Here is a 250,100-nt window from a genome sequence, read left to right as displayed (position 1 = left end):
CTTACAGCTGTTTCAAAAGGATAAATTCTGGATTAACTAAATGTATAGATACTATAAGCAAATTACTAAAGATATGTTTATTTCACAGTCATTTTTTTTCAAATTTGTTCTTTCGTGTGCTCAGGGAGAGCAGGGTCTGACAGTGAGAAGGGGCTGCAGGGAGAAAAAGTTTGGAGGGGGACAGAAGGTAAAGGGACTACATGACCCCCCCCCAGATTTATTTTCCCTACTATAGCAATGGGAGGGAGACAGAGTCAAAGCAAACCTCCAATAATTAGATTCTATACCTGAAAAATTATATCAAATTTTTAAAAATTTCCATATATAGAATCTAATTATTGGGGGATTGTCTTATAATTGGGGTCATCTTCTATTCAGGTAAATATAGTAGTTTATACCTGTGAGCTGGAGTCTGTCTCAGCTTGCTCTCAAGCACAGCCCACACACTGTGTAGAGTCCAAACTCACCCCTCCTTGCTTTGGGGCCTTTGGTTTTATCTACTGTATTTACTTGAATATAAGTATTTACTAGGTAGAGGAAGAAATTACTCTTGACCTCATTTTACAGCTAATGAATTGAGGCCCAGTGAAACTTGCCCAGTGTAATCCAGGAAGTCTATAGCAGACAAAGTTGGTGGTAAGAAATTTTAGAATACTGGGCCAAACTCAGCCCAATGCCAAGGGAACCATCCCCAGGCCACTTTGCACAGGAGCACCAAATAGTAACTTGGTCTAAGAAAGAGTAAACATGGCTGTCTAATCTAATCTGAAGGCAGGGCAGTATGACACCCATCTTCCCACTGATTCTCAAGTAGTGATTCTTCTCAACCTGAGTGTTGTGACACCTTGGGGTGCCCAACCTTTGATGGGTGCCACCAGGAGCAGTGGCAATGTGTAGGGGTGCACAGGGGTGCACATGCACCCCTGAGAGTGTCGGTGCGCCCCCTGACCAACCATGCTCACCACTTAAGTGATGGGCAGGCGGGAGCACTGGTGCACCCCCTGCAAGTGCCAGCCAGGGAGTGAAGCACCACAGCCGCAGTCATTTCCAGAACCAGCCACAGTGATCAGCTGCCTTGTGATCAGACCCCCCTCGTCAGCAAGATCAGCTGCGGGGGGACCCCCCCCCCCCAGTCTCTGAGGGGGCATGTGCCCCCCTGACTAAGGCGGCACTAGTCACCCATGACCAGGAGAGAAGAGATAAGGGCAGTGAGGAGAAAACCACAGGCTGTTCCCTGCCAGCTGCTCCTCTTCCTTCCCAGCCCCTCTTCAGGCAGGTAAGCCCTATTGTAAATGAATTTGGTTTCAAAGTGGGGTGTGGCTCAGTTCACAGAAGTTATGGACCAGTCTAAAGAAGCTGAGAACCACTGTTATTGACTAACCCATTCAGAGCATGAGCTTTTATAGCTACAGCCTACTTCATCAGATGCTCATGGACTGCGTTAAGTGTGTATGGTCCTCAATAGAGACCTTGAATTCTTATCCCATTATTTGGACTAGCGTTTATAACCCCATGTCCCTAATAAGTTAACTGCTTTGTTTATTCTCTTTGATCTCTTCAACCCACCTTTGCCACTCTCAGCAGTGCCCCCTCCTTCCATCCTCTTTTCCCTGCCTTTTGTTATTCCTTTCTGTTTAATACCCCCTTTCCCTGCAAGTCCATAAATAGCATCTAACAAAGTAGGACGTAACCTACAAAAGCTCATGTTTCTCTGGACAAGTTAGTCTAGAAGGTGCCACATTGCCCAGCCTTCTGCCTAGCTTCAGACTAACATGGCATACTACCTCTGTCTAAACTAGTGGTTAGGGTGTTCACCTAGGAGGAGGGAAACCTGAATTCTAGTTGGTCTTCAGTGAATACTTCATAAGAGGTGCATCTACACATGACGTAGCAGCCATGGGCACCTACACGTGACTGGAAGCTATATTGCTGTAGTGACACACTTCCCATATATATTGCGCTGCTACAGCAACATAGTTGCTAAAAACAGCTATGCGCTGTGCATATGGCATAGTGCAACATCGCCATAGCGACACGTGTAGACATGCCCATGAAATACTTAAGCATTCAGAGCAGGGACTGAAACCCAGGGTTTCCCCTCCCACATCAAGTCCGTGCCTTGACTACTGGGCTACAGTCATTCTCACTGTCTCTGGCCCTGTAAATACTGAATTGTTCTGTGCAAAATGGAATAAATTCTGCAGGAGGAATTGAGAGCATGCTATTGCCCCCAGAATATGCTCTAACCTATTGATTAAAGCATTTACCTTGGAGGTGTAAAATGTGGGTTCAAATCCCCTTAGGCAGAGGAGAAAATTAAACCCAGGTCTCTATACCCTGGGTAAGTGTCCTAGACACTAAGTTATTGGATTAAAAAAGGATTGGAATCATAACCCTACCACCATATTTTGTGCAAATGAAGTTGACACGGTGACTTCCTCTGGGAGAGAGCTCAGACTTGGGAATTCCAGCTGGAGATAAATGCCTCCCTGAAGCGCAAAGCAAGCTTCCGAAGGTGCAGAGAATAGTGGGGCTTGAGGCATACCCCTATCCTTCGCATGTCCTATTTAGTTAAGGATCTTCCCAACCCTCAACATCCTAGATTTTTAAAGTCTGAGGTGCCAAAGGTTCTCCATGCACTGGCTGGAGACCTTTGGTATCTAATTCAGGGCTGTGGATTCCTGAAGGCAGTCAGGTCCCTAAGACATGATACGCTGAAACAATTAATGTTGTAGTGCCTATATCCTTTTGGGGCTGTATGAGTTCAAATTCTGATAGTCCAGGGAAATGGTTTCAAACATAGTTACAAGGCCTTGTGTGGGGAGGGCCTACTTTCTGAGCAATTCTGGCAGCCGTAAGTATGTTTTTTCTGTTTGAGAAGTGATTCATAAACAATCAGATTGGTTCTGGCCCTGTGTGGCAGACTGCAGTGGAACATGTGGCAGCTTCTAGCTGACAGCAGGACTAACTTGTCCTCCAAAAGCACAGGCATTTCTTAACATTTAAACACTCAACGTCACCACGGCTTCAGCTCCAGTTTTTCCCTCTTTCCCATTCTTCCAAGACCCAGGGATCCTTCATTCCCTTCTGAATTTCAGGCTCATCCATCTTGCTTGAAGATGTTTTACTTTTCCTGAGCTGTAAACACGGCATTGCAGACATCGGATTAATTTTCCAGGTCTCTTTCACATATAGCCATGACTTCGCTTTAAATCTGAGCATTTTTGTGTGGATTTTAGTAGATGCAAAGGTGCTGGGCTGGCAGAACGAGAAACTGAAGTGTTCTATTGAACACAACCAGTGTAAGGCATTATCATTATGTAACATTAAGCCCTGCCACTAATGGTGTTGCCTCACGATTCAAGATCACAGTGTGATATTGTCATAACGCTAGCTGGAATAGGAGGCCCCTTAGCAATTGTCCCTTCACAGCCCCTGATGAAGTAAGCCCTCTGCTTACAAAATCTCATGCTATACATCTATGATTGAGTTAGTCTATAAGGTGCAAATCTACCCTGCTGATTTGCTGTGAAGTCAGCCAAGTGCCAGGCGAATTCGCTCCAAATGAGGGTCGTGTAAGGTTTGATTCAGGCCAGAATCACAGGATCATGATTAAATAGTGAAATGGAACTGTGGAAAGCCTTACAGCTCCCTAGCTACAGACTGTAATGGCTGATTTACACATTATAAGAAACCATGCTTCTTGCAAGCAAAAGTGGAATAAGGCCCTGTTTAGTTTAAAAGCAACCTTGCTTGTAAATTTACTTGAGGGAAAATTAAAAATAAAATCTCTTCCTTTTTGTGCATCTTGGCTTCTGTTACTTTTACCCTCTGGGTAGCTGATTTCGGTGACCTTTCTCTCAGACAGATATTCATTCATCTGACCTTGATGTGTGTGTAAACCCTTCTATCCTTCCTGGATCTGATTCTATCTTCTAGGTACTGTCCCATGGTGCTGGTAGTGTGTGCTGCAGTACCACAAGGACAAGTAGTCAGAGACATTACGCTTCTGTGGCCCATGGATGAGGGGAAAGCTCACCATCCTCCCAGCTTTCCTTTGCATAAGCATGCAGGAGCCGGCTGAAATGTGAGCCAAATAAATTATACCTTGGATTCCCCATTCATTAAAGACTTTGTGGTTGATCCTTCCCTTGCCTCCTGTAAACCAGCACACCACTGAAACTGATAACACTATGCCAGTTTATATCAGCTGGGGATCCAGTCCTTTGTTTCCTCAAAACTCGTCTTCCATTTGTTGAGCTTGGCTGCCTCCATTATGTGAAGCCAGTCTGACTACTATCTTTAATAAAATCTTCCCTGCCCCATGTGTTCCCTTAGCCTGTCCTTGATTAGCAGTCCTAAAGTCTTCCTCACCGCTGACGTCAGCTGCACAGCTCTGTAATTTCCCAGCAGCCCTGCACAAATACTGGCTTTTAATTAGCTTTTCCCCCTGTTTTACTGGCACTCCTTCTGTTCTCAGAGACCCTTTGAAGTGATTTGGCTCTTGATGCTGATGTTTCTTCCTTACTGTCCCTTTTTGCTGTTTCCTTACAAAATTCTAGGAAAGAATGTCTTAGCTTTTCAGATGGTCTAATTTCTTGCTCTGTCATGATCCTAATTTCCTTCAGGATTTCTTCTTCCTCTCCTGGGAAATTTGTCTCCATTTCTGGCATTTGTGCCTCCTAACCTCCCCCCACCACCCTTCACACCCTTTTTTCCCAAAGACCAAGGAAAGGGATCTGTTTAATATTTTTCTGTACCAATGTCTATCTCATCTGTCAATAAATTACCCTTTACCATCTCTGGGAGACCCTTTTGTCTCCTTTCACTGACCTTATTCTGTACCTTATGTGATTTTTTTTTTAGGAAGGATGCAATATCCCTGGGCTGTCATTCCATGAAGAACAGCTGTCATTCGTCCCACAGTGTGTATGCGCATGCGTGTGTGTGTATATCTCTGTGGTTGAGGAGTGGGAGATGGGAAATAGGGGAAGACAGGGAATTGACATGGGGGAAGAGGATCCTACTCTTAAATGTGAATTTGTGTTTTCACTTATTATTTTAGCTTGCTATTCCATATCTTTCTTTCATTAATTTCAGCCTGGCATCTTCTGATTAAAAGGAATCTAAAATAATTTGTTGAAATATCATAGATAGTTATTTAAGCACTGATATGTGTATTTCTAAAAATTCTTTCCCTCCTCACCCTGGGCTCCTGTCATTTCCTCACTGTCTCTCACTGTTAGAGTTCTGTGCTACATAGTATCAGACAGGGAAACATCTAAGTGGCTTGCAAAGCAGATGACTTCCAAAGTCTTTTTATTGTTTAGGTACTTTACATGATTACTGAAAGGGTTAAGGAGCATGGCATTCTCTTTTGTACAGCCAGCTAGTTCTCTTGGCCAGCATGGAAAGGAGACAGAGCCATGATTCTGGCTAATTCAACCCTTTTCTGCCTCTGTTTGAGGCACTGTATGGTCATTAGGGAGCATTCTGTGTGTCTCTCTTAATGCAGGGGCTGCGTTTCTGTCTGACCCTTATACTAGCCACATGAGTATAGGAACAATCTCCTTATTCCTTTCCCTCCTGTTCCACTGCACACCCATTAAAGGGCTAAGCACAATTTAGTTCACATTAAGAACAATAAAACAATACCATTCTGTAAAGTGAATTCTACGTTGTGTTTAAACTACTGGTCTTTTGAGGTGGATTTTACTATCTACTACATTTTACAAGTGAGACATCTGAAGCATAGGAAGATGGAGAGACATGGCTAAGATAGCACAGCAAGCAGATAGCAGAGCCAGAACTCCAATCAAGAGTGCCTGTTTCCTGCTGCTGTAGTACTTCCTCTCATTATCTTATATGCAGGGAAAGAATAAGATCCTGGAAACTATCATACTTTCAGGGTGTGATCAGTCATTGAGGGTATGTCTGCATTGTCTCTGTGCCATGTCCACTCGTTTCTACCTAGCATGTGCCAAATTCCAGAACTAAGGTAACTTAGCTGTCTTACCACAGGCTTATGTATGTGTTGAGAACTGCTCTCAGACCCTGTTTCAGGCATGCCACTTGGTATGTGCTCGCTGCTCAGGGCTACTCTAAGGTGTGAGCAATGCCTCTTTTGTAGAATTTGGCTGTGCTGCAGCAAGTGGATGGAGTGTCCTTCTCAGTGGAAATCCCAGGCATAGCATGGAGGTGGTATAAACAAGCCCCAAGCTTTGTGCATTCTAGGAAAGTTTTCTCAACCTCTTCTACCCATGCTAATAATGTTGGAAACCTTGATAAAGATGGGTCGTTGGCTCCTGCCATCCTTAAGACCACACTGTCAACCTTTAAGGTCTAATTAATATAATGTAAAAATACTTGTGACAGCTGGCAAAGCATCCACACTAGGGTCCCCAACACTGCTGGAGCTAAGCTAGCAATAGCCATGGAAGGAATTTTTTAAGAGTGTAGACAAAGACCTTGTCTTAACAATGCAGTGTTTGTAACTTCATACCCTGCTGGAAAGCGATCGTGTGGGCGAAATCTTGATAGGTTCAGAAGGAAGTAGGATTGTCTTCCATGCTTGTAGTTGAATCCTCCTCTCTTAAATAAAACACAAACAAAAATCCATCAGCTGTTGTTCTTCTAATTCACTTTTTGATTCCTAATTAGTTGTATCTTAGACACATTGGGTTAGCAATGAAAATGGGATCAACACATTCCTAATGCATTCTGGTGGAATCTGTACTCTTCACTCATAACTCCACGATATGAAACTGTCAAGCTGGCAGTCTTCTGATTGACTGCTAATTATGTATTCTTTTAAAATCATATTTAGGACACCCCTTTTCTAAGTGCTTTACTGTTTGTGATCAGAATGTTTTATATTACCTTGAATAAATACATTTCTAAATCCTCATAATTTGGACCCATGTCCAATGCCTGCCTGAAGAGGGAGTCTTATAGCAAAAGCTGATTCACTTGGGCAGCTTTTCCTTCTATATTTTTCAGCACGTTTTCCCTGATGAGGCCCCAGGATTATTGCAAACCAGTCCCAGGAAGAACTGCTGCTCAATTAGGCGAGAAGAAACTCGAAGGAAAAAAGGAGTAGAGCCAGCAAATTGCTTGAGATAACAATCTCCCCCCACCCGTGTGTCTCTGTAACTAAGAGGATTAGCTGAACTTTCTGTGTCACACCAAAACTGACAATAAGCAACAGTGACTTCCCCCCGCTGGCGCTTGTACCTTCACACGTTTCATTTTCTTGCCGATACTAGTGCCTCGCCCCTTGCTGATTGTATGACAAACTTGAAGATGAACATGATGGCTCCTTTCCTCTCCTTTCCTTTAAAGATTTATGACTAAAAAACAAGCCAAACCCTACAATAGTCCTGCCACTATTTGCTGCCTGCTCTGTTCAAGAACATGCCACATTTCAGATGGTATAAGCTGACAAGGGGAGGGGTGAAGCTGCTATATTCTGTTTGATTTCAACTAAAATCAGGGCTTCATGCCAGACAGTGGCCCTAGTTCTGCTCCCAAGGAAGTCCTCAGGACAGGACAGGAGAACAGAATCAAACCTGCAGAGAGAGAGGTAAGGATTTGTAAAGGTCAACACTGGACTCAAAACAAATTAAAACTGAATTTAAACAAGGCTCTATACAAAATAATTTACCCATAATTTGGTCCCATCATTTTAGCTGAAACTATGTTGAAACAGAATTTTAAACCAGGTGAGCAAACTCTCTTTGAAGCCTACTGTGGAGCTTGCCAGGGAAAGAAAGGTTGGTCTAACAGAAGGAAATGGAAGGAGGGAGCATTCTCTCTCTTCCCCTGCAGTCATAGATACTCCTCCTATCAAACCAGGTTAAAGCTAAGCATCTTACAGGGTCCACAGGAAAGGTAGCATAAATGTGAAAGCAAAATATTGTCAGTACCTGCAGGGCAGCATACATGTGCATAAAAGAAGTAAGCAGCTGTGCCCTACCAAGGAAGTGGCTGACAAGAAAGTGAATAGCATACAAGAAGGGATAGGAGAAGGAGGATGAGCTGGCTAGTTTCAGTGGCAGCATATTTTTTTGTATGAATGTAAAACAAATAACAAGAATTTTTCTTTTTGCTCTTTAAAAAATCATCACGGTCTGAGAGAATTGGGACCCATGTGATTTGCAATGGGCAGGTCCTGATGGGAAATGCCATAGGGATATAAAATTTGCAAAAAAAATATTGTTAATTTTATAAAAGTCAGGGAGTTTTCTTATTTTTGGTAGTAGTTTTATTGAAACCAGGTTTCTTGTGCTGGCCAGACTCATGTTGCTGCAAGCTTCTGGAACCTAAATCAAATCACTGCAGCGTTACTGCCACTTTAAAATGATATAAGCAGGTACACTCAGGCAACATAAATTCAGCAAAGCAGTAGCTGGGGGTTTCCTGCATCGCTTTGTCAGAGAGGAAAGTGTGTGGTGCTGAGTGGTAAAAAGGCTTGGAACCAGATTTGGGCTTTTACTCCAAAAATCTGTATAGGCTGGGGCATTGTAAAAATGTCTGTTGTGAGACTGAGGGGTAACATGGCCTTGTTACTCTACAGCTACCTCTGTCTAGTACATGTGGAGCAGCAGTTTTTTGTTTAAAGGAGCCGTATGCCCATTCTCAGAGATATGAAATGAGGCTGGAATAGAGCGTGGCAGCCTTTGAACTGCAGCCCACAGCACGGCAAGGGTTCAGAGTGAAGGATACCATATCTAATTGAAATTACAGAGGAATTTGAGGTAGGCAGAATGTAATTACCCAATTGGAATTTAAACTGTGAAATTAAAAGGAAATATTCAAGGATGAAGGGGCAAAGAGAATCCCTAATCTCTACCCAGGCTAGGCTGTGTGCCAGAAAAGTCCCTCTCTGAAGAGGGAATACGCAAAGAGCTTGTCCTGGAATAAAGGAGAGGGAGAGAATAAAGACAATGTTTTCAAAAGCGTCCAAACTCCAGCTGCGTGTTTGTTTCATAGGCTCTGCCTGTGCTAAGAAAATGACTTGTGGTTGATAAAAAGTGCCAAATATATGTCTTTCCTGCCCCCCCCACCTTTACTAAGGTCAAAAACAATTTAGTTACTAAGGTAGAAAAGACCAAAGCCTTTCTAGGGTCTTTAACAAAACACATGCCAGACCAATGAGGGATTCGGTGCTCTTTTTGTGATGGGTGTAAAACACAGTTTGGCCCTTTCCGCAGTACCTATCTGTCTGTGTCACTGATCAGCTCACAAGCAGTGAGTTCACCTTCTCGGCAGTCTTTTGGATGGTGGTCTCTTTGCCAGGAGGAGGGGAGAAAGCTGGAAGCAGAAGGCTCCGTGGCAGTTGGAAATGACAGTTGTGGGTGGCATTTTGAATCAGGCAACTGAAGAGAAAACTGACTAAAATGTAGTGACAGCTCTCAGGTCCCTCCCCTGACCAGAGAGACTAGAAAATGCTGAACAGGGAGTGTGGACTTTGGTAATGAGCTGAAATAATCGATAGGAGGAAAGATGGTCTTGTGGTTCAAGCAGAGAAGAGGGAAGTCAGGCGTTCCCGTCCCCTCTGTGCCACATGCCAATAGTATGAATGTGGGCAAATCATTTCATCTTTGTTTGCCTCAGTTTCCCCAGCTATAAGACTAGGAAGATATTTTCCTTTCCCATGGGTGGGGGTGGCTCAAAAGGCTTACTTGATAATAAGCACTGAAGTGCTTGAAAAGAAATAGAGATCAGGATAGAGCGAGTGAGGAGAAAGCAATGGAGGATGAAAAATAGATGGTAAAGCCCACCTGAAAAGGGTCAGCGGGCTTCTGGCCATTGTTTCTCTGAGTTAAGGTCCTGAATTACTAACTTAATTAAATATAAAAATAAACCCCAGGTTATTTTCCTCCATGTTCCATCTCTTATCTCCATTATAACAGGGAGGGGTAACATGTTTGAGGGAAATACTACTAGGCTACCTTTTTTTCATTAGTTTGGAACCATTGGAATAAAGGATTCTGTTTTTTTCTTCCTCAAATACAGAGACAATGAGATAGGGGTGGAGGCAGAGAACCAGAAAGCAAACTAGTTGCAAGAAGCCCAAACAATATATTGTGAGAAAGCCAGAGAGGTGTAAAGGGGAATATAATGGAGTACATATGAAATGGATATTGTTTCCTCTCTACTGCTCTGCACACAGAATAATTCAGATGTTTCAAATGATGACCAGCAGCAGAGGGAGTGTCAATGACCATAGACAAATGACATGTGAGTTTAATTTGGATTACATGTTACACCTCTGTTCTCACTTCCTCTCTTAGCCTGTCTTCCTTTTTAATTGCAAATTTTTTGGAGCAGGCACTATCTTTTGCTACACACACTTACAGAATCTAGCACAACAGGGCCAATGAGTTCTCCATTAGGATCTCTATGACAACAGTGTATCGTGTATGAGGTTGGAAGCCAAAGAGAGACATGTTCAAACTGAGCCTGAGGGGTGAAAAATTCAAAAAGGTGAATGAATGGTCTAGAGCAGAGAGGTATTCGAAGTCACATACTCCTTTCCTCTCTGTCACTGTGCCAGTGCCCCGTGAAGAGTGGAAAGGGCAGAAGGCTGGAACGTGAGATTCTGCGACTGTCTGAGTCAAGCAGTGAAGAAGGCTGAGGAAAGCAGAGACTTGAGCTAGACCTCCTTGAGGAGGCCAGAAACAGGCTGTGAAGAAGAGTTAATAGGGAGGAAAGAAAGTGTGGGAAAAGAATAGCATCAGAGGTGTGAACATGAGCAGCAGCAAGGATAAAGCAGGGCCAACACAGAACATAGAAGCTGCCAGAGACATTAACGTAGACTAAGAAAACCTTCTACAAAGATAAGTACGTTCTCAATTTCTCGCAGCATTAGAAGGGTGGGCCCAATCCCCTTCCTGATCAGCCTTTTACTGCGTTACAGAGATCTGTATTTTATTTGCTTCCCATTAATAGTCAGTTATATCAGGTGAGAGGTAAAGTGTTCTCGGTATCCTATACCTAGTGCTGAGGATCTGGGATCATAGACTTAATTAGCAGGACAAGTGATTGTGGGGCATTTGGAGGCCAACCAAAGGGTTATGTGAGAATGGGGGAAAGAGACGTGTGCAGGCACTGAGACTTAGAGATGGAAACAGGAACCTTGTTTCTCCATGCTGAAAGATGCTCATCATTCGGAGAATTAAGCACATTTTTGGATGTTACACATCAACTTTAATGGGACGACTCATGCACTTGCAAGGTATACCCTTGCTTCAAGAGTGCACAGATTAAGGATTACCTGACAAACAATTTCAAATAAGAATTAAACTAAAAATCTGTGATCTGCTTGCAGACAATTCACAACAGAAATAGAGGTAAAATTTGTCCAGTAAATTATTCATGACAAATGATTTGCCAAGCTTTGCCACATATATAGCCTCAGGGACTTGCATGACACCTTAACAGAGAGAGCAAGAAAGAATGTATTCAAAATAAACTAGAGGGGAGAATGCAGATCCTGATTCGTAGAAAAGTCTTCAGAAAGGGAGCCACAGAGGTTATGTAGCCAGATATAATGGAGTATAAATGGAGTGCAATCCTATTCCTGTGTATAGACAATATATTTTGGGTGAGAATCCTTTAACAGAAAATATAGTGGTATTTTAAGGTTGTGGATGGTACTGTGGCAGTTTGGAATCACAGATGTGGTTGGTAACTTGCATCAGGCAAATGCTGAGCAAGAATGATGATTAAATTGAGTGTGATAAGAGCTGTAGGTTCTCTTAGTGAAGACAGATGAGATTAACGGCAGGCAAGATTAGAGTGGAGTGGTCCAAAGGTGCTGAGGAAGCCAGGATCTCTAGTACAATGCATGTAGCTGCTTTGAGGTCCCATTATGCTGAGTTAATGGGCCAACAGAAGACCCTTTAGAGAGGCATCACTACAGAGTAGTATTGTAGTAAACTCTTGTTTGCATTTTTATTCTATGTCCTCATCCAATCTTCGTCTTCTGAATGGCAGTGTCTGATAAATAATGCAAAATATTACCACAACCACGTACATATCGGGAACCAATTCAATTAGGGGGCGGTTCTCAACCTTTCTGTAATACAGCTTGATAAGAGCAGTAGTTTTAGACTTTTTTAATTTGTGGACCCCTAAAAAATTTTGAATAGAGGTGCAGCCTTCTTTGGAAAATTCGAATGGAGGTGTGAACCCCCTTAAATTTTAAGTGCGGGTATTCACATACTTTTGATTGATTATAGTAATCCCTTCCACGGACCCCTTAGACCCTAGAGGTCCATGCACCACAGGTTGAAAACCACTGATTTGGAGCGTAAGCTGAAAGAACAAGAGACTTTTCTTATAGGTCTGGATAACAGTTTTCAATATTCCAGGACCACTTCTAAACATTTTTCCCCCACAGTGCTGTGTGAAAAAACATCTTTCTGCTGCCTGAAGGAACTTTTTGCCTCCTCTTCTTCCCTCAGCCTTTCCATTCTGGATCCTCCCTACCAGGGAATAAATCCAGGGACAAGCTACTCTAACTTTCTTCAGCAGCGGTATGCAAGATAGTATTGCAAGATACGATCATAGCAGCGTCGCTGTTCTTCTGGATTGGCTGAAAAACTGAGCAGTGTTTTACATCGCGCCTTGGGGGTACAATGCAAAGTCCATTGAAGACGATGGGAAGGTGCATGCTGGTCTTCCAAAATTGCATTGGATTCTCTGGATGATTTTTTTTCTTTTCCATGAAGTTATTATATTATTATTAGAAAGTGTTGTAAGAAGTAATAAGGTCAATTAATCATTTTAACTCAACTCTACTGAGTTGCCAAACAAGATCCATGTCTACACAAGATGCTGACTGCCAAGTCATTTAGTATGTGTACGAACAGGTAGTGTCACCGAATGGCTTTTTGTGATGCTGCCTGTACACTAGCCTGTGACTACTGCACAGTAGCATCATGTCATGCTTCCTGCCATGCAACCCTACTGCACAGTAGTCATGAGCTACTGTGCAGTTAGCATCTTGTGTAAATGTGGCCAAGGTGTATGTCTTATCAGTTCAGTGTCTTATCACCTGCTTCTTTGTTTTTTGGCTCTTCTTGCAAGCCTAGGAAAATTTTTAATGTAAAGTGAATATTAGTAGTGGACCCCAGCTGACTTCCTCTACTCCCTTTTGAGGAGTAAAGCAGGAAGGGTTGAAGCTCGGTCCAAGCTGATGCGAAGCATGGGAGAGACTGAAGTAGTTGAGCATGCCATCTCTGGTGCTGGGCACTATCCGGAATGGAGGCTGCTTGAGGAGGGGTCTTGAGCAGCATTACTTATGACTTCTGGGGAGAGGCCAGGGGAACTGGGCTTATTTAGACTACAGAAATGAAGACTCGAGAGGGGATTTAATAGCAGCCTTTAACTACCTGAAGGGGAACTACCTGCAAGGAGGAAGGAGCTACACCGTTCTCAGTGGTAGCAGAACAAGGAGCAATAGTCTCAAGTTGCAGCAAGTGAGATTTAGGTTGGATATGAGGAAAACCCCTCAGGAGGAGGGTAGTGAAGCACTGGAACAGGTTACCCAGAGAGGGGGTTGGCAGGCAAGGCTCTTTGGGTGGATGTGGTATCTTTTATTAGACCAGCTAGTTGGTCTAAGAAATTTAACTGACTTAGTAAAAGATATCACATCTACCCAAAGAGCCTCTGATCCCTAGACCAACAGCCCCAGAGGAGTTGTGGAAGCCCCCTCCTTGGAGGCTTTTAAGCTTTGCCTGGGATGAGATCTTTGGCGCTGGCCCTGCTCCGAGCAGGGACAAGGACTAGCTGGCCCAAGCCCCTGCCAGCTCGCCCGTGCCACAGTGCCTCGCTTGTCACGGAGGCTCTGGGGCCGCCAGCTTCCCCCACCCTCGCGGTACCAGGGACTCCTCCAAGGCCCCGTGTCCACGCCGGCGCCTCTCTCCCAGACAGCGACCCGCTGGCCACGGGGGCAGGGTAGGCTTTAACAGCGCCAGGACTGCAGCGCTCCCAGCTGCCATAAACCCCCCACCGCATACATTGACACGCGCAGAGACAGCACACCGCAGTCTCGCCCCCCTCACTGCGCATGCGCGCCAAACAAGAGCGGCAGCGAGGCCTGCTATATGGGAAAGAAAAAGGAGGGGGCGCATGCGCGGAGCTGTGCAAGGGCGCGGGGAGGGTAACGGCAGGAGCGCGCAGGCGCAGATGCGGCGAGGGAGGGGGGGCTTGGCGCGGCTGCGCAGAGCGCGCGGGGGCGGGGGAGGCGGGGGGGGCGGGGCCGGGGGGGTTTATCGGGCGGCCGATTTTGGTTAAAATATTCAAAATGGCGGACGGAGGAGCAGCGAGTCAAGATGAGAGTTCGGCGGCGGCGGCGGCGGCAGCGGCAGGTAATCATTACGGCGTTTTACATATTCATATTCATACTCGCGCGCGCGGCCCCCCCGCCGCCCGCCCGCCCCGCTTAGCATAATTTATTAGTACTCCGGATTATTATAATTAACGGCGCAGGAGGGAGCGGCGGGGGGAGCCGTCACCCGCTCCCTGCCCGCCGCCTGCCCGCGCCCAGCCCCCGCCCGGCCGGCTGGCTCGGGGGACATCGGGGGGCGCCGCCCGGGCCCCGCCGCGCCCCCGCCGTGTCCCCCGGCTCCGCACCCCCGTGAGGGGCTGCCCCGGGGGGGGCGGAAGCACGGGGGGCCCCTGCGGGCTGGGGGGCGCGGCCGGGGTGCCCCTGCCCCCGGGGGGGGTCGTGAGGTGCCCCCGGGGGGCCCGGCCCCGCCGGCCCGGCCCCGCCGCTCCCGCTCCCGCTCCGTCTCATTTGAATAATGTCTAATTCGGGGAGGTTTATATTATTGAAATGGCCGCCCGGCTTTCCCCGCCTCTCATGTTTAGTAATTCAGACCTTTAATAACAGCCACTCAGAGCCCAACGCCGTGTTTATATTTTACATTCGCCCCATGTGCTTTTGTGGTTCAATATGATTCTTCTTTCTGGCTGCCCCGGCTTTTCTTTTCCCTGGGTTTTTTTCCCTTTTCTTTTTTTAACATTTTTTTCTTGGCAGCCCACAGGGCTCTCCAGCCCAGGCCGGGTGGGGAGAGGAGAGGAAGGGGGGGGGGAGAGCTAGGCCTTGGCTGCTCTGGCAGGCGCCTAGGCCTCACTCTCTGCTGCTTGATTTATTTACTAATAATCAAAATGACGCCCCCCCCCCCCCACCCTACCCCCGCCAGCAAAAAACAAAACTCTCTTGGGGCCTGAGCAGCCCCAGAGCTGTGCTCAGCTCCTAGCATGCTCACGTCTTTTAAATAAGGGGCTTATTTTTAATTTATAGCAACATGAGGCAGTAAAGCTGCCCCTTTCATATCTGCTTTTTCAGAGATGTTGGGCCTTTTTGGTCCCTTTGTCCCTGACTTGAAGCTAGGCTTTTTTTTTCCTCCTCCTTCTCCTCCTCCCCCCCCTTTTCTTTTTTTTTTTTTTTTTGAAGGAGAGCTGCTGCTAATGTCACTTTGCTGGACTGCGCAACACTATAAAAATCTAAGCTGTCTCCCTTTGCATCCCCACATACAGATCGTTTCCTATAGCAAAGCTGATCTCGACCAGCCAAATAAATCCCTCTTTGCTTAATGTTTAAAAGGTAGATGATCTATAGCAGCCCTGGGTGTGTGAGGCTTTTGCGGCTGTTTGCGTCACTGGTCCTAACCCTATTTCTAATTAAAATTTGGCTTCCAAGGCTGCAGATGCTGCTTATAAAGCAGTGTAGTAAAAGGTGTAGAAAGCCAAAACAAGATCAGTGTGTCTATGCTTCAGAGCTGACTGAAAATTTATTTTTCCTCTTAAATTGTCACGACTAGTTATGTTTTAGCTAGGCACCCGGCTACTTAGCAACAAGCCAAATGGACTGCTTTTTCTAAAAGGAGGTAATGGGGTCATTTTTTTTTTTTTTAAATGTAGGAGTAGCATTGTGGTAAAACCATGTGGCTTCTCATTAGTGACTGTTGTTTTCACCCTGTGGAGAAAAAGGACCTGACAGCGGGATATCTTACAGTGGCCATGTCAGATTAGCATGTAAACATCTTTGAAGCATGGCTAAGAGGAGAGTTCATGTATGAGTGCAGTCAGCAGATTTTGTAGAGTTAGCTTTTAAGTTTAATTTGCCACAAAATACTAGACTTCTCTTAAAGAAAAGCTTTTTAATTTTAAAATAACTGGTCTCACTCTTTATCCTTTTTTCATCACCCTTGGTAAAAACAGGCCTGGAATACTGCAAGAAAAGATCGGTAGAAGCTGTAATGAGACTGTTCAGGTGACTGACTGCTTCACAGACCAGCAGCATGAGGTTGGCTGGACAAAAAGCAGTAATATGATTTCATGCCTTAAATAGCATATGTTTTTGCACCCGCTTCGCAAGATGTGGTCAAGCTGATGATGTCATTGGCCAGAGGACAAGGTGCAGTTAATTTGATTTATTGACCTGGGGTGAGGTGTAGCAGTGAAACCTTCTCATAGGGAAACCATTTATCTGAGGACAATTTCCTTTATAGCAGCAATTTAACCACTGCTGAGACTATAGATATTTTATCTGGGATGATAAAAATGTACATCGCATCTTGCAAGCAAAATTTCATTCTAACTGACAGTTTAGTAATTTTTTAAAGGATGCGTTTCTGGACTGCAGTCTTGTGTTATCAAATGGCTGAACTGGGGTTATGAACCCCACATGCTGACATTTACATGCTAAACCAAAACTGTATCCCGTCAATTTAAGGTATTGTATACCTATGTCATGGGTTAACATTTGACTGGACCCATCCCACTTGATACAGATTGAAGCCTAGGGGGCAACACATGTGAGGAGTCCATTTTCCCTCTGTCTTTATCATCTGGGAAGGTGCTGGGATTTCTATCAGGGTAGTTTTGCTGAATCCTTAGTAAGACTCCATTTTTCATACCAGTCTGTGGCTAGTAGATATATGATACATTTGAAGCTCTGCGCTGCTCTTTCCATCTGATGGTGGAAGAGAAAAGGATTTTTTTTCTCTTCCTCCAGAGCTTTCTGGTTGCTGCTAGATGAGGGAGGTCTGTACAGTTCTGTCCCTCTTCCCAAGGATTCTTTGCAATTTCAAAGACAATATTTTGCTCCTTGCCTTTTTTTTCTGGGAAGGGTTATGGAAACTGGGGGTGTCACCCTTCCCATGAAATAACTGTATTGCCTGATGCTGCTTCTGCTTAGTTTTACTGCTGCTGACACCCTGCGAGTCATTCATTTAATTCATTATTTCATAAAGCAGTGAAACTGATTAAAGACTGTTAATTTTACGTTGGTGATTGGAAAAGCTGTTTAAGTGTACTAGTATCTCTTATGGCTATGTGCTGATTCAAGAAGATAACGCAATATTGCTTCATATTTGGAAGGTTACCTTTGGAACAACACCTGCTGGAAGCTTGTTTAATTTTTAAATGAAAAGGAGGAAAATCTGAGTCCCTCTCTCCCCTCCCCTCCCCTCCCCTCCACTATCATTTCTAGAGAAGACTTTGCCATAAGTGGCAGGATGTCCTTAAACCCTGCCTGTAGTCATTGTTCAAGTAGATCTTAAAATCATATGGCATTTTATATGAGAGTGGTTAAATACTAGACACTTTCCTTTTTAAATAGTGGTGTTGATGTCTAGTACTCCTTAACTTGGGAGAGCATACAGGACAATTGATGAAACTTTCAAATCTGATCTCTGTCTAAAGCCTGGTATAATGCACATATTCTGTGCTAGCTGTGTGTAAATCTAAGAATATTACATAAAAAGAGTAGTGTACTTCCTGCTTATAATAGAGATCTTAATGATTCTGAGCTATTTTGTTTAGAAAATCATGTTTTGAAGCATTAAAGCTCCATAGTCCATCAAAATTGCTGCTGTTGCTTTTAGAGTAAATGGGGTTACAGGGATTTTTTTGCAGGGAGGGTTTTATCTAGACTTAAATGTGCAAAACAGACCCCTGGAATAGGATATCTGAATTTTAATTTTTCTTTTGGCTCTCTGTCCTTGTATCATTTTTCTGTTAAAGAAGTAGAATGCTCTTATTCTCTATGGAGGTGTCCTCATCTTTTTGATTTTTCTCTCACTTGTTCTAAGAGGATTTTGTGGTAGTTATTTGCCCTGTTCTGAGGGCTGATCCTTGACAGATGTAGCTGTTACAAAATTTGGCATGCCCAGTGAAATATGTGGGGTGAATTGACATTTGTGGGAAGCAGTAATTTTCACTTCCTGTCACTAAGTTCCTATTCTTCTGAACTTATTTACAGAATTTAACACCAACAAAAAAGTCACGTTCTGGGGTAGCGTTCTGCTCTCCAAAAGTGATATTGTTGTACCAGGACTTTTTGAAATTTTTGGACAGCCAGCTACTAAGCAAGCACAGTTTCATAAAAATAAACTTTACAGTGTGTCTTGAGAGAAGCAGTCATAGTGGTCCTAGGAGATAACATAGGCTTGTATGAGATGCATATTTCTAATCAGTATAATAGAAATGAGCCCTAATAGAGGGAAAGGTTGAGCAAAATTAAGTATAAATTGACTGACCCAGAATAGATCTGCTTAATTTATATACCTGTAAATGAGGGGCTCCGTCACTGAAAACTGCAGAGTGTCTTCTGCACTGACTGTTTTTCTCCCTCTTTTTCTATTGTGATGCATTGCAATTCAGGGCAGGTGAAGCACAGGCTCTCCTTGTGTTCAGCACAGCACTGGTTATAGTGATGGAATGCTGTAAATATTAAGGCAGAACCTTGCTATGTGTTCAGTTTATGTGCAAGTGAAGTAAAACAAACCAAGATTTCACAGCTGCTAAATGAAGGAAATCCTGTAAATTTGATTTTTTTAGGTTTTTGCAGTTGCCTTCATTAAGTTTTTTGAGCTCTGAAGCAGTCTCAGATTTGATGTCATCCACACTTCATAATAGTGATAATAAAAATTATTTACAATCTAAATATTAATTCCCGTCCTCTCTATTGATTCTGCTGACTTTATAATTGGAATCGGCCAGTGTCCAAATTTGCCAGTTAATTTTTTTTTTTTATTTGTAGAACTAAGGTAGCAAGCACGTTTTTATATTCTGTGTGGAAAGACAGGTGAACAAATTTCTGATGGCTGTTCATATTAGCAACTAGGTAACAATTCTTGAGGTCTTGCTGTGTGTGACCTTGAGCTACATCTATGAAATGGGGATAATAAATATCAGCCTGAAAGTGGTGTTTTGGGGAGGAGGGGGATAATTAGCTAATGTTTGTACAGTGTTTTGAAGATTACAACACTACATTAAGTGCCAAGCTTTATTACTAGATCCTTGTAGCAGAGTTTCTGCCTGAAAGGACACTAGCAACTTAAACATTGCATTTTTGACCTTTTAATGTAAGTCGCCAACTGAGATCGTAAGAAGAATCTTATGCATCTTCAGTCATTTGTTGCACATCTGACTAAATTACATCATTTTCTGTGTAATCTGTTTTACCTTTCCCCCCGCTGAATATGGTTTGGGTTTTTTTAAAAGCTGTGCCTTCACTAGACTTTTCTAAAAATGTCTTGCTAGTGACACTAACTGTTCACTTTCCCCAGTGATGGCAATAGTGAGAGGCTACTGTCGTTGACGGCTACTAGCATCATAATGTTTTAACTACAGTATGCTATAGACCTGTTTTGTACAGTGTCAAACAAGACAAGGGGAGAGAGTGAATGTATGCAGTGTTTTCTGAAATGGTGATTATACCAGTGCTACTGTAGGTACAACTGCACCAATGTTAGCATGGGCAGGAATTTTTATGAAGAAAGTCTTGATGTAGATAGCCTTAACTGGCTTCCCTTTTGGCGTACATTAGTAGTTCTCAACCTTTTTGGATTTGAGGCATTCCTGCATAACTGGTGAATTGAGTGGCACTTTCAAAATCTAATTTTATAGTGCTTACCTCCTTGCAGGGGTGGCAGATTAGCCAGGCAGGGACAAGGTTGAACCTGGCTTTATCTGCTTATCTTCTCACACCTCCCTTATTTCACACCTCAAGACACCCCTCAAAAGCTCTAAGGCCTGTGGCACCCTGATTGAGAATCACTGGTATAGATTTTCCACATTTAAAAAAAAAAAATGGAAGGAGGTGGGGGGAACATCGATGAGCAGGGAGATTCAGGTGGTGGTAAGTAGCTGTTCCTTTCAAATTGACAGTATCCCTTCAAGGAAGGCTGTTTTAATGGTTATGATGAACAGAGCTGCCAACTAACTTGCTAAATTTAACCTGTTTCACAGTGTCCATGTTAATCTGGTGTATAGATCATTTATAACCCTTAAAGCTTTCATACATCACATGCATTTTTTAAATTTTTTTTTTTTGGCTAGGATCTGAATTTACCTAGTAATCCTGTTCCTAAGGTAGCTGGAAGATATGATATATATTTGTAATTGCTCATTTACAGCACAGGCCTTGGTTTCATGCTTTGGAAAAGAAGAGTATGAACAGCTAAGATATTAAAATGGCAAGCGCTGTAATGTTTAGAGTTTTAAAAAATGTATGAAATCCTGTGCATGGAGGTTGGAGACATAACCTGATTTTGCTTGTCTTTCTCGGGCTGAAAGGCTGTTAAGAGGCACTGTCCTTTTTGCAGCAAACTGCCTCACCATTTGTTCTCATTGTTCCGCTGATGATTCAGTTTTATTTGAAAGTACCATGTGACTTACTAATTTGTGCCTGACCATACTAGTGTGAAGTAGCAGGTTTTATATTACTTGGATTTAGTCAAAAGGAAGATCATATAATACATAAATATAGAAATGGCTCAGACATTTAATAAATTAGTCACTTCTGTATTATTAGTTAATGGTCTGTTGAATGGCTTAAGCTTCTTCCAGGAATCCTATTGCAAAGATGCCTTGCTGAGTGTATTTTTGTCACAAGTCTGTTTCTTAACCTGCTGATCTTTAGCATCACTTGGAGTATCATTTTCATTTTAATGAATCTATTTTTATGAAGATTGAAACTATAGAAGACAAGTATTTGAACTTGATTTTTTTTAAAGGCTGTATAGGTTTTTTTGAGCTGCAGCACACAGCATTGTGGTACTAGCTAACAGGTCAACTGCAAGTACTGCTCTACTCCCACCCCCAGCTGCCACATTCCTAAAGGAGCTTTTTTTCCCCCAGTCTGAAAATTTGTTTTGTTGTCTCAATTACTGAGTAGACTGTGGTGCATTTTATTTTGGTTCTACTTTAATGGATTTTGTACATGCCTTGACATGTGTGACTTAATATTTTCACTCTTTGAATATATTAGGGGAATCAATGGAGTTTACTAATAATTTTAGTTGTTATTATAACCATCAGCCCTAGTGATCATTTCACTTATTTTCCTACTTAAGTCAGAGGGTGCGTCTATACTTGTTATTAATGCAAAACAGTAAACTCCAGAGTTTATTGTTCCTGGGTGCGCCATTTGAACGTACACCTAGGAGCAATAAACTCTGGAGCAAAGAACTCCAGAGTTTATTGCCATTTGCATGTGCACCTGGGATAGGAGTACATTGAATTGGTTTGGAGCAGCCCTGGCTGGCAAGCCATCCCGGGAGTCAGCCTGCTAGCTTGGGCTGCTTTCCCCCAAGCTCAGTCTGCTGTGGAGGGGCTGGCTGGGGTGTGAGTGTGCTTCAGTGCAGGGCTAGCTGGCAGGCAGCACCTGCACTAAAGCATCCTTGTTCCCCAGCAAGCCAGAGTAATGTCTGCATGGGCACTGCTACAGAATAAATTAGTTTACTCTGGGCAAATAGTGGTATATGTGTAGATGCCAAGATGTTTACTGAGCAGCTAATTAGTCTACTGCATGGTAAACGTCTCATGTAGATACCCCCAGAATTAAGTTACTTTAGACAGCCTATGATGAGCAGCCTAGCAATTCTGGGGAGCTCTGCATACTTGGGACAGGGTTGGTAGGTGCCAGAAGCTTGTGTTTTCTAAGCACAGTTCCTAGCATGGTGTCTCTCTGGCCTTGTCAAATCGGTTGAGTCTGTCCTGGCCTTGTTTGGAAAAGTTCTAACACAACTGCTGGTGCTGCAGAGTGAGAGGTCTTGTCAGAGACAGATTTGGAGGAGTGGGGAGGCATACCTAGGGCACCTGTATTTTGACAGGTTTGTAAATATTTTATAGTTCTTTTTTAAGTGGGATACCTTAGATGAATTGCTTCAGGGTAATTAAGTTTGTATGTTGGTAAGGATTGATGATTTGTATTTTTTTTTAGATGGTTCAATTTAAAGTTTTTACAAACTTTAAACTCATCAGGTCACTCGCGACAGTGCTAGTCTCTCACACTACCACAACCTTGATTACTACTGTGATGCAAATAATGAATAGCAAAAGATTTTAGTCAGCCTCTGAAAACTATCATGTACAATGTCAGCTTGAAATCTTTGTCTCAATGGTAGTATGTATGTGAAATTAGTTAGCTTCTGTAACATATGCAGCATGGAAGATTTCATGTTTATCATTTGGGACTCATGAGATGCTCCCAGAAGTAAAGAAGGGATAAGTTATGGTAGGAAAATGGATAAAGTTAAGATTAGTAGTAGCAATATAATAAATTTGAAGAATTTTCCACCTACAAAAGTTTTCTGAATTGTGTAATGCAAATCCTTATCTTTCAGGTATTTTAACTGAAACGTTTAAACTATTTTTAGGTTGTTTAGACCCTTAACTCTACTTTTTTGTAAGGAGGGAATTGAACTAGGTAGGGACAAGCACAAGAAAAAGTAGTACAAAAATGGAAGATATGAGACTCTTTTAGGGAGTGATGGATAGGGATACACAGAGATTGCTAAAATTCATGATGGATTTGCTGAATTTGCCAAAACTCATGGCAGATATTTGTAGTTGTTGCTAGTAGAATCTATTTTCCCACCTTGACCTTTGAAAGGAGTTTGTTTGCCCCTTTTTTAGGCTGTAGGTTTGAAAATAAAATTATCCAAAATCCTGCTGAAAAGCTTTTGATCCAACAACTCTGTTAACAATTCTTTTACAGAAGACTGTTTCAAAGTCTTGGGGTAAGGGAGGTGACTTCTGTTTCCTTATACACTGACCTTTTTGGGGGGGGTGGGGAGGGAGGGGTTGGTTGGTGGTTTTTTGGTCAGTTATGGACTCCTTTGCCTGTCTAACTCTAGTGAGAAAATGAAGTTAGACTGGGCCTGGACATCTTTTCACTATTGATTCAGATGTTGGTTATTAGATTGTTTGGCTCTTGGGTAAAGAAATGGTATATTTATCAATGACAAGCATGTATATGTTTTTAGTACTTGTATCTGCTAATTGCAGGCTACAAATACTTTTATTTTTGGGGCTCTCCAGTAATTTTCTGCATACAAAATGCAAAGAAAAAGTTGGAAACAACTCTGTGTTCACAAACTACATGTCTGAGTAATCCATAAGCTTACTTGTCATTCTTGTGGCTTTATGGGGTGTTTTATAACACTGAAACCAGGCTTTATTAACTTCCTTCTGTTACCTGTTTTGGATTATGGCAGCTGTATTATCTGCCGCTTTGGTATGTACAAAAATACTTCTAAATAAAAGTTCTTGTCACCAAAGAGGTCTTCCAGAGGCAATTGCTATAGAACACTTCTTATAAGATAGGTGTTGTTTTGTTTTGTTTTTTAAACCATGAAGATTGCAGTGATTTATATTGCTCGGTTACAAGAAATGGTAGCAGAAGTGTGTTTGAAGACTAGAATTGAAAGCAAGTTTTTAGCCACCAGGCTACCATCTCCATTCCTGCTGCACTGCATTTTCCACTTCTGCTTGTAACTTCTCCTGCATGCAGTATTTCATATTTGTAGAGACAAAGGGGCCTGCAGGTCAATGCCACCTTGAAATTTGGTTCTGCTCTCCAGTTTTGGTGCACTCGGTAAACATGATCACAGTTGAGGGAGTGGCTGATAGAGACACACAGTAGTTTAGTTAAATGGTTTCTGGAAAGCTAGGTTTAGTCTGTTACAAAGCTTTGTTGGTTTATGTGTGTGGCTAGAGGCATGTCAACAGATCATGCCCCTACCTAACATAGCTATTCCAGAAAAACTCCACATGTGAATACAGCTGTGCCAATAAGAATGCTTTTGTTAGTTTTGTTTGTCATTTGAGGAAGTGGTGTAATTATCCTGTCAGAAAAATGAGAGCATGTAGGGTGCAGACATGCTTATTCCAGAGTTGCTTATCTTACATTTTACTCTGCAGTGAATTTTCCCTGTAGAAAGGAGCAGGCACAACATAATCGGTTTTTCCAAGCTGACTGCCTTGAAGGTAGTTACTGCTATGGTACCTGGCCACTAGTTTAAGGGAGCCAGCTTGCATTGAGCAAAAGTAGCAGACACCAAAGACATCCAATAGAAAGTACCATATTTACTCAAATACACTTAAGTTTTTTTTGTGGGGGTTTTTTTTTTTTTCATTTAAACTGTTGCCAAGAGCATGTTCTCAGTAATGGCGCTAACACTGAGCCTGACTCTAAAACACATGGCCTGTGTTGGGCGAACACTGACGGGAATTGTGTGTGTGTGTCCCCCTTAAACAAACAAACATGGGCTGTTGCTTCCTGAGCAAACACTGGGCCTGGAAGTACCATAATACCGGGCTGGCACTCAGATGTCAGAGCAAGCACCGGCACCCTTCTCTGGTGCCAAAAATGCTGGTGGGAACCCTGTGTGTGTCTGTGCATGTGTTACCCTTAAAAAAACTGGCAGGCATTCTCTTTCCGGGGAACTGGCACCAGGCCTGGAGCCAGCTCTGACACCCTCCCCTGCAAGCCAAAAGTGTCCCATTTCTTGTCCCCTACAGCTGTCATCTTGCACTGGCAGTCCTCTCCCTCCTGCCTCCCCAGCAGGCTGCATGGCTAGGCTGCAGTGTCTGTGGGGACTGCTGGCTCCCTCTGGGGAGCCAGCATTTTATTTTTGGTACTTTTTGTTGTTGTTGTTGATTTCATGTACATGTATCACGAATTGAGTTAGGTCCCTAGATATAAACCCAGCCTGGATTATTTTTACCTGCATGCTAAAGCACATTACAAAACTAAAAAATAGGTGAACTCAGTTGCCCCTCATCTCTAAACAATCCCCTCTAAATTGGGGAAGAGGAGGAGTTTTACCCTGTGCTTTGAAAGTTAGCAGAGGTGGGCTCTTTCAGCTCAAAGCAGTGGTTACAATTAGAGCTAAGGGAGCAAAGGCATGGAGTGTAAGCCTCTTCCTTCATAACTTGGGTAGAAATGACATAGCCTGTGTATTTTGAAACTTCAGAGGAGTGCAGGATGCACATCTGTTATCTTGTCCCTCTTAAAAGAGGCTGTTCTATTCTGTGTGAACACCTAATATTATTACTTTCTAGCTCTACTGCAGGGACTTGTGCCTAGTACTTCAGAGTATTGCTGGGTTGTACAGGCAGCAGAGCCAATTATGTATAATTTGTCCTTTTTCTTGTGCCCTGTTTCCTGTGCTCTGCTGTTCAAGGTTTAATCATTGGAGAAGCTGGATAGTTGCTGTTGCATCTGTCGCAATTTGTTTTCTTTAAGTGCCACACCTTCCACCTGTAGATTAAAGCTTAACTACATTTGTTTAATAAAAGATCTAGTTTAACTATTTGCATATGCTCATTCTGGTTTTTAGCTTGGCTAGTGCAGTTAGTGTGTAGACAAACTGCAAGATTAACCATCACAGCCCAGTTGAAAACTGCACCACGAATAGTGAGAAAATCTGGGATATTCTAATTTCCCCCCCCAACCTACCCACAGTTAAACAGTGCAGTGTGTTTACATGAACTGCATCAAGCAAATGCATCTTTTTGAGAATTAGAGTTTAATGATAGGCTGCTTCACATCTGATTGGAACAGGAGAGAATATGACTTCCAAAAGAAACAGCTACAAATTGGAGAATTCCATGGATAGTTCATGAATGGAATGAGATGAAGGAAAAACTTCAATTTAGAAAGTGTTGCCATTGTCTTCAGGGAAATGGAGCAGAAATGAGGACAGTTTCTAAAACCTTTGTTCATGTTTTAGTTTTGCAGTCTGTCAGATAAGATGAATATCTCTGAGAGTCAAATTGTGGTATGTTGAAACTAGAATTAAAACATTCTTGGTTGAGGGTATCTGTCTGGAATGAGGCATTTATTGATATGCAACAGGCTGTAAAGCTCATATATATCTACAAATGTTTTCCCTCTCATTACCAAAGGGCAGGTTAATGCTAAATGTTTAGCCAACATAGCTAACCCATTTAAAAAATAAAACCAGGAACATGCACTCAAGTGCAGTCTCTACTATATCAATATAGGACTACTACCAATTACCCATCAAGAATGGTGGGGTGGGGAGGGCTGGTAGGGAGTGCCGCCACCTAACACCCCATGCTGCCACTGTTCTGTCTCTAGCAGGGAGTGGGGTTGGGGAGCTGAGGCCAGCAGGGCTGGCCTGATCTTCTCCACCCCCTGTCTGGTCGTCTGTGCGGCTTGCAGGGAGCAAGTCCCAAGCCTAGCGCTGGCCTGGGCTCCTCCACCCCCTACCTGGTCCTTGGCACGGCTAGCAGGGGTGGAGGAGCTAAGGTCAGGAGCTCCCCTGCCCTCTGTCTGGTCCTCGGTGTAGTTTCAGAATTATGGCAGCACTCCCCCATGCTGGAGCACTCTGATTGACTGATGGAAACAGCCAATCGGAATGCAAATAAAGTATTATGGAAGATGGATAGACTTTTATAATATTAGAATTTTGCTGGCATGGCTTGTGCTGGTTTGACAATGGGCATGAGCCATATTGCTACACATTGTAGTTTCACTGCTGTATAATCACCTTGGCACTTGAAAGGCTTTGCTGGTTAAACTCTACCAGTAATTTGTTAAAAACTTTCTAGCATAGACTACAATTTATAAAATAGTTACAAATAGAGCTTCCAGGAGATTAAAAAGCATGAAGAACCTAATTCTCTCTGCAGTTCATGATCAACTGCCTTCAGATACAGTTTACCTGTTTTATACATATGAACATTGGAGGAAAAGACTAAGATGTTCATTCTTTCAAACATTTTTATTACATACTTACAAGAGTGAATAAATTAATTTACCAATGAAATTCTCAGCTGCTTTAATGATTCATAACTAAGCTCACTGTGGAGCTTTCCTTCATTCTCCTGCTGCAGAGTATGACCCTCTTCAATACCTGCTCTAGGCTGAAGAACTCTCTATCTCCCAGTAGAGGTGCACCAATATATTAGTCGCATATTGGATCGGCACTGATAAAAGGTAAATGGACATTATCAGCTATCAGTTATTTTTGGCCAGTGTGGCTGATAATGTCACTGATAAATGCCTCGTGCATGTGTGTGGCTGTGTTCATGCACATGGCCAGGAATGCAGCCAGACAGTTTGGAGACCAGTGTCCTGCCGGTAAGTCTGTGGGAAGGGTGGGGAGAGGTGTGGTGGGGGAGCAGATTGAGGCCCTCACGGTGAGGGAGGGAATGAGCCTGGGACTGGGATGAGAGTAGGCGCTACTCAGCCAGGGCGGTGAATGGGACCTCAGGGCCAGGAGGATGGAGGAGTGGATAGCTCGATTTGGGGGTAGCTCCCCCTGCTGCGTGCACCAGCATGGAGGGCATGTGCCACCCCCAACCCCCCAAATTTGTGCACAGGGCAAGGGCAGGCTGCCCACTGGGGGCTTGGGCCTGGGGTGCTAGGCTTGGGGTGGGTAGCAGCTCTGGGAGGGGTGACTACAGGAGAGCTACGGGGAATTTTACGGTGGCTATAGCCTCCCAAGTATGCCCCCCCCCCCCCCCCCCCGGTGATGCTTCTGCTCGGGGCACTCCGCTCTGCTGCCTGTTCCTTGGGAGTTCTGTGCTGCCCCATGCAGGGCTCCCAAGGGAAAGGCTGCAGAGCAGAGTGCCCTGTGCAGGGGTGGCACTAGGGGTAGCTTGGGAGGCTGTAGCCACCCCAAAATTCCCTGTAGTCATCCCTCTGATTGCTACCACCTACCCCAAGCCCAGCCCTGACCCAGTCCCCTCACAGGAAAGAGGCCGGCACTGCAGCCCCTGTTCTCAAGCTTGCCCCATGCGCACAAATCTGCACATACTTCCCCCAGGGACTACATGGGGAACCACCCCCTCTTCCTCCCTGGACGAACTGCCCATAGCTCCATGTCACTGGTGGCCCCAGGGTCCCATTCACCACCCTGGCTGGGCAGCCCCAGTCCCTGCCTCTGCCCCACTCCTGCCTTCTCTATGGGGACCTTGATCCATTTTCCCCCCACACACCCTCCCCCTTACCATCAGAATGCTTCTCTCCAAGGTGCTGGGCTGCATTCCTGTAAATTGGCTATTGGATCGGTATCAACCAACATGGATAGCTAATAATTTGGTATCGGTATCAGCCAAGAAATCTTTATTGGTGCATCCCTATCTCCCAATAGTGTGTTGGAGGGAAGTGGTGCTCTTAGGTTCCCAACAATTACTCTTTTCAGAGCAATTAGATGCAGCTACCTCTAGATCATCCCTAACCAATACTTCTCCCACCTCTTCCTGAACACCTCCAGTGATGCAAAGTCCACATCTTCCCTAGGCAGTCTGGTCCACTGCCTCACTATTCTAACAGTGAAGAAGTCTTTTCCTGATATCCAGTCTAAGTCTGTTTTGCTGCAATTTCAAGCCATTGCTTGGTGTCTTAACTCTTGTCAGCAAGAGAGAAAAGGTGTTTTATCTCCCTCTGTTTTGTTATGGCAGCCCTTCAGATGTTTGACTGTTGTTATCATGTCCTCTCTCAAGCACCTTTTCTGCAAGCTGAGCATGCCTAGCTCCTTCAACCTCTCCTTGTGTGACTTGCCTTCCAAGCCATGTATCTTTTTCTTGTTGCCTGCCTCTAGACCATGCCTAACTTCTCCAAGTCTTTTTTTTTTTTTTTAAATGTGGAGCTCCAAACTTCATGCAATACTCCTAGATGATGAGTACTTACGATGCAACCCAAAACCGTATTTGCCTTTTGTGCAGCTACATTACATTGGAGGTTCATGGAATCTAACTTACCAAGACTCCTAGATCCTTCTCCATTATGCTGTCATCCAGCCAGTTTTCACGTATTTTGTATTTATATTTTTGATTATTGTTCCGAAGGTGCAGCATAGTGCATTTGTCAGCATTGAAGTTTGTTCTGTTACCTCTAGCCCAGCTTTCCAGTCTGTTCAGATCCTTCTAAATTGTGCTCACATCCTCCCGTGTGGTCGCAGTCCTTGCCAGTTTCATGTCATCTTCAAATTTGCTCTTTTCCAAATCATTACTATACACATTGAACAGGCCTGGGCCCAGGACAGACCCCTGTAGGGCTCTACCCAAAGCCTTTTGCCACTCTGACATGGATCCATTTGTAATTACCCTTTGCTTGTGGCTGTTGAGCCAGTTGACTGTCCACCATGTGATAGTTTTGTCCTGGCCATATTTCTCCAATTTTTTTATGAAAAGGTTGTGTACGACTTTATTTGAAACCTTGCTGAAGTCCAGATACCCTATATCCACAGCATTCCCGTCATCCACTTTGAAGAAGACTGTGAAATCTTTCATAATTTGTTCTTGGTAAATGCATACTGGCTGCTTGTGATGATTCTGTCCTCCTCCAGATACTTGCAAATGAAATTCTCCAGTATCAAGGGGAAGCTAGCCCGGCTATAATTCCCCAGGTCCTCCTTTTTGCCCCTCCTCCCCTTTTTTGGTAACAGCTGCAAAGCTCACCTGGCTGCGCTTGAGAACCTTGCAAAATTTTGCCACCTTTTTTTGCAGAAGATGCATAAGCTTTACCAGACAGGAGGGTATGCAGTGCACAGTGCCTGCTTCTTATTAGAGCATTTAAATTGTGACCGGAGCCCACATTGCAAACTGGGGGCTCTGATTGTCTGCTACTGGGCCATAAAAGCTGAGGGAAGGAAAAGGGGGAGAGAAAAAAGTGGGGGAGAAGAAGAGAAGCTGAGAGGAGCAGACTTCTGCCCTGGAGAGGGTGGGGGGCGTAGACTCAGCCCAAGCCAGGAGAGGCTGAGTCAAAACTTGCCCATGACGCAGGCATCAGGACGGGGGATAGCTTCTCATGGGATAAGGCAAGCTGATTCCCAGCTGGGTTCAGAGATGGGCAGCCAGGGACACAGGTGCCAGGGAAGAAGAGGGGAGGGGCTGATAAGCAGGGCTGGTAGGCTTGCTGGGGCTGGGAGAAGCAGTTGAGACCTTAAAGGGTTAATGACTGGGCTATGAGTGGTCTGACTGAGACACTGGGGTGAAATCCGAGCTGGGAAGGCTCAAGTCACAGAATCAGAGACCTGCAGAGGGAAACCCCTGTCTGCAGGTTGTTGTGCTAGGAGAGGCAGTGGGCTGAGAGAAAAACCAGGATGAGTGTGTGTGGGGACACCTAATCACGAAAATACACTTACTGTAAACACTAGTAAGGAAATTGCTTAAGAGAACAATCTGTTAAATAAGGAAACAATAGGGAGCTTATTACCTGCATCAGCTGCTCAGAATCTGTTTTGCTGTGTTACCAGGAATGGTTAAAGGAGACCATCTCTCTTCTCCCCAACCCCACAACAGAAGCCTCACCTCTGCCATCTAGTGGTGGATCATAGTTATAGTTGGTTGGTTGGTTGTTTTTAATATTTATTTATCAATCAATCAATCAATTAATTAATCGATCGATCAATCAATTAATTAATTAATTATTATTCTCTATTTATTGTTATGGGAAGGGATTGTGACTAGAAGGAAATCAATTGGGTTAAGTTTGGGGGATGGGGACTATGTTTTAAAGGGTTATAATGAGGTGAATTTAGTTATTTAAGTTGTTTTAACGCAAGTAGGAACATCCAGTGTGCTGGAATTATCCACCTAATGTTGTAGTTCAAAATTTATTCTAAATTGTTAGTTTTGTTATTGACTATTGTTATATTTTTTTTGTTTATTTTTTCTGTATATAAATTGGTATATTATAAAGAATAACATGTTCATTGGGCTCAGAGCTAATTCCTGGATGGTGAGGGGCATACTTTACAGGACAGCTCAGTCAGTAGTCTGCCTGAGGGGCTTCCAGGGCTACTGGCACCCTGAGGACCCCAAATCTGGCACATAACCTGGCTTTGGTGTGCTGGCATGGGTTACATTAGAAAAAAGGGGAGGGGGGGCACTACACTGGCCTTTTCACTGTCCTCTGGTATCTCATCCATCTCCCACAACTTTATAAATACATTTAGCCAGATCCAGGATGATTTCAAATTTAAGACTACCACCGCAATAATTGTGTTTTATACAAGGAAAATCCATAAATTTGTTATAATTCTCCATGTATAGAATCTGATTACTGCAGTGTCATCTTAAATTTTGATTCCCCCCCTATTGCTACTGTTGGGGGGGGGGAGGGGAGTCAAGCAGCCTGACTCCGATCCTTTACCTCCTCACCACCCTTTGCCTCCTGTTATCTGTTTTCTTCCTCCCCTCTCACCCCTAGTACTTCTAGCACTCCAGGCCATCTTTATCTTTCAGTCTTCTTTGCATGGCATCACGTCCATTATCTCCTTGAGTTGGTTGAAATCCACCTGTCTGAAACCTAGCTTCTTAGTTTTCCTGACATCATGCTTTTCCCATCTTTTGAGTTGTATCACATCATTCTCACTTCCCCCTCTCTGCTCCCCCACATTGTTTTGGACAAAATGATGATCCCCTTCCCCTAGTTGTATGCTCAACTTGCACAACATTTTGTTTAGTTATGTTGTTCTTTCAGCAGATATCTGGAAAACTGATTTCTCCCATCAATACAATCTCATAGCTTTTGAATAGTTTGGTCATCAGCATGAAAAGTGCCTCATCTCTTCTTCCTAACTTGGTGACTTGTAATAAATCCTTACCTTTATATTGGTGCTGTATCTTCCACCTTCTATCTTTACCCAAACACTTTCTGATCTGCTGTTGTCTTCCACCTGAACCAGGGAATGAGTATATATATTTTGGGTGTACAAAGTGACACCACCACTCTTCTTGAAACTGTTCTTCTGAAATTAATATCAACACTGAGGGCTATGCTTCCAGTCATAAGAGTTACCATAGAAGGTCTCAGAGATACCAGTCAGATCATAGTTCTTGTCACATAGTTTCGTAGTTCTTTCTGTTTACTTTACATTCAAATAATTATTTTCATAATGCATTAATGGTTAGAAACTGAATATTTAAAAAAATAAAGCTTAAATTCTATAGAAATCAATACTTTGTTTCTGCAGTCTTCAAGGCAACCTTCCTGTAATAAAATGTTAGCCATAGATAAGGCTTCCCTCTCTCGTGCAGTAGTTGATTAAATTGGTAGCTGAAGAAATGGGGCATTTCATACACAATTGTTAGCAATGCAGTGAAAATAAAGAATTACTCTTTTTTCCTGGTGTGGCAAACAATGTAATTGACACTTACTTGTTTTACAATGTCTTGCTGCCAGAACACTCTTTTGACACGCTTTGAATTTAGCTGTCTATGCAGTACAACATATTACTTTTAATCTTTTATTGTTCCCTGTCAGTGTCCTCATCACATGAGAATACTTCATAGAGACTTTCCCTACTGACACTGCTTGCAATCTTGCTATTGCATGAATCGATAATAGATGATCACACATGTTTCAGCAATAACCATTAGACTAAAATTGCTACACTCTCCTTGACTTTTCTATAAATTGATGCATCTATTTTAACAATAAAACAACATTGTTGCATTTCCAGATTTCCATGGGATGGAAGAGTGAATTTTGTGAGAGAAATCCGTAATATCTTTTCCTTAACTCATTGGTGGATAGAGCTGGCCTTTCTTCAATTGGTATGAAATGGTCCAAAGTGAAACACTGGTTTATCATCAGTTCCAATTGGAATTTAGGATAGAAAGTTTTCTGATTTGTAGGGCATATTATTCTGCTTCACTGCACAATAGGAGAAAAGTAAGTTCCCCTGATATAATATTAAAGAGAAAATAGAGACCCATGTTTGAAGACCCCATATATTCGAGTAGAAAGGGCAGAGGGTAGGGATGTACCAGTAAAGATTTTTCTTGGCTAATACCGATAGCCAATGATTAGCCAAATGTATGCTCAGTGCAAAGAAATATGATGTCATTGGGATAACGGAGACCTGGTGGGACTCCACCTATGACTGGACCACGGGTATAGAGAGCTATACCCTATACAGGAGGGATCGTGTTGACAAAAGGGGCGGGGGTGTAGCTCTCTATGTGAAGGAAAGCTACATGTCCCTGCAAGCTGATGTTGGCGACCGGCATGGACAGCTAGAGACCCTCTGGGTAAAAATTCGTGGGGAATTCAGCACAGGGGACACAACGGTGGGAGTCTACTACAGACCTCCCACTCAAAGTCCCGAGCTTGACCAGGAGTTCGCCCGGGAACTGACTGAGGCCGCTTGCTCCAGGACCTTGGTTGTCATGGGTGACTTCAATTACCCGGACATCTCGTGGGAAGATCACTCAGCTAAATCTGAGCGGGCGCAAAGCTTTCTCTCGTGCGTGGATGACCTCTACCTGACTCAAGAAGTCTATGGGCCAACGAGAGGCAAAGCGCTGCTTGACCTGGTACTGGCTATGGGGGATGACCTAATCGGCGACCTAGTGATCGATGGGAAGCTGGGTGACAGCGACCACGAGCTGATCACCTTCACCATCTGCTGTAAAGCTGGCAAGTCAGTCAGCAACACAGAAGTCCTTGACTTCAGAAAAGCTGACTTTGACAAGCTCAAGAGGCTAGTCGGTCAGGCCCTCAGGGACCATGACCCCAGGGAGATGGGAGTTCAAGAAGAGTGGTTGCTTCTCAAGGAAGCGATCCTCAGTGCACAAGCTAAATCTATTCCAACACGGAGGAAAGGCAGCAAGAAGGCACAGCAGCCCCCCTGGCTCTCCAGAGACCTAGCGGACCTACTGTGGCTAAAAAGGAAAGCCTACAAAGGATGGAGGACAGGATTCACCTCCAAGGAGGATTATTCTGCGCTGGTCCGGTCCTGCAGGGAGCAAACCAGGAAAGCCAAGGCTGCAACTGAACTCCAACTAGCTTCAGGCATCAAGGACAACAAAAAGTCCTTTTTCAGCTATGTGGGGAGCCGTAGGAAAAGCAAGGGCAATGTTGGACCCCTGCTAAACCAGATGGGGCAACTGACAACTGACGCCCAGGAAAAAGCCAACCTATTAAATAGGTACTTTGCGTCAGTCTTTCATCAGTCACACGGGATGCCCATGCCTGCTATGGGACAGGGAAATCTGGGTGAGGGGAATCCCCTACCCTCCATAAATGCTGACCTCGTGAAGGAACACCTTGAGAAGCTGGATACCTTCAAGTCAGCTGGCCCTGACAACCTGCAGCCCAGGGTACTCAAGGAGCTGGCGAGCGTCATAGCCCAGCCCCTGGCACGGATCTTTGAAAACTCCTGGCGCTCTGGTGTAGTGCCCGAAGACTGGAAGAAGGCCAATGTGGTGCTGATCTTCAAGAAAGGGAGGAGAGTGGATCCGGCTAATTACAGGCCCGTTAGCCTGACTTCTATCCTGGGGAAGATCTTAGAAAAGTTTATTAAGGAGGCCATCCTTGAGGGACTGGCCCAGGCTAACATTCTAAGGGACAGCCAGCACGGGTTTGTTGCGGGTAGGTCTTGTTTGACCAATCTCATTTCCTTCTATGACCAGGTGACCTATCACCTGGACAAGGGAGAAGAGATTGTTGTCATATATCTTGACTTCAAAAAAGCTTTTGATCTGGTATCCCATGATCACCTCTTGGCCAAACTGGCCGCTTGTGGCCTTGGCTCCACCACTATCCGCTGGCTGGGAAATTGGCTTCGTGGTCGGACCCAGAGGGTTGTGATTGATGGCAGTCACTCATCATGGTGCCCAGTAACCAGTGGGGTCCCTCAAGGCTCTGTCCTGGGACCCATACTGTTCAACATCTTCATTAACGATGTGGACATTGGAGTTAAGAGTGGACTGGCCAAGTTCGCCAATGACACCAAACTTTGGGGCAAAGTATCCATGCCAGAAGATAGGCAGATGATCCAGGCTGACCCGGACAAGCTCAGCAAATGGGCAGACGAGAACCTGATGGTGTTTAACACCGAAAAATGCAAGGTTCTCCACCTTGGGAGGAAAAACCTGCAGCACCCTTATAGGCTCAGCAGTGCTACGTTGGTTAGCACTACAGAAGAAAAAGACTTGGGGGTCATCATTGACCACAAGATGAACATGAGCCTCCAATGTGATGCTGCGGCTAGTAAAGCGACCAAAATGCTGGCGTGCATCCATAGATGCTTCTCGAGCAAATCCCGGGACGTCATTCTCCCCTTGTACTCGGCCTTGGTGAGGCCGCAGCTGGAGTACTGCGTCCAGTTTTGGGCTCCACAATTCAAAAAGGATGTGGAGAAGCTTGAGAGAGTCCAGAGGAGAGCCACGCGCATGATCAGAGGTCAGGAAAACAGATCTTATGATGACAGGCTGAGAGCCATGGGACTCTTTAGCCTGGAAAAGCGCAGGCTCAGGGGTGATCTGATGGCCACCTATAAGTTTATCAGGGGTGACCACCAGGATCTGGGGGAACGTCTGTTCACCAGAGCGCCCCAAGGGATGATGAGGTTGAACGGTCACAAACTCCTGCAAGACCGTTTCAGGCTGGACATGAGGAAGAATTTCTTTACTGTCCGAGCCCCCAAGGTCTGGAACAGTCTGCCAGCGGAGGTAGTTCAAGCACCTACATTGAACACCTTCAAGAGTAAATTGGATGCTTATCTTGCTGGGATCCTATGGTCCCAGCTGACTTCCTGCCCTTTGGGCAGGGCGCTGGACTCGATGATCTCCCGAGGTCCCTTCCAGCCCTAATGTCTATGAAATCTATGAAATCAACTGACACCAATCCCATAACTGATCTTTAGTAATAGTGTGCAAGGCATTTTAAACTACCAACATAAACTGTTTTGCATTTATTGCACACACGTGTGTGCACACATCAATCACCATCACCACCACCTTAATCCCACATATGTTGCCCGCTATGCTCCACAGCTTCTGCTTGCTCCGCTCACAGCCTGTGCTGCCATCCCAGGCAGGCAGGGCAGCCCCTCGTCAGCACTGGGCTTGTTTGGCACCCCAGAGCATGTTGCTTCCTCAGTGCCGGTGGGCCCCATGCAGCTGACCTCCAATGGCTGCTGGAGATGCACTGCTTTTGCAAAGGTGCCTAGTAGAATGGAATATCCTTTGCAATAATGTCTTATCCCACCAGTGCACAGCCTAACTTCTCTGTGGCAGCCTGGGCACTTGTGTCTCGGCTGTGCATGGCATTGCCATGACAGCAACAGCAGGAGTTGGTAACAGTCCCTGTGTTCCCTGGTACCTTCTACCTCTCTCATTGCATGCCAGACCTGTGATCTGCTGTGATCGTGGGCTGGTGGCAGGGTGTGGAAACCAAACTACGGTCGCTACGGTGCTCTGACCCTCAGGCTCTAATCGTTAGCTACAACAACCAAAAAAAGCGGATAGCCAGTAACATCACTTATCCTTTTATTGGTGCTGATTCAATAGCTAACCAATATATCAGTGCACCCTAGAGAGAGCATGTTATTTCTTTTGAATATAAATCATGGGAGGTTGGCATGCACCCTGTTTGCGTGAGGAAGGTTACTGTGTAAGTGGGTTTTGGATAATTAGGGCTCTCCTAAGACCAGAAGTATTTAAAAGAATAAATGTAAGCCACAGGTAAAGATTGTGGGAAGTGTTTTTCCACACAAATGTTCCCAAGGTTTTTTTCTCTTTTAAAAAGTAAAATAATTCTGTAAAAGTTTAAAAAAAAAAAAAAAATTGGTCAAGCCACTACCATATTTGAACAGTGGGCATAAATTCTAGCTTCTGTACTGCATTAGAAGAAATAAAGAATCAGCTAGAAAGGAACTGAAAGAGACTATACCTAATGTATCATTCTGTGAATAGTGCAGTTTCATATCCAAATTGATTAAAGCTTAGACACTCAAGGGGAAAGGCTTCTCTGGTTGTGGTTCCTCAGCATTGATGATTGGGATATATATTTCTTTAAAGAAGATGTCTAGGGATGAAATTTTACAAAGGAAGAGGTATGGGGACATTCTGTTGTAGTTCTAAGAATAAGGGAAAATGGGAAAAATAACTTTAAATGAGACTAGCTAAAAGGTTTTGTTAGAGATTGGAGAGTCCCACTTAGCTTTGTGGCTGCTGTAGTGGTTTTTGTCTTTCTAAGACAGTATGACGCATACATTGGCAAGATGAAGACAGAAAAAATAGGATTAGTTAATAAATGGCATCGCTGTATTTGTAATGGCTGCCAATAAGACTAGCTGGTACACAGCCATTATGTTGTTCAGCCCTTCCAAAAATCGCAATTTCTAGTTTAGGTATGAGGTGAGGGTGAGAATAATTTACAGTCAAATTTAGGAGGATGCTGTGGAAACCATGTTCTCTTTAAAAGAAAATGACCTACAACTTAAGAGTTGTGGATTTCTAAAGATCTACAGATCATTGTCAGAGGTGGGCTTTGCATGCTGTATAGTCTCACACCAGCGTGACTTACTTGATTCTGGTGTAGTTATCTTGTGTAGCTGTCATGTTTGCCTCTTCTGACAGTCCTTTACTCATTGGAAGCAAACTGTTACTAGCTATCCTAAAATAGCTGGTTGTGCTTTCTTTGGATACTAGTGTACTTGACATGTTAACATTCATGTGTACTGTCTAGGCCTTGTAGGTTTTTTTTCTAGGAAAATTAACAGCTGTGGATGTTTGTAGGCTAGTCTATTGTGCCATGGATGTAATTACAAATATATTTTCTTTTCATAACTTTCACTCAATTGGATGTGTGGACGCAACTTTTTCCCTTGCTCCCCTTTTCAGTGTAAGAGTTAATGAATTCTCCTCCTCCTCCAGCATTGGCAAACAGTTAATCCAGGTGTCAGTGATTTCTGTTGCTGTATTCACTTGTATGATTGGAATTTTCTCATGATCAGGAAACTTTCAAATTGGTTTGAAAACATTCTGTAGACATTTCACACAAAAATGACTGAATTTCAAGATTCTTGTGCCTTTTGATCATACTGAGTATTTTATAATTTTAAAGGTGATCAGCTAAGGAAAAGGAGGGAGGTTGTGACCTTCTTTGGGGTTTTTTGCCTGTGCAAAGGAGGCTAACACTTCTTTGTTTTCCTTCTCACCCTTAATTTTTTTTCCTGTATCACAGGAATTCTTAGTTTTAACTTTTTAAGGACTGCTCCTGACTTGCTGTGTGCACCTCAATCCACTGTAGTTGTGACATTGTTTCTATGATTCACTTTAATATTGTTTCAAAGTCTGACCTTCATTTTACGTTATTGGGCCTTAGCGAAAGTTGGTGTTAATGTTTGAAAAGATAAATTTAAAAAGCCTAAGTGAAATTAAATTCTACAAGTAAAACCATACAATGAGCACAAGATGCTCAAGACAAGTTAGATCCTATCATAGACCCATAATATTTTTTCTTCATATTGCTTAACTAGCCAAGGAATTATTTGAAATAAATGTTAATTTGAATGAAATGTGAATGTACACAATATTTTCCTTTTACTACTTTTCCCCCTATTGCTTCTCATGCTGAGTCTTTCACAACATGTGAAAAAGCAACTGTTTCTACACATGGAATGAGGGAAAACTAAAGCACGAAAACATGAGGTTAATTAAACCTTCTTGCTTTAAGTAAAAAATTAAACCAGAAATTCTTGCTTTATTCATCCGCCAAGAAATATTACTCCTTTAAAAGAGCAGAGAATATTTGGGGACAGGGAGCAGTGAGACAGGAGGCAAAATCCTGTTGCCAGTACTGAGTTCATAAAGGAAAAATGAATAATGTTTAAAAACTTGTGGCTTGGTGAAAGGTAAACTGCTTTCCTCCCCTTAAACTTAAGAAATAACAGCTGCTTTCTCATCACCTAGTAATTTAGATACTGTGGTTGGGTAAGACTGATCCAGTTCACAGCAATGGAAGCAGCTTAGACTTCATTTCCATGTCAAATTTAACTCTTGTTGCTTGGCTGCTTCAGCATTGGACTCAACTCCTAGTTTAAAGCTATATCACAATATAGATTCAGGCTCTCTGCTCTTTACATGAAGACCTTGGAAGATGGGAACTTTATTTGGCATTCCCACAACTGCTAGGAATTCCAGATTTTTTACCATCCCATTAGGGTAGCCTGAGGATCCTATCTGCTGAATGTACCTTGCCTCTGGCTCATTTGGCATGTGAATGCTAGAGTTGACTGGCCAGCCTGTTTTTCTTCCTTCGCTTCTCTTTTTTTACAAAGCTGTCTTTCCTATCTCACTGCTCTGTCTGTCACCAGGTAGTCTGTATTTCTAGTACTGATTTCCACAAAGTGTCACAGCATCCTAACTCAGTTGTATCACTGCAGTATTCATGTGGTTTTACTCAGACATTAGACCTTTTTTCTCTCTGGGAGAAAATTGTCCCAAATTCATCCTCACTCTAATACTATCAAAACAGGACCAACCTGTATCCAGTACATTTTAGAGCAGTGAAATTATCCCTGAAATATATCACTAAAATATAATACAAAATTATTCTTTTCTACCACTTTTCAACTTCAACTTCAATGCCGTGGTTGGAGGAGGTGATGTTCCTCTTACTGATTGAAGGTTGAGATCAAAAGCTAATAATTTCAGAGGTCAAGTGAGTTTTGCCCACTTCTCCAAGGCACTCTGACACTGGATGCAGTGCTTGTGTAGTCTGGTGGTGTTAAACAGAAGTCTGGAAGATGATCAATTTTACTTGTTCTCCTGTCCATTTTCTGGGCAGAAGTAGTAAAGGTTTCTTTTTTTCCTTTTTTAAATGTCTGTCTTGGCAGACCCAGGAATCTTCTCTTCAAAAAGTATCAAGGTGTGGAGTTTTGTATCCTAGCTTGTTCTCCAAAAACGATGCTTTAAGTGGAAGATACTTTTTAAGCAAAAGGAAAGGAATTGCCTGTTTTTTTTTATTTTTCAAAAGACCAGACATTATCTCCCATAGTTCTTCATTCTACCACATTCCCCCAGTAATAAGATTCTATATTAGCTAATTAAAATTCAAGATTAAAAAATATTACTTGGCGCTTGGTTAATTCCTCTTCTTCCGACAGAGCCATCAATATTTTTGACATTTGAGACAAACTGTTCTAAAATCTTTAAAAAATTAATATATTACATTGCTACTGATCCCCTTTAACAACAGAGCCAATTTGACATGGGTCACAGTGTTCTACATAATCTCTTTAAGTTGCTGCATTTTAGTTTAAATTAGTTACTCATTGTAGAAGGAGAAATACTTTTAAAAATATACAAACAAAAGAAAGTAAAAAAAACCTAAGGAACTAGAGGTGACTTAATTCCCACCCTGGTCATTGGGATCTGTTTAGTGACTTACAGATCTATCCAAACTTTAACAGCCGCATCCTTACTCCAGTTTCTGATTCATAAATGGGAAAAACCCATGCTTAAGAACTACAGATGAATTCTCAGAATTTTGAAAATCTAAATATAAAAGGGAGTTGTTCTAGATGGCTTTGTTTGTGAGAAGCAAGGTAATTTTTTTTTTTTCTGGAACAAAATAAGAAAAATCCTCCAAACCTTGTACTGTAAATGAATCCTCCAACAAAAATCTTCCAAGCCAGGCAATAGTTAATTGCTATTTTTAAGACTCTTTAAACCTGTTTTTCCTTCATTTTATGTCACATAGGGCTCCAAAAAAATGCATTCTAAATGCTGTTTTAAAAACAAAAGCTACCTCAGAATTTTGGGAGACTTTCATGCATTCTTCCTTCTGTTGGTGAATTCATGTTAAAAAGAAAATGGAAAAGCTCTTAAGTGTTATATCAGAGCATCCTCCTAATGTGTATTTTTTAACTATCTCCATATAAGAACTGGTGAAAAAGATATTTGGAACTAATAATTCCGTGATTTAATGAAATGACGCTCTAATTTGGTGGTGTTCAGAGGCTATGCAAGATTTGGAAGGGAAGTGTCTCGGTTCCCTCAGCCTCTCCTCATAAGTTATGCACCCCAGCCTCCAAACCATTTTCATTGCCCTCTACTGGACTTTCTTCAACACGTCCACAACTTTTCTATAGTGGGGGGCCCAAAACTGGACACAGTACTTCAGATGTGGCCTCAGCAGTACAGAACAGAGTAGAATAATCTGTTCAATCTGCTGGCAATGCTTCTACTAATGCAGCCCAGTATGCTGTTGACCTTCTTGGGAACAAAGACACACTGCTGACTCTTATCCATCCTATTGTCCACTATAACATCCAAGTCCTTTTCTGCAGAGCTGCTGCCCAGCCAGCCTGTCCCCAACCTATACCAGTGCATAGGGTTGCTCCGTTCTACGTCCAAGGCTTTGCATTAGTCCGTGTTGAACTTCATGAGATTTCTTTTGGCCCAACCCTCCAATTTGTCTAGGTTGGTCTGAACCCTAGTCCTACTCTCCAACATATCTACTACACCTTCCAGCTTGGTCTGCAAACTTGCTGAGGGTGCACTCTATCCTATCTTCCAGATGATTAATAAAACTATTGAACAAAACTGGCCACACGACTGACCCCTGGGGCACTCCACTTGATAACGGCTGCCAGCTAGACATTAAGCCATTGATTACTACAGATTAAGCCAGACTGTCCAGCCAGCTTTCTGTCCACCTTGCAGTCCATTCATCCAACCCATACTTCCTCAGTTTACTTGCAAGAATGCTGTGGGAGAGCGTATCAAAAGCCTTGCTAAAGTCAAGGTATACTACGTTCACTGCTTTCCCCATGTCCACAGAGCCGGTTATTAGGGCTGTGCAAAACGGCAGCATTTCATTTCGACAGAACAGTGTTTCATTTTGACTTTTGTTTCGAGTCAAAATGTCTGTTCCGTTTCATTCTATCAGCGTTTTGCTCTTTCGACATTTCGCCCATAGGATATAACAGGGAAGGTTGAAACATATAACTTTGTCATTTTTGTCCAGATTTGGATTAAACTTGCAGAAATGGTAACCCCTTCTGAGGGCATGATTCAAGCCAAGTTTCAAGAAGATAGGTGCAGGGGAGTTCGGAGAAACTGCACCCTGAAATCCTGAGAGCAAAACTCATGTCACATGTATATGTTAAGCCACAGCGGGGTCAAAACTGCAGGGATGCTAGCCCCTTCTGAGGCCACAAAGCCTGCCATGTTTCAAGGAGATAGGTGCAAGGTGCTTGGGGGCAACTGCACCTCAAGCTGCTGACAGGTAAAACTTGTGACACAGATGATCCTGTGTGTGTTAAGACACAACAGGGTTAAAACTGCAGGGATAGTAGCTCCTGCTGGGGCCACAAAGCCTGCCAAGTTTCAAGGAGATAAGTGCAGGGGTTTTGGGAACTGCACCTCAAGCTGCGGACAAGCAAAACTCATGACATGGGTGCTTGTGCAACTGTGTCTGTCTTGGGGGAAGTGGGAGGTGGGTGGGAACAACAACAACTGCTGCAGGCCTGGCTGCTATACTATTGTGTTACCAGTTACCAATTAAACATGAGTCACACTGGGACCAGCTCAATGCACAGGACCTAGCTACTACATAATGACTTAACGAGCATGAAGTAACACCTACAAAACCATGACTAAGGAGAGGAAATACTCAATACAGGCAGTCAACTGCCCCAAGGCAGACAGTCAGTTGCACAAGCACCCATGTCATGAGTTTTGTCTGTCAGCAGCTAGGGGTGCAAGGCCCCAGAACCCCCCTGCACTGATCTCTTCAACAGCTGGCAGGCTTTTTGGCTGCAGCAGGGGCTACCATCCCTGCAGCTTTCACCCTGTTACGCCTTAACACACAGTGTCACCCATGTCACGAGGTTTGCTTGTCTGCATCTTGAGGTGCAGTTTCCCCAAACCCCTGTACTTATCTCCTTGAAACTTGGCAGGCTTCGTGGCCTCAGCAGGGGATAGCATGCTGCAGTTTTGACCCCACTGTGGCTTAACATATACATGTGGTTGCCTGTCAAAGATGACAAGAGCCAGTGGCAATAGGATCCAGGAGGAGCTGGCAGCAGGACCCAGCAGCCACAGCAGCAAAGCTCGCCCACCCCACCCCACCTCCAGCCAGAAGCCTTGGCTGCCTCTATGGAGCCGGACTGGCTTCCTCCTCTCCCTGCTGACGCAGCTCAGCCCGGCTCTAGAGTCCCTGTCGGCCTGAACCCCGTGCTCCTGCTGCCCCACTGTGGGCCGCCACAGGTGCTGGCCCTGAGGCACTAGCACAGACTTTGTGCTCCTGCCCACCTGTTGCTGTGCTCCTGCCTGCCCACTCACTGCCATCCTGCCCCACCTGCTATATCCATTTCTCTGCTTTCCTGCCTGAGGCTCCTCTCTGCCCCCCTGCCCACCACTCCAGCACCACTTGGTTCCCGGCTGCAGCGCTGGGACCACAGGGTGCAGCAGGAGCTGGCCCGGTCCCCTCAATACTTGACTGGCTTTGTGCAGTGCCGGCTGGTGCAGGCCAGCTCCTGCCGTGTCCTGCAGGCTCAGCCATGCAGTTGGGATGTGGTGCCAGAGTGGTGAGTGGGAGGGGGTTGGGAAGTGGCAGGAGAAGGGCAGCGATGGCAGATGGGGAAGTGGTGGCAGGTGTGAGCGTATGGCCTGCACTGATGACCCAGGGCCAGGAGCAGCAGGAGCCCGGGCTAGGAGCAGGGGCTCTGCCTGCTGTGGGGGAATGTGGGCAAACCCTTCCCCTCCCCATCCTGCCCCCACCAGCACCATACCTCACATATCCATACACATACCCACGTGCTCCCTCACGCCACCCAAACACCCCCACAATATACAAAAGCAAGGCTTCATTTTAAGCTATTATACAATCACCTCTGTTTATGCTACACTAACACATTTAATCGAGGCAAAAATATTTTTTGAAATCAAATTAATGAAAGTTGTAGTAGATGTATGATTTCTAGAATATAATTCGGTATTTTTCTAGTTCCGAGATGGCAAATCCCTTTGCTGAAAGGAGTACTTCTTGGGGGCAAGGGAAGGAACTTCTGATGGCAGAGGTTAGGGGGCAGGACTTCAGGTCCCAAGATGGCAACCAGGGGGTAGGGCACCTGTCAAGGGGTGGGACTGCCCTTGTGGTCCTCGACACCTTGCCGAAACTTGGTAATTGGTCCTCCGCCTGAAAATAATTGCCCACTCTTATTATAGTTCTGTGACTGTGCAAGGACTTTCAGTTCTTCCTGCTTGTTTCCCAGTCTCTGTGCATTTGTGTACAGACACTTGAGGTAACTAGCCAATTGCCCTACTTTCTCAGGAAGAATAAGAATGCCTCCCCGTTCCCCACTTTGTGCTTGCACTTCCAGTTTAGCTGGGGAAGGGGGGTGTGTGTGTGTGTGTGTGTGTGTGTGTGTGAATGTAAAAATAATAACAAATTCCCTACATTACAGGGCTGTTGATGCATTTGTAATTCCCTTAAAATCATTATGTGAAAGGTGCTGTAGACAAGGTGTGTGGTAATGGTACAAGGATTGTTTTCATATTTTTGAGTAATTAATGTAGGCAAACTTGACTACATCTATCCCTGGTGTAACTCTATGAAGTCACTGATTTTTTTCTTAGCTGATATATGTCTACTCAGTAGCATAACTGATGGGGGAGACCAGGACAGCAACTCTGGGTACCACTTTTTGTTCAGAGGAGAGGTGCAAAAATAGCTGTGACCACAGTGCTGCATGGACATCACGGCTGCCCCAGGTGTGGAGCTGCCCACCTAGGTCTTTGGAGCCACTTGATACCATCTCTTTACTTGCCCTGTTGAAAAAAATAGAAAATTCAACCTAGTAAACACCATCTTTAAAAAGGTGTAGAATCACAAAAATCTCCTGTCCATGTTGCATAATATAGTATTCAGTTTATGGTTTTTCACAGAACATTGTTCAGGCAGCAGGAACCTTTTTAGCAGCATATTTAGTCTTTCATTGTACCAGCTCTTCAGGTTCAGTGGTTTGACTGCCATTGTAATATTTGGTTAGTACTAAAAGGAGAGAGGGAAGGAGAGAGGGTGGGAGAGTGAGAGAGAGATAGACAGGGAGGAAGAGAGAGAGAGAGATTGTTTGAGTATCTCAGATATTGAAATCCAGCACTGATCGAAAAAATTCTCAGCAGGGGTAGGAACTAACAGGGGTAGGAACTAACAAAGAAATCTTATTTAGGATTTTCAGCTGCTGTCTTCTCTGATTCATTTCTGGGTCAGAATAAGGCAGTGCACAAATGCTGCTGCTGCTACTTGATCTAAAAGATAGATATTGTTAAAGGAAAGTCACACTGCAATATAAACCAATCAGGGTTGCCTCCTGATGTATAGGGTTGGTTGAATGAGAAGTCACTATAGTGTACTGCCAAAAGTAATCAGATCCCAGGAGGGATTATGGAAAACTCTTACAAGGTTGGCCTGCTACTTTCTGAGGTCTGAGGATTCACAGCTGTTGCTTTCATGAAGCTATAATCATGTATTTGTGACATCACAGTCCATTGCTATAAGTAAATGTGATGTCAGAAAATAAATTCAGCACTGTAGTTTCAGTACAGTGTAAAATGAAGCAGGACAATCCAGAAAGGTATGAGTAAAGCCTTTGCTGAAACAAATGTTAGCAAGTGGTGCAGGAGGCCTTGTTGTAGGAATTGCAGTAGTGAACAGAAGAGGTATTTCCTCTGCTGTAGTATTCATCATGCTTCTTTTTCCTTTACATCTGTTGGAAAAACAGAAGTTGTTTTCCCTCTGTCCCCCAATTATTCCTTCAGAAACTGTATAATGTAATTTGTCAAGACAACCAACAACTAGTCTGTGCATATATCTATTGTTTGTACATATAATTGTATGTAGTATTCTGCGTACCATTTCACTAGGTTTTGTTTTCGATATACTAATTCCTTTAAACTGTTGTTAGAAAGGCTTTGCAGAATATAACATGCTCGTTCATAGGCTTCAGGGCTGCTGTTCTGCCAAAGCTTGTGTTGATGTGGTTTGTAACTAGGATGGCTTTGTCAAAAGATGCAATAGTCCCCCTCCCTTTTTTGTCTTTGTGATTTCCTCTCCAACAATTTTAAAGCTTTTTGACTTGGTTTCCGTCTTGGCAAATATCACTGGCAGAAGTAAGTGAAGTATAGTATTAACTGATAGTCTTCAGTTGATCAAGGAAATGAATCCAAAAAAGTCAAACCTTTTAAGCACCGTTTGATGCGAGTTGAGTTAAAATGGTTAAACTCCATAGTCCTTATAGGTGAGGTAATCGGAAAAGCATTTAAACATACTTCATTTTGTTGTGTTGTAAGATATAGCATTGCTGCTTCTCCAGAATCTTCTGTTTCCACAGGCTCTGTTCCACAGATAGATAAAACAGTAGCAGGGGTGCAGAGAGAGAGGAAGGGGAAACAGTCAGAAAGAATAAACTTATGATTTGGTTCTCCACCAGAATCTGAGAGAGGGGCAGGATCCAAGCTGGTATCATAAATTCTAAATCACTTTTTGCTGATTTACAGCTATTGGCCTCATCCAGACATGCAGGAGTGTGCGCTTGCAGCAGCACAGATTCCTGCAGCATACACCCCTGCATGTGTCCTTCATTGTGAGACAAATTGTCCTGTAATGGGCAGTGTCCTTGCCCACCTCCTCCTGGCTCTTCAGCCAGGGAGAGCTGAAGGATGGGGCCAGCACTGGTGGTGGCCCTAGCAGTCTTACCTAGTGGCCTGGAGCAGCAAGGCCAGCAGCATGGTTTGGGTATCAGTGCAGGTTGGAAATCAGGTGGTCAGGGCATGTGGCAATATGAAACTGGGGTTCAGGTTGAGGGGCAGGTGGTAGGGGGCACAAGTGGTAATGTGGGGGGATTGGCAACAAGGGTGTAGGCTCTAAGGGGGGCAAAAGGGTGGGGCTAGGGGCAGGGGTTAGCCCTTTCTCCTGCGTTCCCCCCCCCCGCTGCCTCTGCAGCAAGAGGGGTGGGGAGAGGAATGAATTTAAGACAACCCTCTAATAACTAGACATTGTTATAACACTTTTAATTTTCCATGTATAGAATCTAATTATTGGGGTCTTGTCTTAAAATTAAAGTCATCCTGTAGGGGTGGTAACTGATAAATAGGGTATCCATTCAAAGTGGAAGCTGTTATTATGGGTCCCACCCACTGTTCCTCCCTTTTTTTTATTTAGTTGGTTTTATTCTCCATTCTGACTTATTTTCTTCCATTTCATCCTGCATGTCCAGTATGAAGCTCTGGCCCTGAGGTAGCCATCATTTCCCCCACATGTTTAAATTTTGTGTATCATGGCAACACTTAAACAGAGACCCCTCCTAGAGATTGCACACCAGTACATCTTTAAGCATAAAAAATAGTTTCACATAGTGTGTAGGCTAAGCAGTGACTGTCAGCATAGAAAGTTTTGAAGTGGAGAGGTGAGGGGTGGCAGAAAGCAGAGAGTGAGGAACACTGGGTATAAAACTTATCCATGCAATTTACATGCTTCCTTTTTGAATTAAAGCTAGGTGCTTGGTCAATAAATTCTACTTATCAAATAAATGGGTAAAAAAAATTTGTTTTTAATCTCAAGAATATTGTACCTGTTCCTACTTGACCAGGGTCTTGCACCAGTGAACTTGCCCTTTCTGTGGTCTGATGACTGAATTAGTCCAGTACACTTTTTCTGGGCCGCCCTTTTGAACCATTCATGGATGACAGTGCCAGATATAGTGTATGACTTCATAAAGATCCTTTCGCCCAGCATCCAGTGATGCTTATTGTCTGAATAGTTCTTGTTCAACAAATGTACTTGTGTACACACATGTTGAAACAGTTTGGGACATATTTACCAAAATAATCTTTTTTTCTTTTTCTTTTTTTTTGACCATGTCAAAGCACTTCATATCATCAGGGTTGGAAGCTGGTTATCTAGTATACAGTGGGTGTATCTACACATTTATTAATGCACTTTAGTTAATGTACATTACATTTAGTATCTTCTGGCATTTTTACATGTGTCCCGACACAGCGCTGGGCACTTTTAATTAGCAAGCCACACTAATAAAAAGCACCTGGCACCGTGTTGGGAACACATGCATCAGTGCAGTGGCACAGTACAAATCTGCGCTGAGAGAATGGCGGTGGTGCGCTTTGAACTAACACATTGAATGTGTTTTAGTTAAGAGCACACCACTGCCATTTTCTCAGCACAGAGGCATGCTGCACCACTGCACATGACGCGTGAGGCTGCCAGAGCACATCAAGTTACATGTTCTAGTAGATTCGATTAATTGAGTCTGCTCCAATATGCTGGAGTTCCAGTGCGTTGAAGCAGGCTCCGTGCGCGTGTGTGTGTGTGTGTGTGTGTGTGTATGTGTGTGAGTGACCTCCATTGTGAGGTACTAGAAAAGTGTACATTAGCCTATATTAATGTGCATTTGCTAAAGAGCATGTTTTTTGTGGCACGTTAATGCGCATTAAAATAGGCTTATGTGTATTAAAGCCCATCTGTAGTTGCACACACTGCTCTATCTCGTGTCAAAGTACCTAAGATGCATTCTTTTGGATAAAGCTAAGCTGTCTTGATTTTATTTTTAGCATGTGGTTGTGCACCGTATACTGTTTAGAATGATTGGCCTTTGGGGTAGGACGACTGTACTTTCTAACAACATGAATTTGCATGTCATAACTTTCATTTTTATTTTTGGATGTTTTAGATATGTCTTTATAAACACTAAAAAGATTTCAGTATGCCCTATTAAAAAATAGGGTATTTGATTACAGTTGTTAGAAACAGCTAAGTAGTATTACAGTTGTAAGCATATTTGTTCCTTAGGTATTTACTCTATTTCGTTTTTTAATCCAGGATGAAGTTGGTTATATCTGTTCATAAGGAAATAATCTCTGCTTTTAATGACAGTAGTTTTTCTTACGTTGCATGTGCATGGGGAAGGTAGCATACAAAAAGGATGTTTGACTTAACTGTTCCATACAAAGCTGAGAGTGATAAAGGGTGCAACAGTGTTGCTTTTAACTAGCTCCTCAGATCCTCTTTCTGATGTCTAAATAAAAAATGTAGAAAAAATACTTATTTTTCAGGGTAGATTAGTTTTTGCCAAAGTTAAATAAAGGTAATGGAACATGCATTTACATTTTCAAGTATCGCAGAATTTGGGTGGAATAATACATTATTGGTAATTAGTACCTTCCAAAATACTTAAGAATATCTACCTAATAGTAGCATTTTTATATAGCAGTTTCAATCATCAAAGAGCTTTACAAACACTAATTAATCCTTAAGTACTCCTAATATTTAAAATATAGATTGAAAGCTACTTTATTTACAACCACTTCTGGAAACTACTCTCTAGGTTTGTTTGTTTGTTTTAATGTAATCTCAATGAACACACCTGCTGAATTTAGCCTATCAGTGTGTTTGTTTGTAGTAGAGATATCCATGAAGAACTTTTACACAAGTCATATGACTTAAAAGTAATATGGGTTTCCTCTGACTGGGCCTGCCTGTTTGTACGATTAATGCACCTGAATTTTCTGCTTAGAAAATTCAAGCTCATTAAAGCATTCCTTGGCCCATATCTACACATGCAACTCTGTCGAGAGCAAATATTTTCCCCAACAGGAGCAGCCCAATTCAGGGTTGCTCCTGCCCTGTTCTGCCCCCCTGCAGCAGCCAGGGAGAGCTCCAGGGTCCCCTGGGTCCCAGTCCTGGGCTGTTAAGAGAGATGGGGCTTAGCCCAGAGCTCCCAACCACATGGATATCAGGACCCCAACCTGCACATGGCTGGGAGACAGTGTCCTCTTGAGCTGGAACAGCTTTCCTAGCCCCCTGTGGCCCCCTATTGCCTAGGCTGACCAGGAGCAACTTGGTCCTGGTCACTGTCTACAGGTGCATTTTCGTGCATTAGTTAATGCACCCCTTTTTCTAGAAAACAGCACATTAGACGAATATATTGTGCAGTAATTGCTGCACACATGTAGACACTGATGCTTTACTTCACATTAGATTAGTTTCTTGTGTAGATGCACCCACTTTGGACCAAGTTTATGCTGAAGAAAATAATCTCCGTTTTATTCCCTGCTGGTTTCCTGTTTCATAGTTGGTAGGGTCGGAAGGGACCCCAGCAGATCATCAAGTCCGACCCCCTGCCATGGCAGGAAAGAGTACTGGGGTCAAACGACCCCAGCAAGGTGTTCATCTAGCCTCCTCTTAAAGACCCCCCTTCCATTGGGTGTACGCCTCCTTTTTAGCTAGGAGATGTTCCTGTATGCTTTTGGTGAGCCATGGGGGCTTTTGCGCTCTCTTGCCCCCTTTGATCTGTGTTGGGATTACCTCTTTTTGGGCTTGGAGGACCGTCTCCTTAAGGAACGACCACTCTTATTGGACACCTGATTCCTCTCCCCTCCGGGACCTCAGTACCTCCCCAACTATTCTCCTTACCTTGTTGAAGTCTGCCCTCCTGAAGTCCAGGGCTGCTGTCTTTGCCACCTTGCGCTGGATGGTGAATTTCAGCACGCAGTGATTGCTGTCACCTACGTGGTCAAGCACCCACAGATCCCTCACCAGGTCGTCGCCCGTGGCCAGGACCAGATCCAACAAGGTGTCTCCCCTGGTGGGGCTGTGCATCTCCTGGGTTAGATGGAGGTCCTGTATCTCAGCTAGGAACCTATGTGAGCAGTCAGACTTGGCTGACTGCTCTTCCCAGCAGATGTCTGGAAAGTTCTTTGACCTAACTACCTCCGTGAGCTGACTTAAGAATTCCCTGTCTAGCTGTTCCCCTTGGTTGGGAGGTCTGTAGTAGAATCCCACTGTTAAGTCCCTTTACCCTCGAGTGCCTTGTATTCTAACCCAGAGCACTTCAATGTGCCCCTTCTCTGACCTTGTGCTGCTTGTTGAGGATATGTATTTCTCCTTGACATAGTGCCACACCCTCACCTTTCCTCCCTGTCCTATCCCTCCTGTACAGCCTATAGCCTTTGATATTCACCGCCCAGTCATGCATTGGGTCCCACCGTGTTTCTGTGAGCCCCACTATATTTGGGTTGGTGTTGGCTAGCAGGAGGATAAGTTCTTCCTGCTTGTTCCCCGTACTACGGGCATTTGAGGCCTCCTTAAGATGCGTGCCCTGGCCCCCTAATCACAGTACTGCCTGAGCCCCTGGTGCTTACCTGGGTATTTGTTCTGCTCGTGTTGGTCTAGGCTGGGCTGTTCTTGTGGGTGACGCTTGGTTTAGTGGTCCAAGGCTTCCTCCGCCCTCGTCCTCCGATGAGCCTAGTTTAAAGCCCGCCGGAGGAGATCCACCAACCTAGAAGAGAACACTAGCTTGACTTTGGGGGAAAGGGTAAAGCTCACCCCACCCGAGCATGTCTCTCGTCCGGATGTGCGGGTCGTTGTCTAGGAAGCCGAAGCCTGCCTCAAGACACCATTCCCGAAGCCACCGGTTGATTTCTCTATTGCAGGTCTTGTGTCGTCTTTCACATCCACTCACTGGTAGGACAGAAGAGAACACCAGCTGTGCCCCTATCTCCCTCAGCACGCCCCCCAGAGCATGTTGATGTGACAGCATAATAGGTTGTAATGTATTTCAGGAGATGGGGCCTGATTTCTGCAAAGTAATTGAGTATATTTTAAATGCATGCTTTAAAGTCCAAAAGTAAATGGAAGTGCTTCGTTGAAGGGAAGTCATGTCTTGGGGTTAGAAAATATTTTGCATTCGATCTACAAGTCAAATAAAACATTTTTTTTTCCTGCTGTGCAGAGGCAACCTGAACAGGGTGTGGGGCCCTGGGCAAATCAGTTTGTGTGGGGCCCTGCCCCCTGCTGTGAGGAATTTGGTGGTGGATTCAGTGGGGGTGGAGAGGAGGGTGATGCAGGGTGGCTGGAGGCGACGGTTTTGGGGGAGTAGGGTGCCAAGTGGTGGGACATGAAGCCGGTGGCAGCACAGAATCGCCGTAGACACTCTGCCTGGCTTCATGGGGGCCCCCCCAAAGCAGGGGGCCTGGGGCGGTCTCTCCAGTTTCACCCCCAGAGATGGCCCTGCTGTTGCTGTGTAAAGAAATGCTATCAGAATTCCTAGTTTCAGAAGTTACTAAGAATTTTTTTTTAAGAATCCAGGGTGAAAGCATGGATATCTAGTTTTCTGGGTTCCAAAGTAGATGTGGTGGCTGTGGGGCAGGCTAATCTTTCTCCCCATAGAGCAGGAACATTCAAACTCTGACATCAAGGGCTATACTGGCAACTTGCCAGAATCTGAGTGTTTTTCAAATTAGCATCTAAATTTGCATATATATTTACATAATTTGCATAGCCTAATTGTGCCTTTGGGTTTTAATAAAATTAACTTCTTTCAGTGGTAGGTTCATCAAACTACATATTTTTAAAAAGAGGTAAATATCATAGTGTATATTTAAAAAATGAGCTTGCCCAAAATACAGGATGATAAATGTGAAAAGTATTAAAGTTTTAGTGCCCTATTTTTGAAAGAGCTTTGTTAAAATAAAGAAATCACTTATGTTAAGTAAAAAAGTAATGCAGTGTTAAAAGCATCGTAACAAAATAGTTGCTCTGTATCAAGTACAGAAATTTGGTTTTGAATTCACTCTCCCATCTGTATTTTACCTATGTTCTGGAAATAACATGAAGTTTTACAGTTGAACATTTTATTATTCTAACTTAGTTTATATCTGTCAAATAGCAGACAGGATAATTAACAGGACAAATGATAATAAAAATGATTTATGGACATTACAGTCATGGAAATGATTAAGTTAATTTATCTGAAATATTCCACTATCTGTACAACTTGAACATGTGGCTAATGACAATATGGATACAAAAAACACAGCTTAAACATTTCATAAGCAACCTCTGACCAACAAGATATACTGATGAGCATTTTCAGTATGTAAGTAAAAGTACTTAGTGTTAATAGAACTCGGATTAGGCAATTATTGATGTTTTAAAATTGAGACTGCTTGGGACGTATACGGTGAGCGTGAAACTTAGAGTAGGGCTGGAAGGGATTTTGGGAGATCTAGTCCAGGGGTTCTTAACCCCTAGCCTGCAGGCCAAATCCAACCCCTGGCATTGGCAGTCATCCAGTCTGTGGGGCTCCTTAGATCTTTGGGAAGCCCTGTGTGCTAGGCTGGGTGCACAGGATTATACAGGGCCTGATCCTGGCACGTGGGTTTGGGTGGGGGCAGTGCAGGGCCCTGAAACCTATTCCGGGGGGAATGGGGCGGAGCCCAGTCCAGCTTGGAAAACAGCCCTTAGCCATTCATCTGGCCCAGGGGGCCAAAAACTTAAACATATTCCTCTGTCCAATCACCTGCTCAAAGCGGGATCTAAGCCATTCTACACAAATGTTTATCCAGCGTAGTCTTAAAAATTTGGGGAACAACACTCATGCACAACTACCAAGCATAATGCCTCAAATCTCCATAACATCCTTTAACTTGCCACGAGTAAAACGGATACACAGGCACTGTCAGTGTCCTGCCACTGGAAAGGATGCAAATTAATTTTAAACTCGTATGTTAAATTTTCATTTACTCATGTTGTTATTAATAAAGGCTTTCCAATTGTAAGGATAATGGAAAATGTAAGAAGAGAGGGCCTATGTGTTCTGAGTGGTGTTAAATTGTGTTTTACTTTTGTTTGGGAGTGTGCAGAATTGTACTACATTTTCCAGTTTTTATCAATTTGTGGAAGTGAGAGGACCCAGTGTGGGCCTGTATTTCAGAGTCTTTAATATCATTAAAACTGCACTTGAATATTCTTAGCAGCCACAGATTTTAAAAAGAAATTATTATGACGACTGGTGCTGCCACCATCACCCATGTGCTTTCAGCCCAGAGTTTTCTAAACTACAGAACTCTAGAAGTTGTGTTGACAGTTTCTCAGTTGCTTGCTATATTATAGGTTTAATTCTCAGTGTCAGCAATGACCAGCATCTCTTAGATTTCTCTAATTCATTTTAAACTTAGGCCATGTGAAAAATTAAACTGGTCAGTACCTTTAACATTCAGTGTTTGAAATGCATGCAATATTCATCCCTGAATTCATCCTCCAGATGGCGCTCTTTATGCTGATGATCTGGTGATTAAGTGAGAATTTTCTGTGCTGGGAAATCATTTGATTGATTGGACCATGTAGAAATTGCATGGCTTCCAGGTCACCTCTGAAAACCTGATGTTTTTGGGGTAGCATTTTAATAAATAAATATTTTGATCTACAGAGAATAATAGTAAAGATGAAATAAATGAAAAACACACCAAGGGGAATAATTCTGTTTCCCAGCTTATGCTTTATTTCCTTATTTTTATTCCTGCCAATTAGTATTTTCTTTTCATTCCTGCCTTAATCGGAACTGGGATAATTCCTATAATTTCATGCCGGGGATAAGATGTTTTCTGCCCCTTTTTTGAGTCTGGAACCTTCAGCAGCACATGCAGCACTACTGAATTTTCAAAGGAAAACTCTTTGAAGTCCTTTCTTTTTCCTTTCTTTGTGCTTCTGTCTCCCCCTCTCTCTGTCCTCCCCCTTCTCTGTCTGTCAAGTTCAAGAGCAGCTCAGATGCCATGTATTAAGTGAAGCACAAAAGGGGAAAAAGGAGACCCTTTTGAAGAACAAAGGCCTCCCATTAGGCAGCCGTGTTCTTTCTCTGACCAAAATTGCTCCCTACATGGTTTCTATTGCTGTCCACATGCTCTGCACATAAGATAAATACAGTCGGACCCTCGTTACCTCACACTCTCTTCCTTTTCCCCCTTCAGTAAATGTTTTGTGTCTTTGATGTCTATAGTAATTCTCATACCGATTGTTCACACCCGCATAAAAGCACCCGGGTAGTCATGGTGGTGGATAGCATTAGACACTGTGTAAATGCCTCCAGAAAAGAGACAGCTGTGAGAGAAACCGCAGCCAAAGAGTCTACTCCAGGTGGAAAAGACTAGGAGGGCAGGGCAGTTACTTTCTGTTTTCTTGCACATTGTGCCTCTTAAGTCCTGTCTCCATCTGTATTCACTGAAGAAGAGTTAGTTTCCTTCCTGTTTGTTCCAACAAAAGGCCAAGGAAGCAGGAATAAACTTGAACTGTGCAATGTATTTTATCTACTACAAGATGTTAAATCCATGAGTCTGCCCTTTCTCCTTCCTGAATGGTTTTTGCCTGCAATTTGTGTAGTTAGTTACTTTAATGTGGTACCACGGCTCATAAAACTCTTGTCTGGTATCTTTTTCTTCTTTTTCTTTCTTCCTTTCTTCCCTTTTTTTAATCTCATGATTTTTCTGCTGTATTGCTTATCAGTTGTCTGTTTTTGGATTTACTGTGGAAAAATAGCTTAAAAATACAAAACTGATGTATAACACGAGAATTTTAAGTCCATAATATGAACCTGAGTAAAAATGGTCTGGGTTTCCAGAAAAGTGAGGACCTAGAAAACCCACTGAAGTTTATGCACTCATCTGTGAAATTCTAGGCCAGTGCAGAATTAAAACAAATTTTACAATTGCAAATTATCGTTTAAGAAGCTAGTTTATGAACATGGGTATTTTGGTTTGAAACCAAAATACCCATCTAATATCCAAAAAAAAGTTTCTTTGGAGATTAATTATTTATAAATTGACTTTATTAAATGTTGAGAGACAAGGATTTTTTTTTTTTTAAACAAAAATAATTTACATGAAAAGAAATATAAACTAGTGCCCAGAATTGCATTCAGCATTGCAAAATTCAAAATGCCATTTCTTTTTTGCCTCTTTAATTTTATCCTAAATGATGTTACTGTCTATAATGGAGTTAAATAAAATGATCGGGTTTCTTAACACAGCCAGCAGTCTGTCTCATGGAAGGTGTATTTCAGTGAGCTGTGCATCCCTCCAGTCAGAGAACATTGCTCAGTCAGTCTGCTCAGGATATTAAGCAATGTTGCAGCAGCCTATCACTTCATAGCTTACCAGGTAGGGAAAACCCACTTTCAAGTTTTTATGCCTTGTCTGTGGTCCTTATTGACTTTTTGTTGGTTTTTTTTGCCTACTAACCACATAAATAATAAGGAATGTTTCACTGATCACAGTCAGTACTACTTCTGATGCTTTTTATTTTAATTTTGCTTTTATGAAAGTACCTATGTTTTTACAGTGCGAAAGGGTGAATCAGAGAGAGATTCAGACTTTTTGGAGCCCTGGGCAATTCTTCTACCTGCACAAGAGCTAAACTCTAGCAGGAAACACCCTTTCTCTTTTTCTTCTGCTGGTGTTGCTGCTGCAGAGGTGTATGACCCAGTTCTCAGGCACTCACTGACGATTACAGTGAGCAGTATAAAGTAAATAAGAAGAGGGCTTATTTGCATACTTTCTGGTGTATGATATGCAAATAAACATGCAAATAAGTCGTCTTATTTGCTTTATATTGCTCACTGTCCAGTGACTGAATGAGAAATGGGTCAAAATTGAAGAATAATTATCATGTACCTAGTAGCACTCAACCAGGCATCTGGCAGGAGGGGGTGCCTGGGTGGGTGGCGGGGATGCCTCTTGCCTTGAAGGCTAAGATTACGTGTAGTCCCTGTTCTTGCCCTCTTGTCAGCTCAGATCAAGCATTGTGCCTGTTCTTAACCTGGCAGGGGAAACACCATGTGTCTGTGACAAGATAGAACCAAGGGAGAACTGTTCCTCTGGCATGCTTCAGTACCCACCAAGGTGCAGTGGCTTTAAGCCCAATTTATGGAAATGGGAGTCTTTTCCCTAGCTTGCTCCAAAAGACTTATGGTTGAGGGGAAACAAAACTCGGGGGCATCCAAACCCCAAGCCTCTGTGCTTGGGCCTGCAAGCCAAATGCCTGCCAAAGGTTTTGGAAACATCTGATGTCCCAGGTGTGGGTGGAAGATGTTTGCTGGTAGTAGGACCACTTATGGTTTTGGACTGCTGGATTTGGAATTAGTTTTGGCTAATTTGGCCTGGATACGTAAAATTAAAAAAATAATAAAAATCTGTGGGCTCCTGATTTGCACGGATTCTAGGCCCGTGCCCTGCTGGCCTGTGCATAAATCTGTCTATGGAGCAAACCCCCTTCCTCCTTTGGAACTCCTAATTCACTTTTTTCTTGCACTGTGGTTTTTATGCTGGTGTTCATGCACCATTTTAACTGGTTTGGGTTTGGTCAGTAATTACTCAGGAACTGATAGCTTAAAGAACTACAAGCTTGGATTTTATTATCTGATGTTATGTAGCCCCTACAGTGTTTATTGAGCACTTCTTTTTCTGTTAAAGATGAGCATATTTGTCTTTCAGAGTACTGTGCATCACAGCCTTCTCCACTGATCAACCTTTACCTCAAGAGTTTTTTCATACTCCGGCCAATATAAGGCTTTCTCTGGAGGAAGCTGTTATTTTGTAGACCTTAACACTTTAAGTTGTGAAGGGACTGTTTATGATGTAGTATGATGTCTACAAAATGTAAGCTGTTGAATTTCACATAATAATTCCTAGATCATACCTGGTAACTACATCTATCCTTGACTTTAATTACTTAAAATAATGAAGGATCTCTCAGTTGTCACTTTAATTGTTGTCGTAATTATTTCTGCTTAAAAATGTGTACCTTTTTCAGTTCATACTGCTCTGGCTTCATCTTCCACTCACTGAGCCCGCTAATAGAGACTTCTATTTAAAATGGACTGAAATTCTTAAGTAGTATTTTTCAGTGGTCTTGAGTTTCTGTCTTGGCACCTGCTGCTTTTTTAGTATATTTTAAACAGTCAGGGAAACAACCAAGACTAGGATCCAAGTCATAAAATGACAGGGTTATTTATGAGGATCGTCTCTCCACAAGGTAAAGCAGCACCCTGTCTTCAACTGTTCTTTGAAACAAGGACGTTCAGTAGTTACAGAACTGATGAGGCTTCAGGACTAGGGGAGCAATGGGTGCTGATAGAAAATCAGTATAGGAGGTGTAGTGTGACCAAGTAACTGATTCCAGCCCCCTCTTTCTGCACTCTCTCTCTGCAGTAGCTGTGCCAATGCTTTCAGGGTGCTTGTCAATCCTAACTCATGATGGTTCCTCAGGAAGAGTGTTATTCAGAATGCTTTCTGAACTTATTAGTATGGCATTATTGGCAATAAATATGCTTACTTTGCAGGTTTCAGGTTCTTGATGTGCTTTGCTACCAGCCCATCTGCCATGTGATGGTGCTTGAGACCTGCTTTAGGAATTTTAAGTTCCAAAGCCTTTCCCCCACTGGTGTCTCCCCACAAAAATCACTTTTGAGTCATCAATATCTAGATTTTAGAAGAAGGCAAACCATCAGATGGTTAAGATTCCCTAAGACTAAGAGTCCAGGTAGGCCAAGGAGCACAGGATCTAATTTTCTGAGTTAGTTCTTCAGAACTTACCCTCATATTCTCTAGGCAGTGTTGCAACAGTAATTTGTTGCCTCATTGAGGGCTTCTCCACTTTCATTCCTGATGATTTTCTAGCCTGTGCTGAAAGGTGAGGATGGCTGACTAGAGGAGGAATATAACCATACAAAATCTTGCCTACCATTCCTCCTCTTCCTCAATGCTAAAATTGGACTTATTTCTCAAAAGGACGATTTCAGCAGTTTCTATCTTAATGATGGAAACCCTTCATCATTTTTTTTTGGGAGGTGGGGGATGCACTTACTAAAGCTCTGAAATGTGAAAAACTGAAGGGCATTCTGGTGATTCCAGTAATTGAGGTTCTCTGGGGCATGGCTCAGGATACATGTCCTGTTCTATCACCTGGTATTTCTAAATTGTTGATACTTTTTATCAGGGCCCCATTGTGGCTTTGAAGGTGTATAAGTGGCTATCATGCAGAGCACTAAAATGGGTAAATTCCATTGAACTGAAGTGAATATAGATTTCTAGCTGTGTGCGCTCTCATCTGCAGCTTATAATAAGCAAGATCTCATGCATTTTTAGTAAACTGAACATAAATTCTGTGGCAAGATTCCTGGATTCTTTTGCACTCTGTATTGGCAGACTCTGTTCTGCAGCAGCTTCATTTAAATTACAATACAGAGATTTTAAAATTATTCCATATGAAAAGGAACAATGCAATAAGTATAGCAGCCTCTCTATTTTATGCAAATCCCACATTTAGCAACTTTTTTTTTTTCTTCAAGCATCAGCATGAATCTGGCATGAATTTTGGAAGTTTTTCAGGTGCTCACAGAATTAAGAACAGTAGGGGTGAAATTTATCAAGTTGTCTCACTTAATTTTTACCTGCTGCTTTGTGGCAAAGCTATGTTAGTAATGGATCCAGTAGATCAGACTCTTATCATTCAGGAAGATGATGCTATATGTACTCACAATTAGGAGGCTTTCTTTTCCACTGGCTGGCGCAGGGATAATGTCCTTATTGTCCTTACATTGAAAAATTCAGAAAGTTTAAGCATCTGTATAGTTTCCAAGAATGTTTGCTAAAAAATAACTATCAGTCAAGACTAACCAGTGCTTTGGTATAAGCAATATATTGCACACTTATTAAAAAAACCAAAACAATTCCACACCTTTGGAAGCTAGAGTTCTGGACTTAACCTGGGATTCATCTAGTTTTCAAATAGAAAATACCATAGAGTAGAGCATAATTATTGAATGCTTGACATGCGTCACTACTGTCATGGATTGTCAGTCACTGGGTGCATCTACACAAGATGTTTACTGCAGAGCTAACTAATTAGTTTCTCAGTAAATGTCTTGGTGTCTACACTTGCACCCCTGTTAGGGCACACAGAACTAATCAATTCCACAGCAGGGTAGTACTTGCAAATACACAACAGCACATATGTAAATGCTGCCCCAGCTGGCTGGGACACGAGAGTGCTTCAGTCCAGGGGCTGTCTGCAGGATAGCCCCACAGTGAAGTACCCTTGTGCCCTACCCAGCCCTTCTGCATCATGTTGAGTCTGGTCAGAACAGTCCTGGGCTGGCAGAGTGACCCCTCCTCCCCAGCATGCCCTGCCAGCCCGGGGCTGCTCTCACCTGACTCAGCGTGCTGCAGGTCAGGTGTACATGGGGGCTTTCTGGAAGCAATAAACCCTGGAGTTTATAATATATAGATACTCCCATTGAAGATGCTTGCTTTTGACTCCCATATAAGAAGGCTAGTGCAAGTAGTGTTTCTGCATCATACTCCATGTTCATGCAATGTCAACCAAGACCAGCATTTTAGCCAATTACTCAACACAGCTAAAATGACAAGTGATGTCTCAAGGACTCAGTAATAACTTGTAAAAGAGTGGTGGAAGAGTCACTAATTTAGGATATTTTTGCAGCAAAGGAGGACAGCATCCTTCCCCAAATCTAAGCTGATGCTGTCAATTCAACCTTCTTAGGTATGCCATCCCCCTCAACTGGAGCAAAGGATTTCTTACGTCTTGTATCTGTGTTGGGTGCCAAGAGTCCTCAGGAATATTAAATAAATAACCTTAGCACTAGATTTGAATACTGGAGATGTGAATTTTGCTAACAGCTGTGCCATTGACTTTTTGTGACCTTGAATAAAACTCTTCAACTTTGTTTCCCTCTGTTTCCCCTTCTGCCTTGTGCTTGACAGATAAAATTAGGTTCTTTGGGGCAGGAAGTGCCTCTTCCTGCAGTACAGTGCCTAGGACAGTAGCCCCCAACTTTGAAGCCTTTAGCCACTACTAAAAGTTGCATAATAATAGCAGCTCCAATTTAGCCTTGTCAGCTCTGGTTCTTAGGCCTCTGACTCCTCACTTGACTTTCAGATGTCAGTGGGATGGACTGAGTCGCATTCTTTATGCAGATATGAAGTTCCCCAAGTCTTTCATTGTGGCTGACAGTATGTTGCTGTACCCTAATTCAGTTTGTGTATCTAAAGTCCATTGAATCTGGCTGGAGAATCATATATTTGCTATCAGAGAAACTTGTGCTTTTAAGGAAGAGGAATGTTGGGTTTTTTCACTATGCATTTCTCTCAGAGAAACTGTATCCTTTGTTGTCCATGGTTGGTCTTGCTTTCAAGTCATATTTTTAAAGTAGTCTTGAATTGTCTTTTAAATTATTTGGCAACTCTATCAGCTTTCTCAGCTTCAGATTTTATTGTTTCTCTTTAAAATGTAAAGAATGTTTTAAAGGCCTGCTCTACATCCATAGCTGCTTCTTAGTGGTAGAGGTACTACAGGGCAATCCCATGCCCTAGGTAGCAACTGGTTGCCATGCTGCTGGCAATAGTGGCACAGCCAGTTGTCAGCTATAGCAGCGGCTATTTTTTTGTGCATCTCCTTCCCTCTATCTCCTAGGGATGGTACCACAGGCTGCTGCTGCCCCACTCACCCTTCCTTGGTTATGCTACTGGTCAGTGGCCTCCTCGTTTCTGGGCTTTGAACCAGACAAAATGTGGTCCACCTGCTGTAATCCCCTATCAATGCATTTATCTTATCTATTGAAAAGAATGTGAGGTTATGCTTGCAACACTCTGTGAAATAAAACAGGGGTTATTATATCTCCATAACAGAGAAGTGAGGCACAAAAAGCCAGATCTGCAAAAGGATGTAGGCATTCATTAAGTGTTTTCTTTTCCCACAAGTTGTACAGTTGCTTTTTCAAAATTATTATAGGTCTTTGCTAAATCAGCCCAGAGTGATCAGGTCAGGTCCTGCTTAAAGACCAACACTTCTTTCTGCCACCATACCTTATTCTGTAAAGATAATGTGGGAACTCTTACTACTGTATGCAAGTATATTATGACTTCACAGGTGTCTGTCAAAGGGTTTTTGAATGTGCTCCACCAGATCCATGGCATTGCCTGACATTATATGCCTCAACATAGCAAACATTCTCGAGGTCAGTATGTGCACTGGTGCAGCTACACTCTCCTGATGTAGTTTTTGGGCCTAGTGCCCAGTTTGAGGAAAACAGGCCTACAGTCCTTTTTTCTTAGGTCCACTTCTTTCAGGGATAGCTTATGCTAGTTAATATTCTGAGAACAGGGGAGGAGGGGGAGATCTGTGGTGTTATCTTGGAGAAGTATTTAATAATTGGTTATTTGATTTAAGTACACCCACATGCCCCCATCTTAAGGATTAATATGTATCCTAAATCAGTAGAAAGAAACTGAAATTGGGTCATGTCTGTCTGTTGCAGCTGCCTAGGTGTTGGGGGCTAAATGTGGAGCTTCTGAGGTGGATCATCATGAACATGGCCCGATTGGGTATTGTTCTGCAGAGGCTTCCATTCTTTGTGCTGATGGGACATGATTCCCAAAATTGGGAGTATGTGGTGAAAATCCTCTTGAATTATAGTTACTAGGTAGTAACCCTAGTAAGTTTTGGTTTATTGCTGTTGGGCAGATGGGTGTATTGGCTTTATAATCTTGCATGCATCTAAAGGCTGTTAAATAGTAGTGCTCAAATCTGCCTTTGCTTTCAGGGTATAGGTTTGCTTTTCTTGTACAACACTGATGGAGCACTATAGTTATACGGCTAGCAAAAAAATGATCAGGGTGCTGCTTCCTTTGTGTTTTGAAAATTGCTGTTTCTGTTGTCTGTGCAGGTCTGTTCTCAGGATGCAGGCTTCAAATCTCAAAGGGGGAGAGAGCTTGCAGTTCTAATCTTTTCGTGCATTGCCTCTGGTCAGGCACCGGATTGTTTTGCTGGTTTTGTTCCTCCGGGTGGCATCTGTCTTCAGGAAAAATCTCCTTACAGCAAAGCACGGACTGCTGAACTGTGGCTGTTTCACTATTGCTGTTTCTGGCTGCTAGGCAGAATTAATTATGTGAGCAGTTACATTATAGGTGCTTGAAAGGGTTGTGACTGTTCAGGAATGAAGGGCTGGTTGTTAAATGAATTTCTTTCGTTGTTTTCAGCTCTGCTTTTTCACTGATTCCTGAATATTTTGGCTAATAAGATTCCACAGTTCACATATGTAGGACAGTTTTTATTGAAGCAAAGCAAAACACTCGGTTACTTCATAAAAACTATCCTACATATGTGAACTGTGGAATCTTATTAGCCAAAATATTCAGGAATCAGTGAAAAAGCAGTATCCTCTATAGTCTTGTCTTCATTAATGTAATACTTCAGGTCTCTCAAGTTCTCAGTGTCCGAGCTAAGTTCTCTTCCTGATTGGTCAATATTAGCCAGATGTATACAAATATACTGTTTTTCTTAAAATACGTAACTGGGAAAAGATTATTTAATTTGACCCAGTCAAAAAAATTGACCCAAATCTCAATTTTAATATCCTCAATAATGTAAACACGATAAGGTTGAAAGATCAGGATAAAAAAAAAAAGTCTGTTAAAAAAGCGTGAACAGGTTTTAAAAATTAATGTAGCCAGAGTAATGTGTTTTAAGTGTGATCTCTGTTGGACTTAAAACATATCCAATCTCTCTCCAGGCAAAAAACTTAAACAAATAGATGGGCCTTGAAGCATTACCTGAAGGTCAAGAGAAATCAAGTCTCTCAAAACCACGGAGAGAGTGATTTCTGTGGTAGACATCCTTCACTGAGAACTTGATGCCAGCAGCCTCTGACATTTAAACCACAAAGCACTTATAGGTCAGAGCCAAAACCTCAAATTGTACTTGGAAGCAAATCATGACTCAGTGGAAGAGCACAGGTGCCTGGTTTGCTGAGGGGTTGCACCATGAAATGTGTGTCACTAGCTTAACTTTTTCTTCCTTGTTGTTTGTTTGGTTTTTTAGTGAAATAATTCAATGTGGAGACGTTCAGTAGGGTGAAGGCTTTAAACACTCTTGCTTTTGGTGAATGGGATGCCCCTGCCATATATTTCTCCAGAATTTGAGTTTTTTGTTTTGTTTTTTTTTTAATCTACTGTGTAATAGCAGAAGATGAAACCCAAGTAGATTGGTGCATCATTTTTCTTCCTGCCTATACAGATACACTGCTCTAGGGCCTCTGCCATTGCTCCCGGCTTTGCTGGGCAGCAGAGACGTGCGTTTAATTCAGAACTTTGTGGGCAGCAGGAATGCAGTAGAGAATAATGTCATTTTTAAGCCCTGTAGACATAGCATATAGGCAAATCATAATGTGTATTTAGCTCTGCTGAGAGCATAAGAAAAGGCTGGTTATGTACAGGTGTGCCAAATACTTCTAGATCTTTGAAAAAAATACCTTGCTGTTTTTCCTAAGCACTGTAGAATAAAATATATATCTTTACTTAATAATGAACAGAGGAGTATTCCTTAGGATGGGGCAAAATGACTTTGGAATTTGTTCCACAGCATCTATATATCTGAACCTTTTCGAAATATCAGCAGTGGAGCTGCTTTACTCATACTGGAGAAGAGAACCAGTTTTTAGTATACGCAATCTCTATGCTAGACTCCATGGAAATGTATGTGCTGAAGTTTAATACATTGCTTGTAATAGACTTTAAGCTAGTTTGATGGAGGGTGCTTTAAAAGTGCCAAATACAGCTTTTTAAGGTGGAAAGATAAATATCTGGATTTCAGTCCAGGCCACTTAAAAAAACTACGATGCTCCGGTCATAAAATAGGGAAGCAAGTTCTTCTGAAGAAGAGGGAGGTTTGTCCAAGGCAGAACTTTTAAACTAGAGTTCAGCTGAGTGGGGAAACAACCTCCCACATGAAAAATACTTTCCCATGGAAATTTTGAAAAGCCCAATTTCAGACTCTGCCCATCAAGTAATAGAAGTACTCTCCAGGTCACCAAGGCTATAGAGTCTGCCTTGGTGTCCAACAGACTGATTAAAATTTACCCTAGTTTTTTCTTTTCTTCCATATATGAAAGTGGTTCTTTGAAATATTGTCTCCTAGTGCATACTGTTTTAGCCCTTGTATCATGTATTTCCATTCTGAATACTTCCTTTGAGCCCTAGATTTTTTTTTTTTTCTTGTGAATTGACCTTGGTTGACTGTGCATTTGTGGAAGCTAACAAGCTAGATTTCAGAGACACTGGCCTGTCCTTCAAGTTGAGGGTGAGATGCTGTGAAATAAGTGCCCAGCATATTATGGGATGGGAGAGAAAAGGAAAAGCGATTTCAGAGGAGGGTAATTATCTGTCTGTCCACATATTCCTAACCAGCAAATCAAAAGCATTTGGAAAAGATGGTAAGTTTGCTATTTTTGGCAGTACATTTTACCTGTTATTTCTAAATGTGTTTGAAGACATTAATTTATATTGCATAGCGCCACAGTAACACTGGCTATATTAAATACCATTACAAATTATCTAAATACATAGTAGCAGGTCTTGTATATTTATTCCTCTTGTACAAGACAAAGTATTGTTTTCAGCTTAAGTAAGTGGAGAAATGGGTGCCCTGAAAAAATCCCAAGCCAAAGGGGGCAACAAGGGAGGGTTTCTCATTCTTCCTGAGAAAGTAGGGCAATCACCAGTTACTAAAGATGTCTGTACACAAATGCACAGATCCTGTGGAGACAGGCAGGAGGAACTGGAAGTCCTTGCGCAGTCACAGAACTATGACACCTTGGAATAACATAGATTGGTAGGATGACTCGCATGACTGGAGCACTGTCATGGATGGGTATAAACTTGAGGAAGGATAGGCAGGGGAGCAAAGGAGGAAGAGGAGGAGTTGTGCTTTACGTAAAGGAGCTCTGATTGCTCAGAGCCCCAGTATGAATCTGAAGATGGGCCCATTGAAAGTCTCTGGGTTAGGATCAGAGGGGAGAGCAACAAGGGTGATGTCATGGTGAGTGTCTACTTTAGACCACCAGACCAGGAGGATGGGGTGGATGAGGCTTCCTTCAAACAGCTGGTGGCTTTTCTGATCACAGGCCCTGGTTCTTATGAGGGACTTCAGTCAACCTGATGTCTGCTCAGAGGGCAATACAGCAGTGCACAGGCAACCCAGGAAGTATTTGGAGAGTGTTGGGGGCAACTTCCTGGAGCAAGTGTTGGAGAGGCCAACCAGGGGCCATTTGTTCTTGACCTGCTACTCACAAACAGGAAAGAATTAGTGGGGAATGTAGTTAGTGGATGGCAACTTGGGCAGCAGTAACCACGAAGATAATTGTGCTCAGGATCCTGAGGAAAGAAGGAAGAAGAGCTGCAGAATAAAGACCCTGGAGTTCAGAAAAGCAGACTTCAACTCACTTGACTGATGGGCAGGATCCCCTGGGAGGTCATTGTGAGGGGGAGAGGAGTCCAGGGAAGCTGGTTGTACTTCAAAGAAACCTTATTGATGGAGCAATGACAATCTATCCTGATGTGCAGGAAGACTAGCGAGTATGGCAGAAGAGCAGCTTGGCTTAGCAGGACACTCTTCAATGAGCTAAAACACGAAAAGGAAGCTTACAAGAAGTGGAAACGTGGAGAAACACCTAGGCAGAAGTATAAGAGTATTGTTTGGGCACCAGGGTTGAAATCAGGAAGGCCAAAGCACAACTGGAGTTGCAGCTAGCAAGGGACATGAAGGGTAACAAGAAGGGTCTCTACAAGCATGTCAGCAAAAAAAGGATGAGGGAAAGTGTGGATCCCTTACTGAATGGGGGAGGCAACCTAGTGACAGAAGATGTGAGACAGACTGCAGTACTTAATGTCTTTTTCACCTTGGTCCTCACAGGGAAGGTCAGCTCCCAGACAATTGCACCTGGCAGCAGTTTGGAGAAGGTGAGGAGCCAACAGTGGTGAAAGAATGGGTTAGGTACTGGTTAGAAAAGCTCAACATGTACAAGTCCATGGGGCTGGACATGACTCGCCGAGGGTGCTGGGGGAGTTGGCCACTGACTGCAGAGCTGCTAGCCATTATCTTTGAAAACTTGTGGTAATTGGGAGAGGTCCTGAACTATTGGAAAAGGGCTACTATCGTAAAGGGCCTGTCTTTAAGAAAAATGAGAAGGAGGATCTGGGGAACTACAGACTGTCAGTCTCACTTCAGTCTCTGGAAAAATCTTGGAGCAGGTCCTCAAGGAACCCATTTCTAAGCACTTGGAGGAGGAGGAGATGATTAGGGACAGTTAACAAGTATTGATGAAGGGCAAGTCATGCCTGACCAATCTGGTTGCCTCTGACAAGATGATTGGTTCTTTGGATGTAGGGAGAATGCTGGATGCAATATACCTTGATTTTTAGCAAGGTTTTTGATGTGGTCTCCCATTCTCAAACTAAGGAAGTATGTGTTGGATGAATGGACTTTAAGTTGAATAGAAAACTGAGTGTCTGGTTGGCAGCTGGTATCAAGTAGAGTACCCCCAGGGGTTGGTCCTGAGGCCAGTTTTTTGTTCAATATTTTCATCTACAGTTTGGAAGGTGGGATGGATTGTACTGTCAGCAAGCTTGCAGATAACACCAAGCTGGGGGTGGGGAGGAGTGGGGTAGAGTAGATACACTGGAGGGTAGGTGTAGGATTCAGAGAGACCTTAACAAATTGGAGGACTGGACCAAAAGAAATCTCATGAGGTTCAACAAGAACAAGTGCAAAGCCCTGGACTTAGAACTGAGCAATTCCATGCACTGCCACAGTCTGGGGGCTGACTGGCTGGGCAGCAGCTCTGCAAAAAAGGACCTGGGTGTTGCAGTGGACAATAAGCTGAGTATGAGCCAACAATGTGACCTTGTTGTGAAGAAGGCTTACTGCAAAGTGATCTGCATTTACAGGAGTGTTGCCAGCAGATTGAGGGAAGTGATTATTTCCCTCTATTTGGCACTGCCAAGGCCCCATCTGGAGTACTGTGTCCAGTTTTCAGCCCCCTGCTACAAACAGGATACAGACAAATTGGAGATAGTTCAAGGCAGCAAAAGTGGTTAGGAGGCTGGGGAAGGTGACTTAGGAGAAGAGTTTGGGGGAACTGGGCTTATTTAGTTTGGAGAAGAGAAGACTGAAGGGATTGAATAAACAGGCTTTAACTACCTGAAGCGGGGTTGCAAAAAGGATGGAGCTCAACTGTTATCAGTAGTGGCAGATGACAGAGCAAGGACCAATGGTCTCAAGTTGCAGCAAGTGAAGTTTGAGATTAGGAAAAGCTTTCTCATTAGGAGGCTAGTAAAGCACTGGAACAGGTACTCACGGTTGTGGAATCTCCATTTTAGGAGGTTTTTAAGACCAGAGTAGACAGAGCTTTGACTGGATGATCTAGTTTGGACTAGTCTTGCTTTGAGCATGGGGTTGGACTAGATGACCTCCTGAGGTCCCTTCCAACCCTAATTTTCTGTGATTCTATGAAGTTAAAAAAATAGTCCAGGAATAACAGATACTTTGCCTAATTTTGTCTGGGAACCTGTCTTGGGTAGAGCTTTGTTACATAATATACTTTTGAGTATTCAGAATAGACACCTTCTACTATGTCTGTGGGGGCTTGTGTAACACGGGGCTGTAGAGGCCTGTGGTTGCCAATGGAAATTTCTCTGAGATGAGGGAAAACTTATGAGTATAAAAAGGGTATTTCCATCTGTTCTAGGATTGTTGTTGGAACTCTTCTGACTCATCACTAGTATATCAACTAAATTACATTCTTATAGTGTAGAGGGCACGTTTACATGAGACGTTTACTGGAGACCTTACTAATTAGCATTGTGCCTCTACACATGCAAGGCTATTAGGTTGTAGCAGACTAATACACTTCATAGCAGGTTAGTACTTGTAAATACAGGTACTATGCTTGTGAGGAGTCTTGTACTCCATAGCACTGCAAGTGTAGATGATGAAGTAACTACAGATTGCTCCCAGCCAGTTCAGGCAGCAGGGGGCCACACTCCTGCTGCTGGGCGACTGGTGCCACCTTACTCAGGTGCGGCAAGGGCACTGCATCCATGTCGACGAGTCAGCGACTGGAGGGGAGAGTGGGCTGATCTCACTTGCTGGCTTCCGGAAGTGGCTGTGGCGCTCCCACTCCCCGGCTGGCACTCTCAAGGGGGAGTACCAGTGCTCCTACCAGCCCCACCTACCTGTCACCTAAGCAGGGAGCGCAGCCTGTCAGGGAGTGCACCAGCGCTCTCAGGGAGGGTGCATGTGCACTCCCTACATGTTGCCACTGCTCCTGCTTGCTGCCAAGCTGCATGCATGGCTGAGCATCTGCAGTAGCCTTGTGGAGTGGACAGCTCCCTGGCCCCCTGATAGAGCCACCCAGAGCTCAGGGTTCCTCCTCCCTCCCCCTTCCCCCCACAATTGTAAATAGACACTGCCCATAGTTTCATGGGGGTGAGGGTGCTTTATTGGTGGTATGTGTTGGGGTTGAGTGGGGAGTCTGTTAGGAGGGAGAGAAGGAGGGGCTCTGTTGTGTTGTGGAGGGAAATAAAGTTTGGGGTTTGTTGCAAACTGTCCTCAGTTGTTGGGGGTTGCACTGTGGGCCTGGGGTTTGTGGGCAGCCACCCAGGCATCCTACTGCAGGGGGAGGAGGAAAAGGTGGTTAGTGACCGCCTCATGGATGCCCTTGTTGCTGCTGCAAGGAGTGTCCATGGTGCACCTGGCACAGACTCCTGGGACACTATCTTGGAGGCCTTTATCAGCAGGCTGCAAACTGCTCAGCTGCAGAAGCATGTAGCCAGGGACTAAAATGAGGGTCAGCCTTTGACAGAGTGGGGCTGGCACCTGGACATCATCAGCTGGAGCCTGGAGCTCCCCCTGGCCGCTCCAGGGGGAAGAGCAGGGCAGGAGCAGCCCTGACTTTAAACTGCTCTGCCCCAGCTCAATTTGCTGCTGTCCCAGATGCACATGTTGATGAGCAAATAACTCCACAGTTTGTTCAGCCACATTAATTACTTGTGTAGACATGCCTAGTCTGTGGGATGTCGCTGTAATATCTCAGGTATTTGCATAAGCTAACAGAGCAGCTTTCAGTGGTTCTTACTTTAGTAAGAAGAAACTGTAACTGGGCGTTCTAGCTTGTGAAAGCTTGCAAGGTATCTTCTGATCCAGCAATATCCTTTGCCAGAAGTTACTTTTCTAAAGCATATTCCTATGGCCCAGATGATGAACTTACTAAGAGGTTAGGGAAAAGCCCAGACTGCAGACTTTGCTTTGCTTTTAGTCTGAATCCAAAGTTCTTGTATGTTCTCAATCAGGGTGAAAGACCAGGTTGAATTAGGTAGTTTGTCTCTGTTCTTTATAAAATACATTGTAGTTGGGTTGGTGATAAATGTTGTTCCTTGATATTCAAGTTGTAGTTTTGGATTGTGGAAAAGCCAGATTTGTATATATGTATTTTTTTTTTCTTCCAGAGGCATAAGCATAGGAAAAATGCAGTTGGGTTGCAGGACTACTAGATTTCACCACTTTGATATTTCTAGGATTCAGGAGTTCAGCACTGCAGTGATTTAAAAGGGAAGTAAATTAGCCCATTGCTGCTACCTTAGTAGTAGAGCACTGGCAGAGAGAAAACTATTAACTGGCATCCATTACCAGTGGCAGCTGCTGTGGCCAGCATATGAAATGGTGACTCAAGCTGTTTTCTTAGCTATGTATCATTTCTGATTTACATCACTCTTAGAGGACTGTCAGCATAATTTCAATTACTCTGTAGTACCTCTTTTTGAAACGCTTGAATACATTTCAACTGTGGTGCAGTTTCCTTTTTAGATCAGAAAAATTGACACATTTTCTAATGAATACACTTAATGAGATCACAAAGGAAATATCATCTAGGTGAGTACAGTACAGTGAGCATAGGTGAGTACAGTAGAATTTGACAGTGTCTGAGTAACTTGAGGAAGATGGTAGTTTATCTGGGCGTTAGAAAAGTAGTATTAAGATTTGCTAGAAGGATGAAGATTGTTGTGCGTTAATAAAGGATATGAGGCAGTAAAGTACATAAAAGAAGTGATGATGAGTGAAGGGTACTCGCTGAATGCTGGTGAAAGTCTGAGATGCTGTGCTTGGCTATGTCCCTAGTGATCATGTTCCCATGGTAATATGAAAGTACTCAATCATCTGCCTGTTGAGCTGGACCTGTCTTTTAATCTCCATCTGTCAAATTTTACACTCTGAGCAGAATTAACCTATGGAGCCCATTGCCCTAAGAAGGCACTGAAGCCAGGTTCTTAATAGGATTCAGAAACAATTATCCATTTACAAAGTACAATATATTAAAAGATTTTATTTTACATAGTAAGGATTTTATAACCCTTGTATTGCTGGGAGTAAATAAAGTGCTAACTAATAAAGATTATAAAATTCCTGTACAGGTTTGTTATTTTGAGTGCCTGTTGTGGAGTTTCTTTTGCTTTACTCTGAAACACCTAGTACTGGCTACTGTTGGGCAGGATTCTGAATAAAACTTTGTTGCCATGGCAGTTCTTATGTGTAAACTGGTGATTTTCATTGTCAATGCATGGAGATGAGAGAAATATACAGAAGGGAGAAGTTTACATTTGTTAATTGTTAAGGAAATCTTTGAAGGAGGAAGGTACCCATGCTCTCCCATCTCTGCCCAGTAGTAAGCTGGCTACTTGGCCTAATAATTACAGCTGCTCAACGTGCCCCTGAGCTGCCAGCACCTATGGTCTTTCTTTTCATCCTTCATATGCACACACTGCCCCCCACTCTGCAGAAGGTGTCCCTGCTGCTGTGGGTCTCTAGAGTGGGAAAGTAGCAGCTGGCTGCAGGTTCCAGTGGGCAGAGCTGGCCCTGATTTGCTCACATAGTCTGAACTAAGCCAAAAACCAAGGCAAATTTATCGGGCACAGAACCATGAAAATATATTGTGGTGGGTGGTACTGTAACTATGTGGTTTTACCTCTACAAGGAGCACTTGGGACAAAATGCCTGCTAGTGATGTCAGTAATGCAACGTAAACTCTTTATCTGCTATTGGAGAGAATACAGATATCATAGTTGAACTGAGGGAAGGGACAATTTAGAGGACAGATTCTGTTTTAGGTAAAGACCTCCTGGGTCACGGAGTCCAGTTGTCTCCTGTCACAGGCAACTATTTCGTATAATCCTTGCATAGCTACAAATCTCAGTGAGTATATAAATATACACATGACCTCATGATCATGAAAATTATTTTGAAGTCACAACATCAAGTGGGGGAGATGAAAACAGTGATGATGACTGACTGCCCACACTCTGCTAATCTAAAAAAAAATTTTATTTACTAGACCAAAGTATATAGATGTTTCATCTGCACCCCCTGAGTTAAAGGCATGTTGAGATAAAAAGTACTGTTGATGCATGTAATTGTATTGATATGGTGTTTTGATTTGTGTAAGGCATTTGCCTTAGTACTGCATGGCTTTTTTATTAAAAATATTAAGGGGAAACAAAATCGGTATAACCCATGCTAAAAGGATTAAAAGCTTTAAAAAATGTTTAGTTGTTGATGAGGAATGGTCACTGAACATGAATGTATTTTTGATGGACTCCTTAGGAATCTTCTTGGCCCAGTGCAGTTAAATGTCTGTATCAGAGATCTGGAAGAAATGTATCGTGTATGGTAAAGTTTCAGACGATAAAAAATGGTTGAGTAGTAAGTGACAACAAGTCACTAAGAGTGCTCCAAATTGCCGAGAAAACTTGGTACAATCAAATACGTATCTTAATTCAGCCAAACCGTAAGGTGATTCATTCATCTATAATAGTTGTTTTTAACCTGTGGTTTGCAGACCTTTGGGAGCCTGCAGACTGTGTCTAAGCCTAAGGGGTCTGTGAAAGATGATCGTGATCAATCAAAAATGTGTGAATACACGCACTTAAAATTCAAAGGGGTCTGCACCTCCAATTGAAGTGTTTTAGGAGTCCAAAAATGAAAAAAATGTTGAAAATCACTGACATAGAAATGGCATGTAAAATTCTAGTAGCAGATATGGGGAATATATCCTGGAAAAAAATCACTCTAAAAAGGGCTGTCCAGGAGTACAGAGAGAGAGTTAGTTGTCTGAGCGTGAAGTCAAGCAGGAGAGGCAGAGTGGCACATTAGAAACTAATTCCGAGAGGCACGAGCATACAGAAGCTTATCTTCCTACAAAAGACAAATACAGTCTGGAAAAGCATGTATTTTAAACAGGGAAGAATTTAACCACTAGAATTAAGGGAAGCAAGTAGTTTATTCATTGTCTCTGGAAGTGTTTTCATTCAGATTTCTAAGATATACAATACCTAAGTCTTCCCAGAAGATTTAACCAGGAGTTAAGGCCTGACTTATGCAAGTCATGATATTCCCCTCTGCTTTACAAAGATGATAATAGTGGCTTCTCCGCATGTCAGTGTTTTACACTTAAACTTTTGTCCATGTTTTTATGTAGTCTAGTCCTTGTACTGTCCCTGTTGCTTGTAGCAGACTGATTGGTGTAATGGCAACGTCTGCTAAATTAGGTACCGGATGAAACTAGGCCTGGTACTAGCCGTAAAGCTGTCAAGAACAGCCGAGTCTGTACTTGAGCTGGCTTTCTTAAAGCAGCATTAGCAACACCTTTATCCATGAGATCTGTGGGAATGGCAAATTGCTAATATAATTTGCCCAATATTAATGACTGCCATAATTAATTGTTCATGTTTTTCAAATGTCAGAATCATTTATGCTTATATTGCTCTTCTCCCCATGTGCTAAAACCTCCCTCTTTCTACCTAAAATGTCTTTTAAGTTGTTGGGTTTTTAAGTTAATATAAATAGACTTGGTGCTGGTGAAAGGGGCCAAATTAGCATTCTTGCCAAACAAAATCCTACATGATGTATAGACAGCTTCATTGTAATCTTCCCCTTACTTGCCTATTAACAAGCCTTGGATATGACTCAGAAATCATCACTAGCGTTGGATAGGCATACCCTTCAAATTCTTGGTGGCTTTGAGACTGCCAGCCAGGAAACTACTGTATTTTTTGTTTGTGGCAGTTGTAATAGATATTCCTTGTACATGTGTGTTGTTGTGTGTCTTTTTTGAGAGGGAACTCATGTTTTACATTGGCCTAATCAGAGTTTCTCCTTTTATAACAACCCCTTCCTTGCCGCTCTTCCCTCCCACCCCCCCAAAAAATATGTAGCTTACAGGCAGTCATCAACTTACAATATTTTGAGTTACAGTGTTTCCCACTTAGAACGTTTATAAATTGACACCCCTGTTTCAACTTTCTGATGTCAGCTTCGACTTTTACAACGCTTGATCTGACGCCATGTCAGCGAACAAGTTCGCTGCGCTGCTCATCTCCCTAGAGAACATCTGTCCAAACTTCCTTGCACACCTTTCTTTAAAACAGATGAGACTTCAGAAGAACCTGCAGCCAAGATTCCTGAGAAGACTCCAGCCAAGAACCCTTCAAAAAGTCCAGCAAAGTCACCTCAAAGAAGTCATTCCAAATCAATATGATTGCTATTTACAATATAAATACATCAGTGTAGCTATATTACTCATCTATAATGGATTAAGTACAAAATTCTGGGTTATTTTTGGTGAAAGTAAGTTATCGGGCCTTGGTTTAGGAACCAATTCCCGCTTCATAACATTGTTTTCTATGGGAAAATCTGTTCCGAGTTACAATATTTGGACTCAACATCTTCATTAACGACCTGTACGAAGGTGTGGAGAGCACCCTGTTTAAGTTTGCTGATGACATGAAGCTGTGGGATAAAGTGAATACACCAGCAGGCAGGGACCGCATCCAGGCAGACCTGGATAGGTTAGAGAAGTGCATGGATCTGAACAGGATGCGGTTCAACAAGGACAAGTGCAGGGTGCTGCACCTGGGGAGAGGGAACCAGCATTATGGTTACAGGTTAGGGGCTGACCCTCTCAGCAGCACAGAAGCAGAGAGGGATCTTGGAGTCAGGATTGACTCCAGGATGAATATGAGTTGCCAATGCGATGAAGCAATAGGCAGAGCCAACCACACCCTGTCATGCATCAACAGGGGCATCGCTAACAGGCCCAGAGAGGTCTTGCTCCCCCTCTATGCAGTGCTGGTCAGGCCGCAGCTGGAGTACTGTGTCCAGTTCTGGGCGCCGCACTTCAAGAAGGACGTGGAGAACCTGGAGAGGGTCCAGAGGACGGCCACTCGTATGGTCGGGGGCCTCCGTGGCCAGCCCTATGAGGAGAGGCTGAGGGACCTGAATCTCTTCAGTCTCCACAAGAGGAGACTGAGGGGGGATCTTGTGACTGCTTACAACCTTATCAGGGGCCACCAGGAGGGACTTGGGGAAAGTCTGTTCACCAGGGCCCCCCTTGGAGTCACCAGGAACAATAGCCACAAGCTGAGGGAGGATAGGTTTAGGGACCCCCATCTGTCTGCCCAAGTGAGTGGCTTCCACCGCTGGCCATCACATATGGGGTTAAAGCTGGGCAGTGGGCCACTCCTGTGCCAGTTCACAGTATAAAAAAAGGTTGGGAACCAGTGATCTAGGCAAATTGGAGGATTGGGCCAAAAAGATCTCATGGGGTTCAACAAGGACAAGTGCAAAGTCATACAATTAGGACGGAGCAATCCCATGCACCAGGATAAGCTGGGAGCTGATTGTCTGGGCAGCAGCTCTGCAGACAAGAACCTGGGGGTGACAGTTGGACCATAAGCTGAATATGAATGAGCAGTGTGCCCTTGTTGCCAAAAAGACTAAGGTCAGACTGGGCTGCATTGGTAGGTGTGTTGCCAGTAGGTCAAGGGAAGTAATTATTCCCCTTTATTCAGCCCTGGTGAGAGCACATCTGGAGTACCGTGTTCAGTTTGGGGCCCCCTGCTGCAGAAGGGGTATGGGCAAATTGGAGAAAGTTCAGTGGAGGGCAACAAAAATGGTTCGGGGCTAGGGCACGTAATTTAGGAGGACAGGCTGAAGAAACTGGGCTTATTTATTCTAGAGAAAAGAAGACAGAGGGGATTTAATAGTAGCCTTCAACTACTTTGAAGTGGGGTTCAAGAGAGGATAGAGCTAGATTGTTTTCAGTGGTGGCAGATGACAGAACAAGGAGCAGTGGTCTTGAGTTGCAGCAGGGGAAATTTAGGTTAGATCAGGGGTGGGCAATTATTTTGGGCAGAGGGCATTTTACCCAGTTTTTGCAGGCTGTGGAGGGCTGGATAGCCCCACCCTTTGACAGGTACCCCACCCCCTGGTCACCATCTTGGGGACCAATGTCCCAGGTCCAGGACCAGAGGGGCCCAAAGCGGGGCACAGGCTGGCAGGGGTCTGTGGAGCTGGGCTGGGCTGCACCAGCAGGGAGAGCAGGGAGCTGGCCTGGCTCCATAGAGCCCCTGCCAGCTGAGACCCTGCACTCCTGCCACCCTGCTCTGGCCCCCACCGGCACTGGCCCCAGCACACCGGTGCAAGCCCTGTGCTCCTGCTGGCTCCCGCATCTGCTCACTCCCAGTGCCCCCCAGCCCTGTGGTACAGGCAGGTGGCAGTGCACAGCCCCAACCACCTGCTCGCCAGCAGGGAACAAGCTGGTGCTGAGCATGGGGAAAAGTGGACCATCACCTGCCCCATGGCTAGTGCTCCTTGCTGCAGGCACTCACAGCCCATGTGGGGCTGTCTGGAGTAGGCACAGGCAGCTCCACATGGGCTGCAAGTGGCTACAGTATGAGGCGCCGGCCATGGGGTGAGTGAGGGGCCGCTTTTCCCTGTGCTCAACACCAGCTTGTAACCAGGCCTCAATGCCAGCCTGGGCTCTGCGCCAGCCTGTGTGCTTCACTGTGACTGCATGCATGCACAGGGCATTTATCGGTGGCATTATTGGCCACATCAGCCAAAAAAGCCAATTGCTAATACTGTCAGTTTTCCTTATATTGGTGCCAGTCCTATATGGGACCGATGTATCAGTGGGCCTCTAATATTGAGCTTCATTATAGATCATTTCTACATGTGGGTCTGGGACATCATTGTTGTACCTCTGTAATAGAAGTATTTACCCCTCAAAATTGTTCCTAAACTCCAAAACTTAGTTAAGTATCACGCTGGAAATGTATTTAGTGGGAAACTGCACGTTTTTGTATAATCTTTAAGAAAATATGAGTATTTTAAGCCTATATATAATTGGCGGTTTCACAATAGCATTTAGAGTTACTTTGTTCCATCTGAACTAAGCGGTAACACCAAGAAAAGTGGTGTTATGTGTGTTCTGCCTCTTTTAGACCCGGGTGGTTTAAGTCCATTGCAATTTGTAATGTATGTATACTTATTGTGTATATAGGACACTATAGATCACATCTTCAATTTTTAATTGCCTGGTTTTTGTTAACTTAAAATGGACTCTTAATGTTACTTTGATGTGGTTCTGAATGTGTGATTTATGCCAGCCCTGTACCAAGGGGCATTATTAATCTATTTTATTTCCTAATGAATTGTGGAACTCTTAATTCATTGGCCTTTCAGTCATTAGTTTTAACAGCATATGGCACATTTCACTTACCCAGTGGTTGTACCCCATTAAATGTCTACATATATCCTTGGTCACTTGAATGTTACCAGCTCAGCTGTTTCTTTTGAAGCACTCCTGATTTTGGCCTGAAAGAAAAAATTGGAAGGGAATGGAGTGAGTGTGTTTTAAAGGAATTAAAATTAAAACTAGGTAAGCAAATGTGAGGTGGTGTTTTTAGTTAGAAAGGGATTATAACATTGTTGCCATATGTGAGTCAATAGATAAAATACAAAAAGCCAAAAGGTTTGTGATATATTGGCTGACATGTAGATAAAATTCATGGCTCTCCTCAGTCTAACTTACTGCTTCCAAATGAGTGGAGGAGAGATGGTTAGCTAGCTGTGTTAGTGTGAAGAGAGGCAGGAGGTTAGGCATGGTAGTTATCTTGGGGTGTGATCAGTTGTAATACTTAGAACATTATAAATAAACTTTGAAAGCACAGGAGTCTAGATGTGCAGGCCACTTATGACCAGTTTAAACTTCCTCGAATGTTTCAAAAACACCCTGGGAAAATCAAGTACTACTTTGATCCTGTCTGCTCAACTGATTCTACTCCAGAGATGGGCAAAATGATCCAGCTGGTGTCTGGACTCAATTTCCCAGCAGCCCTTGCCCCCATGGTTGGAGCTGACTTCCATGGAGACCCCAGCAGATATGATAGCGTGGGGCTGGGGTTTCCAGAGAGATTGGCCCCAGCAATGCTGGCAGGGCAGGGAGCTGCTCTGGGGCCAGGTTGGGATCTTGCAGTGGTGACAGGATGGTCCAGAGCCAGGGCAGAGCTGTGACTTGCATGTCCCTGCCCAGAGCATGCAGGCTGCAGATCATAGCTCTGCCCTGGCTCCAAACCACACTGTCACAGCTGCAAGATCCCAGCCCAGACCCAGAGCAGCTACCTGTCCTGCCAGCGCTGCGGAGGCTAGTCTCCATGGAAACTGTGGCCCTGCGCTGTCGCACCATGACTGCTGCTGGGGTGTCCATGGAAATTGGCCCCCACCATGCAGGAAGCGGGTCCTGCAAAGTAGAGTCCACCTCTATCTGTATCTGGCCTGCGGGCTGGACTTTACCCACCCCTGGTGTACTCAGTGTTAGGTTGGGACACAGTGTTCCATGCTTATGGTCTGGTCAGACTTCCAGGCATCCCAGACTTCACCACTCCCCACCTCCGTCCCTCCAAACATGCGCAAGGCAAGGGGTGATCTGTAATGCAGTCTGGACTCTACTGTACAGAATACAGACCAGACACACTCATTAATGCACAGTGGTTACAGCACACTTAATTTAGTACTTGTATAACCAAGTACTAAATAAATGCACAATAACCAGAATTACTGCACAGTAGTGCTGGTGAATGCCTTTTTTAGTAATGCGCAGTAGCATATTAACACTGTCCGTGCTGTGATGTTGTGTTGTGCTGTGCAGTGTTGTTAGGTTACTGCTCAGTTAGCATCTGTTGTAGACACACCCACCGTCTACGTGAGTGGGGAGGCAAAATGTATGCGTCAGTGTGCCTTCACTGCTACAGACACTGGGCAGTAGTGTCCCAGGCTCATTTGGGATGGGTAGTGGGAATGGAGGGGTTTCCAGGTACAATGTGGGGGGGAGAGGTTATGTGGCTTACTACTTGTGGTAAGTAGGGGGGTGGGTCTTCTAGGTCCCCCCAAGAGCTCTGTCGCTTTTCAATCCTTGTCCTGGAAAGGGACTGGTCAACTTTAGCTCCTTGCTATAAACCTGTTTTCTGGGATTCACAGGTTAATTTGGGGTAGGGGTGGGAGCGGGTGTCATTTACACCCCTGGCAATAACCCAAGTGGGAGCCCCTGCTTGTCATGATCATGAGGCTGGGTGCGCCTTCAAGATCTCAGCAATTTGGTCACCTGGTAGCACCAACTGCCAGGTAGTATACTGCCAAGACTGGACTGTTTCATGAGTGGTAGAGCTGGGAGCAATGATGACCCCAAATCTTGGACACAACTGCTGTGGCATAAAACTGGAAATCTCAGGACAGTCACTTGTTATGGTGACCTGTAAGATCTGGCCACTAAGGCTAAGTACAGAGAGTCAGAAAACCTGAGGCCGAATAGATTCAGTCTTCTCAGGTTAGTCTAAGCTGCATAGATTGAACCAATAAGCAAGTGAACTGATACTCATTTTTGATTCTGGAAATGCAGCCACATGTCTGCAGTGGCCAAGGCCAGAAGCCAGGGGGCACTAGAGCACATCTCCCTGATCAGCTGGAGCAATCAGTTTGGGTCAAGGCCAGCCCACCTACCCTGCAAGGTGGGGGGAGAGGTTTACAGGTGATGCTGGGGGACTATGAGTTAACTTGATTCTGGAGGGAATCTGGGACAGAAGTTCAATAAACCAATTTAACATAAATCAGTTGAATCTGATACTGTATCCATCCAGGTTTATCTTAAAGTGGTTGTGGCCATTCTGAAAGTGGTTTATGTACTCTGAACCTCTGTGTTACAGATCTGAACCAGATTCTGATTACTTATTACCGCTTTATGTGTAATTTTCTGTCCCTAGTGAAACTGAAATTGAGCCACTGCACAGTGACTCCATCAATGAGAATCAGCCATCTAACTGTGCACCCGTCAGGCTTCGATCATCCAGTCACGTGCCGCCCGGCTTTGGATGTGTAGGGCTGTCCGTCGCTCTGTCCCTGTGGTCTTGCTGAACGGATGCCCCGCCCCGGGGTAGTCTCTCCCCCAATCTTGCCTGCCACGACTTTGTTTGTTCTTTCAGTGGTGGGGTCCGACTACTGGAACTTGCATGCGTCTGGGACCTCTAGACGGCAGTCTTCCGTGAGACTCCAACCTCCCCTACACCTCGCTCTGATACCCAGCCTTGACGAGTCGCTGATGTCTCTTGGCCCAACCCCTGCCTATTGGTGTTCTGGGCTCTCCTATGGAGACGTATTAGGTTTAACCCAACCCCCAAATCTGGGTTATACCTTTATGTGACTACACAGTTGTCTTGATTCCCTCTAAGACAAAACCTTTCCTCTGATTGAGCCAACCCTACGGCTCTATGCGAAAGGCCTCCCAACCCCTCCAAAAGTGGGAAACGGAAAGAAGGAACACTGTTAATACCAGTAGGCTCCTGACTACCCAAAATGGGCTAGCCTGGCCCCCAGAGTTTCTAGCTGGCTCTGTCCTGAATACGCATACGCCTGGCGGTTATCACATTCTCCCTTCTACGCTGCGGACCCCCTGCATGTTAGCTGGACCCTTGGTGGTCCTTCTAGTTCTGCCTACTCTGTGTCCCCCGCCGAGCAGCTCTATGCAGCTGGAGCTTGTCTTCTGCAGCCCCTCCCGCAGCTTAGGCTCTCCATTCCTCGCCTGGGTTTGCTCCAGGAGTCATTCCGAACCTGCACCGATCCCACCTGGCTCAACGCCTCGAGTTCCGTCACTCTCCCCTCTTCCTCGGAGGTAATCCCTGTTGTCACCTTCTTCCTCCTGATTACTTGGATCCTCTCCCTCGAATCCTCTGTCTGAGTGAGATGCATCCACCTCCTCTCCCTCTGTGCCGTCGCTGGTGTCTTCCCTACGACGGGCTTCAAGGGAGACTTCTGCCCCGTGAGAGGCAGTCCTGCCTCCTCTCACCCCTAATTGGGGTTCCGGGGACACCTTCCCTATTGATACTCCTTCCAGTCTTCTTCCCCCTGCTCCTTTGCCTGCAACACCTCTTATCCTCCCATGCCGGCTCCTCCTGCTCCTCTCCACAGCTGGCCGCAGTTTTAAAAAAACGCAGCTAACGAGCTGTGTGGGTCCCATCACCACTTCCAGTTTCGCCATGGCGCCTGCTGCAGGTAAGGGATTCTCCTTTTTTTTTTTCTCTCTCTCTCTCTCTCTCTCTCCTTGCCTTCCCTGTTACGTTCTGGCCCCTAGGGTCCCCCCTTGGGTCTGTCCTCTGTATCCTCCCTGTGACAAACTGCTTATCCACTTGTGCCCACCAAGTTACCTGCAAAAACCAGATCAGTGTTACACTGTTAGCAGCTGCTGTATTAGCGGTATACTCTTAGTTTTATTCTCCAATGTTAGTCGAGGTGGGCTTTTCCATAAATGTTGCTTCTGCAAGTTGCCATAATTGACATTTCACTCACTGTGTGTTTAAACTTTCTAACCAATCTGAAGCAGATCCAACCCTTTCTCATTGCTGGCTGTACATGTTGCTGTGGGAACTCATTGGGGACTGTCTGCAGATTACTGTTCTGGGGACCACACCTGGCTTATTTGCATTCAATTTAAATTGGGGAAAATTTAAAATGAAGAGAAGAGGAGTATAGACTAGTCAATAGGCAGTCAGAAAAGCTTGCAACTTTGAGACTGTCATGTTGGACAGAAAAGCTGTTCTCTGCAGAGTTCCTACAGACCCATGCAGGATTCTGAATCTTGTATGCATTTTGGGATGAATTTTGTCCATATCTTGAAGATGGATTTGACACTAAATTTGCTATGGTTTTCATCTTTTTCACCTATTGTCTCTCATTACTTAAATCCCGGTAAACTTGATCTTATGTTTCTGCCTTGTAACACTGATTTCTCAATGGTGGTATTGCAAAGTGAGTGTAGAATACAAATGTTTCTTTGTGAAATGGCACTGAGGATAACTTAACGCAGTATTAAAATGCCAGTGTAATACTGAACACCGTTGGGAGATGAAGGCTTGATTTTTAATTTTTGTTTAATCTGTCACTGGAAATTCTTTTGGTCTACCATGATAAACCTTTTACTGAGAGGGCATTAGAACAATTTCCATAGGAGCTAACACCATTCTGTTGAGTAGCAGCGGTCTGCAGCATTGTTCAGACAGTTGCATATTCTGTCCCTCAGACACAGTCTGATTGGTGTGAGTTGGTGGTACACTGACTCTGTTGAGGCACCTGTTGATACTCTGATTCTTCCCTGATTTTGCGCATTCTTTTGCATGTTTGTCATTTCTATGCTAGTGGTAAACTATATGACTATCTATTAACTGGCAAGACTAGTGCTGTATGCAGAGCTGTTCTTTGAATTGTTTCCTCATCTTATTTCCATCTTGGCTGAAGTTGCCGTTGCTCTTACTGTAGGACTGACAAGCTATTATGGCCCTTCACTGCAGGGACCTTCTGTGGAAGTTTAGAAATATAATACTAAGATTATAATTATAAATTACTACAACTATATGACCCTGAGAAATGCAAGAATCTCTTATCAGTAAGTGTAAAACCCTGCTGATTTTGAGGGATGAAACGAGGCTTCTGCAAAGTTTTTTATTATCTGGAACTACATTAATGATTATTCTGAAAAGGTGCTTCCTCCCTTCCTTCCTGAAGATTCAGACATCAACCCACAGTAGCTTTATTGAACAATGTAAGCTTTTTTTCATTGATGTACATATTCCCTCCAGACATTTTAGGGCGTTCCCATTTTATTATTAGATTTTGGTTCCTTTTGCCACAAGGAGAGGTTTTACGTATTTGCTTTAAAACTTATCCTTTGAATTCCCATGGTTGTTTTCCCTTCATAAACCAGGTCAACACCACAAAAGGTTTACTAGTATAGCTTTAGCTAGCTCTCCTCCTTTCTTCCCTCTGCATTAGTTTCTGAAGTAACTCCCCTTTCTCCCTGCCTTCAAAGACCTTTGTTCCCCTGCCACCTTCAGAAAGATGTCTTGGTTCCCGATAGAACAGAATTACAAATCATCGTTAGGATCAGAGTCAACACCTGAGAGATGTGAATGAGTTGCAGTTAAGATGTTACACTTTCCAGTGCAATTGCTTCACATTGTCTTCAGAGCCAGGAAGATGGTACCTCAGTAATTTAGATTGGCTTCCCATTTGAAAGGGTTTTTGTAGCAAATTATTATTTAAACAGTAAGTAAAAGCATTATAGCTTAGGTCCTGAATATTCCATGTGAACCATATAAATGCATCAGTTTGGCATGGGCAACCAACAAGCTGAGGGTTTGATGCCTCTCTCAACATGATGGAATCCCTAGCATAGAAGGGATTTCAGGGCTAATGTACATAGATTTACACCAAAGTGACTAGTTATTGAGTAATTTAGTAACTTTTTGCAGATTCAGGGCAAGTTTCTGTGGGTACCTGATGATTTGTAGGTGTCATATTTTGATTTTGCCATGTGATCTTCCTTTAGATATGAAACTATATTTTATGTAATAATTGCCAAATGATTAAAATAAAAAGGATGGACTATGGTGAACACCTCCTCTGTTCTTGCATTATATTTCAGTTTAGGCTTTGTGACTTTGTTTCCGTGGGTCCCTTCCCATTAGCTGGGTCGAGATAGTCAAGATATTGTGCATCCCTGGAAGTATCTAAATAATAAATGAAAAATAGTTCCAGGTTAGGATTGGCGCACACTAACAGGGTAGTATGGTGGAAGGTTGTCTCCACTTCTTGTTCTCCTGTTCTGGGAATTATACTTCTATCTTCAAGGCTGTTTACATGCGGATAACCAATACATGTTTGTGCTGCATATTATCCTGTGTATAATAGCTGTAGTTTTGACATGTGTGTATTGTGATAGGGGTGGGGAGAGATGCCCTGGAAAAGCGAAGGTAGAGAGGACCTTAAGCAAACATAAGACATTTCTCAGCAGCATGAAATTATTGTGAATTAGAGACCTGAATGATGATCATTTAACATTTTGTGAATTGACTCTGATAGTATGCTTCTCTTAAGCATCACATGCTTCTTGAGAATGATAGGGTGTGGTTTGGCTAGTTCCAGTTGGTAAAGAACTGGATCAGCATCAGCAGTATGGATAATTCTGCCAGTTTCTTTTTAGGTGATGCATCTGGACAGACTATTTGTCCAGGTTGTAACGCACAGAAGTAGTTAGTATGAGATTTGGCCTTTTCACCTCAGGGACCACATGATTTAAGGCTTCAGAAAGAAGCAGCCTCATTATAGATCTTGTGGTTTTCTGTAGATATTAATAGTTCCTCTGTCAGTGAGGTTAGGACATTAAAGTAGCATTCTCCTTCAGGTTTTTGAAGTCCAAGGGAGAACTTTTTTGTCAAGGATTGGTTAGGCCAGTTAATATTATAACTACACAGTATATTTTACTAGCTACAAAAGGTTTGTATGTTTTCCCATTAGTCTGTGTAATAATTACCTAGCATTTAGCACCAGTTAATATACTATCTTGGTGCTGCTTATCTTGACACTTCCTGTGGGTTCTTTCAGAAAGCATAAAATAACATTGCCAACATGCAGTAACTCTACTACTTGAAATGTGTTTGTTTTTTTCAAGCAGAATACAAACCCATTCTTGCTGTATATCATGCTCTGTGATGTTTTTCTCTTAAATACCTTAGTTCAGGAGCTAGCAAAATACGGCCCGCAGGCCGGATCCAGCCCACCGGGCTATTTCATCTGTCCTGCAGGTGGATACCTGTCAATTCACTGTATCTGGCCTAGTCCTGGGCTGCCCTGCTCATTCCTGCAGAGGAAGTACACACTGTGCTCCCACCATTGCCCATGGCATGTCCTTGACCCTGGCCCCATAGGTAGGGTAGTGGTGGCGGATGCACAAGGAATAGCAGCGGGTGGGGGTGCAGGGAAGGGGTGGTGGTTGTGGGTGGGGGCAGGAGAACAGTGGCAGTGGTGATGGGTAGGGATGGCAGTAGTGGTGGTGGGTGGGTGGGTGGAGTGGAGGCAGCGAGTGGGAGTGCAGCGGCAGCTGGTCGGGAGCACGAGGCAGGGCGGCAGGAGCATGGAGTCTGGGCTGGCAAGGGAGTGGTGTCTGCCTGGCTCCATCAAACAGGGCTCCCTGAGCTCTCATGCAGTTCTCAGCTTCTCCGCCCAAGCTGTGTGTCTCTGGAGCCGGCGGATCAGCCCCGCTCACTGCCACATACAGGTCATGGAGAATGGCAGGGAGCTCTGCACAGTGGAGCTAGGCTGGCTTTGCCCCTTTCCCTGCCACCCTGGCGAAGCCCCATGACCTGCACTGCCAGCTTGACACAGCACTCCCCCCAGTGGTGTGGGGCTTGGGTATGTGAGCCCTGCACGATGTAGCTGTTGGCCTAGCCATATGTAGTCCTGGGTCTTGACGGGCCTGCACGTTGGTGGGGGCTCTGCCTGCCACTGGCAGGCAAGGGCTGTGCACAAAGTGGTGGGGCATAGTTTGTTTTTTTTTTGGGGGGGGGGGGGGGGACAGGGGGCACATGCACACCCCCACACACACCACCCTATACATGTGCCCCCCTACAAGTGGCGCCAGGTTTGGTACTCAGCTGGTGCTGCCCCATATGCTGTGAGTGGTGCTGCCTGGACCGTACCAGCCAAACACCAAGCTTGGTGCCGCTTGCAGGGGATGGTGATATGGTCTAAGGTGAGGTTGAATTTTAAGAGTTAAAAATGGGACTTCAAACCTTGACTTATACACTGTGAAATACAGTAAATGTTTAGGTATCATGTTGGTGGAGAAGAGCTTGAAAAGGTGATGCTAATGAAACCTAAATTTTTAAACCTAAAAGACAAAGCAACCAGATCTCATGATTTGAAGTAGATCTCATTGGCTGGACTTGTTTTTGGATGCTTGGGGCTGGAGAACAGCAAACATGTTAATCTTGTATTGGAATCCTAGTCCTTAGCTCCAGAAACAGAGGCCTCAACCACCTGAACAAAAGAAGAACCCATGTGTAGATCAGTGTAGGCCAAACTTCTTGAGAGGCATGCCACAAATTAGCTCTGCACGTTGAGTACCACTCCAGTCCCCTTTCCCTACCCAGGTGGCTCCTCTGCTTTCTGCTCCCTGTCCTGTGCCTTGTCCAATCTGCTGCTTTGCTTTCTGTTTCCTGTCCTTTGCTTCCTGCTGGATCTGCTGCTCTAATTCTTAGTTCCTGCCTTACCTACCGCTGTATTGCATGTTCCCTTCCTGGTCTGATACCTGCCACACACAGAATTTGCTCGTGCCACTTGTGGCACATGTGCTACAGATATGAATTGACATAGGTGAATTTGGGGAAAATCTTGATGTCCTCTGACTTGTTCCAGCTAGGAGAGTTGCTGCCAGTCATGCATCCATGATAATAATGCAGTTAGATGCAATGCTACTAAATAATTCCTGGTTTATCTTTTGAAAACTGTACTGGTATAACTGTTAGATGGGATATTTTGTTTTTGTTTTATTTTTTTTTCTTAATTTACTAATATAGTTATACTTTGATACAGACTCCAGAGTATATAACACATAGTTATACTGGTATAAAAGTAACTTTTTACCAATACTGTCATTTCCTTTCCTATACAGACGTATCTGATATAAAACACCTGTTTATTGATCTGACTTTCAATGCTGGTGGGTGGGAGGGGTTGCCCTCTCTTAGCTGTATTGATGTAGGTAAAGTTGGTTTGGTATTCTTGTGTAGACATAGCCTTCTGTTTTCTTCATATATATGGTAGTACCTATGAAGAAGACTTAAGTGACATGGGAAGTTTGAAAGACTAGTTATGTCTGAGCTTGCGGTAGACCAAAAAAATTAAGTTAAAAATTTCAAATCATAATTTTGAAACTGCCCATTAACTCTAAAATGGGCCAGTTTTATTTGTTCTTTGCAGAAGACTGCTTTTTAGTCTTTCAAGTAAATTTAGCAGTTTTCAGATGAAACTTGTTTTTCTTGCTAAAATGAAACATTAAAGCTAAAATTAGAAGTCCTAGTGGACCTAGTTGTAGTTTCAACTATGAAGGGGTTACTGTCTCTGTCCATTATGACTCCAGGTGGATCGTGCCAAGTCTTATAATGGTTTGTTCCATTTAGAAGTGTTCCTTGAACATTGGGTTCTGTTAGATTTCATGTTAGTTCCTACTTAGTTTGAAAAATAAGAGTTTGAGACATCTCAGGTTATGAATGTAGGACTTGTTGCAACCTATTACTTGTGGCTGGTGTGACCTGTGGGGAGCAATCTTGCTCTGGGTATTTTAGTGTGCATTTGAAATGGTGGCTATTCACCAGCAGTGTTTAGAACTTATGCAACCCTTTCTGTTGCATGGGTCTTAAAAGAAACTGCGCTGAAGGTTAGTATATTAATAAGGGAGAGAATGCTGATGTGTATGGTTAGTACCTTATTCTTTTGCGTAGTAGGCTTCAGTGTAGCCTGTTCAGGATTGAAAGCAATGTACTCTGGGCCTAGTGGCTAATCTTGCAGTATTGTGGCAGATAGCAAGCCTAGAAAGTTGTTTTTTGGGGTTTTTTTGGTTTTTTTTAAAGGTCACACTTGTCAAACGGAGATGCCTAGTGGCAGAAATTTCCTAGCCATCATTTGCGGGCATGTAGCAAATGACATTTTACTAAAATATGAAAACATGTCTGTGCAAAAATGAGATTTGCTTTCTCCCCATAACCATGTGTAGGATGGGAGGTAAAAAGTTTACCCCTAATTTCTACCTTATTTTGTTTTGAATATTTCTCCCATAAGAATGATAAAGCCATTGAAGATCAGGTGGCTTTTTCTTTTTAAATGCTTCTTCCCCACCCTACAACGGTATTTGATTTTTATAATTATTTGCATAGCGCCATTGGGAAATATGTTTCTTTAGAGACATGATGCAGTTCCTAGCCCAAGGAATTTGCAGTCTCTAATTTAGACATTTAAAGGTTGAAAAAGAGAAGGGGGAGGGAGGAAGGATTCTCCAGGAAAAATCTTGCAGCTTGCTTGTATGTTACACAAATGGTGCTCAGGTCTTTTTGATTTGTTTTTGTGAGTCAGGTTTCATGTATAAACTACAAAATTGGTGGTTTTCAGGTTTGAATGTTTGTTTTTGTCTATGTGCAAGATAGTATGGCACTGTGTGCATGAGAGTAAAAGACAGGCACCATCTGCAGAATCTGATGTCACTGAAGGGCAGCTTAAAAATAGAAGTCTAAGTGAAGGCTCTAAGACTTGAGGGAGAAGAGTTATGATCTCCTGTCCCACAGGTGTAGGGGAAGAGTTTCAGGTATAGGTGCCAGAGTGGAACTAAAAATGAGATGTTGAAAATGGTAAAAGACAACTAAAGGTTCAACTCCCAGGTAAAATGGGAGAAAATATAAAGCATGAATGGAAGAAATAGATGGGAATCAGAGTTCAGATGCAGATAGAGGTAAAATTGTGAGTGAAGAGTCTGCACTTGATATCAGGAGGGAATAAGGCAGCAAAGAGGTTCAGATGGGTGTGGCAAAAAGGGGGATGGAAAAAACGCAACAGGAGAATAAATAGTAAATAGATTGAAACAAGGAAAAACACAAAATGAAACCACATTGATTTGTTGGGCATTTTGAAGCAGTAAAATTTACACTATCTTTCCCAAAAATCTTATCAAATCCATGCCCTTATTGCTCTCTCAGAGCTCCTAGTACACAGAAGATTTTAGTAGCTTGAATAAAGACTGATTCAGTTCTTCTGGACCAAAATTCTGAATTTGGATGGAAGAGAAGATGACAACCATTATTGCTGAAGAATAGAAAGGTCTTTGGGAGATAATCTAGGAGAATTTATGATTAATTGCACGTCTTAGATACTAAGAGCTTAATTAGCAAGTAGCATGAAAAACAGCTTGAGTATTCCTGTTCACTTGACCTTTGTCCATGCACACAACTATCAGTTGTGTGATGGTAGCAATAATGCCAGTCAGTTAACATGGCCAGGGACGTAGGTTCAGAATGGAGTGCGGTTCTCCTCTTAACAGCCAATATGATGCACACAGATTGGATATAGACTAACACAGGTAAGTTTGCGGGTGCAAGCTTCCAACACCTAATCAGAATACCCCAGGCCTGCCATGCTGTGGCCTTTCTTTGCCATTTGCTTATTCCCTGTTTTTTGACCGGGTGTCTGTTGTCCATCACTGCATGTACATCCACCCAGGGGTTGTTCCTTCCACTTGGAGTACTAACACCCACATTCATTCACTTCGGTAGAGAGCTCACTTTTTTTTTTTTTTAAGAACAGCCCCGGAGAAGATGTGGCTGTCTGATTAGTATGCTGCCAGCTGCCCAGAAGCTGTCTGATACCAAAACTGCTTTGCTTTAATGAGTCTGTTGGGTCTGACTGTTTCGGTCCATGATTTCCAGGCCCCTGCAGTACACTGCAAAGGCACCCATAGAGCAGTGCAGCTTGCTAAAGGCATATAAGCCATGGGATGTGCCCCCAGCAATCTTATCACCACAGGTAAGTAGACCGTCAGGTCGGACACAGAGCACAGAAACAACCTACTCATCACCTTGTTAGTCTGTAGTGGGAGATGCTTTCTCTCATTACAACCTGCCTCAAGGGATAGATTGTTCTAGTTTCGTATGGCACCCTGAAAGGGAGGCAGGAGTGTAAGCCTGAACACAGGAAGAGTTGGGAGGGGGGAAGAGTGAATAGGAAGTCCCTCTTTCTTTGCGGGAGTGGGGTGTGAAGGACTGGAGTTTGAATTCATTTGAGAAATGGGGAGGGGGGAGGAGATACAACCTGCTAATTAATTTTTCACCTGCACACTTGTAACATTTTGTAAATCTAAAGATAATCTAACTCTGCAGTCACCCAGCAGCGGTCATCACTTCATCTGGTCCTGAGTAGAAAGTGGGATGCTGAATGTGACATCCAGCCTGTACATTTAAATGGTTGATGCATAAATGTGTCAGGTATCCAGGTTGTAGCCATATTGGTCTAGTGGCAAAATGCACACTTGGTTGTTCTTGCTATCTTGTGAATTGGACTTGGAGACTTAGAGATGTTATTTAAGAGGTGCAGTTGAAGATGTCGTTCTCTACTGTTTCTATTCCATGAACCAATTTGTAAAACTGAATCTTCCGTGGATCATCACTTCTCCTTACCACCAGTTCCTCCTTGCTTAGTTATCAAAATGTCATTAATTCTGGTCTACTGGGAAAAGTTCTGCCAATTGCTCATGGTCAAACAGTTACAACCCAGGTGTGAAATATCCTCCTAAAATCCAGATGAAATTTTACTATCAGTTTACACTGATTAGATGAGATTAAGAGGGTATTTTTCTTTTCTTTTTTTAAACTTTAAAAGTCATTTGGAAAGTGTAAAAATAAATCTATTTGCAACTTCACTTGGGATAGATTAGTGGGTGTCAAATGTTATACAATACTTGACATATCCACTGCAGTTAAGTTGGCCTTGCAAAGGGATTAACAGATAATGAATCACCAGGCTCTTTAGACCATTTAAAAAGAATTGTGCTGCTTCTCTGCCCATGGTGTTAGCCTCTATTTTGAGTAGGACCATCTCGTGATGGTTTATATTAACATTTGGAAAACTCCATGCAGACATGCAAGCCCTAGTTTGACAGCTATGTGTTCAGCTCCTACCTTGCTAATTGTTTTTTTGGGATTATTTGGATTCTGTAGAAAGCTTTTTCCAAATCCCCTTTATTACTGAAGTTATTGTTGCCAGCAGGAATAAGATTAAAGGTGCTTAAGTCTGTAGAGTTGTTTCTAATTTGTACGTGTCATTTCAGTGGCATTTTAATAGAACTCTGTCTCTCTCCCCTCCCTGCTCCCCTGTGGTACTATGCTTGAGTTAGGTCTGAGAAGCCAAGCTATTGGAAGAAATTTCATTTTGTTCCCTAATTATTATGCTGGCACTCGGGAGATAATTTTTCCCTTCATGCACTGCCAATTAATATGCAAATGAGCTGATAAATATTTATACCGTGATTTAAATTATACAGGGAGCGCTTTCAGTGTACTCTGCAAATGAATTGTTCATGGACTTCAAAGTGCTGGCTGCTGTGCTAACGAGGGGAGATTTGCATAAGGCCCTAATCAGGCGCATACTGATTAAGCTTCATTATGGAAACTGCCAGCTGCAATCTTTGTTTCTATTTTATTACAAAAAGGGGAACTTTTCACGCTTCAGTCGCCTTGACAATGTCAGACACAGCTAGCAGGAGAGACTAAAACTCCACAGAGCAACTGAAGTTTCCCTGTTCAGTTGAAGATTGCTATGGTGTAACTGAAGTTGTATTTCTTCCCCACCCACCCCCCAATCCCTTTCTTGTTCTGCTGAGAGCAGTAGTGTAGATTTGTTAGAAATACTCATTCTTCCTTTCCTTGGACTATCTGAATCTGTAGAGGATTTCACAGCAATGCTGGATTGCAGCGACTACGTTCTAGGTGGGTACCAGCTCAGCTCTTTCTTATAGGCGTTTAATATGGAAATAGAGGGTGTGAGGTTGACTATGCATAGAAGCTTAATCGCATATGCAGGGAGTAGGGAAGGTATTTGCAAGGCTGAAGCTTACCAGTGAAACAGCAGCAAATGCCTCTCTGCTCGTCCCTTCTTCTGTTTCTTTTTTGGGGGGGGGGGTTTCTTTCTTCCCTCCTCCCATCATTCCGGAGAGTTGTGCTCTTTAGCAGCTGAAAGACTAGATTTATTCTTAGGTGTGGGTGATAGTTAATACAGACCTTTTACTTCTAGGATTTTCATCTGAAAAGCATTTGGCTTCTGACAGGCACTGAAACTTAGGACTTGCATATCCATGTGCTCTTGCTTTAAAAATTAAAATAAAAATTAAATTACCAGTTTCCAAACATCTTATATGAGTAGGGGTATCAGTAGCAGGAACTTCATGTGTTTGTATCTGTTTCTGATCGTATACCAAGGTTCTTCATATATAATGGAAAATGAGGTGGAGTTCATAGTTTTTGCCATTGATACTGATGGAAGCTGTGCTTAAGGCTACTCCAGTAACATATTTCCAGAACTCCAGAAACCATTAGTAGTTGTCAGTCCTGTTTTCTTATTTCTTCCTTTTCCTGTTTTCTTAGAATTTCTTACCCAGTTTTGCACCAGGTAACATTTATTTCAAGGCTCTGAGTTCTGTGCATTTGAGCTTAAGAATGTTTGTTTCCTTCTTGGTTCTCTAATCAGAGGTTTTAGATCATTTGATTGACATTAAGGGCTATTGGTGTTTTAAAGTAAATATTAGAGTATATGTGAATATGCTGCAACTTCCTACATATGCATGTATAATTTAAATTTGCAAATGATCCATTTGGTATTTTTGTTTGCACCGAAGAATTCTTTCCTGTCCCATAGTCACCAATAAATCCTTGCTGCTGGTTCTGATTGCACATTGGGGAGATTTAACAGGAATGATGAGAAAGGAACAGTGCATGAAATTCTGTCCCAGGGTGATTTTATGTTTGCCCCTGGCTAAGTTTGCAAATTTGCTGATACTCAGGGTTGGTCCAGTGTCTGCTCGTTAGTTCTTCTGAATACCTTTTTGAAATGTCATTGAGCGGCTGTGAAAACTTGGCACAGTACTCCTTGTCACACTCTAGCTCTGCTACCAGAGCAGCAACAGAGGGTGTTCAAGCTTCTCAGAGTTTGATTTCAATCCTGCACCTGCGGCTTTCGATCCCTCCTGTGCAGGAGGTTTAAATTTTTAGATTATATTGACAGAAACTTGCAGCTTAGAGTTTCTATTTAAAACCCAAGGAAGGGCTAAATAGATTTTTAAAAAATCTGGTGAAGAGGTTAGGAAGGTTTAACTTTTTAAAAAGATTGAATAGAATAAAATTTGAGCATGTATAAATCAATTTGACAATCTTATGCGAGTCTTTATGTTCTACAGATAAGTGCATATTTGCTGAGGATTATTGTTTCATGTGTATGAGCTACTATTTGCAACAGAAATACTAGTATCGTTCTTGACCCCTTTTGTGCAAAAAACAAAAAAGTATCCCCTTACAAGACGTATGCATACTAATAAAGGTTATTCTTGCTTAGGCTTGAAATAGTGCCATCAGGAAGTTTCAGCACCAGGTTCTACTCATTGTTTACCAGAGCAAGGTTTGGGATTTGATAGGTGACAACGTTGCAGATGTCTCAATGCCCAAAAGGTGAACCATCTTTACTATAGTATTTGTTGTAGAAGCAGTCTCCTTACTTCAATATTTTTAGTACAAGCACACTTTTTTAATACCAGTCTAAGCATCCAGTATATGTCTGGCACTAAACGGCTAAAACTCTTTTATAGAAGTATTTTTTTCTCAATACAGCTTGGTGAAAATAGTTTTTGTTGCCCTATGGAATGCAGTCTGGGGTATAGTAGCTCCATCCTGGAGAAACCTATCAATCATGTAGTACTTGTGGAGCAAGTATTTTCAAAAGGTTGGCTGCTTGAGCTTTCTTTAAGATGAGGAAAACAGTTTCTATATTCTGTGGGTTCTCAGTGCCCAGCGTACTTGCTTTTCAGCTTCAATAATAAATTTACTTATAGTGTCATTAGTGTAACGCACGTGGGCCCCATTTGGTTCTGTAGTGAAGTATCTTGGGAAATAGTGTTACTTCCTTCGTGCAGAGCTGCTTAAGGTTTTCTTTCTACTATGACCACATCTTATTTTATGAATAGAGAGATTATTTTATGAATCTGTGCCCCTTCTGCCTCTGATTGTGCTGATGTCTCATCTCCCAGACATGAACTCATGGCATCCCTGTGTCCAAGGCAAAAAATTACTTATTGTTAATTAGCCCAAGAAATAAGTTTGTTCACTGCCTCAAGCCCTCTTGTTCAGTTTCCTGCTTGTCATACAGTCATCACTACTTGGATGCAATGACTCCAGTTTTCTGCTGGCTAAGCTGTGAATCTATAATTAATGCCAGTTGCCCCTCCTCACACAAGCATTGAATTAATTCTGTACCGCAAATGAATGCATGTTTCCAGTCAGTTTTCTTATTAGAACAATAAACTAATTTTGAATTGCTCCCCAACTTCCAAATTGAACAAACTGTGTATTCTCTCGAAATTTAATGCAGAATGGTTTGTCTTTCCCTTGCTGTCAGGTATGGTAAATCGATTCCTACTGGTCGTAGATGCACAATATCTGCTGTATGTGGTCAGAGGAGGGATGCCACAAACACTTCTTTGCTGAGTGGTCAGTCAGCTGAGACCTCTGCTTTAGGAGCTAACCCCAGCCCAACCAAAAATGGAGAGCATTAGCCTGTGTAACCATGAGACCCCCAAAGCCTGCCTGAAAACTAATGGTAGTAGGTATCCTGTCATGTTTTAAAGCCTTCTGCTAGAACAGTGATCTAGTACCTCAGCCTGATCATGTTGACTGCTACAAAAGTTGACCTGTTTTAGGAGATGGGGTGATTCGATGCGCACACCCACTCACACTGATACCCAAGCTGTATGAAACCAAGGATTCCCTTGACATCAACAGTGACTGGCACTGGGGTTGTGTGAGAGCCAGCTCAGGCATACATCACTGCATTAGGTATACTTGGCTCACATTTTAAAGGTTTAGCTATCAATAATATAAGGGCTAGAAGCTTTTTAAAGAAATGAACATTTTAATTTCTGACACGGCTGATTTTGCTCACTAGAGAGATTCTTTCTTGCTGAAGGCAGGCTTTTTTCCCCAAGCTGTACCTGGATAAACTACCCAGTAATTTTACATGGAAAAGTTGCATTAAGAAAGAGTTTATGTACTTTTGACTTGTAAATTCTTATTTAAAGTCCTCTAAATGATACTAAAACCTACAACAGTTTTTAACTTGATAACATGGTATCTTTCTTCCTCATTTAACTTTCCCCTTCCAATCTCCATCCCTCAACCCCATTAAATGCCTCTCTCTAACCTTTGTCTCTTTCTCTCTTTCCTTCCTTTTTAAACCCCTTACTCCCACAAAAACTTCACTGTGAGCTGGTGCCTGTCTTTTCCTTCTACTCTGTCTGCATCTCAGCTGCCTCACTGTTGCTGTTGGCTGGCTGGCATTTTAATGCCAGGGGTAATTCTGCATCTCTAGTTTCCTCCTCTGTGTGTTAGTAGATGCTAATAGAAACATCTAGGCTGGCTTCTTTTTCATAGGCCATTAAGTCAGTGGTGCCCAACCTTTTTGCTCTGCAGGCCATATCTCTATGGACCTGAGCTGGCAGGCAAAGGGCTGGGGCTCAATCTGGCACATGCTGGATTAAATCCCAGTCTGGCATACCATATAGTGGCTGAGACTGTGCCCCTGTGCGGGATCAGGTCCCATCCTGCCCCCAACCTGATGCATTCAGGATCAGGCTGTCACATAGCATGCTCTGGATTGGGCCCTGCCACCTGGGCTCCAACTTCATGCACACAAGATCAGCCCCCATCATTTCATCCCCACCTCTGCTTGTTCTGGATTAGGCCAAGCCACCTTCTTCATTCAGGGTCAAGCCCTGCTGTTGAGACTCCAGATTCATGCATACAGGAATGGGCCCCTATGCCCTGCCCCCATCCCTGCTTACTCTGGATTGGAGTACACCACCTCCCACATGAAGGATTGGGCCCTGCTGCCTGCCCCCAGTTGGATGTGCTCAGGATTGGGCCCTGCTGCTTGGGCTGCAGCCCCTTGCTGTCAAGTTCAGGCCCTATTGCTTCCCTACCCCAGTGTGCTTTGGATCAGACCAAAACATTCCACATGGACAAGATCAAGTCCCGCTACTTGCCCCCAGCAGCTCATGTGCAGGATGCAACTCTGCCAGCTACCCCCTCCCCTGCCTGGCAGGGTAGGATCATGCCCTGCTGCCTTAGCCCCATGTATGCTTGATGGGCCCCACCATCTACCTCTGTACATGCCAGCAAGATCCTGCGTGTCATCTGGCCTGCAGGGCTTGGAAATTTGGTGGAGGAGGAGTGGTAGCAGCATTAATTGTCACTGTTTCTTGCCAAATTTCAGGGCATTTGGGGAGCCCCTCAAGCTGGATTGTGGTTCTCTAGGCCACATCTGGTCCACTGGCCAGGGCTTGAACACCCCTGCACTAAGCAACAAACAGTATTGTCTTTTTCTATTTTTTTCCATCTGTTTTGGTTTACAGTATTGATATGAGCTGGTGAAGTTAAATGCCTTCTCATATTTTGCTTTTAAGTTAGAGTTGTGATGCTATACTGAGAGCAGCCGTTAGTATGTGCGGAAAGTAGACTCTCTCTTCTCATCTAGAAAGGCACTCAGCAAGCACTGTATTAAACTGACAAGCTTTGAAATTAGGGGAGCACACTAAGAAATTCATCCAAAGGGAAAATGGTGGGAGACTTAACAATAATAAGTTTAACACAAGTGCCATCCCTATCAAGTAAGAATGCAGAACTCACCTAGTTAAGTTGCTAACGTACCTAAAATGACAGTTTTCTTATGTATGAAAAGGAGATTTAGGGGTAATAGCATAATTTGATATTTAAATTTTAAATGGCTGGGTTTTTTTCATCAGAGATTTTTTCCTATAACTGTTTTCACAATGTTGGGAATTACCAGTCCTCTTTGAACTCTTGCCATGGCAGGTTCTTTCCCTTGCACTTAATTGTATTATGGATGTGAGTGATAAGGTTTGTTTATCTTTAAAATAAGGGCCAGGTCCTTGATTGGAAAATATACTATTGCATCCCACCCTCAATTAAATCATGCTGGTGTGTGAGATTTGCTTGAATTAAGGCATCATGTATGCAAATTTGGCTTCTGATATTCTGTACTTCTGCATAAACAAAAGATGTCAGTAAGGTTTTTTTGTTTTTTTTTCATATCTCTTCTCAATCTGTTTGTAGACTCAAGAATGAACAATCCGTCAGAAACCAGTAAATCATCAATGGAGAGTGGGGATGGGAACACAGGTAAGAAATGACCATTTTGTGTTCAGATCTAGAATTCTGGTGGGTGAAATTTGATGGCTTTAGAACAGAGAAATACTCTTTAAAGGTATATATTTGGACTGTTCTTGGTATACTTCATCAGAGGGTTTATGTTTTCATAGATTTAAGAATACCTGCTTGCCTCTTCTAGTTTATGGTAGGTTTTTAACTTTGTTTATGCAAATTTCTCCTTGCACATACTAACAGTATAAGCCTACAAACTATTTTTTCTCTTGCTAATATGGTGTCTGAATTATAGTAGGAGCTAGTAACATTGCCTGTTATTAAAGTTGTCCAAAGCTTTCCTTTAAAGCCCCTCATGGACTACAGTGAAGATTTGGCATTTGGCAAGGGTGACATTGCCTTTGGGTTAGAGAGTACCTTTTACCATCCTTGTGAAAATCCATGCAGATTTGGCCAAGTTGTAAACTTTTGAAAATAACAGTTTGGATAATGTGAGTAGGAGTTTGATAGGGCTTCACAGCTCAAATCTCATTTCATCTTCTCTGGCCATGTTAAGCCTCAGAGCTCCTCATTGACTGGACTGCATGCGCCATCCCTACTGAGCTAATGGGCATGCTTCACCTGTCGCCTCCACTACTGGGTGTCACTGGGCTGCATGTGCACCATCCCCACTGAGTATCTGAGCATGCTTCAGCCAAGGGGCACCAAGGTAAAGCTGGATTTCCCTCTGGCTGCTTGTAGGTGCTGTGGGAGTAGGCATTAGAATTGAAAGCAAAGAGCCTATTTATCTTCTTTCCCCTGTTACCACATAGTATAAAGTCAGAAGCTCTCTGATTTACATCTGGGAGGAAAAATGGCTGAGCCCTAGTACTTTACAAATGAGGAGAGGGCACACAGACTACTAGGGGCAGAGTTGGGAATGAGTGAGCAAAGAGGTCAGGTTAGGATCAGGAGAGGAAATGAAGAGGTTGTAAGTGTTGTGGAAGGGAGAGAGAGAACTGAGATTTGTGGTGGGGCAGAGGAGACCAGTCAGACAAGGAGTAGGGTACATGGAAGAGAACTGGGACTGGCTAAGCAAGTAGCCTGGGAACAGGATATCGACAGGGGAAGAGTTGGGGTCAAGGAGACTGGGGTTGGTAGTAGTGGCTGAAAGAGATGTGTATGGGGCATCAGAAGGGGTGTGACTAAGTGTTACTTTCCCAAGAAGAATGATTTGATATCAAAAGCCTGTGGAGTGGAGACCGTGACCAGCTTGAGGGTGCATGGAGTGGAATGGGACTGCTAAGGAGTCCAGTGATGGGGTTGAGAGGTCTGGGACAGGGAGCAGAATGGGCAAAGAAGTGTGCATCTCTTTGAGCACACTCCCTTCTGGAGCCTGAGAAAAGTCCCCAACATTTCAGTCTGGTTTTCCTTATTTTTCAAATACCTGTGAAATCCATTCTTAGGGTGTCTCAAATGTCTCTACTGCTGGTCCTCACGGAGTTTAACAGTCTGCTACGTGCTCTTTCACTTACTCTGTTAGCTCAAATGGCAGAGGTCTGTATTGTTGATATAAAGGTTCCAACACATGTGAGAACCAATATTGTAGTACAGTTGTAGGGGGGTTTTCTAATATGCATTTCCAAAACCTAGGAAATTTTAATTTAAATTAAATAAAAATGTTAAATAGGGTCATACAGTCAAATGGTTGGAACTTAATGTTGCCCGGGCAACTTTTAATTCAGGCTTTGTTTCAGCTCTTTTGTTAGTATGAATTATGATCCAGCCTACAAACATTTTCTTCCACCCTACTGAATGGATTGGGGTTTGACTATTGAACAAGTCTGTTACCTGTCAGGCCAATACCACATTTTATTAGAGGAGATAGAATGTGTGGAGTAAAAAAAACAGGAGAGTTTAGAAATAAGAGGACAGTCTTGTAGATCAGGAAATTGAATGCCACCCCTGGAGTATTGGATTCTAGTTTCTATCCCTGTTTCTGCCAGAGCTTCCATACCACGTTGCACAAATTGCTTAAACTAAATGTTTTACATATCATCGCTAACTGTGTTTCTTGTTTTCCGAGTTGCAAACTTGAGAGGTGCAGAAATATGGAGTGTAGCATCAGCTGAAGTCAATGGAATTTGCGTTTTGAGAATAAAAAGTGCTGTAATAATGCTAAGTAATTGGGGGGGGGGAAGAGTCCTGGGTTTGTCAAATTGGGCACCCAAAGTCAGTGGATACTTCTGACCATAATCTAGTTGCATCTCACGTCTTCACATGTAAAATCCATTTCTTCACAAGGATGTATGAAAATGTTAGCAAAGCTATTTAAATACTGCAATTGTGGGATCCGTAGATAAGTTCACAATAAAATTCATAATTACTATTTAAGAGTAAAGTTTGAATGCTGTATAGTAAGTAATGCTTGCGCCAACATGTTGAACAATGAGTAGAAAATAAAATATTTTTAACTTTCCTTTAAATTTGCACCATCTTTACTTTTTGTTGAATGATCCAGTGTGGTGTGTACATATGTGGCAATGTAATTAGAGGCTGTATCACCGTGCATGCATACAAACAGGCCAAATTAAGATGTAACAAGCAAGTGTGAATCTGGTGATTCCTGACTTGGGTGTTTGACTTGAGGAACTTGATGTTCTTCTGATACAGTTTTTTGTATGCAAGGTAAAAGTAGGGTTGCTGGCAGAAGTTTCTCAGTTATTAACTATACATGATAGATTTTTTCTGTTTGCGTTTGTCATGATCCTAACTTGCGTAATATAAGAATTCTTCAAACTTTTGACTGTAGATGATGACGGAAAGGGGTCTGTTTATATGTATTTAACACACTGATTGTTGTTGGAAATGAGGAACAGAAATGAGAACTTTGAATGAGAAGTGAATAGGATGAAATAATTGAGAATTAGTTCTACTCTGGGTCCAGGTTATTGGCTGGATGGGAAAATTTTTAAATTGCAAGTAATTACTACTTACTGTTCTGAGAAATCTGAGTTTACGGCCACATCTACATGAGACGTTGACTGCACAGTAGCTCATTACTACTGCATATGCTAATTACAATAACATCATATAGCAGGAAGTGTGACATGACACTACTGCACAGTAGTAATGACCTGCTGCACAGTTAGCGTCACCAAAAATCTGTTTGGCGATGCTACTGCACAGTAACTCTTGTTACTGCTCAGTCATTTAGTACTTATTTGTTCAAGTACTAAATGACTGTGCCGTAACAATTGCGCAGTCACCATCTTGTATAGATGTGGCAACAGTAGAGGGAAAACTTTTTTCTCCTTTGCTTTTCTAAATGATCATTATTAAGAATACAGTTCCTTTAATTTTAACTCTAGAAATTCTTTGGCAGTCACAGCATTTTTAAACTGTCTGTTATTTCTGTGTCCTGTATGCAAGGTTTTAATAACAATGCAGTTAACCAGAGCCAAACATTTCCTGTGCTAATGTAAGATTGAAGGATGTTTTCCTGCCAATAAGTGGAGCTAGTCAAAAAGTTTTCAAGTTTTTTCTCCTGTCTGTCCATACACAGATTCGCAGAAGTTTAGGGCTGGAAGGGACCTTGCTAGATCATTGGGTCCAGCCCTTTCGTTGGTACTGCATTCACAGTTTCTGTAACTTCTCTTTCACAGTGAGAGTGCCTGACTGTGTCCGGTTGTTCTTTTTCTTTTTATAAAAAGAATTGGTTTTGCATTTGACTCTCCTTAGTGGACTGTCTCTCATCTCTTTCAAATGGTGGCACTACTTTTGGAAACCTGTAGGCTTTTCAGAAGAATCCTGCTTCTGATTTTCCCTTTTTCATGTAAAAATGCTATTCCTCCAGGTGCATAAAAGCCCTAAGGAAAAATTGGTGTTCTGCTTTTGTCATAGTAACTTGCTGCCTACACCACAGCCCTTCAGTGGAAGAATAGAACTTAGAAGTATCCCATAGGAATTACTGGAGGGGGTGCACTACTGTCTCACTTTACATTCAGTGTAACTTTCCACTGCAAGCAGTGATGATGCCCTTTTTGCCTAGTCACAAAGGAAGATTTGGATCCTACATGAAGCTTTCCATCTTCACGTATAACTAGTTATCCCACCTCTTCGGTAATACTTAAACTCAGTTGTTGAACAGATGGAAGGTCGTGGGTCATCAACTAGAAGGGTTATCCTAATGTAACCTCCTAGTTTATGAATATGTTCATAGATTATTTCTTTATGGAACAATAGGGCTAGCATCTGCATTTTCCTTTTCTTGTGGTGGGACTACTGTACTGTACAAGGCTAAAACTTTTGGATCATATTACAGCATGTTTTTGGACCTTTCATAAGCATCATATCTAGATATTGAAAATTTTTATGGTCATTCATTTTAGGTTTGTATATGTTACAGGCTTGATAGGCAAGCTGATAGAAACCAAAAAAATTTCATAGATTTTATAGACATTCGGGCTGGAAGGGACCTCAGGAGATCGAGTCCAGCCCCCTGCCCAAAGGGCAGGAAGTCAGCTGGGGTCATAGGATCCCAGCAAGATAAGCATCCAATTTACTCTTGAAGGTGTTCAATGTAGGTGCTTGAACCACCTCCGCTGGCAGACTGTTCCAGACCATGGGAGCTCGGACAGTAAAGAAATTCTTCCTTATGTCCAGCCTGAAACGGTCTTGCAGGAGTTTGTGACCGTTCGACTTCGTCATCCCTTGGGGCACTCTGGTGAACAAACGTTCCCCCAGATCCTGGTGTTCACCCTTGATAAACTTATAGGTGGCCATCAGATCACCCCGAGCCTGCGCTTTTCCAGGCTAAAGAGTCCCATGGCTCTCAGCCTGTCATCGTAAGATCTGTTTTCCTGACCTCTGATCATGCGCGTGGCTCTCCTCTGGACTCTCTCAAGCTTCTCCACATCCTTTTTGAATTGTGGAGCCCAAAACTGGACGCAGTACTCCAGCTGCGGCCTCACCAAGGCCGAGTACAAGGGGAGAATGACGTCCCGGGATTTGCTCGAGAAGCATCTATGGATGCAAGCCAGCGTTTTGGTTGCTTTACTAGCCGCAGCATCGCATCACAGGCTCACGTTCATTTTGTGGTCAATGATGACCCCCGAGTCTCTTTCTTCTGTAGTACTTTCCAACGTAGCACTGCAGAGCCTGTAAGGGTGCTTGAGGTTTTTCCTCCCAAGGTGGAGAACCTTGCATTTTTCGGTGTTAAACACCATGAGGTTCTCGTCTGCCCATTTGCTGAGCTTGTCCAGGTAAGCCTGGATCACCCACTTATCTTCTGGCGTGGATGCTTTGCCCCAAAGTTTGGTGTCATTGGCGAACTTGGCCAGTCCACTCCTGACTCCAATGTCCACATCATTAATGAAGATGTTGAACAGTATGGGTCCCAGGACAGAGCCTTGAGGGACCCCACTGATCACAGGGCACCATGATGAGTGACTGCCATCAATTACAATCCTCTGGGTCCGACCATGGAGCCAGTTTCCCAGCCAGCGTATCGTGGTGGAGCCAAGGCCACAACTGGCCAGTTTGGCCAAGAGATGATCATGGGATACCAGATCAAAAGCTTTTTTGAAGTCAAGATATATGACATCAACCTCTTCTCCCTCGTCCAGGTGATAGGTCACCTTGTCATAGAAGGAAATGAGATTGGTCAAACAAGACCTACCCGCAACAAACCCGTGCTGGCTATCCCTTAGAATGTTAGCCTGGGCCAGTCCCTCAAGGATGGCCTCCTTAATAAACTTTTCTAAGATCTTCCCCAGGATAGAAGTCAGGCTAATGGGCCTGTAATTAGCCGGATCCATTCTCCTCCCTTTCTTGAAGATCAGCACCACATTGGCCTTTTTCCAGTCTTCGGGCACTACACCAAAGCGCCAGGAGTTTTCAAAGATCCGTGCCAGGGGCTGGGCTATGACGCTCGCCAGCTCCTTGAGTACCCTGGGGTGCAGATTGTCAGGGCCGGCTGACTTGAAGGTGTCCAGCTTCTCAAGGTGTTCCTTCGCGAGGTCAGCATTTATGGAGGGTAGGGGATCCCCATCACCCGGATCTCCCTGTCCCATAGCAGGCATGGGCGTCCCACGGGACTGATGAAAGACTGACGCAAAGTACCTATTTAATAGGTTGGCTTTTTCCTGGGCATCAGTTGTCAGTTGCCCCATCTGGTTTAGCAGGGGTCCAACATTGCCCTTGCTTTTCCTCCGGCTCCCCACATATCTGAAAAAGGACTTTTTGTTGTCCTTGATGCTTGAAGCTAGTTGGAGTTCAGTTGCAGCCTTGGCTTTCCTGGTTTGCTCCCTGCGGGACCGGACCAGCGCAGAATAATCCTCCTTGGAGGTGAATCCCGTCCTCCATCCTTTGTAGGCTTTCCTTTTTAGCCACAGTAGGTCCGCTAGGTCTCTGGAGAGCCAGGGGGGCTGCTGTGCCTTCTTGCTGCCTTTCCTCCGTGTTGGAATAGATTTAGCTTGTGCACTGAGGATCGCTTCCTTGAGAAGCAACCACTCTTCTTGAACTCCCATCTCCCTGGGGTCATGGTCCCTGAGGGCCTGACCGACTAGCCTCTTGAGCTTATCAAAGTCAGCTTTTCTGAAGTCAAGGACTTCTGTGTTGCTGACTGACTTGCCAGCTTTACGGCAGATGGTGAAGGTGATCAGCTCATGGTCGCTGTCACCCAGCTTCCCATCGATCACTAGGTCGCCGATTAGGTTGTCCCCCGTAGCCAGTACCAGGTCGAGCAGCGCTTTGCCTCTCATTGGCCCATAGACTTCTTGAGTCAGGTAGAGGTCATCCACGCACGAGAGAAAGCTTTGCGACCGCTCGGATTTTGCTGAGTGATCTTCCCACAAGATGTCCGGGTAATTGAAGTCACCCATGACAACCAAGGTCCTGGAGCAAGCGGCCTCAGTCAGTTCCCGGGCGAACTCCTGGTCAAGCTCGGGACTTTGAGTGGGAGGTCTGTAGTAGACTCCCACCGTTGTGTCCCCTGTGCCGAATTCCCCACGAATTTTTACCCAGAGGGTCTCTAGCTGTCCATGCCGGTCGCCAACATCAGCTTGCAGGGACATGTAGCTTTCCTTCACATAGAGAGCTACACCCCCGCCCCTTTTGTCAACACGATCCCTCCTGTACAGGGTATAGCCCTCTATACCCGTGGTCCAGTCATGGGTGGAGTCCCACCAGGTCTCCGTTATCCCAGTGACGTCATAATTCTTTGCACTGAGCAGGAGGATGAGCTCTTCCTGCTTGTTACCCAGGCTCCTGGCATTAGTGTACAGGCAGGCAAGTGTGCCCTTGGGGGCTCTTGCCTTGCCCACAGATTGTGCCAGGGCTAGGGCAGGGGTGGGCTCCCTTAAGTGCCTTGGTCTGCTGGCTTTGCAAGGGTCGTTCAGCGGGCCAGCAGTGGCAGTCGTCCCTCCATCCCCCAGTGGGCTTAGTTTAAAGCCCGGTGGAGCAGGTCAGCCAGCCTGGCTGAGAAGAGCCTCCTCCCCAGGGGAGAGAGGTGGAGGCCATCTCTTCCCAGCAGCTCGCTGCCTCTCTCACCAAAGAGCGGGCTGTGGTCATGGAAGCCAAAGCCTTCCTGATGACACCAGCTCTGCAGTCTTTGGTTTACTGCGTGGATCCTCCTTTCCCTCCTCAGCCCATAGCCTGAGCCTGGGAGGATCGACGAAAACACCACCTGAGCTCCCAGACCCCTAAGCCCCGCTCCCAACTCCCTGTAGCGCCTCATGACCTGGCTGGGGGTGCTCCGAGCCGTGTCATTGGTGCCCATGTGAATAAGGAGCATGGGGTAGTGGTCTGTGGGCCGGAGGAGCTGCGGGATCCTCTCTGCAATGTCTCGGATGCGGGCCCCTGGGAAGCAGCAGACTTCCCGGGCTAAGGGGTCGGGGCGGCAGATTGCCCCCTCAGTGCCCCGCAGGATGGAGTCTCCCACAACAAACACCTTTCGCTTTGACTTGGGGAGAGCGGGGGCAGTAGCTGCGGTTGAGCCTGGGTTGCCTGCGGGAGCCGGCAACTGAGCAGGCTCTGCTGGGGCTGCAAGAGGTGCGAACTTGTTGCTAAGCTCCGGCGAGGGAGGGGCCTTGGTGCGGCGGGCCTTCGGGCCCTTGACCACCTTGGTCCATGCCCCTGACTGGATCTTTCAGGGGGAGGGTCATTGTTTAAAAATATATGCTTGCAATCCAGTAGAGATAGTAAGATAGTAACTACTAATATTTGTGACCCATTTCTTTTTGGGGACTTAAGGCAGGATTAGGAGATGCAAGTCTAAGAGTTTTTATTATTTCAGGCCAGAATGAATTTATGAACTGTGCTGGTTTCCCAGTGGAGCTTGCAACTCTTGTGAGTCTTTAATGTATACAGTGCTGGCAGATCTCTAACCACAGCAAATCATTGCTGTTTCTATCTCTGAATCATTCATGTAGCAAACTCCCATGAGCTGATCAGATTTGCAGATTTCATGATACAAGTACCTGGGTCACATGCAGTTTATATCTGGCTGAGTTTGTAATTCTAGGCAAAATGTAGTTGTTACAAGTTGCATTTAGGGGTTATGAGTTTAATAGCCAGGTTCATGAAAGAGAGAAACATTTTCTAAGTTAGAAAGTAAACAAATTAAATTAATTTACTTAAAACTTTAACCTTTGAAACTTTAATGAAACCCCAAAGACCAAAGTCTCAAATGCTTAAAATAAATTGTAGCTTTTGAAGCTCCCATGCAATATGGTCTCAGGTGCAGGCTTTGAAGAGTACAGTGACCTTTACAAGATTCAGCAAGCATAGAACTTATGCTCAGTACTGGTCCATGCTACCCAGACAAACTGAATGCTTCTTCCTAACCTTTCCTTCCCCCAAAATCCAAATGATAGCCAGCAAAGCAACAGGGATGTCTGCTGGAGAAGAAAAAGAGTAAAGACTTTGAGCATTTCCTCTGAAATCCCTTTCTAGGTATCTTCTGGGTAAATTGGGAGCCTCTGTTTTTGTCCAGAATAGACGATGAGATTTTTTTCCCCCCAAACTGTTCAATTTTGTTCACCAGATTTCTGCTTTTAATTTAGTTGGGTTTTTTTCATAAGTCACATGAGTACAACATTTGAGAGTTTTCTGAAGTTATATCCTTGCTTTCATAGAAAATAAATTATAACTTACACTGGTACAGGTAGCAAAAAAAGAAGGCAACATTGTGAAGGAAACACTCTGCTTTCTGATATTGCATTTCCTAAGACTGATTTTTCAGTTGCATGTTTTTTTTAAAGAGAGGAGGATAGAAAAATGGAGAAAGGTACTTGACAGAGGTCATGAATATATATCGATATTAAACAAGAATATGATTTAGTCTGTAAAAACTAAATATTTAAACAGAACTGTTAATTCATTTTCTTTTATCTGCTCCTTTATGCCTTCTTTCTTTTATCTGTTCCTCGATCTAGTTGGGGATGGTCCTGCTTTGAGCATAGAGTTGGACTAGATGGCCTTCTGAGGTCCCTTCCAGCCCTCATTTTGTGTGATTCTATGATACCTGCCCATCATCATTGTAAATATGAATTTGATTACATCATCCTGTCCCCCGCCTTTTTTTTTTTTAATTATCACATAAGCAAGAAACCTAGTAAATTCTGCAAATTTAATTCCCTCTGCAACATGGTATATCCAAGATTTTTGTGAATGGAATATTTAAGTATGCCCTCTATATTTGTACTGTATTCAGTAAAATGAATGTTAAGGTCATAATGGGGTGGAGTCTGGCCCATATATGAAAGTTAAATGTGAGAAATATGGGTGGATGGCATAGTATTGGATCTCTTTTTCTCAAATTGTTACATGGACGATAGTGGTTAGGGTTTCTTTTTAAATAACCACAAAAAAGCTATATTAATCCTGCATTATATTAGGTAATGCACCTGTACATAAGAAGAGAACAGTAGTGGCCTGGAACAGGTAATAAGACATTAAATAGACAAGATATACAATGGGAGAAATAAAGTGTATGAATCCATTCACAGGTGTGCAGCTGAGGTACAAGGGAAAGTACGTAACTTCTGTGGCAGAGCTGGTAACTGAATCTGGATGTCCTAAGTCCAGTCAAGTGACTTAACTACTAACCCGTACAACTTCTCTCTGTATTTGTGCATGGTCTACATTCAGTGGTAGTAGTGCAGGAGGTAATCATTATCCAAAAAGATGAAAGCAGTCTGAATTCATAGCAGATTATTAAAACTTTACTTCAAAATATAGGCCACCCACTTAAATTGGAAAAGAATATAGGGAAGAGCATGGTGGGAAGGGGTAGGTAGCCACTTTGAATTGTGTGCCTTTGCCCCAATCCCTAGTTTACTGGCACGTTAGCATCTGAAAACCAGGCTGGTATGGAGTCACCAAGAGGTTCCCTCACCCACACCTGTGGATCTGGGCGGGAGAGGCATGATAGTTGTTTATCTGAGCCAAGTCTCTTGCTTTCTCTTTACACAGCACAAGTTTCTATGTTTAGTTTATATAGTGATCAGGAATGGATCTCTTTGGTCCCTTCATGCTGCCTATGCTCCTTTGCCAATCAAAATGCCTGCCAATCACAGCCCCACCTCCCCAACTCCTTCATGAACTTTTGGAAACTCCTTCATGAACTTTCCCCCATGAGAAACCTTCCCTTCTGTGGACATTAGGAGTAACTGCTGGGTTCACTCTACCTTGGCTCAAGGCAACTGTAATGCTATGGCTCTGTAATATTTCCATCATAAAAATCTGTAGCAGCTTCCAGCAGCATGTACATAGCAGTTGTCTTTCAAAGCATCTGGGTTTTCTGCTTTCCTTGTGAAGGAGTTAATTAGAAAGCCTCATCTCATTTTCTTGGGGGTGTATTGCTAGCTAGATTTGCAAAAGAGGCACTACATTGAGCATACCTTGAAGTAAAAAGAAAAATGTTTAATTACAGTCACCATTTGTCAGGAGTGTTCCCTCCTACTCACTTTCCACTTTTCTATGGAGTTCTGGCCTTACAGGACTGCTGGCTGTAGTGCAGCAAACTGAGACAGTTGAACCACACTACATCAGTGGAGGCCTCTACCTACCACGCACAAAGATGGCTACAGGCCCGTATGTTTTTCTATGGGAGTGCAGCTGGGTTGCTTTTAGACCAGGTGATTGCTCCCTGCTGTCATAAGCATTGAAACTTGGAAATCATGTCCCATCATCTAGGCTGGAGGGAGAGGCACCCCCCTGAGTTATAGTTAAGAAAGCATACTGTCTAAAGTGCGCACACAAGTCGGATTTTGAATTTGCTTAGATAAAAATAAAAGATGGGGAAAACAAAGCCAAACACCTGCACACCTTGTTAGATTTGTAAGACAGAGATTTGAAGGTTTACAGGTCAGTTGCACGTAGTTTTTAGTTGAATGTGCAAGTTTTTTGGGAACTATCCTCCCTGGACATGAAACGGTGCAAATGCGAAAACTTTAAAAAGCAGGCCAGACTCCAGCCTACAACAGCTTTCTGTCTGTAAAGGAGCTTAGAGGGAAAGATTCTGTTTGTACAATGGGGGCAGTGAGAGCAGATGCACATTAAAAACAAGTTGCTGCTCGTTTTGACTGTAATGCTTAATGTTAGTACCTTTTAACTACATCTTTTTCCATAGCCACCCCAAATTAATTCAAGCCAATGACCAAAAGCTAATCTAAAAGCTGCTGCTTTGGATCAGGCCCATAGTTTATAAACTTAATCTGATTTGAAATAAATGATTTGAGAAGGATTAATATTTTTTCAATGTCTGGAGACCTGGACATAATACACGGAGCTTTTTAAATTGGTAATAGTATTATTTTTACCTTTTCATAGCTTCAGTTTGGCTGGAAAATTATTTTTCTGATGCAGGTCTTCCATGGTTACTACGTAGTAGGTTGCTTTAAAAAAGCGTTGTGTTGGCAGTGTTTGAATCTAGAGAAAAGAACAACATTGCAAAATGCACAGTTTTCTTGCAACTGCAGTTTTTCAGTATTATTTGATGTTAATCTATGTTTAGTATAAGAGAGATGCAAAGTAGAGAGATTACACATCTGTTAGCTAGAGCAGAATACAAATCAGAAGACTTGATTCTATAACACAAATTATTATGTGATTTTTGAACTACTTTCTGTACTTATTTTTTTCCTAGCCATGAAAAAAATGATCAACTTTTTAAAGCTGTTTTTAGACCTTTTGATGAAGTGCAGTAAAACAGATGCATATAATAATTGTCTACATCTTTAATGTCTACTATTGCTTTCTCTGGGATTGCATATTACATTCAAGTTGGTACTTATGGTGGTTTGATAAATGCAGGGAAGGACTTCTGGGAGTAGTAGGCCAATTTGTTTTCAGCTTTCTGGGATATAGATCAAGGTAAATGTTAAATCTCAACCTTATCCAAAGTATTAATATTGAAATGAAAATTAACCTAAAATCACTTCATACAGAAGAAACCTGTTAGATGTATTGTAGGAGGGCACTGAAAAACTTTACTAGACTCTTCATCTTGTGACTAAAAGGGTCTGCGTACAATCATAATTTAATAAAGGTAAAACATCAGTATAAAACATGTGATCATATAGGCCAACAATCAAATAAATGCCTCCTTGATTTTCCTGAAAATTAAAACACATTTGCTTTCCTATGTTTTAAAGGGGTGGCAAAGTCCCCATGTATAACATCAGCACCTCTTTCACTCCTTAGATAATGTAGATTCAATACCTGTGAATTTTTAATCTGGTTACATGGTAAAGTATAGAAGGGAAAGTCATGTACAGCCTGCCCATGCAGTTGTGCAAAGCCTGACAGCCATGTGAAGTGGTATACTGATTAACTGAACTTGTATCAAAATCTAAGCATGCTTTTTCTTTTTATATTAGCTAGATAGAATTTCTAGAGCAGACAATACAATGCTATTGTCTAACCTAGAGATTTCTCATGTCATGGACTAGGGACAGACATTCAGAAAGCCTGAGCCTGAATTGATTCAATCTTTGCAGGTTAGTCTAACCTACAAAGCTTAAACTGATTTGGAGGTGGATAGAAATTCCCTTTTCATTCCAGAAATGTAGGCACATGCCTGTACTGGCTCAGGCTACAAGCTGTGGGGTGCTAGAGCAGCCCTCCCTTCCCTTGTACAGTACTGAGCTGAGGAGGGGGCATGGCCAGGCCTGGCAGGAAGCTCTGACTAGCCCAGCAAAGAATTGATAACAGTGTTTATCACCCTTAACGCGGGGTTTATCATCCCGTTAGGAAAACAGTGGAGGGACATTACCAGCTGTTGATTCTGCCTATCACAGCATGGACCAGAGCCAGCATGTGATCTGCTAGCTAATACACAGACACCTCTCAGCAAAGCAGAGAGGGGAGGGGGGAATTCCTGCTTGGGACGGTGATGAGGGGGAGGGGGGAGGGAGCACCCTGCAAGTCTCTGCTGGAGCTGCAGCCAGGGAGCAGAGGGGAGAAGCCCTTTTGTGGAGCAGAGATCCCAGCCCAGAGAGCATGCCAGGATGCTGGAGGCGTCTGATTTAACTTAAACCAGCAAGGGGGCTGGGACAGACATTGCCTAAACCAGTTTGCCCCCAAATTAGTTAAATCTGATACTACATTTAACCACGTTTATCTCAAACCAGTTTCAGCCATTTTCAAACTGGTTTATGTGCATTGAACATCTGTTCTGTTACAGGTTTAAATTAGTTTCTGATGATCACTTAATCTGGTTTATGTGTAATGTTTGTCCCTAGCTGCAGTGACTAATAAATTCAAAGGCAAAGTTGCAATAAAGATAGCAACAGCATTATCAGTGCACCAAAACAGTTGCTAGTAATGTTAATTCTGACATCTTTCTTCAGCATAAAGAAATGTTTTCTAAGACTATATAGTTCTTGGCAAAAGAGAAATCTTTGATCTGTTGTGGGGAACAGTTTCTGATCATTTCATTTCTCTCACTGGCATGCATCAGGGTTAGCTCTTGTGTTTTTCATTTTTTTCCAGGCCTTCTGGGGAAAAGAGAAGTTGCAGAGAAACCATTATACCTCGATTATTTCAAAGTAGATGAAAAATAATTGCTCTTGTTCTATCTCTGTACAATCCGTGGAATGTAGTTATCTAAAAGAAAGCCGAATTATGACCCTTCTTCTTTTTCATACATAGCTTTTACATTTACCTGTGACTTCCTTTTCTCTTGCTCTGTCCTCTTGGCAAGAAAGCAAACATTCTTTCTACTGTAAACCTTGTTCTTCCCAGAAGTCTGAATTTAAGAACCGTTCTCAAGAGCAAGCTATTAGGCAAAGCATACATGTAAAACTGAAGTAAGAGCTGAACCCTAGCAATATGCAGTGTGTCTGGTATCAGACCATTGTCAGCTCCAAGAGTGCTGTGGTGTGCACAAAATGACTAGAACAGTATTACATAGAATATGGTGTTGAGGGGCTGTGAAGCTGCTCTGGTTCAGCTGGCACATGCTGTAAATCAATGTCTGGTAATGATGGTACTGCTGTTATTTCAGGAAAGACTTGAGCTGCTCTTGGTATTGGGGGGCATGTCACTAAATTCTAGTCCAGAATAACAGGAGACCAAAGGACCTGTAAATCAAATGGTCTCTGAAGGCTTGTTTTCAAAAGTCCTACTGAATAGTTTGTCATATCTTTTTCTGCGTCTTCAGGCACGCAAACAAATGGCCTGGACTTTCAGAAGCAGCCTGTGCCCGTTGGAGGGGCAATCTCGACAGCCCAGGCCCAGGCCTTCCTCGGACACCTTCATCAGGTAAGATTGTCGCCTACTAACGTGGAGGAGATTTGGGGAGGAGACAGATGGAAAATGGACTTGCTTGTCTTTTCTTCATCATTGCCATGATTGTATCAATGAATAAAAAGGAGAGTCTGAGGGGGTTTGAGTCATTCAGCCCAAGCACAATATATGATTTTTTTTTTCTCCTTTCTAATTGTGGGGGGCAGTCACCTCATTGTACTGATCTGTAGCCCACATATTCAATATTTTGGCTACTCCTGGAAAACAGATGCTGTCACAGGGTGCCAGCACATAATTAAAATACTGTCTGAATTTAATAGTTCTTTCAATATTCTTGGTAGGAAGTGAGAAGTAAATACTCTAGATGCTTGTGATATGAAGGAAATTTTTTCCAAGGAAGATGTGAACAGTAAACCCCAATGGTCTATTCTTTATCCTAAAGACAAGGCCAGGTTTGGTCTCCTTTTAAAGAATTATACTTAGCAGCTGCCTCAACATGGCCCTGAAATTTCTCACTATCTGGGTAAGAAGGGATGAGTGGTAGAGAGAGCAGTGATGGTTTCCAGAGACATAGCTGCCATGGTCTGTGTAATGGGCAGCAGGGTTGGCAAGGGCTAGGCCACCTGGAATAGCAATGGCTGCCATTCTTGCACTTCTAAGTTGGCCCTTGGGGCTTGGGGCCTGATCATCGTGTGCCTTGTTCCACTGCTGGTGGCTCCCAATCCTGATGCAACTTCCTACATGCCAACTAAAAACATGAAATGATGACATTAGGCAACCATACCTATCTCTATACATTGTGGGAATGACTTTTTGTTTTAGAGAGATTTATTTCTTGGGGATGTTCTGCCGTAGGATAGTCAGGCTTCTCCTTGCCTCCTCTCTACTGCTGATATACTTAGAGAATCAAAGCTGAACTTCAGATGCAGACTGAAGGGAAATGGGGCATCCCTGGGTGAAGGCAAGTAGGAGGGGGACTGCTTTGTGTCTGTCTGATCACACTTGAGGTATGAAAACAAATGTCCTAATTTCTTTCTCTTCCTTGGCACCAAGTTTAAACTTAAAAATACTGTTGCTAATTGGCTGACCCTGGGTGTTCAAGGTCTGAGGTTACACAGTTATTGTGATATAATTGAGGTACTAAGGCTTTTATACTTACTTTTTAAGAGCCTAGAGGTGCCATTTTATTGTACTGAGCATTTGACATTTTTAGTCACGTAATTATAAATTTCCAGTGGATGAGGTTTACATAGAAACGTGGAGTGACACTGAGCATGCTGAACTAATATGCTGCTTTAGAACACCTTTATCACACCCCTAGGCACGTTTGTGGCAATATGACTGTCTTCATGGTGGACACACAGCTAGAAGAGCTCTGAAAGACTTTGCATTTTCAACCAAGTTTGTTCTAGTATGCATTGTGATGTGGTTTTACACTAGATGGTAGTTATGATCAGTACAATATTTTTATCCCTTTGCCCTGCAAACTATTTAAAAAGTTGCTAGGACCTTAATTTCCTATCTGATGAACGTTGCTGTACCTCTTGAATCTCTACCTTCAAGAAGTTTCTAAGCCTCATGGTTCCTGTGCTGGTGGCCATCGTTAGACTTGCTCTCACAGTAGATGAGCTGTTGTTCTATTCCAGTATGGCAGTTCTTAGTGATAAACACCAAAATCAGTCTCAGTAAAAACTGAGGCGCCATTCCGAAACAACGTAATGTAATATTCTAATCAGAAAATGTGTCTGGTAGGGAAGGAGGGCCCAGTATTGGGTTTAAAGGTCTTTTCAGGTGTGTAGTGCCTGCATGCAATGCCTATATCTGTAAGGTCACCCTTTAATAATTATTCCTGAGCTGTATTCTAGGACATCCATTTTTCATTTTGACAGTGAACTATTCTCCTTAATTAATATAAAAATCTCAGAACACAAATTCTGGCAAACTCAATTCAGTTTCAGCAGTATGTGAAAAAGAGGAGCTCTTTTGAGGATGTTGTCTTGGTGGTAAAAAACCTTGTCGAATCTTACCCAGAAAGGTAAGAAGTATTTCAAAACACAGCTATGAAGTTAGAGCTTCCACTTGGTGAAATAAGTTATTCAATTCCTGTGCTTGGCTTTGAGAAAAAACCTCCAACCCCTGTAGGGCAAGGGGAAAGCAAGCATAGTTATAGATATGTTGGGGCTCCCTTAAGTAATGCATCTCCACATGAGGGTGTATATTCCTTTTCATAAAGGAATAGCATGCCACATTTGATGATTTGTTTTTCTTGTCCTCTTGTGTTTCCTGGTTCCCAGTAAAGCAGTAGTGTGTGTCTGTGTCTGTGTATATGTATATAGCTTGGGGGGAATATATTAGCATTTCCCCCCCAAGCATGGGCAGTGATGGAACACCTACAAGCTATAGCCCTGACCTTTGAAAGAATAGGCAATTACATAAGTCTGCCACTATAGTAACAATGATGCCAATGATGGTAGCACGAAGAGGTTTGTTGAAGCTAGCTACAGCATGTGCATATATATATATTAATAACAGAAGAAAAGCTCCTGTTTTGTGGCATTTTTCTCTCTAATGCTCCTTAAGAATCCCAAATTCTGCCATACTGCTTTTCAATTTCAGTAGTTTCTTTGCAACACTTTTGAATCAGGTTGTCAATCAAAAAAATTCAGTTTGAATTTATTAGTACGCTTGAGTCGATACAGCCTAACTAAAGGTACAGTCTCCTTTTGTATGCAGTTCCCTCTTGCAGTGACTGAAGATGGTTGAGAGTGCTTGAATGAATTGATGTATGGGGACAGTATTCATGCTTTGTGAGGTGTGTTTTCCCCCCACCCTTCCTGGTGTGTGTAGTTCCCATTGTATTGCACAAGGAAGGTGGTGAATGCTGTGTGTTTTCAGGTAGCACCTGGGCTGTCATTAAGAAGATGGGGAATAGAATTTTGTTTTGTCTTGTTTTGGTTTCTGTTTGTTTAAACCTAAGAAACTGGCTCATGGAAATGTTGATAGAGGTACCACCCACCCAAAAGTGTTCCACTTCTGATCAATTTCAGGTTAACACCCACAGATCCTAGACCAGTGATTCTCACTCTTCTTAGACTCAAGGCAACCCACAGAAAATGCCAGCTCATAGCTTTCACTAATTTTTTGACTATAGGAAAATGATTCCACAATTCTTCTGTTCCAAAGCACTCAAAGCCCACAAAAGGTCAGAGTACTTTTGCCTCTGTGAATTTTTATTTAAAATCTCTGGATCTATCCTTTGAATTGTGAGATATTTGCATAACTCCCTAGAAAGGATCTCATGGCACCCCAGGATCCCACATCACCCTGGTTGAGGATCACTGTCCTAGACCAACAGAATGTCTTCAGCGAGAGGTGGACAGATAACACTGTGCAAGGTCCATATGGACTTGTCTCTAATCATTCTGAGCACTACCCCTGCATCAAGTTACTGCAGAATGCTTGAGGGGATTGGTGTTTTATCTTTCAGATCTTTATATAACCATTACTTTACTTCACCTCCATTCTTTGCACTGTGTTGTAGGTCCAGCTCGCTGGAACAAGTTTACAGGCTGCTGCTCAGTCCTTAAATGTACAGGTAAGGACTGCTTCCTCCTCCTTCCATCTTCTGCCCAAACAAGTGTCTTTTCCATCAAAAGGAGCGTTCAGGCCATGATCTCTCATATTCTAATTACATGGTTGTGTCCATAAAGGTGAAGGGTGGTAGTAGCTCCAGAGCAGAGAGAGGTGCTAGTCAGCAGTCAGCAATGGGAGTTGTGTAGTATACTGGTGCTAATAATTGTATCAAATTAGTGGGCGATTGTTACAAGTCTCATGTTCAGTACAGAACTCTCTAATCTGACACGTTCTTCCATTTTTGGCCTGCTTTTTAAATGTGGATTACTTTACAAGATGTCTTTTTATTTGTGGAAGCTGAACACAGGATTATTAAGGTAGCACTGATTGCTAATGAGGCTGGTGTGGATCACTTGCATACCTGACAGAATCAAATCAATTATGCTCAGTAGTTTGAAAATAGGCTGGGTTACTTGTTGTTCATTGATCTCTATGGTATAGCAAAGTATTCAAACTTTTTATGATAATTTTCAGAGTATTTAAATCAAAGGGACACTTCCTTTCAATACAGTATTAAGGGGGTAGCGAGATTAGTTTTACTGAAAACTGGTTTCATTATTACTAGGTATTAAAGAACTTGGACAGTGCATTTTATGAAACCTAGCAGAATGTAGGCCCAGTTAGACATGATAACAATTTGGAAAAAAGGGGAGATATACTGACCTTCCTTTCTAAGAGAAAGGAGGCAGAAAATTGCCTTGGTTGCCATGGTAAACTTCCATCCCTAAGAGAGATGTTGGCAAACAGGCTGTATCTCTAGCTCCGAATGTTTACAGTCCTGCGCTGTAATTATCTCTCAATGACTGGCAGAATTAATCAGAGCCTTTATGTTAATTAGCCTGCTCTGCAGTCCCCAAAACAGGTGGTGGAAAATATGCAAATCTATGCAGAATTTTAATGCTCTGCATAACCAGTTTTAATTACCATAAAACCCTCTCTTTCCTTTTCATGCACTCTCCTGCATTTCCTCCCTCATGTCTGCAGTATTTTCTTCTCTGTTTAAAAAGAAATAAAAACTGTTTTAAGTAAAATCATGCTTCACTACATAAATGCTATATTTCCATTATTTAAACACAGTATATCCATTGGGATTTTTGCTGGACATAATTAAATATGAGGGCATCTTAAAGCAGTCCTCACAATGCTGGCTGTCCAGAGGACTTGAGGTACTAGATGCAGTTATATAAAAAGAAAAAATACTCGCCCCCCTCCCCCCCTTGTTCCATTGTTTGGGATTTTAGACTGTGAATAATTTTAAGTGCTTTGTGGTAGGCAATTTTTTTCCTCTTTATAGTAAAAGGTAACCTCAGCTTCAGTGGTACTGCAGCAAATAAAATGAGATTTGAAAATATTTCATGTTGAGGTACAAAAGACTGGGTGTCTTTTTGTTTTGTTTGAGCCCTAAACTGCATTAGCTACAGACATGTTACAGCAATGATAGCTGACATGGTGGGCACACAGAGCCGTTGCTTAACCCACTCTTAAAATAAACCCAAGGGCTTTTTGAATGCAGATGAAAGATATGCAATGCACAGAATAGAGATTGCAGTTTACACATTAACATCTGCTTTACACTATAAAGAGTTATATATATTTTTTTCCTAGTCTAAATCTAATGAAGAATCTGGGGACTCCCAGCAGCCAAGCCAGCCTTCCCAGCAGCCTTCAGTGCAGGCGGCCATACCCCAGACCCAGCTCATGCTGGCCGGAGGACAGATCACCGGGGTAAGATTTACCCAAGGGAATTGTAGTAAGCCTCCTGTCCAGCAACACTGCTGTTGTTCACCATCCAATTAGAATTGCACACCAAACCAAACAGCAGTAGAGTGACTATCTGGGGTTACTATCGCTTTATTAAAACAGGGACTTTGACCTGGGGAAAACTTGGGTGGCAGGGGGAACTAGAGAATGTTTTGTTCCCAAAAGCCAGCTCTGTAAGATATTTTTGTGGGTTTCCTGCAGATTATTTGTATCAGAATAATATAGTTCTTGATCCTGCAACGAAATCAAAACCGTGACATTAGGTAGTTTTGTAGAAGTGGATATAAAAAATTTAGTATTTTGACCTAATTGCATCATCAGATATGAGCCTGAGACTGAAACCCTTGGTCAAAAAAGGAGTATATCTGATGAGCAGAAAGTGATGGGAACAATTACAATTTTAGATCCCCTACTTTTCAATTGTTTTGCAAAAGCCACAGTAAAAAGTAGGCTCTGAACATCTGCACCAATCCCCTCCAGCCTTAACCTATCAATTTTGAGATTTCTATTTCTTTATTATGGCAATGTTTGGAGGAACAAAGAAAATGGAAGGTGCTGGTTATTAAAGGTCTATGGTGTTTGTTATTAAAGGTCTATTGCTAAATTATTACAATCCCAATAACATCATAAATGGATTTAATCCAAATTTGGGAGTAGAATGGCTTGCTTAGAGAGTTTATTTCCATTTCATCAGGTCTGCAGTTGAAGGCTTGAATGAAGGATTAAGGGGTTATTCTGTCATTGCATTAGATCTTTGATTTTAAAGCGTTGGGTGCCATTACCTGCATATTTGAGATGCTCTGAGGGTTTCACTGCTAATTGTAATGAAAGATACAAAGACTACTTGTGCAAATTGGCATCCAAATTAAAAAAGTTGTGTTAATTTAGTATAATTTTTATTTTTGACATTTTTAAATGTTTCTTTTTAATAACAACAAAAACATATATGGTGAAAGAGAACAAGCTGTTTTTGTTTTGCCTAATGAATGTCTGCAGTAGTGAGACATTCAGGATTCTAGATCTGTGTAGCTGGGGATTGCAGTAAATGTGGACATCTTGATTCATTTACATGTAAAGGAGAGACTGTCACCACCTGTTTCATAGAGATAATATGTGTTTGGAAAAGGGAAGGGATGTAAACTTGCCAACTCTATTCTATTTTTTTTTAAAAAGCAGATGGGGAGACTTGGAGAGAAACAAATGGAGCTCATGTTCTTTACTTATATCTTGGGGCATAATGGAAATGATGGAATATGGCAGGGATTCATGCTAATGTGTGGCAGCTGGGGTGTTATCAGTTTGTTCAGTAGCCATGGCCAGCATTCCTGCTTTTCATTCATCTGGCTAATCGCTTGCTGTTCTGTTGGGTGTAGATTTCCTTTCAAATCCTGTCAGTGCTTATTTTTTCCCCTTTTGGCTTGCTAGTTAATTACTTTTTGCATGAATCTTGAAGTAGAGCTGTGGAGAAGCTTGCATGTTCTTCAGGTCCCAATCCAAGTTCAGATGCTTCTGCCATGTCACACGTGCTGTAGGTAGAAGCCTATAATATGTTGAGTAGGCAGCTGTCCTTATGTAGGGTTGGCCAAAGTCATTAGTGGATAAATAGCTGGTAGTTTGTAACGGGAACAGCTTTTCTCACTATTAATGTTTGTTTGTTCTAATTGTTTTTAGCTCACCTTGACGCCAGCCCAGCAGCAGTTATTACTACAACAGGCGCAGGCACAGTTGCTGGCGGCTGCAGTGCAGCATTCAGCCAGTCAGCAGCACAGTGCTGCAGGCGCCACCATCTCGGCCTCTGCTGCAACGCCGATGACACAGATCCCTCTATCTCAGCCATTACAGATTACACAGGTGAGCGCTGGGGCTTGAGAGGGTTGAAGGTTTCAATGTGAAGGCCTGATCCCATACAGCCTGAGCAGAAATCTGCTTGTTCTTTGGAAACATTCAGCCACCACTCATATTTTTTGTGGGATTAAGGCATCTGTATTGCCAACCTCCCAAATCTTTGGAATGCTCACCTCTGTGATGCAGTTCAAGAGTATTAAAAAAAAGTTCTTCCCTCAGTTCTTCAGTTCCATGTAGCTGTTTTATAGGCTACAACATTTTATATACTTCTCCTGTCATTGTTTTTCTGCCATTTAGAAGAGATGTTTTCTTAGGTTTCTGTTCTTAAAGAGAATGATGCCCTTATGGACGCTTATTGTTGTGACTTATGGGAGTGAAAGGACTACCTTTTCATCCTTTTCCACTACCACTGCCACAAGAGACTACAGGCCCAGTGCCCTGTGTGTCTAGAGAACCAGCTTCCTGCTAAAGTGTTCTGATGCTTGAATCCATCCAGATCTGCAATCTGGTGCTGTGGATGTGGCGTCTTTAGTTCTGAAATACTATTTACCAAAGAAAGACTATGCTCACCAGAACAGCTGTTTTTCTTGGATCTGTTAGGGTTGAATTAGTAATGTGGAGGACCTGGACTGACTCTATGCTTTTAGCATGTGTAGCATGGAGGAGATTCCTTAATTCTCTGGACATGGAGAACCACGTGTGGTCTACAGGGTTCATATTTTTGGCCTTATTCTCAGTGTGGAGGGTAGGTCCCCTGGAATTATGGTTCTCAGAATGTAATAGTCTTACAGTCACGATAAGACTATTGCAGAGTATTCTGTGCCTTTGTATTTTAGACAGCATTAGTACCACCACCTATCAAGATTTCTTACCCTTCTGTTTTAAGACTCTGTTTTCAGTTGCTTAGGCCTGGAATGGAAAGTCTGGGGCATGGAGACAAGACTGACTAAATGTGCAGGGTAGAACTAAGATGTAAAAACTAGAAATGGAAGGTGAGGCAGGGGAGAGAAAGGAGAGAAACAGGTTAAAAGGGACTGTACAGAAGGTGTCATGCCTGGGGAGAATTGATGGAAGTATCTGTGCTCTCTATAACAAACTATAAGCACCATGCCACCCATCCCCTCCACAATGTATCCCTCTGCTGAGGAGCTTGCTGCTCCACCTTGTCTACACTTCCCTCAGGAGAGGGTCAGGATCTGCAGTGAGGGTAAGTGCTGGCACTGGCCCTTCCAGGGGGTGGAGACTCCAACCTGCAGCCACAGCTGGATTGCAGGTTCTGGCCCACATGGGCAAAAGGCTGTGAACACCTGTTGTAGGGCATCCCTTTAGCTGAAGTGACAGATCTGTAATGTGGGCAGGAAGGTTCTGGCCTGCTGCCCCATGTAGGTGTCAACATGGTGCTACGTGATGGAATTTACACAGGGGGAGGTCTTTTTTTTAACTTGGGAATTTATATGCACATGCACACACACACTAAAATCACAATACAGAAGTTGCCTGTGCAACCTTAATTTGGCCCCTTTGTCCATGGTGATAATGTTCAATTATATGATTGCATACTGTTTCACATGTAAAGATACCTTTGCTCTGGGGATGACTCAGGGCTGTGTGCTGGAGGATGTTATTGGCTATTGTGCTGTTACAGTAAACAGTGAAGTGAAAACAAAATATAAAATAGCTGCTCATTAAGAAAGCACTGTTATTGTATGCACTGAATAACACTAGGTGGGTCCTGTGGAAATAGTCTGTGATCATGTAAGTGAGGTCTATCAAAACATATATGTGTGAGGGAACTGAATAAAGGTTGTATAGACAGCTTTGGTTTGGGCATTTTGTAATTTTTAGTGTTTGACTTTGCAACCTTAACATTCTCTTAAAATAGGTTTTGCAATGTGTAATTTATAGACTGGCTATATTCTGTACTCTTTAAAAATAACAATTTAGGGGTGTTGGCTTTGTGGTAAAATGAAAGTACAGCCTTGTGTTGAGCATAATTTGGAAAACTTGGTTACTCTCTACTATTGTAGATAGATGAGACCATATTCTCCAATCGTCTTTACGCTGATCTGTAAACAGCACTCAGGTTTGCTTATTTGCTTGCTATTGTAAACACATCGATGATTACACAGATAGCTGACTGTTTGTTTTAATTGATGATTCTTGAATAATTGATTAACTGGCAGGTCTCTGCAGCAGGGGGATTACCGTATTTATTTTAATTAACTAATTGCACAAGCACAATTTCTGCAGTTAGCACAAGGAATCTACTGTGGAGATGTCGGTAAGATTGCTGGTGCTGCTACAGACCTGATGCAGAATTGCCACTAACAGAGGCCTCAACATTTGGTACAATTACTATGTTGCCTAACCTTTTCTTCACCTGCTGTTGGGATCCATCAGTAGCCTTTGCATGATGTAAACATCAAAGGGATAGAGATACTATTTAGTTTTGTATCCAGTTTATAGCTAGAATTAATGGCATAGAACTAAGTAGTTCAGATGGGATGCCAAGAAAAAAGTTTTCTTATGGCAAAGTCTGCTAAGTTACAGGATGTTCTAAGGGAAGTGGTAGAAATTGAATCACTTTGATCTTTTTAAATTATCCCAACAAAAAGCTAAAATATATTTCCTGACAGTCTTCCTTTGTTTAGTGGGTTAGACTAGATTACCTAATAAGTCCTTTTTACAACTCTAACTTTTGTAGTGCTTGCGATGGCATAATCTGGTCTTCACCGTGGAGAAAGCCTAGATACTTGAATAGTAAATAAATAAATAAACCAAACTCCCCCCCAAAAAAACAACAACAACAACAAAACAAACCATCAGCAGCTGTGCATATATGATCTTTAGTGAGAGACTGATAATGATATAGATAACTAAATAGTAAGATTTGAATTATGAATACAAGTGAATTGATGGAATTTACATGAGTCTGACAAGAGTGGAAGACTAGAGTTTCAAATGAGTGACCAGCTCCTTGGGCGTCAGTCCCACTCAGCATTATTAGCACTGTGTTTAGAATGAGGTTCCCTGTTTACGTAAGGCTCAGCCAAGATGATGCTTGCCAAGACACAGATGCAGAGAATGATACACTCTTATCATGCTTTTATGTTCTTTTCTCAGCCAAAATAATTAAACACAAGACCATTTTTCACCCCCTCCTCACGTTTTAGTTGTTTGCAAGTTTACTTTCTGGGCTAGATTATAGCCTTTTTTTTTAATGCCGTGGCATACAATGTGAAACTTGTCAAGCATTATGGTAAATAAATAATTAATACCACATGTATGTGATAAGTGAGAGAGGAGAAGAAAACAATGCCACACAGTACACACACCAGTACAACTTCTGAAATTGCTACATTGACCTGTGGCATGATTTGTTTGTTTTCCCAGGTTTTATGCCAATTCAAATATTGGTATAGTTGCTATTTCTTTTTTTCAGTTTTTGGGGTTTCATTATGTAATTACAGTTTTGAATGTTGCACAATTTTACATTCATAAAGAATAAATATATTACCACTGAAAGTGAAACCGTCATTCTTCCCCTTCGCATGCTCATGTAATCCTAAATTATTTGTAACATACTCTCAAATAATGCAGCATAATTTCTCTGTCTCATCCTTAAATTTATTTTAAGAGTGTAAATGCCAAGGTTAGAAGGCATAGGTAGCTAGAGTGGGGCCTAAAGCTAGCATGCTAATCTGAAGGCAGTTTAATTTAGGAAGGGAAAACTTGGGCTGAATCTCACGTGATGCTTCTTGGCAGTAAAGTTTTGTTAGATGACTGGGTCTTAAACCTAGACTGGAAGACCAACTAAACCATATTAGAAGCATGCTTGTGCTGGCGGGGAAAGGAGCTGGATGACCCAATGAGCCTTATCCAAGACCTGAGGTAGTCTAACAGAGGTTGGAAGCTGTAGATACTGTGGATGTACCAAGTGTATTTAACCCCCCAGTGTGTTCACTGAATAGATGTACACAGAGAATACACTGGGGGGTTGAATGTTGCAGTTACCAAAATATGATATATTAAACTATGTCCAGAGAATTAAACTATGTTCCCAAACCATAGCAGGTTTTTGTTTTTTGTTGAAGGCTGTAGGGCAGTGTCAAAACTTGAATAGGAGTTTTGCCTAACAGTCTAACTCCATCCTCTTCATGTAGAAGGGTAGCAACCACCCTTCAGGTAGTTAAAAGCTGCTATCAAATCCCCCACTCCATTTTCTCTTCCGTAAGACCAGAAATAAAGCTGTTCCTTTTCCTATCGCTTCTCCTCTCCAAGATCTAATATTGTCTGTCTTTTTCTCTTCCTGTTCTCTCTTTCCTTGGACATCAGGTTCTCCCCACTTCCTTGAGATTTCCTTGTCCCCTTAGGTCTTCTCTTAATCACTTGATGCCTGTCCATTCTGTTTTCTCTGCATTGTCCCCTCACTCAAGTTACAGAGGTGTAACAGGGCAGCTCTGCACCCTGGGCAATTTTGGCATGCACAGCAGTGCTGGCTGCTGCACTGCAGGTGGAGGTAGCCAGCTACCAGCTGTGGCAGTAGCCTTAAAAGCTGTGCACAGTGCTGGTGTCCCAGTTGCCCTCCTCATCCTCCAGGTAAGCTACTGCTTTTTTTTTATTCCTCTGGAGATTCTCTCCCCAGCTCCATCTTTGAAGTACCCTTCTCAACCACCTTCTCTTAAGAATTAAGTCTGTTCAGCTTTTGACCTCTTACGTTCTCTTTCCCATAAGTTGTCTGTCTTCCCCCTAGGGGCTCTCGGGCTCTTGCTGTCACCCTGCACCTCTTGCAACCCCTCCATCCACTCCATTAGATCCTTAAAATGAAGTCCTGCTGACCCTTTGAGATGGAAGTAGAACTCATCTCTTCCTACCTGTAATATTGACCCCCTGCCATGCAGCATAACTGTGTGTAACCTTGATCCATGTCATGTTACTGGGCCCAAGAAATAAGACCAGTTTCTTATTCCCACTATTGAATATATTAACTTAGTGCATTGTATGAGAAAGGGACCAAATTTCTTGCCAAACCAGAGCAAGTGACACCACACATGATGTCTTTCATTCATTCTGGAAGAGAAATTAGCACAGAAATGGAAATGGAGGAAGTGGTTATAGATCTTCCAGATTTTCCTGAAAGCAGATGATCGTGTCATGACAACCTAAATACTGCATTGTTTTGTTTTGTTTTTTACAGTAGGGGAGATGGTAGAAATCCCTTACTTGGGGCATTTAGTAAATTGTTCATGTGCAATTCCACATGGTGCTGGAGTATGGTGAACAACAAATACAAAGTTATGTAGTAGTGGGAGTGCTTGGGGCTTGGTCACCTTTTATCTTCCACAGCTAGGAATAATCGGTTAGAAAGGTTCTAGTTTATCCAAGACATTTTAGGAATGGTGGCTGATTTAAGTGACTAACGCACAGCTGTTTTATTTCATTAAGGATTTGCAGCACCTGCAGCAGCTCCAGCAGCAGAATCTCAACCTGCAACAGTTTGTGTTGGTGCATCCAACAACCAACTTGCAGCCAGCACAGTTCATCATCTCACAAACACCGCAGGGGCAGCAGGGTGAGTGAGACCTTCCTGAGAGAAATATATATGAAACTGGGGTCAATAAGAGTAGCATTGGGGTACTTTTTGTATTTTTTCCCAGTATTGGTTGATAACTGTTTCGTGAAAATGGAGGGGTGGGAAAGAAAGGGAGGACGTGAGGCTGATCCTTTTAAGGGCTTTGCTGTTCAACCTCAACTGTTCCAGAGAGGCTTCTCTAGGAGAATAAGACCATTTGCTAGAAACCAAGCCATCCAAACATAAAGGTAGTCTGAGCTCAGTCAGAGAGAGCACAGAGAGAATCTGATGGAAAAAGACAACTGACAACTCTCTGGAGCTTATAAACCCAAAACAGAAGAGGGCCCTGCACGTGAACCCATGGACTTTGCAGCCAGAAGTGCTGGAGAGTCCATAAGATAGGCAGAAATTCATGAAGAAGGTCAGATAAATGATTCAGGAGACTTTCATGTCTAGCTGGGTGCTGAAATTCATTATAAGCTGAAAGAGTGAATTGAGCAGAGGAAGGGAGCTGGAAAGTTTGAGGAAGCTTTTAGGTTAATAAACCATATCCAGAAAGGGAAATGATGTTGCAAAAGCACCAGATATGTTTAATTGATGCAAGATGGAAGGTAAATCTGAGAATGGATAGTCCCAAAGCCAGAACAGGCAAGCCCTGCTAATAGGGGCACTTCCAGGAAGCCATAATATAGAAATTAAATTACATAATTCTTCTGTCCTGGTTGTAGACCTGTTCATAGATGCTCTCCAGGATGTTCTGGATACATATAGTATCCATGTGCGTCAAACTCCATTGGGTTTCAGCAGGCTCGAGCAGTAATCTCTGGCTGTCATCTGAGGCACAGGCTTTATCTGTTCTGCTTATGGGAGTGGGGCCCACAGGCCTACTGTCCCAGGCTGCAGGAACCATGCTAAACCTTATGCCCAACTGTCTCTCTGTCCTTTGAAATTCCATCCTTGGGGCATACTCCTGTTAATATTTTTCAACTCTTCAGAAATATGATAACTGAAGCAAGTAACACAGGAAATTTGCAAAGGAATTCCTAACCTGAAGAAGGGCACTTGAGGTCCAATAGCTTGTCCAGCAGCTCTTCCAGCTATACAGTTGTTCTAGTAAAAGATAGCACAAAAAGCCTCGCCTCTCACAGGAATTCTTAAACTGATCACATTTTAGTCCTAACCAGTGGCTCTCAACTGGGGTGCCTCCACACCTCTTCGCCAGACTGAGGACCTCCTGGTGAAGAATGGACTGGGGATGGGGAGGGGTTTGCCCTGCTATTCCCTCTACGCTACTCCTGGAGACCAGGAATAATTTCCTGTAAAAACTCTTTTTCCAGTGCTCTTCCAACTTTTAGAGCTCTTCAGGATTTGATTCATCCTTTGGGGGATCCCAGGTCCTCTCTTGGACTCCCATTCCCTTAGGATAAGTCTTCTCTTAGAGTGTTTTCTATGTTCAGCAGTGAGCTCTCCTCTGCTGCTCAGACCCAACAGTCAGTAGATTCCTTTTACTGGAACATCATTCAGAGTCTTTGTTTTTTCAAAAGGCAGGTCTTTTACCTTGTTTCTTTATCCCTTTTTTGCTGCGGGTGTGCTGGTGTCCCACTTCCTTCTCCTGAATTTTCTGGGTAGATTTAGGCCACAAACATGCATTTATTTGGAAATTTCTGAGAAATTTCCACCACTAGAAATCTTTTCAGGAACCTGTACCCACCTCTTCCCCTTCAGCAGACCAGGGTGACCCCAGTTGCAGGAGCATCAGCTGCTTTTCTCCTCCAGTCCCTGGAGGGAATAGAATGGCAGGGAAAGACTCCTGCACACTTTCACCAGATCAGAGGCTCCTAGTCTGGGGAACAGAAGAGCAGCAGACTCCTCTACTCTGACCTGGTCTCCAGGAGTAGCATAGAGGGAATAGCAGGGCAAACCCCTCCCCATCCCCAGTCCATTCCTCACCAGGAGGTCCTTAGTCTGGCGAAGAGGTGTGGAGGAGCAATGCCGTGCTGCTCCACTTCTTAACCAGACCAAACCGGGAGGGAAATGGAGCAGCATGCAGGTGTTCATTCATGCAAGAGAAAAATCTCTCACAGCGGAGATCTTCCAGGTGTTAACCTAAAAGATCTTTCTCCCAGAGGGGTCAGGTTTCCTCTGAGAGAACTTGAATGAGCACTAATATATTCCTAGTTTCAAACTGAGACCATGCTAATTTTCCAAGTACAAGTGTAATGCCTGTATCGTGGTCCTCATTTTCCACTTAGTCTGCAGCCCTTCCCTTACTCTAGTTCCCCATTCAAATGGGAGAAACTTAGAGAAGTTAACATCATCCATTTGTTCCTGTTCTGGGAAATCTGTTATACCTACCCTGGTGGCATATGGTTGATTCAGTATTCACTAAAGTATGTAGTAATGCAGCAGTTTCATGAACTCTTTTGGAATTCTTCAGGTTCACAAAGATAAATTTCCCAAACTGTTGCACCTCAAAACTTCCAGAATCTTGTTCAGGGAAGCCTCAGAATTCCAGACAATCTACTTATTTTAAGACCAGAAACCCCCTGGTAAGAAGTTTTGAAGACCATTACTATTTATGTAGACCTATAGTCTGCAACCTGTCTCTCATAGGAGATAGTTTAACTACTGCTATGGGGCTAAGATGGTTCACAAATTAAGAAGGTATTTAAGAAAACTTGTCGGTTCTAAAAATGTGAAAGAGTTGTGAATTGTTTGAAAGATGGAAAAGAAAATGGGCAAATGGCAAAACATACATTTAAGCATCTGAAGTGGAATTTCTACCAGAAGAGAATTTGATAATACCTTTTGCATGGCTATATTCTGAAAATATGTTACTTTTTTATATAAACTACTCATCTGCAGTTAACAACAACTTAAATATGACATTATGTGTAGAAACGTTGCGTTTTGACTGTTCACTTGCTACCTGGACAACCAGATGTCTTTAGGAATGTAGAAGGATGTCTATTCTTTAGTCAGACCTTCAGCCATTAGAAAGTAACAAAATTACAAACTGAAATGCTTGAACAAGTCTGATTTTCTTCCATGAGTAGTCAGTGGTGAAGTAATATGTATGTCTTTTGCTAGGTTGGATTTTCTGGGTTGTTCTAATCTTATTGCTTTATCAGTAAATTTCCTACTACAAAATTAAAGTTACTCTGAACTTGCTAACCTGGAGCTGATTCACAGCATTCTTAAAAGCAACTCCAGTGGATAACCCTTCATCACCTGGAGTGGTACTTAGATATTGCAGTGGCATACACCTTGGAAATAACTTGATATGCGTAGATTTTCTTGATCCAACAGGAACTATTGGAAAATCTTGACACTGAATTCTGGGGATTATTTGCAGATGCTGTCTGATTTCTTTAGGGGAACCTTGATGCAGTTTGTTGTGTTTATATATAAATGTATGTTTGTGTGTATATGCATATAGGCTTTTAATAACCACAGGATAATTTTAAAGTTTTATAAAACACTATTCTAGTCTCGAGGCGGGGGAAAGCGCTTTATAAACTCTATCAACATATAAACTTTGCCAATATATGGCTATCATGTAACCGCCTGTGAAGATGAGCAGGACAGCCATTTCATGTTGTTGACACTATAAAAATCTCACAGGATGGAAAGTGAAAAATAATTTTGCTGGATAAAAATACAGGGAATCTGGGGATATCAGCAGAAACATTACCCTTGAAAAATATGGATTCTTAGCTTTATCTGTTCAGGTTGAATCTCAGGACCTGATCTTTCCAAGGCTTGGATTTTCTGAAATCTTTTGGAAGTCCATCTGTGAAGTTGTAGGCTTTGTATTCCGAGAGTTTTCTGCAACATAATCACAGCATATGAGAAGTTTTCTATATAACATTTTCACCATGTGTTTTTAAAGTAATGCAGTTCCATGCTTATCTTTTTGGTTATTCAGTGGCTTATATGTAGGCTTGGCAGGATTCGATTTTTATCAATAAACATTGATAAATATAGATTTCACCTGACACTCCAAAACAGACAGAAAAATATTTCCATTGGTACCCACTAAATGGAAGTTATTTGTCTGTATAATTGTTTATCATTACTTCAAGTATGTTGGTAGGACAATGTGATGGAATTTTGCACTCTTTGAACTGTTTCTGTTCTATGTATAATAGGTGTTAGTCTCTAAAATTATCAATACACATTGCCTTTCACTATTATTAAAATTATCTTGAAAAATATTGCCCATCATGATGAAAAGCATTGATTTTTGTATTAAAGTTTCACTGGGTTTACAGTAATCGTCTAAACAAAAGCAGAAAATTGTACTGCCTTTTCATGTGATAGGATTTGAACTAACCCCACAAACAGGTCTTCAAGATGTAGGAGATATGCATCATCACATAAGAGAGACTACTTGCTTTTGGACAGAACATGTTTGTTGTGTTGGTAGTGTGGCTGATATACCTGCATGTCATAAGCAAATGGAGAGAGCACAGTAGTGGTAAACCTTAATCCTTCTGTCTCAAGTAACCATTACTTATTTCCAAAGATCCCTTTCATTTATTCCCCAGTGTCTAATCTCTCTCTTGTATAAAGTAATTGAGAAGATGATGGCAGGCCAACTCCAGTATCATCCTCAATCAGTGTTCTGGATCCTTTCCAGTTGTTGTATAGACCTAGAGAAAGCACAGAGGCTGCCCCTGTGTAATTAAAAAAAAAAAAAAATTCTTTAGGAGAGTGGATGGAGGCTAAACACCAATACTGATACTACTTTATCTATTGATCTTGAGTACCATCAGTCAAGTAGTGCTGCTACCCCACCAACAAAGCATTGTAGGAGTAAATGAAAGCATGTCAGTCTCTTCTCTTTTTTTTTTCTCTCAGAGACATCAAGGTTATGAAGAGTAGCTGCTGCTCTTCTCTTAATGCATGTGTCTGCAGTGTTCCATGGGGTTCAAGCAGTGAATACACTATAGACTTAGAGCCATCAATATGCAGATATGGTACCCAGCTCTTCCTCTTCAGGAGGTTCTTTTAATGCAGTATGTTTATTGACTCAGTTTCTGAATGAAGTGAGACCCTGAATAAAAATGAGCTAGTTCAAGCTCATTATGAGCAAGGTGGAAGAGGTGTTAAATGGAAAAAGGAAATACTTGGAAGAAGTGGCTTAAATGGTGAGCCTCTCGTCACTAAAGATATCCATCCTCGAATGGTTGGTTGATGCTTAAGAGAGAACTTAATGCCAAGCTCCTGTTGAAATCCTCCAAGCATCCCAAATGCAACAACAAAAAGGTAGAACATCGCCTTTCATTTTAGGTTGGTAGTGAATCTGCACTTTTACATGGATCATTGGGATTTAGTTTCCTATCAGAGTGCAGTTTTGTCAGCTTCAGGCTAGCTTGTTGTAACATGTTCTACCCACACTTGGTCTGGAAAGGCTCCTGGGAACTGCAGAAGGTGTAGTGGTGTTGACATCATGATCTCTGCCTTACTGTGTAGAGCCAAGGCATGGTCAGCATATAGAGAGAGACCTTAAGTAACTGGAGAAGGTATCATCAATGTGGCCTGTGGAAGAATCTTTGAATCCAGTGAGAAGAGAGACACGCCAACATTGGCATCCTCTTACAAGCAAGCCCCACAAGCATGGAGGTGATGATTATCCAACACTAGACTCAGAGCAAGTTTTATTGTCCCAGCTCAGTCGAGGTGTACGCCCAAGACGAAGACAGAGAAAATGCTTCAAGGACATTCTGAAAGTCAACTTGAAAAAATACAATATTGACATCAACTCTTGGGAGGCTATTGACCACAACTGCCCCAAATGGAGGAAGAGTCTGCTGCAAGGATCTGAGTACTTCAAAACCTCACAATGACAACAGAAGATGGAACAGCAGAAACAGAGTGTTGTGAGCCAAATAAAAAATCCAGAGCCACCCACTCTATAAGGAAACATGTGCCTGAGTTGTATCTGAACCTGTCTATCCCAGATTTGGCTTTGTCGGCCATTGTAGGACCCACAGATAAGAGACTCATGGAAGATGAGCATTCTCAACTGTGAAGGATTGCCAGTGAAACGGTTTTATGGGAACACATTAGATCAGTACTCTGCTTTCAGATGTCGATTCCCAGGAAGATTCCAAGTAAGGTTTAAGGCCTTGGCCCCCATCTTGAAAGACCTCAATGGATTAGGACCCACTTATACCAGAGGCAACTACATATTTCTCGCATCATCTGAGCTCACCCAAGATTCTCAAATGACAGAGTTACCACATATACAGAGTGATGGAGCACCCGTTATTTCCACCCGAGGCATTTTCCAATTAATCATTCTGTGAGTCAGTCTGATAGTTCTGTCCTGCACTCCTGACCTCTGTGATATGACCACTAGAAGATGAGCAGCTTTTGTAGAGGAAAGGAGTTCTTCCTTTTCCAATGGAAAATATTCCTCTGTTGGGAGATCACTTAGAGAGATGAATTATGTGTTGCGCTTCTAGGTTGATTTTTCTTTTTAAATTATGCAATGAAAAACTGTACTAAAATGTTTTTCATTTTTCTTCTGCTAATTTTAGAGGGTAACAACTGAGTCCTAGATCATTCCTTGGGGATTGTTAGCTGGCAAGGAGAGTGTTTGCCTTGGGCCATTAATTCATACCAGTCATTAAGTGTTCCAGGAAATTTTCTGAGTTAATACATGAATTTGTTTTAACTTTTTCTTTTTAAAATGAGATATACATGGAATCACCTTCTTCTCTTGCTTATACTCTTACCTTCCCAAGCACAGTCATTCTTTTTGAGCCTCACAAACATGATGTGTTTTCTATTACAATTATAGTAGTAGTAATACTATTGTGCTGTTAACACCTGAGGCAGGAGCTAATAGAAATGCTTTATGGCAGTGGTACAGTATTTAATTTTAAGTGAAAACCCAAAGATTGCTAATGATGTGTCTGCAAATTTTCATTTGCTGTTCTTTTGGGAGTTCCCTGCTGTTTCTACTTATATGCTATCCAAACCACAGAAAAGTTTGAAATGCCAAAAATGACAGCAGTTATATAAAAAGAGCATTATATATATACAGTGCCCCCTAAAAGATTAAATAAATTACATGTTCAAATTAGCTGACTGGAAACTCATGTGGATGCAAAAGACAAACCATCCACAAGTGCATTTAATCCCTTCAGTGTCATTCACTTGCCAGAATGTAGCATTAGTAGGAATACCAGTATTTTGTGTACCACTATCTTTCATAAAAGAATCCCTGTGTTTCATAAAAGTTATTTTATTTTAGTTTCAGTATATAACTTGAGGCTCTGGACACATACTTCAGATGAAAACCCAGTGCAAACAAACAGTAGAATACAAGCAAGTAATCACATCCCAGACCCCACCAAATAAACTAACTAGTCATGGAAAACAAAACTTCTAGACAACCAGAAACACTAAATCCTGAAAGCTTTCCAAAATTAACAAAGAGGTATATTTCAGAGTCAAAATGCTCTGCTAGTAACGCGTTTGCTTGAATCAAAGGTGCCCTAACTCTTGCATCTCTAATTAGAAATAAGACAGTATCTCACAGAAGAAGGAAAGTGCTTGTTACTTCAGTTAAAAGGTAAGAGTCCCAGTGAGGTCCTGCTGATGGGTCCTTCTGTATCAGTGCATCCAGGTTGTTTCTGAGCATGTCCAGGTTCTTCACACTAAGCCCTGTGAATGATGTTTGTGCAGTAGCTAGGCATCCATTGAGTAGTGCAAGTTCTGGACAAGCTTATTCTGCTTTTCTCAGTACAGGACTACTTTGTTGGACAGGACCTTTTATGGAGTCCCTAGAAAGTCATCCAGTAAACAACCAGCCTAAAGTGCCACAGATTATGGCTGCTGCTTTTTAAAATCCAAGAACCCCTCAGTACTTTTTTTAGTGTTTTACAAGTCAAGATGGAAACCTATGAGCTGCTAACATGGATCCTAGAGTACTGTGGTAGTTTTTGTGGCAAGGTGACAAGCAGACTGCCGTTTTCTTCTGCTTCTATTTCTGAATTGTTTTTAGGTGTAGTTTCATAGAGAACTCAGTCTCATCATCTAGTGGGAGGATCATTACTTCATTCTTTTTCAGAGCATCTTTCAACAACCTCTGATCTCTGCTAGATACTGAGAGAGATGGACAAAAATGTTTCAGTGGACAAATTCAGTACAAAAAACATGGGCATTTGTATCATGCTCAGACGCTTCAGTTTGTCTTCTACATGAATCCTTCTAAAATGTGCATGTGAGGAAAAATAGAACCTATTAAACTCTGCTGTGCTGAAAGTTTAAGGCAGAAGGGATGTTGCCCAAAGCTCTAATCCCTGGGATTTCTCTGAGAGAAAAGAACAAAAGTGCCAAAGGACAGCACCACCTACACCTGCAGAGATCACCAAATGAGTCAACACCTCGTGATCAGTGATGTTAAAGGCAGATAAGGAATCTGATAATGCCAGCATAAAAATCTCATCTTTATCCAGCTTCAGTTAGGTCACCAAAGAGGCCCAGGCTTTCTTAGTAACCACTTAGAATTCATTATTAAATGGCTGTTCAGTAATTTACTGATTAAATTTGGGCTCGTTCTGTCAGATTGCTAGTGGAGAGCTATCGGCATCATAAAAACCATCACTACAAATTAGCACTAGTTTGACACAGGATGCCATGGATGAAGTAGACCAGAGAGGCTAAATACGCACTTTCTGTGGTCCTTCAGAGGCAAAGTTGAAGCACATTGAGGGATATAGGGGAAGGTTTTACTGCTACTGTGTATTCTGTAACTTTTCTCTGCTTTAAACACCTGGCTTTATTCTCCACAACTGTAAATCCTAAGGACCAGATCTTATTTTACCTATTAGGTATGTGAGTGTGATCCTGTGCCATCCTGCTTGAGTCCCTGAAAAGCAGTTGATGCAAAAAGTAGATGAGTCGTCCTCCTACATGCTACTTCTGTGATTATTCCTAAAAAACAAATGTGTTTAATGTTTTAATCGGAGGCTGTAGCTGAGTGGCACCATGTTGGTACCTAACAGGTGAGAGGATACAGCCATGGATGCTTTATCAGCACCAAATTTAATGTGTCAAAACTTTCTGAATTTTTTTTCATTATTCTGAAGTTAAAAAGCACTGGGTGCTAATAACATGCTAATTAAAAGAACAAAAACACTGCATCTCGATAGTTCAGTAATAACACCAATCATTTCACTGTTGGACAAAGTGACACAAGGGTGAGAAACCAAAAAGCTTTAATCGCCCAGATACAGTATTATTTTACTCCTTTTGTACTGAAAAGGTTTTTAGTTCTTGGAAATTAAAACCAACCTTTGGCTAACTCCTTCCACAAAAACAGTTATGAGCACATATGTACCTGTGTGTTAGATGCCAACTCTCTCACCTGAAGTGTGCAGGGTAATTTTCTCTGGCCTTTGTTTTATAGGACCTAAGACTCTTCCATTTCCTGAAATATTTCATAGAGTGCAAATTGCTGCCTGCAAGGAGAAATACCTTCTGAGCTGGCTGCATCATGGGACAGATCCCGTTTTTTGAGTTACATTTTAGTGCTTACAGTTGGCTGTAATTTGTTGACTTGGAACCAGTACTGATGTCATTGTGCCTGACTGCTCTTTGTATGCCTCTCCTTTTTCATTAGATGGGGTTCCAAGCTGTATTCCCTTTAAAATGTATCTTTTATCATGTAACACCTAAACAATTTTTAGTACCTTTTCTAAAACGTCATCTAATTTTTCTAAAGTTTCCTGTGCTGATTTTAAAAAAAAAAAAAAAAAGAGGAGAAACAAGAAAAAGGGTATCTAGATGTGTTTCTCCTTGTGTCTGTCATACTGCTTTACTCTGCTGAAGCCACTTACCTTCTCTGGGTGGAGGGGTGATGAGGAAGGGACAGTCTGACAATTGAAATTCCATTTGGAAAGTATAACATTTAATGATCGTCAGTTATTTGAATTTATTTTTACTTGGCCATTTAACCCTTGGCCACTTAGCTACTTAGGTACTGAATTGGAAAGAAGCAGCAAAGACATACCCTCAAAGGCTGTAAGTTGGAAGAATAATAAATAATTCCTACTTATAATATAGGCACTGCCTCAGGCATCTTGTACTGTGTCCCAGGCTCTGTGCCACAATCTGATTCTCCCCTTCCCCCATTCTTAGAGAAATTCAGGAAAATGTGGACTGAGAAGATGCTAAAGATGCTCAACCAAAGAAGAGAACAGAAGCTGAAACCTGCGCCTCTCTCCCCCCAACTTCTCATCAATTTTACTTAATTGGCTACTGCTTCATAAAGCCACCTTTTTCAAAGGGTTTGAAATAATTTTCCAAATCACCATCCTCTCTTTCCAGGTCTCCTGCAAGCGCAGAATCTCTTAACGCAACTACCTCAGCAAAGCCAAGCCAACCTCCTGCAGTCTCAGCCAAGCATCACCCTTGCCTCGCAGGTCAGTCTTCCCTTTCTGCAGCTTGTCAGCAGTTCTTTGGGGGCCTTAAACTAATGCATGTGAAGAAGGGTACCTAGATGTTAGCTGCATAGTAAATGTTGTGACCTGTTTTACAGGTTTTTAGCTTTCTAGATGATTACATTATATTGGTAGTAGCAGGTACTGTTATAGCTGCTTAACAGTTTCCATTCAAATTAACTCCATTTTTATTCACTTATAATTTCCCAATCTTTATTCTTTTGGTTGAAAATTTCCATGATTTAGTCTCTTTCTGAAAGTGGAAGATTTTGGTAGTTTGAGTTGGTTTTGAACACAAGCAGGGGGGGTAGGATAATACGTTCCTATTTAGAGCCATCTTTTTTTAGCGATGTATCTATTACTTTTAAAAATTGAATTGCTTAAATATTAAATACTGCTAAATATTGCTTAAATATTCAATTAAGAAAATGATAACAATTTTGATTAAGCGTTCAGAATTTAACGCCACTTCTTAAGTTTGCAGTGTACCTGCAACTCTGCTTCTGCATGTTTGTATGTTTGTTTGTTTTTATAATAATCTCTAACCATGTAACTGTGCTGTTTCTCAAATACAACGTAACATACAATATTGTTTTGCTAACATGGATATGCTTCTAGTATTTTCAGCATCATATGGATATACTAGACTCTGAATCAAAATCCTGTGAAAAATACATAATAAATTGTACTCTTACCATTTATGCTTCCCATATACAATCTAGGATAGTTGAATTAACTTTGTAGTTTACAGCTCGGTTATCGATTAGCTACCCATTCTCTACTAAAACAGAACTTAGAGGGAGAACAACTGAAGTTATAAAAAATGAAGTTCAGTAAAGATACACTGCCATAATTATGAGATATAGTTGAATGTAAGATTAAAACATTATAGTACCTGACACATTTACAAGTTTGTGGAAAATATTCCATGTAGGCATGTTATATTTCAAACAATAGAATTTCAGGACTGTCAGCCAAATCCTACCTCTTACCATCTGTTCTACACTGCAGAAAAGTGGTAACACTTAAGCAAGCCAGCTTAAAGAGCTAGATGGAGATTCAGTTTTGTAGGCGAAATGGAGTCTCTGTTGTTGTGGAGTCATCGTCTAGGGGCCATTACAAGTCACTGCAATGTAGAACAGAGGTGGCCAGTGTGTGGCACATTTGCCATAAGTGGTTTATGGTAGATTAGGGAGGGAACAGGCAGCACAGTGGCAAATAGGGCTGGAAGGAAAAAACAGCAGCAGCTGGGGCAGGGAGCAGAAGGAAGAATCACAAACCAGACAGGGGTAAGGGATTGCAGTGACACTCATGGAGGCTGCAGGGCTAATTTGTGGTAAACCTTCCAAAAAAGTTTGCCTCTTCTGCTGGTTCAGAATAGCTAAAAACAGCTCTGAGTTGTGTTGGATGTATGAGCAGTCTCAATGCTAGACAAAGGGCTTAAAACAAGTATAAAGGCACCTCCTGTCTCAGCAGCATTAAGCAAAATGCAGCCATTGGAAAGGATTCGTTTTTGCCTCATAACAATTTGCCTCCCTGCAAGGAGGAAGCTTTGCAATCAGATGTCAAAAAATTGCAGTATTCAGACAAAATGTGATAACCTGAACTGCGCTAACCCTGAGGTTCTCTTAACGTGTTTTATTTACATGGATCCTCATCTGAGAGTGTATCTACAGTGCACTTCTTAGATTCTAACCATATCACTTACTATCTTTGGACTAGTGGTTAAGTATAGAAAACTTCCTGCTGATTACTGGAAGTTATACGGTTACACTGCAGAGTCAAAAACCTTTTTCAGTCAGTTACAGTTCCTCACGTTTTGATGTCGTTGTCATTACACTCCTTGTTGTCAGTCTCAACATAGGGGCCAAGGAGAGTGAAGTAATGCCTCCCTCATAAATGATCCTGTCAGGTCAAGGTTGATTCATGCTCATGAACAGCAATAGACCAACTTGCCTTGATGCCTGTGCTGTATCCTTCCTGAGGATGAATGAGAGAGTCGAGTTTGTAGGGTAGTTATCTGGCACCTTGTGCTAACAGCAAATTTAATTTTAAAATACAGAAAAGTGGATAAGTGCCAAACTCTGAAAAGAAAGTAAACCTGAACCAAGCAAGAAGGGAGCAGCTCTCCTTAGAGCAGCTTATATTGCAAGTGGAAGCCATTGGTAAGCTGGTATGCAGCACATTCACTGTTTTCCCTGATTGACATTGGCCCAGGCCTCCTTGAATACTAATACAGTTGTGTGGATTGTGATGACCATACTGGAGGAGAACGGAAATGGCAAAACCCTGGCATCAAATAATCCGGCTTCTTAATGAGATTTATCTTCCTTGTATATTCTCAATAAATAAATGAATAAAGCCGTAAGTGTTTTTTAATCTTCTTCCTGTCTCCTGTCAACAGCCAGCAACCCCAACACGCACAATAGCAGCGACCCCCATTCAGCCACTTCCACAGAGCCAGTCAACACCAAAGCGAATTGACACTCCCAGCTTGGAGGAGCCCAGTGACCTTGAGGAGCTTGAGCAGTTTGCCAAGACTTTCAAACAAAGACGGATCAAACTTGGATTCACTCAGGTAAAACTGAGCACCTTAGTGCCTCCCTGTATTGAGTTAAATCCCTGGCTTTCAAATCTGGAGGGAGGGTACAATAGTACCCCTTCCTAGCAGTGCCTTCTTACATAGAGTTAAGCTCTTGACTTTCTGTAGGGGATTTCTAGGAAAGAACAGAAAAGGCTGAACACATCCTCCTTGCTCCCTTGTTGGTTTTAAAGGGTAGCCATTTTCCCAGCAGGTGCATGCATTTACCAGCTCAGGTTGTCATTGCATGTACACTGTTCAGTCTACAGGATTTAAAATGAATAGGTCAAAACACTTTAAAAGCTGCCTTCAGAAGTGTAACCTTCTAAAATCATAATAGCACAGTTAACTGTTCTAAGTGTTTAAAGAGTGTCAGAATTGTGAAGCTGCTTGGGATGTTGAAGGGTTTTTGTCATTCAGACACATTTACCTGTTAATCTTTAGTGGTTCTGTATTTGAGATTTAAGGCTTGTCAAGGTCTCCAAACAAGTGCTGAAATGGCAGAGGTGGATGAAGTCTGATTGTCCCTGAAATAATGTTTAAGTTACATTCTGTAATGACGAGTTTATTAACCAACTCTTTCCTTCCATCAAGTTCACGTAAGAACACAACTAAAAAGGAAGGGGCTGTGTTAGTAGTTAAACCAATGAACTAGGTGCCGGGACTCATTATTTCTTAAGGAACAAACTCTCTTAAACAAACAAAGGGAAAAAAACACTATACAATCAAGTGTTTTAGATGGTGCTTAAAAGTAAGGATGAGGAAACTGGGAAAAGACTAAGAGAAAGCATGCCCATTATCATAAGGCTTCCCACAGCAAAAACCCACTTGCCTTATGACCTAAACCAGGAAGGTGACATCCAGCTAGGTGGGTGGTGCAGAGCAGCAGTATGCTTTGGGATGAAGTTGAAGAAAGTAATTATGAAAGCTTATTAGATAAAAGGTATAAATTGTAAATGCAGAATCTGATTATAATTTCCATTATCCCCTTAGTAACAGGAGCTGCTGCCTGGAACCAGGAATCCGTTCCTATTGATATTAAAATTAAATATTTTAATTTTGAAGGGAAAAAAAATCTGTCCAGATCAAGAACTCAGGTTGGCAGCACTCTGTTAAACATTGGTGTGTTTTGCTAGAAGAAAGAGCAAACAAAAGTCTGAAGTGGATGTTTAAAAAATCTGTCCTCAAAGTAGTCAGTCCGACTTTGGGAGCACAGGATATAGAAACCCATTCCAGTTGAAAATGTGCGCCAAGGTCAGATGTATTTTTTTGGCAAACTTCTAAATGCCTGAAAAAATCAGGGTTCATAATGGAAGTTCTTGGCAGAATCTTAATTACAGCTCAGAACAGAATGTACTCAGTAAAATGAAATGCATTTTTTGTTGGCATAGTGTGCCTCTCTCCCTTCCTTCTTCCCACTAGATGGAGGCACTCACATGCTGTGGTGGTGAGTGCAATATAAGAGCCAGAATAGAAGAGAATAGTTCCCCTGTAGCCTGATGAACGCTGGGGCCTTGGTTTGTGCCCATCACCCTTAATTGTGACATTTAGCCTGCCCTGCTGTGCTATTGTGAAATAATTATACAGCAGAAACAAGGGTTTTTCAGTTAAGGGTTAACTCCCCTTACTGATACTGTCCTGAATTAGTACTGTGAGGAGGAAAAATGAACACGACAGCTCAAGGATTGCATTTCAGCCTTAGCTTTTAAAGCTGTAGTATCACAAACCATGCGTTATACACAAAGGCAGCTTTTTGTATTAAATTTCTCTTCTTAAAAGTATTTTTTCTGCCAAACTTAGAACATGGTAGTTCATCAGTCCTTCCTATTCTTTCAGTAAATATGTGCATAATTAGGCAGTTCTAATAACTGTTACCTAATTGTGTAATTGGGTAGTAATTAAGGATTCTTATTACTAGGTTTCCTATAGTCACATAATTAAACAGCATGCTGAAGGATAAAAGAAGTTCATTGCCAATAGCACAGTAGGATATTTTCAAACTTGCCAGATTTACTTTGTTTTGTTTTGTTTTAAATAATTATAAGGCTCTAGTTGGCATTACAGATTAATTGCCTAGTCTGTTCCACTTTGGGGTAACAGAACAAACTGGGTTTGTATTTCAGGGGTTTTGGAACCATATTTTAAAATAACTAATAAAAGGAGTTGAACTTTTATTTGTGTGTGTGTGTGTGTGTGTGTGTGTTTATTTTTACATTATTAGGAATTTAATTTCCATAAAGATTATTGTTTGATCTATGCCAAACCCAAATTAAATGTTATGTATGAGTTGGTAATCCTGGAAATTCAGTCAGTGTGTATGAAGACTATGGGGGGCAGTATTTTGCATATTTCAATATTTTCTGTTAAATGTTACTGTAGCATACAGTCATGTGGATATTAATTATTGACACTTCTCTTCTGGCCTGTTGGTAGTACTGTCATGAAATGAAACTTATTGTAATGTGCTTCATATTTATGGTCACTGGCTGTGAAATGGCTTCCTCAAATTTGCTGAAAAGAGGCTTTATCCTCCATTTCAGTGATTTGGTGACTTTGCTTTTCCCCATACATTAATTTCTTCACCTACTTTAGGAGTGCTGCCACCTTTTGGCATGGAAAACCACTCACAAAGAAATGGTTAACCATCTGTTCAGCTTAAATCAAAAAGCAAATATTGGTAGTCAGTCAGAGTTGGAATTTGGTCAGGATGCTAGAGAATATCTCAACTTTCACTAGCCTATATACAAATAACTCCCATTTCCAAAATAAAGTTTAACTTCTAAGATTTTCTTCTACAGCCTGTATGCAATTCTCTGAGTCACTTAATGAACTTCAGAATACACAAAATCATGGCACAGATAGAGGCCATATTTGTAAGGTGTTACCCAATTTCTCTTCTGCCCAAGTAGCTTGGTGAACAATCAGTGATTTGTGATCCATCTTTGAAAGGAATTTTTTGTACATGCATTTTTTTAACTTACAGTATTTTAAAATCTTTCTTGCTGGTTTGAAAGTAACCTCTATGCATTCCCTTAGTTTGTTGAGACCAGTCTCTGGTAGTGGGGCTGCCTTGGGAGAAAATAAAGCAAGTACTGTTTGCAATCTAGCTATGGCATTTTAAACTGAACTGTGTCCATCACGACCAGTCCTCTCAATGTCTCTTTGTACAACCTTTCAAAATTGTAAAATTGTATGGTATGGATGCAAACCACTATTTCTGTAGTGTGATACATTTTCTCTAAATGTGATTAAGTTTACAACATGGGCAGCACCTCTGCACTTGCAGAAAGTACTAAGAGACTGTTTTTAATAACCACAGTCAGGAACTATATTTTCAAATTAGTTTTAAAAAATGACAAGCATATTAGTGCCTTTGAGTGTCTGCAGAGGGAGTACCTTAGAACTAAGTAAGGGAATAGGGTATCACCTGCTAAAAAAATCAACCATCTGGGGTTTTCCTTGGAGGTCTTCAGTCCAAATAATAATGACACCACTTCCTGTTTAGTTTAATTTGATAACAACTCACTCCTGAGCGCTCAACACATTGAGATCCATATGTATAAATGCAAGTGCCAGCAGAATGGTTGAGATGGAGCCAAAAATGAGTTTGGAGAGGTAATAATGCCATATGTAGTAATGGCAGCAGTTGTCAGGCTTTGGCTATAAGCTTCCTGATTTCCCTTTGACAGATGTGTGATGGTGTTGGAAACCCCACGATAGTTATTATTGGGAGTAGTTCAACTTTTTTCTCGCTTCTAAAATAGAGATTAGATGGAGATGTTTGATGTGAACGCTGCAAGATAAAGTTTAGTAGAAACTCAAATGAGCACCTTTTATAATGTCCTTGAAATATGGTGGTGGAACATAGCCAGTCCTTTCACAGTTTTTGGAAGTTTGACTAGTGACCAGGGGCTAACAGCTCAGTGAATTCAAACAAGACAACTGAGAACTTTTCTTCCTTGATGCTAAGTTGGTATGTGTTCACCTCAGTTTGCAAGAGATCCCTGGCTGTATCTTTTACTAGAGGAAACACTCTTATGATTTAATACTAAGTAGGATGTGGTGCCCGGTGATTTTACTGTTGAGACCAAAGCAAAACTCCTGGTACCTCTTTGAAACTTAGGAAGTTGAGGATAGGCAAGAATTGCATTCATTCATGATTATCTACTTTCTCACAAGTCCTCTTAGCAGTGAGCAAATTTCTATACACCTGAATTCCTAGTGTGCAATGGGATTACAATGAAAGCACACAAACGCCTGCATGTCTGTCGGCTGGAGCTGTGTGGGGAACAGCAGGGGCTTCTGTAGCAAAGAATCTTATGTTAATGAGTACTTTTTTCTTTCTCTCTGTGCAGGGTGATGTTGGGCTCGCTATGGGCAAACTCTATGGAAATGACTTCAGCCAAACTACCATCTCTCGCTTTGAAGCCTTGAACCTCAGCTTTAAGAACATGTGCAAGTTAAAGCCACTTCTGGAAAAGTGGCTTAATGATGCAGGTGAGCAAGTCAACAGATCTCACAATCCTGCCACAAACCCAGTGGGATTGTAAAAAATACTTTACTGATCTGTTTGGTTTCAGCCTTACAAGGCTTGTTAATAAAAAGCCTCTGAAGCACTCATATGGGCTGTACAGTCGGAGTCGTTGGATGGAGTGAGGGAAAAGTATATGCCATGCTTTTTAGTGTACATATATGCATATGAATTCTAAACTGTCTAGGTCTTGTAGTTCATAGCGGTGTAATGTGCTGTTACTTCAGTCAGCAGTCTTTGTTGCACACAATGTTGCACCTTGCATACACACATGTCCTGTCAGCCCCCTTGCTTGTCCACTGGGTTTCCTCCCATCTCACCCTGTTTTAGGAACTCCCCACAGTCATTCCCTCCATCAAGCTGCGCCTCTGTATATTCTCACCCATGCCCAGGGCTCTTCATGCCCCTTTTCTTCTGCCTGTTTATTATTCTTTACTGGGAGATAAACCGTTTATGGTATCAACCTTTCAACCTCTGTTAAGGTCAATGAATAGAGTTCAGATGGGTTAAGAGTATTACGGGTGTTGATCCAACAGTTAGTTGATCTTCAGGTAGACACAAGTCTAGCAGAATCTGATCGATCTTCTATCCAGATGTCAGGGATTCCGTGATTTCCCTCATTTTTTACCTTCTGTTTTTTTGATTTTCACCGAAGCAATAAGATTCTACATGTTGATGTCCAGTTTGTCCCCTGAAATTTTAAAATTGATTAACTGTGCCGATGAAATATTATTTCATAATATCCAAACAGGGAAGTTCCATTGAGTTCTTTAGGGCTTTGCATTTGTCTGCCAACATGAAATATCAACAGAAACTTACTGACTGGCCTGGGGACATGACACTTCTGGGTTTTTGGTGAACTTGTTGGTGTGTGATATGCCTCCCATTATAGGCCATGAAAAGGCTTCCACTGACTTCAGCTGGAATTGGATTGAAACCTAAGTAGGCACACCTACACAGAGAAACATTATTAGCGACATCTCATCTATTCTGTGATCATAGAATTTGTCATAGAATTTATTAAGTGCTATAGATGTGTCCACCAGCATCTCAACTTTCATTTAAAATAAATAAATTTCTGTCCCTTATAAATGCAAAAATAACTTTGAAAATACAGACTGAATATATATGCCCATTTGAATCTGCAAAGAAACTAGAACAGAAGCACTGAGCAGTGTGATCTGCCTCGCCCATTCATCTCACCCAGGGCCCTGTAAACTCCAGGATTCTGCAGCTGAAATTCAAGTTTCTGTTGCATCCAGGAGCATGACGCTTGCAGTCGCCCTGTCCTAATATGGCCAGTTGCAGCTTCCCTTTGTTCTCTGCCTTATTCCACAAGGGGGAATCAACTCAGTTTCTGTATCTTTCCTTAGTATCTTACAGAGCCATGTAGAAGAGAATCAGGGAGGTAAATACCACCTTGCAGCCAGTAGGCAGCCTAGTAAAGATGTCGGCTAAGACCTGGGGGAGTAGAATGGATGAACTACTGAAACTAACTACAAACTTCTTCCTTCCCTTAGAGAGGGGAGCAGGGGAAGGCAGTTCTGTGCTGGTGGGCTTAGACAGTAGCACAAGTGTCATAGCTCACAGAACAAGGCTGTCTGGAGATTGTTTAAAAAGAATCACTGGTGAAAATGATTTTTTGCCTTGTGCCTCAGTTACTATATTTACTCACATACAAATACATCTTTTCCCCAAACATTAATTCTCCAAAATTAGGGTGCCCTTCTTAAGTGAGAAAATTTGATTTCTGTGCTGGAATGGAGGCATGGGGATGCTGGAATGACTTGTAGAAGCTGTGCTCCCCTCTGGCTGCCTGGAACAGGAGCGGAGTCCATTTCCTGGGTTAATTTGCCCTCCCCTTGCTGCTCAGCTGAAAGCTAGAAATGTAAACCTGCCAAGGCTGCTGCTGAATTGGCAGCAGCTTTTGGCTGTTCATCCATAAGCTACTACCAGTTTGGCAGTGATTGTAACAGGGTCAAATGTCTACTTTTTGACTGGGCAGCAAAGGGTGGGCAAGTGACACTGGCAAATGGATTCTGAACTTGCTCCATGTGACCAGCATTCAGCCATGACTCTGGGGGGAAAAAGTCTTCGTTTTCTTCTTCATTCTGCCTTTCCAAGACAGTGCAAGGTTTACTGGGGGCTTGTGGGTATGTGAGACAATTTGGTGATGTTTCCAACCATGTGTCAGAATAAAATAGGGAGAAGGGTGGGAATGAAAGATGTTTTATAGAGATGTAATAAACTAATGTAGTTGTGAAGTGCAGGGCATAGAAGACAACAGGCCCTGCACAAAGCATGTCTGTTTTAGGTATAATTGTCATCTCAAAGTTGAATGCTTGTGTTGTGAAGGAGCACTGCTAGGCCTGTAACAAATACCGGGTGCCTTTTGCCTTCTCTCACACAAGTCATTATATATGCAGGATGCTTCCATTAGATTTCAGTGTATTGAAATAGCATAATTTCCTGCTGCTTCATGCTCTCTTCTCTTTCAGAAAACCTCTCATCTGATTCAGCTCTTTCCACCCCAAGTGCCCTGAATTCCCCAGGGCTGGGAATCGAGGGCTTGAACCGTAGGAGGAAGAAACGCACCAGCATAGAGACCAACATACGTGTGGCCTTAGAGAAGAGTTTCCTGGAGGTTGGTGAGCCTGTTGTTGTGCCTGGTCCATGTGGAAATAATGGCTTTGCCCAAAAGCGTGCCTCTTGAGAGGAAAGAATTCTCCTTTTAGGACACTGGAAAATGTCCATCAAGGGAGATGGAAATATAATCAGTGTAGTATATTTATGATGCATCTTAAACATATGAGGGTGTTCTAGAAAGTAATGGCAATTCTGAAATAAAACCATTGTGTGTTCAGCGAGTGGGAAACTGCACAGCAGCAGGGAATGCTGATGGTGACATTGTTGAACAGACTCATCATCTATGACTATGTAGAAAAAATGGTATGGTCCAGTAAATGATCATAGCATACAAAATTGTTTTATTTCAAAATTGCTATTATTCTCTGAAATTCCCTCATATTAAAATGTAGTATATTGCTAGTCTGTGTCATTTAATGTGAGTCATGATCACGAGAAACATATTTCACCTACCAGTAGCTTGGCTTCTCTCAAGACATCCAATATGGTTGATCCTTTCAAAGGCCTCTGACTTTTCCTTGCTTAGTGGCACAAAGAATGGTCAGCATAAACACCAATCAGTCACCACATCATTTCTGACCTGACAGTCAATCAACTAAGATTTAACTGGCCACACCATTATTGGGCACTTCTCAATGCTTTTTTGAACTAGACAGGGTCACTGCCTCAGATCTATACCAGTGCGGCCTTCGCAATGAAAGTAAACACCCTTGTGGACAAGTTCAAATTATGTCCCGCATTGTTGACTTATGTCCATTCACAGTATAACCTGGTGGCCTTCAAGCTCTTCACACTGGTGATGACATCGCCTTAAGATGGCTGAAACAATATGCCAAAACCACATACACTGAATAAAATAAAAGTCAGGGCTCTCCTAGCTGTTTTGAATTATATTCTACTGCTTGAATATGTCACAAGTGAGTCCATTACATGACTTACTGTAAGTCATTAACATTAACTAAGTTGCATAACTTCTCATACAGTCAGGAAAGTCCACTTGTATGTTTCACAGACACGATGTGAGGCATGATGTTTGTAATGTCAGCTGATTCACATCTGAAAAGCAGACTGTAAGTTCAAAGTACCATCATTCAGCCATAACTCTGAATGCAAGTGCTGAAATCTGCAGTTCCGTGGTCTGTGTGCATGTGCGTTTGTGTGCTTGTGTATGCACAAGTGCATTAATATTCATGTGTTTTCACTGTAGATGGTGAGGAAAATCTGATAAATTGTGAAAAAGTATATTGCAGAACAGTCAGTAAGCATTATTTCAACATAACCTCATAAAAGCCATACAGAAGCTTAAATTCAAAGCTAAAGTAAGCAATCTTTCAATCTGCTTAGTAAAATGTCTTTACAGGTGAAGGTGGAATAACAAATATTTTTACCAAGAATTCACCTAATTTTAATACATTAAAAAGTGTCATTTTGTTGGTTCCTGCCAACTCATCCATTTGTTGGTTCTCATTACTTCCTAATTCAAATATATCAGGCAACGGGGTAGGGCCTAATATTGTGTACTGCAAAAAGGAAGAAAAAATGGGGGAGGGGAGACATGTCTCTGCACATAGGAAGGGAGAAAATATCTAAACATCATCCCTGTTCAGGATTCATTCACTTCATATAGCTTTTGTAAGGTACTTTGCTGCAGTCTGGTGTGCAAGATGAATCATAATCCAGGTCCCTGCAATGCAAAAGAGTAACAGAGATGCTTAGAAGAAAGAGTACTGGGGTGTACCTGGAGAGAACTGTAAAGGTGACTCACTTGGCTACTGGCAGCCACGAAGAAAAAAAGGTCTACTTCATTTGAAAGAAACCTCAAGAGTTGAGGATGCCACACAGGAGGCATCCCGTCCATCTGAGATGCCAGGACCATGGATGGGGTCTATAAAGGCCATAAAAAAGGTGTATCTGAATCCTGTTCCTGCTTAATTCATCCCTCACAACATCTGCTTTGATAAATCAGAAAACATATGGCTTGGGGTCAGCTTATCTCTTCCTCCTGTTCTTTAGCTTACAAAGCTGCTGGAGGACTTGTAATGCACATACCAGAGTGTCATTTCCACACTTTTCAAATACTGTTTCTATTTTTCAGAACCAAAAGCCTACCTCGGAGGAGATCACCATGATAGCTGACCAGCTAAATATGGAGAAGGAGGTGATCCGCGTTTGGTTCTGTAACCGACGCCAGAAGGAGAAAAGGATCAACCCACCCAGTAGTGGTGGAACCAGCAGCTCACCCATCAAAGCAATTTTCCCTTGCCCAACCTCACTGGTAAGGATCAAGAAGCTGAAGAGGCATGTCATAAGGGGAAGAGGCTACTTAATCCTCACTTCATAGCAACAGTGGGAATTGCATACATCTCACCTACTTTGTGCAAAACATTTAGAGGCACAGGTTTACTCAGTGTTCTTGCATGGGATTTTAAATGCCATATTTATATGCTGAAAAAGATAAAGGTGGCAAATCCACCCATTCTAATACCCTAAATGCTTAACCTGAACCCCTGATTTAATTTGGCAATAATTAATAGCCGGCTAAATATGTAAGGCAACTACATTTTTTATCGCTACTTTAAACAGAAGCTAAGGGATCAAAATTTATGTTTCTGTTTTATTTCCAGATTGGCTGACTCACCCAAGCCCTTTCTATAAGGGAAACATGTTAACTTATTCCCACCCCATCCATCTTGTTCAGCCACATCACTGCTTTTCATCAATAGTAGATTCTATCTGCTCTTAGGCAGTAGTTTGCAGACTGTCATCCAAATATAGCTCTACTACTTTTTGTCCCTTTTGGCCAGGGATGACTTATGTCAAGGTGGGAAAAGAGCATAACTAATCTTTGTATCTCATTTTCAGAACTTGTGTCTGCCCAAGGTACATCCAAATTTACTGAACACATGGGAAACAAAATGCACACATCAAGTTTCTTCTATCTCTCCACTACTGTTGTTAAAGACGGTCTGGTTTTTTCTGGACATAGTTGTTGCCATTGCTGCTACTGCTAAAATTAAATGCATCTTGTTTCTTTGTAGCCTAAAGCTGTACTGTATAGGTTCTGCCCTCACCACTGTGGACTCTGAGTGCCTTCTAATATATTGTATTAAATAATATAACTAGCATTGGCTATGTCCTCATGTCCTCTCATCAGGGAAATAATTGTGCACATTAGTGTTTGGGTTATACATTTGAAAAAAAGATGCCCTAATGTGTTTTTAGAAGAGAGGGAAAGATTGTAGCAGTTGTTCTTGCCCTGAGGGAATGCGGTGGTGAGGTTTATGATGGCTTATAGTTCCTCAGTACACCTAAAACCGTCAGTGTCCTAAAACCCATGTCCTGCCCAGAAAAATTAAGACTTTTGTGGTATAAAATTCTATTATGCTGAGAAACTTGAGTTGACCTTGTAGACATGCTAGGTCTGCGCCATGGACTGCCTTTGAAAATAAGGCATGGGACCTTGACTTGATGGGTCTGTGATGGAAACAAGCATAGAGCATGGGACAGACTTGATGTGCTCATAATAGCTGGCATTGTTTTGAGGCACACTGCAAATCTAATTATTTGTGTTCATAGAACATTTCTTAAAAGCTGCTCTATCCTATTCCACCCCTCTCCATGTTTCAGATGTAACAAACAAGGGAGTTTATTACTTCCTTTAAGAGAATATGCAGTAGCAATTCAGGAGGCTGTGCATCTCTCTGTGGTTAGTGCTCTATTTTTTTTTTAAATGCTTCAGATGTTATGTATGTCCATACCAACACTGTTCTGTGCTCAATGGACAGCACATCTTAGTTGCACATATACTTTTTAATCCTTGAACTACGTGTTTTGTTTTTAATCTTTTCTTGTAAGTTGGTTCTTTCAGACCTTTAATCTTGGTGGTATTTCTCTGAACTTCTTCCAGTTTATATGCAGTTTGCTTTTATTAAGATGCTGGTTTCATTTGAACGCCCTAAACTCAGAGGTCCTTTAAATGAAGGAAATGCACCAAAGTGAAGTTTGGTCAAGAAAAGGTAAAACATGCTACATAAAACAATGCAATGATAAAACACCCGGAAAAGAGAGTAGGATAATACGTAGCGGTGCATGGAAGGTATTCAAGCTATAAGCCTTTGGTTTTGGGTCTGCCTTCACTTCTACCATCTGCATCCTGTTCCAGGATATCTCAAGCCTCCCAAAAGTGAATGGAGTGCTTCGCCTTGTGTGCAGAGGCATTCAGCAGGTTAGTCCTCTTTCTGGAATGTGCTATACCCTCACCATCAAGCCACTGCTCCACACATTGCACCATTGCCTGACAGGCCTGGCCTTCCTATCAGCATTGGCCGTAATCGTCAGCCCTCCAGTCAAAGTGTTGGATAGTCTAACTATATAACTGTCTCTGTGAGCAGTGAGAACAACATCCAGAAGCTGATAGACTGTCAGTGCACCTATGAACATACCTCCTCAGCCTGTGTTAACTGGGCTGAAAGTAATACCTTTCTGGTGGGCATCTGTGATATTTTAAAGGTGCTGAAGGTCTTCCTCAGCCTACCTTCATACCTAGTCCAGAACTGGGGAAGCCTCATTGAGGAGTTCAAGGAGTAGCTACAGTGTCAGTGCTGGCACCTGCCCAGCCACTCTTACTACAACTGAGTCCTAATTTATTAACATCTTGATTGCTGCTGCCCTGTGGTACAGGCTTGCTGCCCAGGGCTCACATTCATCCCTGCTCCAGAAGCTCCTTGTAGACTTATTCTGGGATGGATACCACTGACTCCAGTGGGCTGTCCTCTATCTGCCCACCACCAGGAGGGTCAACACCTAACTGATCTGGTGAGCAGGGGTGTCTGTTTTCCACTTATAGGCTGTTAAGCATCTGCTCTTTGCTGGTGAACTATTCCCCTGGTGCCAGCTAGCCTTCTCATTTCTGCACTGCCTCAGCTGCAGCCCTGTTCCTCTTGGATCCCAATTGCCTCAGTGGGGACACCCTCGTGGCCTTCTGTTGTGGCCTTGCCTGGCCCTGGCAAGTCTCTTTCTGCCTTAGACCCCAAGCCAGGCACCTTAGTTTTTTCCTGAGATGCTATGGGAGCCATTGGTTCAAAACCTGACTTTGCATTGGAGAGTGCCAAGCTGAGTTTCAGAAAGCTTCATGGTCAACTCGGTCTCATCACAAACCATCAAGTTTGTCCACCTCCTTGTACAGTCTGCCTGGCTCCTGGCTGGGCCTGGACTCCATCTGCCTGGCTGCTCATACCATGGCCAAAGTGAAAGCAGCCCTCCTTGATGATGCTGTAGCTGCCCTGGAGGATAACCTCAGCCCACAGCAAGCCCTCCTGACCATCTCTGTGGACATAGCAACTTTGTTGTTGCCTATCGTCCCAGCTGTGGACAGTGAGGAGAGTAGTGTGTCTGCCACTCTGCCTCTCCCAGTGCCTGAGGGGAGCATGTATGTTGGAGTTTCTGCTTTGAGAATCTCTCTTGAAAGGCACTAGATATGTGAGTGGTCCAGGTGCACCATGCTCACATCCTTGCGCCTGTCCTGACACTGTCTAGAGGCAGCACCTGGTGGCAGTGATGCTGAGGCAGGTGTGCCCAGCCTGGTGCACTCTGTACAAGTGCCCATCCTGAAGAGGATTGATGACCTCCACTGGCACCTGCTGCACAGGGCCCTAGCCACTGATACCTTTGTCTGCCATCTGGACCTGGCAGCATTGTCAGCCTGCCCCTTTCGCAAGATGGAGGAGAAGACCCTCTATCGTATGTGTGTTGACTGCCTCTGGCTGCAGTTGCTTGTTGCAGCTCTATCACGCTCTTTTGTGTGCTGGGCTTAGATTTCAGTGAAATGGCATACATCTTTTCAGTCCTGTACTGGGCTGCTGAGAGAATGTAATCTTCCTGGCTTACTTCCTCCTGGGGCAGGCTAAGGCAGTTACACCTGAAGAGCTGCTAGAACTGACTTGCTGGAAAGGACACCCTCCTCCTTCAATGCCTCATAGTACCTTTGAGTTTTGGCATTTTGTCCTAAAGTAAAACCTGGACCGGTGTGTGTCCTACTGGGCCACTAAGGGCTTCCTATGTACAGTGGAAGAGGGCCAGCTGGTCTTTTAAAGTGTGGTCACAAGTGTGTGGGAATAGGGGAGGTTTAAAGTTTCCTTCATGGTCAAGTTATCTAATTGTTCTTCTTGGGTTATTGTTTGTCACTCCTAGCCCTGCTTGAGGTTCCATCATTTTAAATGGTTGCTCTTAACTGGTTGTGTGCTACCTTTTCTACTTTTTTACAAAGGTCCAAAGAGTCTCTTGCCCCCTCTCCCACTCTGTCAGGGTGTGGTGATGTAAGCCAAAACATTTTCTGTTGAAATAGCAAGGCATTAGAATTTAATAGAAATGTATTTGTATAGTATTTCCCCTAATACCCTCTTCAGCTGATGATGGAAAGAAAGAAACTCTAGTTTGGTAACTAACCCTGAAACATTGTTGTGTGCTCAGAACTGAGCAGTTATATTCCTTTCTGACCTCCAGGTGGCAACCACGCCAAGCCTTGTGACAAGCAGTGCAGCTACTACCCTGACTGTCAACCCTGTGCTCCCTCTGACCAGCGCTGCTGTAACTAGTCTGTCAGTCGCAGGTAAGAGACACCCCACAGCAGCAACTCATAAACTCCCAGCAGCCAGCAATTAAACAATTTGTGTGACAGTTTTGTCCAGTAGTACCGTGTACCTATCAAACGAGTAGCATATTGTTTAAGGAGAACAGTATTTTACCAGATTTCATATACTCCAATATTGTATTGTCATTTGGAAGATGCTAGGACTTGTTGGATTCTGTTGCTTAACTTCCATATGGAACTCACTTGTGGATTTTCTGTACCCCGTGCCAAATAGCATGAGTTTGGGGTCTCAGATATGCTCAGTTAAAGTTGTGTATGTGTACATTTGTGGCTTAAGCACACACAGCCACAAAACAATACAGAAAATGTCCCTTTAGTTCTCTTTTCAAAGATTTGATTTGACTACAGACTGATCAACTTTCTCTGACCCCACTCTCACCTGACACTTCGTAATTTTTCTTGTTGTTATACAATATCATCATCATCCACATCAGTAGGGTTAATGGTATAGTGGAGGTCAAGGCAAGCTTTCCCAGCACGGTCCTGCCTTCATGCCTGTGTTCAGTAATTTAGTCTTTGTGACTCTCCAATACGTCTTTAGCTGCTGCTGCCAACCACAAGTGTAAAAAAGTGTACCTTAGAAGTAAAAGGCACTATTTTCCATTGACAGCCTACTGTACCACCCAGCCTCTTCGTGAAGAGCCATTCTAATTACAGTTCAAGATCCATGTGCACTAGTCCATCTCTCTTTAGAACTTACCATATTTACCCAACCCAAGATGACTGAATTTAAGACAACCCCCAAATAATTAGATTCTGTACATGGAAAAATGATATATTTGTTATAATTTTCTATGTCTGGAACCTAAACTAATTATTAGAGGACTGTCTTAAAGTTGTTCCCCACCCTCAGCCCTGCTGCAGTGGGGAAAACAGTGGGGGGGGAGCATGGCATGAGGACAGATAGTGGGGGAGTTGAGCAGCTTAACCCCTACCCTTTGTTCCCCCATGTAACTTGACCCCTGCCACCTAAGCTTCCCCTCCCCCCACCAACTTGCTTCCTCTGCTGCCTTCCCCCCATGCCTGCACATCCTGGCACTTGCTACTCTCTGCCTTCCCCACCCCCTCAGGTTGCGGGGGGGCATTGCATAGGCAGCTGGGGGTAGGCAATAGCTGGGGGTCTGATCCTGGATCAGGGCTGGAGCCACAGCCATAGCAGGCACCTGTTGTTCCCACAATCACCTTGTACTCTAATCCAAGACAAAGGGATTTTTTTTTCTCTTTATTAAATGGGGGGTGAGGGAAGGTTGTCTTGGACTTGAGTAAATATGGTACTGTGCTCTTCAGTCCCACAGCGACTTACATTTGTTCCACTTAATCTTACCTCCACTGTCCAGTCCAAGTGCTAGAGACTTTTGCTCAGGTGTGTGTCTGCTTTCTACTCCTCTAACTAGAATGTGCTTTCCAGGCACAACAGAAACCACCTCCAACAACACGGCAACCGTAATTTCTACAGCACCTCCGGCTTCCTCAGCTGTGACATCACCCTCTCTGAGTCCTTCCCCTTCTGCCTCAGCCTCCACTTCAGAGGCATCTAGTGCCAGTGAGACCAGCACAACACAGACAACCTCTGCTCCCTTGTCCTCCCCTCTTGGGACCAGCCAGGTGATGGTGACGGCATCAGGGTTGCAAACAGCGGCAGCAGCCGCATTACAAGGAGCTGCACAGTTGCCCGCAAATGCGAGTCTCGCTGCCATGGCTGCTGCAGCGGGACTAAATCCAGGCTTGATGGCACCCTCACAGTTTGCAGCTGGGTAAGGATGGTCTGTTGTGCACTTGTAAGACCAATAAAAATAGGAATCCCCATTTCGTAATAGAATGCGTAGTACTTGTAGCATCTAAGACACTCACAGTATTTCTACAAAAAGCTAATGCATTAAGCCTTGCAGCACTCCAGTGTAGTAAATAGAAATTATCCCATTTTAAAGATGAGGATGTTGAGGTCCAAGAAGATTAAATGACTTAGAAAGCCAGTGGCAGAGCTGAGCATAAAACCAGGGAGAGCTCTGAGTCATCATACATGACTAAATCATAGCACCTACTGTACTGTTAACTGTAGCCAAATAGAATAAATCCCCCTCACTCTTCTGCATTTGTTTTTTCTTGTTGGGACTCAGGTTGATATGGAGGGCACCTGAATTTTTATCGGAAACCATTCTGTCGAGGCATTTGGATTAAAAAATAGTACTGTAAGAGTTGCTTTACAGTTCCTTCAGGATGTTCAGATCAAAATGAAATTAAGTAGTGAGGTGGTGGTGGTGATGATTATTTTGTAAAAGAGTTGTAGTCACTTTGAGCCTAACTTGCACCAGCAGTGCACTAACTTGGGCAGTTGGGATGCCTGTATTTTTAAGCCTCTTGTTAAACACAGTGTTGAAAGGCAACTATGAAGGATCTATTCAAGGCTGCGTTTTTCTCTGAGAAATTCTGATATTACAGGAAAAGTTATAAAATGAGACTCCTGAATTCTGCTCTCTTACCTTCCCCTTTTTCTTTATATGGTGGTGTATGTCTGAAGAATGGACTAGTCTTACCTGAAATTAATAGTTCCTCCCCATGTCTTTGTCTCCTCTCCTATTGTCTCAATATTGCAGAGGTGCCTTACTCAGTCTCAATCCAGGGACATTAGGCGGTGCTCTCAGCCCAGCTCTGATGAGCAACAGCACACTGGCAACTATTCAAGGTCAGTAACATTTTTGTGGATGCATTTCTGAGTTAAAAAAGCTGGGTTGTCTGTGTATTTTGCTAACAGAGAGAGACAGAGCTCTTATTCCTCCACACCAAAAGTCAGCATTCAGACTTTACAGAGTAGATCTGTACACTCTGTGATTTGTTCTGTGCCTCAGTTATAAATGGTAAGAGATGATTTGGAAGTGCAGTTAGAACAGTATGTAGCCTCTTAGGGATTTAGAAGGGGAGTTGGTGGGCATGAAGGTATATCATCTGTCATAACACATTTAGATATCTGCTTTTCTACAGCTGCTTTTTGTCAGAAGCTTGAAAATGGTATTGTTTAAGACCTGTTGCAGGGCATTTCAAAGAGCAGACCACCTCAGTGCAAAGATCCAATGTTAAGACTTTAAAAATGGGCACATAGAGTAACTGTTGTCAACACATTCGGAATTAAAAAGCCGTGCTTAAAACAGTGTTGCCTTGTAATGGCTCCATGTACATGCACGTTCTGTCCTTTCCACTGCTGTGTCCCTTGAGTTGTATGTCTTCCCTGGCCAGTAAAATGGGAGTGTGGGTTCCCATTAGGGTCGTCAGCCAAAATGGTTGAAATGGTTAGAACGACTCACTTTGATTTTAGTTGATTTTTAGATCAGGTGCACTGCAGCCATAGCCTGCAGAATCTTACTAGACATTGGTCCTAAGGAACTTTTTCATCATAAATGCGGTCTTCTATTTTGAGATGACAACTCGGTGGAGGGCAGTTTGAACAGGAGGTCAGCAGTATTTAATTGGTGAAAAATAACTCACTGTAAACGTATGCTTTTTGAGGTATATTTAGATGGGAAATACTGAGTAAATTCAGATGAAAGAGCCTACAGTCTATATTTTTTTAATGTAAAAATCACCCAGAGACGCACCTTTTACATTTTATTCATAGGTAGGAACTTTATATATTTTTATCATTTTACAAAAATTAAAACTAGCTTCTGCTTAGCTTCAGCTGCTCAGCTTTTGCCAGCCAAAACCCAGCCTGGTGGCAACTGGAACTGCTCTGGGTAGTGTGAAGTAGTGCTCCAAAGATATCAGGTACTACACGGTTGAATTGTGGCACATGCTTGCACAGTTACTTCACTTCACCTGCCTTAGGTTGACCACATGCAAGTCCATAAAATGGGTCCTGTCTTCTCAGAAACAGATGAAAAAGATATTTGCAAATTATTTAAAAATTAGCCTTAAGGTTGTATGTAAGATACAGATGTCACTGTTTGCATATAACTCATTAAAATGTTACTTCAGAACATTATTGTTGTTTTGGCTTTGTTTTTGCGTGGCAATGGCTCTGGTTTCCTTACAGATAAGGAAATACGCTGGGGAGATGTAAACAATGATGAGTGGGGAAGGAAACCCACTCTCTCCTTCCCATAATTTGGGGATATTGAGGGACTTCTCCCTCTTACATTCTTATCTCTGCCAGCCTCAATAACCCCATGTCCCAGTTTAAAGTAATTTTGATTCTTTTTATGATTGGGTGAGGTAAGAGGACGGAATCTGTAGAGGAAAGAGTACTGTTGTCATAGGAGGGAAATCTAGAGAGTTGTTGCACATAGCCACATTATTTTTTGCTGTTAATGCTGATGTCTCCTCCCTGTCTGGTTTTTCTTTTATAGCTCTTGCATCTGGTGGCTCTCTTCCAATAACATCACTGGATGCAACTGGGAACTTGGTATTTGCCAATGCTGGAGGTACTCCTAACATCGTAACTGCCCCTCTGTTCCTGAACCCTCAGAATCTTTCTCTGCTCACCAGCAACCCTGTTAGCTTGGTCTCTGCAGCTGCAGCCTCCGCAGGGGCCTCTGGACCAGTTGCCAGCCTTCATGCCACCTCCACCTCAGCCGAGTCCATCCAGAACTCTCTTTTCACAGTGGCCTCCGCCAGCGGGGCCACTTCCACCACCACTACTGCCTCCAAGGCACAGTGAGCCGGGCTGAGCTGTGCTGCTACCAGCCTGTTTCACTCTGCAGTGGGATTGGCTACCAGCTGGGTTTATGAACTGAAAAATGTGATTGGCTTCCTCTCGCCATGTTGCTGGGGACAAGGGAGAGAAGGAAAATTATCAAAACAAAAGCAAAACAGGAAGGATATAAAGCTGGGACAGACATTTGCCTAATTTTATAATAAACACTGTCTTTTCAGGATCGCTTCATGGATCGGAGAACTTTCTAACCAAAAATGTAAAAAAACAAAAAACAAAACAAAAACAAAAAACAAAAAAAAACAAAAACAAAAAAAACCACAAAAAAAGTGAAAGGACTACTTATCATTTCCAGCAGTCACAATGACAAGTTAAGGTGGGTTATCAACTCAAACATAGAAAGGGGATTTCTCATTTCTTTTTGGTCTAAATAAATAAATATCTTTTTTCTTTTCTTTTTTTTTTTCTTTTTTGTTTTTTTAATTATCATTTTATAGGTCTGTTGTACAGGCCATTATGTCATACAAGGTGTTTATAATCGTATCAATCATGTTGGGGGTTCCTTTCTTAACTGGTACAATTTAGGCAGGCCTGTATTACTGGTGTATCTCTATTATTGTGATGATGATTATTATTATTATTATTATTTTTATATATATAGTTTGGACGCGTTTGTCTTTGCTCCTGGATCGTTTTCGGTGAGCTCCCATGCCACAGCGGGAGGGTGAAGAGGAGAGACAAAGAGACTTTCTGTCCTAATCTCCTAGGGATGTTTTGTATGACTTCCTCATCCTTGAATTTGATTTATATGGTGACTTTTACAGAGGGATTGGACGCGTTTGTTTTTATCACCTAAGCAAAAAGCTCAGTGTAGAGGCAGAGAGTGATGTGTGCAAATCTCCAAGCTAATCTGCTCTTTACTTCTGTATTTCAGTTCTGTTTCACTCAGTTGCTTTGGCAGAGTGGATAGATTTTGATCTGACTTGTCTGGGCACAGCACCTTTTGTTTTCACAGGGTAAGATTTGGCCCTCCGCATCCAGATTATTTCTAGTACACCGGTGGTGGTTCTCCTGCTTTATTGTTTCCAGTTTGCCTTTTTAAAAACCAAAAGTATTCTAAAAATAAAAAGTTGCCCGTGGACGCCAATATTGGTAATGGAGAGAGGCATCCACAGTCCAAATTGCCCACCGGCTGGACTTGGTACAGGACTTTGAAAGGTCAGATTGGCTTATTTCATCATAGCAATATTACTTTTCAGGTGTTTCTAATGTTTGGGGAATTTTCCATTGGGAAGTGCTTCTGTCTACAAGAATAAAAATTGAGGCTACTGGAACAAAGGCTGCCATCTTTTATGCCAATACATTTGTGAGAAAGCAGTCTTGTGTTCCTTGCTACCCTCCCCTGTTCTGTTTTAAATAGCTTATAGATTGCTTTCTCTACCACCTGATTTGGTGCCTTGGAAAAAGGAAGATGTAAGCAGTCAGGTGGAAAGGCCATCCTGTTACAGTGGATGGTACTGATCTGCCTAGTTAATGTTGGGGCTTTGCACACATCTTGATAGTCTCATGTGGTCTCTGAGCAGTGATGCTGCTAGCTAGATCAGAATGGCAATAAGTATCTCTGACTAGAGTCAGGGTTGGCCTGCCACTGTAGCTACCTTCCAGGGTTGTTTCCAGTCCATGTAACAAGGAGCATTTTAGGAATGGAGAGTTGGAGAGAATGGATGAGGAAGAGCAGTTGATTATACAGAAGTCGGCTCTGTATATTCTTTGATATATCCGTCTAGTACCTGAACTAAAAAGACTTCTAAAAAGAGAAGACTGGATCACTGCAATGCGGTTCACTTCGAACTTTCCCTTCCTGTTGGATTTAAAGGTTTCTGCCACACATGTCAAACAAAATTGTCCTTAGCTAGAGAAGGTGTTCCAGCAGCCCCTGCCCCTCTTTTGGTTGCCACTGAGTTCCAAGAAGGTGGGTTCAGTTCGTTATGCTGGTCTTGTTGGTGGTCCTGGAGCGTCTTGGAATCTCTTATAAATTGAAGTCAAACATTCAGCATCTTAAAACCTGAGTGCACTTTTGTTTGTGACCCAAGTGCGTGGGATTTACATTTGCACTTAGATGGCAGAAATCTCTATTTCTTCTTCCTCTCCCTCGTGGTCTTGGTCTGCTCACCTCTGACTCTCCACCTTCCCAATTCACTGACTATTTAAAACAATTATCCCTAATACTTCAAAACTAGTGAACTGTAAGCAGGGAAACTAACAAATGTCCGTCCACCGTTTTTAATGTTTTTGACTTTTTTTTTTTTATGTTTTATTTTTTTAAAAACTAAGCTTGAACCAAAGTCAATTTCTAGCAAGCTGCTGTACTAATGGACTAGTTTGTATAAGTGCAGTTCAAACGCAGAGAGGCGATAGATGCTACTGACAATTTCTTTTTCATTTGTCTTTTTTTATTATTAATTTTATATAAAAATTGCTGCTTGTTTTAACGTTTTTGGTTGGTCGGTTGGTAATTTGTATTATCCTTGGGGCAGACTCTTAACTTGATTTTTTTTTTTTTTTTGACTAGTTTCTTTTGTTTGGTTTGCCATTCTATTTACAATGTCAGGGGATTACTAATCCAACAGGTCCCCCGCCCTCACCCCACCGGTTCGGATAGATCTAGATATTCTGGTGTGTCTGGTGTCTCTGTGACTTCAGTCTGTGCAGAAGATTTTAGGGCTATAATTAATACTGCATGGATATAAATTGCCCATAGTAACGGCTTTGGAGTGGTAGAAGGTACAGATGGGTAAGATTCAGGGAGGCAGGGGAAAAGTGGAAGAGGAGATGCTGGTACCCACTATGTTTGGTCTCAAGACCATAACATTGACAACAGTTTTTACCAAAGGAAATATCAGTCCCCTGGGACTTGTGTTCAGTGAAGTAAGAGGGTGGGGAAAGCTGCAACTGTAATGTGTGTACTTAAGTCTGAAAATTCCCACTCGCCACCACACATGCTCAAAAGTAAAATTTACCAAGGAGCTGATTTGCTAATGGGCATGCTAATGATCGTTGCACCATTGTATCCTCTGTTCCCTTTTGGATTTGGGACAGGGTGTGGGGGAAGGAGTGGCCCTGTTCATTTATCCAGGAAATTCAAAGAATGTGGGCCTTAAATCAGCATCAGAACTTCTCTTCATGGATCAAAAGGACTGTGCCATCAGCTGTCAGGGTGGTTTTCCACTTCGTATTCTTGCGGCTTTGTGGTTGAGAGAGGGTCTCGATAAGTACGTATCTGGAACACTAATGCAGCTGGGATGGTTATTTATTATAAAAATCTGCTTTTTTCCTGGCTACCTTTGCATTGGTCACATGACTTCTGGTGCGAGCACCTTAAACCCTCCCTTCTTTCCTCCCTCCTTCATCCTTGTGCTACCCAAACCCCCTCTGTGGGGCCCAGACTCCAGAGAGCTTCTTAAACGACCTTTTCTTGAGAGAAAGCAGACTCAGAGTAGCCATTTGCCCACAGCGAGTTGATTGAAATGTTTTCTCTTTTACCCTGAACACCTGATTGTAAACTGACCCAAACACCACACCGTCCTCTCCCTGCTTGGCTCAAACTTGTCAATGGTTGGTTGTAGTGCCGTCCTCCTGTTGATCTGCTTAGACCCTGCTTCTCATTAATATTACTGTTTCCTTTTGTTGATGTTGGTCACCTTTAGTATTTTAGCTAAGGGACAAAGCCTAAGAACCCAGTGGTGAGGTTCACATCATTTCCAAACCATGCATCTACCTGGTAAGACTGAATATGCACAGCATTTCTGAGTTTGAGAGGCATACGTAATAAGCTACTGGAGTTTAGTGGAAGTTGCTGTTTTAAAACCATAATTATGATTACAGCAGAAATAGAAGCATCTAGATGGAGATTCTGTAGCAATTGCACGAGGGCCCAGAGGCTGAGACTCTGTTTCTAAGGACTTCAGGATTAGTGAAGAAGTGTTAATCCCATTTCTTAAAATATTGGCAGACAGACTGAGAACGTTAGTTTCCAGAAGTGGTGTTTTTCCACTCAAAAGAGTGGAGTTAACTTGAATTCAAAAAGAAATCATAGCTCTTATTATTTCTGAGGACAGTGAATTCAGCAGGACTTCCTCACCTTCCCTTGATATACTCTCTAACTCTTGTGTTGATCATATTGTATAGGTTGAGCCAGCAGAAATTCCCTAAAATTGCCTTGCACATCCCAGGGGCGTTTAATAGTTATCCAGGGCATCTTACCCATGACAACTCTCAAAATCTCCATATTTGTATAGATGGGGCTCATTTTCACATTTGCAAGCATGACAAAAAACAGGTTTAAAAAATTGGGCAGAAGGATTCACTTCATGGCCAAGGGCAGTTAAGATCTCTATATAAATCCATAGGGGGAGGAGAGGCACATAAAACAATTGAAGTAATGACTGTTTCCTGAGGGCTGGAGAAGTGGAGGATGAGGAATTGTTTTTGGGTTGAGGCTCAGAGAACTAATAGTGAATTTTGGTCTTAGGAGAAGTCATTCAAGTTTTGGTTTGGATACACCTAAACCACTTACAGTTCACTGGCCCCTTAATATAACTTATCTGATGGGCAGCCTGTCTTCTGTGTCTATACTGTGACATGCTCACTTACAGTTAGGGCTGCTTATAAGAGCTATGCATGTGTTTGACATAAGGTAAGACCCCGTGTAAACCGGTGAAAAGGGAGTTTCACTAGTTTCTCAGATTAATTTGTCATCTAATATGTATGCATGCGCACATATACATAATTAATGCTGAGACAGCTTAATACCCATCTGAACAAAATAAAATAGACCTGTCAGGCCTGTAGCTTAGAGTCAGGGTAGCTTATGTTTGTTTATTTTTCTGCATAACTTGTGCCAATGCACTGTTGCCCCAGTACTTGCTAAAATAAATAGTCTGCCTTCAAGAAGCAAAGCCTCACAAATTAATTAAAAGCCAAATCAAGCTGAGAAAAGGCCACTGTGCTGTGGAGTCCATAAAACCTGGGCCCTGGGGAGCATGCTGCTAAGGTAAGCCGTACTCGTCTGAGAACGGGCTGCTGTTGTTCCTGAGCAGCTGCTCCACTAGCAAGACCATCCAGGCAGATGATATGCCAGAGCACAGTGAGCAGCACTGCATCTAGACTCCTGGCAACCCCAGGCAAACTTTTGGTATCAGGCCTCCCTTCGCCAGAGATAATGATGGTAATCAAAAAATTACCATTTTTGGCCCCCCTTTCTGTCCGGGCTTGCCCATGCCTGTGAGAGGCCTGCTGCTGCCGGGTAATCTGAGTTGCATACATTGGAAGACTCGAAAAACTGCAACTTTCCTTTTTCCTTTCAGTTGGAAGGGAGCCTGCTGTTATGCCCATTTAACAGTGACATTTTTAGTGAAAACACTCAGGAAATCTGTAACAATGCATTGGTTGATTTGTTTTGCAATGTGGTTTCTGATCCATTTCCCCTGGGGTTACTATAACTTGATATTTACCTTAACACAGCTAAGTATCTGTTTTACCTTTTCCATTTGTTAAGAAAAATGGTGGAGCTCTCACATTGCACTGTATCGCACTGCCTCTCATCCTTCACCCCCTTTCTGATCTTACCCCTTCAGAGCATTAAGAGGATATTGCTGTATACTGCAGATTTTGTCCGTCTTTAATATCCCTCAGAGTCACTGACATCTCTTTAACAGACACTGTAACAAGAACATTAGCTTATTCCTCTCTCTCATAAAAATAGTCTATCAATAGATGCTCAGGGGGCAGCATGATGGCTCTTACCAAAACATGTCTGAGAGAATTCTCCATGCCACTCACCAAAGCATTGTTCCAGGTAGACAATAGCTGACTCTTTTCTTTGAGATTGAAATGAAATATGCATATTCAGTCTTACCTTCAGTTGTGACCACTGTGAAAACAAGTAGCTAGTGGAAAGCTGTTTTGGATGTGGGAGCCACTCTTTAAATAGAAGATACCCTGCAGTCCATGTTGGCTTATGGTCCTCCTGTTGGAAGGGTTGAAGGAGCCATTGTACTAATTCCTCAACTCTGTTGTATATCCCTGGCATAGAATAACATTGAGTTTAAAAAGAGGGGGCTGTTTCTTGCTCATAAAGGAGACTTCAGATTTACCTTGTTTGTCAACGGTTGGTATTTTGCTAAACATGCCAAACATGTTGACACCACATCCTTAATAGAATAAATAGCTGGTTTTGGCCATGCAGTGGAAGTGGAGCAGACTAAACATGGTATCTTATCCAAGCTATTGATAACATGCTTCTAAACTGTAGTCCAGTCTGTAAGTGCCAGCTTGTTCAGTTCATTCTGTTTCAAGGCTAGTTTTTCATCTTCTTTCAAAACAATAGAACTGAGTTTATCTCCAGTTCATGTATGTGTGTATCCACACACTATGCAAACATAGAGATTATTGAAAGAAAAAGGCTTACATCCTTTTTATTCATGATTATCCATCCATAACCAGCCTGCTTAAGACTTTTTAACCAATTACAACAACATATGTGACCTCCTAAAGTGGCTGAAGCATGGCTTCACTTGGTGTGGCTGCACAGGTTCTTCTCCCAAAAGTGGCCCCCTTGAGTGGGAGGGTGGCTCCGGTTCCCATAGATGTCAAGAAGTCTTCGGTAGAAGGTGGATCGGAGCCTACCAGAGTTAAAAGATGTAGGGAAAATGGCTCCCCAGCCTTATGGAACACTTTACATGCACGTTTGTCTAAGATGATCTCACTCCTTTTATGTATTTTAGTTTAGAGGTAGACATTGCATGTCGTTGCTTGTCACATTCTGTAACCTAAAGCAAGTCTGTTGTTTGACTTGGTTTTCAAGTTATTAAGATGTTTGTTATAGTTTTTGCCACATGTTCAGATCGAAGTCCGATTCCACAAACCTTAATCAAAACTGGTTTCAGTGCAGTGAAAGAGAGGCAGTGCATGGACCCCCTTATTGGTGCACACACCTACCCACACACATTAAAACATGATTGACCTTTCCTTGCTTTTATCATCAATCAGGAGGAGGAATGGAATAATTTGACTCCACTTGCTGCCCAAGGGCTGAGCTCTTCTGTGTTCTTCCTATCAATTTAGCATGTATGCTTTTGTTTCTGTTGCTAGACACTGTAGTTCAGATACCAGTCTTGTTGCACACCTTAACTAATACAGTTTTGTCCTTCCATTGTCTCACTCAGCCTGACCTGCTCATAATGGACAGGCTTCTCTAAGTTTTCACCTCTCTCTCTGGAGGGTTGTATCCGAGTGCATTGGTCTGTAGATAGCACTGTCCTTCGGACAGGAGAGAGTACAGTTTGCCAAAACAGACGGATGTGGTCAGTTATTTAGAGTGCATCAGGTATTGCTTTTCTGACTACATTCTTATTCGTGGAGCATCTTCTGGACTTAGTGCTACAGCTTCCTAGCAAAGTGTGCTTCACTGGGGAGAATCTCCTTGAGATCCAGTTCAGTCTGTCCTCAGCACAGTGTCTGCCACCTGGAATGATCTGGGCCCCACCCCCTTCCTTTCTTCTCCCTTTCTCCCCTCAATAAGAGGTAGCACCACAGAGCTGTGAGATCAATGCTTGCGGGTAGTAGCTGGCTTCTGGCACCTTCATAAAATACCTCAGCATAGCTTAGCATTGTCGCAGAACTGGTTTTAAACTGAAAAAAATCAGAAGAGAAAAGCAAACTTTATAAATAGTGGAGATAATTCTAGCTGTAGAGTTTAGTTGAACTGACGTTTATTATGATTGATGAACATGATTATGCTGTATGTATTTGAGATCCTGTTTATAGGTTACAACTTTATAGGGTTGGGTGGGGGTGGGTGGAGGTCGGGGGGAGAGAATGGGGTTGACTGTGTTAGAAGGAAAATGTTGCTCATGAATTTTTTTCCTTGTATCTGTCTTGCCAAAGGAAACATTTTGTCGCTCCTGGGTTTGGGATTGTTGTTTGGTTGGTTTATCTGTGGTCTAATCTGCAGCACAGCACGTGATGGCATGCAGGTTACTGATTGGGTTGCTGTTCAGGGTCCTTTACAGTGCGCGCACACTTCCCCTCCTGCCCTGCCTTTCCTTACGAATAATAAGGGCCTTTGCAGGGATTGAAAGGTCTGGCAAAGTGTGTGTACGCTGTGAGGCTGGGGGAGAGATGGATACATTGGGTCAGATTCAACCCAGGTGGCATCCATGTCGGTGAGTGGAGTTGCATCAGGGCTGAATTTGGTCCATTGCATTTAACTTTGGGGAGGGAGGAGAATGGTTGTTGCATCTTAATCTAACTGGGAGAGCAAAAGTGAAACAGGTTCCTTTTATCCCCCTGTCTTGTTACTGAATGTAGGGCTTGTAGTGCTTGAGAATAGGTGGAAGATTTTTTAGACACTTCCTTTTCTAATAGCAATGCTAATCCTGTCTAGACCAAAAACTACAAAAGAAAAACCAAACTGAGAAGTGAAAGCTAACCTGCTCCTAGCGCCTGGCTGGTGTACCTGAAAGGATCGAAATACTGTGAGACAGTCGGGAGGGGGCGGGTTTGTTTGTGGAGGGCTTGGCTGGCTGGGGAGGGGGCAGAGGGTCTTCCTCTTGTAGTGCTTGTCTTGGTGTTTGGATGGGAGTGCTGGAGAAAGTGGGATTAACTTGGGACGGGCTCCTAGCCTCTTCCATCCCGACTTCAAGGCATCCCTCACAGTTTTTTCCTGAGGTGTATTGGGTGGGGGAAGAGGGGCGCGCGCGCGCACGTGTGTGTGTGTGTGTGTGTGTGTGTGTGTGTGTGTGTGTATTTTATCTGGAGAGGTAGATTTCTAGAGGAGCGTGGAGCTCCATTGGGCCAGGAGAATTTCCAGTGGCACGGTAGGGAACCAAAGGCACTGATAAATTGTCAGCTCTGCTGTTTTCAGAGCGGGTAAGAGGAAAAACGCTGGGCCTTTTAGAGCTGTGGGTCTGTATCCCTTTCGGTAAGGATCTCATCTTTGTTGGGTAACCCTGCCTTTTCTGCACACGCTTGTTTGGACTCTGCGACGATAGACTGCATGTGAAGATTGCCCAGTGCTGCAGCACCCTGTTTCAAGCTGCTGCAGAGAAATCATCAGGGGAAAAGGTTTTTTCCCTTCAAGTATAGAAACAGCATGACCAAAATCAGAGTCTGTTGAAACACTTGTGCAGGTGATCTTTTTCTTCTTAAGGTGGGGGAGCCTGGAGAGTCCTTGTTTACTCCCCAGAATAGCTTGATACTTTGTTGTGTATCGTACTATTGGGCTGAGTTGCTTTATCAGTGAACCTGGTGAGCTCTTGTGAAGAAAGGGAGAGGGGGGGAAATAGATGAGTTGTCCAGCTATTCTTCCTCCAGAAACCAATCGGATTGCAGAACTTCACTGAAAGCTTTACTAATAGACTTGTTGTTCTGACATGATGTAAAAGTGGTATTAATATTGTGTGACTTTTTTCAAAGAGCTAGTTAGATTTATAGGTAGGTAATAGGGATATTGAAGAAATGACTTCTCAAAGATAAGAGCACTTGGAACAAAAGATGTGGAAAACAAGGTGTGCTTTAAGGAAAACAGATCTGAGGAAGGAAATGAAACAACCCATAGGAAGGGGGAGAAGCTGCTGTCCTTTGGGTTCATTAGTGCTGCTGAGGGGTCTGCCCCAGGATGGAGCACCCCTTCTGCTGTACTTCACCTCCCTACCAAGCAGGACCTCAAGCAGCTCAGGCCAAAAATACCATTTGCCTTGGAACTGTTCCAGCCTGGGGAATGGTTTCCCCTCAAGTTTATATAAACCGCAAAATGTTTAACTCACCACTCCGTCCCCCCAGTTTAGCTCCTTTTCTTCCAAATTCTCAGCCTATTCCTGTGGAACCTGCTAAAATTCTGTATTGCCCCTTTTGTAGCAGCAGCGTGTTTTCAAACGCTATTCGTTGCGCTGTGCCGATGTTGTGGGTGGTGCTGGCATGCTATCTATGGTGCTATACAAATCTTAAGTTCTTTTTTAAAAAAAAATAAAAAAAAAATCTTGTTTTGGCTCCATCCAAGACCCTGGAGACTGTAGGCCAAGTCATATGCTGTGGAGAGCACACGGGCCCCTTCAGACCTGAGAGCTACTGCACAAATCAAAGCGATCACCCTTGATGGTGTCCTTCCACATTCTCGTCCTTCCTCTCACTGTGTTGGCATCTGTGAATCCTGGTGCCTTCTTTGCACAAGTGATTCACAGGAGAAATGTGACATCTTCTCCCAGAGAATTCACAAGGAATACAACAGCGCCCTCATTTTGAAACGGAGAGAAGGCCACTGCAGAGTTGCCTGCAGTTGGCTCTGGGTATTGCGAATTAGGACAAGTTAGATGTGAAAACGGTGTTCTCCTTTCAGAGAGCGTGTGCCAACTGTCTGCCGGAAGGATCAGTGCAGTAGCTTCCCTGTGCCTGCCAATGCTGTTCCATTTCCTTCCTCTCTGGTAGTATCTAAGGCTAGGTGTGAATAAGTGTGGGGTGTTTATCCGCCACAGGTACAGGAGCTGTCGTATACCTCATTTCTAACTCGTAACTGAGTAACTTGCTTTAACTTTCTCCAAACCCTACAGAGTTGCCAAGTCTGCCCTCCCTCCCTTGATTAACGTTGAACTCTGGCCTATAGCATCCCGTGACCTGCAACCTGGGGAGTGACTCCCTAAAGCCTCTGAATGTCGCTGCTTAAAAGCTACTGCAAACCGAGGGCAAATTGCAATCTTCTACTGTTTCTTTTGCTTACAAGGGGTCCTCTTAATTAGTCTGTGAATAGCCCGCCCCCTGCCCCTCCATGCACACAACGTCCACGCTGCCTGGTCCCTCCCCGGGAGCTGCCAGGGCAAGGCAGGCCCCAAAGTGCTACTCACTGGTTTTGCTTTTGTGTTTTGGGGGGGGGTTTTGCTTTGTTTTTGTTTTGTTTTTTCAACATGACCAAAAAGAGAAGACGCTCCAAATCTTTACATTTGTCTTTATTATTTGACAATCCTGTGTCCCCCAGGCTGACCAGAAGCTGCCCCTTTGATCCCTTCCATCTTACTTTGAATGTAGTTCCCCACCCCCATGGGAGAGAGAAGCTTTGCCAGGTCACGGTGGCTGCTATAAGCTGGGGGGGCGGTTTCTTTGTTTTGTTTTGTTCTTTTAAAAATTTCCAGCCAAAACCAAAGATTTCCTAATGATTGTATAAACTCAAAACAAACAAACAAACCAAAGACAAAGGGGCGTCTTCAGCACCAACTCCATCTGTGAGCCAGCCCTGGTGGGGGGGTCTCGGCAGGCTGCCAGCCTGGCAGGACGGACTTCCTGCTTCAGTGCCCTGTGGCTGCTTCCCTGGCCAAGTGGGCTCCACCTGTGCCAGGTGACTTCCACCCCACCGGCACCAATTAGCTCTGGAAGACACTTGCTCTTGAAACTGGCCCAAACCCGGGGTGCAGCCGCTGGGGAGAGCGATGCAGCTGGCAGGACTCCACAGATTGGTTGAGAAGCTGAAGACTTTGGTGCATGATTGGCTGCTCTGATGGGTGCTTTAACCCTTTGGGGGCTGGGTGATGTTGATTAATACACGCTGAGGTGCACTTCTGAGCTTCCCCCCCTCCCCTCCTCCCCGTAACTGCTTGGAAGAGGCTGTCCTGTTGTGAGAAATCCCTGAAAGCAGAAGAAAAAGCTTTTCATTTCTCCTCTAGTTCCTTTTTTCTATATATTTCATTTTATTTTTGCAGCACCACTGTGCAACTATGCATTGTATTTCTCAACCTTTTATGCTAGGTAGATGCCTGTGACTTTTTAACTTGGGGGGGGATTGCAAATGGAGGAACTTTTTACATGGATCTTTTTAATCTCAGTTGATTGGGGGGTGTTTGGTTCTAGGGTCATACAAGCTCTATCCCAAAGCAAAATCCAAATGTTAATATTATTAGCCTGATGCAGATACCAAAGATAATTTCTTTCCTGCAGAACCTTAGACTTGTGTATTAAGTACGATTACCCAGCACTTGCATTAGTCTAACCTCAGTAATTCCAAAGCTTAGATGTATATTTTGGTATATTTCTGGGATATTAAAAAATTGTCGTTTAAATTCTTGTTTGTTTCAGTGTAATGCTCTTAAAGTCATAGCATGGAGATAACTGAACTGTCCTATTCTTAGTAGTTTGAAATAATAGTATTTTTGTATGTTTTGGGTGTGTCTATGTATGTATTAACATAACAGTTCTCACTGCCTAGGTGTTCATAATTAAAGAGAGTTTCTACGTGTACATAATATTCCATGACAAACTTCCACCAATTCAGATGGCATTTTCACTGAGCGCCGCACCCAACTGGGGTTCCTTCTTTCTTTTTTAAAGAGACAGCACCCTTGTGTCTTTCTTTGTTTTTTCTCCCTAAAGGCCCACGTTTCCTCTCTCTGTAACTGGGTCCTAGAGTGTTTTCCTGCTGTTTAAGGAAGGGGCCGGAGAGGCCCACAATTTATTTAAGAAGAACCTTGAGTGCATGCTAGTTTTTAAACTCTGTTGGTCTCTGGGGAAAACTGGGATTCCTGCTAACTCCAGCCAATGGTTTCCTCTGAGTGATGATCTGTGAATACTGAGTGTCCTGTCAGGAGTCTTGATGCTTGGCTTCTGAAAAATAGACATTGTAGTTCAAATGTTAACTGCTTGGGTTTGCTTTGCATGACTGTTTGAGCTGTTTTTCTTTTCCTCCCTTCCTCTCACTTACTTCACGTGTTCCCTCAGGGTCAGCGAGATCCCTGAGCCCGGGGTGGGACTGGGGTACTTGCGCCTAAAGAAAAAGCATTTTTCTCTTGTCTCGAGTCTGAAGTGTAAAAGACCCAATGATTCTGAAGCTTGGCTGATGTCTCCTGGGGGAGGATGCTGTCTCTTTAAAGATGCCCTTTATTATTTTTTCCCAGTGGCTGCCTGCAGGTGACTGTAGGCATTGAGAGATTGTGTAGATTACAGTAAATCAGGATGAAATGGTAGATTTTGTGTAGATGCATTTGTCTGCTGTAATTTTTTATATATATTAAACTTACTGTAACTGTACAGTTCATTTCTGTTGTAAACATCATTAAACCATTTTCCAAGTGTTTTAACATGTATGCGCTTGTCTGTGGTTTTTAAATGTGTGCGACTGCCACTCCTGCCTGCTGCTTCTCAGCTCAGAGCTTTTGCTCCCCACCCCTGCGCTGTCCAGCCTTTTTCTTGCTTAAAATAGCTGGCAGCCTGTCTTGTTCCCTGAATGTAAAGGTAAACTAGAGTGGATGCAAGTGCTTGCTTTCCAGTAGCAGTGAGACCATGCCTCAGAATCAGCCAGCCCAGTTAGACACAATTACACACACATGGCTTCCCCATCAGCTTTATTAGCTCACCAGAGATCCTTTCTGTTGCTGAGCACCAATGCCTTTGTGCTCACCTTGGAAAAGATCCCAAAGAGATTTTTTTTTTTTTTTTAAATGTACATTTTTTGGCTTCTCTTCATTTCCTTTCCCAGCAAGTAAGTTTTGCTTTGTTTTTATCACGTACAAAATACAGCACTGAAGCATGTCGGCAGAAAAGGTCAAATTGTGGATCTTCAACCAATCTTAAAGCATCCTGTAATTTAATCCCAATTTTCCCAGCATCATCTCATTGTCAAGCGTTACTGGTGTGCGATGTCCCAGCTCGCATCCTAATGAATAGGGATGGTTCACTTAATATGCTGCACCAGTCCTGCTGCAGGAAGAAACCTCTCTGCTAAAGGTTACCTAGCTTTCATTTATTGTCATCCATATTCCTGGATACAGCTCATGTGCTGCAGGAGCTAGTCGTGCCGGATGTGATTTCTTGAGCCCCTGTTGCAGCCAGTGCTGGTTTTTTTTCTGACTGAAAAGCAGAGCATGCTTTTAGCATTTGTGTCACACTATAATAACTTGACAGTTTTTTTCCAGTTCTTTGCAGTTAAAGAAATGTTAAGCTGAATTTACAGCGGAAGATAATTTAGCTGGACAGTTGTAGTTACTTTAGTGCAGATCACAGTAGAAACAGTGGCCACAACTATAGCGCCTTCCATGGGAGGACCCCTAAGAGCTTTACACCATAATGGAGGCTTCACAACACCCTTGTGAGGTAGGTAACATGTTTTGTTTTGGGTTTTTTTAAACACTTAGGGAACCTAAGTCTAGTCCAAGGCAGGGGAAGAGCCCAGAAATCCGAGGCTCTAGTCCATAGGTGCCGATTTTTATTTTTGCTGTGGGTGGGGCCCCAAGGTGGACATGTGGAAAGTTTTATGTATTTCAGGTGATAGCAGAGGGGGGCCAGGGCCCTCGGGGTCCCTACATACTCTGCTCTAGTCCCTTTCTCTAGCTACAAATACTCTTACAAAATTTAGCTTGTGAAACAACCACTGTCATGGGGAATAGTTTTACAGATCTATATGTTGAAAAGCTGAAGCTTGCTGTTGCAGACTTGGAGGGGGGAAGGGAGAAGGGGAATCTCCAAATGATGAAGTTATTTCCTTGCTGCATAATGACTAAAAGGAGTTTCCTGCACTGTGAAAAACCGGCGTTGGCAGAATCATCTTGTTTGGATTCCTGGAGTTTCCCTTCTCTCCTCCCCCAAAGTGTGTGGGCTTCCCTCAGTCTTGCCCATCTACTGCACAAGTCCATGTTAGCGGGGAGGCAATGGCTGCATCTGGAGGGCATCATATGTGTCCTTGGTTGCTGCACTGAGTCCCTGTGACAAGAAGAAAAAAGGCAAAGTGAAGGAGGTAACAGAGTACTCCCTGCCCAATGTCTTGCTCAAGTAAATTTGGATTAACGTAGCTGCTACAAGAGGATTGTTCATTTTGGCATTTCCTTCTTCATGGTGGAATATCGATGGCCCTTGGTTAGGAAAAAGGGTTAAAAGCAAAACATGGATGTAGCAATCTGGTACAAGTGGTCACACAGTGCTTTGCAAACTCCAGCAGCAGAAGATTGGCCAGCACAGACGTAGCCAGTCATCTGGTTGTGTCCACACTGCAGTAAGCACCATCTCCGTGGACTTCCCTAATTCCAGAGTTGGAATTTGGGCAGCACAGCAGTGTTAACACTGGTAACTCAGCCAGGTGTGTGGCTTAATTGCATTGTTCTCGATGGAAAGAGGAGTGTAGGATACTGAATCATTCCACGAGCCCCTGATATTTTTTCTCCCAAACTGTCCCCTTGCTGTTGCTCAGCCAAGTGGCTTCATTTACTTAACATGTCCTGGCCTTCTTTGCAGCAGGTGTAAGTGTTTTCAGAGATGATCAGGCAGCATGCAAGATTCACAGACAAACAAGGCCCAAAAGGCTCCATCTACAGCCTCCTGAGCTAAAGACAGAGAAGTGCTCCTGAAGCTGGTAAGTACTGGCTAAAAGTATGATGTGCTGTGCCTACAGGTACAGTTTAAAGCATACTACTTACTGCTCGATTATGCTACCTAGCATCAGCATGGCCTTGAAACACGATATCAAGTCTGAACAAAATCAACACAAAACTTTTGAGCAGTAGCAGGGATGGTCCTGTTTTGATTGTCCACCGTGGTCTGGAAATAACCTGGAGCTGAGTCAGCTGTTTATGGAGCCTGTGACTAAGGCTGCTCTTGTAGAGCAGGCTACTAAGAGATCCTGTTGGCTGTCAGCTCACTGTAAGACTACCTTGATAAGAAATCAAGGGTGGTGAGCACCCCAAAGGAAGAGAATAGAAGCAGAAGAAGGGACAGAAAAGTGGACACCTCCAACCTCTGCAAACAGCACCGCTTAGAAAAGAGGATGTGATTTTTTTTTTTTTTTGATTTCCCCCCCCCCCCACCCAAAAAAAACCCGGTTGAGAACCACTGCTCCAGGCTCTTTGGGAGGGGGTGCAGGGACTTCAGTGACTCGAACATGTAGACCAGAGCAGTGCCTCTCAAATGGTGTGGGTCACACACCCCTTTTTAAGTCTTATACTGCTGTGTGAGCCACTGATTCTGTGCTATGGCTAAGAAAAAAGCAGTGCTTGTTACAGCCATACTACAGAGATTGTTGTTTATTTCCCTCCCTTTCTATTCCCCTTTCCTTTCTGCTTCTCCCTTTCATGCATCCCCTAGAAGTTCATCCATGCACCAGTTTGTAAACACTGACTTAGACAAGGAGAGCAGTTGCAGTCACCTACCTGGTAAAGGCCATCGTTCCCTTTGCCTCGCCGCCTCTGGGGCTTTGGGGAAGAAAAGAAACAGAGGCCTGGGTTAGCGGATGCTTCCTGCCTAAAGGCTTCGTTTCCCTTGCCACAGAGGTGCTAGAACTGCACCCTATCTCTGCACAAGCAAGTGAGCTGCTGGCCAGGCATCCTCTGTCAAGGCCTCTTGCTCTGGAGCATGCTCTTCTGCCCACCCTAGCCCCACAAGAGCCCTGTCTGCAACCTGGCAGCACCACTGGAGAACCAGGTATTGCTGTGGCCTATAGTTAAAGAGAGGAGGGGAACGGGGCTTTGTGCTAGTTGTGGTGGGGGTTCTGCCTGCTCATCATGACTTCACATTCATTTCGTGGGCTGGCATGGCAGCCAGGCAAGAGGGGTCTGCATGACTCCTCTGTTGAACAGCAGCCTGCAGAGGCTCAGCCACCGCCTTTATTTATTAACCAGCTGCCGAGTGCAAAGGAAGCATTTGCAGGCTACTTTGGAAAAGAGAATTCTATTCCAACAGGACTTGGGGCTTGGCAGCCAGAGCCATGCTGATGCAATGTAACTGCACTAGCACAAGACTGCTCAGATTAGCAGCTTCAAAAACACAAGCCAGCCCTGTGGCACATGTGCCGATGAAACCAGCGTTCACACTGGATTGCTGTCTGTCAGGCCCCCCTACATGTGCAAGTAAAGACACAATGGGATCTCATGTGCGATTCCCCACAATCATGCCTCCTGCCATGCCATACAGAATTTGCAGGAGGCATGGTTGTGGGGATCATGCATTATTAGATCCCATCACACTTTACCTCCAGTACAGGTGGAGCCTGGGATCACAATCCCAGCTTCCCCCTGCACTGGTTCCTATAGCTGTGTTCCTGCCTGCCTCTGCTGTGAGCCCTACAGCTGACATGGGCTGTGGGAGTCCCAGCAGGGGCAGTGGGGAGAAAGCTGCCACCACTGTGAGCCTCCAGAGCTGCAAGGTTCGCAGTGGGGCAGTGTTCGCCCACTGCAAGCCCCGCAGCTCAGGTTCACAGCACCAGGAGCATTCTTCCAGCTGCCACCGCTACAAGCCCTGCAGCAGCATGGGCTGCAGGGCTCATAGCAGGGGCAGTGCACGAAGCGCTGCAGTCACTGCAAGCCCTGCACCTGGAAGCCAGCATCTTTTGTGGAACAACTTTGTAGCTTAGTGCTTATTTTATCGTGCCATTAATTGGTTGAACGTGTAACCGGGTCACAGCTTAAGGCACAATTACCCGGTTAATCACGTCCTCAATGTAACGTGTCGGGGGGGCTTCAGACTAAGCATCTAACCATCATGTAAGATGTTGGCTTCCAAGTGAGCCCCACCACGGTCTGCCATGGGCACAAAGATGTGTGAACTCTGAGCAAGTCTGGCAAGTAGCGTCAGCCAAAAGAAGGGAGGAAATCTGAAAGTGTCAAAATATCTTTTCTGCCCTTTTTAAAACAAATCTTGGGCTGTTTTATGTAAAAAGTGGTCTAGGTTAAAAAATGGTTAAAGGGTTAAATGACCTGAAAATTGAACAAAGCATTATCTTTGGGGTCAAATAGCGTCCGGGTTTCACAGAAAAAAAATCTTTTTGCCGGAGAAAACCAAAAACTCCCAGTGCCAGTGGACCAAGCTGGATTTTTCACCCATAGTTTTGGCTTGGCCACAAAATCAATTCTCCCCTTTTCCTGCTCCCACTCCCTGCTGGGCACCAGCCATTTGTCTTTGCCCAAAGGTGATTTTTGTATTGGGAAGTTTCAGAAAAAGCTCTTCAGGTGTCTGAGTAATGGGGAGTGGAGAGAGCGTGAGTTTCATTTTCCTTTTCAAAATAAGTTTAGTCGCGCAGTCTTTATAGAGAGCTGCTGTAAAAAAGATGATTGACATTTGAAACTCAACGAGGGCATAGATTTCACCCAGGACCACAAAAACCTTTGCTGGTTTCACATGGGAGAGTGGGATATTCACCATAAGAAAGTTGGGTAGCAGGTGTGCACTCTAGCTCTGCAACCTGAGATGCACTTCACAATTTATGTGCCACCTTTAAATATTCCCAGCAAGAATATTTCTGCTTCCTGCTGCTTCCTTTCATGCATCCCCTAGAAGTTCATCTATGCACCAGTTTGTAAACACTGGCTTAGACAAGGAGAGCAGTTGCAGTTACCTACAGAAACTGCAGGAAGCAGAAATATTCCCAACAGGAATAATGGCACTCTTTTTCCTTAGACATGGCTTTGTTTCCATGTCCCACTGAGCTTGTAAATCCAACAGGGAAAGAAGAAAATTGGTATAACAGTTTTAAAGAAAAGAATTCTTAAAATGGTAAGTTGAAGCTGATTTGCTGGCACAGAGCTGCCTGTTCTGGCGACGGGCCTCAGCAATGGGGCAGTTCCTCTTTCTGTGGTTGAAGTGAGGACACCAAATGTCCAACCTGTCCTTTTGTGCTTACTGTATCTTTAAGGTTGCACTTGTTATTCATTGTTTGGAAGCTAGCAGGGTGCGTGCTATTGGAAAAAGACAACTGTAGTTGGGCATGGGGGTTTTGGATGTTGAGAACATGTCTTGCATAAGAGTGTACTGAGAGCAGGGGCTGTATCAGGCACATGTGTTGGATCGGATGGAAAGTTCTCAGCAGCATCCCACCTGCCCTTGGATGGCATGTACCACTCACCTCTCCCTTCTTCCCAATCTCGCTGTATGCCTCACCCATCTTGTCCTTCTGCAGAGACTGGCACCCAAAGTCAAAGAACAGCATTAGTAGTGCAAGAAGCCAAGCCACCCTCTTGCTGTCACCGCATATACCCTACTGCGTCCCCCAAAATCCACTGCTGCTTCTCTCAGCTCCACTCCTAATTGTTTTCCTTTTGCCCTGGCTCACACTACTGACTCCAGACTGACTATGAAATAGGCTGCATGTGGGGGATCCAGTGAATACAGAGCACAGATTAATCTGGATGAACCATCGATTCTACCAACACCTCATCCCTTACCACCGATGGCAGCAACCTCCTCTAGCAAATCCTGGACAGTTTCCACACCCGTCCCTCTGTTTATGCCATAGTGATCAGTTATGCTGCCTCCGCTCTTTTGGGCATGGGTGTGGATGGCAGCTAGTTCAGAGGGAGCTGAAGCTGAAAACAAGGTACAGGGCACAGCTAAGGGCCCAAAAGGCTGGAAAAAAAGGGATCCATGTAGTGGGCTGGGAATGGAGGCAGGTTGTTACTCTCCGTGGGCCCCAAGAAGGGGCTGCTCACATGCCCTGCTGTGAATCAAACCTTGAAGAGCCCCAGTGGTGCTGTAGGCACTGCCAGGGTTAGTAGAGACTCCTCTGCTGGCAACTCTAGCAGACCTTGCCCAGTCCTGGCTGCTGCCTTGCAAAGTAGGATGCTGCTGCTTTCAGGTCAGTTAGAGTTAAGAGGTGACAGGGACGCAGCTTATTTTAAATGTACAGCTATTGATGCCAAAGTGCTCTCTGGGAGCAGATGCACAGAGCAGAGTGATTCTTCCCACCAGCTGAGGGAAGATGAACTTATTCAGGTCTCGTGGCTTGTGTGTTAAGTAGGTAGGTCTGACTGATTTAGGGACAGAGAGATGACAGAGCACATCAGAAACCTGTCTTGCCCTAGCATCGGAACAAGGGGAGACAGCTGCTTCCTTCCCCTGTAAGAACATAGGAGATGCCATAGTGGGTCATACCCCAGGTCCAATCAAAGCCCAGAATCCTTTATTTAACAGCGGCAGAGCCGATGGTAGGGCAAAGAGTATATAAGCAGAGCCCAGCCAGGTACACTTTTCCCCCTGCCACTCTTCCCTTACAGCTTCCAGCATTTAGAGACCTAGAAAGTCCTAATTTGGAGGTTGCATCTGTAACTATAAGACTCACTGCTGGACCTATCCTGTGTGTATTTATTTGTATGATCCTCTTTTCAACAGGGTTAAAGTGTCAACAGCAGCATAGCGACGCAGGGATGCCCAGGGCACAGGGGCAGTGGCAACGCACAGTTGCTGCTTCACCGCCAGCGCGACTTCAATCATGACTCTGTGGTTTTCAGCAGCAGCTGTGTTTTTTACCTCCTTCCCCCTATCCTCCAAGCCAGTGCCTGGTGCAGCTGCCCCCATTGCTCTGCCCTACTTTTGCTACAGACTGCCAACCTCTCTAGTATCTCATGGCAATGAGTTCCACAAGTTAAGTGCAAACTGTGTAGAAAAGAACTTGCTTTTCTTGGTTTTAAACTTGCTTCCTAATAATTCCCTTGCATGTCCTCCCTTTGTTCTGTTAGCATGAGCTGCACAGCTACTCCTCACTTAACGTTGTAGTTACATTCTTGAAAAACACGACTTTAAGCGAAACAATATTAAGCAAATCCAGTTATGTCACAGTAGTTACCTACCAGCAGGCAGCGGCCAAACAACGTTATACCTGAATGTTGCATGACTTTAAATGAGCATATTCTATAATAGATCAGCAACATAATAACAAAACGCCGTTAACCAGGATGACGTTAAGTGAGGAATACCTGCAGTAAATCCTTATGCATTTTCTCCTTTCCGTTCATTCTTTCCTAGGCCTCTATTCTCTCCTCCTTCTTTTGTTTTTCTCTAAGCTGGAAAATCCTGACCTACTTGGGCTCCCCACACACAGAAGCTTCTCCACACCTTTGTTCGTCCTTCCTGCCCATCTCTGTACCCTTTCTAAGTTCTGCTGTGTTCTCTGGGAGACCATGACTGCACCCCCACCTCCATAATGAATCAAACAGTTCCCCCACTTTCACCTCAAGCTGCCCAGAAAGCTTATGACAGATGTTGCATTGGCCAAACCCAGCTCAATGAGCCCTATATGTTTCATTCAGAAAAGTGCATTTGATCTCTTGCTGTCCAGGGCAGGCTCCTCAAGGACCTTGTCTGTCTTCCTGGAAGCTCCCTGCAGCTTCTTGATGAAACTGATCTCTTGGCAATTTCTGTCCATGTTGCTGAGCTGATGCAGGGGTGGGAGAGGGGGCTTCCAGCTCACAAGGGAACTTTGGCCCTGTTTGGACTTAAGTGGAATTTCCATTTCCCATGCAAGGAAATCTGATTTTCTGCTACTCTTCCCTCCTGCCCTGACCCCGGCAGCAACTCCATTTACTCACCGTGTAGAGAGGGTCATGAGGATTCTTTCTTCGTTGCTGTAAAACAAAAGGAAAAGCTGTCTATGTCAGGTAATCAGCATCTTTTCCCTCCAAGACATGGGGCTGTGTGCTATCATGGTCTGTGGCTGTGTATTGGAGACTGTCTGTGTGTCCTAGGCATGGAGTGTGCACCCCTTACTGCCCTTCCCTGCCCGCTGCTCTCCAGCCTGGAATATGTTTGCGTGTGGGTTGAAGGGCTGCTGCTGCTCCAGTGGTTTCTTTGTTTGCGCTCATGGAGCCCAGCTCTTCCTCTCGCCATGGGGCTGCTGACCTCATAGGCAAGCCCTGAAGTACTCATAGAGGTCATCCCCTCCCTCTTCCTCCCCAGAAGCAGTGAGAACAGTCATTTGGGCTGTTACTTCAATTTGCTGGCACTTGTTTCACAGCATCGCATCCAGAGACGCCCACTTGGTCCTTGCCCTGCCCCACATCCGCTGGGTGTCACTTCCCATTCAGAGTAGTTGCAAGCTCTTAAGGGGGCAAGCGGAAAAGATCAAAGGGGAAGTTTCATTGTCTGCATCAAAGCTGCCAGCCATGCTGTGGTTAGGACAGCTCTGGCTCCACCCAAAGGCACCTGAATGAAGGGTGCCAAGTACCCTCTGGAATAAGAGCAGATGCCAGAGCGCATGGGCTTACTGCAAAGGAAGACTTGTTGGGCAATCTCTACAGGAAAAGTTTCTGCCAGCCTTGCTGTCAGTTTGGGTAGGGGAGGAAGGGTAGTAGAAGGGGGAAAATGTTCTGCTGCCTTAACCCACTTACTGTGGAGCCAGCTAGAACCAGCAGGTGAGCTTATGGTAGTGCCCCTGGCCAGCAGAAGCAGCTCTGCCATTAATGCAACTTCACCTGCCTCACAATCCACACATGAGCTGTTGCTGACTCAGCCGATAGTTGCAAGAGAATCCTTCCCTCCCATGTGACATGACTGTGCCAGCAAAGGTTTCCTGTAGTCCCACCGAGGTGAGGCCTAGTCAGCCTTGGCAAGGGTTGGACCCATCATTTCCATAGCCAAATCAGCGTCTAGTCCCCCTTTACCCACATCAGCTCCAGCTGCCCAGCAGCAGTCTACCAGGGGTAGAGCCTGCTTGCACCATTTGCACATGACCCCTACAGGGAAGCTGCCTCCTGAGCCTCCGTACAGCCACTGCACTGGGGACAAGTTGCCACTGTGTAGCTGTGCACACCAGATCCTGCTGGTGCATGACTGGATCTGGCAGGCAGGTGGCTAGATTGGGCCCATGGACTGACCTCGCACCACTCTCCAGCTTGCAGGGCCAGAAGGTTGGGTGCCACTGGTGCACAGTAACCAACACCAGTGTGAGAGACTCCACGCAGTGGGGACTGAGACCAGCAAGAGGGAGCCCTATGTAAACAGACAGCAGCAGGGTCAGATCCCAGGATCTGCTACTTAAACAAGTCCGGACCTTTTGCCTGTGACTTGAGCAAGACAAGGCAAGTCTCTGCTAAGCTGCAGGAAGGCTTCTGCCCTTTTAGCCAGCAAGTGGCTCACCAGCAGGCCCCTGCATACACATGCAAGGCTCATGCCCCCACCAGCCGGTGGCAGAGGACAGTAGTGCCGCACAGACTGCTGAGAAGAGGAAAGGAACAAAATGCACGAGGGGAAGTTACCTGATTTTTCCCTCCTAGCTCAGGGTCACCACCGCGCTTAGTCCCCAGAACATCATATTCATCTCTGCGTGCATGAGACAATTTCTGAAATAACAAGGCAGAATCAGCATTGGAAAAATCAGTTGTGGGCTTAGGGAGAGCAGGGAAGGCAGCACTGATTTGATAGCCTGTGAGAGACAATAGTTAATAGATTAAAAATAATTTTCCTATTTATTTAAGACAAATAATTGTCAATGCTAACAAAAAACCACCACCACAATTGTTGATATGAGACATAAGAGACTGATCTTCTAGCCATAAACCACTGGGTTAAATGACATGTGCTGTTACCTGAAGGAGAGTTGAGGCTTTTAGCCTTTGCCTGTGACGGTCAGAGGTGTACACACACAGTCAAAGACTTTTCTTTCTACAACAATTAGGCTGGCTTTGCAATAGGTAAACAAGGAAGCCCTCTCTCTGACCTTATTCTTGATGGGGATTTGCCACCTTCAAAAGGTGGCAGATCAGAGCATGCATGTGTATGTGCTTTATCAGGACAACACCCAATATGGAGGGCAGATCAGGAAACTCTGTAGCCCATATCTGATATGAGAAAGCAAAGGCCATTCAGACAACATAGAAAGGATAACAAAAATAAAAACTGACTGAGAAATACTTTTCATATGCTGCAGTTAGACTGTAGGATTCATCACCACAGGATGTGGTTGAGGTAAAAAAAAGGGGGGGGAAAAAAGGGTGTAGGGACCAGATACGTTTAATAAGATTATCCAGAGTTGTTGCACTTAATGATAAAAGGACTATTGGAAGGGATATGAAACATCCTGGCCTCCAACCAGCTTTTAATTATTCAGGGTCTGGAAGGAAGGCAGATTCTCCTGTGTGCTCACAATGGGGTTTCTTGCAGTATCTTCTGATGTACATGTTGTGCTCAGTGGGTCTGGGTTCAATTCTGCAATGCCATTCCCCACAGTTCAGGACGCACACAGAGTGAAGTTCATGAACAGAACAATGAACCCATGCTCTTCATGAGCCGGGTGAGACTGAGTCCTGTTAGTGACAGAGAGGGGCTGCAATCCCATAAAGTCAGGGCTACTCTGATCCAAAAATCAAAATTCTGACCCAAGTCAGATCAAAAGTCTGAGGATGGACAAGTGCTATTTCTGGGGTTCACTGCTGACCTTGCTCAGATCCCCAGCCTCATACTCCCTCTGGCTTCCTCATTCATCCATGAGGCAAAGATTTCTTAAGGTGATATCATTTTTGGACCCGCTAGGCAGTTGGCAGAGAGTTAGACAAGCTTTTGAATGCAAGACCTGATGAAAAATATCTTGCATTTGAAAGTTTTTCTAACTCTATCCCAACTACACAGTGGGTCCAATAAAAGATATCACCTTAAGAAATCCATGCCTCTTGCATAATTTCTGGACCATCCCACAGTTACAATACAACTTTTACACTACCATTTATCCAAGGCGGCGGTCTCCAACCTTTTTGGGTAGGAGATTAGTTTTTGAATTAAAAAAGCAACCCAAGATCTACCCTGTGCCGCTGCCTCCTACCTCCGCAAGTCAGTCTGTGGGGAGGGAAGGGGGGGTCAGATTGAGGCAGAGGGGCAAAAAATTGAGTGCATGCCCCCCCACCAAGCAGGTAAGTCTGTGGGGGAAGGAACAGGGGGAAGGGAAAGGACCGTGGGGAAGAGGGCAGGGGGAAAATTGAGGCCCCAGCAGCGAGGGAGGGAGCCAGATACAGGCAGGGGCAGGGGCTGCAGGGAGTGGGCCTGGCTGGGCTGCATGCCCCTGAAGGCTTCCACTTGTGTCCCCCCCTCCAGCCTGTACCCCGCTCCCTCCCTCACTGCTGGGGCCTCAATCTGCCCCGCCTCCCATAGCAGTGAGGATGTGAAGCAGGGGCAGGCCTTGCACAGCTGGGGTTGGGTGCAGGATGGCGCTATGAGCAGCTCATCCGAGTGGTGTGTGCCCCCGGATCTGCACATGGGGTGGGGTGGGGTGGTGCCAGACTCTTCCTGGTGTGACTCTTGGGCTGGGTGGCAGTGGTGCCATCAGGAGCAGGGCTACAGGGGTGGGGGGTTCAGGCATCCAAAAATAAGCCATAGCCCCCGCCAACCCCTCCCAGTGCTGCCACTGGTACCCAGCCTGAGAGCCATGCAGTGAAAGAGCCATGCTGGAAGGAGCCTGGCACTACCCTGGCCCCAGCCCCAGCTCCCCACTGCCCCATGTGCAGATCTGGGGCACATGCCCCCCCCGCATGCCCTCCCTGGCTGCATGCACCACCCCCCACCTCGCACCCCTGGCTGAGCCGCTTGTGGCTCTGTCCCGTGCCTACCCTAACTGTGTAGGACCTGCCCCTGCTCCATTCCCTCACCCACCACTGTGCACACACTCCTCTTTACCCCTGCTGCAGCATCCAGAAGCCCATGACCGGGCTGCCTTGTGGACTTACCTCTGCCCCATGTGGGGGGCCTAAGCCCTGTTGCTCCCCTCCCCTTCTGCCACCTATGCCCCTGTGTCCCCTGCCACTGCATGACCCAGCCAGGCCGGAGGAGGGTCAGAGCCCAGGCAGTTCATCCAGGCACACGGTGGGGCTCCCACTGCTGCATGAACCCCAGTCTGTGTGGGGGGCTTGGGGTGTAGAGCCTAGTGTGCAGCAGCAGCCACCTTTGTCCTGCACATAGATCTGGAGGGCATGTGGCCCCTGGGCCTCCACCAGGGTGTGCGCAGTGCAGGAACCACCACACGCCCCTGGATAAGCCATCTGGGCTCCGACCCTCTCCCGGCCCAGCCAAGGCCCCACTCACCCCGCCCCACTCCCTCCCTCACTGCAGGGTGGCAGGGCAGGAGGGTATATCACCCCACTCACATGGCCCAACCCCGGTGGCAGGCAGCTCAGCTCAGCCCAGCCACGTGCGTTCTGCCCTGGCCGCTCCGCACGTGTCCTGCTGCTCCCAGTTGCGGAGCCTCTGACAGTCGATCTCGGTCTAGGGGGGCTGAACATGTGCACGCTCAGCCCCCACAAACTGAGATCAACTGTCAGAGGCTCCGCGATCGAGTAGTCAATTGAAATCGACCAGCTGGTAACCACTGATCCAAGACCTTCACCCTCTTGGACTTTTCAGAAGAGGGGCTAGCTCAGGAACTGTACAGGTCTCCATGTGTCGTCTCTGGGAGGGGGCCAGCAGGGACAAACTGCTGACCTCAGCAAGGTGATCGGGCCAATCACCATGTCTTAGAAGACCTAACTGCCACGAAGCCAGATGTGGGAAGAGAGTTGCACACTCCTCACCCAAAAGCGGAGCAGCAAGAAGGGGCCCTATAGAGGCAGCAGGTGCTAGGGGAATAGGGTGGTGGGAGGGGCTAGGGTGGCAGGCTAACATGTTGGAATGAGATTTCTATCATTATGGTGAGGGTTCCTGGTTCCACTGGCTGGTGTGAGGTAAAAATCCAACCTCAATCTACTACGCTGAAGCTAGTGGTCAGACACCACTAGAGAAGCAAGTCTCCACTGACTGGTTCTGAACTGAAGCAAATGGAGGAGTTATGACGATCTCAAGTCAGTGATCTCTTACCTGAGTAGCAGGTTAAAGCATTGGTAGATGCTTTAACCATGACTCTTTCCTGTAGCTGTTTCATGCTTTCCTGGGTTAATTAAGCAAAGGTGATGCAGCACTCGCTCTTTCTTCCCCTTACCAGGAGCTTACTATACTAGTACCCTGGCACAGTTGACTGGAAATCAGTTGTGTCATTGGCTGTGCAGTACTGTGCCACAAAACACCAGCAGTAGTGAGATAAATTGTCAGATGAAAAACAAAGAGACCTATAGCTAAATGATCAGTCAGTGTGAGCTTGTCTTTTTAGCTGAGACTCTAAGCTTTAACCAAACTTCCTCATTTCTGAAAAGGTAAATTAATGCAATTTTAGCCCATCTAGAAGCCCCTTGCTCCAGAGATCATTAGCATCTTGCAAGATTAAAAAATAATCTAACTTATTAGAAAAATGTTGTACTATAAAATTTGCAGTATAATTTTGTATCTGCAAAATTGTACAAGTAAATGCTGTACAATTACCTGTACAGTAAGTGTTACTGTAGTATCCCCATTATAAATTAATTGTTGTAAGCAACTACTAGAGTCACTTTTGGAAGGGGAGCTGCCAGACCTGGTTCCGGACAACATAAAATCTATAGCAAATTCCTTTCCCAGTGCATATTTAGTTCATTGCTAATAAATATTTTAGGGGAAGTTCTCATTCAGCTTAAAACAAAGCATTCTGGATCTCCATCTTCCAGGCCTTAACACACCAGCTTCTGCTCACCTGCTCCAGTTGTCCCCCTGAAAACCTGCAGGTGACTTACTCAAGTTCTGTTTAAGTAAAAACTGACTGGTGTAGAAGTATTGCAGGATCAGGCCCTCTGTGGAGAGAAGCCCATGCACCTGACGGCTGTGTCACAGAAAGCAACCTATCTGATCCGTGCACGCATCCAGAGCACGGTTCTAGACATGACTGAATTCTCGCCTCCTGTGCTTCAATGGACCAAAGCCTTAAACTGGAGATTTTGCATCTGCTGGTGGCTTCTTTACCTGGGAGTACAAGAGGCACTCCCAGGCTGAGCTGTCAGCTTGTCTCAGCTGGCAGTCCCACCTCCTTGCACTTGTGATTGCTGATCTGGCTCGCAGGAAAGCCAGCTTGCTCAGAGAGCTGGAGCCGAGGTGGCCTAGCTCAAGTCACGGGTTTAAAAAGGGATGTTGTAATCACTTACATTGTACACATCACCCTGGCCTGGCAGCCCTTGTGATTCAGGGGTCCTGGTGAACTGAAAGAGAGAGAAGGCAGAGTGAGCACACAGTCATGGCGTCTCTCTACGCGCTGCTACCCCCACCCTAACCTGCTATGTTAGGGGCTTGCAGCCAAGTAGCCTGCAACACTTCCAGTGCTACCAGGGGTTTTCCTCTGTCCCCCTTTGGCTTCTCCAAGGAACAATGCAGGTCACAGACCTACCAATAAAAGATGTCCTTGGCAGGTTGATGGCCGGACAGGCCATTTAACCTAAGAGTCAGTGCATTTAACCCAAATCCTACTATTTACAGTCTCATCACTGAACCTTGCCAAATCTGTATTCTTCCACTATAGAGAGAGGGCTCAGTTGGGCGCTGTTTATTAATATAATTACAAGTTTAAAGCAATTTGGAAGCATACCAGTGCCTCTATCATCATCAAAAATGAATTCTAAATATCTATACATTTTGGCATTTGCTTTTGGTTTAATTATAGAAAAATCAGAGTTATTCCTCCCCACTTCACTCACCAGGATGTGGGGTGCTGAGCAGCACCGATATGCTGGTGCCCTGCCCCTGACTCCCAACCCACAGCCCTGCCAGTGCCCCTCACTCCTGACCTGCAGCCCCTGCCTGCTCTGCACTAGCTCACTTACAGCAGCAGCTCCATCCCAGCACCAGGACATGGGGTCCATCTTTGTGGCTCTGAGCAGTGCCAGCTGTAGCTGTTTTGATCCCTGTGCCCAGGCCACAGTGATCCCCATGCCGTTCCTGGGGAAGCCCTCAACTGGGGCTTAGGGGCTGGGCTGGGAAGCCCCTTCCCACCTAGGCTGGCTTTCCCCTACACAGGCTGCTGTAGTGGGGCAGGGGGGCTCTAAGCCTGGCTCTGGCATCCTCTCCTAACCAGAGCTATCCTCCACCCCTGACCCCATCTCACTCACTCACTTGTCCCTGCTGCCACCTCCAATCCTCCCCGCAGCCCCTTACACACCAAAATGGTTCCTGTAACCAGGAGCTCCATTAGGCTGGGGCTGCATGTCACAGCACTGGTTTGGGCACGGGGCAGGTCTATAGTGCGGCAGTTGCCCCTGCAGCCTCAGCTCCCACCAGCAGGTCCTGTCCCATCCCGTTCGGCAGCTGTGGGGTTTGTGGGTGGATGTGAGGTTTGTGGGTGGAGGTATAGGTTGGTGGGTGGACAGTGGGGTGGGGTGTAGTGGGGGGGCTGCTCAGGAGGGGTGGGTCCCCCCCGCATGGTGCACAGTCTGCCCTGCAGCAGCAGCCGCAGCCATCACGGCTACTAGCAGAGCCACAACCTGTGCCGCCTGTACGACATGGCACCGCACCAACCCAGCCCACTTGCATGCACCCTCGGTTAGAACTGGGCCACTTCTGCTGTCACCCAGGACTCCAGCACCACATGCAGGGGTTGGGTCCTGCCTGCATGGAGTCAGCCCAGCCCTAAGGCTTGTGGGGCACATGAAGGCAGGACCCAGCCCAGCATGAAGGTGCACAGTCCCTGCATGCGGTGCCAGGGCCCTGGGTGACAGTAAGAGTGACTCGGTTCTGGCCCAGGGTATGCACAAGCAGGGCAGCCTGGCACAGCAGCATGTCACGCGAGTGGCACAGGTCAGATACCGGGATTTCCTGGTATCAAAATTAGGGATGCAAATATGCAGCAAGGGGAACTTGCTTTTTGTTCCCAGCATGCCTCTTGCAGCATCTCAAACTGCTTTGAGACTGCAACAGGCATGAGTGTGCTTGTCTGGATGCACTCTTCCAAGAAAGATTTAGGTCAGTATTTTCAAAGGCATATGCCTACAACCTATTTACCTCCGCCACTCTGAACTATGACAACAGGCACATCTGTCTCTCATTTCCTCCTCAGACAGCACCTTATCTGCTCCCCCTGGCTTATTGCTATTATGTTATATAAAAGTTTGTCTAACCACACATATTGCAGCAGGTAGAAGACTTTCCAGTTCTTAGGGGTAACAGCCACTTTCAGCACCTCCTGAAAACAATGTGCACATGCTGCCAGTCTTTAAATCAACCTGCAGCGCTTCCAATGGGCTTTAACCTTAGGCTTAGAATAAATGTATCTTATATTAGTTGCCTGCTTTCAAGGAGTTTTGGGTGGGAACTAACAGCGCCCAGTTCATGCACTCTGTCTCCACATCTGGTTGCACCAGGTTCACAAAATCCTTCTCAGAGGTTCTCCAAGTCCCCCTTAATGATCACTCTCCCTCCCAACAGGTAGGAGAGTCCACAGCTCCCACATTTTGGCACAATGTGCACCTTGTGCATATGTGGGTGGCTTTGCCCTCTGGCAGGTTCATAAAGTTTTCCAGTCCCAAAGCAGCAGTTTCATCCGTCAGTCAGGATCTATAATGGCAGCATGAAATCTTCTCTTTTTGCCACTGCTGAGTATCATTCATTCCCTCTAAATTTTCTTTTCTTCTGATTTAGCATTAGATCTGCAACCCTGAGAGATTTGTGGGACACAGCACCTGCAGGGCTAGCTGCCCCTATACTACCTGCTGACACTTCTCCATGATCCCTGCAGGTTATGGCTAAGTGAGGCAGACTTCCAGGCTCGTTCAGCTTCTGTGCTGGAAGCTGAGTGCAGCCAGTATCTATTATTTAGGAAAAACTAAAAGAGGGAGAACCACCAAAGAGGAACATGGTAGACAGCTCCTTGCCCACATCAGAGAGGAAAATAGCTTCCTCTTCCTTCTTACAGTGTGGATGTGTATGGTGGGAAGAAATTTGTATTTCTTTGCTTACAAATAGCCTCTTGGGTAGAACTGGACCGACAGCCGTGAGACGGTGGTAGGATTCTGTCACAGCTGATTATCCCTCTCCTACTGAAACCTGTGACCTTGAGGCATGTAAGACTCCATACCCTCATCACCAGTCCTTTATCTGACCTCTGGAAATATTTTAACAGATTATAAGCTTGGCATTTCTCCCAAGAAATGTTTCATGGGCTGTTCCTGAATTTGCATTTTTTTATCCCTGTCCTTCTGGATATAACTGAGAGACATGAGGAGAGCCACACAGATGATTAGAGAACAGGAGAGCAGGCCTTATGAGGAGAGGCTGAGAGACATGGGACTCTTCAGTCCGGAAAAGTGCAGGCTCAGGGGTGACCTGGTGGTAGCCTATAAGTACATAAGGAGTGTGCACCAGGAACTGGGAGAACATCTGTTCACCAGGGCACCCTATGGGAAGACTAGGTCCAACAGTCACGAGCTCCTGGAAGACGGTCTTAGCCTGGACATAAGGAAAAACTTTACAGTCCGAGTCCCCAGGGCCTGGAACAGGCTCCCTCCAGAGGTGGTGTAGGTACCTACTCTGGATTCCTTTAAAAAAAAACTTTTGGATGCTTATCTTGCTGGGATCATTTGACCCCTGCTGACTCCCTGCCCTTTGGGTAGGGGGCTGGACCCAGTGATCTTGCGAGGTTCCTTCCAGCCCTAATGTCTATGAAATGAGACAAATCTCATTACTCACCTAGTGCCTCTTACACCAATACCATCAGTGTGGTATCAGAATATTTTCTGATGTCAAAAGCAATATGATGTTTCCTTCCCATTCCTCTGTTCAGGACAGGTTAATTGTATCAAGGCACCAAGGATCACTCGGCACTTGAAAGAGCTGACCCCTAACTGAATAAGGCAAAGCTGGGCAGAAGCTGCCAAGCAAGAAGTCTCTATGGTGCTATCAGCTCCAAATACCAGATGTCAGGCACGAGCTAGGCCAGAAAATAAACCTGCACATTCTAAGCTGGGGAAGGAAACAAGGTGTTTTGGGTCTACCATCTCCAATGCAGATGTTGAATTACGCAGACAGCTGAATGTAAGAAATTTTACCATCACTCAGTGTCTCTGCTGGCATCTTTCTGATGCTCCTGCCCCTATCTTGTGCTTTCCATGTCCTGATGATGAGATGGTGAGACTTAAACAGAATATATATATAGTTCCTTTTTATTACTCCATCAAGACTGGTAGCTGCAACACTCTGGGTGTCTACACATTCATTAATGCACAGTAGTTACTGCACATTAAGTTTAGTACTTGCCTAACTGAGTACTAAATCAATGTGCAGTAACTGGCACCAGTGCACGGCTTTTTACTGATCCTAACTGTGCAATAGCCTAATACTACTGCGCAATAACATATTAGCATGGGTTCTGCCCAGCATGCTGCTGTGCAGTGTTATTAGGCTACTACACAGTTAGCATCTTGTGTAGATGCACCCTCCAAGTATGTGTGTAGGAGGGGAAGGGTTAGTTTATTTTTGAGCTCAGAAAATGAAATACATTCAAAAGGGCTCAAAGCCCTTTCAGAAAGAACCTTTCCACAAGAGACATTAGAATCATGCTACCTTGCCTTCTCTCTCTAGCATCAACCCTTGAATACTGGGCTTATTCCTCTCCACCCTGTAGCTCAGTGTTCAACAAACTTCATATTTGCAATGGGAATCAAGAAATGTAAAATTATTCATGCTTTCAAGCCAAGCATCAGTCCAAGGAAACATGCTCCCCCAGATAGTATGCTCCCCCTGAGCACATGATAAATAAGCACAAAGTGATCCAAAGCTTTGAGGAGACACAGTGCTGATTAGACTGACCTTAGCTTTCACAAAAAGGGCTGTAATAATGATCGCATAAATGAAGAGAAGCCCATCCAGTACGTAGCACAGGCGTGGGTCTGTCAGTCCCAGGGCTGCTGCATCTGTATAGAAATACCACGTTAATAAAACAAGGTCACCTATATTACACAGCACAGCCTATGCATGTAATGTGGTATTGCTGCCTTCTACTGAATGGAGCAGAGTCTTGAACCCGTCTCCCACGTCTCAGAAGAATGTCTTACCCACCATGCTATAGGGATGCTCCAGGCTGAATCTTACTATCCCCATTTGAAGCCGTTTCCAGCATGACTGCTAGTTTGAAGACGTGAACACAAGCCAGAGGGACTCCACTTACAGGAGACCCAGGTTCAAGTTTGTGTTCTGAGTCAGGCACAACAGCTCTCAGACCTGGTTTTCACACTGAGCTTTTTGACAAACCGGTCTTTGCTTGACCTAGGAAAACATGTACAGTTTTGGGAAAAAAAAAAAAGTGCAGGACAGGAACACCATCTCCTGTCCTGCTCCCCTCAGAAACGCAATAGAAGGTCTGACAGAGAAGCAGTCTTAAGAAATGGGCTGAGAAATTACCAAAGTCATACAATACGATTAGGATGACCAAAATGTACATCCCTCATCCCCATCACACAGCAGGCATCACTATTTTTGGATTCCAGCAGCTGCTATTAGAATCACAACTTCACCTCTCAAGGGGCCAGAGCTCATCTAGTTGGCTCTGGATCCCAACCCGTTCAGGTCCAAAACTTTCTGCAGATGCAGAATCCAGAACTCTCACTAAGGAGTAGGTTAGATCATAGTTACTTAAAAAAATAGAGATGTACTTTTTAGGAAGCACTGGAAGAAGTTAATAAAGGTTCCTGGACCTGCAGAATTAGATCAGATTAGCTAGAATGATTAAGGCCTGGGGAACTCATATATAAAGAGAGATTAATCAGCCTGCGATCTGTCCTGTGTGGTTCATAGTTACTGCCATACAAAGATAATGAATAAGTACTGCAGTTTCTATGAACCACTATTTAATGCACTGCCAAGTGTTGTACTGTTAGTATGAGGAGTGCAGCACAAGAATCTGCACAGAACAGAATATCCCATATGCTGATCTTCATTCTGATCCCACATAGACTGTTTACTCCAAGACTAGTTCCTTTACTATATTTTTGCAAATATTAGAGCATCTTATACTCAAATGGGAAAGAACTCTTCCTTCTGAAGGAGAAAAATGCCCAGTAACATAGTGGCAACTGATTTTTAGGAACCATATACATAGAATTTGGGTAAAACATGGACAACCTCAGCATAAGCACATCACCATGCAGTTATAAGTTCATGGGGCAGACATGATACAATAGTTTGTTTTATGGCATGAGTATTTGTTGCCAACTGCATTTAACTCAAGAATGTTACACTGCAGCAATAACTTCATTGCTATCCATAGCTAAGCATCAGCATTCTTAGGTTTTTACTGTATCTCCCTTGTCTGTTGGCTACCCAAAATTTCCCTTCTTTCCCATTTTTATCTGCTTACAGAGTTTTACACAACCTTTTGTTCCATCTGCTACTAAGCTCCACTGTGTCTGCTTCTCTCCCTAAGACCTGAAAAAGGGTACCATGATACTTTTATTGCACCAACTACATGGTTGGGAAAGACTTAGACAAGCTTTTGGGTATCACCACAACAATTCTTGCCATTTGATTCAAAATATTTCACATGCGTAGAAACAAATGTACAAAGGCTAGTTAAGGAAATAAAGAGGTATATGATCCTGACACTACATTTCTCGAACGTATTTCACAGATATGTCAAGCACTTTACAAGGCACAAGGCACCTCCTTGTGATGGGGGATTATACCTATTTATATGCAGGAAAGTAGAGGCAGGCAACACAAGGTCACATGGCAAATCAACAGCAGAGCTAAGACTAGAACTAGCATATCCACTTCCTTGACCAGACCACAGTGTGTCTGCAGGCTTAGCCCAAGGCACACATTCTTTGCAACACAGCGCACTGTTTTAGATGGAGATAGCTGGTCACAGGCCTCCCAAAAAGTGACCCATCTCAACCTTCCTTGGGCTTGCAGGAGAAAGAAACCTGATTCTTCCCCTTGGTACTTCAATCCTTCATTTTTGTTTCTTGCTGATTAAACCCCATTTACTGTTGCCATCTCAGGCAACATCAAGTAACTCAACAACTTCTTGCTTCACTGTTAAAATCTAGTATGTTCCTCTAAATCCCTGCTTCTCCAGTGGAACATGTCTCAACCCAGAAGCGCACTTGTATAGTCAATAAAGCTCAGGGTGCCCATGGTGGTGTATACATAACCACCAACTCCTTCGGGTAAACCAAGGGGTATACTAGTAAGTTAGTTTTAATCTTTACACTGCTAGCATTTTCCAGCTTGCCCACTTAAATGAATACCTATACAGTGGTATGTAAAATGACCTTGATTATAGGACAATCTTCCAGTAATTAGATTCCATATATGGAAAATGTATAAATTTGAGATAATTTTTCAGGTATAGAATCTAATTATTGGAGGTTTGTCTTGAATCTGTTCCCCTCCCACTGCTACAGCAGGGAAAATAAACCTGGGGGATCAAGTGCCCTCTGGCCTCCCAATTTCTTTCCACTGTAACCTCTTCCCCTGCCCTCTTTTATTGCTAGACCGTTCTTCCTGAAAACATGGAAGTGAAGGGCAAATTTGAAAACACTGCCATTGAAACAAGTATGTCTATAATAATGTAGTTCATCCAGAATTGATGCATTTTACCTTTTTTGAAACTGCCACAAGTCTTAGCACAGGCTCTCCATAAACACACATCTAATCAACTTCATAGTTGGTTTCCATAACTGAACACATGCTGCTTTTGGCAGTGATTTAAAGATAAGCAATGTATTTAATGACATTTCTTTGCATGTAAATGTAAGATGAGGAGCTGTTTTCCCAATGCTCACTCAGGATGGGGCAAGAGAATCTCCTTATCTTACTTTTGAATAAATATGATATTATGCAAGTCCCCATCCTCCAAAGGGTTACCTGTGTCTGAGGAAAGAGACCTGAGCTCAGTGGTGGGTATCTTATTGAAGATTGCTGCAGAAAGCTGGCCAGGCTGTCACACAGGATGCATTATAAGACTAAGATTAAAAAAAGCCCATAAATGACAAAATGGTTCTTGGCATTTGTGTATTAGCTAGAAATAATATGTTTGTCAGCTCCTTATATCTGTAATAGGGAAAGTGCCACCCAAAGATGCAAGGCCGGGTAGACTCATTTCAATCAGTATTTTTTTTTTTTTAGTCAGACTGTCATGGACAAGTCCACAGTAGGACAGCACAGCAGAGATACACGCAGACATGGGCTCAGTCCTGCCTGTAGATTCTGACTTGGTTTTACTGCTTGAAAAATGCGACGCATCCATCTCTGGCAGATCCATAATCAGTTGAGCAGCTGATAGTCCTACAACTAGCCCCATTCCCCCCAGCAGGGCTATGGTCAGCGGTAAAGCTCTTGGAAGTGGAATCATTTTCTGTTCCATAACATGTGCACCACCAGGCCCCAGCAATGACATTGCCAATGTTTTTGAGCATGGGTTTGCGGAGCTGGGCTCCAGCTCACCGGCGGAGTAGGAAACAGGCTGAAATGACACAGCTGTCAGGCATGGACATACCCCAGCTGACAACCCTATAAGACAGCAGCTCACAGAGAGTCCTCTCGTGACTCTATTGAAAGTTGCCCTTCTGCATTATGCCGCTGGTGGCAAAAGACAAGTCATGGGGGAGAGTCGGGCCTGCTTTATATGTGGCATGTGGCCTGCCCTTGGAGCTGTCACATGACAGGGCTCCACAGACACACTGTATGGGAGAGCCATATCTTACACATCAGTGCACATACACAGTACAGCTTGTGGTAAGTGCGGTCAACGCTAACAAATTAAATATCCATTTTGAAGTATTAAAGAAAAAAAAGTGCAAACCCTGTGCAGGCCTCCAAATGACTCCCCAGTTTGCAACTCTACCTTCAGACTCCCACGTCTGTATTGCTGTGATCTTCTGTCAAACATACATGGCTCTGGTAAATTTGCAAAGTGGTGATGCCTTCAACTGTGCAGACGGCAGGCTCCTCCTTATACACGCTTCTTTTAAAAGATTTAATGCAACAAAAATCCTTGTTCTTTTAAGCCAGTGGTTCTCAACCTTTTTAGATTCAAGACACCCCTGGATAAACTGGAGGCAGCCCTCTGAAAATGCCAGCTCTTCATTTTCACTTTTTTGCCTAAAGAAGAACAATGAAGCAGGTTTTTTTGTTGAAAAGAACTCGGAAAAACCTCAGCTATGGGCTTCTATTTGAAATCTTTGGGATTATCTTGTAAAACATACTTGTAAACCTATCAGTGCTAACATTGTGTGGAACCCCAGTTGAGAATCACTGTTTTAAGGCACAATAAGTTAGCACTTGCTCTTTGTGGATGATAAAGCATCATCACGGCACAGACACCCAGTCTCACCCAAATGCAAAGTTATTCTCACACAAACACTTTCACATTAAACCCAGATGCATTCCCTCTAAAAAGCACATGCACAGAGACTGAAACTTTAAAATAAATGTCAAAGTCTCAAAGATTAACAGGCCTTCATTTACTAAACCCCTCTATGAATTTTACCTTAAAATATCACTGGCACCCTCCTTCAATATTCATTTTTCTAGTAGTGCCCAAACATATCTCTGCTACCCCACTGAACAGAGGATTACATGACTTCCCAGTCCTCGACTGTTTATAATTCTGCTACCACACCCAAGCACTAAAGTTGCCACCCATTCAGTTTTCATTCAGATGGTCCAGAAATTGGGGGAGATCTCTGTCCAGAGTGTGGTTGGACACCTGACTCATGCGCAGCATCCAAGAATTGGCCCATCATGACATAGTGACTAGGATACAAGTGGGCTGAATTTACAACAGACAGGACTTGGGCTGGGTGTCAGTAATAACACAATTGTTTATTTGCATATTAATTTCAAGTGCGGTGTCTAGGAATGGCTTCAGCAAACAGTGGCTATCCTACCAACCAGGTGAATCTAAATGTGGGAGAATCATGCTGTTAGAACACAGGCTCTGACATGGGCAAACCTGTGATGGCCTCAGTGGGATTAAGTCACAGCAGGTGATTGTTGGGACAGAAAATGAGGAACAGTTCCGTACTCCACCGTAAGACAGTATTATGTTGGAGTATCCTATGTTGGAGTTAGTTAGTTTACTGCAGTCTAATACCAGTGCACATGCAGACAGTGATGCTTTACTGAAGAGCTAATTAGTCCACTCTGCAGTAAACTGAATGTGTACATGCACCCACTGTTATTTAGATTTATAGTTTACAACAGCTGTGGCCAACCTTTTTGGCAGTGTGCCACAAATTAAACCCTGGCACCTCCCCGAGAGCCACGCTGCTCCCCACCCCCTCCATGATCTGCTGTGTACCATATACAGCAGCTGCCCTTGCCTTGCAGCTGTGCCCCACCTGTGGTTTTCCAGGTTACAGTGCAGTAACACAACTGTGCCCATTTTTACATTGTATGCACTTTTGGGGGAAGGGGCTGTTCCTCATTCTCTGTCCCAACAATCACCTGCTGTGACCTAATCCCACTGAGGCCATCATAGGTTTGCCCATGTCAGAGCCCATGTTCTAACAGCATGATTCTCCCAAATTTGGATTATTATTAGTAGTAGTAATAATTATCATCGTCCCAGGTTACTCCTTGAGCTTTTCCTGGTCAGTCTGCAGTTCCCCTTAGCCATCACTAGCAGATCTGTGTCCCTAGAGGCAGACCCACATACAGGAGCTTGCACATGAGCCTAAGACAGGTAGTAATAGTAATACTAGTGCTACTACCACTACTACTATTAAGTGCATCTACATGTGCAAGTAATGTGACACCAGAAACTCCAAAGCAGTTTGAACTAGAGAAACTGCTCCTGGGCACAGCATCTACATGTGCACCTGGGACAGTAGCAATTTGAGCTAGGGCAGAGCAGACCTCCAGCTAGCTGGGTTGACCGGGCACAATTTATGCCCCCAACTAGTGTCTACACATGTGTTTCAGCACAGTTACATACTCCACCATAGGGCAGTATTATCCCCAACAGTACTATCCTATGGTGGAGTTAATTAGTTTACTGCAGTCTAATGCCAGTGCACATATAGACAGTGACACTTTACTGAGGAGACCCACGTACAGGAGCTTGCACATGAGCCCAAGACAAGTGTTCCCCAATTAGGAAGGCAGCAAGGTCAGGAAAAGCAAGCACTGGGCTGGGTGCTGGGGTGTTCCCATCTCAAATCCTGACTTCATCACTCACTCACTGCATGGCTTGGTGCAAGTCATTACTTTTATTTCTCCTGTAGCTGCCCTACCTGCAAAATGGGGAAGGCTCCCTTACCTCATTGGGATGCAGTGCGGATCAAATCAATATCTAAACCAGGCTTTCAGAATGTAAAGCCTCCTATAAAATGGTCAGTGATCTTATGGGGGCAGCATGCAGAGATTTGTGAGCCACTGGCATAAAGGCTGGCAGAGGCAGGCAGGGCTAGCAGAGCAGAGGAAGGAAGGAGATAGGATAAAAGACATAGTGAATAGGCAGGAGAAATGAGAATCATGGCTTTGGAGCAAGAAGCTGCTCTTTACACTGTGCTTAAGACAGATTCCTCCCATCTTACCTAGAGCCCTGGGAAACCCCTACCCAGTCCCTTCCCACAGGGTGGTTCATCTTCCTCCCCAGTATAAAGTAGCCTGGCTCTCCATGCAGGTGTCAGCTCAGTTGGCCCCCTTTTTCCTCTTCTGTGTGCGCACTTGTTCCTGCTTCTGAGTCCCCTCCAACTGCAGATCTAAATACCACTCATTGGGTCCTAAACATCACAACCTCTTACTCAGCATTTGTGCCCCACAGAGCAGGAGCAGGAGCCACTGCCATTTTTATAAAGAAAAACTGGAAGACCCACTTTCACTAAAGAGAGAACCAAAAAAGACAGTAACTGAAGGAGAGGAAACCCGTGGGCCTGAGAAAGAGAGAGGCCCATGCTGATGGTAGAAGAGAGCTCAGCAGTAAACCCTGGCCTGGAAAGAGCTGTCGCTCAGAGGCTGCTCGATGTGGTTACCCAGAGCAGTTTCAAACCCCTCCATTCAGGGCTGACAGATGTGTCTTTTGAGTGCAAGGTTTCCTGTGCTATGTTGCAATCCCAGGGGCTTATCTCCCAGTCATCTACCAATCTGACAGACACGTGCAGCGCCCCCACTACTGGCATGGAGACAACCAGCGATGGAGTCTCTATAAGCAGCCTGATCCTTTTTCTAAAAAGAGCAACAGGTTTTTCTGCAAATGCTGATCTCTGGAGAACTGGTCAGTGCTCACCATGTAGAGCTCACAAGCTGTGCTTCTGGAAGAGAGGTGATAGGCAAACTTCTCAAATTATTCACCTACAGCACATTAGAGACAAGGGCAGGTTCCTCCAACAGAGGCCACCATAGGATCTGCAGCATCCACCCAGGCTGACATGTTTTATAGGCATCTCTGAAAGTCATGCTACATTTGTGGAGCCTGGTTCTCTCTCTCAGACCAATAAGAGCTGGTGTGATGAGGCTAAGTTTCATTCCTGGAGCCCCAAAGGAAGCACAAAATTCAGTCCTCCAGAGGAGATGCTGAGCTGCCCTCCTCAAACACCCAGTCCACAGTAGACGGTGTTTATTTGGCTCCAATTCAGCAAAACTCATCCTTAACTTTAGGTTAAGTACCCACTGGGGCCCACACACACACCATTCACAAACACAGGGTCCTCATTTTGGATGCATTCTCTCAGAGCCAGGATGCTTTATGTAAGGGTAGAGTCACAAAAGCAGAAGCCCACAAAAAACATTTGAAGAATAAATCTGCTTTAAAGCCAGGAAAATGAATTACTGAATAATGTATTTTTCAAAAATTCACTGGGGGACATAGTATGGGGAGGGGGAGGGGAGGAACAAAAGTGTCTGGACATGCAAGACAAATGAAGCCGAACAAGAGACGGAAAAAAATGCATGCACTTTTTAGAAAGCTGGACCACGATTATTTTTTGTTGATAATTTTCACAAGAAAGTTTCTTACATTTAAAAAAGTGACAAGTAAAAAGGGTTTAAAAAAAAAAAAAAAGGAATTTGACCTAAAACATGTTTATTTAGTTTTCTATTCAACTGTCAAGGGAAAAAAGCCACACACCTGCACACTCCCACCCAGTAACTTGTACTTAGATAGCAAGTCATCTGCAAGGAGGGAGTCTGTAGCTTTATGGGCACCTCCCTCCTCCTCAACCTGGATACCATTGCTTGTACAGTTCAGGCCTGGATGGATACAACTAGTGCATTTCTATGTATTTCTATAATGCCTTCTATTCAAAGAATGCAAATTCCCTTGCAAATTAAGGCTTGAAACACCTTTATAAAGCTAGTTTTACAAAATGAGAAAAACTGAAGTGCAGAAACTAAATCCAGTGTTTTCTGAAATGATCACTATTTTGTGTTTCTTTCTTCAGGCACTGTGGGGCTGACTTTCCCAATGAAGGCAGATACCCAAGCAACCTGTGGAAACTGCAGCTGGGAAGCACATCTGGAAAGTCTGTTCCCATAGAACCTGAAGCTGGACATCTGAAGTCTGACCCACCCAAAAGCGGTGACCAACACTGAGACTTAGTTACAAGTAACTTACCCAAAGATCACTCAGTACAACAGTGGAAGAGCAGTCTCCCAACTTCCCGACATACATTTCAGATACCTGCCCTGGCTTCCTTTCCTTTGGAAAGGATGCAGACAGAGACGAGTTGTTCCCAAATACAGTTCAGCAGTGGAAAGAAAAGTTTAACTACAAACCAAACCAACAATTTCATGATTCATCATTCACTAAAATGTCAAGCATTCAAGATGAAGCATCATCTAGGGCTGAACAAACCTGGGGGGCACTCTCAAGGGCGGGGTGGGTGGGAGGGATTGCTCCTTCAGTGTTGATGAATCAGTCAGAAGGAAAGAGCCAAGAAGGGATTTAGCATAGAGGCTACCTATGCATATCAGACCTGGTCAGTGGGCAAGTGCAGCACTACAATGGGTCCAGCAGACACCCCTTGGAAATGAAAAATGAGTAATGCAAAAAAGGTAAGCAGCTGCTTGGTGCACCTGGGAGTGGAAGCTCAGGAGGCTCTCCCTGTCTGTATGCCAGGGCTACTAGTCTCTTCATGGACTGGTCGCATTACACAGCACAACCAGGAAGTTCCAGGGATTTGTTTCCAGGCTAGGTTTTCTGCTCTGCCTTTTCAAACCAGCTGCATCCTACAGCAAGTAAGCATGACCAAAATCCACGGATGTTGCTGCAGTAGTTCTCTGCTTCCTGGCTGTTATTTGAGGGCAGAGGAGAAACCCTGTGCTTGCTACCAGCTGTGTCACTCCTTATGCAGTCCCAAACGGCCAAAGTGCAGCCTGGTTTATGCAGTTTTGCTGGCACCTCAGGCTTTAAAAATGGATAAGCCACAGCACCTGGGAGGCAAATGATCTATCTTGACTAGGCAGGATGCACAGATAAAAAAATACAGGCATTGCACCTCAGGAAGTGCCACATGCAAGATATAGGAAGCTACGGTTTGCACCATTTGGGGTCACTGGGGTGCAGTTCCCAAGGTCCTGGTAAGCTCTTGACACTGCAGTGTTTAGGCACCCTGAAAATTGGCAGTGATGGGAGCACACAAAATAACACAGGATTACTTTTGACTTGCGAGGGGTGAAACAGGTTCCAGGGAAGGGAAATACAGTAGCTCCGTTCATGCATGGGTAGGTTCATGGCGACCTCCATGGAGATCAGAGTCCTTCCTAGCACAGAAAAGACTATACACACTTTTAGAAAAGTGCAGCGTATGGTTATAGAAGCTGCTAAAAAGGGAATAGCACATGTAAGCGAGAGAAAAGGGAAAAAATAAATCACCTGCCTTCCCAGAAGCCCTCTGAGGAGAAGGAAGGATATTAACTGTTCATGTACCCTAACACATAACATCCACCCTCATCGCTAAGCATCTCCTGACCCACTGTCAGAAGCAGAGCAGAGGATGCATCTTGCTCATCTCTGGAAGGGGACTCCTAGCTTCATCAAAACAGTCAGTCATTCTCAGAAAAAGCAACTTCTTTCATTTCTCACTTTTGCAAGAACTCAGCTCAGAGGGCTTTCCTGAAGCAAACCTGATGTGGGCTCCCAGTGACAAACTGAACATATGATGAAAGCAGAGCCCTCCTATCCAGGGACTTCCAACTGACATATGTAAGACATGTCACCATTTTCAGTGCTTATAGGTGTATTTGAGCAGCTTGTTCCATTTCTGGTCTGAGCATAGGTCCTTGCCATCAACAATGGAAGAGACATTACAGGTTAAATCAGGGTCAAACCAGGACTGTTTAGCTAAGTCTAAACAAGTGTCTAGTTAAGTGCCCCGAGTGGCAGGAATTTTACCACTTCTCATTACTGCACAGGCTAACATTGTTTCAGCCAAAAGCCCAGAAAAGAGATTAGACATGCCTGCATGTCTACATGTGCATTTTAGTGTGCAGTACCCTATAAAAGCGTATTAGAGTATTGCATCAAAAATCGTGCTAATACTCTAATGTGCAGTAAAATTAGGCTACACTAAAAAAGAGTGTGCTTTTGCTAGTGTGCATTAGGGCAACCCAATGCACATTTAGTTAGTACTTCACATTGGAGGTACTAAATGTAATGCTTGGTAGCAAAAACTCATTAATGAATATCTAGATGCACCACTGTGGAGTGAAGACAGCCTACAGACTTTTAAGGGTGTAAACAGAGAGGGAAAGGACATATTTAGTTAGGGGTAATGGGAGGACATCAAGCAAGTTGGACTAAAATATTCTTCATCAGAACTGCATCCTGGTTTAGTTCACTGTTGGACAAAATCGCTCATGGGTGGTAGAGGAAGCCCCACAAAAGCAGGGAATTTTATAACTAAACTAAACCCTCCAACAAAAAAATAAAGGCCCTTAGCAATTCATGGCAAGGACTGCTTGGTGCAGCATTCAGCTCACTTCTGATGCTTAACATTACAGTATATGCATCAGTCCCAAGCTTGCATCTCCCACACCCCAACTGCTGTCTTCTAATACTCCTCATGTCAACACTGAGTGTACCTGCTCCCTAGTGATAAAGCAAGCAGTGCTCAAGTATTGAGAACTGAGAAATATATTTAGACCAGACTTCTTGTTAGTAGCCTCAGCACAATAAAGATTGGACTGAATGGGCCCCAGGAGACTGAGTAACTTTTTCATGTCTAGGAACGCTCTCAAAAGAGCAGAACCGAGGCACAACAGCAGGGTGTTGAAACATGCTCTTCAGGCAGGGGAGGAAAGCAGGGCTTTGCTCTCTCTGCTTCTGAGAAAACTGGGCTCGGGGACTGGAACCCTCTGGCCAGTCAAAGATTCGGTGTTCCCCCTCCTACACTCAAGCCACATTCTACTCTGACTGCCCGAGGCATCCTCAGACTGTGAGGGCCACTTGGGACATTGCTCCAGTTCAGTCAGCCAAAGCAATGCAAATAGGGATTGAGGGACAGGTGCAGACACTGCAGCCACAAGAGCTTGTATAGATGCTCTTTAGGGCCACAGTCACTGGCCTGGAAGATGACATATGAGCAGGAATGACCATTCACATGCTGCTTGTGAGACAGTCAGCATGGATCAAAGCAGCTATAGTTGCTATTGCTGCTGCTCCTACATCCCTTAATAAAGTGATAAGGCTCTATGCAAAACACACCTTGTCCTGTGGGCCTGAAGCATATTTCTTGCCTTCTCCCAGAAATTGCTTTCTGCCAAGTCTGGCCCATGGCAAGGAGAAAAGGCACTGACCCTTCATTTAGCTCATGGAAGGGTGCAAGTTTTTTACTTTCAAACTCACCCATATTTGGTTTCAAGCTACAGTAACACTCTGCCCTCTGAAGGCATCTTTCATTCTAGGTTCCCAATAGGCTTTTCAAATATTAGTGAAGCCCTACAAACCCTCTGTGATGTATATAAGTATCATCACACCCACCGACATGTGCCCATAAAACTAAAGTACAAAAAAGGTTGAGCTCCTTGAAGTCATGTGGGCAAACAATGGCAAAGGTAGGAACAGATCTTCTTAACCTTCTAGCCCCCTACCCACCCGCTGGCCCAAAGTACACTGGGAGAAAAGCAAGCACTGGATTAATTCAGCATTGACCCCAGTGGAGCATGCAACCCCAGAAGCAGATTTCTTACTGCCCTCGATCAACATCCCAGCAATCATGGTAGTTACAGAGCTCAGAGATTTCCACCTGCTTGTGACAAGATTCTCCTCACCAACATCCCTGTGGTGACCTAAGAGAGCGAGCCAGCGATTTATGCTCAGGAATATATTGGTTTGCTTTGCATTTTGTACAGCAAGGTTCTGTATGTACTGGATCCCACAAAGCTATGTCTCAAGATGATTTCTAACCAGTCAATGTATGGATACATACATTCACGCAAGCTTCTGTGTACATTTCAAGTTGGGGCAGAGGAATACATATTAATGCACAGACGAAGGTTGGAATCAGGCAGAGACAGAATTAAAGCATCCTGATCCAGAGAAGGGGGAGGCTGTGCTTCTGACAGGAAGGCTATACCAGCCCCAACAGCGGAAGCTTGGTAACTAGGTGCAAGGTTGGTGGAGGTTTAAAAGCAGACCTTCGTATTTTATTTAATCTGCTGTCCCATTTAATGAAGACCCATTTGTATCGCTTCCTCCATCTCTGTTCCCTAGTCATGTGGTAGAAGAGGAGTGTGGCTAGCATATATACAACTACAGAAAAATATGCAGTACCAAGAAGGGTTGAGTTTGCAGGTTTCCATTTTTTATTATTAATGCCCTCATATAATCTGCCCTCAGCATTCTCCCAGAAGCTCAGGGTCTTTCGCTGAACACATTTTTGAATGTTTAGACTCCTTTTATATACGGCTTGCAAAATGAATATGAAACAGCTCCAATAAAAACAACTAATACTCATGCTTAACTCCTCCACAGAGCCAGGCAGAGGATCACAGAGTAAAGGCAAATATTAAAAACTTAGTTTAAGCCCTCAAGTCCTCTTTGAGGAAGGAAGAGATCATTTCAACCACCTCTGAAATGATTTTTTTTCTTGAGGTAGAAAGTATTCATATTAATAGCGCATGACAGTCTACAGTATTTTGATATACCCTCCTCCCCAGTTTGAAATGCAAAGTGAACTATCACTGTACAAAAATTAGCATAACATGGGTTTGGAAAATGCTAACTCACACTAGTGCCATTTTGTTTGCACTATAAACCAATTTTTTAAGTTCTCGCTCATACACAGTGAATCATGTGTGGGACTGGACAGATTGGACTCTTACTGAGGAACAGACAAGCATATTAGAAAGCTTATAACAAGAAAAGACAGAGGCAGGAGAATCCATGTCCCTGATTCATCATAGATTACTTCTGCCGTGGGCAACACACTTCACCCCTCTGTGCCTTTATTTCATCATCCATAAAGCAGGGATAACAAAGTTCAGTTACTTAACTCTCAGGGGTGCTGAAGTCCTCTCAAAATATCAAGTGCTGGTGGCTTTGGGAGAGAAGGATGGAAAAAAATTGTGGGATGCTATAGCAAAGGATTATTTTCTTCAGGTTCACAGGAAAGGAACAAGTCAGTCCTTGGTATCAGGCAGTGACTGCCATTTGGTAAAACAGAATATTCATACATAACCAAAATTACCATTATCATCTTAAATTTGATCTACACTGCATGTATCCATTTATTACTATACACCGACAATGATAATTCATTAAAAATTTACAAGCAATTAAAACTGTTGGTCATAAAAATATTTCTGCAAAGTTGTCAGGTTTGAATTTTTTAGCTTTTTGTTCATGCATGTCATTTTGCTCATTCAGGTGTATCTCATTTATGTTATATATTAATTTTGTAACCGTACCAAATGCAGTTGCTACGACCAACAACCTGACACTGAAAGCATGAGACTCTCTGTGCAAGGCTGTTTAGGATTTTGATGTCACTTTTACAGTATGCTATAGATTAGAACACATTTAAAGTTTAATTATAAAAAATTACCCCTTACCTAAAAATTAAGAGTCAAGATAACTTCATGCTCTTTAAGTTGGTGCTGTGGATCCACTTAAAACTGGATCCTTCCCCGAAATATGCAACTGTTCAGTTTTACAGTAAGTTGTGTAATGCTGTCTGCACTGTAATACCTAATAGCGTTACTAAAAAAAACAAAGGAGCCCCAAGCCAGCTCACCTGAGAACATGGGGCCCACTCCTGCACCCACTCCATGCATGAAGCACCCATTGATGCCAGTGAGAACTCCATGCACAAGGAACAGCTGCAGAACTGAGCGCTGTGTCTTACCTTGTATTCATGGTAAAAAGAGAAAAGAAACTGAAGACCCAGCAGTTTATTATATGTGCTCTGGCTTCAAATCAGCCTAGGAGGAAGCGTCCAAGAATGAACACGTAGCCTTTTTAGATAAAGTAAAAAATGTATTTTTTAAAAGAAACAAATACTGTTCTATACATTCAGAGCATCTTAAACAAAAATACAGATAATTCAGTAAACCACAATGGTTGTGTATTTTTTGTGGAGTGGTGTACATACTCTCTCTCTCTTTCTCTCTCTCTCTCACACGCACACACAGAGTTGAATAATTTTTGTCTCCATGGTATTTTACAGATCATGTAGACACATAGGGTCACTTCTGCAAAGGTCTTTCCATCCTAGTCAGAAAAATAAAATACACAGAAAGATGTGCTCATTCTGCTTTTAACCTATTCTGTGAGCACTCATGGATCATGCCACTCTTATATTGATCTAACTGTATTCGGAGGTCATAAAATAAATTATTTCTCTAATGGTCTTTAACACTTGCTCCAATTGGATGGAGGAACTTCACTGATATTTTTTTTAGACTGTTTGTGCTTCAGTATCTTTGCCATGTTGGGTTATTCTTATGGTTACATTTTATATTTTACTTTAGAAATAGCTTTTACAATCAGGGCCATTTAGCAGGCTTACTTTCTGTGTGGAACTAAAATAGTAGCATTTTCACACCTATGAATTTGCTTCATCCTGCATCACTGAAACTTATTTTTTTTTCAGTTCATAAAAACTAACTCAGAGCAATAAAAAATGCCAAGTAATTAAAAGCCTAAAGAATGGAAAAGATACTTACTACTTTGCTTCTTCTTTTGAGTTTCTGCTGTGTACCCTCTAGAAAAACAACTAGATCTGCTGCTAAACACTACATTTCTTGCTACCAAAGTGTCCGCTACATGTTGAGTTAATTAGGTACATGGTGTGCCTGGCAGTCTGGCTGTGTATTGGGTTTGAGCAGGACATTATAAAATGCATTTTCTGCAAATACAAGTACTTTTTTCTCAAAGCTATCTGTTGTTCACTTTCCACAGCTAAATGCTTGTAGATGTATCCCTATTTTATGCACGTCTGAGCTTTCATTCTGTATTCCTTATGCATGAAAAAGCCCTTGGGCAAAATGTTAGGTGCTACAAGATGCACCACTGCAGCTGTTTCATTTGGCCCTAAAGGGGGGAGGCGGCTTTTTTCATTTGGAAGTATAGACCTGCCAACTCTCCTTATATTTGTTAAATTACTTAAAACCAGATGATGCCATCCAATATGTCACTTTTAAAATGATGGTCAATTATTTCAATGCACAGGTTGAAAACAATGTAGAAATGTTGTCTTGCTTTCATGAACACAACCCCTTCATTTCTGTTCTTTTGTCACTCTTCCTGGTGTAAATTAGGAGCAACGCTATTAAAGTCAATGATGGATGTAAAGGAGATTATACTGAGGTCCATCACATCCGTCAACCAAGCGAAATAAGGTAATGCAAATAAATGGCTGGATTCTGTTCTCACTCAAAGCCGTGTTCCTGCAGTCACTACTGTGGAGTGGACCCATTTTACAGAGCAGACCCATCCAGCATTTTACAGGTACTTAGCGTGGGCACAGAATGGACCCACTTGCAAGGATCAGAACTGGAGTCAAGAAGATTCCTTCAAACCTCCCCCCCCATTTACTTCAGGGATAGCAGGTTTCAGCCCAGAGCTCGTATACATAGAGAATACAACAAACGCAGAGACACATAAGTATACAGTAACAATTACACATAAAAAATTACACATACATAAACACTTTGATCAGGTACAGACGTTATACTTTTATCAGTGTAAGTGATCAGAAACTGGTCTATACCCACCACAGAACAGAAGTTTGGCATGCATAGACTGGTTTAAAAATGGTGGAACCCGGTCCAAGATTCCACTCCCTACCCCCAAAAGGGCAAATGTGTGTTTTGTTCGCTACTGATTTAAACTATGCCATTTACAGAAAATCACATAACTTAGATCAATTCCACCTGGGGCTTTTTGAATGTCTGCAAGTAGCCTCCAAATGCCATGTACATGTACTCCTGCCTAACTAGCTACCATACATTCAGGGGCCTGAAACCAAGAATCACAGGCACTATGAAATGTTTCTGTTCATATTTCTATGTATTAAATATATATGCATGTATGTGTGTGTAGGTTTGTATGCGTATAATATATATCTATATCCACACACACACACACACACACACTCTGGGAGAAAGTTTAGCTTTATACTGAAAATGTCACGTCAATTGTGATTAATGCTAAAAGGAAGTGTTTTCTACTGGAAAGAAATCGCTGAATTTTTGTAGGCTGTGGAGATATTAGTAGATGTCACTGTAAAATTAAACATCCTTTAGTTTGCTACAGGATTTTTGCTGGGGGCAGAAATTCTGCCCTCTTTTCAGAGTACTTTTATAATTTGTTCTACAACAGCAAATCATATGCAGATGCCGATGTTGCTACAGGACCTTTAATGCTAAATTGCCTTATTTTTATGTAAATACATTCCCAAATGTGCACAGTATTACTCATGACTTCTCACTCAATTGCTAGAGTTACATCAGCAAGATTGGAAAGCAAAATCAGGAAAGGGAGAGAATCCACCTAGATCACTGAAAAAGGCCAAATTCTACCCATGGATGAATGTAAGTCTCCAAAAAATTCCACTGAAGAATACAGATATAAATTCATCCAGTGTGTAGTGTAACATATTATTTCATTACACATTAGATGAAGACAGTCCGCCTGTTAAGCAATAGCATGGATGCACTTCTGCCTAGAACAATAGGTCCCATTTCACATAATACATACAAAATTGGACACTTCAGACATTACAGATATCATGATCTGCACACCCAATCACTTTTACATCATTTAGACACAAAACCCACATACAGTGCCAGAGCCTCCCAGATTCCATGAAGTGACCTGCAATATATATTATTATATACAGCATCAGAAGTATTTCTAAACCTAGGGCTCCAACTGTTGTTCTTATTTATAAAAAAACAAAAACATAAATCTTATTTTATTTTCCTGTAGTAGTATTACCATTAATGAGATTTTCAATGGAGTAGTCAAAGAAAGCATTTCATTTCCTTAAATTCTCATTGACATATGCATACACACACACGGAGATGTACCTTGTTCCAAAACAGTGCGAGAGACCTCCTAAAACTCTTCTCAGGCTTCTCTTAACATTTCTTCTTAAACCATAAGAATGTAAACACTGTAAGTTTGAACTACCCCTAAACAACAAGCCACTGAGAGAAGGGAAAGTTCCTCTGTTACTAATATGCCCGGTGATCAGTGTCCTAGATTGTACCAGTTTAGGACAAGGTTCTTCATCTTTGTATAAATATCCAGCATATGAAATGCTCCACAAATACTGACTTTTAGCAGGTAAATCTAAAATATGCTTTACCAAGCGTTTGCTAATGAATTTGGGAAAGCAAAAAAAAAAGTTTTACCAAGATCCTAATAAATCCTAGAGAAAGTTCTGCCCTTTTTAATATACCGTGTGTTCCATCTCCGGACAGCAAGTGAACATCGGGTTAACGTAAGACTGGCACCTTATGTCAAAGCTAAAAATATGTTACTGAACACCCCCGTGCAAACGAAATTCTAAACTGCTTGTGGCTTACAAATACAGTAAATGTATGTTCCATAGACTGGTAGCTCAGAGGTTAGAATCTGTGCAGCTTTCAAGGGAGATTTCATTAAATTATTTAAGCCTTCTGCAGAAAAATAAGGACAATCAACACGCATAAGGATGCGTGTCATCAGCTTATATTTTAGAAATTCAACAATTCTGATATTTTAATTAATCGCAGGAAAGTAAGGAAATTCTACATTATCTGTGTGGAAACCAGCAGTTTCTCATTTCATTAAAGTCAAATTTGACACCTGTGAATTTACTGCAAATGCAAATTACAGTCAAGTCTTAATAGTACAACAGTGGTTTGATTCTTGCCATTCAATAATTTAGTAGTGGCAAATAAATATTAGAGGCTTAAACCAAATTGTAAACATATGGGGCTAATCTCTTCTCAGTTCTGTAAATCCAGAGTGACTGTACTTACTACAATACCTTGAGAGCAGACTGTGACTGACGATTACCTTCATTCTCAATGCAAATATTAAAAGAAGTTTGAGAGTCTGTTTTATGTTCATTTTCAAACCAGCAAAGAAAAACAAAAAAAAACAAATACCGAGCAAAGGACTGCAGGGCACACAATATACAGTAAGAGTGTAGGTTGTAGCTGTGTTGGTCTAAGGACACAGGCAGACAAGTTTCTTTGGGTAAATCCGCAATATATAGTAAAACGATTATAAAATTAGGGGCCAGTTAATTCCCAAGTTTCCCTGAAGATTTGCAGTTTTCTTTTCCTCCTCTGCTTTTGGGTGCCATATTCTGACAATCCCATCCTGCTCTCAAAGCCAAGGAAGAAAAATACCAATATTGCTGTAAGAGCATATTTATGATTATTTCAAAAGTAAAAACTATTGAAAGGAACCAAAACCTAAACATTAATTTAGAGGTGGGTGATGTTAACATCTACAGTCCCACATAAACACCTGATGTATAATGTTTCCTAAACGCCTACAGTAAGACCTTTACAGAAGAAAAGTTTTTAAATGGAGATTTTGAAAACTGGCACAAAGTAATAACCAGAAGCAGTGTCACAGCAAGGAAGTTTGGCAAGCCCACAGTGGCAGCCTGCTCTCGCTCTGAGCACAGATCCAAGGGGCACATGCCCCTCCATGCTTGCCCAGGAGTGCATGCAGAGGCAGGAGCCACCCTCCCCTGTCCCAATGCCCCCCAAATGAGCAGCTTGCAACTCCATCCCATGCCCCACCATGGCTAGGCAGAGCCTATTGGCATCCTTTTGCTTTGGCGCCCAGGGCACTTGCCCCACTCGCCCCACCTCTCCCCTTCCTACAGCACTGACCATAGGTATTTCAAATGGTCTTACATCTACCCATAGACTAGTCAGGAACAGGAAGCTCTCCTATTCATTGACTTTTGCTCCACTGAGAAGTGATTTGATAAATTGAACTCCTAGGACTGAAAGAGACTCAGCCTCAACAATTCCAGTAGTGCTGAGTGGGCTGTTTTAGAAAAGGCCAACAACAAACAAGCAAACAAAAACACAGCAGCAATATCGAACAAGTACAAGTTTCAGGCTTACCGCTTCCTGTCTGCACCTTGTGCATTGGGCAGTCTAGCTGGGTGCTAATAAATCTAAAGATACACGTTGGGAAAAAGAATGTTACTGTCCTCTGCAGGTGGGAAAACTCATTTCATGCACCTATCAAATCTGTTCAGCACCATTACATTCTGCTTTCCTGACCATTCTCTTTTCTTCTGTAGCATTGCTTTTGTGCAGACAAGAGACACTCTTCATTCCTTAGATGTTAACTTAAAAGCCTTTTGGAAAACTTTTTATCCGTCCCTCCTCCAGCAAACTGTATACACTGCTTGTGGGGTCCGATCTGATCTTTCCTGCTTTACACAGGACAAGTTAATTCAGAGCTTGATGCTGTAATCCTGGAACACTCCAAATATTTCCTTCTTCCTGTAGTGGCTGGGCTTTGAGGTTGCAGATCTTGGAGCTCTCAAGGGCAAGCCAGAGGCTAGGAGTGACACTCCTCCAAGGATAAGGGCTATTTCAGAATAAACTGCAAAAATCCACCCCACAGGCAGGCAGGCAAATAGCTATCAGCTCCTGGTTGATTTGGCTTGCAATCAAGGACCAACTACACCATTCACAATGGAATGGCTATGAGAAAAGCAACACCAGTTAAAAAATACACCCTAGCACACACACAGAGCAACAGCTTTCTAAAAGGCTGAAGAAACAAACACACGCATGCACAAAACATCCTGACTCTGCTTCCTGACAAAACTTGTTCCCGGATATTAAAAATGGTATACTAAAGGATTCGTTTATCAGTGAGGCATCTTACATGCCCTCTTTGCTTTACCTGGCCCACAGAGAGAGTGTTACATTGGTACTTGAAAGTCTGATTCCACGGGAGGGAATGGTGGGGAATTGGAGGGAAGTGAAATGACGCCGGCTGTGTGTTTTCCCCGAGTACCTGCTGCTATGCTCCATTCCAGCTTTGGAAAATCCCATCACTTCCAGAAAGGGGATCTTCTTCCTAGCATAGCATCTTAGGGCAATGTAAGTCTGACTGACTCTGATTTGCATGAATGCCTTCCAGAAATAACAGACAGTCTGCAGAGTGGTCTAGCAGTAGAGGCCAGCTTTAGCCTTTTTTATTCTCTTTCCCACTAGTCCAGCCAGTAGAAGATCCTAGACTGCATCGATTTTCTTAGGCTCTCCTATCATGTTTCCAGTTGTGCTTCACTCCACAGAGCTCTGGTTGCACCCACTGGATTTTCCCTTCACAGATCAGAAGGATAGGAGGCCACCAAGGAAAGGATTGCTGAATAAGGTCAACTCTTCCTGCTCCATTTCATTGCCTTCTTCTTCCTACCTTCCTTGCTCAAGGCCAGCTGAGTCATGGGAACCCTCACGGGACTTCTGCAAGCTAGACTGGGTTCTCAATCCCATTGCTAAAGCCATGACCTCTGACTTCTGTTTAGCACAGATTTGTTCCCAGATGCCAGCAAGAGAACCGCGAGCAGCAGGATTTGCTTCTGTAACAACTGACCACAAAAGCACTGTGTCCGTAACCGCCAGGTCCTGTCAATTAATTTCTCTCCTGAAACTGATAAACCATAGCATCTAAACAGAGACAGTCTCACTGCCCCCGCCCCCCCACACCACTTATGTGCACACCCCCGCTGTCACTTTGAAGCCTCACAGTGAGTTGCTACGCTTTCCTTAAAGACAGATGTTAATCTATCCCCCACCTACCCGCCCCAGCAAAACACACATCTGAGACTGCTTGTTATCAAAGACAGGTAACACCAAGCTTATCTGAGGAAGGATTCAAGAGAACTGCGAGCTGTAGTACCCAAAAAATCGTTACCTCATAAAAAAACTAAATATAGAAGAGGCCTTAATTCAGGCTCTGCACAATTTGGGGGCTTCTCAGTGCTTCACATACTTTCATCTGATAGAACATAGGGCGATGCTGAACTACAGTGTAGCCAGGCTGTGCGGTATTCCCCCTTCATCACAGCCAGAGACACCACCTTCCTAGAACTACTGTATTTGGGGCTTTTTGAATTTCAAGAGAACAGTATATTTGCCTTAGAAAATCATACCACATCTGGTAGATTTGTCATTGAAATTACTGCTGGAAGGAACAACAGTAACTTCTGTTTGATGGCCTCTCCCATTTACTGAGACCCAAGGCAGAACACAGTCTGTAGGTCACCATGAGAATGGACGCGGAGCTGGCTACGCTCCTGAAGGGGGACTGTAGGGCACAGGAGGGTCTGGTCCTGCTCCAACTCCAAGAGCTGCTTCTTTTCCCCCCTCCCCAACAGCACTAGACACCGCTGAGAGAGAAAAAGAGTTTGATGCATAGGCAGTGCTACTTGTTTGACATGATTTAGTTTGTGCTGCCTTCTTTACAGCACTTGCTTCATCCACAACTGAAATGTGACACTCTCTGGCAAAGAGATGAGACCATAAAATAAATAAATACAAATTAAAATTAGAGAGATAAAACCATGAGCTTGAGCTAAAAGATTTTGCTGCCTAAGCTAAAAGGTTCAACCCTTACTGTGGCTCAGCCATTACACTGTACAAGTCCACCTTGGAGGCTGAGCTCTTGTCAACACTGCCCAATAACCTAGAGCAATGTCCATGGGCCTAGCAGGTTAGGACAGGATGTGGCAAACAGCCCTGCAGCTTCAACTGGAGAAGAGCATTTAAGAATGAGAATATAGCTGCCTTTTTGAGACGCTGGTGAGGACACCAGTGAAGTGAAGCAGCCAGAAGAGAAACTGAAACCATGCAAGTTCACACCAGTTTGGTTTGACCACTGGTACAGAAACTGTGTCAAGAGTGGGTTATTATTTGTGCTGGAGGATGACTTAAGGAGTATTGGTAACCTGTTGCACGGTCCAGCCTAGTGGCGAGGGGAGGTGCTGGCCCAGCCCAGCCTGGCTGGGGAAGAGCAATTAATCTTATGTGGCCCAAATTTGTCCACCCCACACTCACTGCTGGGGGTACCAGACAGAGTGGGTGGGTGGACCGGATCTCCATGGAGACTGGCCTGAGGCTTACGCGGGCAGGGCCCAGTCAGCCAGGCAGATAGATTGGGCCATGGGCAGGTGGGGAATGGCATGCAGGAGCGAGACAGGAGGGCAGGGCTGGGACTACAATTATGGGGTGGTGACAGTGCAGAGCTGGAGCCCAGGGCAGAGGATGGCCCTGGGCAGAGACATGTGGGAAATGGATCATGGCTGTGCCACAGACCCCAGCTCCTTGCTGTCACTGCCCCACAATCCTGGCCCTGGCCATCCATCCCACTCCTAGATGCCACTCTCCACCCACTTGCAGCCCCATCCCATCTGCCCAGACAAGCATACCCTGCCCATGGGGGTCCTGGGCTGATTTCCATAGAGATCCTGCCTGCCCACTCTGCCCAGTGTCCCTGGACAGAGGGTGGGTGCGGGGCAGCAGGTCATGGCCCAGTAGCAGCAGCAACTTTGGCAGCAGCAGCCAGAAGGAGCCAGGGCTGCCAGGAAACTGAGTCCAACACCACCCCAGCCCTGCTGCACAGCTGGGGGGGCGGAGGGACCAGCTGCGTGCATCACGGACCAGGCTGCTCCCCCTGCCCCTCCCCACCTGGGCTGGATGGGGCTGAGGGACCTGTTACAAGCTGGATAGAATCCCTTGGTGGCCCAGATCTGGTCCACGGGCTGTATTTTGCCCACCCCTACTCTAGGTCTTTCTCTTTATATAAGTATGTGTAGAACAGGGGCAAGAGACTTTTAGAAAATTCAGGAGAGTTTTGCTCCCTCCCCCGTACATACACAGCTTCAGTTTTCAGTCTTGGTAATGTCTAGATTTGGGGAAAACAAGTAAAGTTTCCCTGACAGACAGCAAATGAGCCTTGTTTACATGCTCTGCAACATGCTGAATCAGCTGCGTCTCACAGAAGCAGCTAACTCAGCAAGCAGCACGCTCCAAATTTTCAAAATGAAGGACAGAAACACGCACCGTTTCCCACCTATACAGATAAGTATATCACAATTAAAAAGTGAATAATTAGAACCAGAACTCTTAACTGCTCTCATGAGGTCATCTCACCAAACCATCAGCTATAACGCCTTCAAGAATTCTAATATTCACCAGTTTTAGCAAAGCAGGAAATACACCATATTTCAGGGCTCCAATTGTTAGTTTGCAAGAGCCAATCCAGAGAAAAAAGATAACATTATAATAAAAGTGAAGTGAACTTTTTCAATCTTCCAAAGGATTTCATTTCGGAAAATGGGTGAACATTCAGTGGGTTCTTGTTTGAGCCAAACCAAACATGCCATGTAAGTTGTGGGCCTGGGGGTAGAAAATCAGACAGAATAAAGTACAGCTAGGTTGACTCTTCGCCAAACATCTGTAGTTCACAAGATAGTCAAGTCTTCCCCTCCCCCCACCTCTTTCCATTATTGATGGCTGTGTTTCTGGGACCAGCAAAAGAAGCGCAAAACTGCTAGTATCAGCCTGGCAACAGAAGTACCTGCAGCCTTATATAGGTCAGGAGACACTGCTCTGGTGAGGTTATCCAGAACCACAGAACTCAAATAAAAATTTGACCACTTTTCCAAATCAAACCAACCCCTCAAATCTTTGTGGTTCATCCATCGTTACGTTCTCCTTACAGAACCGCAGCACATGCACATGCATATTCTCACTCTCGTGCACACTCTAGATTTAACTATACAAAGACCTCTCAGCAGTTCATTGTGTGCAACAGCACAAACAGCAAGTTACCGTGCCAAACAAATTGCTGGCATAGCACCCTGGACTTCAACTGGCTTTGTTTAGGTATAAGGCTAGCCCGCTGCCTTATACACACATGTGAGAAGGAGAGAGAAAAAGACTGCAAATCGGCAACAAGCACAGCCAAGTGCCTTGCTTTCCTTTCCTGATGGAGAGCCTCCCTCCCCCACCCCAGTAGGAGGAAACACGGAAGCCACAGCATAGAGGAAGTTGTATCATTTTTGAAATTGTTCTCACTTGGTGCAGTGCTCAGACCTCCTAAACGGTTTCTTTCTGCAAAGTCCCTCAACAGATTCTCGCTTCTGTGCTGGGTTGGGAGATTGCGCTCATCACTAGCTTGAAAACACTTTCATCAGCTACTGCTGTGGAGATGCTGCTTTACTGCTGTGTCACTCTCAGCTAGACTGACATCAGGGGTTGGTATGAGATGGGCAAAGGGAGCTTGGAGGAGGGCAGTAGAAAGCTAGATGTCAGCAGGGAACAAAAGAAAGAAAGAGTTGATATGAAGATGAGAATTAGGGGATACAGCAAGTTCTGTTAAAAGCTATGCATTTAGTACCCGGCTTCTAGTCTGAAACACAGGAAATATTCCTTTTTTAAAACAGCCTGTTGCATTTAAGGAGAACGGAGGAGAGGGGAAGATGAGAATGTTGAACTACAGACAAAGGAGCGACACCATTATGTTCATAAGACTTACTATTCTCGTTGGGCCTCAGGCAATTTTTCCTTCCATCCCACAAGATCTGCCTCCTGCTGAGGGAGTGTCCCAAGGTGCACACAGCACTGCAGAAGGTAGCAACAGACCGTTTCTGAAGGCAGCGTTCAGCTGGTCTTGATCCAAGATCCAGTCAGAGGCGTTCAACCAGCCTGTCATTTGTTGAAGATGCCAGCACACACAAGATTGAAATTCCCTTCATTGCACCCCTCTGGCCCCTGGCAGACATTACACTCGTTAATTGCATCTTAAAGTATGACCCAGCAACACATTCAATTAATGGCACAACAAAAAATGTGTAAAAAATTTGTGACTGGTTTCAATCACACCTTAAAAAGAACATGTGGCTGGGTGGACTGCACCTGGGCTCAACTGTGCAATCTTCATGCTGCCAATGATCAGCTGATCCGCAGCCAGTAGGGACTGTAGTGGGACCTGTTTGAGCCCTGGTGTGGACCCAAAGCTTCCCCCAGTCAGCTGATCTGTGGCTGACTTCAGGGGCTCAAACTGGCCAGATGGGTCACCAAAGCCAGCCAACAATTAACGGATTGTGAGGCACCCTTGCTGGTGCAGAGGGAGCCCAGGGTTTTGATCCCAGGCTCCCCCTGTACTAGCAAGTACGGCAGAATTGGGGTCTGATCCCTGATCTCAAAATCATGTTCTGCCATGCATATGTAGTGGTTGTTGGGATCATGAATCAGATCCCATCACACCTTTAACTGAATGCCTGTCAGCAGCTTCAAGTCACCAGCTGGTGGGCAAGCTGCCCATGCATGAGCAATCCCTGTGAGCCTGCAGCAGGCTACCCTCAAAAAGATTATTCTGGAGGAGATGCTGCATAGTAGCATGCCCTTCAAATATAATCCAATATTGCTGGTCCATGATTAGGCCTCATAGGTGCTACAGTACTACAAGCACTAAATAGGAAACAACCCCACATTGCCCAGCATCGTGGCAATTTTTTAATTGGGACTTTTATTTTTTTTTCTGATTTGAGTCTCTGTAACTGTGGTAGCTTAAGGGAAAGAACAAAACCAAACCACACACAAAAGGAATGACCTGAGAGTCTCAGCTTTAAAAAAAAAAAAAAAAAAAAGGTTTTCCCCAAAAGCAACTGCATGACTGGAGAAGCCAGCACATAAAGAAGACAAAGCAAATATTAGGAGCCTCACGATAAAATCATAAGCTGGCAACAGATAGAGTTTGCATTTGTGGTGTAATCCTTCATACCTGAAAATTGTGTAATATACTATCATTCAGTAGTTTACTAATGAGTTTAGGGTGAAATTTGATAGAAGCCCAGGTTTATGGTTCTCTTCTCCAACACAAGTAGGTAAGATTTTAATAAACTCAGTTTTATTCCCTTCTGTCCCCCTTTGCCTCTAACATCTTTACTTCAGTTGTTCCTAGCTTCTGTGCATTTGTTAAGACAGATCGCTGCAGTCACAGAAGCTATATACTTTCAATCAAGATGACTTTAAGGAAATCGACAAACCAAAAATCAAAGGCTGTGTGAGAGCAGTGTCTTCTCTAACATATTTTATCACTGCCTTACAAAACAGCAGCTGTCTTTGCTGATAGCAGACACTTTGAAACGTAAAAGTTAGGGTACATGGAAAACAAGAATGTAACACACATACCACAGAAGGCAGAGTTAGCGCTTGCAGAGTACTTTGAAGATAAGGACTAGGTGCTGTTAATAACAGTGTGGATAAAAAGTATTTAAATAGATGTTTATTTGCATCTTGCTTCACTTTCTTCTGATTTTATGCGGTCTTGAATTGCTAATATGGTTTACTTTGTAATGACAGCACATCAGAGCAGACTCAGTTAACCAAGTCTTCTGGAGTGTGGTAATTACCAAACTCCAGCCAGTCTCCACATCTCATGTATTAGCATTCCCACCCTTCAAAATAGCAGCAGCAGCGCTTTAACTAAAACATGTTAAATGAGCTTCAGTTTAAGTGCCCCTGCTGCCATTTTGAAGCGTGGGGATGCTAATACATGAAACGTTGCAGCGTTTTAATTAGAGGGGCCTGCAACGCCTACCCCCAGCGCATGTGTAAAACTGACCAGATGTACTGGATTTAATGCACACTAACTAAAGTACATTAACGCACGTGTAGACATGACCAACTACTACAAGAAACGAACTTTTTTTTCTCCCTTCTGCCTTTCAAAAACAGTGCATACTATATTCTGGGGTGTGTTATATGTGAGAAAATATGATACTTAGAGCCACAAATCCACAAATCATGCTACCAGGGGCATGCTACTGAGGGCAGAACCCATGTCCCTGGGTGCCTGCCTGGAGCAGGGGCACCAGCTGGGCCCTCCAGGGGTACTTGGTCCCCTGACAGCACTTCTGGTTTTGCCGCCGGCACTTTCAGGCTCAGTGATTGGCTGCCGGGGGACTCCCCTCCCCACCCCACTCAGCTATCGGCTGCCAGGAGGACCCTCCCTGCTCCCCTTGGTTTGCGATTGGCCGCAGATGGGGGCGGGGGGCACAAATGTAAGCATTGGCCCCCAGGCACTGAAGACTCACAGTATGCCACTGCACGCTACTAGATGTGATTTTGTTCAAACACAAACGAATAAGCAATATTTTGTATTACGTTTATGAACATTGCCACCTTGAAAAAATTCTACTTTCCCAAGTCAAGAAAGCTGAATTAGATTTTTCTGTCTTCAGTTTGAAGCTAGTTGGACTTGTACTCCTTAAAGGAGGATTTTCAGTCAAAGTGACTTCAATACCTAAATATAGGCTTAGGAACTGAATTTTAGATTTCTAGTTTAGGTATTAGGTATTAACAATTTCACACAAACTTTGTTGCTGTCTTAAAAGTAACTTTTTTCCACTAACATTGGAGAATCTGTATTTTAAAGTGACAAAGATTTTACGTCACTTGGAAAATGTTGGAAAAATAGTTTTAGCTATGACGCAGAAAACTTGTATTTAACTTTAAGTACAAGTAGCTAAAGACAAAAGGACTAATCATGTGAGTAAAATCACACACCTGCATTAGTATTGTGCAGTACAGCTAGTCAAAACTCAGAATTTCCATTTGTGGAAGAATGTCAAACCTCCAACTTTTTGAGATTCCATCTCACAGAAATGTCAGAAGGGTTTGTATCATGGATCATAACAAAAGCAAATTATTTCTTATAAAATGGAATTTCTAAATGTTCCTAGGTTTGAAAACAGCAGTGTATAGTGACATAGTACTTAAAATCTTCATATTTTAATCACTGCCAGCTACATCTTTTCTAGACTAAAACATCTCTTGTTTGTGTTAAAATGAAACACAAACTGATAAAAAATTTCCAGTGGCTTTAGGACAGAGCCTTAGGTTCAGTATTCTGGGGCTTCTTGCCTATGTTAGTTTGGTGACATTCAGTAAGACATCTTTGTAGAAGGGACAGTTAGGGAAAAGTGGCATTTTTAAAATTTAATTCATTAAAAGATTTTGATCCAGCTTTGCAATTTTTTTCAAATTAACCGTACAAAGGGCCAACCTTTATTCACTATCACTTAAAAGACTGGTCCACTTAAGTTAATAATTACCATATTTACCCACTGCTACAGGGCTGGACTAGGGCTATGCTCCCTCCCCCAGCCTGGAGGGAGGGAGAGGGGAGTGGTGGGGGGCAGGGTGTGCAGAGGAGGGGGGCAGCAGCTACTGCTCTAGCTCTGACTGAGGGTTGGGGCTGAAGCCAGACAGAGCTGCAGCAGCCACTTGTCCCCCTGCCACACTGTACTGGATTCCAAGAAAAGGGGCTTCCCCCCACCACCCATGTTAAATGCGGGGGGGGACCTTGTCTTGGGTTTGAGTAAATCTGGTACCTCCTTTATGATAGTCACTACCTTCATTTTTGCTTCCAACACAAAACTGAGCACATGGTCAATCTTTAACAAAAATGCTATATAACGGAGACTGCAGGCTTGGCGCATTGCTGCCCTTAAAGGTCAGAGCTCAACAGTCTGTGGCTTACCTCGGCATGGCAAGCACAGACTCAGTTGCATGCTGCTACCGTTTACGATAAAAGGCAGTAAGAGACCCCTGGGTACCCAGCATCATGCACACGCATAAATTCACAGAAGTCATCTTTCTGGCTATACGTGGGTTTTTCTCTGTTTGTTTTTAATCATAGTACTGCAGCTGTGTGTTTTCCATTGCTAAGGTCTCTGTCTCTGTGTCAGAACTTGCTGATGCTGTGACACCTCATGGTGCTGAGCTGAAAAAGAAATCTGTCATCACAGAGGCTTTCCTCAATTTACATCTTACATCCGACCTACTTCTCAGGCTAGCTGAATTCTCCAAGGGTCTAGTCCTGCTCCTAGTAAAGCCAATGTCACATTCAAGGAACAAATTCAAAACTGACATTTGTGTGTTTCCAATAGCCGTATCATTATAAATGTTGAAAAGGGCATGCAGTTCTTAAATGAATGCAATGCATGCTTCATACCAGGTTAAATACATTAAAAGGTAGGTGAATATGCAGCACAGTGGATCACATTTGCAAGCAGGGGACCAAATGAGTTGGTGAGGCAGCCAAGGGTCTCATTAAGACTGGGGTTTAGCAATCAATTCCTTGGTGAAAAAAAAATGTAGATACCATACCCTTCAACACACATTCAAATAGAAAACACAAGATATTTTATGATATGTCAGTGATGATCTATTCATCTGAATGCCACTACACTGAATTAAAAGTAGCTTCAGATACAAAATGCTGCAATAATTAGGTATGTTTACACTAGCTGGATTAAAATAACATTAAAAAGCTTACAAGATGAAGCTTCAGTCATCTCTAGATCTTGTCAAACCATTTTTCAATGTTTGATTTAAAACTCCCTACTCATTCTCCCAGTATGAGATAAGCAGATCCTGTGGGAAAAGGAAAGGGAGACCTTAAGAACTGATCGATTTACAATTTACAAGTGCACCCTCAGGCAAAGGTTGCAAGGAAATCCCAGAGGGGTGATATTTTTCTTAAAGCAGAGATCAAATGGGACTTAACGTGAATTACTAGAAGCATATGATAGGAAATAACTTCCTGGGTCATCAAGTCCTGTCCTCTGCCTTCACAGGCAGCCACGTCATAGAAACTCTTCTAAGCCGATCAAGCTCTGCCTGAAAAACTGCTTAGGTTGTAATGAAGTTGTTTGTTCTCAGGGCTTCTACTGAAGAGCTGTTCCAGACTCCTCCCTCCTCGATGGTTAAGAACCTTCTACTTTCGAGCCTCAGGTCATGAATGGCCAGTTATCTCCATTTGCTCTCGTGCCAACATTGTCCTTTACCATATAATGCTCTTATTTAAAAGCTTTTATTTCAGAGCTATCATATTTATAAGCCACACCCAACCATGCATGGTTGGACCAGGAAGGGCTGCAGTACGAGGACATGCTCCTGCCACAGCCCCTTCCCAATCTGGCCCTGCAGTTTCACGTGGCTACTGCAGAGGCAACAGCAATACAATTAGGAACCACTGACTGAAACAGCATGGGGAGTGGGAGGGAACCTTGTCTCTTGTTTTGCCCTTTTAATATATATTTTTTTAAACAGCAAAGTTATCCATGGAAGAAAGCTGTTCCATGGAGAGGTTATTGGAGTGTGGAATCACTTCACCACTGCATGATTTTGATTACAGTATTTGGGGATGATAAAATATTTAACTGACACTGGCTTCTCCTGGCATTGCAGCTTTGACATTTCAGAGTAAAAAGGCTATAGCTACATAATTTACAAATATGACCCTATGTTTTACAAATTCTTCTTACTAATAAAACACAGACCATACAGCTGTATTGTAAAAAAAACAAACAAGTTTGTGCCTCTGACTTCAAAGATACTATGACATACACCTTGGTATGGAGAGCTGGGCAGGCAAGGCTTGAATGGGGGAACTCTTGAGACTCTATAGGGCCAGACGCAGTACAACAGTAGTTCTCAATTGGGGTGCTACTAAATTCAGAAAAGTTATTGATGGGTGCCCTCACTCTAAAAAGGTTGAGAACCAGTCTTCTAAATTAATCAAGCAACACCTTTTTTAGTTTCCTCTAGTATGACAGGATGCTTAGGGAAATGAAGCCTAATTGTTCTTTTCTGCCCTCATTTCAGTTTGAGTCCATCTTTCTTGAACATGGGTCACAAAAATTGTACAGAGTATTTCAGATGAGGCCTTGAACAAGGTCTTTTAATACTTTAATATTATTACTGAAACTGCTGCTCTCAGTCCATCCTAGGATCTGCCTTCATGGCACATTATGCTACTGGCTTAGATATCCTGTGATAAACTGATATACAGGTCTTTTCCCTCCTCAGTTATTACCAACTGATAAGCCCCAAGGTTATAGCAGAAATTCTAATTAGTCTCTCAGTGCACAACCTTGCATTCTGTATTATTAAATTTAATCTCATTTCTATTACTCTGCTTCTCAAGGTCACTGGGTTCTTCCTCTAAGATAGTCTAGTCCTCCTCTGTGTTGATGGTACATCTCAACTTTGTCCCATCAGCAATTTTTACTCCTATGTCCCTATATTTCACAGCAGAGATATCAATAAAATAGTAAACAAGATCAATCCCACGACCAATCCTTGAGGAACTCCATCAGCAACTTCCCACCAATCTGACGGAACTGCCCATTGTCATTTTCCCTCCAGTTCGTTCCTTATATACCTCCAAATTCTTGCATTAATCCCCATTTTACCTAAACATTTCTCATACGGCTGTATTGAGCCAAGATATTATAGATCTACCACACTTGCATCCACAGAAAAAGAGGAAATCAAAAGAGAGTTATCAAGTTAGTCTGGCACTACCTACCTTCAGTAAATCCCTTTTGCATTTTATTTAACCCCTCTATCATTATTTTTCTCCTTCAAGGTTTACTTTACTGTCTTGTGTCACTGAGATTAGATGAGTGGTTCTATAGTGACCTGTATAACTGCTGGGATAAGGGAAGTGGGCCACTAGGTCTCCCCTCTCCTTGCAAAGGGCCAACCAGTGAAGATGAATCAAGAAAAACTGAAGCGTGATCTATAAAGGTCTAGCAGTACCATAGCAAGGGGGGAGGGGTTGGGGGGGCAAGCAGGGCAACCACCCCAGGTGCTGAAGCGAAGGGGTACGTACCAACAGGTGCTGTCCAGCTGGGGTGTGGTGCAGGATAGAGCCACAAGCGGATTGTTTGGGGGGGGTGCAGTGATGGAGAGGAGGGTGGCTCCCACCGCTGCATTCACTTCTAGGCAAGTATGGGATGTGAGTGCGCCTCCCAGATCTGTGCACAGGGTAAGGGCGGGCCACTTCTGGAGGCTTGGCCCAGGAGCCAAATTTCCTTGCTAGAGTACTGAGCATTTGTTAAAAGGGGAAAGGCCAGGCCTGGCTGCAGATCCCTACTAAGTCTAGAAAACTGAGGTCAGGATTAGGCGAGTACCTGAATGCATATCTGGACAGAACCTCCCCACAACTTATGAGATTCCCACAGCACCAGTAATGTTTGCTATGCTAGATGATTTTGAAGCTTCTGTCGGGCTTCTCTGCTGGTCTTCATCTCTGGCAGTAAAGCTTTAGGGAGGGCAACTCTACCATTACCTTAAAGGTCATGATTAAAGCAGCGTTTGATTTGTACCTTTTCCCTCCATCACAACTTGGCTTCCAAGGTTCATTTCTAACAATAAGGGGGATGACATGAAGGAAAGTTACTGAGCCAGCATATCTACAAGCCTCCCCTTAATCTAATACTTTTCTGCTTATTCTCTGATCCAGTAACTGGTGCCTTCCCTTTGTTCCCATCTTGACTGCCTCTAGAAGCAGTTCAACCTTTTACAGCATAATTTATCTTCCAACCTTTATTCGCACATTTGCTTTGCTCTCCCCTCTCCTCCTTTTCATCTTCTCCTCTCCCACCAAAAAGGGCCTCTCGTTTTCCTTCCTCTGATAATAAATTACATCAAGCTGAAACGGGACATCAATCACTAAAGCACAGCCTCTGATCTCAGAAGGCTCAATTCTGGGAGCTGCTGAGCCTCTACCATTCTTGTGGTTCTTGGTGAGACCAGTGGGTGCTCAGCACTTCACAGAACCAGACTGAGGGTTTCGCATGCTACTGCCTTGTAAATTATCTGGTATTTCTTTGGCTGTACCCACAATCACTTAGGAAATTTTTCTTCTTTAAACACAGTGTGCTCTCTAATATGCCCTTATCATAGCTACTTCCCTTTTCTCCCCTGGCTGCCATGTCAAGGCTGCCATGTTTGTTTTCCTCCTCATCCTCCATTTTTAGTGTGAATTTCAATGCTGGCAGAGGCTGCTGCACTAGGTGACCTGGAGACTGAAATCTCCTACACAGCAATGGACTACATGGTTATTCTAGCTATATATAGTACCTTTAAAGTCACTCAGTTCTCTGTTCTCCCACAATAGCTATCACAAGTTCTTCTGGGGCAAAAGGGAACTACAGTTTCCTCTGTGGCCAGGAGGTTGCTGCTCTCTCTCTCTTCTTTGCTGTAGTACTCAGGAGCCCTTCTGTTCCTGAGCCCCTGAATGGAATGATCACTCCTTTCCTACTGCACATGTACATATTTCCTGCCACTTTGCAAACCATACACGTAGACACAGCCATAGAATCAAATATGCATGTTGGATAGAAAGAACATACATGCATTCTGTAAAGGTTTTATCGCTGCTTCAGGTAGGCAAATGTCTCAAAGTGGTGAAGTCAAGACTGGTAGCTCATCTGAGGCAAACAGCATTAAAACCTCCCAGCAAACCATACCACCATAAGTTATACATATAATATATATACTGCAGGAAAACTATCTTAGGGCGTCTAAAAAATACATTGTCTGTTTTCCTATATTCCTCTCTCTTCATAGAGAGAAGCATGGGTTTTGGATCTAGGATTTTGAAAAGGAGAATGCAGATGATGTGGTGAGCATACTTCTGTCAAGATTTAAAAAAAAAGAAGTTTCACTAATAAGCTAGTGGCCTTGGGCTATATTATTCGGTTTAAGATTGGAGCAAAAGCAAATATAGATTTGCTATACCATATATTATGTATAAAAAAACCACACAACATTCAAGCAAAAAAATAATCAAAAGATGTTGTTTCATTAATCCTGTAGTCACAAGGATTAAATGGATATCTCTTTTTCAGATTCATAAAACCAAATCTAGTCTTCTTAGACATCTTGATAGCATATCTAATGCTTCACTGAAAATTATCTATACCCGAGTTAATAGTTTCATAGTTAGTAGGGTCAAAAGGGACCTGAGCAGATCATCAGGTTTGACCCTCTGCCATGGCAGGAAAGAGTACTAGGGTCAAATGACCCCAGCAAGGTGATTGTCTAGCCTTGTCTTAAAGACCCCCAGGGTAGGAGCCAGCACCACTCCGCTTGGAAGTTGGTTCCAGATCCTAGCCACCCTGACAGTGAAGCAGTGCCTCCTGATGTCTAGTCTGAATTTACCCTCTGCCAGCTTGTGACCGCTATTTCTTGTCACTCCTGGTAGTGCTCGGGGGAACAGGGACTCCCCAATGCCTGCTGATCCCCTCTGACTAGTCCTGCTGGTCCCCTCTGTTTCTAGCTAGAGTTAAAAACAGTTTTCCAGGCTGTGACATAGGAGCTACATTACCAGGAGCAGCTAATAACAGAATTACAGAAGAAAAAATAGCTAAATCCGTACAACATTGAGACCATTTCAAAAAGAGACAGGGTTGTTAAGAACTATAGAATGAAGAGTTTAGAAGGAATCAGGTACATGATAATGAGCCATGAAATCAATTGATTTCATCAGTGGTGCCTGAATAAAAGTGCTGCTGCCACTACCAGGCAGTTGGTTTTATACTTTGGGTGGACTAGGAATTAAAGGGGAGGGGCTGCAACTGCATGACTGCACCTGCCCTGGATCCATGCATGGAGAGAAGTATGGTACAGAGTCCAGTTATACAGGTGCTGAGGAAAAGAACAGAATATGCATTTCAGACACCTAAAATAGCTTTCAAAATAGAAAGAGGCCATAATTTTAAAGCCCATTGAGTAAGTACTGTATATCCTATTAGTACTGTATACCATTTATAATGGTATAATCCTCCTATTTCTAGCACGCACAGTCCTGAGAAAATAGAACTCAAACATGACTGTCTCATCAATTCTGGGTTATTGGACACTTTATTTTTGCAGGTGAAGAGAGACAAACGTTTTGGATAGGTCTGTATATCAGAATACTCTCCGAGTATTGGCTTGGATACCAAAAGTTAGTGTGGCATTCCACTTGGGATGATTTTTCCTGATTTCGAGCAGATCTAGTTATTCAGGCAAAGCACCATGCTAATGTATACATGGCTTCTAGTGCCCAGGCTAGCTTAGCTATATCTGCATTGTGCTGTGTAGTTACACCTTCCAGTGTAGGCTGTTTTGTTTTAAAGGCTAGGCCCCTGAATCTGCTTTGAGATTTGGAATGTCAGGTTGTCCAGTAAAAATTAATTAGTGCACAGTGTTGCCAGTGCATAAATTATTAGAGGTATAAATAATACACACTCGCTATACATACCACATGATCAAGAACCTACTGTCAAAATGCAATCATAAGACTTATATTTCACCTACAGTACACTTTATCAGATTGAAGAGTCTGCTGTGAAGGAATTTATTCAGAATAGCTGAATTACATCCCAGTTTTCAGTGGTTAGAAAAGAATGGATCTATTTTTATTCTTTTCTCCCTCTGTTACTCTGCAGCCATTTTGTGAATAGCTGTGTGACGTACACCTATAAGTCTGTTTTCTTTTGTTTTAACCTGAACAGTAATAGTTATTAACTCTGCACTGCATTTGATGATTCCACAGCATCTTTCATACCAAGGGAAGTTTTTATTCATTTTATATAAACCATCAGACCATTTATTTGATTTTTTCACTCCTCTGAAACAACTGTCCTGAAATGACCATAGCTGCTCTTTTCTTGATTGTGCAAAATGTCGTAAGGACATGGCTTTATTCACTTAACTCTTTTCAACCATAGATGTCAAAGTACTTACAAAATGAACTGAGTTTATTTTCTATTTTATTTTCCATTGAGGAAACCAAGACAAAGGAGCTAAGTGACTTATCCAGGATTACACAGCACATCAGTGGTAGGGTGAGGAATAACACTCAAGAGTCCTGGACAAAGTAGAGAAGACATCAGACAATCACACTATCAGCACACAGAGCAGCAGAAAAAAAAGAACACACTATAGTTAAAGACTGACACATTGGGTGTGTCTACACGTGCTTTTATGTGCGTCTAAACTTAATATGCATTAGCTTAATGCGCATTAAGGTGATTTAGATACATGTCTACACGCTAATGCATATCTACGCAGGTGTGTGGACCAACTAAAGTTAGTCCCAAATCAATGTGCATTAGCACAACTGCACGTTTGCTAATGCAATGTAGCTATTTGCACCTAAATCTGATACCTGCTTTATGCAGGTATCAAATTTAGGCTTGAATAGCCTTATATCACCATTTTTAAGGTGCATTAAGGACGTGCATGTGTAGATCCGCACCCTTAATATGCCTTAAATCAGGTTAATGCGCATTAAATGCACACATGTAGACACACTGAGAAATAACAAGGGAGAAGAGATGAGCAGACAAAGGAAAGAAAGTGTCTGCAAGTGCAGTTTTACAATAAGCAATAGATTACACAATTTAGCTCTGCTTTGCCTTTTCCTTTAGTACTTATATTTTTTTAAAAACCAAAACCAGAAGAGGAGAAAGTCATGCCACAGCCAAAATCAGTGGTTGACAGCTGAAAAAAAGTGTGAATTTTGAGGAGATAATGAAAGGAAAGGAGCAAAGTCCCAGCACAAAAGGAGGCAGGGAGTTTTCAGTGAGAGATGGAGTGGGGAGCATTAAGGAAAAAGGAGGGACTTGGGTGCAAGGTGGGTGGGTTGGGTACAGACAAGAATTCTGATACAGTTTCTTTTAAACAAACCCTTAATTCTGTGAAAGGCACTGTCCTGCTGAGTTGCATGCCCAGCAGTTCATGCCCCCCATTTGTTTTTTCTTTCAGCTGAATCCTTTGCTATTAGAATGAAGCTGTCACTTCAGCCAGCAGGTGCTTTCATTCCCCGCCTACAAGAGTTATGACAAGAGATTAAGAAAAACAGCTACCCTGGGCAGCCCAAGCTGATGCGTAATAAACGGTTTAACCCTGGATAAATCAGATGAAAAGTGTGGGTGGCTTTGATTGAAATGACAAGGCAGTTTGTCACCCATTGTTCTGTCGCAGAGATTGGTGGCACTAATGTTTTCCGCTGAGTTGTGGGGAAAGCAGCCTGAAACTTGCACATTTCAGACGCTGCACACAACAAGAGACTTCAAAAACAAAGGGGTCAGCCTCCTCACTGGTGAAACCCCCTTCCCCACAGTAAATAAGAATCACCAGATGAAGAGGCATAGACAGTCCCTATCTGTTTCTCCCTAAAATATCCTACACCCTCAGGTGTAAGACACCTTCTTCCAAATACACAGAGTGCAGTTCACTGCAGAGTGCCTGGCTTTTGTCACTGGTTCTTGGCCATTTGACTTTCCTTCATCTGATATCCCCTTCTTCCTTACAGCCAAGTTCTGTACTTTGACGTAGATGATGCAATTATCATTATGATTATGAAAGACTGCCAAGATGTCCCAGAGATCAGTGCTGTTCTACATATGCTACTCCTGTTCTAAGGACAGTCCAACGCTTCAGTTATGCAAAAACCATGCATCTCCTTTATTTACCATACATCAAGAAATCCCAGATTTCACACTGTTCATAAAGTCAAATACATATTTAAATCAAAAACGTGACAAAGAGTAGCAAGGGAAACAGGCACAGAAAGATTAAATGATGCACTCAAAATCAAAGGGATGTAAATAGCCATGGTAGTTTGAAGACAAGCAGAAGGCAGGGCAGATTTGCACCTAATAAACTAAAAACATTGTGTGTGGTTGAAAATACAGGTATGTATATCACACAGCAGCAGTAAGAGAGCTGGGGAAAAGCAGCTTTCTTACCTCAGTTCCCAATCCACAACACAAAGAGAGTGAAGGTGGCAACCCCAGACCATGTGGAAATCCTGACTTTATTTACTGCATGATCTCAAAGGTTGTGGCCTCATACTTTCATTTTCTATACCCACGGCATAAGGTCTCTCCCAAGATATCATATTAACTGGTTTACTGAAGTGCCAGGCTAAGATAATTTTTGCTTTTAGCCTCTTCCCAGGGCAAAACTGAAATTCTGATAATTTGATGGTACCTTTGTGTCCTGCGCTCCTCAGTTCTTTTCAAGATGTTGGAAAACCCTACAGTTCAGTTATATTTTATAGCATACTCCAACCTTATGATCAACTCAAACATCCACCACCTCTCTATTCTTTACCAGAGATAGGCAAAGAGCTCAAGCAGGGCTCCCCCACCTCCCATGCACTGACCATGTTTCCAGGGTCAGTGATTTCAAGGCAAGCAACAAAGGAATGGAGTTAAAAAAAAATCAACTTCCACATCACATCAACTCATTTCACAATGGTATCAACATACTCTTCATTTATAGCCAGTTCTACTTCCTAGTTGGGGTGGGGGTGCAGATGGCCAGTGTCTAATGAGAACGCACTGCTGCCATGGGGATGGTTGTGCTTTTATTAAATGCCGCAACACACCACGGACAACTCAAGACCTAGGTCATTTCCTACAGAGTTTCTGGGATTAGAGAGCCTGGATCCCCATGGACAGACCACTCTGACCTGACAGAATGGTTTGACCAAAAGGCCATTGCCTCAAAGTCACAATTTCCCACCTAACTTTGGCCATCTCATGACAAAGCAGGATTCAATTTCTAGTTATTAGTGTCTCTTACTACAGCCTTGTATCCAATTCAAAGAGTATTTCTACAGTATCTCCTTTCTTTCTTTACTCCCAGTTGCTGTCTGAGGAGCTGCGTTTAACTTTCACCGGAGCTCTTGACACCTTCCCTTTTTGATTTGCCTCTTCCCAGTTATTTGTCTTATTTCTGCCTCTTTTCCAGCTATTGCCCTCCACCCACAAGAAAAGAGTCCACCTGCAACTCAAACAGTATGTTTGACTAGTACACCACCTTCAGAGGTCTCAGACAAGTAATTTACAACCACTGCTCTAATTTCCATTCCTTTAAATGTTGCCACAGATCTCCACTGTTCTGGCTTCCCAACTCCATTCCATTGAAACCACCAGCATCAACATTTCCAATGACAACTTCCTTGCCAAGTCTTGGTATTTGTTCTCTGTTGTCCTTGACCTTTCTCCAGTTTGCAATCTATTGCTTTCACTTTCAATACCAAGGACTTCAGTGGTTCTTCTCTCTTAATAATTGCTTCTCCCCAACATTACCTTTGTTCCTTTATCTTCTCACTCTTGTAACTCATCAGGAGGCCAAGTCATCCTGGAGCCTGAAGACTTTTTAAAGAAGCCTAATTTAGAGCAGATGATTTGCATTGTTTGAGAATGTATAATGCAATGCATCTTAAATTCAGCTCCAAACACCACTGACTGTTTCTGGATTTTAGGCTCTTATCAGAGAATGATAGAATTTAAGGACCAGAAGGGACCTGTAAGATCATCAAGGCCAATCCCCTGCCATGGGCAGGAAGTTATTGGGCTCAGACAAGCTCAACAAGGTGCCTGTCCAGCCTCCTTTTGAACACCTCTTATCAAAGAGTATATCCCAAAACAGACTCACAAGTCAGTAAAAGCCAAAAACAGGCAACCTCTAATAGGCTCCCATGAACCACATAGCATCCAGAAAAGCAGAGTTTATTCAATGAGTTTTTAGAAAATCCACTCACGTGGCATCTGAATAAATCCATCTGATGTGCCTGAGCCTGGAGGATGTGTTATTTTATTACTGCTGAATAGTGCCCAAAACACAAAGATCCTCCCTACAAAAAAAACAGACTCTCACTTGAATCTTATGCAAGGTTGGTTACTTTTTCAAATATGCCTCTAGATCCCAAACCTATAGATGCTTAAAGCACTAACATTGGCTATATATATACATGCAGGTAAATCCACTAGCTTAAATGAGATTGCTCATGTAAAAAAACCCCAAAAAACAAAACAAAAAAAAAAAACCAGCCCCGCCCCCCCCAACAACAAAAACACAGGCATGCATTATTCACAGCAGTTTTACTTCTGAGCAGCAGAGCTATATGAAAGGCCCACAGTAAAAGTGCAAGTCTTGTACAGGTAGAGGAGAGAAAAAAATAAAATGTTTACACTGCTGTGATTTCCTTAAATGGCTGAATTCCGAAAACAACCATCCATATCACATTTTTATGGTTGGTTGGCTGCTCCTATATTGAGAACTGGAAACCATTTTCATTCAATAAGTCCCAAATTCAAGTTTAAAATTTTTTTTTTTCAATAGTATTACAAATTTGCATAAATACATGTAATTTCTGAATTACAAAATGGCCCCCAGGCCTCCTCAGGAAAAAATAAATGGTCTCAGCCATTTGCACAGATTCAGCAGCAATATTGTTATAAACACAACAGACCTTGAAGCACTTACAGAGATCTGAACCATACTCTTGGGCACCTCCCAGCAGTAATTCACCGAAATATCTCATTCTGAGATGCACATCATTTCTTCCCTGTTGTCAAGCTGTGTGTGTGCTGTGTGAAACATCTCCTTTGCATTTAAGCCATTCACCACCAGATTTTGCCTTGGCTGGTGTATTTTTTTCTGAGTTTGTGGTTTGAACTGTACTTACAGTATCTCACTATTCATCTACTATGTGCTTCAGCACTGTATTGCACCTCCTGGTCTCTTTCTTCCCTGGTGCAGCAGACTGCTTTGTGGCACTCCAGTTATAGCACAGGTTTATATTATAGTTGGTTCACAAAAACAGTTGCTAAAAGCAACAGCTTCTCCCCTCTTTATACCACTGCTTTGGATAAAGTTTTAAGCAAGGGACCTGAAGTTTATGTTTGAAAAAAAGAAAAAAGGTTTATCACCAGTCTCAACCTAACCCTCCACACTGATCGTCTGAATCAAGAATGTCCAGTTCTCCAAGGTTAGAGCAGATGACTATTCTATTTCTGACTCTGTGACAGTCTCGTTTTGTTCTCGGCTACCCAGCTAATACATCTCTACTTCACAGAAGTTTTGTGAGAGCCAATTAATGCTTTCAAAGCACTCTTGAGTTCTTGGAAAGGAGGTCACTAGATTATTGCAAAATAATAAGTAGCAAACACCACATCATAGAAGACCCAAGATGGTGTTATGAGGGAAAGAAGGAAACTTGATCACAAGCTGTTAGTTTCTAAACCCTCCACTAGAACAGTTAATTCTTACAGCATAGATGCCAAGCCATGTTTTATAGCCTATCTGAAGTCAAGAGCATGGTTAACACATGGATCAGTCCAACTAACCCTGCAAAACTAAGCCATGTTTTGATCAAAATCAGCCCTGCTGGCACACACAGTTACAATGTAAACAAGGCTTTTCTCTGTCCCTGGTCAGATTTAAAGCTTGTCTACACTAAGGTTCTCTAAAAATCTCCGATTGGTTACTACTACAGTAGCACTGCTTTCCAGAGGTGCTAAAAATGCCAGAAAGAGGGGGATAAGTCAGTCACCACCATGCTAGTTACCATGTTGTCAGGACCTTTCCCATCATGACTAGATAACACAGCAGAAGCTCATCATTGCCAGTATTATTGAAGTGGCACCATTGGGAGAGTTTCCAGGAAGGTTGCAGCTTTGTTCAGCTAGATAGTTCTAATATGTTAGCTAGAAGGGATATGGCACAGTTAGCTCATCTATAAGCAAGGGTTCTTCCCCGGACCCTCTGAGAACACACCTCTACCAAACAGCATGGTCATCAACCAAAATTATGCAGCATGACAAAAAATGGAAAATTGAGGGCCAGCAAAATTCCAATACTGAGATTTGAAGCTGATATCCACAATACTGAAAACTATACATCCATAAATCTTTTACATTTTGACTTCAGTGAAACAAATTCAGGTGTGCATTTAATTCAAGCTGCTGCAGGCAATACTATAGTATTAAACTGCAGGTTTCAACTTCATTACAATACAGAAATTGAAGACTTTGCTGCAGAATTTAGGTTCACAAGGTCATCAGAGGGCACATCTAAACATGCATTAATACATCATGGTTACTACACATTAAGTACAGTACCTGTAATAACATATGCGCATCTTTCAAGTGACACTAATGCACAGTAGAATTAGTCTACTGTATATTAGCACAATATCACGGCTTTTGCCATGATGCGCTAATGCGCAGTAAATTAGGCTACTGCGCATTTAGCATCTCATAGAGATGAACCCAGAGAGTACATAATTCTAATAATACTAGTAAGTTGCACGTCAAGAATAACCAGGGTGGGGGGCGGGGTAGGGAAGGAGCCCCATGTCCACACCCCTATCTGGGCCTGTTCCCTCTCTGCCCCTGCCATTTTGTGTTTGGTCCCACTCCCTGCCCCTCCCCTGCTGCCCAGGCCTGCTCCACCACCACCACTTGCAGTCTGGGGCCACTCCACCTGCTGCTGCCACCTCCAACGAGTGGGGAGGGGGGATGGTCTTGCCCCACCCTCCCACGCAGTCACCGCAGCTTCCCGGGAGAAGGTTTCAGACAACCAACCTGAGTGCAAATAAGCGTTATGGACAGACAAAGGCTTTTATAATATTAGAATTCTAAACTGACCAGATTAAAAAAAAAACAACCCCCCTCCACCCTTCCATAAACAAAAAATTCCACTATTAGTGAAGCAATGCTACAAGGTGCTGGAAGCAAGACTTTTTGGTGATATCTTTATTGGACCAACTGTATACTTGGGAAAGATGTTAGACGAGCTTTCAAGCACAAAGTGCCCAACGATACACTTAGTTCAATAAAAAAAAAAACCCTTGCTTCTTCCATATTTCCTGGATCATCTTGGCTACATTACAATCCTACTACAAGAAGCTCCTAGCCGGACCTATGTTTAAACCTGGTGATGACTTAAACACCTCTGCATCTAGCCTTGGCAGATATGTGCGATGGTTTTTCCTTTGTCTTTCTACCCCAGATAGCTTATGCCCTAAGCGCTCTAATTGCGGCTTTCCCTGCTCTGTGTTTAAACTTTCTAAAATAGCAGAGGCATTGACTGACTAGCTACTTTTCTCTTTAATATATCACAAAACTCCTTTATCATTAAAAAATAGCTGCCTGAGCCCAGGGACCAGGATATACAAAGCCAATCAATCAACTATTTTGGGTAAAAGGACAAGGACAGCAAATTAGAAAGTATTAAAAGAAAAAGTGGGAGTAGTTCCCAGAAAGGAACATATTGTTTGGTGTTTTCACTTTCAGATGTTCCCTTACTCTGAATCAGAGATGTGGGTGTAACAGGGTGGCCTCCTCATCAGGTCTCCACCAGCCACTCTGTTCCTGGGGTAACCGCCTGCTTCACTCTCCTGCCATGCCTTGATGGAAAAATGAGAGTTGTTACTAAGACAGGAGGCTACCCATTACTCGTTCTGCTGACAAGGGCCTCATACCCACTCTGACCTTGCCTCCATGGGTCCCATGCCTCACAGATGTTTCTCTGATGTTACTCCTCTGGCCACAGCAAACTGGGCACACAGTTGTATTTCTCTTCTACAGTCCAGGAGGGCCACTCACATGATCTCACTCCTCCGGCTCTCACCCAGCTTTTTTAATACTGCCCTCTCTCTGTGGCCACACTCATCCCACCCAGCCTCACCTGGCTTGGGCTTAGCTCTTCTCACCTCACCCAACAGGCTGGGGCTGACTATCTCCCACTACCCTCACCTGAGTGTTGACTGAGCAATTGTATGACTGCAGGCCTATTTCACTCCTAGCCCCTCGCCAGGTCACTATGCCTCCACTGGGCCTCCTCACTCACCCACACTCCCGGGGCTGCTCTGTTCATCACCCCTCTCACACAGGGTCTTGCTAACCATTGCACCTCTCACATGGGGTCTCGCTTGCACCCCCCAGGCTATGCTCTGCCACCTGGGTGCATCCCCAGGTCCCTTCTCCACCTGGGCTCTGCCTCAGGGCTCCTTAACCAAACCCTGTGCTCCCCCTGCTCGCTAGAACCACCAGGGACGTGGGGCTGGGGTTATTAAGGTGCCCCTCCTCGCCATTCACTGGGGAGGTAACTGGCCTGGCATTTCCTGGGAGCCCCACCAGATCACCCTTCACTAGCAGGGTGCAGTTTTACATCTTACCCAGGACAAGTGTCACCTCCTTCTCATAGCCCCTGCCCTTACCTCCTGAACTCTGACCAGAGTAGCCTCTCAGCCTGTTTCCTCCTTCCTTGCTGCAGCAAACTGCAGCCCAGTTTATATTCCTGGGCCAAAATGAGCTACTGTGCAGTAAGCATCTCATGTGGACACAGCCACTGTAACCATCTGATCTGCCTTACAAATCTCTGTGCATTTGAACACATTTTTCAACTTTCATGTTAGTTGTCCGGGGGCTGAAATTTGTTTTATAGATCTGGACAAACTATTGTTGTCCATTATCATGATTATTGACCAAACATGACTTACCCAAATGTGGGTTACTGTGTGCAGAGAACTTTGTATTTTGCACCAGATCTATAAGTGATTCTTATACCATAAACATATATTTCAATACTTTCCTAAACTTTTACATTTTTACTGAAAGTATTTGCACATTAGATCTGTATAGAACTTACATAAAATAGGCAAGGTAATTTTCCAGTTAGCTTCCATATTGCAATGATCTACAGCTAATATTTCTAGAGTGGACAAAATTAAAGTGAATATCTGATTATATATGGGTCAGGTGATCTTAGAATCATATTGAAAGATTAAGTAAGGCTAGAGGTATTGCTTGCTTATACAGAAAGAACAAATAAGGTAGTCTGGGCTTTGCAGGTAGGAATAGACAGACAGCATTTGTAGACAATAAGAGAAAATAAATAGTAACACAAAGTTTGTGGCATCTCTCTTACAGTGCAAAAGTGGGTGGGGAACATACAAATCTGATGTGTGTACAGAAGATCAGATGTGAGAAGTTGATGTAACCTGTTTAAAAGCAGAAGTGAATTGGAGATGACCTGAATCTAGTAGGTAGATGCTGCATATTCTAAAATAGATGGATTGGATGGAACAGTGGGAAATAAATGAGTTGTAGAAATTTAGAAGCAGTACAGTATGTGGGGGTGAGTGTCATAGGTATGTAAGTGTCAGGGATTTGCAATATTAGGTCTGCAATGGATGGATGAAGATTCTGTGGCCACCTGTCTCTTCTTTGCAATGGATGGGAGTGAAGGTTCTATCACTTGACACCTCCTACTACTGAGAAGGCAGCTACTCCATAAATGGAGAAGCACAGTAGCATCTGCTCCCTCTGAAAGGACTCAGTGGAGACAGGACTTCTGAATGGGGAGAAAAGCAGACAAAGAATGGAGGAAGTGGTGTCAGCAGCTTTCTGCTTCTGACCCAGGAGCCAAGAAAGAAACTTTGGCCCAATCTTCCTGCCATCAGCTAAGGACACTTCCTCACCATGCTCTGCTACATCTTCCAGCGTGCTTGAAGCAGCATGCAATAGCTGGGACTCCAACGTTCCAGAGAGAAAAGCTGCCTTGTATCAGATGGAAGGGTGCCAACAGATATTTATCATTTTACCAAGGACATACATGTGAGATGTACAAGGGCTTGCTAAAAAAGTATTCTGGTTCCCAGTCAATTCTTTTAAATTGTAGCATTCTACAGAGAGAATGAAAGGGGATTTGCCCCTTAATGTACTTACATGTCCATGCATGAGATGTACCTTCAAATGTGACCATGTTCACTTGTTTACATAGATTTACAGTGGCATGTGTGCTTGCCTGAACATATAGTGTCTGTGCACATTTGCGTGTGCACTTGTATGTGCAATTAGGTAAGTTCAGTTTCATGTGCATTTGTATGGATGCACTCCATTACACAGCATAGGCATACCTTTGACATGCATGGTCAAGTGACTGTGCGTTCACGTATACCTCCCAGATATACCTGTAGTAACAAAGGACTGAAAAGAACCAAGGCTATCAAGTCCCATCCCCTGCTATCACAGGCAACTATGTCATATAAGCACTTTCATAGCCTGAACAAGCTCCATCACTTCAGTTATTTGCTGCCTCTTTTTTGAACAGCTGTTCCAAAACCTTACCATTCTGATGTTTAGATGCCCCCTCCTGATTTATTGCTAGTTTATGTCCAGTTGTTTTTGTGCCAACGTTGTCCTTTAGTTAAAATAGCTTTTCTCCCTCCTTCCCTGTAGAGCGAAATCATACCCTACCCTCTCACAGTCTTTTACACACATGTAGAAATGACTGACCTTTTAATTGCATGCACACAGTGGTTTCAGAGGTAGAGTTTTGATATGCTGTCAGTAAATTTAATTTAAATTATGTTTGCCTGTGGGGTTCTCTTCCAAAAATAAGTGATTATTTCTTCTCATGGCCTTAAGTCTCAGGACTGAAACACCCAACAGGAAGAAAAATAAGTTCCAAGTAGTTTTCTGTAAATGCCACAACCTGCTTTGCCTGTCATATACTGAGCAGATAATGGAACATGCTCAATGCATGGAACTTGTTTGAGTCATGACACAGTTAAACCCCGCATAAGCAAAACACTGTGAACAAGATTTTGATGAAGTGTATCTCTGCTAAGGCTACCTTATTTCTGAGAAGCCAAAGACCCTAGAGTTCAAGTCTGGAATACTCTGTTTCTACGCCTGTGGTAACAGAAGCTGTATACTTTAAACAGATGAACTGCAGTCAAGCCCCAGTGGAAGTCACTGCCTTCATGCCTGCTTAATAGTTAATGCATGAAGGAGGCCCCTGCCAGCCAGGACCTACCTATCTGGTAGGTAGGAAGGAAGGAAGGAATCAGCAGGAAATAAGGGAGGAGAGGGGGGCACACATTTTTTGCATCAGTTGAAATAGCAATGTATGTAAAGCTTTAGTTAAGATAACCTTTTTTGGTAGTTTTAGAGTGATGCCGTAGCCATGATAGTCCATGATTTATATGGGAGTCAAGAATTTTTTAGGATGATATCTTTTATTAGACCAACTGCATAGCTGGCATAGAGTCAGACAAGCTTTTGAATGCAAGACACTCATCATTAGGTCAAGCACATTTTCCCATCTGTTCAGCTACACCTGTTGTGATGGCCTCACTTCCTCAATGCAGACTACACTGTCTTGTAACCAGCAAGGTATTATGGATGTGGCAGCAAACTAAGCAATGACAATGTTTTTCTTTCCCACTGGTGCATTACATTTCATTGGAGGGTCTCAAAAGCGTGTTATAGTTATGGATTTCCAAACCCACCTTTCCAAATTAGGCAAATACTGTTAGTTTACAGGTAAATAAATTGCCAATAGATTGCAGATGCTTCAGGTCCAGGAGCACTGGCCTTCCCTCTGTATTATTTGCAAGTCTCAAAAAATTTGTTAGGCAATTTAGAGTTAGTCTGTTTTCTTATAGATCACTTGGTACTGTGGGGATATGGTCTTGAGTGGACCACAGACATTAACCTAGCAAAACTCTCTCACATGTGCAGTTCTGTGATTTATTCATGGTCACACAAGTCAAGGGCAGGGATGAAAAAAACCAAACAAATTTGGAGCCCTGACTTCCAGTTCTTTGCTTTCACAAGGAACTACACTACTTTCATAATAAGTCTCAAAATGTTTTGGGCAGAGGCAAGGACCAAAAGAACCCTCTGTCAGGCAAGGACAAAAAGAATCTTGAGGACTACCTGAAATTCACTCAAACAGACCAGTTTAATTAAGAGACAATAGCCCCAAAGTTTAAGTGTCTGAAACACTAATAAAAACGACTATGCAAAGTAGAAAGTCTCTATTCATATTCATTTTTTCTGATATTTCAAGATTTATTTTCTAACCAGGCAGAATAAAAAGCATTAAAATGTCCTTTAGAGAATATTCATGATTACAAAGGAGAAAGGGTAATCAAATATTTCACAGCAAATTATAGAAAGTGGCAGATGTTTATTAGGAGTATCATATTAATTAAATCTAAATTGATGTGAAGCTGCAGGAGCAAACTAGATTACAACTGCAGAACAAGCTCTCGTTGGTCAATCACATACTGTTCTGGAGAGGAGAACTTTGTTCTACATACTTCCAAGCATTTTCAAATTAAGCTGTCACTGATGTCATACTCATTACAGTTAGGCTAAGGAATTCCAGCATTTAAGCCTTCAGTTAAAAGACATTTTGAGTTTTTAAAATGAGGCTCACCAGGGCATTTTTAAAATTTATTTGGTACATTGTTTGTCATGCCCGTTATTGGAATTGCACCAACAACTTCTTACATTTAGATAAAAACTTTAACCCAAAATATTCTACAAGCAAAATACTAAGCCTATCAGGGTCAGACTGGCAAACACTGGTAGCTCATCCCAGCCATTGATACAAGCAGCCAAGGCAACATCTTTAGATGGTTCAAATTTTGAAGGAAGTGGCAAGACAGATTCAGGAGCAATTCAATAGACAGTCTTATCACTTCTAAATACCCTAATGTTGACATTAGTTGACATTAGTTACTTTTAGTTAATTGTAACAGTTGAGCAGCAGGCTCACTGTAGAAGTTCTTTAAAAACTTTTACCACTTACTTTTTAGATATGCACTTCCTTCTCCCTTTTTTCTTCCCAAGCTCTTCTTCTTAATTTTGCAATAGATATTGGGGATCTCCCTTTCTTCCTCTACATTCTGTCAATTTTCTTTTTCTCCTTCTTTTACTTCTCCACTTCAGTATGCTCACTCTTTCCTTTTACAGTACTATAAAACAACTTCTCCTCTCAACAGCTTTGCTGTTCTGCACCCCTTACTCTCTTCATCCCTAATTACTGACAGAGCACACATCTGCTCACCCTTATCCACTGACACACCTGTATCTCATATGCATGCATGCATGCATGCATATGACATCTATCTTAATCACTGACATAATAGGTGGGGTAGGGGGAAAAGAAAAATAATTTATGGGACTTTTATAGCCTAAGCAGGCAATGGCAATGTAGTTGGTCAGGCAGGGCATCTCCCAGTCTAAACCACTGAGAGTCAGAACAAATACATACGTTCATGTAGGAGGGAAGCATAGTCCAGTGACTTAAGCAGCAGCATGGGAGATAGGAGAGCTGGTATCTGTTCCCAGTTCTACCACTGAACTGTGTTTGACCATGGGCCAGTCTGTGCCTCACTTTCCCTCACATGTAAAATGAGGAGAATGATATTTATATTCTTGTGTAAAGCATCTATCTATGGAAGAGAAATGCTAAAGAAGAGCTAAATATTTTACAAGCTTGGAAGCTTAGTTGGGGCTTCGCCTCTGTGGACTTAGTCTACATTGTCCTAATCCTACCTGCCCATCAATTTAACAGTAGCCTGGAGCAATGCCTTGGCCTGCATTTGAGACAGGAAAACCCAGGAGGAGGCTACAGCTGGACTCATTTTACAGGACTACCTCAAAACTCCAAATGAGATGAGGGCCCCACAGAGCTCGCCACAGTACAGAATGAGATACTGTTCCTTTTTCCAAAACCCTGCAGTTTAAGGGTACATGACAGTGTAACCACAGCTGGGACTGAGGCTCATGCAGATACACACCTGAGCTAATTTTAAACTGGCTAGCTTAGGTACTGCTAGCAGTGTAGTTGCAGGAGCGTGTAAAGTTCAGTGTAGACCCATCTGAGAAGCTAGGCAAATACTGGGTGGTTAGTCTGTGCTGAGCTCCCTCTTGCTATGGCTGCATGGCTAGCACTACCTGAGCTAGCTAGCTTGGGTATGCCTCTAAGCTCCAATTAATGCATTGTAGAGGTATCATAAACTGAGGCAAAAAGATGTGTTATCCCTTTCTCATATATAGAGTTGAGATATTTAGTAATTAAGAGTGGGTCTCTGGAGTACACTGCCCTGCTGAGATACCTGAACTAGCTCAGGTACTAGAAGCAGTATACTAAGGGCAGTGCTACATAAAGGCCTCTTAGCCGTACTGATAAGCAAGCTAGACTAGTCTGGGTGGAGGGTCTTGCTAACACAGCTATACTGCTGCTGGTACTCAAGCCCAAAATTGCATGGTGTTTGTCAACATACCCAGTGTGAATTGCCCAAGTGCACACAGCGAGTCTATGGCAAAGTCAGAATCTGAACCCTTTCTTCTGATTCCCTCACCACGATTCTCTAAAAGAATGTCTATTGCTCTAACCTGGACTTTTGAAGTTTGTCAGGATTGCCAGGTTACAGTGCCGGGAGACATAAGAACAAATCAGATGGCAAACCACTTGAGCATGTTCAATGTTGCTGCCTCCTGAAATTTCTGCACACTATTGAGCCCAGAGCTGGGCCTGATGCCCCATCTGACAAAAATCCAAAGAACTGAGCTGAAGTGGTCAGGGATGAGAAACTGTGGTTTCAGAAACAGTAGGATCAGGTTCCAGTAACAGCTGATCATATGAGTTCTTATTTGTGTTTTGTAGATACCAGAGAGAGAACAGCAAATACCCTGTTTGCTAGTCAGCAGATTGTCCCACACTCAAGGATCTGGCTGGGCCACTCAGATCTGCTGAAATGCAGTTACTTCCAAAGAGTGGGAAGTGAATTTTTTGGACAAAGACATTGAATGGGAAAAAAACACCCTTATTTTTATCAAAAAGATATGAAGAATATGCAAGACTGCCATAACTCTTTTCCAAAAGAACAATGCACAATAAAATGGGTGATGTTAAATTCATCAGCCTTGGAGAACAAAATGACCCTATGAACTGTGTTTTAAACTAGAACAGGTTGGGAACTTTCTGATGAAACAGATTTCTGTAGGAAAATACCAGTTTGTCAAAAGGAAAACTTTTATTGCCAGTTCTGACAAGTTGTTCATTGGGAACTTTTTATGAGATACAGGGTGCAATTTCTGGTCAAAACAACAGAAAGCCAGCTTGACAGGCCCAGTTGCTCACCTGTGATTTGGTGCGCACAGTTTTAGTCAGGCAGTTGAGGGGCTTTAATCTGACTTTCAAGCTGGTGGCTGTTTGCAGACAGGTCTCTGGTGTTTCCTCTGAAAGACTGAAATGTTTTGGTTTCATCCCAGTGCAGAACAGGACAATTTCAAAATCATGAAAAGCTTCACAGGGTAGGTAAAATCAGGTCCCTCCTACCTGTATTTTAAAGCTAATGCCAAGGTTACTAAACTGTCACTTCTTTCAAACAGCGTGGCTCGATACCTAAAATGAACAACAGAGAAAGGGGGAAAAACTGTTTGCTATCTCTTTGCAGCTGAGAGAAAGAAAATCAGATAAAAAACATCTTGGAAAAGATGTTACAACAAGATAAAGCTGAAGGTTCATATCTGTAACTTGCTTAAGAGAATTATAAAAAGCAGAATTGTATCAAGCCTGAAAACCTGCTACTCCTCCTCAGCCAATGCAGGCGTACTTAACAACAGGAGCAACAAATATAGCACTGCTGAGTCTTGAGGCAAGTAGTAAAATAACAACTAAGGTTATTAGAAGTAAGAGATTAATTTAACTGCATGAACAGGCAGGAGACATAAAATCCCAGTTCTTCCTAGTTCACATAAATTCTAGTTATCTCTAGCTTTAAAGCAGGAGATCAAAGCAACATAACTTGAAGCCCCCCTCTCAACTGCAGAAATAAGTGGTTTTGAAAGAATTTTTTCTTTCACTTTTTTATGAAAGTAAGTTTCTAACCATCATCGTTGTACAGACAAGCTTGAAAATGTGACCCAAGTGCACCCTAAAGACTCAAAAACAAGAAGGAAAATAAGGAACCCTAATTTTTAAAGATTTCATAAAGCTTGAAGCCAATCCCATGAATTTCTGTGGTCTCACTCATACTTGCTTCAATGTTTGGGGTTGGCAATACTTTCAAAAGTACAAGCATTCATTATTAGAGATGTAGATCACATACTAAGATGCCACTGCTAATTGCTTGGGGAAACAGTTAACTAAACCATTTAATGCTCCTAAGCCCTCTGAAATCCTGAGCAACAAGGATGATGGTGTTTCCAGTAAGACTATACCTGATTTAAAAGAAGGAAAAATCAAATTCTAGAAACTAACCTTATTTATCTTATTAAAGAATGTAAAAAAGTACGAGTTATTGTGCTGGAACTGGAACTGCCCTGTTCTGCTGCAATCCAAAACTATTTGCTTTGACTTGTGCACCCTAGTCAAGCTTCTGTATTGCGTCGTGGGTGTTTTTTCCACTTTCAGTATATTCCCAGTGCCATTCTGCTGTGCATGTATAAAAGGAAAAAGCCCCATTGATTTGCTGCTAAACTGGAAAAAGCAGATAGGATCAGGCCATACTAGAAAAAGCCTTTGATTGGGATTAGTTATTATTTGATGTAATATAAGCAGTGGATATTTCTTTAAATATACACATGTCATTTAATCCCCCTCCAGCACCATTAAAAAACCCTTTTAAACTGAAGTGGACGTAGAAGTTAAGTCTAATGGTTGCTGAGAACTGATTTTTCTTTCAAGATACCTTTAATAAGCTATTTTGCTCTTAACTTTGAAAGTAAAGCACAGCTTCAGCTGCCAACTAAAGACCATGTTCTACCAGACCCTCAGTCTTCTCAGGTCCTAGCAGGATCACGTTCATAACAATGTTCAGGTATGTGTGTCCATTTAAAAAGCAAATTTAAAAAACCATTGCTTTTAAACTGCATAAGCCAAAAATTATTACGTGAAAAATGAAGCAACTTGTGACTCCAGTGTTGGTACCATGCATTCCCTCCTTTGCAGGAAAAGGGAACTGGAGCAAGCACTTTCATAAACAGTGGATTTGCTTAATTTACCAGCACTTCTCCTTTGGCTTGAGGGCCTGAATCTGCAAAGACTTAGCTTACATTCATAACTTTACTCATGTGACCAGCCTTAGTAAAATATGTGCACAAGTCTCTCTCTACTTGATGAAGGCTTAACAAATTTCTAACAGGAAATCAATGGTTTGGAAACCAGTATGATCAGAAAAGGACCATTACTAGTGAAAAGAACATGTGACTAGGAAACCAGGTGAAGCAAACAAGCAAGCAAATGATTTTGGTCCATACTGATAATCAGAGAACAGATACTTCTAATATGGGATGGCTTGGAAAGAGCTGATCCTGCCTCAGACACGGGGCTGTACTAGATGATCTCTGGAGGTCCCTTCCAGCCCTACTATGACTCTCTGGGCACATATACACACCACCCTATAGCAACGTAGCAACATGCTACGTTGCCGTATGGCACGCTACGGCGACATAGCAATCATGTGGGTCTACACATGATCAGCAGCTACATTGCTGTGGCAGTGCATGCCCTCATTTTAGCATGCCACTAGGGTGACATAGCAGTGAAATCTAACCATGCATTATAAGCACAGCACAGTATAGGCAGTTACTATGCTGGGCTTTAGGACTTCCAAAAGGAAGCACGGCGCTGTAGCCACATCACCATATGGCAACATGTAGACACACCCTATGACTCCATGATTTGGATCGTCTGACAAATTAAATGAGGAATACAAGTGGACCAAGCAAATAGTCGGGATTCATACAGTTCCTGAGAATTATTCAGGTAAGAAGCAACAGCACCAAAAGAAATGAAAAAAAATGTGCTCGCACTTCTGTAAAGTAACTTTCACCTGAACTACTTAAAGAGTTTATATTTATATATATTTTACATACAAAAATATGTAAGTTAAGCCCTACAAATTCCCTTTAGGTTCACCAGTATTACTCTATTCAGTAAGTTGCAAACTGGGAAACAGACATCAGGAACAACAGGGAGCATGTGTAATGTCCAATCATGTAATCAGAAGTGCAAGGACAAATCCTTGTATGTACCCAGACAAGCACTGGAATTCCATGTGGCTGTAAAAATCTGCTTGGATGGATCTGATTGGGACCCTTAGTGATTTGTCTGAGGCTATGCAGTCCATATTTTTTAAAAATATCTTGAGTTCCATAGCACATAAATATGATGGTGTTTTATTACAGTGCGCTGAGTCATAAAATCAGTAATAAGAAGGGCAATTTTTAAGGACCAATTTACAACAAAAGAAATCACATTTTTGTGCAATGCAGCATTATCCTTGTTTAAATGTTTTCAGCAAATTGTGTGCCACTGAAAGGTACCAGCCTGGCAAATTAATCCCCCTAGCGAAAGAACTTAATTTTGTTTTGACTATTATAACTCAAAAATAGCTAGATGGTTTGATTGCATGATGTCTTTTAAAAAACCAAACAGACTGGGTACCTGAGCTGAGATCTTATACTGCAGGCTTCAGTTCATAACAAATATATACAGCTGAATTTTAAACTCTGGAAGGAGAAATTTGACTCAACTATAATGGCAGACCTTTAGAGCCATGCAGCCACTGTATTTTGAAATGGATAGTTACTGACATACTAATAAAAACCAAAAGATCAAAAACCTAAAGTGGAAATCTTAGGTAGGAAAGTCATTTTTTCCCCTCTCTCTAGCTCTACCTGTCTGAAGGTTTTGTGCCCATCCCCATATTATCTGAACATCTTCCACGTAAAATCAATATCAGCAGTGATCTCCTTTGGGGATTATCTGCAAAAAAACCTCTCTCGTTCCAAAATGTGAGTATGTGCAACACAAATATTATGTCTTCACAACCCTACTATATTTTCTAACCTGTGTGCGCTAATTTCCTGGTGACTATAAGATTAAATCCATGAAGATCAGAAAGCAGAATCAGAAATCTTGTCAGTTTCATTAAGAAATATATCCCAAAGTAAGGGAGATGGGAAACAGTAACAAATCTTACATGGCTGAAAATTTTCAAATAAGGTTCCATCTGTGCTAAAAAAAATGTTTTTTTCTAAGAAGTGAGCAAAAAATTGGCAAGCCAATTGACCTCATTAATTTAGCTTGTCTTTTTGCTTTCTCAAGTCTTTATTTTTTTAAAGAATGTTATATTAACAGTATTGATTGTGAACAACTTGTTGTCAGTCCTCACTATTCACTAGCTAAATTCATGTTATTTAAATAACTTATCACCTAAGTGGATTGGCAATTTGCCCAAGAGGGTTTACGGTTTGTTTGATGAACACATACCAGTAAAACTCCTTCTCTCTAATGCCAATGGCAAGTGAATACAAAATGGGTGTCACAAATTTATTACAGAATTTGACTATTAAAAACAAGGATTAAATGTTCACCCAATTCTGTTCTCTATCCAATATCTACATCCTCACGATATAGATAACTCAATATCTCACAATGTTACCATCTTAGAATGCCACTGACCAGTGTTTTATCCCATTCTTTGCAGAATGAATATAGTTTCTTTTCGTCTGTTCTTTCTAACAGGAATATTTTGTTTGTTTGTTCCTCTTAACTATTCATATTTTGGAACCAATCCAGAATGAAGACACTGGCAATGAGTTTTGCCCTAAAAACATTGGTAAAATATACCTTTTCCAGAATTATTTTTTTGTCACTCTCATGAAAGTGGCCTATTTCACCGGGAGTGCTAAAAGCAACTATTTCTCAACTCCTATTAAAAAATGTGTGTCCTAATAAACAAACTCCAGCAATGTATTTGTACTGAGGGAAGCTATGGAAATTCCCTTTCCCTTGGTTCCCTGTCAATAATTTCCCAGTCAAGGAATGTATTTTCAGTGTTGCTTACCTAAAGGATTACAAAATCTGGAGATGATTTTTAAAAATAATTTGTGAGGTTTTTACTTCCTTTCTGTTTTTGAAACCTTTATAATTAATCAATTATTATTACGGAGACTTGTGATGAAACCATGAGGCTTGGTAAAAGCCCACTACCAAACTGCTCTGTTCTACTGTAACTTTTATCATCACCGGATAGATCCTTCCTTTTGCAATCTTTATTCATCTCTAACTCAATTCTTATACTCTACCTCCTCACAGTATCTGAGCCTCCAAAGGGCAAAAAGTTACTTGTGTGGCTTTTCCTTTTAATTACAATTTTCACAAATCTGTTAGTGCTATTTTCTCTAAAAAAAAAAAAAAAAGCCAGATGGATAGAACTGAAGTATTTCAGCAAGATAATGTTTATTTAACAAAAAAGATTTACTATTTTACGCTACAGTATTTGAATGAGCTTTGCAACCTAGTTGGTCCAACTAACAAACTTTCAGGTCATCCTTCTTACATACTAAAACCAATATTGAAGGTAGCAGCATCTCTGCTTTTTCAGTTTCCCTGTAACTTTTTTTAGTTACATTTTTCTCTCCAATTTGACCACCATTGTTTGGAATGCAAAGGAAAAACCCTATCTTATGAGGAAAGACCATAAACAAAAAACATAGCGTGCTTCAGAGTGGGGTGGTTTCTTCTTAGGACTTTACAAGGAGGTAAAATATTTGAGGCATATATTGTTTAAAATCAGTTTAGCTTCTTATTAAAATGAAACTTGCACGGGCATCAATATGTGTGTGTACATATATGTGCATATGTGCGTATGCGTGAACATGCGTTTAAAGGTTTAGCAGTCAGCTATGATTCTTTTTATGTTAATAGTTAACCAGCTGAAGGAGAGGAGAGAAAGTATACCCACAGTATTTCTGTAAACTGCTTGCAAACACTCTAGGACACACATATTCACTGTGCCCAGTTAAAAACTTACACACCCACTGTCCGGTGTTGTGCATTCAATAAATATTTGCATTTGCAGAATGAGGAACTGAAAACTCAACAATCTATCTGAAAGCACATATATCTAGTTTGTATATGTCAATATTAACCAGTTGCATATGGCAATATTGAATTTCATATAACATACCTTTATCTCCCTCTTTGAAAAAGTTGATTCTAAAGGTCATCCCTTAAAGGGTACAAATTACATGTACTTTTTCTTTTTAAAAGGGGAAGAATTGAATTTTAATTAACAGAACTATAGCCAAAGCTAGTCTCTAAATGTCAGGAAATACATTAATGCACATCAGAAAAGCCTGTAAAAACTCAGCTTCTCCAAGGTTCAAGGAAAGCATAAACTATTTTTAGCAATAAAAAAGTATCAGTAAAATTTTAACGTTGCTTATGATTATTGTCAGGTTTATACAATAGTGAAATATTTTACATACGCATATATGAACACACAAAACAGATGTTTTTAGCAGCTAAAATACTCTATTATTTTTAAATTTCATGTCTTTTATCTGTGCTGTATTAGTAGAGCAGATATACTATATACTTTATTTAATATATCCCCCTCTGTTCCTTCACTGATGTATTTTATGGGTCTACAAAACTCCAAGTTCTGAACCAATTTTCCGTTTCATTGTTGGGGCCGAGGAATAGTTTTTGGACTATAATTTCAAGTTAGGAAGAATGGTAAAATTATCACTGGTTTAAACATGGAATTAATTAGAATTCAGATGCTATTTTTCGAGGTTCAAAACTATTTTGGAATTTTTATATTATTTCAAAGCGTTGTATAAGGATATGTTACATTATATAAGAGAATACCACAAAGAACCGGCATCAAAAGTGCATGTTATAGGAATTTATAACCACTAACTAAATCCTATTGAAGTCCTTACCAAATTTCCCATTGCTTTCCTGAGGCAAAGACTCAGCCCCTCTTTCCATAACACAATCTAACAAGGGTAAACTTATAATGGAAAAGTATATATTTTCAGAAGGCTCCTTCCATTTTCAATACCCTCTCCATACAGGAAGCACTCAAAAGGCAGGAGTGTGATCATTAACCTGTTCTCTCACTCATTAGGAATTTAGCATACAAGTGTTTTAATAGAAAGCACTTGCCATATAACATTAACAATCACTAAAGAAATAGAACATTTCACTGCTGAAGCTTAACAAATGGCCCTTAACAAAGAAAGGCTGCATTTGCCTGCATTTTCTCTGATACAGTAACCTCCCAATTCTGAGTTTTTGTCATGAATTATTAATGAATCATTGTGAACAGAAAAAAAAGCACAGTACTATAAAATTAAGTCCCTTGTAGATTTTTCTGGTAGACCAAGACAGCACAGACAGTGCGGGGAGTGGTAACCAAAAATAGTCAGCCTTTACATTTGTTTCAGTATCCTGTATATAGTTGTAAAGTGTTTTCTTTTTAATGCAGGTCTTTTAGATAAACTTCTAAGGAATGAAGAAAAGAACCTTAAAAACACAACCCTGCCCATTTCTTCCTGTTGCCTGTGTGGTGATTAGCCAAAAGCTCCTGGGTCTCATGTTATCCTATGGGTAGAAGAGATGATTACACAGGACGGCAAAATACTGAGTTGACTTCAGGCAACATCTATCAAGGGTGGATACATTCTAGCTTCGACAAAGCTGGCAAAAATAGTCTGGTGCCTTGTTATGTTTAATACAGGATTTGAGACTGAATCCAAGGAAGAGTGGAAAACGGGGAAGGAGAGCCCTTTTAGAACTCTTGCACATGGATATCAAATTAACCTGTTCACCCTTACAGAAAAATAAAGGCACTAGCTGTAAAATATTGCCTCAAACACTGCCATATCGCTACTGCAATACTGCAGGGAGCTTTTTGTTTGGGGGGTCCTTTTACTATAGGTAGAAAAAATATCTTTTAAATTTCCCTAAATAGCAGAATAAACAAAATGGCCCGGCTTAGAGTGTCAGTGTGCATTTATTTTCTTTGATAAATTCCCTCTAATGAAACATTTAGAGACCTGAACTAGGCCCTCTAGAGAAGCACTCCTGACCTCTTCGAAATCAGAATTTGAACCTGGGTCTGAATTTCAGCAGCAGCTCCTCTCCCTGTAATTCATCAAACTCCAGTGCCAACCACCTTCAAATTTGTGGGCATGAACTGACCACTCAACATCTGGAATTTGTAATCAGAATTTTGTAGACCTGATACACTTCTAGGATTATTCTTTTAAAAATGGGTTCTATCGCTTCACACATTTAGTTCAATGCTGTCAAGAGCAACAAGGACCATTCCTGGAGCCAGCACCTTTTGGTGGACTAGCTGTACAAGAAGAAAAATCTCCCTACAGTGGTTTGTGAGAAAACCAAGCCTTATTATAATAAAGTAAATTGAAAATCCTGAGCACCATGGTTTGAATACATTGTAATATGCCATTGAAAATTCCACATCATGACTTACAGTGACCCTGTTCTATATAAAGACATACTTCTCTCTAAGAACATGCCAACAGCGTATTCAACATACATTCACTATGTAATTCAACTGTAGGGACTCTTAATTTAGGATCTGTAGTCTGTTCCTAGAAATTCACTTGCCTGTTAAAATATTTAACCTAGATTAGTGGTTTGGAATTCCCATCTTTATTAGTGTATCAATACATCAGTAGAATGATTTAATGAATCCTTACTCTAACTCTGCATTTAATCCTAAACTGAAAAGGTTTATCTAATATTACAAAATCCAGCCAAAAACTCTGCCCTTAGATACATAAACAACTAGCTCTATTTAAGTCAATGGGAACTGTATATGAAAATTAGGTGCGCTGTGTATTATTCTCAAATAGTTTCTTCCTGTGAGTATGCCTATTCCCAAGATTGTTCCACAGAAAGGTCTTGATAGGACTAGTGCTTAAGAAATGTCCAGATTTTATTACATTGCCTGATATATTTCCTTTAATATGGCTTTTTTGCTAAAAAGAAAAGTACAATACGAACTTGAAACATGCTAAATATTGATATTCTATTTATTAAAAAAAGAAAAAAAAAGAAAGAGGATCATCAGGAAAAGGACCTTTTCAGACACTTTCTACCCTTAAGTTGCTTCCAGATCTTCATGCATCTATAAAAATAAGATTGCCACCCCTTGGAACATCATTTTCAAATTATTCTATATAGGATTGGGGAAAAGCACTTTTCCTACTCATTGAAGTCAACTTAAATTTACTTATGAACACAGTGCAATTTATGTGCATGCATATAAATATTATAATAGGCACAACTGTTTGCATAGTAACACAAATGTAAGGGCGGACACTTAATGTAGATAACGCTAATGTAGTGAAAAATCCACAAATTAACTGGAGCTTATCCCACCATGTTAGCGAGCATGCTGGATTTTTCGCTAACCATCAGAAACTTTGTATATTTGAAAATATGTAGAGGTCCTCAAAACTTCTCATAAGAGTGCTGTATCTGTCACATACATTCACTTGTTGTTGTAGTCTATTCAGATTTATAAAACTAATCTCAGTGTTAATTTGTGGAAGTTCAGACATGCCAAACTCACTCCACTGTCAGCTCAAACTGGACTGATTCATACACAACCACGGAGTAAGTACAAAAAGTCAAGAAAACTTTACTCACTGTAATTAGTTGTGACTGCTGAAGGCAAAGATACAGAAAGGTAACAAGATGGGGGATAGGAGAAATAACTGGCTCTACTTTTCTCCTAATATCATGACAGCAGCCTCTGAACTGCTAGGGTGTGGCATTTCTCAAACACCCAAGTGGCCCTTAAGACGAATGCACCAATAACGGTATCTAGCAAAATGAAAGGCCTCTCTCAGGCAGCTTATTGGAAGCGGCTTCACTCAGCATATCAATTTTTTATTTCTTAAATACAAGAGAGAGAGGTGTTGGGATGATGCTCAAAAACGCTGTTTAATTACAAAATGATATTCAGCTGTCACGTCTTTTGTTCTGACACAACAAAGGCAGGCCTTATCAACTGCAGGTAGCTGCTGCTGTTCTTCCTTCTCCCCTCCCCACCATCCAAAGGATTTTTTTTATATAGCAAAGACCTCATTTTTGGCAAGTCTTGCAGCCCCGGCTCTGAACTAGTGCATAACTAGTCATAATTAGGAGGACAGGGATGGTAGAGGTTCACATAGCGATACTCTACGGGTGCCAGATGGGCGGGGATCTGACAGAAACATTGTGTTCTTTCTCCACCTCAAAAGAGTTTTAAAATAAGTCCTTGAAATATGAAAAGCCTGCCTTACCTGTAATTGGGAGCTGTGCCTGCAGGATGGCGGAGATAACAATCCCTTTCCACTTCATCTTGCTCCCCCTAGATTGTATTGGGGGGCCAGAGGCCACAATTTAGCTGCTAGTGGGACGATGAGGAGAAAAGGCACCTCTACTGGCTTTGTTCTTCTGGCTGCCTCCACAGGAAGTGCGAGGTCTATAAGATCTGTCAGAGTCCACCTGCTGGCAATGTAGCCGAAACACACACTTCCTTCTTCATTTGCCTTACAACCAGGAAGCTTTAGAGGTTTGGGTTTTCTATTCTTGGTATTGATGTTTGGGGTTTTCTTTTATATATTAGTTTTTTGACAGATCCTCAGAAATTCTAATTCAGCAACATCTGAACTCCTAAGAGAGGCCTACAAAGTACATCTGGTAAGATATTCACCCACACACTTCAAAAGAGATGTATAACTCTATACCCAATATATAGTAAGTCATAATTGGATGATAAAAAATGCAAGATATAAAAATAGTACTCCTTGGACATCTATATGGC

The 250,100-nt window shown here is 43.0% G+C and overlaps 2 protein-coding genes across 7 annotated transcripts; one reads left to right on the top strand and one right to left on the bottom strand.

The window, feature by feature from the left end:
* The first annotated feature begins 14,314 nt into the window (after positions 1-14,314).
* POU2F1 (POU class 2 homeobox 1) lies at positions 14,315-169,102 on the top strand. Of its 6 annotated transcripts, XM_090059111.1 has the most exons (17): positions 14,341-14,378; positions 55,908-56,037; positions 96,877-96,942; positions 111,572-111,672; positions 115,199-115,252; positions 116,896-117,015; positions 118,723-118,902; positions 124,342-124,468; positions 134,816-134,910; positions 137,333-137,506; positions 141,865-142,006; positions 144,539-144,684; positions 146,782-146,961; positions 151,188-151,293; positions 152,744-153,089; positions 153,930-154,018; positions 155,676-169,102. In XM_090059111.1, the coding sequence occupies exons 3-17, from the start codon at positions 96,885-96,887 to the stop codon at positions 155,984-155,986; spliced, it is 2,229 nt and encodes a 742-aa protein (XP_089915237.1). In that variant the 5' UTR covers positions 14,341-14,378; positions 55,908-56,037; positions 96,877-96,884; the 3' UTR covers positions 155,987-169,102. The 6 variants fall into 6 exon arrangements, with proteins under 6 accessions (XP_089915218.1, XP_089915227.1, XP_089915254.1 ...); XM_090059092.1 differs by lacking the exon at positions 55,908-56,037 and having other exon boundaries at positions 14,315-14,378; XM_090059119.1 differs by lacking the exons at positions 14,341-14,378; positions 55,908-56,037 and adding an exon at positions 16,143-16,321.
* A 118-nt stretch (positions 169,103-169,220) lies between these two features.
* CD247 (CD247 molecule) lies at positions 169,221-249,719 on the bottom strand. The gene is made up of 8 exons (XM_090059150.1): positions 249,577-249,719; positions 188,384-188,487; positions 183,736-183,789; positions 178,966-179,049; positions 177,301-177,336; positions 174,843-174,899; positions 172,156-172,197; positions 169,221-170,716 (listed from the first exon to the last, which is right to left on the bottom strand). Exons 1-8 carry the CDS (start codon positions 249,632-249,634, stop codon positions 170,651-170,653), a joined length of 501 nt encoding a protein of 166 aa, XP_089915276.1. The 5' UTR covers positions 249,635-249,719; the 3' UTR covers positions 169,221-170,650.
* Between the last annotated feature and the right edge of the window lie 381 nt (positions 249,720-250,100).

The sequence above is a fragment of the Crocodylus siamensis genome, chromosome 1 (genome assembly GCF_052110815.1).
Source record: "Crocodylus siamensis isolate JL-2025a chromosome 1, ASM5211081v1, whole genome shotgun sequence".
In the NCBI taxonomy this organism is placed as follows: Eukaryota; Metazoa; Chordata; order Crocodylia; family Crocodylidae; genus Crocodylus; species Crocodylus siamensis.
The sequence above is the reverse complement of the archived record's forward strand: the minus strand, read 5'-3'. Positions and strand labels throughout refer to the sequence as shown.

What these genes read in the sequence shown, in the direction of transcription:
- POU2F1 (XM_090059092.1), top strand. Translation starts at nt 14,315, where the DNA reads ATGGCGGACGGAGGAGCAGCGAGTCAAGATGAGAGTTCGGCGGCGGCG. An exon ending in CTCAGTCCTTAAATGTACAG is followed by an intron (nt 115,253 to 116,895) that starts GTAAGGACTGCT and finishes TTTTTTTCCTAG; the next exon opens with TCTAAATCTAATGAAGAATC. An exon ending in AACTAGTCTGTCAGTCGCAG is followed by an intron (nt 151,294 to 152,743) that starts GTAAGAGACACC and finishes TGTGCTTTCCAG; the next exon opens with GCACAACAGAAACCACCTCC.
- CD247 (XM_090059150.1), bottom strand. Translation starts at nt 249,634, where the DNA reads ATGAAGTGGAAAGGGATTGTTATCTCCGCCATCCTGCAGGCACAGCTC. An exon ending in GCCAGGGTGATGTGTACAAT is followed by an intron (nt 179,050 to 183,735) that starts GTAAGTGATTAC and finishes TTGTTATTTCAG; the next exon opens with AAATTGTCTCATGCACGCAG. An exon ending in CTCATGACCCTCTCTACACG is followed by an intron (nt 174,900 to 177,300) that starts GTGAGTAAATGG and finishes TTTGGGTGCCAG; the next exon opens with TCTCTGCAGAAGGACAAGAT.